General features: G+C 44.2%; 2 protein-coding genes across 3 annotated transcripts in view; one reads left to right on the forward strand and one right to left on the reverse strand.

Annotated features, from left to right (window-relative positions):
• The window catches only part of eif5b (eukaryotic translation initiation factor 5B), a 136,411-nt gene extending 106,584 nt beyond the window's left edge, over positions 1 to 29,827 (forward strand). The window contains exons 21-24 of the mRNA XM_070873051.1: positions 6,979 to 7,143; positions 7,686 to 7,824; positions 7,907 to 8,068; positions 29,066 to 29,827. Of these exons, the coding sequence (XP_070729152.1) occupies positions 6,979 to 7,143; positions 7,686 to 7,824; positions 7,907 to 8,068; positions 29,066 to 29,173 (574 nt within the window). The 3' untranslated portion in view covers positions 29,174 to 29,827. The remainder of the gene's footprint in view (positions 1 to 6,978; positions 7,144 to 7,685; positions 7,825 to 7,906; positions 8,069 to 29,065) is intronic.
• A 29,227-nt stretch (positions 29,828 to 59,054) lies between these two features.
• rev1 (REV1 DNA directed polymerase) lies at positions 59,055 to 200,391 on the reverse strand. 2 transcript variants are annotated; one of them, XR_011591337.1, is made up of 25 exons: positions 200,203 to 200,391; positions 179,124 to 179,190; positions 178,460 to 178,592; positions 178,026 to 178,194; positions 166,189 to 166,335; positions 157,699 to 158,402; positions 155,796 to 155,903; positions 152,506 to 152,622; positions 150,685 to 150,817; positions 150,040 to 150,168; positions 125,550 to 125,704; positions 122,376 to 122,495; positions 120,108 to 120,328; positions 113,594 to 113,766; positions 105,582 to 105,684; positions 102,360 to 102,522; positions 83,889 to 83,978; positions 82,616 to 82,800; positions 80,560 to 80,793; positions 79,695 to 79,776; positions 77,824 to 78,011; positions 76,972 to 77,128; positions 67,965 to 68,049; positions 67,447 to 67,549; positions 59,420 to 59,506 (listed from the first exon to the last, which is right to left on the reverse strand). XR_011591337.1 is itself a non-coding variant. In XM_070873050.1 (24 exons), the coding sequence occupies exons 2-24, from the start codon at positions 179,178 to 179,180 to the stop codon at positions 59,395 to 59,397; spliced, it is 3,783 nt and encodes a 1,260-aa protein (XP_070729151.1). In that variant the 5' UTR covers positions 179,181 to 179,190; positions 200,203 to 200,391; the 3' UTR covers positions 59,055 to 59,394. The 2 variants fall into 2 exon arrangements, 1 of the variants encoding a protein (XP_070729151.1); XM_070873050.1 differs by lacking the exon at positions 67,965 to 68,049 and having other exon boundaries at positions 59,055 to 59,506.
• Positions 200,392 to 272,494: the final 72,103 nt, after the last annotated feature.

Genomic DNA, 272,494 nt, shown 5'->3' on the forward strand with positions numbered 1-272,494 from the left:
CAGGTCTCGTTGCACCTCCCCTTTTCCAAATCTGCCGCCATTCAGATGATAATCTGCCTTCATGTTTTTGCCCCCAAAGTGGATAACCTCACATTTATCCATATTATACTGCATCTGCCATGCATTTGCCCACTCACCTAACCTGTCCAAGTCACCCTGCAGCCTCTTCGCGAATCCTCACAACTCATGCCGCCACCCAGCTTAGTGTCACCTGCAAACTTGGAGATATTACACTCAATTCCTTCATCTAAATCATTAATGTATATTGTAAATAGCTGGGGTCCCAGCACTGAGCCCTGCGGCACTCCACTAGTCACAGCCTGCCATTCTGAAAAGGACCCGTTTATTCCCACTCTCTGCTTCCTGTCTGCCAACCAGTTCTCTATCCACGTCAGTACATTACCCCCAGTACCACGTAATTTTGCACACCAATCTCTTGTGTGGGACCTTGTCAAAAGCCTTTTGAAAGTCCAAATACACCACATCCGTTGGTTCTCCCTTGTCCACTCTACCAGTTACATCCTCAAAACATTCTAGAAGATTTGTCGAGCATGATTTCCCTTTCATAAATCTATGCTGACTTGGACCGATCCTGTCACTGCTTTCCAAATGCGCTGCTATTTCATCTTTAATAATTGATTCCAACATTTTCCCCACTACTGATGTCAGGCTAACCAGTCTATAATTCCCCGTTTTCTCTCTCCCTCCTTTTTTAAAAAGTGGTGTTGCATTAGCTACCCTCCAGTCCATAGGAACTGATCCAGAGTCGATAGTCAATTGGAAAATGATCACCAATGGATCCACTATTTCTAGGGCCACTTCCTTAAGTACTCTGGGATGCAGACTATCAGGCCCTGGGGATTTATCGGCCTTCAATCCCATCAATTTCCCTAACACAATTTCCCGCCTAATAAGGATTTTCTTCAGTTCCTCCTTCTCACTAGACCCTCGGTCTCCTAGTATTTCCGGAATGTTATTTGTGTCTTCCTTCGTGAAGACAGAACCAAAGTATTTGTTCAGTTGGTCTGCCATTTCTTTGTTCCCCATTATAAATTCACCTGATTCTGACTGCAAGGGACCTATGTTTGTCTTCACTAATCTTTTTCTCTTCATATATCTATAGAAGCTTTTGCAGTCAGTTTTTATGTTCCTAGCAAGCTTCCTCTCATACTCTATTTTCCCCCACCGAATTGAACCCTTTGTCCTCCTCTGCTGAATTCTAAATTTCTCCCACTCCTTGGGTTTGCTGCTTTTTCTGGCCAAATTATATGCCTCTTCCTTGGATTTAACACTATCCTTCATTTCCCTCATTAGCCACAGTTGAGCCACCTTCCCCATTTTATTTTTACTCAAGGCAGGAATGTACAATAGCTGAAGTTCATCCATGTGATCTTTAAATGTTTGCCATTGCCTATATGCCGTCAACCCTTGATAAGTATCATTCGCCAGTCTATACTAGCCAATTCACGTCTCATACCATCGAAGTTACATAAAAACATTGAAAATAGGTGCAGGAGTAGGCCATTTGGCCCTTCAAGCCTGTACCGCCATTCAATAAGATCATGGCTGATCATTCCCTCAGTACCCCTTTCCTGCTTTCTTTCCATACCCCTTGATCCCCTTAGCTGTAAGGGCCATATCTAACTCCCTCTTGAATATATCCAATGAACTGGCATCAACAACTCTCTGCGGCAGGAAATTCCATAGGTTAACAACTCTGAGTGAAGAAGTTTCTCCTCATCTCAGTCCTAAATGGCCTACCCCTTATCCTAAGACTGTGTCCCCTGGTTCTGGACTTCCCCAACATCAGGAACATTCTTCCCGCATCGAACCTGTCCAGTCCCGTCAGAATATTATACGTTTCTATGAGATCCCCTCTCATCCTTCTAAACTCCAGTGAATAAAGGCCCAGTTGATCCAGTCGATCCAGTCTCTCCTCATATGACAGTCCAGCCATCCCTGGAATCAGTCTGGTGAACTTTTGCTGCACTCCCTCAATAGCAAGAATGTCCTTCCTCCAATTAGGAGACCAAAACTGAACACACTATTCCAGGTGAGGCCTCACCAAGGCTCTGTACAACTGCAGTAAGACCTCCCTGCTCCTGTATTCAAATCCCTAGCTATGAAGACCAACATACCATTTGCTGCCTTCACTGCCTGCTGTACCTGCATGCCCACTTTCAGTGACTGATGAACCATGACCCCCAGGTCTCGGTTGCACCTCCCCTTTTCCTAATCTGCCGCCATTCAGATAATATTCTGCCTTCGTGTTTTTGCCCCCAAAGTGGATAACCTCACATTTATCCACATTATACTGCATCTGCCATGCATTTGCCCACTCGCCTAACCTGTCCAAGTCACCCTGCAGCCTCTTAGCGTCCTCCTCACAGCTCACACCGCCACCCAGTTTAGTGTCATCAGCAAACGTTGAGATATTACACTCAATTCCATCATCTAAATCATTAATATATATTGTAAAGAGCTGGAGTCCCAGCACTGAGCCCTGCGGCACTCCACTAGTCACTGCCTGCCATTCTGAAAAGGACCCGTTTATCCCGACTCTTTGCTTCCTATCTACCAACCAGTTCTCTATCCACGTCAGTACATCACCCCCAATACCATGTGCTTTGATCACTGGAACTCTCAAGACGACCCCAAACCTTGGCTGGCCATGCTATTGCACAACTCTCGCCCATCTTATTCGGCGAAATGTTGCAACCTTTCGGGAAATACAGCGAATCGAGGAAAAACAAACGCCTCCACATCCACCAGGATTTCAACAATATCCCTCACCACCACTTAGTTGTGCAAGCCCTTTTGGACCCATGTGCTTAACCTTTGACAATTCAACTTCAGCCCTAATGATGCTTGGAAAGCCAAATGGAGTTCACAAGAAGTCGCAAATCGTGAAAGACCTGACAAAGGTCCCTGGTTTCAAATTTCTAGGAAGCTCATGGACAACGATGGTAGATGCGGATACTTGAAGCACAAATGGAGAATTAAAACTATCCAGTGTGAGAACAGACCATATAACGACTCAATGTCCGATTCATAAATCCGAAGTTATACACTTCTACCCCTGACGCAGTTATCTTGGTTAACCACCTAAATGTAAAATTATAGTTGTTGCTTTATATCTACATCAGTGACACAAAGTAGTAGTAGTAGTTGTATCCTAATGTATAAAACCCAGAATCTATTTTGCGTTTTTGTGACCTCTTCTACCTGCAGTTTTACTTTTAAAGACCTATCCAATCATGGGGCACAATTTTTCCCAACTATCTGCGCCATTTTTTTGGCGTGCACTTTTTTTTGGAGTAAATAAAAAATCTCCCAAATCTCCCAAGTTTCCCCAAAGTTTCTGCGCCAGCGTAATTCACTTGGGTACGATTTTTGTAGGCTACAATTTTTTTTGCGTCATAGGAGGTGTAACCTGATGTCTGCCAGTTTTTAACATTTAAGCAAGTTTGGCCAATTTACATTTTTCCGAGGATGGCGTATGTGACCACTCCCAAAAAACCTTCTGGGCACTTAACAAATATCAGCGCACATTACAAAATTGGCACAGAAAGACGCCATTGTTTTTTGCCGAAGTTTTGGAGGGAGTGAAGAAGGCAGAGAATATGCATCATAAATCTTAATTTTTTCAAAGTCAAAAGAGAGAAATTGGAAGTGTAATACAATTCTTGAATTTTTGATTTTTTTTTCAAAGTACCACCCCACCACCAAACCTCTCCTCACCGGGCTCGAGGGTCAGAGCGTCGGCCGGCAGAATCGCTCCCTCGCCCGGGCTCGGGGCTTGGCTTCAAATGAAGCCCAGGGTGGTGGGGACCGGGGATTGGAAGCCAAGCCCCGAGCCTGACCCGTGAGCCCGGTGAGGAGAGGTTTGGTGGTGGGGTGGTACTTTGAAAACAAATCAAAAATTCAAGAATTGAATTACGCTTTGTTGTCCCAAATGTCTTCATTGAATGCCTAGCTTCCCGTTGTAAGGAAGCCTGTTGCGCATGCGCAGACCAGAGTGTGGTCTACACTAGGGCATCCACCTTGGAGAGAGAGAGGGAAGAAAAGGTGTGAGTGCTTTGTCCTACTGTTTTGAGGTTGTTGCAAAGCTACAATTTAATTATAGGGGCAATATTGACTGGCATACCTCATGCAAGCCTTCTGCATGATGGTACTGTGGAGAAGATTGATTAGACAGCATCACCTGAGGAACCTCAGGGCACATAGGATGATGGGCAGGAGGCCTTACCCATATCGGGTATATTGAGACAGGTGTTCATATCTGCACCTGAGTTTTGTGAAAGTTGGTTCCAGCATTTCTTCATTTCTTTTGGTGAAACTTTTATTTGACCTCTGCTGGTGTCCAGCTCGTGCCATCTGGTCTCAATTACAGTAACCCAGGCCTCCACTTCGTCCTGAGAGAAATTCTTGGTCCTTGAGCCGCGTTGCATATTGCAGCTCTGATTTTTTCCGCTCAGAATAAAAGTTCTCGCACATAACTGGCTCTTTAAAAATGGCTGAATGCAGACCGGGAGGTGTACTGGGCATGCACGCCCATACCAGTCACGTAGAAAATGTCTCTTTTTTCATACATGCGCAGAAGGGGGTGCCTCCTTTTTTCAGGAGTGCCTTTTTTCGGCGCAGACCTTAGGCTCCAGCCCCCAAAGCTAAATGACAGGCTGCATGGCGCCAATTTCAAAAATTAAAACGGGGAAACTTTAACTTTTTTTTGGCCTAGTCATCCCCCCAAAAAACGGGCGTAACTCTTCAAATATGCCAAAAAACAGCATTGGGGAAAATTGAGCCATACTTCTGTTCCTTCACTTTATTGAGAGTCTTGTCATTTAGGGTATCACTTCCTTTCACATTTTGTCAAATTGTTCCACTACATCTTTTTCTACATTCAACTGCATCTGCTTCCTACTTGCCTTTCTACTAAAGTGTCGATGGCCTCCTGCATTCTCCCTCAAAGTTTACCATGGCCCCTAGTTTGGTATCATTAGTAAACTATATGTCCAGATCATTTATATAAATGGCAACCATTACCCACATTGTGCACAATAGATGGTACTTTATACAAAAATGTGAAACAATAAATATTTGCAGTGGCACAGTTACTTTGATGTCATCTGTCGTGACATTTTATGTTGCAAGATCTAGCGGAATTCCGCTTTTTAACTCAATTTGGTAGTCTTAAGTTTATGTTAGCTTGCAAACGTTTCATTCTTACTATATCCTATGAATTAACAGCCTGCATTAATGTGTAACCTACGTCCTGCATTTTTAATTAAATTAAGGATATTCTTTAATTGTGATGAATTGTCAATTGTTCCTGTAAAGTTCTCCAAGTTGTTTCAGTAAATGCAATCATTACTGTCATTTTATTTTTTCCTTTTATTAAAAAAAATCCCAAATCTGATTTTTTTTTATCTATAAATGTCTTTTGCAGAATATTTTTTGACAGCTGAGCTGTAAATATAAAATACAAATATATCTTTGGGACAAATATTAAGGAATGGATGTTCTTACCGAAAAGTTTCTCAGTAATTCCTCGAGATAATGTTCAAAGGCATTCATTGACTTTCTTAGGAATTAAGCATACAATGATAACTATTAATAATTACACAGCTGAAAATATTTCCAGCCTTCTAATAGAAAGTTACTTAACAGACAAGAGCTAAAGTTAATATTAATCCTTACAGTCCCGTATGACTAAGTACATTAGAATTTGGCCTCCTATTAATCTTCCAATCAATTACACACCAAGACACATAAATACAAGCAAGTACAATCACAACTATACGGACAGTTGGTAAGACTTCATTTGGAGGCATTGAGTTCAGTTTTGGGCACTGCATCATAGGAAGGATAATACTGGCTTTGGAGGAAGTCCATTAATATTTCATTGTAATGATATCTGGGAGGAAGGGATTTAGCTTTGCCAAGAGATCGGGTAAACTTGAGTTGTATTTCCTAAAGATATTTGAGTTTTTAAAATAATGAAGGAAATTAACTAGGTTGATAGAAAAAGAAAAAGACTCTTGACTCTAGCAAGGGGAATTCAAAATATGGGGACATAATCTTAGAATTAAGACAAAGTTGGTTAACAACACATCTAGGATTTTTTCCCCCTATACACACAGTTAAAAATTGTGAAACATGCTACCCAGAAGGTCAGATAAGTAGAATCAATTGAGGTGTTTAAGAGAAGTAAGGGTACTAAGAACATAGGAATTAGAAGCAGGAGTCGGCCATTCAGCCCCTCCGGCCTGCTCCGCCATTCAATGAGACCATTCTACCTCAACTCCACTTTCCTGCACTATCTCCATATCTCTTGATTCCCTTAATATCCAAAAATCTATCGATCTCTGTCTTAAATATACTCAACGACTGAGCGTCCACAGCCCTCTGAGGTAGAGAATTCCAAAGATTCACCACCCTCTGAGTGAAGAAGTTTCTCCTCATCTCAGTCCTAAATGGCTGACCCCTTATTCTGAGACTGTGACCCCTGGTTGTGGACGACTCAGCCAGAGGAAGCATCCGCCCTGCATCTACCCTGTCAAGCCCTGTAAGAATTTTGTATGTTTCAATGAGATCAACTCTCATTCTTCTAAACTCTAGAGAATATAAGACCTATTCTACTCAATCGCTCCTCATAGGATAATCACCCCCACTCCAGGAATCAGTCTGGTGAACCTTCGTTGCATTCCCTCAATGGTATCTCTACACACTACTCCAGGTATGATCTCATCGGGGCCCTATATAATTGCAGTAAGACGACTTTACTCTTCCACTGATGGATACGGAAAGAGAGCAGGAAATAGCGCAGCTATGGCTAACAAAATGTTGAGCTGGTTCAATGATGTGGGTTCCTTCTACAGTAAAATTACTAAGTTTATACTCTGCAACAGTATCTGCTGATATTCAATACTGAATAATGTATTTGTCTAAGGTAACTGTTCTGTATCCAACTTGTAGGTATTCAGTCATTCTTGCTTTTGATGTGAAGATTGAACGAGATTCCCAGGAGCTTGCTGACACGCTTGGGGTCAGGATCTTCAGTGCAGAAATTATCTATCATTTATTTGATGCTTTCACAAAATATAGACAAGATTACAAAAAACAAAAGCAAGAAGAATTCAAGTAAGGTCAAGTCTGTTACATATTACAGTGAAAGTTGTGATAATATGAAAATAATAAGGCCTATTTTGTAGACATAGGCAGGCATTGGCTTTTTCTCTCCAAAAATTATGCAGACTTTTTTAAAAACTAGCTTTTGATGGTTTCTATCGTGACAGGAAGTTCCTTGTTTAAAAAATGTGGTGTCAGTCACATGATTGGAAAATAAACATTTTACTCCAAAATATTGTACATGTCCTTTTACCAGGGTGCTCACTGTCTTGTATAAGTGTGGCCATACGTTATTAGTACATAATTACAATATAATCTGCAACTATATCTCCTCCAAACATAGACTTCATTGAAATAAAACAAGAGTAGGTTAGTCCTCATTAGGGAGGTTGTTAACTGTGAAGTGATATACTGAGTGAATTATCTTAAAAGTTTGAATGCATGAGAATTTTCCATATGAAAAATGATTTATAAAGATCTAATCCTCTAGCTCTCTTGCTCTTCCACTTTTATGTATATGTGTTTATATATCTAAACTTTTCTCCCCTTTTTAGGCATGTAGCTGTTTTTCCTTCAAAACTGCGAATTATCCCTCAGTTCATTTTCAATTCTCGTGACCCAATTGTAATGGGAGTTATTGTGGAAGCTGGCCTTCTGAAACAAGGCACCCCATTGTGTGTTCCTTCAAAAAGTGTAAGTTTAGAAAAGTCTCATCTTCATACATTCCAATCAGTAGACTGGTAATGGAAGTTGATTATTATTTGCCCTTTTCCAGTTTGTCGATATTGGAATTATTACTAGTATTGAAGTGAATCATAAACAAGTTGATGTTGCCCGGAAAGGTCAAGAGGTCTGTATTAAAATAGAGCCCATACCTGGAGAATCACCAAAAATGTATGGACGGCACTTTGAAGCTACAGACTTCCTTGTCAGTAAGGTATGATTTTGTTTTGTAAAAGATGCAGTGAATCTGTTTTCCTTTCTTTGTGTGCACGTCTTTTCCACAACTTGGATTGCATTTTTAAAGTGGACAGAAAATCTTCATGTGTTGCTAATTGAATAGCATAACTAGGAGGGGAATGGGGAAAGTATTCAATTTAATTCTAGTGGTGTCCATTAGGATTAATAATTGGTAGCTTGGCTGTCAAACCTCTGCAGTTATCCTGCATAGCTGGATGGACCTAATCATTCAATGAAAGGGGGAAATGGTAGTACAGCAAATCTATTTTAGAAAATTCTTGGCTTCAACAGAGACATGATCAAGCTCCCATACTATAGAAGAAATCGGCTACCACTTGCCCACCATTCATTCTTTTTTCCCTGTCGACAGCAACAACTCATTGTTACAGTGCGCCATGGAAAATTCTACAGTCTTCTTCGTTTTGGAGCTAATTGACTTTGCTTAAAGCTTCAACTCTTAACAGCGTTGTGTCCTACCTATTAGTTGAGTTGGTTTCCTTTTCTGGGGTGATGCCTCTCATTAGCTGGGGTTTTCATGTCAGTTGGTACAGAAGTTGTCTACATAACCCTTAAGCAGGACAGTATGGATCCTGATTTGTAGTATTAACACTACAGTTTGACAGATTGAATTATTCAAAAGGGTTGCTAATCGCTGCATTTAAAACAAAAAGTTATCAAAGCTCTGTTGCAGGAATCAGAACTGCTGAGCCGCAAGTTTAAATGATGTTTTCTTCGCCTGGGAGAGATGCTTCCTATATGCAGGGCTACAGGGAAAGGGCGGGGTAGTGGGACTAGCTGAAGGGCTCTTGCCATGAACCGGGACAGGCCGAATGACCTCCTTCTGTGCTGTAACCATTCTATGATTCTATGTATTCCACTATTTTCTCTAATTCCCAAAATCTTGCAGACTATTTGAGAAGAAGCAATGCTTTATTAGTCAAACAGCTTGGCTGTTGGATTTGTCAGATCTGAGTATCACCATCCATTGATTTCCCCAGATCTGTTTTCTCAAATGGAAAACTTCAATTTGCTTTTGAATGGGTAGTCATTCAATCAAGGATTTTCTAACACCCAGGAGACATTTGTCATAATAATGAAAATAAGATTTGTTTTCTGATGTGGGGATACTTTCACACACCAATTAAATAATGTTATTTTATTTATAGTCTTTACTTGAGTGAGGTTTCATACATCTGGGGGCCATTGTATCATATCGTTTCTCTAGAAGGGAACGTTTTGGGAAGCATCACAGTGTGTTGATTCCTGAAGGATGGAATTCAGTTTTTAGTACTATCCTATTTTAATTTTAATTTTAATATTTTCTGCAATTAGTTGAAAGGTTGAAAGGCATAAGTGGGCTAAGACACGATTTTCTTCTTCCACACCTGCAATACAGTCGGAGTATATCCTAGCTTCATGGGTTCTGGGGAAACCACATGTCGAGCATGCACGTGAAATGTCATGACATTGCAGACAGACTGTTTTTGATGTGGTTTCCTATTCCTGTGCTGTACAAAATCACACAACTTATGCCAATGTGCCAGTTTTTCTCCAGATAAAGATCCTTTGCTCTTCCCTTTGGCTTTGCTAAAGGTCGGGACAAAGTCCACAGGCTCACTACAAGAATAGGTTAGATTATTGAACATTCTGCTGTTTAAACTAGCCTGTTCATGTTTTTGGTTTTGTTTTAGAGGTTTTCCAGGAGTCTAAGGTATCATGGTGAACGTCCAGAAAATATACTAGGCTGTCTTTTTCAGCACAGATGAGGGAGGCCATTCGGCCAATCTAGCTCATCCTTCGTTAGAAACCTACACAAAGATAAGTACAGAAGATACTAAAAGAAACTATGTGCTTTAGGTTAGATGGTGACACCAGCAAACAATTCAGTGCTCCCTCGAGAGTTATATAAAGAGCAAATGTAGTAGGTAAGCATAAGTGGGCTAAGACACGAATTGGAATTCAGCTCAGGGAGTATAATTTAGCTGCACTATGGTTGTATGGTACACTCTTCAAAACATTGCCTGTATCAAAACAAACTTAGTGTCTCCATAGTTAGCACAGCATGTATGCACCACCATAGGGTTTAAATATTGTGCAATAATCCATTCACAACTGATAATTATGTAAGTTGTTTGCTGGCAAAATGTAATTCAACAAATTTACCTTGGGTTAACAAAGTGCACCAGTAAGGAATAGCTGCACTCTTTCTCCCAACTTTTAGACAAGTATTGCTGAAACAACCCCAGTGTCAGTTGGTACTACTTCAGGGAAAGTAGAACCAAAGTATAAATATCCACCTGAAGAATATTGGGTGGTTTCCCAAACCGTAACCCAGGAAAGTATCTCTAGATGAGTCTTGCATTGTACTCCTAGCTCACCTCTAAGAAGAATGCATTGCCTTTCCTCTGAGACATGCACAGTCTTTCTTGAGAAAACCACGATGGATTTGGTGCATTTTTCTGAACAATATGCAGAGGTATCAGATTACATTGTACAAGTGATTAGACTTCTTGAACAAGATGGTCATTGACTTGGGGGAATCAATAAGAGCCATGCTCCCATCCATAGCAAGGCAGACTAGAGCCCTACAGCCAGCAGAGCTGCTGGGAGTTGAACTTGGCACATCCTCGTCTGAGAACAGGATTTCCCCTGGGTGGTGAAGGAACAAGATGGCAATGAATTGTAGAGGATGCATTATTAGACCAAAGTAAAAAATGCGCAAGCTTTTGAAAATCATCCAAAGTCTCTATCTACCAGCATCAAGGGCCTTCATCACTGGAGTGTGGAACTCTTTCTCTGGACTCTAAACTGCATAAACAGTTTTCATATTATTACTCTTGCCTGCCATCCTGATGGGCGATGGTCATAAAGGTCTGAGGTGATACAGTAAATTATCAAGCAGGCTCGAGGGGTCGTATGGCATACTCCTGCTCCTATTTCTTATGTTCTATACCTCTAAATTCGATCAAGCATAAAAGGTTCACCATGACTAGAGGGAACCTCTGTAGAGACCAACTGTGGAAAATGCAGTGCCTGTACTTCAGGTCTTCTCCCAGCATAGGAAATACACTACACAAGCAACAAGTTATGTGCCTTGCAGCCAAGAATCAAACCAAATGGATGCATTTGAGCAATGCTGCTCCCAATCTTGGGTGCTCATATTTCACTTCAGCTGCATCTCTGACCATCTGCCACGTCTTCACTGATCCCTTGGATTGATCCTTCATTCTCCTCTGGCTCCCCAGAATTCACTGTTCTTTGTCATTAGGTTTCATCCCACTGCTACTCACTCCTCTGCTGGCCCACTAGTATATACTGCTAACACGTAACCGGTCACTGCACACCTTCACTGGACCCCAGGATCAACCTCTACCAGTGCTGATACTCTGCCCCTATTACAGCTCCGGAATTCATTCCCACTCCAATACTGACTCTGAACCTGAATATTAGTCGATGACTACTCTAAGGTGATTCCATGCTCCCTGCATGGACTTCATCGTACCACAGCCCCCTCAGACTTTAACTTTCAGAACGTCTTGTATTGTCTCTTTCCCAACCTACTCTCTTCCCACTCAGTGTGCCTGTAGGGGACTAAACTCGGCAGATTAACAATCATAACCTTATTGTGCTTGTGGATGGTCAGAATGACATCCTGACTTTGACCAAAATTTTGCTCCAGGGTGTCGAGGCTTTCTCTTTATTGATGCCTAAGCTTCCTGCCACCTGTCTTGCTCAAACTGCCGTGATAGCAGTATGGTCCTTATCACCTTGGCATCTTCACCTACACCTCTGGCACCTTCTCCTCCTTTGAGCACCTCACTCTGTTCCACCCTGCTGACCTCCTTTAAAATCCTTGTGATCTACTGTTCTGCTGTCCCGTCTCTTTCCCCCCCCCCCCCCAAGTGTCGAAATCTCGACTCACAATATACAACTCTGACACTTTCAGCCCCGGCAGATGTTCTTTTAATTTTTACTAGCCAGGGAAGAGTCTCATTCAGTCAAAGGCTAAGTGAAGACCTCCAATATGGTACAGTTTTCACGAGGTATTTATACAGTAAAAACAAGTTATGGTCCCATCCTGTGTATTGGCTCTGTCTTTGCAGTCAGTGAATACAGATAAAGAGTTAATTACCACATCCTTGTCTTGACCTGGTTTCCAAATATCTCCTTTGTCAGGGTTGTTAGCGGGCCAGTCAGCCATTACTCGATTAGAGTGTGATAATGTGCTATTACCAGCCTTGCATTGTGTCAGGATTGTCCAGTTTCCTGGTCAGTTATTTGGGCCCATGATTCCCATAGTGGTTGATTGGGTACTTATCTTTTTGCATAACATGGATGAGTTCTGTACAAGAGATAATGGCTGGTAGTTTGAGTATCTCTTGGGGGGTGTATTGGTAATACAGGGGAGCACAATGGGTGGTACTTATCTCAGCAAGACAGTTTAATGTTGTCAGGTAGCTATTAATCAGCCCTCAGCAGTTCCAGTCAGGGTTAGCATTTGTTATGCAAACAGACTGTTGCAGAAGTTTCTGGAAGGACCAGGACTCCATTTTGTTTTATGTCAAAACGGGTACGAGAACAGTGTAATGCAGCTTATAAAAATACATTTCCACACCAGTCCCACGCTGTGTTTCTCCAAAGAATGAACTTGCATTTCTATCGTGCCACTCACAACCTCAATGTCCCAAAGTGCTTTACTGTCAATTAAATAATTTTGAAGTGTGTAGTCACTGTTGTAATGTAGGAAACACGGCAGCCAATTTTGCGTACAGCATGGTCCCAAGAAACAGCAATTAGATGATAACCAGATAATCTGTTTGTAATGCTTGTGTGATGGTGGCAGGACAAATTGATACAGCTGATTTTTTTTAAAATAGCATGTGGGATCCTGGCATAGAGTACAAAAGCAAGGAATTTATGCTAAACCTTTATAAATCACTGGTTAGGATGTCCAATTCTGGGCACAGCACTTTAGCAAGGATAACAAGTCCTTGAAGAGGGTGTAGAGGAGATTTTCTAAAATGGTACTGAGGAATGAGAGACTTCAATTATGTGGAGCGTAGAGAATCTGGGATTGTTCTCAGCAGAGAAAGTTATGGGGAGTTTTGATAGAGGTGTTCAAAATCATGAGTTTTGATAGAGTAAATAAGGAGAAACTGTTTCCACTGGCAGCAGAGTCGGTAGCCGGAGGACACAGATTTAAGGTAATTGGCAGAAGAACCAGAGGGGAGATGAGAATATTTTTTACAGTAAGTTGTTATAATCTTGAATGCATTGCCTGAAAGGGTGGAGAAGCAGATTTTATAGGAACTTTCAAAAGGGAATTGGATATGTACTTGAAAAGGAAAAATTTGCAGGGTTATGAAGAAAGAACAAGGGTGTGGGATTAATTGGATAGCTGTTTCAAAGAGCTGGCACAGGAATGATGGTCTAAATGGCCGCCTCCTATGTTGTATGATTCTATAGTTGAGGCATAAATTTTGGCCAGGGTGTCAGGGAGAATGCCCCTGCTCTTACTCGAATAGTGCCATGGGATCCTTCACATCCACCTGAGAGAGCAGATGATTTAACGTCTCATCCGAAAGACAGCGTCTCCAACAGTGCAGCACTCCCTCAGTATTGCACTGAGATGTCAGCCTAGATTATGTGCTCAAGTCTCTGGAGTGGGATTTGCACCCACAAGCTTCTGACTCCGAGGCGAGAGCGCTAACATGGCTTCTGCACCAAGCAACACTTGGTGATTTTAGTTTCTATTTCAATTCCTCATGCCTCCTTTCTTCTGAATTCACTGCCCTCCCGAAAACTCTACTTCCATATAAACTCTGACCTTGCCATCTTCTCTGGCCTCGCCCATGGTTTCGATCACTAACAAGGCCATCTCTGACTACTTCCTTGTATGCTTCACCATCAAATCTCCTTATCAAACCCACCTCCTTCTTCTGTATGTGCCCCTGGTTTAAAAAAAACTCTCCCCAATTCATTTATAACCATGCACTCAAACTCTCAATTGCCTGGCCTTTGGCCCACCGTTGCCATGATAGCTCACCTCTACAGTTATGTCCTCATTCCCAGCAAAACCTTCTCTATCTTCAATACCGATCATTTCCTTTGGTACGGCCTTCATCTTGGGTACCTCATGTTCAAAGGGCACAAACATTGACTATACCTGGTGCAAAACTAGTTTAGCTATTTGGCAAGTAACTGTTGAGCCATTTACTGTCAGTTCTGCCTCAACCACATTAAGCAATCCTGAACCTCCCATGTCCTCTGTCAAAACTCCCCCATACACTAGGATCATCCTGGAGGGCTAAAATAATCCCAGCCTCCCTTTCTCCACAGCCAATTGGCTCATTAAACCCCCTTCTTGCCCCCCTTTCACCTTCACCTCTCAAGTGTGAGGTGCTCATGAGATTCTTCTTCACCAAGCTATAGAGCAGCTACCTCTCTTCCTTCCACCTCTTCAAAGCCAACCTTCCCTCATCCCCTCCTGCCTTAGACATGAATTGTTGTTTCTATCTAACTATATATAATATATATATAATGATTTCTCCCTCATCTGCCACAATGCCCTCTCCAAGCTAATCTCGTCCATAAGACCTACCTCCTGCTACCTCAACTCCATTCCCACTAAACCCCTGACCACCCAACTTCCCTTCTTGGTCCCTATGGCAGCTGAGATTTTAAGTGGTTCCTTTTACTTGGGTACTATTCCACAACTTCAAAACTGGCATCATCACCTCCTTCTCAAAACCCCACCAACCTCTGTCTTCCTTAACTACTGCCCATTTTTAACGTCCCGTTTCTCTTCAGGGTCCTTTAGTTTATTGTTGTCTCATAGATCCATGCTGATCTCTGAACAGCTCCCTGCTTGAATCCCTCCAATCAGGTTTCGGCCGCTCCCGCAGCATCAAAGTGGTCCTAACCAAATTTATGAATGCCAGTTGCTGCGACTGTGACCCTGCTGCGTTACTCCTCCTCTACCTTTCTGCAGCCTTATACACGGTTGTTCATACTGTTCTCCACCAGTATGGTGGGACGGCCCTTGCTTAGTTCCACTTGATGTCTTAAGCTCCATGAACTCCAACTTATGCAAACCTTTGCGATTTGTATCTTAGCCCCCAACAAATTCCACTTGCCCATCATCCCTGTCCTTGCTGACCTACATTGGCTCCAACACATCAAATAAAATTCTGATCCTGTGTTTAAACCTTCCCTATTTCTGCAACTTCCTCTAGCCCTATAACACCCCCCCCCCCCAGCCGATCTTCTAGTTTCAGCCTCTTGCGTATTCTCCCTTCTGTTGCCCCACCAATAACAGCTGTGATTTCAGCTGCCTAGGCCTCATGCTGTGGAATTCCGTCTCTTAAACCATGCTCTATTCCATTTCCCCCTCTCTTAAAATGCTCCTTAAAACTCACCTCTTTGGGCACCTCTGCTAATCTTTCTCCTCTAGCCTGATTTTCATTTTTTCCTTGGGATATTTTTCTTTGTTAAAGGCATTGCATAAATGTAAGTTGTTGATTTTATTTATGTGGCTCTAATCTGGTTAGGCACAAGGTCAATGAGCAGATTTTGTTCACCAGAGGACCAAACAGCTGCAGGAAATCATTAAAACAGATCAGGGCATTTTATAAAATCGATCGTTGCCCCTGTGGTACCTCACTGCAATAACAGCATTGTTAACATCAGAGGTGAGAGAAAAGTTCACCTCTATTCGGAGAGAACCGGTTTCTACTTCAGCTTGTTCATGGACCACAAAGACTGTACCAACCAGGGAGCAGGCTATCTTCGATCTGGTACAGTGTAATGAGACAGGATTAATAAATGATCTCATAGTAAAGGATCCTCTAGGAAAGAGAGATCATAGCATGATTGAATTTCAAATTCAGTTGGAGGGTGAGAAAGTTGGGTTTCAAACCAGTGTCCCGATCTTAAATAAAGGCGATTACAAAGGCATGAAGGCAGAATTGGCTAAAGTGGACTGGGAAAATAAATTAAAGAGTAAAACGGTTGATAAGCAGTGGCAGACATTTAAGGAGATATTTCATAACTCTCAACAATAATATATCCCAGTGAGAAGGAAAGACTTTGAGAAGGGAGAACCATCGTGGTTAACTAAGGAAGTAAAGGATCGTACTAAATTAAATACAATGGCATACAATGTTGCCAAGATTAGTGGGAAGCCAGAGGATTGGGAAATTTTTAAAAACCAGCAAAGGACGACCAAAAGAAAAATAGAGAGAAGATGGATTATGAGAGTAAACTAGCAAGAAATATAAAAACAGATAGTAAGAGCTTCTACAGGTATATAAAAAGGAAGAGAGTAGCTAAAGTAAACGTTGATCCCTTGGAGGTTGAGACTGGGAAATTAAAAATGTGGAATCGGGAAATGACAGACTTTGAATAAATATTTTGTATCAGTCTTCACTGTAGAAGACACTAAAAACATCCCAATAATAGATTATCACGGGGCTATAGGGAGGGGGGAACTTAAAACAATCACATGGGACTAAAGGCAGACAAGTCATAGAAACGTAGAAAATAGGTGCAGGAGTAGGCCATTCGGCCCTTCGAACCTGCACTACCATTCAATAAGATCAGGGCTGATCATTCCCTCAGTACCCCTTTCCTGCTTTCTCTCCATACCCCTTGATCCCTTTAGCCGTAAGGGCCATATCTAACTCCCTCTTGAATATATCCAGTGAACTGGCATCAACAACTCTCTGCGGTAGGGAATTCCACATGTTAACAACTCTCTGAGTGAAGAAGTTTCTCCTCATCTCAGTCCTAAATGGCCTACCCCTTATCCTAAGACTGTGCCCCCTGGTTCTGGACTTCCCCATCATTGGGAACATTCTTCCCGCATCTAATCTGTCCAGTCCCGTTAGAATCTTGTAAGTTTCTATGAGATCCCTTCTCATCCTTCTAAACTCCAGTGTATAAAGGCCCAGTTGATCCAGTCTCTCCTCATATGTCGGTGCCGCCATCCCGGGAATCAGTCTGGTGAACCTTCACTGCACTCCCTCAATAGCAAGAACGTCCTTCCTCAGATTAGGAGACCAAAACTGAACACAATATTCCAGATGAGGCCTCACCAAGGCCATGTACAACTGCAGTAAGACCTCCCTGCTCCTATACTCTCATTCCCTAGCTATGAAGGCCAACATACCATTTGCCGCCTTCACCGCCTGCTGTACCTGCATGCCAACTTTCAATGACTGATGAACCATGACACCCAGGTCTTGTTGCACCTCCCCCTTTCCTAATCTGCCGCCATTCAGATATTCTGCTTTCGTGTTTTTGCCCCAAAAGTGGATAACCTCGTATTTATCCACATTATACTGCACCTGCCATGCATTTGCCCACTCACCTAACCTGTCCAAGTCACCCTGCAGCCTTTTAGCGTCCTCCTCACAGCTCTCACTGCCACCCAGTTTTGTATCATCTGCAAACTTGGAGATATTACACTCAATTTCTTCATCTAAATCATTAATGTATATTGTAAAGAGCTGCGGTCCCAGCACTGAGCCCTGCGGTACTCCACTAGTCACTGCCTGCCATTCTGAAAAGGGCCCGTTTATCCTGACTGCTTCCTGTTTGCCAACCGGTTCTCTATCCACGTCAATACATTACCCCCAATACCATGTGCTTTAATTTTGCACACTAATCTCTTGTGTGGGACCTTGTCAAAAGCCTTTTGAAAGTCCAAATACACCACATCCACTGGTTCTCCCCTGGACCTGATGGCCTACATCTTAGGGTCTTAAAAGAAGTGGCTGCAGAGATAGTGGATGCATTGGTTGCAATCCACCAAAATTCCCTGGATTCTGGAGAGGTCCCAGTGGATTGGAAAACCGCAAATGTGACGCCATATTTATAAAAGGAGCGGGACAGAAAGCAGGAAACTATAGACCAGTTAGCCTAACATCTGCCATTGGGAAAATGCTGGAGTCCATTAATAAGGAAGCAGTAGTAGGACATTTGGAAAAGCATAATACAGTCAAGCAGAGTCAGCATGGTTTTATGAAAGGGGAATCATGTTTGACAAATTTGCTGGAGTTCTTTGAGGATGTAACCAGCAGGGTGGATAAGGGGGAACCAGTGGATGTGGTGTATTTGGATTTCTAGAAGATATTCAATAAGGTACGAGCTAAAAGGTTACTGCACAAGATAAGAGCTCACGGGGTTGGATAGAGGATTGACTAACAGAAAACAGAGTCTGGATAAATGGGTTATTTTCTGATTGGCAAACGGTAACTAGTGCTGTGGCCTCAACTATTTATAATCTATATTAATGACTTGGATGAAGGGACCGAGTGTAATGTAGCCAAGTTTGCTGCTGATACAAAGATGGGTGGTAAAGCAAGTTGTGAGGAGGACACACAGAATCTGCAAAGGGATATAGACAGGTTAAGTGAGTGGGCAAATATTTGGCAGATGGAGTATAATGTGGGAAGTTGTGAGGTTATCCACTTTGCAAGAAAAATAAAAAAGAAAATTATTATTTAAATGGAGAGATATTACAAGATGTTGCAGTACAGAGGGACTTGGGGGTCCTTGTGCATGAAACACAAAAAGTTAGTACCTATATGTAGGTACAGCAAGTAATCAGGAAGACAAATGGAATGTTGGCCTTTATTGCAAGGGGGGGTGGAGTATAAAAGCAGGGAAGTCCTGCTACAACTTCAGGGCATTGGTGAGACCACACCTAGAGTACTGCGTACAGTTTTGCTCGTCTTTTAAGGAGGGATATACTTGCATTGGAGGCAGTTCAGAGAAGGTTCACTAGGTTGACTCCTGAGATGAAGGGATTGACTTCTGAAGCAGGGTTGAGCAGGTTAGGCCTATACTCATTGGCGTTTAAAAGAATGAGAGGTGATCTTATTGAAACATATAAGATATTGAGGGGGCTCGGCAAGGTAGATGCAGAGAATGTTTCCACTCATGGTGGAATCTAGAACTAGGGGGCATAATTTAAGAATAAGGGGTCACCCATTTAGAAATGAGATGAGGAGAAATTTCTTCTGAGGGTTGTGAATCTGTGGAATTCTCTGCCCCAGAGAGCTGTGGAGGCTGGGTCATTGAATATATTTAAGGTGTCGATAGACAGATTTTTGAACGATAAGGGAGTGAAGGGTTATGGGGAGTGGGCAGGGAAGTGGAGCTGAGCCCAAGATCAGATCAGCCATGATCTACTAAATGGCGGAGCAGGATCGAGGCAACGGCCTACTCCTGCTCCTATTTCTTATGTCCTTATGTACATTATCATGGATCCCAAGGTTCTAACCAAAGTCCTAAAATCACAGAAATTCAAGATGGTTACACAATCAAACAGTGTGCCCAGTGGATTGGTCCTCATCTCTGTAACTACCTCTAGCCATACTGAACTCTGCATTCCTCCAAGTCTGCAAACCTCTCCGCTTCTCTATCTCTCCCTTCAAGACCCTCCTTAAAATCTACCTCTGACCAAGCTTTTAGTCACCCTCCTAATATTTGGTTCCATTTTGATTTTTGTTTAATGATGCTTCTGTGAAGTGCTTTGGATCATTTTTCCATGATAAGGGCATGATACAAATGCAAGATGGTGATTTTCTTCTTGAGTTCCCTGTTAAGGGGAAATGTTATCAGCACAAATGTTCCTTCAGCCTTTCCTCAGCACCTTGGGTTTTCCATGATCATTAGGCATCTCAGGATGCAGAATTTACATATATATCTATCCCTGAACAATTGAATATCAAAGCCTATTACTTAAGTCTGCCAGCACACTGCAGCAGGTACTCTGCAGTCAAGTGCTTGGATTCTTAGTCAACTCTGAGAAATCCCACCTGCAACCAAGCAGAATGTTTTTCTCCCTTCAGACCAGTTTACACTACTCTATTCGGAGATCTCCACTAGAAGAACAGTCATGAATAACAAAAGACTGTACAAAAAAAATTATGTCTGATTGCATTCATTCATCTTTTTAGTTTTGAACACCTGACATTTTTTATATACTAACTTCAGCTGCATTTGCTCAACCAGTGGTGGTCTTACAGAGCTTCCCTTGCCCAGCTAGACCTCACCCCTGGGCAGGACAGAAAGACAATGTACTATATAGGTTAACCTCTTGTATGAGCCTTCCTTCAGTTTACAGTGGTAATAGATGCATCACTGATGGGGCCATATGCAGAAAAGTGGGCTCGAGCAAATGGGCAATGGAGCATCAATCAATCGAAACTAAGGCCATAGTGTGGGGAAAATTGTACATGTATGGTCAGACAACACGATAGTGGTCATCTACACCAAAATGGGCGGCAGAAAAACTCACTTCCCCTCCTTTTGACAAAATTATGTCTTACTATTACACACGTTTACAGTTCATGAGATGTCTTTCTGAGCTCCGCATTTAGCCTGGCTAGACAACACAGTGGCAATCATTCTCAGTCATCTCACAACTTCCCCTCGTGTGGAGCAGCCACTCAAAGGTAGTTCAGGGCATTTTCAGGTTGTGGGCACATATCTTTTGCCTCTCCAGACAACCATTAACTCTTCTGTTTCTGCTTAAGGATAGAGGCCATGTCATTGTGGAGATTGATCCCCTTTTCAGAGATCTGCATTCAAAGCTTTCTGTATGCATTGGCAACCCCGTACTGACCCCATTTCTCATTAAAAAGGAGACATTAAAAGCTTTGGCAGGAGGTCTTTTAGGAAATCATCTTTTTCATCAGGTAGGATAGCCCTAAAATGTATAAATAATGGACACATTTATAACAAAATGAACGCAACAATTTTCAGTCTGCAGAGGTAGCTGCCATGGACCTAAAATGCATTATTTCATGTATCGATAATATATTGCTTCAAAGGTATTCTAGGTTTAAGATAGCCAGGCATGTTACTAGAAGAAATTTCTCATTCAAACTGATGTCAGTGCCATTGTTCCTGAAATGTTCATGTGCAAATGGCAGTTTTCCTTCAGATGAAGCACCACAAAATCTGCTCAGATTTATCCAGTGTCTACTTCCCCTCAAATTACTTGAAAGACAATATGTTCTGAGTATATTGGGACAGCTAGGATTCTTCTTCAATCAAGAAATACTAGAATTTGGAACGGGCACAAAATCTATCCTTTATAATTCCAGATATATATCAACAAGATGTTCTTGCTATTGGATTCCTTCGTAACAATGCAATTCAATTGCTTCAACCTCTCAGTAGTGTACAAACTTAAAATGCAATGGTAGTAGCAGGTCCCGTAGTTGACGGCAAAGTTAGGCTTGTGCTTTTCGATACAGGCGTGTATAAATTATTACAGTTACATTTTTTCACACACTAGTTCTCGAAGAAAATGCTGTTCTGGTAAATAAAGATTGATCAGAGGAGATCTTGAGGCAATTATCTTAGACTGTATTTTCAGATTGCCCCCTTCTACAAAATAGACTGTGACCCAGGTGCTTCCCTCACCAGTTTAGAGGCCTTGCCTGAGTGTAAGTTTAATCATGCAGATCAAGATTTTAATTTAAGCAGTGTACTTGGACCTTTTTTAAGGTCATTAATTTTGACTAGGCTGTGGTGCTCTGGACAGATAACACTACAGAGTTTTGTTACACAGACAAACTGGATTGGACTCTCTTTGCAGAAATACACTGACATTTTACCAGTCATTCTTCCCCACATTTCACTGGGGTGTAAAATATCTGTACAGATATGCTGAGAAGGGAGATGACAAACCTTCACAAATAGACCATCCATCTGAATGCAGTGTGTCTAACCTTTAACAGATAGCATTATGATGGATGTTACAGTAGTCTTCCAGAATAAAAGATGAACTACTTGTGTTGCAGAAATTGGATGGAATGGTGTCACTTTTGACAGCCTTTCAGGTTTTGTGGGAAGGAATGTTTCTTCGGTCCATGAATTCTATGGGTAAATTTGGTAGGAGACTGGCTGAACCCGCCCAAAGAAACGGCATAAATGGCCGTTTTCAACTGTTTGTACTATTTGGAAAACCAATGGAACCTATGCTGGAAACAGGATCTGTCTTCTATCAACCACCTCATCTGCCTTATTGCCCTTCATCCCAAAGATCAACTGCAAGATCTATTATTGTTTCAGGGAAAACTTAGTTGCCAAATCTTCTGGAGCTGAGGGCTGGATCTGGAACAACTCCAGCTCCCCTTGATAGCTTAGTTCTTGAGAGAGTAACTTACTGATGAAAAATGTTCTTGGGTTTTCATAAGTATTCTGCTACCATTAAAGAAACCCTTTAAAGTTTTTATTGTTCAATGAATACGTTAATTTTTGTTGACATTGAAATGACTCTCAATCCTTTGGCTTGTGATATTTTGTACTCCATTTACAACCTTTGCTTCCTAAAGCTTTGGCTAAACGTTTGTGCGTTTATTTGACGGCCTTTGTAATTTGTCAATAACCCTTATAGAGGATTCTGTGTGAGAGAACACCCAATATTTGGATGTTCATACTACAGCCTACAGGGCATATCCAGCCCACAGGGCATATCCAGCCCACAAGCTCCAGCAATCTAGTCCACAAAGTCCAGGATGCTCGCTGCTATGTGCACTTGTTTTTCCTATTTGAATTTCTTGGGCAGTCTATAAAGAGTTGTTCTTGGTTCTTTTGCCTTATTCATTGGACCGATCCTAAATCTTAAGATCTGCAGTTTGAAATATATGCAAATGATTGGGAGCTTTGTGTAAAATTTGTGACCCATGACCTTCCATGATATATACTCAAGTGTACACAGAAGTAAAAAGCCTTTTCTATAATATCCAAAGAAGAGTGTTGATTCACTGCTTCAGAAAAGAACTAGACAATATCCAGTTAGAAAAAGTTTTTGGAAACTTGCATCCTTCCTTTATCCAGTGATCTGGACTCTGTTTTTAACGAAGATGTCTGATCCTTTCAAACTAATTATTTTATATAAACTCCAATTTCATATCTTGAAATGTTCTTGCTCCATCCTTTGTACATCAAGTAACTGAGTTTTATGTTCTCATTATTGGCCTAGTTCGTATTGTGTTTGGTACAAAGTTATTTTAGGTTTATTTACCTCAAGGTATCATGGTGACGATATATACCCACCATTGTACTTTTCCTTCTTGAGAAGGATATGTTACTTTGTTTGTAGAATCTTGGCTTTCTGCATAGGACTGAGGATATTCACTAGTCTGGGCAAAGATAAAGTTTGGATAATCCAGCATTAAGTAATTCATGCCAAGTTGGATTTGTTTTTGTTATTTAACGAGCTGACAGCTACCAAGCTTGATTTTAATGTTAAACAATAGGAATTGCATTTTGGAATAGGATCTATGAAATTTATACAGAATGAAATGTATATATTTCATAGATTCTATTCCAAAATGCTATACCCGTGGGTCTTGAGTTTGCAATTGGTATGATGGTGTTCTCTGAGTACGGCATCATACTGCCTTTGAAATTGATCGCAAGTTTTCAAGTTCCGACTTCACATCGGCTTCACTGCATATTTCACCACCTCATTCAAATCAACATGCTGGCGAAAGGATGGGCTAATTGCCGACCTGCTGCGCATTAATTACCTTGAAAATGTTTGTTTGGTGCAAGCAAGTGCCTGTTGCACAGCATATGGGGAGGTGGATGGGAAAATTACATTAGTTTATGCTGCAACCCATTACAATGAGGTTCGTGTCTGAGCGGATAGAAACTTTGAAAGAAACTTTCATTTGTTTGAGATTGAAAACCTGACCTTTTTGTGTCACCGTCATTGCTGCCCAACAGCCTTTTGTAGTTTTGGTTTAATTATTTTCCAACATCTATTTAGATAGGATTGAATTCACTTTCATTATTTCCTCATGTTATCTGGCATTTAAACTCTCGATTTTAGATTATTTAAATTAATCAAAAGTTAGTTAGTCTAGTAGAGGAGAAACAAATTTGATGGGACTATGGGCCCAAGTTTCCACATGATTTGCGCCTGATTTTTAGGAGCAACTGGTGGAGAACGGACTATCTTAGAAATCGCAATTCTCCACATTTTTTTTCTGCAGTTCTAGTCAGGTAGAACAGTTCTACTTTGGAACAGAATTTTTTCTTCAAAAGGGGGCGTGTCCGGCCACTGACGCCTGATTTGAAAGTTCCCACAGTGAAAACGTATTCCAAATTAAAGTAGAATGGAGCAAGTGAAGATTTTTGTAGAACTGAAAAAACCTGTTCTACACATTATAAAATCAGGCGCAGGTTACAAATTAGGCGTCCAGAACGAGGTGGGGGGGAAGGGAAGTCATTAAATTCTATAATAAATCCTTATTTATACTTATACAAATATTATACAAATAAATCCAACCTGAATAAAAATTTATAAGCAAAGAAAAGATTAAATAAACCATCTTCCTACCTGTGTGAAAGTGCTTCAGCCAGGGAGAATTCTGCAGCCGTTCGTGCCGCTGAGCGGGAGTGGGGGGGGGGGGGGGGGAGAAAGCTGTTCGTGCCACTGAACGGGCGGGGGGGGGAGGAGAAAGCGGTTTGTTGTTGTGGAGGGGAGGGAGGGGAAGGAGACAGCGGTTTGTTGCCGTGGAGGGAGGGGAGGGAGGGGAAGGAGACAGCGGCTTGTTGCCGTGGAGGGAGGGGAAGGAAACAGCGGCTTGTTGCCGTGGAGAGGGGGGAAGGAGACAGCGGCTTGTTGCCGTGGAGAGAGGGGAGGTAGGGGAAGGAGAGAACAGTTTGTTGCCGCGGAGGGGAGGGAGGGGAAGGAGACAGTGAGAAGGGTAGCCTCAGTGCTGATGGCAATGTGATTTTATTAAAAAATGTTCAAAAATTAAACAGCTAAAAAGAACTACAAAAATAGCCGAGTGCCAATGTTTTTTCACACTGAGCATGCGCGAACGCTCCAACGCGCACGCGCAGCGGTGCCGGCAGGAAAAAAACTAATTTAAATAGTACCCGCCCCCTCCCACTTACAAAATCGGTGTGAGTGTAGGCTCCGCCCCCCTGGGCGCCGCGCCAAACAGACGAGCTGCAAAGCGCTCGAGAATAGCGCGTTTTTTTTCTGGCGCCGTTTTAGGCGTGAAAACTGGGCGCCCGTTTTTTATCCTGTGGAAACTTGGGCCCTATAAGTCTAATTATAAGTTTATGTTGTCATGGCTCAGAATCAAAGGGCCGATGTTAATTCAACTGCATGCTTTGTATAAAAAGCATCCTAATCTAATTTTATGGTTTTAAGGACACCTTCCGTAAAAGGTTTCTCAAGACTTTTCAGTGTTTGATCGAATTCTATTAATGTTGAAATCTTGGTTTGTGTATTAAATACTATTGCATTGATAGCATTTCTGGCTGCTAAATTATTTAAAATGAGTTATGGGCAAATTGGCAATCTTTTCTGTTTCCTGATTGGCTAAGAGTCAGAAAATGAAAAGAGCACCGCCCCACATGATCCCAGGTTCGCATACGCACAATGGTGCGCTCCTGGTATCCGTGGGGCACTACGCTGCACACAACTCTGCAGCGTTTGAAAGCAACTTTTCGAAGGGGGGTTTGCACAAGTAAGTGCAGATTTCGTTCGGATGTCGGCAGCGTACTCCTTAGCTACACCGCTGTCCGCAAATTCGGGGCCAATTTATTTACACTTGAACCTTTACTGTTAGCGTTAGTGTTTTCTTAGAAGAATCACTCAACACTCAGGGTCGGTTCCAATGCTGAAGCAGCTTTTATTACGCTCAGCGGGAAGGAAAAACTCAGGACCGTATCCAGGTTTCTCTTCACAGAACAAAGGATTACATGCACCTTTATATGTTTCACAACAGTTACAAAACAGTTTACTACAGCTACACAGCCCATCACGGCTGGACACAAGCCAATCACAATGATTATAGATTACATATAGGTTATTTTAACCCAATAGAATTCCCCTTATGTCTCAGGAACCATGTGTTCGTCTTTTGTCAGCTTGGGCTGATTGATGGCTTTATAGGTTCTCTCCCTAGTTCTTTCATCTGGGAGAAATAATTGGTATATAGCCTTGTTTACAGCAAATGGTTTCCCTCTTATCTTTCTTCCTGAAATAATTGGTTTCATGGCCTTGTTCACAGGAGATGGTTTCCTTCTTATCTCTGTCTTCCCAGGCATTCCTACAGTGGGCCTCACAGGGTTATTGCTCGGTCAGTGAACGTTCAACAGTTCACAGTTTGACTACCTGATTTCCCATAATGCCTGGGCAGCCATTTTATGTGTGTGTCCATTTAAGCTTATGTGAGTTCTAAATATCCAGCAGGTGCCTAATGCCTAAGTCTATATATATCTTTCGACTCTCTACAACATTTACTAATTGATTTTAAAGAAAATTAATTTGAATGTGATTACTGACTAGTTATGACCATTCAGTATAATTCAAAGCAAGTTATTCTAGCCTTCGATAGAGAATTAATGAAGCTATATAGGTTGAACCTCCCTTATCCGGAATCCTCGAAACCTGGCCTGTTCTGGATAAGGAATTTTTCCGGACGAGGTGTGGTCACGTTAAATTGGATGGTAGAGATACTGAGCAAGTTATTTTCGGGTTGGAAATCGGTGGTTAGTGGTGTGCCACAGGGATCGGTGCTGGGAAAACAACTGTTTACAATATACATAGATGACCTGGAAGAGGGGACAGAGTGTAGTGTAACAAAATTTGCAGATGACACAAAGATTAGTGGGAAAGCAGATTGTGTAGAGGACACAGAGAGGCTGCAAAGAGATTTAGATAGGTTAAGCGAATGGGCTAAGGTTTGGCAGATGGAATACAATGTCGGAAAATGTGAGGTCATCCACCTTGGGGGGAGGGGGGGGGGGGGGAACAGTAAAAGGGAATATTATTTGAATGGGGAGAAATTACAACATGCTGCGGTGCAGAGGGACCTGGGGGTCCTTGTGCATGAATCCCAAAAAGTTAGTTTGCAGGTGCAGCAGGTAATCAGGAAGGCAAATGGAATGTTGGCCTTCATTGCGAGAGGGATGGGGTACAAAAGCAGGGAGGTCTGCTGCAACTGTACAAGGTATTGGTGAGGCCGCACCTGGAGTATTCCGTGCAGTTTTGGTCACCTTACTTAAGGAAGGATACACTAGCTTTGGAGGGGGTACAGAGACGATTCACGAGGCTGATTCCGGAGATGAGGGGGTTACCTTATGATGATAGATTGAGTAGACTGGGTCTTTACTCGTTGGAGTTCAGAAGGATAAGGGGTGATCTTATAGAAACATTTAAAATAATGAAAGGGATAGACAAGATAGAGGCAGAGAGATTGTTTCCACTAGTCGGGGAGACTAGAACTAGGGGGCACAGCCTCAAAATACGGGGGAGCCAATTTAAAACCGAGTTGAGAAGAAATTTCTTCTCCCAGAGGGTTGTGAATCTGTGGCATTCTCTGCCCAAGGAAGCAGGTGAGGCTAGCTCATTGAATGTATTCAAATAACATATAGATTTTTAACCAATAAGGGAATTAAGGGTTATGGGGAGAGGGCGGGTAAGTGGAGCTGAGTCCACGGCCAGATCAGCCATGATCTTGTTGAATGGCGGAGCAGGCTCGAGGGGCTAGATGACCTACTCCTGTTCCTAATTCTTATGTTATTATGATATCGGGGCTGAATGGCTTGGGGCTGGGAGTGCGGCAGAGAGGTCATTGGAGGGGGGTGCGGATGGTAGATCGCAGGGTCAGGTCAGTGATTGCGGGAGTTGGCAATGAGGATGACTTCAATTTGTTCATGTCAGAGTTCTGCGCATGTGCCAACCCGGTGACCGGGAACGGTTCTGGATAAGGGGGATTCAACCTGTATTTGGAATATCATCTGCAATATTGAACAAGCAGATATTGATGCTTTCAAGAAGATAGAGAGAAGAGCAGAAAAAAAATCTTTGACTTGGGCTCTGAACCATGAGAAAACACTAGAAATGGGAAGAAATTTATCTCTCTTGCCCGAGTAGTGGTGATGGAAAAGAAACTTGAGTAAAGCTGTGTTATTTCTAGAAGGAACTGGATAAATATGCAGATAGGAATAGATTGTAGGAATAAGTATTATACAAACAAAAATTATGAAATACTCCACAGAACAAGATGGTTCCAGGAAATTAAATGGTAAGTAAAGTAGTTTTAACTTGGATCTGAATTTAGATCTTGTTTCCAGTGGAAGAAAGAATAATTCCATCTTTCCCAAATGTGGAAACTTGCTTTATGTTGTAATTACCATTAATAAATTATACTTTGAGTGTCTAATAATAATTAACAGCCTATTGGTTAAACCCATCAAATAGCGTGGCTTGAGACTTTATTTTTTTCTCCTTTAATTTAATTAAACTACTAACTCTCTGAGCAAGGAATCTAGGAAAGGCAGCAAGTTCCATCAGCAACTGAAAGAGAAAAGGCAGATTAATATTTTAAAAGGAAACACTTCATGAGAACTGTTGTACATCACTTTTACACTTAGTACAACTGAGGTAGGGAAAACTGACTGGAACCAGTCTAGTATAAACAAGCTTGGCTCTTAACCCTGCTGGCATCATAGACTCAACAAAAATCAGATAAAGTAATGTAAATGCAGGGAGCTGGTTCTGTGCATTTGCTTTCTGTGGGATGCTGTTTAAAAGCAGAGCCAACACACTTATGGAGACGAATCAAATGTAAAAGTGCACAGACGTCACTCTCCTAAAACTGAGTGCAAATATATAACTGTTCCCCCTCCACCTCCCCCCCCCCCCCACCCCAATAAATAGGTAGGAGAGCCCTTATTTAACATAGAAACAAAACCAAGCAGGGAAGGCCGGAATCATAGAAATTTACGCACAGAAGGAGGCCATTCAGCCCATCGTGTTTGCGCTAGTAACAAATGAAAGTCAAGAGTACAGAAATGCTAACTTTTTTTTTAAAAGGCATGTTTTGCTCAAAATAATTGCAGTTTTTGTTCAGTCAATTTTATGTCTGATATTCAATCTTTTGTACCATGGCCTATTGAATTGTAACTTTTTGTGTTACAGATCAGCCGCCAGTCCATTGATGCCTTGAAAAACTGGTTCAGAGATGAGATGCAGAAATCTGATTGGCAGCTCATCATGGAACTAAAGAAAGTATTTGAAATTATCTAACTTAATTCAGTTTGTTTTCATTTCAAAACTTCAGCGAAGGGAGGACTGAGTGTGATTTGAGGTCTGTGCTTGAACAGGACCTATTAATAAGCCACGCTGGACTGCTGAGAGTCAGAATCCAGAGTAAAAAGTGGTTATAGCTAGTAAACGTTTTCCATGACAAACCAAAACTTTTGCACTGGTTTGACAGTGATCAGTTTTACATATTCCTACAGTTCTCAATGTGCCTGTTTTTCTTTTTTCCTCCCCTCCCTTTTCCCCCAGTACTGGCTGCTATTTTTAAATTTTCCCTTCCATTACACGGAACTTGTAAGCAGTGCTCCCCGATTCTAATTTTAACTGTATGAAATAATGAATAAAGTGAATCCTGTGTGCTACAGTGCAGAAGCAGTGTACAGCCTTTTTGACAAAAAATTTTGGGTATGGAGAATTTTTCTCTGTTCCAGGAGCTGCTTGTCTCAGCTGCTTCATGACGCATACCCTGCTTTTGTGCCTATGAACTTTTATAGAGAATTAGGTAATAGGAGAATTCCACCTGCATTGTGAAAAAATAACATAGAGCAGCCTTTTATTGCTTATACAGTTGATGGTTGTGTGACCCAGACTGTAAACTTTCAAAGCTGAAATCACAAATAAAGCTGAAGATGATGAGAATTGTATTTCTGAAGCTTTATCTTTCTAAAATCAACTGTAATCAGTAGGTGAAGAGGCACATGATGAAGGATGGTCCTAAATGTCTGAGCAGAAGCATGGGAAAAATAAACTGTGCTCTCAACAAAAGAATGGCCAGATTAGCTGCTGCAGTTCGAAAGGTTTCATTGTGCAAAACATTCCCCCCTCCTCCATCTTCCTTTCCTGGAGACATTAACTCCTTTATGGTTCTTTGAGCATCAGTCACCCTCTGGTACTTCTCTCAAGTGGCCACTCTTCATGTTTGAGACCAGGCAATGAATATTCTACTATGGTCACCATCACAGCTGAGTTCAATCCTATCCTCACATCAAGGCAATACATTTCCAGAGGGGCTGCAGGATAGTGGTTATGATTGAGATCTCTGGCTGACTTTCCTCTTTCTTATAGGTGCTGAAACCAATTGTTGCCCTGAATTTATTGCATTGAATGTGTCTCAAATCATTGGCAGATATATTAACTTTGTCCAAAGGTGGCGAATAGTGAACATTCGGGATGCGACTGCAGGTTCCATTTGCCATCACTAGTGCTTGCAATTCCGCTTTTTTTTTTGCGTTACTCATGTTACAGCATGCAAATTTGAATAATGAGATTTTGATCTAATCAAGCATTTTGGTATTCATTTAGTCTCCTTTATTTACATTGCAACAGACTTGTTAAATAAAAAAGCAATGGAATATTAGTTACCCAAGGCTTTGGATGTTATAACATTTTTATGATCCTGGTGTTTTATGTGATTGCACATTAGGGAATGAAAAGCATGCACTTTGACATTTGGGACAATGTTATTTGGAACAGTTAAAAGGGGCTGATGGACTCCTTCCACAACTTTCCCTTCTGTCAGCTTAATCAGAGTCGAACAGATTATGCCTAATAGGCTGGGCTCTCCTGCCTTTTCAACTGAGGGCGAATCACATAGATATGATGAATTAAGATGGAATAAATGTGTTGACATTAATTGCTAATTTGAACACTTAATATTATCTGTAATTTCCATAGCTTTATGCCATCTTCTTTCACTGCTCTATCCTAATTTCTGTTGTGTTTTTTTTCCCTCTATTCTCCCATCTTTTTTCCTCATCTTTTACTGGTTGTTTTTCTATCCTATGCTTTTTTATTTTGTTTTTTATTTGATCAAAAATGTAGCTTTCCAATTGGCTGTCTGAAAGCTATTTTCAAATTCAATGGGAATGCTATAACATCCGTGACAATTGATAATTTTCTTTCAAGTATGGAACAGCAATTTTTCTATTTTAGAAGCTTAAAAAATAGGTTAGTACCTCAAACAGCAGTTGAAGCTGTAATTGAATAGTAATAATGGATTCTACTTGTCATACAAAAGGGATCGATGATATTAAGGACTCCACCTATAGTCTTGCCCTTCAGATCTCTTTGTCCCTGCAAAGTCATTGGCATTATCCTCCTTGCTTATTTTGGTTTCAACTTCTGAAGTTTTTTCCTCCATGATTTATTTTATTTTCTATTTTCTTCATTCCACCCAATTGCCAGTTCTTTCCTATTTTGTCATTGGGAGTATTTCTACACACACCCTAATTTTAAAGTATGTTGAAGCTGATGGGTTGGACATAAATTGTTTGAAGCCCTGTATTGCAGCAGGATTTCCTGAGGTCATAGTAACTGCCAGATTCAATGGAGAATCATCGTGTAATATTTTTGCTCTCCTGTTTTCACCAGATTTCTTGCTGTATTTACCCAGCCTTTGTAAATTTGTGAAGATGTTAGCAGGTAATATGTTTCTTGAATAATGGCAGAAAGCAGGACAATAGAAGATGCACATAGGAAAGATAGTTACTTATCTAGTAGGGTTGTCTTTATTCTTTGAACAAAAGCATCTTCTACATAACACCAGAGATAAACTAGTTACCAATGGGGAGAATCACAGAAGCAACACTCTTAAAGACATGTTGAACATTGGAGTATTGGGTGTCTCTCCCACATGTGTCATATAAATGGTCAATGCTATGTTGCCCAGGGAAAACAAACCAATATGTATAAAAGTACTTGATCTATACCAAGTCCATCCAAAGAAAGGTGATTTGGTACCAAAGTAGTGAGAAGGATCTTGGACTGATTGTTAGTGCCATTTCTCAAGTCCTGTATTAAGGTCCCAAATATCTGGAGTTCAAGTACTGATATTAAACTACAATGGATGATGCCAATAGCCACAATTGGAACTGGGATTATTTCCATTGCCTCAGCATTGGGATAGGCACACAGAATAGATCTAAAGGTCAAAGTTGGTTTTCTCAAAATAAATCTCTGCTAGCCATTGCTAAAGAATGCTTTCAGGCTTTAATCAAAAGATTGTTTACGACAATGGTCAGATTGGTTTAGGACCATGATGAATTTTGGTTTCATCATGGTCCTAAACCATGAAGAACAACAATGATATAGCACTGAGAGTTATCATGATATCATTGATCCACAAAACCTCTATGGAGTTGTTTACACATGGTGCAATGGCCTATACTAGTGGTATGTGGAAGATGCAAACAATCATTTGCTTCTGTAATGGTTTTTTGTAGAAGTTCTATATTTTCTCATCTGGATTGTCTTTTTAGACCATTATTCAAATGTTGAATTTGTGTTAAATTTATGTATGCTGCTGCCTTGGACCGCTGCAATCCACGTGGTGAAGGTACACCCACAGTACTGTAAGGAGGGAGTTCCAGAATTTTGACCCAGTGATGTTGAAGAAACCAATATATTTCTAATTCAAGATGGTGTATGACTTGGGGAACTTGGAGGTGATGGTGTTCCCATGCGCCTGCTGCCCTTGTCCTTCTAGATGTTGGAGGTGCTGCCGAAGAAGTTTTGGTGAGTTGCTGCAGTGCATCTTGTAGATAGTACATTGCAGCCACATTGCGCCAGTGGTGGAGGAAGTGAATATTTAAAGTGGTGGATGTGATATCTTGAGACACAGCATTATAGAGAACTGTTCTGATAAAGAACTGTTCTGTACATGGCTTTATTATCAGTAGTCCACCAGGTGACTCTCTTAACTTCTCTCTCATTGAAGAAGTTAATCATAGCAAATAATCATTGTACATGAGTTGCATGGTATACACAACTCTTGGTATACATTTCTCAAATGGAACCCATTTTATGTTTCCAAGTTCTACTATAGAAATCTGTAACACAAACAAAGGGTATGAACTTATTTTCCATATTTAATGATTAAACTTAACTACTGGTTTTCTGTTTCGAAGGGGATACCTTCTTGAACAGAACTTTCTGATCTTATTGTAGACTTTGATTACTTCTGGGCTGAGCCTGAGGAGAGTTTTTCTCCAAGGGCTGACCTTGATCTACACTTTCAGACTGTTTGTTTACTAGACTCGGACTTAAATTCTGACTTTCTCTTGGACTTGTTTCTGGTACATCTGATGTAGGATTTGCTACTGTTACTCTCCTTGTAACAAGGTTATCTGACTCACCAGAATAAATTGAATCATCCCAACTTTGAACTCCTTCCACATCTGTAGGTAAGATATGATCAATGTGAACAAACTTAACCTTTCCATGATCAAACATCTTGACCAGATATGTGCAAGGGCCACATATCTTTACTATTTTTCCTGGTAACCACTTTAACCATTTATGGTGATGGCTCTTCATTCTAACCTTCTGGTTCAATTTCACACTTCTCACTCTCACTCTACCTCTATCGTGATTGTCTTAATTGTTTCTCTTTTACTTGACTCTGCCAAGTTTGGCTTTAACAACTAGAACCTGGTTCGTGGCTGTTGTTTGAGAAACAACTCTGCTGGTTTTTTTACCAGCAGTGGTGTGAGGAATATTATGATCGGTAATCAGAAAATTTGCCCGTTTGTGGTCCAACGACAACTGACGTCTCTTTAGATTTGAATCCAACATTTGCTTGATGAGGGCATGTTTGACAATTTGTATTGTGCGCTCTGCTGTACCATTTGAAGCAGGGTGGTATGGTGGAACTTTGGTATGTTTCACACTGTTTCTGTTCATGAACTGTGTGAACTCTTAATAAAATTGCGGTCCATTATCAGACACACTTTCTTCTGGGAGGCCATATGAAGAAAACGATCTTCACAAATTGTCTAGTGTTTTGCTGCTTGTTATCCATGTCGGAAACGCCTCCACCCACTTCGAATGACTATCACTGAATAATTGCTGTCCTTCTAGCTCAGCAAAATCTATATATAACCTTTGCCACACCCTGGGAGGCCATTTCCATGGCTGTAGTGGTACTGATGGTGGTTTCTTGCTCACCGATTAACATGTTGTATACTGACTGACTGATGTACTCTTTTTTTTAATCTAAACCTGCTGACCATAAGTAACTAAGTGCAAAGCAAAAGACAGGTGGACATCGGTTAAAGAATCTAGTCTTTTAAGAAAAGAACATTTCATATGGCAGCATTGTGCATGCTGAAATCTTTCAGAAAGCCGGCTGCTAACTTAAAAAGAAATTAGTAGACGTAAATAGTCAAAATAAAATGTGATTTTACTGCAACAAAACAATGACCAGTCTCTATTTCATTCTGTGTAAATCAATAAGTAAATGAGATGTTTATATCCGGTCAAACAAACATGGTATCCATCAGCATATTTCACGTGGAAAGGTAACTTTTTATTTACTGTTGCCAATTCTATAATACCTTGGCAGAGTGGCTATACAAATAAAACCATTGTTTTTATTGTGATTGTCTTCATAGGAAAAAGCATCTAAAAATATAATTACGTGGAGCTTCAACAATTGTCATGTAACAAAAGCTACCGCATGATGGAGTTTCTCCCCTTTCCACCGCCCATAAGGGAATGGGTTGGTAATTTTTTTAACTTTCCGTTGTACTGAGAAGTTTCCTTTTGTTGAAAAAAATCAAAGCTACTGTTAGCTCTGACAGAAACATAACTTTATGGGGCAGCTGCCCTCTTCCGGGTTGCAGATCCTGCCTTATCCTCAATATAGGTTCACTGAAAGCTCGGGGTAGAGATTCTGATGGTGCGGTCTTGCCATGGGGCGTGCGGATCTGCCCTGGCCATGATAATCGGTGGGGGCAGTGCCAGCGGGGACATTGGGACTGAGAGAGGACACCATCTGGCTGAGAAAGGGAGCCAGATCGGGCCAAAGAGCAAGGTTGGTGGTTCTTCTCCAAGGCCTGAGCGCTTAATCGGCCCCTGTAGATTTTTGCTCTTCTTGGAATGGTACTCTGTGCTCTCAGCAGACCGCCTCTCCCCGCCAGTGCCGTGTAAAGAAAAAGGAGATTAAATATTAATTTCAGCTTACAATTAAAATTTTGTACCATATCCGATTTCTGTCTATTTCATCTCATTGAATGAATGGAAAGATGAAATTAGCAGGGAAGGCAAAATTTCTATTTCATTAAAATCCTCATCCTTATTTTCAAATCCCTTTACAACCTTGCCATCCCTATCAATGTAACCTCCTCTACTAGCCCTATACCTCTCCGAGATTTCTGAGCTTCTCCAATTCTGGCCTCTTGCGCATCCCCGATTTTCATTGCTCCACCATTGGCGGCTGAGCTTTTCGATGGAATCTAAACTTGTTGGTTTGTTTTTATTCAAAGTTCACTTTTTAAATCTTCAGCCAAATGTGCAGAGAACTGGAAATACCATATTGTCAAGCTTCATGCAAAGCAGAAAGGTTTACTGTGATGGTAAAAGGTACATTTCTGCCTGTGTTGGCTTTTTAAGTTTTCCTGTTTGATCATACTTCTGACCCAATGGATACACCTGAAAATGAATTGTTTTATAGTTGTGCATTTTTCACATATTTGGGGAGTTTACTTACTAATGCATTTTAGTAAATTCCAGTAAGAAATACCACCAATCTTTTAGATCATTGACAACCAGGCTTTCATTCCATTGTAGGCCGTCTTCTCATTAACTAGAATTTATACAAGTCGCCCATCACATTAGTACATCCACCAACTGTTCAGGGAGTGGAAATTACATGAAAGTGAACCTATTTTGTCTGTTGCTGCACCATATTTTGTGTGTGCTCAGAGGTCATTTTGCAGCTGAGTGACAACTGTGCGGATATCTAATATCTAACCACAACAGGATATCACTGCATCTCAAACTTAAAACCAAACTTTCTTTTGGCTGGTTGGTGAATCATAGAAACATAGAAAATAGGTGCAGGATTAGGCCATTCGCCCCTTCGAGCCTGTACCACCTTTCAATATGATCATGGCTGATCATGTAACTTCAGTACCCCATTCCTGCTTTCTCTCCATACCCCTTGATCCCTTTAGCCATAAGGGTCACATCTAACTCCCTTTTGAATACATCTAATGAACTGGCCTCAACAACTCTGTGGTAGAGAATTCCACAGGTTCACAATTCTCTGATGAAGAAGTTTCTCCTCATGTCAGTCCTAAATGGCTTACCCCTTATCCTTAAACTGCGACCCCTGGTTCTGGACTTCCCCAACATCGAGAACATTCTTCCTGCATCTAACCTGTACAATCCCGTCAGAATTTTATGTTTCTATGAGATCCCCTCTCATTCTTCTAAATTCCACTGAATATAAGCCTAATCGATCCAGTTTTTCTTCATTTGTCAGTTCTGCCATCCCAGGAATCAGTCTGGAACACTCCCTCAATAGCAAGAATGTCCTTCCTCAGTTTAGGAGACCAAAATTACACAATATTCAAGATGTGGCCTCACCAAGTCCTGTACAACTGCAGTTAAGACCTCCCTGCTCCGATACTCATCCTCTTGCTATGAAGGCCAAAATGCCATTTGCCTCCTTCATCGCCTGCTGAACCTGCATGCCTACTTTCAATGACTCATGTACTATGACACCCAGGTATCGTTGCACCTCCTCTTTTCCTAATCTGTCACCATTCAGATACTCTGCCTTCCTGTTTTTGCCACCAAAGTGGATAACCTCACATTTATCTACATTATACTGCATCTGCCATGCATTTGCCCACTCACTTAACCTGTCCAAGTCACCCTGCAGCCTTTTAGCATCCTCACAGCTCACACTGCCACCCAGTTTCGTATCATCTGCAAACTTGGAGATATTACACTCAATTTCTTCATCTAAATCATTAATGTATATTGTAAATAGCTGGGGTCCCAGCACTAAAACTTGCGGTACCCCACTAGTCACTGCCTGCCATTCTGAAAAAGACCTATTTATTCCTAATCTTTGCTTCCTGTCTGCCAACCAGTTCTCTATCCATGTCAATACATTACCCCCCAATACCATGTGCTTTAATTTTGCACACTAATCTCTTGTGTGGGACCTTGTCAAAAGCCTTTTCAAAGTCCAAATACACTACATCCACTGGCTCCCCCTTGTCCACTCTACTAGTTACAGCCTCAAAAAATTCTAGAAGATTTGTCAAGCATGATTTCCCTTTCATAAATCCATGCTGACTTGGACCGATCCTGTCACTGCTTTCCATCTTTAATAATTGATTCCAATATTTTCCCCACTACTGATGTCAAGTTAACCGGTCTATAATTCCCTGTTTTCTCTCTCCCTTTTTTAAAAAGTGGTGTTACATTAGCTACCCTCCAGTCCATAGGAACTGATCCAGAGTCGATAGACTGTTGGAAAATGACCACCAATGCATTCACTATTTCTAAGGCCATTAAATACTCGAAGATGCAGACTATCAGGCCTGGGGATTTATTGGCCTTCAATCCCATCAATTTCCTTAACACACTTTCCTGACTAATAAGGATTTCCTTCAGTTCCTCCTTGCTAAACCCTCAGTCCCCTATTATTTTCGGGAGTTTATTTGTGTCTTCCTTAGTGAAGACAGAACCAAAGTATTTCTTCAATTGTTCTGCCATTTCCTTGTTCCCCATTATGAATTCACCTGTTTCTGACTGCAAGGTACCTACATAAGTCTTCACTAATCTTTTTTCTCTTCACATATCTATAGAAGCTTTTGCAGTCAGTTTTTATGTCCCCTGCAAGCTTACTCTCGTACTCTATTTTCCCCCTCCTAATTAAACCCTTTGTCATGTATCCTAAATGGCTACTGTTGGTACTATCACGAGGTATGCCATCAGAGGGCACAGCAGTGGGAGACTTGCAGGTTACCTGTACAGGTGTGCCTGATCTAGTATAAAAGGCAGGCCACCAGGTGTAATCCTCATTCTGGAGTTAACAAATAAAGGACTACGGTCACTACAGTTCAAGTACAACACATTGCCTCGTGGAGTCATTACTAGAGCATCTAAGGACACAACAATTGGCGACGAGATTATGAACTTTCACACGAAAATGGCTACCCTTGGTACGTTGCAGCAGTTCGCCGATGGTGATGATTGGGACGCCATTGTGGAGAGGCTCAAACATTTCTTCACAGCAAACGGCCTGGCAGGAGACAACCCGGCCACACTGGCTGATAAGCACCGAGCTATCTTGCTAACCAGTTGTGGGCCCACCTTCTATAGCCTCGTCAGGGACTTGTTGGCACCAGCGAAGACAACGACCAAGACGTACAAGGAGCTCGTAACCCTGATCCATGAGCAACTCAAGCCCAAGGAGAGTATCCTCACAGCCAGACACCGGTTCTATACCCACTGAAGGTCAGAAAATCGTGAAATACGCTGCAGACCTCAGGAGGCTGGCGGCACCATGCGAGTTTGGCAACCACCAATTAAAAAAATAAAACACTTTTTTCACAGGGAACTCTTTTTAGATCAAGGGAAGAAGATTTCTAGGCCAAAAGGACTGCTCCCGCTGCTGCAATCCTGGGCTGCAGGACATTTTTGTCATTGGAATTGGCCACGAGGGCCTTCTTTATAAGCTACTGTCAGCAGATACCACAGTCACACTGCAGAAGGCCATCTCTGTGAGCAAGGCATTCATGACCTCGACCTGCGGCTCTCGGCAGATGACTTGCCCTCAGGACTCAAACCCGGCACGTACTGTGCACAGAATAGCGTCATTTAGAGGCTGGACTGTAGAGCGCGAACCCTCTCAGGGAAGAGAGAACAGGCCCACGAGTCCCTTAACTCGGAGTCCATCAAGGGGGGCCAATCGAGTAGCCCCATGCTGGCATTGTGGAGGGAATCACAGGGCTCACCAGTGCCGCTTTAAAGACTATGTATGCAAAGGCTACAGCACAAAGGGCCATTTCCAGCGCATGTGTAAGAGAAATATGACTCACTATGTTGATGAAAAGTCTGCAGATGGCCATGAATCCAGTGTGGATTATGAAACGATAGGCAGAGAGGCAGCCCAGCCCCACGATGAAGTACATAGCATGTTTACCTGCACCACCAGGTAAATATGCTATGTACTTCATCGTGGGGCTGGCCTGCCTCTCTGCCTATCGTTTCATAATCCACCCTGGATTCATGGCCATCTGCAGACTCTTCATCAACACAGTGAGTGCTCCCCGCTGAAGTCAAGATATATGGCGTTCCAGTCTTCAAGAAAATGGACAAGGAGGCGAGCCAATCAGTGATGAATCAAGAAGCCTTTGAGAGGCTATGGGACAATCAAGCTGAACGACCCAAGTTGGCCTCGGTTGAGGCAAAACTGCGCACCGACACCGATGAAATTATTCCAGTCATTGGTAGCGCAAATGTAAAGGTACTCCATGATGGCGCGGTGCACAAGTTACCTCTGGATTGTTGCAGGTGATGGACCAACGCTGCTCGGCAAAAGGTGAATGGAGAAGATCCATTGGAAGTGGGAAGACTTCACCCCTCCAGCGATCGACGACCTCCGCGTTCAGGGGCAAAGCAAGCCCTCACTTGAGGGTGGACCCGGCACCGGAGAGCAGACTAGCACAGCACCCGAGGCACAGACCGCTCATCACAACTGCATGGAGATGATCCAGCTGAGGTGACCCGAACGCACCTTACAGGCTCCAGTGGCAGGTTTCCAGAGGAAGAAAATCGAATCCAAAGGCGACTTCCCAGCATCAGTGGCAGAACCCGGGGAGAAGAGGATCACTGCAGTTGACATAGTAGATGGAGGAAAGATGGCGCCTAAACTACGAGGTGAGGCGCTGAAGAAAAAGATGGCCGCGGCCAGACCATGAGGTGCAGCGCTGATGGAGCAACACGTGGCACCAAACGGAGAAGAGGATTGGGGTAAAGCAAGCAAGGCTCTCTTGAGGCCTGCAACCCACTACAATTAAAGGGACAGTTCCACACATCAAGCAATGTAATAGCAACTGTAAGTCATGTGTAATTGATCATGTGACATGTAATTGATAATCTAAATTGTGTACATGCAACCAGCGAGGAAAAGTCACGCGATCGCGATCGAACCCACAGAGTGTTCATCATAAGTAATGAAAAGTTGAGTGATGCAGGATTTCAACTGCACACAGCCAATGCAGCAGGCAGACATCCATCGGGAGCACACAGGTCCAGCGAGCTACCCAATGCTGTAGCCTGTCCCAGGGACCAGAGTCATGCACCATGGAGTGTGGCCACAAGCAGCCAACACACGCGAGCTGCAGAGCAAGCGACCTCAGCAGGACACCGGCAGCGGTATCGATTCCCTGGCCCTGATTGGCTCCACCTCTCAGGCACCCGATGGTACCAACTGCCACGAGCCTGAAAAAGCAGACTGTGCTAAGCCGCAGTTCCCACACCCCATCGCCACCAAGGCCATACCTGTAAACGAAGGGTCATCCATCACCGTTCCCCCAAAGGGCACCGGGACCAGCCAGGATCCCAAACCAAACAGCGCCCAGGCCAGCGAGTCAGCACTGCTAGACGATAGCTCCTCAGGGAGCAGCAGCGACCCAGGGCACAAAGAAAGGACAGGGAGGTCACGGGCATCTGTGAACCGCTAGGGACTACAGCAACAGCCCCAAGAGCAGGCAATTCAAGTCAACCGGGTTCCAACTGCCAGCACTGTGCACTGCGCCACCACCAGACTGCAGGGACACCATCCAGCAGCCCTGGAACTAGTTTGTCCTTACGCACCGGTCACCGCATCGATAAGGTATGTCACCAGTCTCAACGGAACCACAAATGTAATGCAAATGGAGTGCAGAGGCAGGTCAGAGTGCAAAGGTAAGAGTTTGGTAAGTGGGAGAACTTTAAGGGTTAATCCCTTTTAAAGCATTTCAAGGTTGGTGTAAATTACTAATGACAATTTCTAGTAACTTCTAAAGGTAAAATAAGATTATAAGTTGAAGTAAAACTGCAATATTAAACAGTTAGCATTCTTGTAGATTTAAGCAGAGACAAACAAGCAAGCTAGCTTAGTTAATTGGACAGTTAGAAAAAAACTGGTTCCCTAAACAGGCCAGTGGTGAGTCAGCCAGGAACAGTATAAAAAGAGGGGGCTTGGTGCAGTCTTGCTTGGAGTGCAGTGGCAGGTCAGAGTGCAAAGGTGAGAGTTCGGGCAAGTGGGAGCAGGAGGAGTTGCTTTGTCTTGTTTTCCCCACCAGTGGGAGGAAAAGAAAATGAAGTGTGACGTCACAGCAAGTGGTTCGGCGACGTCTGAGCGGCCTATAAAGGCCCAGCGGCAGTCGAGAGGCGGGAGTTCGAGGACGTCGGAGCGGCCTTATAAAGGCCCAGCGGGTGCAGCTGCAGCAGGGAGAGAAGGCAAAAAAGAAGTAGAAAGAAATAGAAAGGTGACGTCAAAGCCAAGGGGGTAAGTGATTGGCTGGTGATTGGTAAGTAGTTTTTCTTTTTCTTTATCAGTAAGTAACCTTTAGCATTATTGTTGCCAAATTAAGTTAATCTAGGGGTTAAGTCATGGCAGGAGAGCTCGGACACGCGTTATGCTCGTCTTGTACGGAATACCAAAGGGCAGAAAACGCTAGTGGGAGTTGTGTACAGACCACCAAACAATAGTAATGAGGATGGGGACAGCATCAAACAAGAAATTAGGGATGCGTGCAATTAAGGTACAGCAGTTATCAGCGACTTTAATCTACATATTGACTGGGCTAACCAAACTGGTAGCAATGCGGTGGAGGAGGATTTCCTGGAGTGTATTAGGGATGGTTCTCTAGACCAATATGTCGAGGAACCAACTAGAGGGCTGGCCATCTTGACTGAGTGATGTGTAATGAGAAAGGACTAAACAACAATCTTGTGCGAGGCCCCGTGGGGTAGAGTGACCATAATATGGTAGAAATCTTTGTAAGGTGGAGAGTGACACAGTTAATTCAGAGACCAGGGTCCTGAACTTGGAGAAAGGTAACTTCGATGGTATGAGGCGTGAACTGGCTAGAATAGACTGGCGAGTGATACTTAAAAGGGTTGACGGTGGATAGGCAATGGCAGACATTTAAAGATCACATGGATGAACTTCAACAATTGTACATCTTGGTCTGGAGTAAAAATAAAACTGGGAAGGTGGGTCAACCGTGACTAACAAGGGAAATTAAGGATAGTGTTAAATCCAAGGAAGAGGCATATAATTTGGCCAGAAAAAGCAAACCTGAGGACTGGGAGAATTTTATAATACAGCAGAGGAGGACAAAGGAGGGGGAAAATAGAGTATGAAAGGAAGCTTGCTGGGAACATAAAAACTGACTGCAAAAGCTTCTATAGATATGTGAAGAGAAAAAGATTAGTGAAAACAAACATAGGTCCCTTGCAGTCAGATTCAGGTGAGTTTATAATGGGGAACAAAGAAATGGCGGACCAGTTAAACAAATATTTTGGTTCTGTTTTCACGAAGGAAGACACAAATAACCTTCCGGAAATACGAGGGGACCGAGGGTCTAGTGAGAAGGAGGAACTGAAGGATATCCTTCTAAAGTGGGAAATTGTGTTAGGGAAATTGATGGGATTGAAGGCTGATAAATCCCCGGAGCCTGATGGTCTGCATCCCAGAGTACTTGAGGAAATGGCCATAGAAATAGTGGATGCATTGGTGATCATTTTCCAACAGTCTATCGACTCTGGATCAGTTCCTATGGACTGAAGGGTAGCTAATGTAACACCACTGTTTAAAAAAGGAGAGAGACAGAAAACGGGTAATTATAGACCGGTTAGCCTGACATCAGTAGTGGGGAAAATGTTGGAATCAATTATTAAAGATGAAATAGCAGCACATTTGGAAAGCAGTGACGGAATCGGTCCAAGTCAGCATGGATTTATGAAAGGGAAATCATGCTTGACAAATCTTCTAGAATTTTTTGAGGATGTAACTAGTAGAGTGGACAAGGGAAAACCAGTGGATGTGGTGTATTTGGACTTTGAAAAGGCTTTTGACAAGATCCCATACAAGAGATTGGTGTTCAAAATCAAAGCACATGGTATTGGGGGTAATGTACTGATGTGGATAGAGAACTGGTTGGCAGACAGGAAGCAGAGAGTGGGGATGAACCGGTCCTTTTCAGAATGGCAGGCAGTGACTAGTGGGTGCCGCAGGGCTCAGTGCTGGGACTCCAGCTCTTTACAATATACATTAATGATTTAGATGAAGGAATTGAGTGTAATATTTCCAAGTTTGCAGGTGACACTAAACTGGGTGGCGGTGTGAGCTGTGAGGAGGACGCTAAAAGGCTGCAGGGTGACTTGGACAGGTTAGGTGTGTGGGCAAATGCATGGCAGATGCAGTATAATGTGGATAAATGTGAGGTTATCCACTTCGGGGGCAAAAACACAAAGGCAGAATATTATCTGGATGGCGGCAGATTAGGAAAAGGGGAGGTTCAACGGTTCCTGGGTGTCATGGTTCATCAGTCATTGAAAGTTGGCATGCAGGTACAGCAGGCGGTGAAGAAAGCAAATGGTATTTTGGCCTTCATAGCTGGGGATTTGAGTATAGGAGCAGGGAAGTCTTACTGCAGTTGTACAGGGCCTTGGTGAGGCCTCATCTGGAATATTGTGTTCAGTTTTGGTCTCCTAATCTGAGGAAGGACGTTCTTGCTATTGAGGGAGTGCAGTGAAGGTTCACCAGACTGATTCCCAGGATGGCGGCACTGACATATGAGGAGAGACTGGATCAACTGGGCCTTTAATCACTAGAGTTTAGAAGGATGAGAGGGGATCTCATGGAAACTTATAAGATTCTGACGGGACTGGACAGGTTAGATGTGGGAAGAATGTTCCCGCAATGTTCCAGAACTAGGGGACACAGTCTTAGGATAAGGGATAGGTCATTTAGGACTGAGATGAGGAGAAACTTCTTCACTCAGAGTTGTTAACCTGTGGAATTCCCTGCCGCAGAGAGTTGTTGATGCCAGTTCATTGGATATATTCAAGAGGGATTTAGATATGGCCCTTACGGCTAAAGGGATCAAGGGGTATGGAGAGAAAGCAGGAAAGGGGTACTGAGGGAATGATCAGCCATGATCTTATTGAATGGTGGTGCAGGCTCGAAGGGCCGAATGGCCTACTCCTGCACCTATTTTCTATGTTTCTATGCATTCATATACATTCAAGTTCAGGAAACAATGAGCCTCCGGCATAATCTATATGTGGGCCGGGGGGGAGAATGGAGTGGTCAGGGACACACACAAACAGCAACCACCAGCACTCTACTGCACCAACCACTCACCCAAGATTGAAACGACCTGCCAAGGGTCAACCAGACAGAGCCCACATAGAGCTAAGCCCAGAGCACAGTCAATGCAGAGGCGATTTGCACTAAAGGCTCAGGGGAGAGTGGTGTCATGTATCCTACATGGCTACTGTTGGTACTATCACAAGGTGTGCCACCAGAGGCCACAGCAGTGGGAGACTTGGAGATTACCTGTACAGGTGTGCCTGGCCTAGTATAAAAGGCAGGCCACCAGGTGTGATCCTCACTCTGGAGTTAACAAATAAAGGACTAAGGTCACTGCAGTTCAAGTGCAACACATTTGCTCGTGGAGTCATTACTAGAGCATCTAAGGACATAACCTCTGCTGGATTCTAAATTTCTCCCAGGCCTCAGGTTTGCTGCTTTTTCTGGCCAATTTATGTGCCTCTTCCTTGGATTTAACACTGTCCCTAATTTCCCTTGTTAGCCATGGTTGAGCCACCTTCCCCTTCTTATTTTTACGCCTGACAGGGATGTGCAATTGTTGTAGTTCATCCATGTGATCTTTAAATATCTGCCATTGCCTATCCACCATCAGCCCTTTAAGTATAATTCGCCAGTCTATCCTAGCCAATTCACGTCTCATACCATTGAAGTTACCTTTCTTTAAGTTCAGGACCCTAATCTCTGAACTAACTGTGTCACTCTCCATCTTAATGAAGAATTCTACCATATTATGGTCACTCTTCCCCAAGGGACCTCGCACGACCAGATTGCTAATTAATCCTCTCTCATTACACAAGACCCAGTCTAGGATGGCCTGCTCTCTAGTTGTTTCCTCGACATATTGGTCTAGAAAACATCCCTTATACACTCCAGGAAATCCTCCTCCACAGTACTGCTACCAGTTCGGTTAGTCCAATCTATATGAAGATTAAAGTAACCCATGATAACTGCTGTACCCTTATTGCATGCGTCCCTAATTTCCTGTTTGATGCTATCCCCAACCTCCCTACTACTGTTTGGTTGTCTGTACACAACTCCCACTAACGTTTTCTGCCCTCTGATGTTTCACAGCTCTACCCATATAGATTCCATATCATCCAAGCTAATGTCCTTCCTTACTATTGCGTTAATCTCTTCTTTAACCAGTAACGCTACCCCACCTCCTTTTCTTTCCTGTCTATCCTTCCTGAATATTGAATACCCCTGGATGTTGAGTTCCCAGCATTGGTTACTCTGGAGGCATGTCTCTGTAATCCCAATTACATCATATCCGTTAACAACTATCTGCGCAGTTAATTCATCCACCTTATTACGAATGCTCCTCGCATTTTTAACACTTTTTGTCCTTTGACAATTATGTTGTAATGTGGCCTTTTTTGATTTTTGCCCTTGATTTCTCTGCCCTCCACTCTTGTTTTTCTCCTTCCTATCTTTTGCTTCTGCCCCCTTTTTATTTCCCTCTGTCTCCCCGTGTAGATTCCCATCCCTCTGTCATATTAGTTTAAACCCTCCCTAACAACAGTAGCAAACACTCCGCTTAGGACATCAGTTCTGGTCCTGCCCAGGTGCAGACCATCCGGTTTGTACTGGTCCCACCTCCCCCAGAACCGGTTCCAATGTCCCACAAAAATTTGAATCCCTCCCCCTTGCATCACTCCTCAAGCCACGTATTCATCTGCACTATCCTGCTATTCCTACTCTGATTAGCACGTGGCACTGGTAGTAATCCTGAGATTACTACCTTTTGAGGTCTTACTTTTTAATTTAACTCCTAGCTCCCTAAATTCAGCTTGTAGGACCTCATCCCATTTTTTACCTATATCGTTGGTACTTATATGCACCACGACAACTGGCTGTTCATCCTCCCCCTCCAGAATGCCCTGCAGCAGCTCCAAGACATCCTTGACCCTTGCACCAGGGAGGCAACCTACCATCCTGGAGTCTTGTTTGCGGCCACAGAAACGTCTATCTATTCCCCTTACAATAGAATCCCCTATCACTCGCTCGCCCACTCTTTTTCCTGCCCTCCTGTGCAGCAGAGCCACCTATGGTGCCCTGAACTTGACTGCTGCTGCCTTCCCCTGATGAGCCATCTCCCCCAACAGTACCCAAAACGGTATATCTGTTTTGGAGGGAGATGACCGCAGGGGACCCCTGCACTAAGCTTCTTTCCCCTGCTCTTCTTGCTGGTCACCCATTCCCTATCTGCCTGTGTCACCTTTACCTGCAGTTTGACCAACTCATTAAACGTGCTATTTACAACATCCTCAGCATCGCAAATCCATGCGCAGCTCCAGTGCCACAATGTGGTCTGTCAGGAGCTGCAGCTGGACATACTTCCTGCACACATTGTTGTCAGGGACACTGGAAGCGCCCCTGATTGCCCACCTAGCACAGGAGGAGCATGACACGGGCGATATGTGCACGCACTAGGTCCATGCAGCAGAGCAGGTCTTCAGTCGTCTTGGATAACCCTTGCCATTAGACCAAGACCAGCTCTATCAAGCCCATGTGGTGGCTGGTGTGCAATGCCACCACACGTTAAAAAAATCTATGCACAGGCATCTTCCACCCTTCAGGATGTAGTTCAGGACCTGGAATATCAGGTCTTTCATTGAACAACTGTGAACTTATCCTTTCTTGGTGTGGAAGCAAGTCATCCTCGTTTCGAGGGACTGCCTATGATGATGATGATGGGTGGGGAGTCTGGAGACGGCAGCGCTGCGTCCAATCCCATCCCGCTACAACTGCCCCCAAATAGGGAAAAGTGATCGGCAGCTCCCGGGAAATACCCCACTAGGGGCAGTTAATAAGTTACGTCTGGTTTATGTAATGTAACGGGAAATGCGCCGTCAAGACATTCGGTAACATTGATGTGAGTGCTATATTACAGGTAAGATAGTTTGTCTGTCATAGAAAGACCTTGTGTGTAACATTTATAAAATCTTTGCCCCCGAGTTCACGCATCAAACATTAGTCAATCGTCGAGCTACAGTACACGGACGACACCTGCGTCTGCACACATTGAGGCTGAACTCCAGGATATAGTCGACGTATTTACTGAGGTATACGAAAGTACAGGCCTTGCGCTAAACATAGAAAATAGGGGCAGGAGTAGGCCATTCGGCCCTTCGAGCCTGCATCACCATTCAATGAGTTCATGGCTGAACATGCAACTTCAGTACCCCATTCCTGCTTTCTCGCCATACCCCTTGATCCCCCTAGTAGTAAGGACTACATCTAACTCCTTTTTGAATATATTTAGAGAATTGGCATCAACAACTTCCTGTGGTAGAGAATTCCACAGGTTCACCACTCTCTGGGTGAAGAAGTTTCTCCTCATCTCGGTCCTAAATGGCTTACCCCTTATCCTTAGACTGTGACCCCTGGTTCTGGACTTCCCCAACATTGGGAACATTCTTCCTGCATCTAACCTGTCTAAACCCGTCAGAATTTTAAACGTTTCTATGAGGTCCCCTCTCATTCTTCTGAACTCCAATGAATACAAGCCCAGTTGATCCAGTCTTTCTTGATATGTCAGTCCCGCCATCCCGGGAATCAGTCTGGTGAACCTTCGCTGCACTCCCTCAATAGCAAGAATGTCCTTCCTCAAGTTAGGAGACCAAAACTGTACACACTACTCCAGGTGTGGCCTCACCAAGGCCCTGTACAACTGTAGTAACACCTCCCTGCCCCTGTACTCAAATCCCCTCGCTATGAAGGCCAACATGCCATTTGCTTTCTTAACCGCCTGCTGTACCTGCATGCCAACCTTCAATGACTGATGTACCATGACACCCAGGTCTTGTTGCACCTCCCCTTTACCTAATCTGTCGCCATTCAGATAATAGTCTGTCTCTCTGTTTTTACCACCAAAGTGGATAACCTCACATTTATCCACATTATACTCCATCTGCCATGCATTTGCCCACAACACCTAACCTATCCAAGTCACTCTGCAGCCTCATAGCATCCTCCTCGCAGCTCACACTGCCACCCAACTTAGTGTCATCCGCAAATTTGGAGATACTACATTTAATCCCCTCGTTCAAATCATTAATGTACAATGTAAACAGCTGGGGTCCCAGCACAGAAACTTGCGGTATCCCACTGGTCACTGCCTGCCATTCTGAAAAGTACCCATTTACTCCTACTGTTTGCTTCCTGTCTGCCAACCAGTTCTCAATCCACATCAGCACACTATCCCCAATCCCATGTGCTTTAACTTTGCACATTAATCTCTTGTGTGGGACCTTGTCGAAAGCCTTCTGAAAGTCCAAATACACCACATCAACTGGTTCTTCCTTGTCCACTCTACTGGAAACATTCTCAAAAAATTCCAGAAGATTTGTCAAGCATGATTTCCCTTTCACAAATCCATGCTGACTTGGACCTATCATGTCACCTCTTTCCAAATGCGCAGCTATGACATCCTTAATAATTGATTCCATCATTTTACCCACTACCGATTTCAGGCTGACCGGTCTAAAATTCCCTGTTTTCTCTCTCCCTCCTTTTTTAAAAAGTGGGGTTACATCGGCTACTCTCCACTCCATAGGAACTGATCCAAAGTCTATGGAATGTTGGAAAATGACTGTCAAAGCATCCGCTATTTCCAAGGCCACCTCCTTAAGTACTCTGGGATGCTGTCCATCAGGCCCTGGGGATTTATCGGCCTTCAATCCCATCAATTTCCCCAACACAATTTCCCGATTAATAAGGATTTCCCTCAGTTCCTCCTTCTTACTAGACCCTCTGACCCCTTTTATATCCGGAAGGTTGTTTGTGTCCTCCTTAGTGAATACCGAACCAAAGTACTTGTTCAATTGGTCTGCCATTTCTTTGTACCCCGTTATGACTTCCCCTGACTCTGACTGCAGGGGACCTACGTTTGTCTTTACCTCTTTTTCTCTTTACATATCTATAGAAGCTTTTGCAGTCCATCTTCATGTTCCCTGCAAGCTTCCTCTCGTACTCTATTTTCCCTACCCTAATCAAACCCTTTGTCCTCCTCTGCTGAGTTCTAAATTTCTCCCAGTCCCCGGATTCGCTGCTATTTCTGGCCAATTTGTATGCCACTTCCGTGGCTTTAATACTATCCCTGATTTCACTTGATAGCCACGGTTGAGCCACCTTCCCTTTTTTATTTTTACGCCAGACAGGGATGTACAATTGTTGTACTTCATCCATGTAGTCTCTAAATGTCTGCCATTACCCACCACTATCAACCTCAAGTATCATTCGCCAATCTATCCTAGCTAATTCATGCCTCATGCCTTCAAAGTTACCCTTCTTTAAGTTCTGGTCCATGGTCTCTGAATTAACTGTTTCATTCTCCATCCTAATGTAGAATTCCACCATATTATGGTCACTCTTCCCCCAAGGGGCCTCGCACAACGAGATTGCTAATTAATCCTCTCTCATTACACAACACCCAGTCTGAGATGGCCTCCCCCCTAGTTGGTTCCCCGACATATTGGTCTAGAAAACCATCCCTTATGCACTCCAGGAAATCCTCCTCCACCGTATTGTTTCCAGTTTGGTTAGCCCAATCTATATGCATATTAAAGTCACCCATGATAACTGCTGCACCTTTATTGCATGCACCCCTAATTTCCTGTTTGATGCCCTCCCCAACATCACTACTACTGTTTGGAGGTCTGTACACAGCTCCCACTAGCGTTTTCTGCCACTTGGTATTCCGTAGCTCCACCCATACCGATTCCACATCATCCAAGCTAATGTCTTTCCTTACAATTGCATTAATTTCCTCTTTAACCAGCAACGCAACCCCCCTCCTTTTCCTTTCTGTCTATCCTTCCTGAATATTGAGTTCCCAGCCTTGGTCACCCCGGAGCCATGTCTCCGTGATGCCAACCACATTGTATCTGCTATCTGCACAGTTAAGTCGTCCACCTTATTCCGAATACTCCTCGCATTGAGGCACAGAGCCTTCAGGCTTGCCTTTTTAACGCACTTCGACCCTTTAGAATTTTGCTGCAAAGTGGCCTTTTTTGTTTTTTGCCTTGGGTTTCTCTGCCCTCCACTTTTACTCATTTCCTTTCTGTCTTTTGCTTCTGTCTCAATTTTGTTTCCCTCTGTCTCCCTGGATTGGTTCCCATTCCCCTGCCATATTAGTTTAACTCCTCCCCAACAGCACCATAAGACAAAGGTCCTTCACCAGCCTGTCCTCGCCGCACAGCACTGCCCCGCCCCCCAGTCATCAAGATCCACGGCGCAGCCCTGGACAACGTGGAACTTGCGGCAAACCTGTCGCACCCTCCCTTACCCTCAATGACTGACTGTCCTACCTGTGGCAGGGACTGTGGCTCTCGTATTGGACTGTTCACCCACCTAAGGACTCAGTCTAAGAGTGGAAGCAAGTCTTCCTCGATTCCGAGGAACTGCCTAGATGATGAGTCAGCTGACCAGGCCCCGAACTCCCAAGTCCCTGATCACTAGCCGAGCAAGTCCCCATAACATCTGACCACTAGCTGGCCAGTCACCCAGCCTCTAACCGCCAGCCAGTTAACCAGACCACAGATCTCTTTTTATTGATCTTCTACCAGGTTCGGCATTAAAGAAAATTTAACTGGCCACCAAGTCATTGCCTATTTCACTCATTTGCTATATTGTAGACACTCAGAGTCATGTACAGACAAAATTATGCATACATGTCCCTCAAATCTACTTCCCATTTCCGCCTGGACTTGAATGGAACCCCATTCCCTCATTCTCCCCAGGGACAATTTTCTGGCCCCACTCTGCCTCCCTTCTTGTGACTCTAACTTCTGCGGTCCCAGGCATCAACATTTCCTACTTATTCCTCTTAGCCCCTGATCCCATTTCTGCTGAACTCGTGGTATATAGCAATGATTTAGACTTGAATGTAGGGAGTATGATTAAGAAGTTTGCAGATGATACAAAAATGAAGAAAGCTGTAGACTGCAGGAAGATTGGGCGGTGGGTGGGGATTACAGTCAGAGGCTTCCTTCGGATGAGCGCCTCTGACCCGAAAAACATCTACAAAAATACCTGGCGGTCCCGGAGGAACATAGGATTCCGGTTGGAGACCTTCATTCACTGTGCAGTGTACGGGAATCTGTCCTCAAGATACATAAACATAAACATATCCTGGAATCACGTGGGCCTGGACCACCAATCACTATCTAGTATTCTCATTGATAATAATGGGAGCCCTGTTTGTACCCCCTAAAACAAGAAACACAACACAATAAATAAACACCTCACACATTTAAAATTAATTGAAATTGAATGTTTTAGAAAAAAAAAATGTTTTGGAATAGGGTTAAAAATAAACTTACTTTAACGGACAGGGTTTTTAATATAAAAATGAGTGATTAAATTTAATTTTTCTATATTTTAAAACTCTTACGCTGGTAAAAGTAGGCTTTACACCTGATTTTACCAGGCGTAAGCGTTTAAAGGACATTCATTGGGCAAATAACGCAATCTATGTTCTGTGGATGTCCTTCCTGCAGAGATGCGTGGCATGTGTCAAAATATCTCAAAAGCCGGTTCTCGGCGCATGCGCATTGCACGCTGAGAACCGGCTTTTGTGAGGCCTCGCCAGTTGCGTGTGCACTTCGTAGGCACCCGGCGAGGCCGTAATTTTCGTCCCATTAATGAACTGGTCAGATGGGCAGAAAATGGAATTCAATCCGGAGAAGTGTGAGGTAATGCATTTGGGGAGGGCTAACAAGGCAAGGGAATACACATTAAATAGTAGGACACTGAAGTGTAGTGGGACAAAAGGACCTTGGAGTACATGTCTGCAGATCTCTAAAGGTAGCAGGCCAGGTAGATAAGGTCGTTAAGAAGGCATATGGGATACTTGCCTTTATTAGCCAAGGCATAGACTACAAGAGCAGGGCAGTTATACTTGAACTGTATAAAACACTAATTGGGTCACAGCTAAAGTGTTGCGTGCAGTTCTGTACAGCAAAGATGTGATTGCACTAGAGAAAGGTACAGAGGAGATTTACAAGAATGTTGTCTGGACTGAAGAATTTTAGCTGTGAGGAAAGATTCAATAGGCTGGATTTGTTTTGTTTGGAACAGAAGAGGCTGAGGGGAGACCTTATTGAGGTGTATAAAATTATGAGGGGCCTCGATAGAGTGGATAGGAATGACCTATTTCCCTTAGCAGAGTGGTCAACAACCAGGGGATATAAATTTAAAGTAATTGGTAGGAGGTTTAGAGGGGATTTGAGGGGAAATGGGAGTCTGGAACTCACTACCTGAAAGGGGGGTAGAGGCAGAAACCCTCACATTTTAAAAGTGCTTGGATGTGCACTTGAAGTGCCGTAATCGACAGGGCTACAGACCAAAAGAACCGGAAAGTGGGATTAGGCTGGATCGCTATTTGTTGGCTGAAATGGCCTCCTTCCGTGCTGTAAATTTCTATTATTGTATGAACTCTTGACTTGACCCTAATGGCCTATTGGTCTGGCTATCACCTTATTCAACAGTGACTCGACTTTTCCACAGCCAAGTTCTCCTACTTCTGCATTATTCTATACTCATTTTGATGACAAACCATTTCCAGTTTTATTCTCCTGCTCCCTCGCTCCCCACTTCAAAATCCACGGGTGAGTAGTAAATGGATTTTCTTGTCGAGGATTCTGACAGTCAGCTTTACTGCCTCACTTTCTTCGATTGTCTCGTCTCTGGTCCTTGCTGTGTTACATTCATTTGTATAGATTGCATACCAACTCAAAAGAAGCAGTTGACTGATTGCAGGAAACATGCTGATTGATTAGTTCATTACTCCTGCTTCCTGCGCATTTGTTGCAAGGCTTGAACAAAGGCCAGCTGTGGAATTAAATAACTTTTATATCTTTCTTGAAAATTAAAGATATTGTGCTTTTTGTCGTAATAGAACACAAAGTATTTGAATGTATTGTAGCTAATGAAACATTTGTTTACCACACAATTTTCTGTGACATGGGGATTTAAGATAAACAGCTGTTTTTAAAAAATTCTATGTATTTTGGAATGGCTACAACGAATAAAAGTAGCTTCAGGAAAACCTTTCACGAAGATGACGAGAACATCTTGGATTAACTAAATGTCCCACAAAGCTGCAGAGGTGGAGACACCAAGCAGTAATAGAATGAGGGAAGATGACTGACAGCAAGGTTTAGAATGCAGATTTTGAGGAGGTGGTTTTGAAGATGGGGAAGATGCTACAAAGTGGACAAGTTTAGAGGAAGGAGCACCAGAGGGTGTCATGATAAACGGAAGACATGTGAAACATGACATGACCTAAAACCTGATAAATTTGTTGTGGACAAAATTTCATGCCCAATATTTCAGCCCCTCACACCCAGTTTGACAGGTATTATGTGCAGGAGTACTACAATATATTTGTATTGTTAGCACATTGATTCATTTATGTACAGGTACCAGGGATCAGTGGGCCATATTATTTGCCCCAATCTTGTTTGGCCCACAATTTGAGCCAAAACGATTGCAGGTTCAATTCCTGACCTGTGTTCAGTTAGCCGGTTCTAACTAAAAGAAATAAAGGTGTTATTATTTTGTGAACTTATTTTTCTGGAATGTTTTCTTTAATTTCCAAATTGTTTTTGCATTTTTTACATTCCCAGTGTTTTTTCATTTATGATTCTGAGCCTTTTGTATATAGCGATTTTTGATAGGTATACCTAACATTACTTGGAAATTAAGGAACAAAGTTCAATATTCATGTTTCATCACAAACTGCCCTATTTCTCACTTACAAGACTAATGGTGTACAAGCCAGATTGAATTTAATCAAAACTTAACACGCTTGTGTTGGTTTAAGTATTGAAGTTCATAATCAATCAAAGTGTCCTAAGCTTAAACAAAGGTGACTACAAAGGTATGAGGGGCAGAGTTGGCTAAAGTGGACTGGGAGAATAGATGACAGTATGGGAGGGTTGATGAGCAGTGGCAGACATTTAAGGAGATATTTAATAACTCGCAACAAAAATATATCCCAATGAGAAGGAAAGACTAAGAGAAGGGATAACCATCCATGGCTAGCTAAGGAAATAAGGGATGGTATCAAATTGAAAACAAGGGCATACAATGTGGTAAAGGATTGGGAAACTTCTAAAAGCCAGCAAAGAACGACTTAAAAAAATTATGAGAGGGAAGATAGATTATGAAAGTAAACTGGCACGAAATATAAAAACAGATAGTAAGAGTTTCTACAGGTATATAAAATGGAAAAGAGTGGCTAAAGTAAATGTTGGTCCCCTAGCGGATGAGACTGGGGAATTAATAATGGAGAACAGAGATGTTGAATAAATATTTTGTATTGGTCTTTACAGTAGCAGACTCTTTTAAAAACATCCCAATTATGGATAATCAAGGGGCTATAGGGAGGGAGGAACTTAATACAATCACTATCACTAAATAAGTAGTACTCAGTAAAATGGGACTAAAGGCAGACAAGTCCCCTGGACCTGATGGCTTACATCCTCGGGTCTTAAAAAGAAGTGGCTGCATTGGTTGTAATCTACTAAAATTTCCTGGATTCTGGGGCGGTCCCAGCAGATTGGAAAACCGCAAATGTAATGCCCCTATTTAAAAAAGGAGGCTGACAAAAAGCAGGAAACTATAGACTAGTTAGCCTAACATCTGTCGTTTGGAAAATGCTGGAGTCCATTATTAAGGAAACTGTAGCAGGACATTTGAAAAAGCATAATTCAATCAAGCAGAGTCAGCATGGTTTTATAAAAGGGAAATCATGTTTGACAAATTTGCTGGAGTTCTTTGAGGATGTAACAAGCAGGGTGGATAAAGGGGGAACCAGTGAATGTGGTGTATTTGGATTTCCAGAAGGCATTCGATAAGGTGCCACATAAAAGGTTACTGCACAAGATAGAAGTTCATGGGGTTGGGGGTAATATATTAGCATGGATAGAGGATTGGCTAACGAACAGAAAGTCGGGATAAATGGGTCATTTCTGGTTGGCAAACAGTAATTAGTGGGGTGCCACAGGGATTGGTGCTGGGGCCTCAACTATTTACAATCTAAATGACTTGGCTGAAGAGACCGAATGTAATGTAGCTAAGTTTGCTGATGATACAAAGATGGATGGGAGAGCAAATTGTGAAGAGGACACAATAAATCTGCAAAGGGATATAGACAAGCTAAGTGAAACATAGAAACTTACAGTACAGAAGGAGGCCATTTTGCATAAAGAAGCCCCCCCTTCAAAACTTTCCACCAACCACCTTAAAACTATGCCCCCTCGTCATAGACCCCTCCACCAATGGAAATAGACCCTTACTATCTACTTTGTCCAAGCCCCTCAATATTTTGTACACCTCAATGAGGTCTCCTCTCAACCTCCTCTGTTCCAATGAGAACAAACCCAGCCTATCCAATCTGTCTTCATAACTAAGATTCTCCATTCCAGGCAGCATCCTAGTAAATCTTCTTTGCACCCTCTCTAGTGCAATCACGTCCTTCCTATAATATGGCAATCAGAACTGCCTGCAGTACTCCAGCTGTGGTCTAACCAAAGTATTATACAATTTAAGCATAACCTCCCTGCTCTTATATTCTATGCCTCGGCCAATAAAGGCAAGCATTCCGTATGCCTTCTTAACCACTTTATCCACCTGGCCTGCTACTTTCAGGGATCTGTCGACAAGGTCCCTCTGTTCATCTACACTATTAAGTGGCCTACCGCTTAATGTGTATACTCTTTCCATATTAGCCCTCCCAAAGTGCATCACCTCACATTTCTCAGAATTAAATTCCATTTGCCACTGCTCTGCCCACCTGACCAGTAGATTGATATCTTCCTGCAGCCCATGACTTTCCTTTTCATTATCAACCACACAGCCAATTTTAGTGTTGTCTGTAAACTTCATCATCATACTCCCTATATTCAAATCTAAATCGTTGATATATACCACAAAAAGCAAGGGACCTAGTACTGAGCCCTGCGGAACCCCTCTGGAAACATCCTTCCAGTCACAAAAACATCCATCAATCATTACTCTTTGCTTCCTTCCTCCAAGCCAATTTTGGATCCAACTTGCCACTTTACCCTGTATCCCATGGGCTTTAACCTTCATAACCAGTCTACCATGTGGGACCTTATCAAAAGCCTTGCTAAAGTCCATATATACATCGTACGCACTACCCTCATCGACCCTTTTAGTTATCTCCTCAAAAAAATTCAATCAGGTTAGTCAAAGACAATCTTCCCTTAACAAATCCGTGCTGACTGTTCCTAGGTTAATCCTTGCTTTTCCAAATGCAGATTTATCCTGTCTTTCAGGATTTTTTCCAATAATTTTCCCACCACTGAGGTTAGGCTAACGGGCCTGTAATTACTTGGCCTATCCCTTTCTCCCTTCTTAAACAAGGGTACTACATTAGCAGTCCTCCAATCCTCCGGCACCATGCCCAGAACCAAAGAGGACTGGAAAATGATGGTCATGGCCTCTGCTATTTCCTCCTTTACTTCGCTCAACAGCCTGAGGACTTATCTACTTTCAAAGCTGCTAAACCCCTTAGTACTTACTCTTTCATATTTATTTCCTCCTCATCAGTTTTGAGTGGGCAAAAATTTGGCAGATAGAGTATAATGTGGGAAAATGTGAGGTTATCCACTTTGGCAGAAAAAAATAGAAAAGCAAATTATAATTTAAATGGAGAAAAATTGCAAAGTGCTGCAGTACAGAGGGACCTGGGGGTCCTTGTACACTAAAGTTAGTATGCAGGTTACAGGGTATTGGTGAGGCCATACCGAGTACTACAGTTTTAGTCTCCGTATTTAAGGAAGGATATACTTGCATTGGAGACTGCTCAAAGGTTCTGGAGATGAGAGGGTTGGGTCTATACTCATTGGAGTTCAGAAGAATGAGAGGTGATCTTATTGAAACATATAAGATAATGAGGAGGCTCGACAAGTTGGATGTAGAGAGGATATTTCCACTCGTAGGGAAACTAAAACTAGGGGACATAGTCTCAAAATAAGGGGCCTCCCATTTAAAACTGAGATGAGGAGGAATTTTTTCTTTGAGGGTTGTAAATCTGTGGAATTCTCTGCCCCAGAGTGCTGTGGAGGCTGGGTCATTGAATATACTTAAGGCGAAGATAGACAGATTTTGAGTGATAAGGAAATGAATAAGGGAGCAGGCAGTTCCACTTCCCTGAGTCCATGATCAGATCAGCCATGATGCTATTAAATGTTGGAGCAGGCTCAAGGTGCCAAATTGCCTACTCCTGCTCCTATTTCTTATGTTCTTATGACCTATTTCCCTTAGCAGTGGGGTCAATAACCAGGGGGCATAGATTTAAAGTAGTTGGTACAAGGATTAGAGCAGAGATGAGGAAACAATATTCACCCAGTGTGGTGGGGGTCTGGAACCTGAAAGGGTGGTAGAGGCAGAAACCCTCAAAACATTTAAAAAGTACTTGGCTGTGCACTTACGGAGCTGTAAGCTACAGACCTAGTGCTGGAAGATGGGATTAGGCTGGGTTGCTCTTTCGACCGGCATGAACACGATGAGCTGAATGGCCTCCTTCTGTGTCGTAATTTTTCTATGATTCTAGTAAATTGGTAAAATTTACCATGTGTCTGAAGTAACTGCCTCGAATCTGTTTGATTTCCAGCATTTGTATTTTTTTGTTTAACTTACTGCGACTTATAGGAATACCTGCCTTAAAAAAGCTGTTGTTTTAAGATTTCCATTGTCTCAATCGCCAAGACCTGCTTTTACAGCCATATCTCTCAGCATTTTCTCAAACTCATTTTCACAAATTGTGACTGAAGTTTCACCATTCCCCTGTGATTACTGATACCTGTATGCTACTGAATGCTCCTCAAGCACTGCCCTGAGCATTTCATCCACCCTCCCCATCACGTGCATGCATGCTCTTGACATCTCTGGCATTATTGACTCACTTTATTTTGGAACTTTCCTGGTCCTTAGTTCCATGTCATCATTCGTCTCATCCACGACATTCAAAAACAGTATTAAATATATTTGGTACATTAATGAAATAAACCACTAGTAACACATACTCAATAGGCTCTTTACATTCTTGTATCTATTATGTATTATTATACACTTAACAATTAGAATCTACTAGATCTGGAACTGATTTAGTAGAGGTCTGCTTAATAAGCTCATGGCTCATTGAGTTTATTCAGCAAGCAGTTTGAGCCATATACATCAAAAAGGTCTCAATAACCAGATTGTGGTTAACTGATCCTGGCTGCATGATGAGAGGAAAGTTGGCCAGTGTTCCTACTCACTAGCCGCAGCCTTTGCGAGAAGAGTGCAAAGACAGGATCAGGCTTTGCTGCAACACTCCCTGCAATTAAATATCCTACTGCCACTCAATCGGAGAGCTTATTTGAATAATGACCACTTTGGCACCTGAAGGTGAGCGGCGTTTTAAAAAAAGAAAATGGGCAAGCTTTAAATTTCAGTTCGCTTCCAAACCATGTTAATTGTCTCCCACTACTTAATTTTCAGCTTCATTTGTACCTAATGGCATACCATTATTGAGGCAATTAAATTCTAGATATTATAGTCAATATGCAAAATGTAGGATTTACCCAGTAGCAACTACTGTCACTGAACAATATTACTGCCAGAACTATTGTACAGGTATCAACAGTAACGTGTTTGAAATGACAATACACTAAATCTTTTAATTTCCTTATGATAATAAAATAGAGAGTAGACTAAATGTTATAAATTCACAACAAACATTTTTTTATTAAATAGAGGTAAACACTAAAAAACAAACTGTTTATAAACAACAATTTTGTAAATACAATGTATTCTACATACATACTTTTTACAACACAATTATTTACATGCAACTCCCAACAAGAATTTGGCACACAATTTTTTGCCAAGAAAAAAAAACTACAAAATGTTTTTTTCAATTATCGGAAATGTTTTCAGAAAAACACAATGTGTCTCTAACATGCAAATTTTAAGAACTTCACAAAGGATTTATGGCACATGATGGGAGCTCCAGGCTCCAGTGTGTTACAGATTTTAAAAATATCACTAGTGTTGTCTTTCATGTAAATTTTAACGTGCTTCCATAGATTTGCTGCATTACAACTTGAACATTATCAAGAATGAAGTCAAAAGCCATGTTCCACAGGGAGTCTGCCGATTGCTGGATTAGCCTGTCAGAAAACAGCAAATACATTGCACTCAACATTGTTATGAAAATAAGTATAATTTTGCTTACAATTACTCTTACTGTGGTAAATAGTGGCTGAATATAACATTTGTATACTATATGTTGATGCAGCATAAAATAGACAAAGCTGAAAAAAATATACCAAATTCAGATGGCAAAAGTATATATGTAAAAACTTACTGCAACACCTTTTTTCTGTGCGTCAGATTATGGATGACAAATACAAATGTTACTTAAGGCAAAACACAACAAAAATAACAGCTAACTAAAATTATCTGTGGAGACGGAAGAATTATTGTTTCAATTGTGAAATTGTGCATCCAGAACGTTTGGTTGCCTGATATGCTGAATATTTCCAATACTGAAAGACACTGATTTATCAGAAGCCAAGATTTTCTATCAAAACAATGCCAGTCTGAAATTACTTGTTTTTTGCACTTAAAACTGGCTGCAAAAGCTTCTATAGATCTGTGAAGAGAAAAAGATTAGTGAAAACAAACGTAGGTCTCTTGCAGTCAGACTGAGGTGAATTTATAATGGGGAACAAAGAAATGGCAGACCAATTGAACAAATACTTTGGTTCTGTCTTCACTAAGGAAGACACAAATAACCTACCGGAAATACTAGGGAACCGAGGGTCTAGTGAGAAGGAGGAACTGGTGGGAATTTGTATTAGGGAAATTGATGGGATTGAAGACCGATAAATCCCCGGGGCCTGATAGTCTGAATCCCAGAGTACTTAAGGAGGTAGCCCTAGAAATAGTGAATGCATTTGTGATCATTTTCCAACAGTCTATCGACTCTAGATTGGTTCCTATTGACTGGAGGGTAGCTAATGTAACACCACTTTTTAAGAAAGGAGGGAGAGAGAAAACGGGTAATTATAGACTGGTTAGCCTCACATCAGTAGTGGGAAAAATGTTGGAATCAATTATTAAAGATGAAATAGCAGAACATTTGGAAAGCAGTGACAGGATCGGTCCAAGTCAGCATGGATTTTTGAAAGGGAAATCCTGCTTGACAAATCTTCTAGAATTTTTTGAGGATGTAACTGGTAGAGTGGACAAGGGAGAACCAGTGGATGTGGATTTTCAAAAGGCTTTTGACAAGGTCCCACACAAGAGATTGGTGTGCAAAATTAAAGCACATGGTATTGGGGGTAATGTACTGACGTGGATAGAGAACCTGTTGACAGACAGGAAGAAGAGAGTCGGGATAAACTGGTCCTTTTCAGAATGGCAGGCAGTGCTGGGACCCCAGCTATTTACAATATACATGAATGATTTGGATGAGGGAATTGAGTGTAATATCTCCAAGTTTGCAGATGACACTAAGCTGGGTGGCAGTGTGAGCTGTGAGGAGGACACTAAAAGGCTGCAGGGTGATTTGGACAGGTTACGTGAGTGGGCAAACGCGTGGCAGATGCAGTATAATGTGGACAAATGTGAGGTTATCCACTTTGGTGGCAAAAACACGAAGGCAGATTATCTGAATGGCGGCAGATTAGGAAAAGGGGAGGTGCAGCGAGACCTGGGTGTCACGGTACATCAGTCATTGAAAGTTGGCATGCAGATTCAGCAAGCTGTGAAGAAGGGAAATGGTATGTTGGCCTTCAAAGCGAGGGGATTTGAGTATAGGAGCAGGGAGGTCTTACTGCAGTTCTACAGGGCCTTAGCGAGGCCTCACTTGTGTTCAGTTTTGGTCTCCTAATCTGAGGAAGGATGTTCTTGCTATTGAGGGAGTGCAGCGAAGATTCACCAGACTGATTCCCGGGATGGCAGGACTGACATATGATGAGAGACTGGATCGACTGGACCTGTGTTCACTGGAGTTTAGAAGGATGAGAGGGGATCTCATAGAAACATATAAAATTCTGACAGGACTGGACAGGTTAGATGCAGGGAGAATGTTCCCGATGTTGGGGAAGTCCAGAACCAGGGGACATTGTTCTAAATGGCTTACCCCTCATCCTTAGACTGAGATGAGGAGAAACTTCTTCACCCAGAGTTGTTAACCTGTGGAATTCCCTACCGCAGAGAGTTGTTGATGCCAGTTCATTGGATATATTCAAGAGGGAGTTAGATATGGTCCTTATAGCTAAAGGGATCAAGGGATATGGAGATGAATGATCAGCCATGATCTTATTGAATGGTGGTGCAGGCTCGAAGGGCTGAATGGCCTACTCTTGCACCTATTTTCTATGTTTCGTAAATATGGTAACCAAAACTGCCGCAGTATTCCAGGTGTGGCCTCACCAATACCTTATATAGCTGTAGCAAGACTTCCCTGCTTTTATACTCCATCCCCTATGCAATAAAGACCAAGATACCATTTGCCGCCTTGATCACTTGCTGTACCTGCATACTATCCTTTTATGTTTCATGCACAAGTACTGCGGCATTTTGCAATCTTTCTCTATTTAAATAATAACTTGCTCTTTGATTTTTTTCTGCCAAAGTTCACGACCTCATACTTTCCAACATTATACTCCATCTGCCAAATTTTTGCCCACTCACTTAGCCTTTTGCAGATTTTGTGTGTCCTCCTCCCATTTTGTATTGTCAGCAAACCTAGCTACGTTACACTCAGTCCCTTCCTCCAAGTCGTTAATATAGATTGTAAATAGTTGGGATCCCTGCGGCACCCCACTAGTTACTGGTTGCTAACCAAAGAATGAACCATTTATCCCGACTCTCTGTTTTCTGTCAGTTAGCCAATCCCCTATTCATGCTAATATATTACCTCCAACCGCATGAACTTTTAACTTGTGCAGTAACCTTTTATGTGGCACCTAGTCAAATGCTTTCTGGAAGTTCAAATACACCACATCCACTGGTTCCCCTTTATCCACCCTGTTCGTTACATCCTCAAAGAACTCCAGCAAATTTGTCAAACATGACTTCCCCGTCATAAGTCCATGCTGACTCTGACCAAATTTTGCTTTCCCAAATTTTCTGCTACTGCTTCTTTAATAATGGACTCCAACATTTTCCCAACCACAGATGTTAGGCTAATTGGTCTATAGTTTCCTGCTTTTTTTTCTGTCTCCTTTTTTAAATAGGGGCGTTACATTTGCAGTTTTCCAATCTGCTGGGACCTCCCCAGAATCCAGGGATCTTTGGTAAATTACAGCCAATGCATCCACAATCCCTGCCGCTACTTCTCAAGACCCTAGGATGTAAGCCATCAGGTCCAGGGGATTTATCTGCCTTTCGTCCCATTATCTTACTGAGTACCACCTCCTTAGTCATTGTGATTGTGTTAAGTTCCTCCCCCGTATAGCCCCTTGACTATCCACTGTTGGAATATACAAGTGGCATTATCCACAGCCATTTCTGAATTGCACTATTTTGCAGTGAAAACAGATAACATCCCAGATGGGACCAGATCTCTGGTATTCGTTTATTATGCCACTGTGAAACACTATGGGACATTTTTTTATGTTAAAGGTACTCCACAAATGCAGGTAATTGTTGTATTGGTGTCAACAGTTCTGAAGACCAGCCAAAGCTGTAACACCAGCTATTACAGTGGCCCACCTATCTCACTGCCTGGGTAGATATGCTGCTGGAATTCCTTTTCATAATACTTGTAATCAAAAAATAACTGACAGATTTCACCCATATCCATGTTATGCTCAGATAACAAACAGTGTAAGCAGTGCTTTAAAAAAAATTGAGTCAACCATGGTGAAGGTCCAAGGCTCATCATGCAACACCAGCAAGACTGAAAACTGTAAAAACAATAATGGGGTAGATCAGGAATTAAGATTATAGCCTGCATAATTTAGAATTTAAAAGGAACAAGAAACTAAATTTCAGAAGGGCACTAATCATAGTTGTAGAAGTTGAAAGAGCGATCATGCATCATACAAACTTTTTTTTGTATCCTGTTCAGGAGTGCAAAAGTCCAGGAGCTTTCCCAGATATGGGAGCAATATTCAAGAACTTGGACTTTATAGTGAGTTGAGTTATTGAGGGAAAACATGTTTGACATGAAAGAGAAAACCAAGCTTATTGGAGGAAGCTTTAGCAATGTAGGAGCCGTAAGGAGGCCAAGAATGCGGCTAAGATGGAGGAGGACTAAGGGTGGAGCCACCATAGGTAAAAAGTGGTAGCTATTGGTTAGACATGAAGAAATGGTATCTCTAAGTGAAGAAACAAAATTCCATTGCCCCAAAGGGTATGGAGTACATCATAATGTGGTTTAGGCATTGAATCAAGGGCAATTGGTGCTTGTGCGCATGGAGGGTATTTGATCTATAGGAAGTTGACACATATAGAGTGAAATCATCAGAAAAAGGGTTAGGTGAGTGGAGATGGTCAATGATATGAAGGAGGAACATAGTAGGTGAATGAACAAAGTGGGAGAAAGAGCAGAACCTAGGGAACCCTTGAGTTTATGGGAAAAGAGTCAGGGGATGAACCATTAACCATAGAACAGATATATCGAATTGAAAGGAAACTAGATAATAATAAAGATAACTTTGCTGGGAAGCTAGATAATGGCAACGTACTTAGATGTGTATGATGCTAGTCCATGTCAAAGGCTTTGGAGATGTCCAAGGCTATGAGTCAGATAATACATGCTTGGCTGTCAAATACTTACTTTAGTACTTAATTGAAGTTTATGATTTCAATTAAGTTCCTAGAATAAGTCAGTAAAAATGTTCATCCCAGGCAACTTGAACGATCAAATACTGATTCTAAACCCTCCAGCACCATTCTGTAATGATCTAAGTTGCTGCGGCAATCACAGTGGCATTAATTCAGCAAACTTGAATTCGCCATTGCTTTTAATGGAGGGGTGAAGTTATGATAATTAACTATTCAACTATTCCGGCGACGGTTCCTGTGGAGCAGTGCAAATGTGACAGCAAAATTAGTGTGGTGTACATAATGGCACAAGTCACTTACGTATAATTTCCTGGAATTTCTACACCATGATAATAATGGTGTACGCCGTAGATGCGCCATTACTATGGCACTTGTTTCCAGCAAATTCAGGGCCTTAGGTTGAAGATAAATGGTGTACGAGAAGAGTAAGTTTGAAGGCACTCCCTTGAGGATGACAAATGTAATACTGTCAGCACCGAAGGAATACTTGCAGATTAAAACCAGAGAATTGGACAGATGTAGGAAAAATAAAACTTTATGTTGGTACTGAAACAGAATGGGGAAAGATCTTCACTAAAATCATTGTAATTAGCGTTGGAGGAAAGAAAATGAGCCAAAAAGGTCTACTTTCTCCTTAGAGGAGTTGCCAAATGTACCACCTGGATGAAAGAACGGTGGAAAGGAGGATTCAAAGAAGTCATGAAAGGTAGGTTTGCTAAGGGAACAAAATAACCAACTGCTGAAGAGGCAGCAAGACAGCAGTAGAAATACCTTTTAAATAAAGTTACATTTAGAAGTTCTGATAGTGGATTTACAAACGTTATGTGCAGAGATAAAGACAGCTTGGATACTTCAGACTGATCAAGATGGCATGTCCAATAGGAGGAATGCTTATGAAAGGAAGCAGAATAGCAGGCACTATTGAACCGTGATGGAAAAGAATGAGTTATGAAATCTTTCATCCCAACTAGAATATCAATAACTTCACTGGCACTGATACATTGATCAGGAGAGTAAAAGTACCAATTGGATTGGGAAAAGCAGCAAAGAATTCTTGAAGACTGCTCTTAATGGTCAGCTTGCAATGTAAACAAGACAGAATATGGTTTATTGCCGTGTCTGACAAGAAATAGATACGATAGATGTCAGGATTGTTGGGATTGAATGTGAAGAAAAAGTCTGAGAGATCAGCTTAATTAATGGGACGATTAGGGTTATCAGTTTCTAACTAATAATTTGTTCAAAGTCATTCATGAAAGCAAAAGACTGGATGTTAGCCACTCCCCGGTCATTGCCAACAGTGATCAATGAAATCATTTCAGCAGAAGAGAAGGTAAATATTTGATTTTGCTTGACAAAAATTTAAGTAGTTATGGAGAGTCATCAAAATTAGGTGAATTAAGCGAGGCAAGAACAATATTAGTCACAAGAGATCAACATAATGTGAGTCAAATGATGTAACGTAGCTTTTAGTGAGTATGGGCTCTCAACAAAACTGGGAGTAATTTGACTCTAAATTGCTAATGTCACTCAAAGGTCACAGGATGATTACTGTGGGAAAATGGAAAATATCACACTGCTAAAGTACAATGAGCTCTTCTGAGGTTGGGCCTTGGCCGTTTTCTTGAAGAGCATCAAAAGCTTGCCTCTGCATCTAGCTTTACGATATATTTTACTTGCGAGTGCTTGTGGCAGACAATGGGTGCCTAAAATGGGAAATTCCTCCCCATGCTAACATCCTTCAATTTCAGGAGCATGAAACCAAGAAGAAAATTGAAGGAAAGTCTTAAGAGACTGCGCCATTGAAATTTTTGGACCAACAACCTGAACTTACTCCTGTCATATGTAGAGGATGTGAATAAGGAAGAAAGTGCTTCTTATTAATGAAATCCATTATACACAAGAGCAAATTTAATTACATGGCCAGAATACATTTAAATCTGGGGAATTTCAAGACTTACTCCTGATTTTTAGGAGCAACTGGTGTAGAACGGAGTATCTTAGAAATCGGAATTCTCATCATTTAGTTTGCTCCAGTTCTAGTCAGTTAGAACAGTTTCACTTTGGAACAGAATTTTTTTTTCAAAAGGGGGCGTGTCCGGCCACTTACGCCTGTTTTCAAAGTTTCGTCAGTAAAAACTTACTCCAAACTAACTTAGAATGGAGTAAGTGAAGATTTTTGTACGCTCGAAAAAACCTTGTCAACACTTTAGAAAATCAAGCGTAGATTAGAAATCAGGCGTAGGGAATGGGGAGGGGGGTGGTTTAAAGGGAAGTTTACAAACATAGAGCCATCATCAATAATAAATGATAAATACATCAATAAATCAACCAAAAAAAATTAATAAGAAATATATTTTTTTTTAAAATCAATAAATAAAACATTTTCTACTTACCGACTGCAGCACCGGGAGCCCTCCAACAGCGTGCTGGGAAGCCCCCCCCCCCCCCCGTGTGTCTCCGTCAGTGTCTCTCTATCTCTGTCTGTCTGGGGGAAGGAGATGGGGGAGGGAGGCTGAACGGGCCGGGCCCAAGACTTCGGGCAGGGCCCGTCCCCAGCACCAGATTTACAGGTAGGTGGCGTTGGGTCGGGTCGGGGGGTGTGGTGGGAGGGAGGTCGGTTCGGTTCGAGGGGAGGGGGAGGTCAGGTCGGATCCAGTCTGGGGGGGGGGGGGGGGGGGAGCGGGGGTCGGTGTCGGAAGCGGGAGTCAGAGTCGGGTTGGTGTCGGATCCGGTCCGGAAGCGGGGGGCGGGAAGCGGGAGTCGAGTCGGGTCGGGAGGAAGCAGGAGCTGGCCGTGGGAGGAGCCTTATTCACGCAGCCCCAGTGAGGCCATTCGGCCAGGGCTAGGGCCTGCGTGCTTCGGGCCCCTCCCACACAGTTTTGGGCGCCTGGAGCTACTGCACATGCGCGCCCACTGTAGCGCACATGTGCAGAGGTCCCGGCACTGTTTTCAGCGCAGGGACCTGGCTCCGCCCCTTACTGCTCGTGCTGCGCTGTGCCGAGCTGCAAACGACCTGCAGGGAGCCGGAGAATATAGAAGTCCAGGTCGGGACTGCGCCGTTCTAGGCGCGGCTCGAAACTTGGGCCCATCAAATCTAAACTTACATTCCTACCATATTCAACTACAGTAAACTGTCAAGATTAAGGAAAATAAAGAACATATTTCTATGGCATTGATTATAAATTGTTTAGCAAAGACAGAGAAAGTAGTAAGAGTCCAACAAAAAAGTAGAAAATGAACTTTAAAATTGTATTTGTCCTAGAAATATCACATACATCTGAATACATCTTGACAGATAAATTACCTTTTCATGTACTTAATAACAAGGTCTAACTTTTCCAGATCTTTTTCTTCAATGAGATCAGTGCAATACTTTACAACTTGCAAAATGTCCTCTTCCACTGGCTCTGAAAAAATTCAACAGATGCTCTGTAAGAAATTAGAGTGCTAAGAAAAACATCTATGTTCAATTACAATTTTTTATTTATTGATGAGGGGTATTGCACTCTCCACCTTACAATTTTCTCCAGAATACTATTTACAATACTCAGCAGCACACTAAATATCTGAGACCATTCTAGCTGCTACTTTAAACAAAAATTAAACAAAGTTTGTGCCTTGTTTTTTACCCCCAACTTCCACTAAAATTATATTTCTAGCATTCAAATCTAACTGGACATCAAAAAGTTATGCTATGTAGTGGTACAACTTGGATCACCCCGAACATTCTAGTTCATCAGTCGCACTGCCAATCCACGGTCAGCCATATTCACAGAGTTGTAGGGGGAAAACATAGCGAACAAGGCATGACTGGTCACTCACATACACGATCTAGTGGCTGGTTCCGGTTTTCTTTCAGTTGAGGAATGGTATGTAAAGAAGGAAAACTTTGTAGAATCAGCAGTGTCTGAAAATGGCAAGGTGTACCGAATCTCAAATCCAGTTTTGCATTTTCCAATATTACACAAGATTCCATAACTTTGTAAAATATTTAAAAAAGCAAAGTCGATAAAAGGTAATTTGGTACACTAAATTTTCCATCATGATATTCAATTGCATTTTGAATAACCTCAATGATTTTGCTGCTATTACTTTGCTGGGTAGATTATTTCAACCATTTATCCCTTTGAGCCATGAGACTTTTCCTGACAGCTGTTCCAAATTTATTTTTGACTAATTACTTGCATACTGAAGTAATAATTTGGGTTTACCTTATCGATAACACTTAATATCTTACATACTTCAATGAGATTCTGCCCCCTGCCAAGCCGGATTTATATAAAGTCCTATGATAGTAATTCTGTTTGTAGTACTTAACCAAAGACCTGTTCCCCCTCAGTTAGGAAATCTGACCAACATTCAGTGAAGTTGCAAGAATTGCTCTGTGGTAGTGGACTCTAAAGTAGTCATAGTTTGTCAGACTGTTTTACTTTTCCTGGAAGATCTGAACTAATCGTGACAAAGATGCACATTTCACAACACTATATATTGATCAGAAATGAGATTATCTAAAGTATTACATTAAACAAAAATTTACACCATCTAGAGTTTCATGTATCTTCAGTCCTACTGATACGGTGTGCTGCAGCTCTAAAAGTGTAGGTGCTGCAAAATCTACATTTGAGTTCTCAGGCTGCAGTAGTGTAAAAATCTTCAGTGATATAATCTCGAGACTCCATTCTGTTAGATAGACATTTATCACCAGAGATGTAACCCATCCAATTTATCAAAAGGCCAGAGTATCTTCTGTTCTTGAGATGAGGGACCAGCATTTCAGAATATAAGGAAGTTTGAGTTTTAAGAGCTTATGAAGAGCTTTTGTCTAGAACCAATAAGATAACTGCCACCATTAGTCCCAAACACAGAAAACAATATTCCATTGGCCTTCTTTATTTCAGTCCTTCATATGTCCTCCATTCTGAGATTTCTGGCTTAGAAGTTCCGAAGTTGGGATATTTTCTTCAGTGCTGAAAAATCCTAGCTTCTTTGGGACTTGGTGGGCTAAAGCTCTTTCAAACTTCTGAGCACATATCCAAATGAGTCTGACACCCAAGTAAGGACAACATGTAGGTGCGGCACACAAAACAAGCCTGCTAACACTGAATATTTATGAAAAACTTTAGGTGCCGAAGCCAAGTACTGCATATTTGTAGCTTATTTCTTTCACAATAAACCTCAAATATTTTTTTGTGATGTGAAAGCCATGACTGCTGGCAATCCTCCAGAGCCAAATGTGAACTTATTTTCAGATGAATGAGCCTGAAATACAGAATGGGTAAATGACTCAAAAGTAAGCAATTTTTCAATATACCCCACTGGAAATGTACATTGTCCTTTAATGGGACCTGTACTACCCTGGCGACTGAATCTCTAATCTGCTGGTGCATACATTTTTGTCAAGTACACTTGGTACACATTTAGCCTCATTTGTAAGATATTCTAGAAGTACAGCTTTGAAGTACAAACCTCTTTCAAAAGTTCTTTATCAGCAAGGAAAAGGACACAACACTGAAACAGGTTGAACCCTAAGAATATGTTTACCAGGGCTGAGAACGACTTAGGGAGAATGGAGTTTTTTTTTTTAATTGGACAGATCAAATATAACTATCCCACAAAGTGAGTGGTGACGGTTTGGACTGGATTGCCCAGGATGGCGATCAGGGCTGATAACATCAATAATTTTAAGAGGGTGTGACAGGCATTTGATGAGAAAATCAACTGAGGGATAAAGGTAATAAACTATTCTGGTTCTGTATGTTTCTTTGTATACTGGTGACTTCAATGTGCAGGCGAAGACAACACGCAATAAGAAGCAAAGAATCTGCATGGATGGAGGCCCTCCCCAACTTCTGTCCTCTTACCCCGTTTGAGGAGACAGCCCAGGAGATCCTTGGTAGAAAGGGCCAATGAGGGAACAGGGCATTGGGAAGTAGAATACCTGGCTCAGTTCAGGTTTTGTACTAGCCTCCTACTCTTTTCTTCTCATCCAATTCACTCACTAGCACTACGGCATATACTGAAGCATAAATCCCTTGCGCTCGTTTTGCTGAATGCATCATCTGGAAAAGTAAAAGTTCACAGTCTAACAGGTCTCTCTTTTTCTCCAAGTATGCCACAGGAAGCAAATCAGCATCTCTCAGCATGCAGCAAGCACCCTTCACTCCAAACTTCCAAAGCATCAACTCTGGGATTTAGAATCTGAGGTTTTGGATAGTGCACTGGATAATGCAGAATAAAAGAAAGCAAGGCCACATAGGAGAGAAGAAACAAAAAACTCCCGCCAGGAGAGCCAGCTCACACATCCTTCCTCGTTGATGGGGCACAGATCCCTACCTCAGTGGATCTACTTTTAAAAGGCTATTTTCTCAGCACAGATTGCTGCAGTTCTTAGAGACTGTGCTAAGCAATCTTCAACAGCTGACAGTGCCACGTGCTAGTCAGAGTAGGAATCACAGGATAGCTCAGATGAATACATGGCTTGAGCAGTGGTGCAGCAGGGAGGGATTCAAATTTCTGGGGCATTGGAACCGGTTCTGGGGGAGGTGGGACCAGTACAAACCGGACGGTCTGCACCTGGGCAAGACCGGAACTAATGTCCTAGGGGGAGTGTTTGCTAGTGCTGTTGGGGAGGAGTTAAACTAATATGGCAGGGGGATGGGAACCAATGCAGGGAGACAGAGGGAAACAAAATGGAGACAGAAGCAAAAGACAGAAAGGAGATGAGGAAAAGTGGAGGGCAGAGAAACCCAAGGCAAAAAACAAAAAGGGCCACTGTACAGCAAAATTCTAAAGGGTCAAAGTGTAATAAAAAGGCAAGCCTGAAAGCTCTGTGCCTGAATGCGAGGAGTATTCGAAACCCAGGAGAGGGCTCTGAGCTAGTTAGAGTGGGTGAGAGCTCAGATGAACAGGACCCCAAGAAAGAATGCAAAAGGCAGGAGGCAACAGAGCAGAGTAGCACTGGGGTAAGGGTAAACCACAAGGTGATAGGAAGGGACGATATGTATGAATATAAGGGGGCTGCAGGAGGGTCAAAACTAAAAATCATGGTTTAAAAACTAGTATTAAAACATTCTACCTAAACGCACGCAGCATTCGAAATAAAATAAATGAGTTGACGGCACAAATCATTACAAATGGGTATGATTTGGTGGCCATTACAGAAACATGGTTGCAGGGTGGCCAAGACTGGGAATTAAACATACAGAGGTATCTGACGATTCGGAAAGATAGACAAGAAGGGAAAGAAGGTGGGGTAGCTCTGTTAATAAAGGATGATATCAGGGCAGTTGTGAGATGATATTGGCTCTAATGAACAAAATGCTGAATCATTGTGGGTGGAGATTAGAGATAGTAAGGGGAAAAAGTCACTGGTGGGCGTAGTTTATAGGCCCCCAAATAATAACTTCGTGGTGGGGCGGACAATAATCAAAGGAATAATGGAGGCATGTGAAAAAGGAACGGCAGTAATCATGGGGGATTTTAACCTACATATCGATTGGTCAAATCAAATCGCACGGGGTAGCCTTGAGGAGGAATTCATAGAATGCATATGGGATTGTTTCTTAGAACAGTATGTTACAGAACCTACAAGGGAGCAAGCTGTCTTAGATCTGGTCCTGTGTAATGAGTCAGGAATAATAAACGATCTCCAAGTAAAAGATCCTCTAGGAATGAGTGATCACAGTATGGTTGAATTTGTAATACAGATTGAGGGTGAGGAAGTAGTGTCTCAAACGAGCATACTATGCTTAAACAAAGGGGACTACAGTGGAATGAGGGCAGAGTTGGCTAAAGTAGATCGGGAACACAGTCTAAATGGTGGCACAATTGAGGAACAGTGGAGGACTTTTAAGGAGCTCTTTCATAGTGCTCAACAAAAATATATTCCAGTGAAAAAGAAGGGCGGTAAGAGAAGGGATAACCAGCCGTGGATAACCAAGGAAATAAAGGAGAGTATCAAATTAAAAACCAATGCGTATAAGGTGGCCAAGGTTAGTGGGAAACTAGAAGATTGGGAAAATTTTAAACGACAACAAAGAATGACTAAGAAAGCAATAAAGAAAGGAAAGATAGATTACAAAAGTAAATTTGCGCAAAACATAAAAACAGGTAGTAAAAGCTTTTACCGATATATAAAACGGAAGAGAGTGACTAAAGTAAATGTCGGTCCCTTAGAAGATGAGAAGGGGGATTTAATAATGGGAAATAATAAATAAATTTAAAAAAAATAAAGACTATCAGGGCCTTGGTGAGGAGAAACTTCTTCACTCAGAGAGTTGATGACTGTGGAATTCCCTGCCGCAGAGAGTTGTTGATGCCAGTTCATTGGATATATTCAAGAGGGAGTTAGATATCGCCCTTACGGTTAAGGGGATCAAGGGGTATGGAGAGAAAGCAGGAAAGGGGTACTGAACGAATGATCAGCCATGATCTTATTGAAGGGCCGAATGGTCTACTCCTGCACCTATTTTCTATGTTTCTATAAATGTGGAAATGGCTGAGACCGTAAACAATTATTTTGCTTCGGTCTTCACAGTGGAAGACACAAAAACCATGCCAAAAATTGCTGGTCACAGGAATGTGGGAAGGGAGGACCTTGAGACAATCACTATCACTAGGGGGGGGGGTAGTGCTGGACAGGCTAATGGGACTCAAGGTAGACTGGTCCTGATGAAATGCATCCCAGGGTATTAAAAGAGATGGCGGAAGTTATAGCAGATGCATTCGTTATAATCTACCAAAATTCTCTGGACTCTGGGGAGGTACTAGCGGATTGGAAAGCAGCTAATGTAACGCCTCTGTTTAAAAAAGGGGGCAGACAAAAGGCAGGTAACTATAGGCCGGTTAGTTTAACATCTGTAGTGGGGAAAATGCTTGAAGCTATCATTAAGGAAGAAATAGCAGGACATCTAGATAGGAATAGTGCAATCAAGCAGATGCAACATGGATTCATGAAGGGGAAATCATATTTAACTAATTTACTGGAATTCTTTGAGGATATAACGAGCATGGTGGATAGAGGTGTACCGATGGATGTGGTGTATTTAGATTTCCAAAAGGCATTCGATAAGGTGCCACACAAAAGGTTACTGCAGAAGATAAAGGTACGCGGAGTCAGAGGAAATGTATTAGCATGGATCGAGAATTGGCTGGCTAACAGAAAGCAGAGTCGGGATAAATGGGTCCTTTTCGGGTTGGAAATCGGTGGTTAGCGGTGTGCCACAGGTATCGGTGCTGGGACCACAACTGTTTACAATATACATAGATGACCTGGAAGAGGGGACAGAGTGTAGTGTAACAAAATTTGCAGATGACACAAAGATTAGTGGGAAAGCGGGTTGTGTAGAGGACACAGAGAGGCTGCAAAGAGATTTAGATAGGTTAAGCGAATGGGCTAAGGTTTGGCAGATGGAATACAATGTCGGAAAATGTGAGGTCATCCACCTTGGGGAAAAAAAAAAACAGTAAAAGGGAATATTATTTGAATGGGGAGAAATTACAACATGCTGCGGTGCAGAGGGACCCGGGGTCTTTGTGTATGAATCCCAAAAAGTTAGTTTGCAGGTGCAGCAGGTAATCAGGAAGGCGAATGGAATGTTGGCCTTCATTGCGAGAGGGATGGAGTACAAAAGCAGGGAGGTCCTGCTGCAACTATACAGGGTATTGGTGAGGCCACACCTGGAGTACTGCGTGCAGTTTTGGTCACCTTACTTAAGGAAGGATATACTAGCTTTGGAGGGGGTACAGAGACGATTCACTAGGCTGATTCCGGCGATGAGGGGGTTACCTTATGATAATAGATTGAGTAGACTGGGTCTTTACTCGTTGGAGTTCAGAAGGATGAGGGGTGATCTTATAGAAACATTTAAAATAATGAAAGGGATAGACAAGATAGAGGCACAGAGGTTGTTTCCACTGGTCGGGGAGACTAGAACTAGGGGGCACAACCTCAAAATACGGGGGAGCCAATTTAAAACCGAGTTGAGAAGCAATTTCTTCTCCCAGAGGGTTGTGAATCTGTGGAATTCTCTGCCCAAGGAAGCAGTTGAGGCTAGCTCATTGAATGTATTCAAATCACAGATAGATAGATTTTTAACCAATAAGGGAATTAAGGGTTATGAGGAGCGGGCGGATAAGTGGAGCTGAGTCCACAGCCAGATCAGCCATGATCTTTTTGAATGGCGGAGCAGGCTCGAGGGGCTAGATGGCCTACTCCTTTTCCTAATTCTTATGTTCTTAAGTGTAGAGAAGTCCCTTATTAGCATGCACACTATGGTGATGCATAGAACGCTGCAATTCACCATGCAGCATCTGGCAGGGACATTTGCAGCTGAGGCCCCCAGTGGTAGAGCCAAAAGGGTAGCTTTGGAAACTTTTCTGAACGCTCAGACTCCTGCCATAAGAGGCCTTGGGCTCTAATGTGCAACAGGATTTCTTCCTTGACTTGGATAAGCTTGGCGGGTGAATGGAAAGAGCAGTTGATGATATCTTCATTAATATTACTGCTGCTACCAGATCTACTGTTCGTGCATGATAAAGTGCCCAGCAGCAGGAGTATACATGGAATGGGCATAGATGATGGTGCTCTTTCTCAGGATGACAACACATCCAAGCCCTGCTGCTCCTCCACCCAACCTCAGGTGACTGTAAATTTGCCAGAAAGCTGCCTGCAGCCGTGGAAGTGGCAGAGCTTGTGGCTAGGCTGAGCCGAGCTCATAAAGGTGGAAAGACACCTTAAACCTTAGAGTCTCTCTTGCATACACATAGCCAGCCACTTCTCATACACCTGCCACTGGAGAAGAACATAGAAGAATCACTAGATATGGTACAATATAAAGTCACACACACTCACCAAGAGGAATTAAAAGGTAATGATGGAAAGGTGCATCGCTGCACTTGTACAATCTCACATGCCTGCTAGGAATTTTGAAGGGACACTCATCCAATTTGTAGATGGCAAACAAAACAAAAAAAATACTGTTGGGTCAAAACCTGTGGCAATAAATCATTTCAAGTCTCCTGACTTGATTCTTTTGCTCAAATATTGCAATTTTTCCCCCTGATTTGGCCCACCAAAAAAAACCTGCAAAAACAGAGTTCAGAAAAACAATTCAAAAGTATATATGGTACTTGCAGGATGTCCCTTTAATAATTTAGCAATCCTGGACACCCAATGTTTATGGGCAAAAGTAGGGAATCGTATACCTCTGGTGTAAAGGGTGAGAACTTGCATTGATGTTGAAACAACATAATTTCTGTTCCTTTATAATATTGCAACAAGACACCCACGTCTTTCTGATGGGCGCCTGAGTTACACCAACTGAAATGCACAGTGGTTGGGGATTGAGGTTAACATATTTACACAGTTAGTCCCCAAAGGGCTTATTCATGGGGTGCAACGGAGCTAAAAATCTATCCCACAAACCTTTAAATGTTGGATATATATATATATAATCTCAATACATGGAACCTAATATCAGTGTGTATTTAGATAAGATATGAATCATCTGTAATGGTTTCTCTTCCTGCTCCCTCACCTTTACCTATGGAATCGCCCAAGAATCTATCATTGGCCCCCTCCTACTTCTCCTCTACTTGCTGCCCCTCTCCTACATCATTCAAAAACACTTCAGGTTCCACATGTACGCTGATGACACCCAACTCTACCTCACCACCACTCTCTTGACTATTCCACCGGCTCTAAATTGTCAAAGTGCTTGTCCGACATCCAGTACTAGATGAGCAGAAAATTCCTCCAACTAAATATTGGAAAGACCGAATCCATTGTCTTTAGTCCCCGCCACAAACTCCGTTCCCTAGCCACCGTCTCCATCCCTCTCCCTGGCAACTATCTAAGGCTGAACCAGACTGTTCGCAAACTTAGTGTTGTATTTGACCAAGATGAGCTTCCGACCACCTATCCGCACCATCACTAAGACAGCCTACTTCCACCTTCGTAACATCGTCCGACTCTGCCCCTGCCTTGGTTCAACTGCTGCTGAAACCCTCATCCATGCCTTTGTTACCTCTAGACTTGACTATTCCAATGCACTCATGAAGGGTAGAAGATGGTCGGACTCCCATCTTCCATCATCCATAAACTTAAGCTCATCCAAACCTACCTGTATCCTAACCCGCACCAAGTCCCGTTCACAAGCACCAATGTTCCCTGTAAGCTGTGCTTTGTGCTGCATAGCCTGTTTCTTTTAATGTGCGGTATTTACGATGGAAAGCCGGTGAGCGGCGTGTGGGCTATTTCAGATTGCTGCGTGGCCAGGGAACACTACTGAATCACCCCTATGCTCGCTGACCTACATTGGCTCCCGGTTGAGCAACGCCTTGATTTTAAAATTCTCATTCTGGTTTTCGAATCCCTACACTGCCTCACCCCTCCCTACTGCTGTAACCTCCTCTAGCCCTACAACCCTCTGAGATATCTGGACTCGTCCAATTCTGGCCTCTTGCATATCCCCAATTGTAATCGCTCCACCATTGATGGCCATGCATTCAGCTGTAAAGATTTAAGCTCTGCAATTCCCTCCCATAACCTGTCTTGTCTCTCTACCTCTCTTTCCTCCTTTAAGATGCTCCTTAAAAGCTACCTCTGACCAAGCTTTTGGTCATCTGTTCTAATATCTTATGTAGTTTGGTGTCAAATTTTGTTTGAGAATGGTCTTGAGACATTTTACTACGTTAAAGACGCTATATTAGTGTTATATTTCATTTTAGCATGTGGTTTCCTCTTTCTGATTTTTGTGAATATTTTTATTTTGACAACTGTAATTTGGCTGAAGCTATCAGGGAGCTAATATCAATAATTTAGACATACCTCCAATAGTTGTAACCCATTCTTTTAGAAGTGATTTTACATCTTTCAATTCATAGGCTCCAGCGAGGTTAGCTCTCAGATAAACTGAGTCAACAAAAATTTCATGCTGTGGGGATATTTTAGCCTGGTGGCCTGATGTGGAAGCACCAGGATCAACCTGTAAGTAAATAAAAAGCGGTGATTTGGAATAAATTACACACTAAATGACTAATATTTCAATAATTGATACTTGATAGCATTACTGTCATGGAAAGGCTTCTTTTTGACAAAACTGAATGATACAGCAGCTCAAAAGAAAACACTTTGCAGCATGATGGTATCAGAAATGTTTAGTATATACTGTTTAGTTATATCTGTTAATTAGATCTGTATCCTGACTTCTACTTGGAGAAAACTATTTCACCAAGACTGACGAATATTAATCCATACCCTTTGCTAAGAATACTTAAAAAAGTGCACCAACTGCAACATTCGAATGGTGATTAGGCTTTTGTATTGTAATGCCAGTACTCCATTATGGACCTGAGGGTTACTGTACTGTAGAAAAACCTAAAGTGTTTTGTATATTGCCTACCAAGAGAACAATTTCTTAAACATTTATATAACTTCTGTAAATGTGTTTTCCTGAGAATTGGAGTCAAGAGTTTGAAACTGGTACTTTTTTGCCATCAAGTCAGTCTGAAAAACAAGCTAAGTGAATAGGAGGTGGGAGAACAGATTTAGCATCTTTATATACAAGACAAAACAAATTAGTTCTCCATACCAAAGTACAAAACAAACTCCTTATTCAGTAAGTTTATAACTAGTCACAATTTACTACTGAACCAGGTTTAGTGCATTGCACAATATTACCTGCAGTTTTTCTTTGACTTGATGTTCATGTCGGATCAAGTCAGTTAGTACTTTATGTGGACTGACCATTATCTTATTTTTAAGAGGACTTTGAACTTTAATGGGACTTGTTTGATTCTTCTTCTTGAACCGTTTCTTTGATTTTTCAGGAACAGTGTTCTTTAACTGTAGTAATGGATTCTTCATGCCTAGAACAGTAAAATGCAGTATTTCATCACATGTCTGAATAGCTTCTCCCTCCAGAAACAAATTGTGAACCAATTTATACTACTTACTTCAATGGCCATCCCTAGTACTCACTCCAACAGTCTATCACCTTTCACATAAACAAGCTCTCACCACTTTCTTATTACTTCCAAGTTCCTAATCTTTAAAACTATGTGCCCTACTGTCTGAACTCATCACCACAGTGAACAATTATGATGAATACACTTATTTTTCTGCATATTTTCTTCCTTGCTGCCGCTCCCCCATTCTTGATATGTGAGAATAAACAGAGTGTGGATTGAATAGCCTACCTACATTATCTAGGCTCACATATGCAGAACTGTCTCTTTGGCATGGTACTGGATTGTGACTGGCAACTGGAACTGTTCAAGGTGAGAAGATGGGCAGAAACATTAATCTCACTCTGAATTCTCCCCAGAGGCACCTCTGGGTCTCTATTGCTGCCTCGCTGCAGCAGTACAGTTAAGATCAGGAACTTAGTACTTTTTTAGGAGTGGGGGGGGGGGTGGGGTCCCACAATTGCAAACCCACTCTATGGTGTAGTATACAGTCAACCCTACTGTCTGAATTATTTGCTTAATACTGCTTAAATTTCCACATGCATTTCATTCAAAGGTTTATACAGTTGTTTCAGAATAGTTTTTTAAAAATATAACTCTCTCTTTCGAGGAAGATGTAAGGATAAGTTCATAAAGAATGACTGATTACTCGGAGAAACTTACTGGTTACTAAGATGCTGATACCATGGAAATGCCATGCCAAAGAAGGCAACCAGTTAAAAATAAATAATGTAAGGATAGAAACTCTGGAGTTTTACTCAATTTATCTCTCAGATCTCAATGAAAATAAGATAGTAACAACACAAATGGAAATCTAGGTTAATGCTCTTCTGAGCAAATTTTCTTCGAACCCTAAGATATCTACTGCAGGTAGAAAGGATTAACAACTAAGTTCTTGTAAGTATGCAGTTTATTTTATCTGCAAATTACATTGAACGGTTTCCAAAAAATATATTTCTTCTGAGAATGATAGGCAGTTGGATTGTATGTCAATGAATAATTGATTACAAAAAGTGAAGGGTAAAAATTCTGGTACAGGTGTGGGTGTAACTTTTTAAATGATGCTGTCCCCTGGATTTGGAATGGGATCAATGGCAAGCCAAAAGTGGCAAGCAGAAATCCCATCCTGCATTTGAGCCCCCTTAAAAGAGTCCACGGAATTTTCAAGCTTTTACCTTTAAATTCATACATCAGATAAACATTATTAAGTTAATGGTTCATATTTATGAATGGAGTTTACGTATGATTGTGTTTTGTAAACATAAATGACAATAACATTGATGGTTCTATTTAGGTGAGTTACATTTACATAGAATTTGTAACACAGAAACAGGCCAATCAGCCCAACTGGTCTATGCTGGTGTTTATGCTCCACATGAGCTTCCTCCCACCTCATTCATTTTGCCCCATCATCATATCCTTCCATTCATTTCTCCCTCATGTACTTAATATATTTATAAAGTTACGTTCAGTGGAGTTAAATTTACAAAATTACATTTTCATATGCTAGCCCTGAAAAGAAACTTCAGAATTTTAAAAGTTCATACAAGGACTAATAATGTGAAGGTCCCCTCGTATTCTCACCCTGTCGATGTCTTTGATCATAAGCAGCTCTCAGTTCTTCTTGTACATCAGGGGGCAAAGCAGCAAAAACCTCAGGGTCAACCTGAGTTTGAAAAACAAAATATCCTGAATACTAAATTCTCTTTACATGATGAAGATGTTGTTAACACAGTAATTTATTCATCAAGATCCATTGTGGCCCCCCGACTTGCGAGAGAACAGCTCCGCAGGTCGGCAAGTAAAAGAGCTGGAGCGGCATACCACTTCAACCTCTAGTGCGAGCTGCTCCAAAGATTTTGAGATGGGTGACTGGGTGACATCATCAAAACCCTGGTCGCTTTCTTGGAGCATGGGCAGGAACATTGGCAGAGCCCAGGTACAGAGGAGTGGGAAGGTCGGGGCGGATGAGCGGTGAGTGTTTGTGGCGAGATGCAGTGAATGTTTATGGCAGAGGAGCAGCGAGAGATTGTGGCGGAGGTGCGACAGATGAGGGTATGAGGCCCAGAAGAGCCGTGGGCCCAGGGGCAGCATGGGCCTGCCCACACTGTGATATGTGTGCGCACTAGGTCCGTGCAGCAGAGCAGGTCTCCAGTCGTCTTGGTTAATCCTTGCCACTGGACCAAGACCTAGCTCCGTCAAGCCCGTGTGGTGGCTGGTCACCACACGTTAAAAAAATTCACGCACATGCATCTTCCACCCCCTCAATTGGGGTTTAGGACTTGAACATTGGGTCCTTCATCGAAACACCTGTGAACTCGTGGAAGCAAGTCATCCTCGTTTGAGGGACTGCCTATGATGATGAAGATTTACAAAAAACAAGTCTTATTTGAATTTAAAGGCATTTGATACAATACAGCAAAAGAGGCACAAATAGAAGATACTTTACCTGTGAAAAAGCTGGGAGGGCTACGATCATTCCAGCAGTGCTGCTTGGTTCCTGTGGTCCTGACAGCTCTAGAATCACTGTCCCCATTGTCACAGGTATATGTCCAGTAACGATGCCTTTCACTGACTCTTTGCTGCGGATATCAGTAAAATTGGGTCGTTGGCGAGCCGAATATGTCTGCTTCACCTGCTCTCTAATATCTGGAGGGAGTGCTGCCAAAACAGAAGGATCTATCTAAAACAGAGAAAAACAACACATTACTCTTCTGAAATATTTTCTCTAAGTGGATTTTCTAAAAGGTTTAGGTTTTCAATTTTTGGTGCGCAAGATGCTTAGTAGCTATGAAAAGTATACAATTACTACTACATATAATATTTAATGAAGCTGTAAATCATATGCATTAAATTTCACAAAGTATTACTGACTGATTTACCAGTCAAGATTAAAGCATTCTTACTCTAAATTAATTACTTGAACAGAAAATTATGCAATTAATTCTCTTTAAAATTGGTCCTTAAGCTGCTGCTTTAACCCTAAGAACTACAGCATTTCACCACCAAAATAAAGAATACAAAGAATGCAATGTTAATAATTCATTGTATTTCATGAATTAAAAAAAAGTTCAGATCTACATGCCCTAAATTACACTTGATATTTAATATAAAAGGTATACAGAAAATACTTTTCCATACATTTAAAGGCAGAAATTGTGTAAGCAGAATGCTGCAAAGATTATTTAGTACTCAAAAGGGTTAAACCTTGCCCCGAGATTTGAATGACCATATAAGTTTGATTGTAGAGGTACACTGGTTTAGACTGGCAGTAGGCTGGTACATGTGGCCTCAGTACTTCTGAGGAAAACTAGCCAAGGTTCCTCGTCCTGATAGCGATCTGGTGATCTGTGCTGGAAGTGTATGCAAATGAACGTCAGGCAAGGACAGGATCAGGTTTGATAGTAATGTCCCAACAGTTTAATAGCCTGTCAGTACTTACTCTCAAGGATCACAAATGAATAATAGCCACTTGGACAATGTACCCAGGGAACTGCACCTTGGCAGGGAGTCGGTGATTTCACACAAAAAAGGGGAGAAACTGGAGAGAAATAAATTAAAAAGAAAACATGGAAGGAAATACATCATGCTGTCTTTGAAAGGCACTAAAAATGTTATTACAAGAGGGTGCATGCGTGTTTATGGGGTGGAATGGGTCTATGGATTTTTTCATCAGTTAGTGTGCCATAAATAAGGATCCTATACATGCAGCATTACAATGTACTTTATAATGAACTTTAAGGAAACAGAAAACCAAACCGGAAAAAAATTCTAAAGTTAGGAATTCTAGTATATATCATCTTTCCCTGAATAGAATGCCTTCTTCATTATTTTAAACATGATCTCTTCAAAACAAATTAAATATTTCACAAGTTCATTTATTTTAATTGCTACTATTGAAATTGATACAAAACAATTATGAGGTTATACAGCACCAAGAATACCAACTAGCTCTCCTAACAAATTCCAGCCTCTGATATCGTCATTAAGTGACACTTCTCGCTCTCTTCGCACAAAATGATCAAAACTATAGTGTTGCTTTTTATTCTCAATGCTCCCAAATTTAAAGACCTTGCTGTATTGGAATATGTTTTTTAAATAAATCAGTTTATCAAAGAGCCTGTCCAAGATTGGAATACAACTGTGGAATTGACGTGCATGGATCCTAAAGTTGCTCATGTGTTACGGTAGTTTAATTCCACCGCTGTGAAGATTTTACATCACACTAAACTTAGTGGTGTATGTGATTTAAACCATGGCTGTAACTTAAGTTGAAAAATGTTAAGAGAAAATAACTTGTGTTGTTCTGCAACAGTGCTCCATGGACATAATGAGATGACCATTAAGCAGTCTCACACTGAGCAGGGAGATATTGATAATTTCTTGAAACAATCCTTCGAATGTAGTTATAAATTCAAACAAGAAACCACCCCATTCTAAGAGCCATCTTACTGTTGCTATTATACTGTAACATTCGGAAGTGGTTTATACATTAATATTTATACCTGTGAAGGGGATGGCACTTCAATATTAATGTCAGGTCGATCCCTACGGATAGTTGTGTTCTCAGGGGTATGTGTTCCACCAGCTTTTACTGAGGTTTCTGAACTATTGAGACTTGTATCTCGACTAGGTAAAAGCAAAGGAGGATTTCCAGTTGCTGCTGTCTTTTTCCATGCACAATCTGGGTCTGTGATCGTTTAAAAAGAAAATACAGCAAGATGAGTGTTATAATGAATGAATACTGCACTTGATTATTACATACAACTGACATTGCACATGTATGAAAAGTCATATAATTCATAAAAGTAGTAGCCCCCAGTGCTTATGGTTTTTAGAGGGTTGTGAAATGGCCTTGTATGATGCTACTACTTTATATGCATTATGTTAACTAAAATGAAACAAGTTGAGCAGAACAAAACAATTTTTCTTTAAATCATCATGCAATATTTTTAGAACGCGACTGTTGACAATGGACCAGAAGCTATCTGCGCATGCGCACTGCCAATTCGTCATGGGAACGGGTTTGTTTAAATTTTTTTTTTTACAAAGCCGGGAAGGGAGATAGGTCGGTGAGAAAGCCAAGAAGGAAGCGGGCAGGTGAGAAAGCCGGGAAAATTTTTAAAAGTTGGGGAGGGAGTGGGTTGGTCAGGGAGCGGGCTGGTGAAAAAGTCCGGAGTACTTCTCAATCCTCCGTCTGTTGTGGTGAACGTTATTTTTAAAATTTGGGACCTGACAGTTATGTGCAGAATGCTTCTGCGCAGCCTCCAGTTCGTTGGCACGTGTCATTCCGATATTTTCATTACAATGCCCAACGAGATATGTGAGAATCTATAAATGTATAGCAAATTAAATTTCAACTATAAATATTAATGGTGAATCAAATGTACTGTAAAACAAAATGCGTCTTCAGAAATGTTGTCTAATTTTCAGTATTATGGCACAATACTGTTTAAATACCACAATTCCTCAAATGCCCATTTCATAATCTGACCTGTCCATTGAGGGAAAATGTCACAGAAAAAGACAGCTATTTCCACAGAAAGTATCAAGCTAACCTGGTCTTGTAATTAGCTGAGGAACAGAAATAAGCTGCTATCTTATGATCTCAGCAGGAGATTTTTTTAAATTAATGGACATTGCAACTGCACAGAAAAAAATATTGCAGGTCCTTCTGACAGACCCATTTTTGCCTCGAAGTCTAACACTGTTGCTACCCAGAGATGGTCTCAGTTGTTAGCGCTGGACCAGAGACTTCAGAAATACAACAAGGCTCACCATATTGCTTGTAATTCAAAATTGTTGATGTGTCATTTGAACTTTGCTGAACACCAGAGGCCTTTGGTTTCTTTGTGCTACATGTGGCTCCTGGTGGAAAATGCATATACTAATGTCAGACAGTGGTAAAAACTGTAATCATAATCCTAAGAGAACATTCCACTTTTTAATCTCAGCATCAGAGATCCAGACAGATTTCCTGTCTAATAAGTGACACTGGAGAGCAATTCAAAATACACAGTTGTAATTGCAAGAACTCAAGGATTCTTTCATCTGGCAACCAGCACCACAAAAGTGGTTGTCACTATCTTGAAGAGGGGAGCCATATTTATGAAGTATATTAAAATGGATCTGCTGGTAACAGAGCATTGTTGTCAAAGAAGGTGCCTATGAAAATTGTCCAGTTTTGGTCCATAGCAAAAATAAAGCATTTTTGGTATTAAGCTTTAATTCTGTCATGGTTATTTAAAGGATTAAAAACCATCTTCACTCCGAAGAATGTTCTAATTAATTTTGTTATAATTAGTTGGTTTGTCTAAAAAATAAATGTTCAGGGAAGAGACTAAGCAGCTCAGTTTGAATACTACATTGAGAGATTTGTTCTTGTGTGTTTGATTCAAGAATTCTTTAAATTTGTCTGTGCCAGTAAGTTTCAACGGTATTTATCAATCTGTAGTTTTCAAATCAGTGAATCTATCTGGAGCCTTTGAAGAAAGCTTTCCCAAGTCTGGAAAATCTGAAGAGTTTGTTAAATCAGATAACTTCTGTAGTTGGTGAGAAAGGGAAAGAACTACTATGTAATAACATTGAATTACAATATAGTTTACCAGAGAAGTTGCAAACTATTATTTTCTAATATAATGAGGAGCTCGTTACGCTTAACTTTTGTTAAAATAAGGTTGTAATTAGTCTTTCATGTAGGACTTTCTCAAAGATCTGCTATAAATACAAATAAACTATGTCATAGAGATTTCCACTATTTATTTTTATGTCCTCAAAGTCATAGAGGATGTTGTTAAGCAGGACCTTCCCCTCTGAAATCCATGCCATTGTCACTTATTAAACGAGTACTATACAGGCACTACCAAATGACTCCTTAGCGATGGGGCTGTAATTACCGGGATCTGAAAAAGAAATTCTGGTCCCAGTGCACAGCAATGTGTTTGCTGATTTTGCATCAAACTAACCTTGCGTGATATTGGAAAGTCAGCTAATTAGCATTCCAATACGATTCCAATCGGTTTCTGGGCCTGCCACGGTACCGAAACGGCTCTCATCAACGTCACAAATGACATCCTTTGTAACTGTGACAAAGGCAAACTATCCCTCCTCGTCCTTTTTGACTTGTCTGCAGCCTTGGACACGGTTGACCACTCCATCCTTTTCCATCGCCTCTCCACCGTAGTTCAGTTGGGTGGGACTGCACTTCTTACCTATCTAATCATAGCCAGGGAATCACCTGCATTGGCTTCGCTTACCGCCCCCGCATCATTACCTCTGGGGTCCCCCAAGGATCTATCCTTGGCCCTTTCCTATTTTTCATCTACATGTTGCCCCTTGGCGACATCATCCAAAAACACAGTGCCAGTTTCCATATGTATGCTGATGACACCTAGCTCCACCTCACTACCACTTCTCTTGACCCCTCCACGGTTTCTACATTATCAGAATGCTTGTCCGACATTCATTCTGGATGAGCAGAAATTTTCTCCAATTGAATATTGGGAAGACCAAAGCCATTGCTTTCAGCCCCCGCCAGAAACTCCATTCCCCAGGCGCTCCATCCCTCTCCCCAACTTCTGATTGAGGCTGATCCAGATTGTTCGCAACCTTGGTGTCATATTTGAACCTGAAATGAGCTTTCGACCACATAACTGCAGCATAACTAAGACTGCCTATTTCCACCTCCGTAACATCGACCATCTCCACCCTTGCCTTAAGCTCATCCACTGCTGAAGCCCTCATCCATGCCTTTGTTACCTCTAGACTTAATTATTCCAACACACTCCTTCCTGGCTGGCCTCCCACATTCTATCCTATGTAAACTAGAGGTGATCCAAAACTCGGCTGCCCGTGTCCTAACTCGCACCAAGTCCTGCTCACCCATCACCCCTGCGCTTGCTGACCTACATTGGCATCTGGTTAAGTAAAATTCTCATCCTTGTTTTCAAATCTCTCCCTATCTTTGTAATCTCCTCCAGCCCCGCCCCCCACCCCCAGATGTCCTCTAATTCTGCCCTCTTGAGCATCACTGATTATAATCATTGTAGCATTGGTGGTTGTGACTTCTGTTGCCGAGGCTCTAAGCTCTGGAACTTCCTGCCTAAACCTCTCTACCTTCCTTCACAATGCTCCTTAAAACCTACCTTTTTGACCAAGCTTTTGATCACCTGCCCTGATTTGTCCTTGTGGCTTGGTGTCAAATATTTAGTATCTCATAATACTCCTGTGAAGTGCCTTGGGACATTTCACTACGTTAAAGATGCTATATAAATACATGCTGTTGTTTAACCTGCAAGGTCACCCAATTAACCTGTGAACTCCCTGCATAGAAACATAGAAAATAGGTGCAGGAGTAGGTCATTCGGCCCTTCGAGCCTGCACCACCATTCAATAAGATCATGGCTGATCATTCCCTCAGTACCCCGTTCCTACTTTCTCTCCATACCCCTTGATCCCCTTAGCCGTAAGGGCCATATCTAACTCCCTCTTGAATATATCCAATGAACTGGCATCAACAACTTTCTAAGGCAGGGAATTCCACAGGGTAACAACTCTGAGTGAAGAAGTTTCTCCTCATCTCAGTCTAAATGACCTACCTCTTATCCTAAGACACTGTCTCCTGGTTCTGGACTTCCCCAACATCGGGAACATTCTTCCCATATCTAGCCTGTCCAGTCCCGTCAGAATCTTATACGTTTCTATGAGATCCCCTCTCATCCTTCTAAACTCCAGTGAATAAAGGCCCAGTTGATCCAGTCTCTCGTCATATGACAGTCCAGCCATCCCTGGAATCAGTCTGGTGAACCTTCGCTGCACTCCCTCAATAGCAAGAATGTCCTTCCTCAGATTAGGAGACCAAAACTGAACACAATATTACAGGTGAGGCCTCACCAAGGCCCTGTACAACTGCAGTAAGACCTCCCTGCTCCTATACTCAAATCCCCTAGCTATGAAGGCCAACATACCATTTGCCTTCTTCACCGCGTGCTGTACCTGCATGCCAACTTTCAAAGACTGATGAACCAGAGAGCAGAGAGCTAACAGAAAGCAGAGAGTCGGGATAAATGGGTCCTTTTCGGGTTGGAAATCGGTGGTTAGTGGTGTGCCACAGGGATCGGTGCTGGGACCACAGCTGTTTACAATATACATAGATGACCTGGAAGAGGGGACAGAGTGTAGTGTAACAAAATTTGCATATGACACAGAGAGGCTGCAAAGAGATTTAGATAGGTTAAGCGAATGGGCTAAGGTTTGGCAGATGGAATACAATGTCGGAAAATGTGAGGTCATCCACCTTGGAAAAAAAACAGTAAAAGGGAATATTATTTGAATGGGGAGAAATTACAACATGCTGCGGTGCAGAGGGACCTGGGGGTCCTTGTGCATGAATCCCAAAAAGTTAGTTTGCAGGTGTAGCAGGTAATCAGGAAGGCGAATGGAATGTTGGCCTTCATTGCGAGAGGGATGGAGTACAAAAGCAGGGAGGTCCTGCTGCAACTGTATAGGGTATTAGTGAGACCGCACCTGGAGTACTGCGTGCAGTTTTGGTCACCTTACTTAAGGAAGGATATACTAGCTTTGGAGGGGGTACAGAGACGATTCACGAGATGAGAGGGTTACCTTATGATGATAGATTGAGTAGACTGGGTCTTTTACTCTTTGGAGTTCAGAAGGATGAGGGGTGATCTGATAGAAACATTTAAAATAATGAAAGGGATAGACAAGATAGAGGCAGAGAAGTTGTTTACACTGGTCGGGGAGACTAGAACGAGGGGGCACAGCCTCAAAATACGGGGGAGCCAATTTAAAATCGAGTTGAGAAGGAATTTCTTCTCCAGAGGGTTGTGAATCTGTGGAATTCTCTGCCCAAGGAAGCAGTTGAGGCTAGCTCATTGAATGTATTCAAATCACAGATAGATAGATTTTTAACCAATAAGGGAATTAAAGGTTATGGGGAGCGGGCGGATAAGTGGAGCTGAGTCCACGGCCAGATCAGCCATGATCTTGCTGAATGGCGGAGCAGGCTCGAGGGGCTAGATGGCCTACCCCTGTTCCTAATTCTTATGTTCTTCTGTTCTTATGACACCCAGGTCTCGTTGCACCTCCCCTTTTCCTAATCTGCAGCCATTCAGATAATATTCTGCCTTCGTGTTTTTGCCCCGAAAATGGATAACCTCACATTTATCCACATTATACTGCATCTGCCATGCATTTGCCAACTCACCTAACCTGTTCAAGTCACCATGCAGCCTCTTAGCATCCTCCTCACGCTCACACCGCCACCCAGTTTAGTGTCATCTGCAAACTTGGAAATATTACACTCAATTCCTTCATCTAAATCGTTAATGTATATTGTAACGAGCTGGGGTCCCAGCACTGAGCCCTGCGGCACTCCACTAGTCACTGCCTGCCATTCTGAAAAGGACCCGTTTATCCCGACTCTCTGATTCCTGTCTGCCAATCAGTTCTCTATCCACGTTAGTACATTACCCTCAATACCATGCGCTTTGATTTTGCACACCAATCTCTTGTACGTGACCTTGTCAAAAGCCTTTTGAAAGTCCAAGTACAGCACATCCACTGGTTCTCCCTTGTCCACTCTGCTAGTTACATCCTCAAAAAATTCCAGAAGATTCATCAAGCATGATTTCCCTTTCATAAATCCATGCTGACTTGGACCGATCCTGTCACTGCTTTCCAAATGCACTGCTATTTCATCCTTAATGTTAGAATCAAACATTTTCCCCACTACTGATGTCAGGCTAACCGGTCTATAATTACCCGTTTTCTCTCTCCCTCCCTTTTTAAAAAGTGGTGTTACATCAAGCTACCCTCCAGTCCATAGGAACTGATCCAGAGTCAATAGACTGTTGGAAAATGATCACCAATGCATCCACTATTTCTCGGGCCACTTCCTTAAGTACTCTGGGATGCAGACTATCAGGCACCGGGGATTTATTGGCCTTCAATCCCATCAATTTCCCAAATACAATTTCCTGCCTAATAAGGATATCCTTCAGTTCCTCCTTCTCACTAGACCCACTGTCCCCTAGTACATTCGGAAGGTTATTTGTGTCTTCCTTCGTGAAGACAGAACCGAAGTATTTGTTCAATTGGTCTGCCATTTCTTTGTTCCCCATTATAAATGCACCTGAATCCGACTGCAAGGGACCTACGTTTGTCTTCACTAATCTTTTTCTCTTCACATATTTATAGAAGCTTTTGCAGTCAGTTTTTATGTTCCCTGCAAGCTTCTTCTCGTACTCTATTTTCCCCCTCTTAATTAAACCCTTAGTCCACCTCTGTTGAATTCTAAATTTCTCCCAATCCTCAGGTTTGTTGCTTTTTCTAGCCAATTTATATGCCTCTTCCTTGGTTTTAACACGATCCTTAATTTCCCTTGTTAGCCACAGTTGAGCCACCTTCCCGTTTTATTTTTACTCCAGACAAGGATGTACAATTGCTGAAGTTCATCCATGTGATCTTTAAATGTTTGCCATTGCTTATCCACCGTCAACCCTTTAAGTATCCTTTGCCAGTCTATTCGAGCCAATTCACGCCTCATACCATTGAAGTTATCTTTCCTTAAGTTGAGTACCCTAGTTTCTGAATTAACTGTGTCACTCTCCATCTTAATAAAGAATTCGACCATATTATGGTCACTCTTCCCCAAGGGGCCTCGCACAACAAGATTGCTAATTAGTCCCTTCTCATTACTCATCACCCAGTCTAGGATGGCCAGCTCTCTAGTTGGTTCCTCGACATATTGGTCTAGAAAACCATCCCTAATACACTCCAGGAAATCCTCCTCCACCGCATTGCTACCAGTTTGATTAGCCCAATCAATATGTAGATTAAAGTCGCCCATGATAACTGCTGTACCTTTATAACACACATCCCTTATTTCTTGTTTGCTGCTGTCCCAACCTCACTAATACTGTTTGGTGGTCTGTACACAACTCCCACTAGCGGTTTCTGCCCTTTGGTTCCGCAGCTCCACCTATACCGATTCCACATCATCCAGGCTAATGTCCTTCCTTACCATTGCATTAATTTCCTCTTTAACCAGCAACGCCACCCCACCTCCTTTTCTTCTCTGCCTATCCTTCCTAAATGTTGAATACCCCTGGATGTTGAGTTCCCAGCCTTGGTCACCCTGGAGCCATGTCTCCGTGATGCCAATTATGTCATACCCGTTAACTGCTGTCTGCGCAGTTAATTTGTCCACCTTATTCCGAATACTCCTCGCATTGAGGCACAGAGCCTTCAGGCTTGTCTTTTTAGAATTTTGCTGTAAGGTGGCCCTTTTCGTTTTTTGCCTTGGGTTTCTCTGCCCTCCACTTTTACTATTCTCCTTTCTATCTTTTGCTTCTGCCTCCATTTTATTTCCCTCTGTCTCCCTGCATAGGTTCCCACCCCCCTGCCATGTTAGTTTAACTCCTCCCCAACAGCACTAGCAAACACTCCCCCGAGGACATTGGTTCCGGTCCTGCCCAGGTGCAGACCGTCCGGTTTGTACTGGTCCCACCTCCCCCAGAACCGGTTCCAATGTCCCAGGAATTTGAATCCCTCCCTTTTGCACCACTCCTCAAGCCACGTATTCATCTGAGCTATCCTGCGATTCCTACTCTGACTAGCACGTGACACTGGTAGCAATCTTGAGATTACTACTTTTGAGGTCCTACTTTTTAATTTAGCTCCTAGCTCCCTAAATTCGTCTCGTAGGACCTCATCCCATTTTTTACCTATATCGTTGGTACCTATATGCACCACGACAACTGGCTGTTCACCCTCCCTTTTCAGAATATCCTGCACCCGCTCCGAGACATCCCTGACTCTTGCACCAGGGAGGCAACATACCATCCTGGAGTCTCGGTTGCGGCCGCAGAAACGCCTATCTATTTCCCTTACAATTGAATCCCCTATCACTATAGCTCTCCCACTCTTTATCCTGCCCTCCTGTGCAGCAGAGCCACCCATGGTGCCATGAACTTGGCTGCTGCTGCTCCCCCCTGATGAGTCATCCCCCTCAACAGTACCCAAAGCGGTGTATCTGTTTTGCAGGGGGATAACCGCAGGGGACCCCTGCACTACCTTCCTTCCACTGCTCTTCCTGTTGGTCACCCATTTATTTTCTGGCTGTGTACTCTTTACCTGCGGTAAGACCAACTCGCTAAACGTGCTATTCACGTCATTCTCAGCATCGTGGATGCTCCAGAGTTCATCTACCCGCAGCTCCAGTGCCGCAATGCGGTCCGTCAGTAGCTGCAGGCGGATACACTTCCCGCACACGTAGTCGTTAGGGACAGCGGAAGCGTCCCTGACTTCCCACATAGTACAGGAGGAGCATAACACGTGTCCGAGCTGTCCTGCCATGACTTAATCCCTAGATAAACTTAATTTGGCAACAACAATGCTAAATGTTACTTACTGATAAAGAAAACAAAAAAGAAAAGCTACTCACCAATCACCAGCCATGCATGGACTGGACTTGGTACAAGGAACTTTCTTATTGAGGGGATGGAACCATAGAAGTTCACAGCACAGAAGGTGGCCATTTGGCTAATCATGTCTACACCAGCTCCATAGCAACCCTCAACTAATCCTGCTCTTCCAGTCTCGCCGTGCAAATTTCTCAGCTTCAAACATTTGTCCAATTTGCCCTTATAAGATGCATGTTTCTGACTCAATCATAACCTGTGGCAAAACATTGCACACTTGAGAAATTTCTCAAAACCTCTCATGACTCTCAGTGATCATTTTAAATGGATAGCCTCTCATCACTGACCCTCCAACCAGAGGAATTAATCTTTCTCTATTCACTATCAAAAGCTGTCAGTTTAAAAATCTCTATTGAATCTCCTCTTAATAATCCCAGTATCTCAAGTCTCCCTTCATACCTATAGTTTCCCATGCCTGCCATTATCCTAGTGCATCTATGCTGTATGTTCTCTATACTTTAATAATTTTCTATTATGGGATGTATAAAACTGCACACAGTACACTAATTATGGCCTAACCAGTGTTTTGTACCAATGTATTTTTTTTAAAATTCTTGTACTCTTTGTTCCAATTCATCAAACCCAAAATGCTGTTGACCATTACGGTTTCATCTACTTGCACTTTCAAGGAATTATGTATTTGTACTCCTACGTGTACAGACTCTCCAGTGCCTTTCCACTGAGCATATATAGTGCAGCAGCATCTCAAAGGGGTCTGCTGCTAATATTTAGATGGAGCGATATATCCTTAGCAAGAAAACATTGACTCTGGGCCCCATGAGGCCTCATGACTTCAGGCCAAGCATGGGCAAAGAAACCTGCTGATTACCACCTACCGCCCTCACTCAGCTGATGAGTCAGTGCTCATTAATTTTGACCACCACTTGGAAGAAGCACTGAAGGTAAGCAAGGGCACAGAATGTACTCTGAGTGGGAGACTTCAATGTCCATCACCAAGAGTGGCTCAGTAGCACCACTACTAACTGAACTGGCCAAGTCCTGAAGGACATAGTTGCCAGATTGGGCCTGTGGTAGATGGTGAGTGAACCAACACAATGAAAAAAACGACTTGATCACGTCCTCACCAATCGACCTGTCGCAGACTCATCTGTCCATGACAGCATTGGTAGTAGCAGTGACCACCGCACAGTCCTTGTGGAGTCAAAGTTCTGCCTTTACACTGAGGATACCCTCCATTTAGTTGTGTGGCACTAAACGCGAAAGATTCAGAACAGACCTAGCAGCTCAAAACTGGGCATCCACGAGGCACTGTAGACCATCAGCAGAAGTAAAATTGTATACTATCATAATCTCATTGCCCAGCATATCCCTCACTCCACCATTATCAAGCTAGGGGACCAACCCTGGTTCAATGAGTACAGTAGAGCATGCCCAGGAGCAGCACCAGGTGTACCTAAAATGAGGTGCCAAACTGGGGAAGCTGCAACATAGGACTACATGCATGCTAAATAACAATCAGCTTAGACAGAGCTAAGCGATCCCTCAACCAATGGATCCGATTAAAGCTCTGCGGTTCTGCCACATTCAATCATGAATGGTGGTGGACAATTAAACAACTAACGTCTTCAGGCAGAAGTGCCGAGTGGATGATCCACTTCTGCCTGAAGGTGGTTGCAGTGCTTCAGCCTTGTCTTTTGCACTTGCGTGCTGGGCTACGCCACCATTGAGGATGGATTTGTTTATTTTGCCTCCTCCTCCTGTTGGTTGTTTAATTGTCCCCACCATTACAGAAGCCAGTCTTCAACCAACTCAATTCACTCCACGTGTCATCACATGTCAAGAAATGGCTGATGCATTGGATACAGCAAAGGCTATGGGCACTGACAATATAATAATAATAATTATTATTTATATAGCGCCTTTAACATAGTAAAATGTCCCAAGGTGCATCACAAAAGAATTACAAGACAAAACAGATAAATTTGACATCGAGCCACAAAAGAAGAAATTAAGGCAGATGACCAAAAGCTTGTTTAAAAGAGGTAGATTTTAAGGGGTGTCTTAAAGGAGGAAAGAGAGGTTTTGGATGACCTCAACTTTATATAGTATAGAATGTGGGAGGCCGGCCAGGAGTGAGTTGGAGTAGTCAAGTCTAGAGGTAACAAAGGTATGAATGAGAGTTTCAGCAGCAGAAGATCTGAGGCTGGGGCTGAGGCGGGCAATGTTACATGCTGGCTGTTGTGCTGAAAACTTGTGCTCCAGAGCTAGCCGCGCCTCTAGCCAAGCTGTTCCAGTACAGCTACAACACTGGCATCTACCCAACAATGTGGAAAACTGTCCAGGCATGTCCTATCTACAAAAAGCAGGACAAATCCAATTTGGTCAATTACCGCCCCATCAGTCTACTCTCAATCATCAGCTAAGTGCTGGAAGGTGTCATTGACAGTGCTATCAAGCGGCACTTACTCACCAATAACCTCCTCACCGATGCGGAGTTTGGGTTCCACTCGGCTTTAAAATAAATTAGTTCCTGGGTTGTGGCCGTCGCTGGCAAAGCCAGCATTTATCGCCCATCTTAATTGCCATTGAGAAGGTGGTGGTGAACCACCTTCTTAAACTGCATCAGTCTGTGCGGTGAAGGTACTTCCCAATGCTGTTAGGGAGTGAGTTCCAGGATTTTGACCCAGCGACAATTAAACATTTCCAAGTCAGGATTGTGTGTGACTTGGAGGTGATGGTGCTTCCATGCAACTGTGGCCTTGTCTTTCTAGGTGGTAGAGGTCACGGGTTTTGGAGGCGCTGTTGAAGAAGCCTTGGCTGCAGTGCACCTTGTAGATGGTACACACTGCAGCCATGGTGCACCAGTGGTAGAGGGAGTGAATGTTTAAGGGGGTGGATGGGGTGCCAATCATGCGGGCTACTTTGACCTGGATGGTGTTGAGTTTCTTGAGTGTTGTTGGAGCTGCTCTGATCTAGGCAAGTGGAGAGTATTCCATCACACTCCTGACTTATGCTTTTGTAAATGGAAAGGCTTTGGGGACTAAGGAGGTGAGGCACTCACTGCAGAATACCTAGCCTCTGAGCTGCTCTTGTAGTCACAGTATTTATGTGGCTGGTCCCATTAAGTTTTTGGTCAATAGTGACCCCCAGGATGTTGATGGTGGGGGATTCTGCAATGGTAATACCGTTGAATATCAAGGGACTGTGGTTAGACTCTCGCTTGTTGGAGATAGTCATTGTTTGGCACTTGTATAGCGTGAATGTTACTTGCCACTTATCAGCCCAAGCTTGAATGTGGTCCAGGTGTTGTTGCATGTGGGCAAGGACTGCTCCAGTATCTGAGGAGTTGCAAATGGAACTGTACACTGTGCAATCATCAGCAAACATCCCCACTTCTGACCTTATGAAGGAAGGAAGGTCATCCAGGGCTCATTACAGCCTTCGTCCAAACATGAACAAAAGAGCTGAATTCCAAAGGTGAAGTGAGAGTGACTGCCCTTGACATCAAGGCAGCATTTGACTAAATGTGGCATCAAGGATCCCTAGTAAAATTGAAGTCAATGAGAATTAAGGGGAAAACTCTCCACTGGGTTGAGTCATACCGAGCACAAAGGAATGTGGTTGTAGTTGTTGCAGGCCAATCATCTCAGCCCCAGGACATCGCTGCAGGAGCTTTTCAAGGCAGTGTTCTAGGCCCAATCATCTTCAGCTGCTTCATCAATGATCTTCCCTCCATCAGAAGGCCAGAAAAGGGGATGTTCGCTGATGATTGTAGTATTCAGTTCCATTCATAACTCTTGAGATAATGAAGCAGTCCATGCCCACATGCAGCAAGACCTGGACGACATTCAGGCTTGGACTGATAAGTGGCAAGTAACATTCGTGTCCCATAAGTGCCAGGTAATGACTATCTCCATAAATACTGTGGCTACAAAAACAGGTCAGAGGCTGGATATTCTGTGGTGAGTGTCTCCTGACTCCCCAAAGCCTTTCCACCATCTACAAAGCAGAAGTCAGGAGTGTAATGGAATATTCTCCACTTGCCTGGCTGAGTGCAGCTCCAGTAACACTCAAGAAGCTTGACACCATCCAGGACAAAGCAGCCCGCTTGGTCGGCACCCAATCCACCACCTTAAAACATTCACTCTCTCCACTACCGGTGCACTGTGGCTGCAGTGCAAGTAATCTACAAAATGCACTGCAGCAATTCGCCAAGGCTTCTTCAACAGCACCTCCCAAACCCGCGACATTTATCACCTAGAAGGACAAGGGCAGCAGGTGCATAGGAGCACCATCACCTGCAAGTTACACACCATCCTGACTTGGAAATAACTGTTCCTTCATCGTCACTGGGTCAAAATCCTAGAACTCCCTCCCTAACAGCACTGTGGGAGTACCTTCACCACGCGGACTGCAGCGGTTTAAGAACGCGGGTCACCACCACCACTTTCTCAAGAGCAATTAGGGATGGGCAATAAATGCTGGCCATGTCTGCGACACCCAGATCCCATGAGCTAATAAAAAAAAAAGTCATCTTCACACCATGGAATGAAGAGGAGTAATAGTAGGGATTTCAATTACCCTAATATTAACTGGGATAAAATTAATGTGAATGGTAGAGGGTGCAGAATTCCTAAATTGCATTCAGGAGAATTTTTTTAGCCAGTACATAACAAGCCAAACAAGGGAGGGGGCAGTTCTGGACTTCATTTTAGGGAATGAAGCTAGGCAGGTGGAAAGGGTATCAGTGAGAGGCTAGTGATCATAATTCAGATAGATTTAGGATCATAATGGAAAAGACAAAGATAGACCAAGAATAAAAGTTCTGAATTGGGGAAGAGCCAATTTTGCTAGGCTGAGTTGAGATTTAGCCAAATTGGACTGGAAACAGCTACTTGAAGGTAAATCTGGGTCAAAGCAATGGGTGGCATTCAAGGAGGAGATCCTGAGGGTTCAGAGCAAGTATGTTCCCTGGAAGAAAAGGGATGGGATTAACAAATCTAGAGCCCCTGGATGTCAAGGGACATACAGGGTAGGATAAAGAAAAAAAGGTATCTTACAACAGATACCGAGGGCTCAATACTGCAGAAACTCTAGAGTATAGAAAGTGCGGGAGTGCAATTAAAAAGGATATTATGAAAGCAAAGAGAGAGCATGAAAACATTTTGGCAAGTAAAATCAAGGAAAACCCAAAGATGTTTTATAAATACATTAAGAGTAAGAGGATAACTAAAGAAAGAATAGGGCCTATTAGAGACCATAAAGGTAATTTGTGTGTGGAGGCAAAAGATGTGGGCATGGTTCTTAATGAATACTTTGCGTCTGTTTTCACAAAAGAGAGGGGCGATGCAGACATTGCAATCAGGGAGGAGTGTGAAATATTAGATGAAATAAACATAGTGAGAGAGCAAGTATTAAGGGGCTTAGCAGCTTTGAAAGTGGATAAATGCCCCGGCCCAGATGAAATGTATCCCAGGCTGTTAAGAAAAGCAAAAGAGGAAATAGCAGAGGCTCTGACCATCATTTTCCAATCCACTCTGGCTCCAGGTGTGGTGCCAGAGGACTGGAGGACTGCTAATGTTTTACCTTTGTTTAAAAAGGGAGAAAGGGATAGACTGAGTAATTACAGGCCAGTCAGCCTAACCTCAGTGGTGGGAAAATTATTGGAAAAAATTCTGAGGGACAGGATAAATCTTCATTTAGAAAGACACAGATTAATCAAGGACAGTCAGCATGGATTTGTTAAGGGAAGGTCGTGTCTGACTAACTTAATTGAATTTTTTGAGGAAGTTACAAGGAGTGTCGATGAGGGTAGTGCATTTAATGTAGTGTATATGGATTTTAGCAAGGGTTTTGATAAGGTCCCACATGACAGACTGGTCACGAAAGTAAGCGTCCATGGGATCCAGGGCAAAGTGGCAAGTTGGATTCAAAATTGGCTCAGGCGCGAAGCAAAGGGTAATGTTTGATGGGTGTTTTTGTGACTGGTAAGCTGTTTCCAGTGGGGTTCCACAGAGCTCAGTACTAGTTCCCTTGCTTTTTGTGGTATATATCAATGATTTAGACTTGAATGTAGGGGGGTATGATTAAGAAGTTTGTAGATGATAATAAAATTGGCTGTGTGGTTGCTAATGAAGAAGAAAGCTGTAGACTGCAGGAAGATATCAATGAACTGGTCAGGTGAGCAGAACAGTGGCAAATTGAATTCAATCCAGAGAAATGTGAGGTAATACATTTGGGGAGGGCTAACAGGGAAAGGGAATACACATTAAATGGTAAGACACTAAGAAGTGTAAAGGAACAAGGGGACCTTGGAGTGCAGGTCCACAGATCCCTGAAGGCCAGGTAGATAAGATGGTTAAGAAGGCATACAGAATATTTGCCTTTCTTAGCCGAAGCATAGAATACAAGAGCAGGGAGGTTATGCTTGATCTGTATAAAACACTAGTTAGGCCACAGCTAGAGTACTGCATGCAGTTCTGGTCACCACATTACAGGAAAGGTGTGCACTAGAGGGGGTACAGAGAAGATTTACGAGGATGTTGCCTGGACTAGAGAATTTTAGATACGAGGAAAGATTGGATCGGTTGGGTTTGTTTTCTTTGGAACAGAGGAGGCTGAGGGGAGACCTTATTGAAGTGTATAAAATTATGAGGGGCCTAGATAAAGTGGATAGAAAGGACCAATTTCAACAATCAGGGGGCATAGATTTGAAGTAATTGGTAGGAGGTTGAGGAGTTATTACATAAGAACATAAGAATTAGGAACAGGAGTAGGCCATCTAGCCCCTCGCGCCTGCTCCGCCATTCAACAAGATCATGGCTGATCTGGCCATGGACTCAGCTCCACTTACCCGCCCGCTCTCCGAACCCTTAATTCCCTTATTGGTTAAAAATCTATCTATCTGTGATTTGAATACATTCAATGAGCTAGCCTCAACTGCTTCCTTGGGCAGAGAATTCCACAGATTCACAACCCTCTGGGAGAAGAAATTGCTTCTCAACTCGGTTTTAAATTGGCTTCCCCGTATTTTGAGGCTGTGCCCCCTAGTTCTAGTCTCCCCGACCAGTGGAAACAACCTCTCTGCCTCGATCTTGTCTATCCCTTTCATTATTTTAAATGTTTCTATAAGATCACCCCTCATCCTTCTGAACTCCAACGAGTAAAGACCCAGTCTACTCAATCTATCATCATAAGGTAATCCCTTCATCTCCGGAATCAGCCTAGTGAATCGTCTCTGTACCCCCTCCAAAGCCAGTATATCCTTCCTTAAGAAAGGTGACCAAAACTGCACGCAGTACTCCAGGTGCGGCCTCACTAATACCCTGTACAGTTGCAGCAGGACCACCCTGCTTTTGTACTCCATCCCTCTCCCAATGAAGGCCAACATTCCATTCGCCTTCCTGATTACCTGCTGCACCTGCAAACTAACTTTTTGGGATTCATGCACAAGGACCCCCAGGTCCCTCTGCACCGCAGCATGTTGTAATTTCTCCCCATTCAAATAATATTCCCTTTTACTGTTTTTTTTTCCCCCCAAGGTGGATGACCTCACATTTTCCGACATTGTATTCCATCTGCCAAACCTTAGCCCATTCGCTTAACCTATCTAAATCTCTTTGCAGCCTCTCTGTGTCCTCTACACAACCCGCTTTCCCACTAATCTTTGTGTCATCTGCAAATTTTGTTACACTACACTCTGTCCCCTCTTCCAGGTCATCTATGTATATTGTAAACAGTTGTGGTCCCAGCACCGATCCCTGTGGCACACCGCTAACCACCGATTTCCAACCCGAAAAGGACCCATTTATCCCGACTCTCTGCTTTCTGTTAGCTAGCCAATTCTCGATCCATGCTAATACATTTCCTCTGACTCCGCGTACCTTTATCTTCTGCAGTAATCTTTTGTGTGGCACCTTATCGAATGCCTTTTGGAAATCTAAATACACCACATCCATCGGTACACCTCTATCCACCATGCTCGTTATATCCTCAAAGAATTCCAGTAAATTAGTTAAAACATGATTTCCCCTTCATGAATCCATGTCGCTTCTGCTTGCTTGCACTGTTCCTATCTAGATGTCCCGCTATTTCTTCCTTAATGATAGTTTCAAGCATTTTCCCCACTCCAGATGTTAAACTAACCGGCCTATAAGTTACCTGCCTGTTGTCTACCCCCTTTTTTTAAACAGAGGCGTTACATTAACTGCTTTCCAATCCGCTCGTACCTCCCCAGAGTCCAGAGAATTTTGGTAGATTATAACGAATGCATCTGCTATAACCTCCGTCATCTGTTTTAATACCCTGGGATGCATTTCATCAGGACCAGGGGACTTGTCTACCTTGAGTCCCATTAGCCTGTCCAACACTACCCCCCTAGTGATAGTGTTCATCTCAAGGTCCTCCCTTCCCACATTCCCGTGACCAGCAATTTTTGGCATGGTTTTTGTGTCTTCCACTGTGAAGACCGAAGCAAAATAATTGTTTAAAGTCTCAGCCATTTCCACATTTCCCATTATTAAATCCCTTTCTCATCTTCTAAGGGACCAACATTTACTTTAGTCACTCTTTTCCATTTTAGATATCGGTAAAAGCTTTTACTACCTGTTTTTATGTTTTGCGCAAGTTTACTTTCGTAATCTATCTTTCCTTTCTTTATTGCTTTCTTATTCATTCTTTGCTGTCGTTTAAAATGTTCCCAATCTGCTAGTTTCCCACTAACCTTGGCCACCTTATACGCATTGGTTTTTAATTTGACACTCTCCTTTATTTCCTTGGTTATCCACGGCTGGTTATCCCTTCTCTTACCACCCTTCTTTTTCACTGGAATATATTTTTGTTGAGCACTATGAAAGAGCTCCTTAAAAGTCCTCCACTGTTCCTCAATTGTGCCACCGTTTAGTCTGTGTTTCCAGTCTACTTTAGCCAACTCTGCCCTCATCCCACTGTAGTCCCCTTTGTTTAAAACGCTCGTTTGAGACACTACTTCCTCACCCTCAATCTGTATTACAAATTCAACCAATACTGTGATCACTCATTCCTAGAGGATCTTTTACGAGGAAATCATTTATTATTCCTGTCTCATTACACAGGACCAGATCTAAGATAGCTTGCTCCCTTGTAGGGTCTGTAACATAGTGTTCTAAGAAACAATCCCGTATGCATTCTATGAATTCCTCCTCAAGGCTACACCGTGCGATTTGATTTGACCAATCTATATGTAGGTTAAAATCCCCCATGATTACTGCCATTCCTTTTTCACATGCCTCCATTATTCCCTTGATTATTGCCCGCCCCACCGTGAAGTTATTATTTGGGGGCCTATAAACTACGCCCACCAGTGACTTTTTCCCCTTACTATCTCTAATCTCCACCCACAATGATTCAACATTTTGTTCATTAGAGCCAATATTGTCTCTCACAACTGCCCTGATATCATCCTTTATTAACAGAGCTACCCAACCTCCTTTCCCTTCTTGTCTATCGTTCCGAATTGTCAGATACCCCTGTATGTTATGAGGCGAGATTTCTTCACCCAGAGGATGGTGGGGGTCTGGAACTCTCTGCCTGAAAGGGTGGTAGAGGCAGAAACCCTCATCACATTTAAAAAGTACTTGGATGTGCACTTGAAATGCCGTAACCTACAGGGCTACGGACCAAGAGCTGGAAAGAGGGATTAGGCTGGATAGCTCATCATCCAGCGCAGACACGATGGGCTGAAATGGCCTCTTTCCGTGCTGTAAATTTCTATGATTGTATGATAACATGGCAGCACTTGTTGAAGATGCTGCCCTTGTGGTGCTGCTAGACGAATTGCAGCAAAGTAGGGCTTCTCCCTTTGGGGTTGAGGGGCACCCTCTTCTCTACATAGCTTTCTGTAATGAATGGAAATATGCAGTAGGAGGTTGTGGGAGCCGTCTGCAAGAGTGTGGCAGTCTTTGGAAGACTGCCTGCACAGAGTATATGGCCAGAGGTGCAGATTCACTGAGGCAGCATGCAAAGCACTCAGGCAACCTTCTAGCTATTTCTCTTTCACATATATGCCCATATTGCAACAGGGCAACCTTTGTAGGTACCTGTAGCACTGAAATATGCAACTACTGTCATATAGAAATCACTTTCAAGAAAGGATACATGATCATTGGCTCACACACAACTGAAATATAGGGTGGGCACTTGGATGTCCCTGCCTCTGCTCTTCAAAATTCTAACACATCTGCCGTTTACATTTGCTTACAGGAAAAGGCAGTATATAACATATGAGAGGAAAGGCATACCCAAGGCAGTCGAAGCAATTTTCAGCCCTTTTGTGGAGGTCACATTGAAAATTTTGTCTCTCGAAGGAAAAGTCAGAAGCTTCTTACAAGCTCTGGGCTCGTACCATCTTTTGCTTGTTATCCTTTCTCCCCATATTCACTCACTCCCCAACAGATAAGCACACACTGCACCATGGCAATATAACACAAAATATCTTGCTGCAAGCATTCCAACATATGCCCCTGTTCTGGTTCTATATGTGCTCCCGCCTCTCCCGCCCTCCCTCCTCTCCCTCTCTCTCTCTCTCCCCCTCTCTCTCTCGCCCTCCTTCCCCTCTCCCTCTCTCGCCCTCCTTCCTTTCTCTTCCTCTCTCTCTCACACCCTCCTTTCTCTCACACACCCTCCTTCCCCTTCCTTTTCTCCTCTCCTCTTCCTTCCCCTTCATTCTTTCTTTCCTTCCTTAATTTCTCTCCCTCCTTCCCATTTCAGTTTATGGTAGGCATCTTTTAAATTTTTTAAACTCACTAACCTTCTGAAAGCTTGTGTTCCATAGCTTTCTTTGACCTGGATGTCTGAAAAAGGTCCATCAGTGAACACGATGCCCCGGCAGTAGAGTTATTCCGCACAAATGAAGAAAAGGGAGTAAGTGATGTTTTAGTGTTTGGGATTAACTGATGCATCTGAATTCCAACCTAAAGAATGAAAAGAAAAAGAAAATACTAGAATCCATTCAAATACATCTCCATGATTAAAATAATCTATTTCACATTTTCTTCAATTTACTCAAACATTGCAGCTTGCTATAACAGAGGTGACTTATAATTGTGGCCATACTATAAAATGCAGTGCAACAACTGCATGAATACATTAAAACAAATATTAGACAGGGGAGTCCAAACTTTTTGTCATAGTGAGCCAACTAGCAGTATGGGACTTGTGGAGCTCTGTAGGTTACATATAAAAAAATAAAACATAACATTGAATTTAAGGAGCTTAGAATATGAGACTTTCAATTATTAGTACACTGAAAAAAAACTCTACACGAGCATTTTAATGCTAGTTAATATAGTCTTTTCTCACCTTACTAAAAAAATTCCTAGTAATTTATATTAAATTGTTTTGCATATAATCATATCAAACCAACTGAATTATAATGGCAATAAGTTATTCTTTTTTTACATTATTTCTTTCCAGTCTGCTGCTTCCCTATTTTCATTGAACTAATTTTTAATTATATTGTGCATAGTTAATAACCTTTAAATGTGTTGTAATTGCTGCTATTTAGCACAACATACTTTTGTGTTTGACTAAATTGAAGGCAGAAAGTTATTTTTATTCAATGAAGAAAATGTTAGATAGCAAAAAAGGAAAAATAATTTTCTCCTGACATGAAAACTTTCAACTAGAACCTGCATATTGGAATAAAAATACTTCTATTGAGAAATTGTGCTGCATTTAAATTAGCTGCCATTATTGTTCTAGTTATTGCCAACCATGTAAATTTTAGGTTTTTTGGAAAAAGTTGCAAATCTATTGTTAAGCTATTCTATTTGCTTGTCATCTTTCCTGTAGTGAATGTTGTTCCACTTCCTTTATATCCTAACTCAATAAAGTTGATATGCAGTTGCACATTTTCATACCATTACTGATGAACAGTTTCAAGAGAACAGTTTCCTAAAACGAATGTTCTACCTTGCTGCCCTTGCTCTCCCCAAGGTTCAGCCTGATAGCTGCCTGCTCTTCCTGAGATTTAGCCTTGCAGCCCCTACCTCCGAGGTTCAGCCTTGCTGCTGCCAATAAAGCAGCAGACCGAGAACGGACCTTTTCAAACGACCAAATTTAAACAGCCAAAAAACCAGCTGCATGGGAAGCACAAGTACAAATAAGGGAATAAGTTAATGGGCTTTGCAAGCTGGATAAGCTTGGGCTTGTGGACAGCATATGAACTGTGAGCCATCGCCAGATTTACAGCACTGTGCGTTCCCAGCAAAGAGAACTTAAAATAGTGCAAATTATAAGAAATGTAAACATGTATAAACATGTTACACCCATTATACATAGAATTTTACACATTTAGAATATTGCACCTGTTACTAAAAGTCAGCGCTACATATTACTCTGAAAGTCACAACAGCCGATTATATGGCGATAATGACAATTCTAGCAGATAATTATCTTAATTAGGGACAGAATTGGTCAAATAATAGGTGCAACTTGCTGTTTTAATCTGCTCAGAATTCCCTATTCCAGCACAACAAACCTTGCAACATTAATTAATAGATTACCATAATTCTAGGAAGGCAGACTTTTATTATGGATTAAATGGAGAAGGGAATAACCACAAGTACTATGAATGGCAAATACTCAATTTTAAATGTAACTCTGCCACTTCAAGAAAATCTTTCTTCTTAAATATTATCAGCTGCTCAATGGATCTCTACACTCATTGATTTCAGTGCAAAGGACATGCATAAGGAGTAACAACTATGAGCACCTCTTGCATTGCATCCATTTAACATTGTTCGCAATAGAATCTTAACCCTAATTTAGTTTCTGTCTTTCTACTCCCTCCTCCCACTTTCCAAGAGGTTATAGCTATGTTTAGTAATAGTTTGTCAGAAATGGCGAAGAATCAAAACATAGCCCAAGCTCAGTCTGAAAACCAAGCAATTCATTTTTCAAAGAAACAAAATTAGCTGCCATTGTGTAAGCTGAGATTTGTGTGTTGTATGCGCTTGTACATGCAATACTCGTGTGAAGTAGGCTTATTGCAAGATCAAATTGGGTGGCAATTCCCTCACACATCACCTCCTCTAGACTACATGGCTACATGAAGGTGCTCTGCACATAAATATTTACAAAACAAATTAAATACTAATATATCTCCTGTGATGCTGCTCATGAGTCAGAACGTATGCTGGAGCAAGGAGGCTGATGGGTGTGAGATACGTACACATGGCTACTGAAAGAATTATAAAGAAGTTGGAGAGAGATAATGAAGTACCCGTTTTTGATTGGTTCCTGACAAAAAAATGTTTTTAAGTGTTTGTCTTACCCACTTGCTGGTCAATAAAGAAAGGAAATTGTCTCACTCACATAATATATAAATCAATCTGCACAAGGAACCTGTTGTAGTTGAATAATTAACACCTTAAATATATTACTTAACATTGTTTTTCTGTCAAAGTTAAAGAATCATAAATGATACAGCACAGAAGGAGGCCATTCGGCCCATTGTGCCTGTGCCGGCTCTTTGATAGAGCTATCCAATTAGTCCCACTCCCCTGCTCTTTCCCCATAGCCCTGGAATTATTTCCCTTCAAATATTTATCCAATTCTCTTTTGAAGGTTACTATTAAATCGGTTTCCACCTCCCTTTCAGGCAGTGCATACCAGTTCACAACAACTCTGTAAAAAAAAAAAGTTTCCTCATGTCGCCTCTGGTTCACCCTAAATGTGTGTCTTTTGGTTACCAATCCTTCTGCCATTGGAAACATTATTTACTCTAGGAGCTGTACAAAACGCAACTGAAAAACATGCTACCCTAACAATGTTTTTTTAATTGGATTCTGGGAGCCTGGTATCTGGGTCCCAAATTTTATGCTGTTAAGTCAATTTTTCACAATGCAGCAGCACAATTGTAGACTCGGCTAAAGAATATAAAAACATTTTAAAAGTTTTGATTTTACAATGGTGACATTCAATCTTTAAATAGTGGTAATCAATTTTGAACAGAAGGATATTAACTCACCCCTCTCATATCTGTCACGTTCAGCTTCATCATATAGAACATGTTCAGAACCTCTCCGCTAATTATTTTTGCACTGCCTGTTGCATGGTCCAATGTCACACTTCTGCAGAATCCAAATTTGGAGAAATAGGGTAGTTAGGATAAAAACTCGAAGCAGGCAAGACCAGAACACATTTAGTCACATAGCTTATGAAAAAATTCCATATTGATGCTATTAATACAAATGAAAGCCAACTTTAAAAATCCACTCTCAGAATTCTTTGCTTAAATTAATATATTACATAAATGAAAAAGATTATAAAGTGTTTTAATTTGCAATATTAAAATGAAGCTTGTTGAATACTTAAAAATAAATGAACAAAATTGAGTTTTATTTCCACAATGATTTTGTTCTAATCACAAAAATGACGGCATATTTTTGATCATTACACAAAGCAAATTCTAAACAAAATCCCCCAAGATGGCTACAATAAACAATTGTGACATGCTTAAAAACTAAAATTAAATCAAAATGTTGCCCTGCTGTAGCAGGAAACTTTGCACCTGACTATTATCATAGATCTTCTCTGTGGTTGGTGTTTCAGTGCTATAAAGCGGAGGTGAATAATTTGATGCATCTGAATTTGACATAAAATAAGCCATAATTTGCATATCAAAATAAGCAAACTTAATTTCTGAGGATTCAAAAACATCACAATACATAGAATTAAAAGAGAGGATTTGATGGAATGTAATTTTATTTAGTTAAATATCTAGCAACTTTTTTTCTTTCCCAGGTTGACTCGTTAAGATTTCCTCCCAGAACAGTTGAATCTTTTCTTCCACCTCCCCACCCACAAAATTAGTTCAAAAAGCAAGAAAGAAAATGATTTTGGTAACTTGGTGGACACGTTGTAAATAACATGAAATGGATATTTCTTGTCTATATCCATGACGAATTCAAACAAGGTTTAAATATAAAGTATCTTAATCTTAAAAAATATAATAGAAACATTGACAATTTTTTAAAAATACTAAAAACATTTGAAATTATTTTTCAACATCCTGTGGGAAGACTGGGATGCTTTAGACAGATGCCAGACATGAAAAGTAATTTAGTATGTAAAGGGATAAAATTGGCTGCCATTGGAGGACATGGAAACTGGAAATACAAGGTGATTCATAAAATGCACAATCATACAGGAGAAAAAAGATTAGTGTTACTAGCCTATTTAGCCCAAAAGAACATGGGTATGGTACTGTAGTGATATGATACCGGACTAACAACCCAGAGGTTTTGTTATAGAAAACCAAACTAGTTCCTTAATGCCCTTTAGGAAAAGAAACCTGCCACCCCTAACCACTCTGGGTAGTTGACTCCTTTTTTAAAAAACATTTGCTAAAAGGCAGCCCAGCACCACCTTCTCAGGGCAACTCTCAGGAATGGACAATAAATGCAGGCTTAACTAGCATCACCCACATCCAGAGAACAAAAAAATAAACAATGGAGAGCACTATTCAGCTTCATGTCATATTGTTGCTTTATTCTTCTGTATATTGTATTCTGTTATTTGGCATATGCAAAACAGGATGTGGTTAAAAAGTTAAACTTAACCCACTTAACGGTCTGCAGACAAGTATAAGCACATATTTGATTAAGAGGATGTGTAATTCAACAGCAGGTCTGTGTTTCCTTGAATAGGAGAGGATAAAACATTGGGACACTGAGCAAGAAATGGCAGAGACGCTCATCAGATTCATTGCGCTGTTGATATTGAAGACAGTGGAAAAATATTGCTGAGATAAATTGTTCCTCAGACTATGATAAACATTTGAACACTACAATGAAAGTTCCACAATGGCTTAGTTGGTAAATCCGCATCATGGTATAGTACTGATGCATGCAGACTAGGAAGGCTCCAGGTTTAGTTTCTGGTCTGTGCTGAGTTAGGTCATCTCAGTCACTGTGGCATTAATGGAAGTATAATTTGGTTCATCATGCCTCAATTTGGGGGGTAGGAAACACAGGGGGGAATCGTCCAAAATTCCCAGTACTCGCAACTATCCAGTGACTGTTGAGGTCATGAAAGAACATGATTGGGTTCAGCTGTGATAAAGGTTGACCAGATTGCCAATATGAATTTTCCTGGCTCCCACATGAAGTACTACCACTTGGGCAAGATCCGAGAGGGTGGCCAGCACTGTGAAACTGTAACTAGAAAGAGTCAGCTCCTTCAGAAAAGGAAGGACGAAACAGGAGGAAGAAAATACTAAAAACTTGCCAATCACAAGACAATTCGAGATGAGGGATGCCATTCGGCACGTCTTGATTCATCCATTCAGAAATACCCTAAAGTTCCTCCCACTGCAACATGCAACTGGTTCTTTAATGATTCCAGGATTTCCGCTTTCACTAATCAATCTAGAAGTCCATTCCATGTATTGATTACTCTGTGTGCAGACAAACTTTGCTATCAGTCCTTTCACTAGTTTGAACCCGTGTCACCTTGTCCTTGTCATGTAATTTACTTTGAAATCATTTTCTGTAATTATATTTTCCATAGCACTTACTATCATATATTTCTACAAGATTGCCTCTTAAATATCTCCTTTCATGGGTGAAGAGCCTAAGTTTTACCAATTTTTCCTTTAACTCAGCTCTCTGACACTGGGAACAGCCTCATGGCTAAAGAATTGGTTATTTAGGAACAAGAGTAGGCTATTCAACCTCTCAAGCCTGTTCCATGAGATCTTGGCTGATCTGCATCTTAATTCCATTTATCTGCATTGGGCCATATCCCATAGTACCTCTGACAAGCAAAAATCTATCGTTCTCTGATTTAAAATGATTAATTAATCTAACTATTGCTTTTTGTAGGAGAGTTCCACCTCCCTTTACATGAAGAAGTGCTTCCAACTCGTTTCCTGAAAGGCCTGGCTCTGATTTTAAGGTTATGCCGTCTTGTCCTAGATACCAGTAAAAAAAAGTTTCTCTATCTACCCTATCAATTCCTTTCAAACTCCTAAAAACCTCAATCAAATCACCCCTTAATCTTCTATATTCCAGGGAGTTCAACGAAGAATGTCTCCATCATGTTTAAATGACCAGAACTGGACCAGTATTAAAGGTGCAGTCTGACCAGAGCACTATACAGGAGTTCGTGGTCAGACAGGCGAGCGGGGAGTTTGAGCAGCGACGTCGGAGACAGCGTGGGGAGGCCTATAAAAGGCCCAACAAGAGTTCGTGGTCAGAGAGGCGTACCGGTGCAGCTGCAGCAGGGAGAGAAGGCAAAAAGGAAGTAGAAAGAAATCGAAAGGTGAAGTCGCAGCCAAGGCGGTAAATAATTGGCTGGTGATTGCTAAGTAGTTTTTCTTTTTCTTTTCTTTATCAGTAAGTAACATTTAGCATTGTTGTTGTCAAATTAAGTTAATCTAGGGATTAAGTCATGGCAGGAGAGCTCGGACACGTGTTATGCTCCTCCTGTATTATGTGGGAAGTCAGGGACGCTTCCGGTGTCCCTGACGACCACATGTGCGGGAAGTGCATCCGGCTGCAGCTCCTGATGGACCACACTGTGGCACTGGAGCTGCGAGTGGATTCACTCTGGAGCATCCACGTTGCTGAGAATGACGTGAATAGCACGTTTAGTGAGTTGGTCTTACTGCAGGTAAAGGGTACACAGCCAGATAGGGAATGGGTGACCAACAGGAAGAGCAGTGCAAGGAAGGTAGTGCAGGGGTCCCCTGCGGTCATCCCCCTGCAAAACAGATACACCGCTTTGGGTACTGTTTGGGGGGGGGGGGGATGACTCATCAGCAGCAGCCAAGTTCATGGCACCGTGGGTGGCTCGGCTGCACAGGAGGGCAGGAAAAAGAGTGGGAGAGCTATAGTGATAGGGGATTCGATTGTAAGGGGAATAGATAGGCGTTTCTGCGGCCGCAACCGAGACTCCAGGATGGTATGTTGCCTCCCTGGTGCAAGGGTCAAGGATGTCTCGGAGTGGGTGCAGGCCATTCTGAAAGGGAAGGGTTAACAGCCAGTTGTCGTGATGCATATAGGTACCAACAATATAGGTAAAAAACTGGATGAGGTCCTACAGGACGAATTTAGGGAGCTAGGAGCTAAATTAAAAAGTAGGACCTCAAAAGTAGTAATCTCAGGATTGCTACCAGTGCCACGTGCTAGTCAGAATAGGATTTGCAGGATAGCTCAGATGAATACGTGGCTTAAGGAGTGGTGTAGAAGGGAGGGATTCAAATTCCTGGGACATTGGAATCGATTCTGGGGGAGGTGGGACTAGTACAAACCAGACGATCTGCACCTGGGCAGGACCGGAACCAATGTCCTCGGGGTAGTGTTTGCTAGTGCTGTTGGGGAGGAGTTAAACTAATATGGGGACCGAATCAAAAAATAGAAAGAAGACAAGTAAAAGTGGAGGGCAGAGAAACCCAAGGCTAAAAGCAAAAAGGGCCAGATTACAGCAAAATTATAAGGGGGCAAAGTGTGTTAGAAAGACAAGCCTGAAGGCTCTGTACCTCAATGCGAGGAGTATTCGGAATAAGGTGGACGAATTAACTGCGCAGATAATGTGGATAAATGTGAGATTATCCACTTTGGGGGCAAAAACATGAAGACAGATTATCTGAATGGCGGCAGATTAGGAAAATGGGAGGTGCAACGAGACCTGGGTGTCATCGTTCATCAGTCATTGAAAGTTGGCATGCAGGTACAGCAGGCTGTGAAGACGGCAAATGTTATGTTGGCCTTCATAGCTAGGAGATTTGAGTATAGGAGCAGGGAGGTTTTACTGCAGTTGTACAGGGCCTTGGCGAGGCCTCACCTGGAATATTGTGTTCAGTTTTGGTCTCCTAATCTGAGGAAGGACGTTCTTGCTATTGAGGGAGTGCAGCGAATGATTCCCGGGATGGCTGGACTGACATATGGAGGAGAGACTGGATCAACTTGGCCTTTATACATTGGAATTTAGAAGGATGAGAGGGGATCTCATAGAAACATATAAGATTCTGACGGGACGGGACAGGTTAGATGCGGGTAGAATGTTCCCGATGTTGGGGAAGTCCAGAACCAGGGGACACAGTCTTAGGATAATGGGTAGGCTATTTCGGACTGAGATGAGGAGAAACTTCTTCACTCAGAGAGTTGTTAACCTGTGGAATTCCCTGCCTTAGAGAGTTGTTGATGCCAGTTAATTGGATATATTCAAGAGGGAGTTAGATATGGCCCTTACGGCTAAGGGGATCAAGGGGTATGGAGAGAAAGCAGGAAAGGGGTACTGAGGGAATGATCAGCCATGATCTTATTGAATGGTGGTGCAGGCTCGAAGGCATACTCCTGCACCTATTTTCTATGTTTCTATGATCATAGCATCCTTTGACTTGTATGCTATGGTTTTGGCCTAATTGTTCAACATTCTATTACCTTTAATGATTACTGCTTTGAATTAGTTGGAGTCATTGAACATCAGCTCTACTAAGACACCTAGGATTCGTTTAACTTCATCTGTAGCTATTTTAACACCAGTTATGGAATATGTGCGGGGTCTAGTTCCTTCCTATGTATAGCACTTTACACATCTCTGCATTAAATTTCATTTGTGATGCTTTTACCCACTTAAATATCTTGTCCAACTCATTCTGTAATTTCTGAGCTGCCTCTTCCGATACCATTGCTCTTCCGAGTTTAGTTTAATCTCACCACTTTGCATTGCGTTTCTGATTCAGGTCATTTATAGATATTAGAAACAGTAGTGGTCTTAATCTCTGAGGCATTCCCCCTCAATACCTTCCTCCACTTTTGACATAATGTGCACTCAGTGTGTTTACCGAGCCAGTTCTTTATGCATTGCCAAGGTTTATCCTAAATTCACAAAGCTTTGAGTTACATTCATAGCCTTTCATGTGGAGCTTCATCCAAAAAGCCTTTTGGAAGTCAAGGTATACCACGTCATAGGGTTTTTCAGTCCAGTTATAGATTATCACTTCCTCAAAAAATGTCAAGGTGGTTAGTCAAGACAGGATCTTCCCTTTCTGAATCTACATTGACTGCTCACTAGGTTGTTATTGTACAAATTATCCTCAAATTTACCCCGATTACTGCTATCAAGCTCAGCATTATAACTCTAAAGACGCTCCACATTTTTTTTGCCTGAAGTGTTGTTGAGAGTGAGATTAGATTAGGTGACTCATGGAGAAAAAACATTAACATGGGCTTAATGGGCCAAATGGCTAGTTTCTATGCCGTAACCTATGATTCTAGATACCTATGATATAGACCATATTAAAGACCCTTTAAGACTTTGTGTAGGTTGCATCTAAGCAAACTATTTTACAGCAAAATCATTTTGGGAAATTAAACATAGGAACAGGAGTAGGCCATTTAGCTCCTTGAGCCTGTTCCGCCATTCAATGAGATCATAATTGATGTGACATAATTCCACATACACGCCTTTGCCTTGTAATCCCTTAATACCTTTGGTTAACAAAAATCTATCAATCTCAGATTTAAAATCAACAAATGACCTAGCATCAACTGCCATGTGCAAAAAAGAGTTCCAAACTTCTACTACCCTTTGTATGTAGAAGTGTTTGCTAACTTCACTCCTGAAAAGCCTGGCTCTAATTTTTAGGCTATGTTCCCTAGTGCTAGACTCTACAACCAGTGGAAATAGTTTCTCTCTATCTACTCTATCTGTTCCCCTTAATATCTTGAAAAGTTTGATCAAATCACCCCATGATTTTCTAAATTCCAAAGAATGCAACCCTCATTTGTGTACTCTCTCCTCGTAATTTAACCGTTGGAGTCCAGTTCTCATTCTAGTAAATCAACGCTGCACTCACTCCAAAGCCAATATATCCTTCCTACGTTGTGGTGCCCAGAACTGAACACAGTACTCCAGGTGTGGTCTTACCAGGGCTTTGCATCGCTATAACTTGACTTCTACCCCCTTGTATTCTAGTCTTCTAGAGCATTCCATTAGACTTTTTGATTATTTTCTGTACCTGTACCTAAAAACATAATTTTTAGAAAATAGAAATAGCAATACCTGTATTATTTTTAGAATAAGAAAAAGTAATTCAGTTCATCCAGTTGTTTCAGAATAGGATGCGACGATGATTCAAAAATATATCCTTTCAACTTTTGGCTAAATAAAGAACACTTTTTTTTAGAAACTGAACCAGCCTCAAATGACACTATCTGTTCCAACTGGGGAATTTTCAGAAGTTTTAACTTGCTCATGCATCACAAGAACACATCTAGAAAATGTACATATTTTTTTATGTACCACACATCATTTTTAGGCCAGTCTTTGGGAAGTTTTGTAGGAGCTGGACTGATTCACCCATCATATTTTACTGACTTCGTGGGGGCAGAAGAAATAACTCATCTTCAAATCATTACGTCCACCAGGCAACACAATACGAGATTGGAACTCATTATATAAGGAATTACAGGTCATAAAAGTATACCATTAAGTGGCTTTTATTTAAATATTCTCAAATTGCAATCATGGAACAGATTGTAGCCAAAGGCACGGGGTTGACTTGAGCTCTTTTCACAATAATCTCTCATACACTGACATTTTCTGTCTTTAATTCCAACCTACTCCATTCTGTGTCCATTGTTATTTTGGCTTTAACAGTTGCTAGCAAGAAAAAAATGAATCAGAATCGGAGGGGAACTGATGACCAGAACAACAAAATGAGGACAGGATATGCTGGTGCTCGTGGAATTGGCTATGAATTGCAGAAATATAATTATGCTAATGGCTGGAAGGTTTAACAGCAAAAATGAAAATTCAACAATCATTTTGCTTTAGAGTCTGTATTAAATTCAATCTTCAAGTAAACTGCTACACTTTTAGGTGTGTGCGTTGGGGAGGGGTGGGGGAATGACTTGGAATCAAAAGTAACTCATCTGTGAATTTATCTTGCCGATGTCGGTCTAAAATATTATTTCTTACTGGCATTATATAATGCTAGTTTTAGAAACAACCATTAACAATTTACCATACCTGGTAACATTGTCACAAATTCCATGCCCACCAAACTTAGCCGGTTCTGTAGGTGCACCAGCTTTTCTCATCATTACTTTAAGAGTTAGACGCTTCCCTTTCATTCCAGACATTTCTAGTCGTCGCTGGATTTCCTCCGCAAGGTTGAGAAGAAATACCTCAGCCTCTTTCGTCTGCGGGAAGGAAAGAAGACAAGAATACTACAATTCAAAACCTTTAGCACAAAAAGTAACTTGCACACCACAAGCAGAAGCAAAACTTACAATATATGTGCACTTGCTCATGACCTTCCACCTCTAAATTGTCAAAAATCTTTACAAATATAGACACTCGTAAAGTGCTTTATTTATATATAAAATATTTATTTTAAAGTGGTAAGTTGTAAAAACAATATGACAAGACTACTGCACACATTTATGAATTTTTGTTTCAAAATATAATTGAGTTACATGGAGAATGAATAATCTGGAGCTGGATTTTCGAGGGGTTTGCGACCGGGTTTTCGGCACATTTTGACCCTCCGTGGTAAAAACCCAGTCGGGATCCTCGGCTCCTTGTTTGTGGCGGCGATGGGAAGTACCGCCGGACATGTTACGACGCGGATTGCGTTACTGACCGAGTTTCGGCAATCTCCCGACCCGTACACCGAACCCAGAACACCCCAGCCCTGCCAGCAGCGGTAAATTAGAAAACCTGCAAAAAAAGTTAACGTTTTTATTTTTTTGCAGCGATTTGTTAGCAAAGGGTCTTGGTAATGTTGCTTGAATGTTTTTTGAATTTTTTTCCCGCCTCCCAGGGCCTCTCTCGCAGCGCAAATTACCCCGCACTAAAGTTGGCGAAACTCGTGTGTTGCGCCGCAAATAATTGTGCACGCCTCCCTTTGCGACCAAAGGCTTGTCCTAAAACCGGTAATGCAGCAAAAACTGTAATTTTCACGTATCGCTACTGTTTTCACCCAAAAACCCTAAAACCCGAAAATCCAGCTCAGTGTTACAAGCAGAGACAAAAGCAAATGATGGTTACGACGTTAAACATTACATTTCCGGATTTAACAGGGGTTTCCCCTTTCCATTTTCTCGCCTTCCTGTTATGTTGAAGTTCATATCTTCCATTACTGCCTCTAGCTGCCAATATCAGTTGAGAGAGAAATAGAGTTAACTTTATCCCATTGTTTCTCTCTCCACAAATACAACCTAACCTGCTGAGTGTTTCCAGCATTTTCTGTGTTTATTGTCACAAAGAATGTAGTTTGTGATTTTTGTTAGGGCCATTTTGATGCTGTAGGCAACGTGGAAGACGGATTGAAGAGATTCAAACGGAGTTGTGCAAGAGAAATTGCACAAAGGTTCAAGACAACAATACATTCAAGGACCTTGGGGAGGAAAGGGAGGTTCGAATGGGGTGATAGTTAACAAGGACTGAGGGATCAAGGCTAGTTGTTTTTAAGGGGAGGGTGATGGCAGTTTTTAAAAGGGAGATGAAATCTCAGCTAGGGAGAGAGCAAGGGAGAGAAAGGGAGGAAAAACATGTTGCAGGTCTAGCATAGGAATGGATTAGTGAAATTGAGTTGGGAGCAAGAGCAAGCTGTGGAGGAATCAGAATGGTTGGTCTCAATTTAGATGACAAAGAAATCCATGAGCTCCTCACGCTTGCTGTTCTTTGAAAATCACCTCGTAGGTCTACCTTTCTTGCAACCTCCATTCTCACCACTGGCAGTCACACCCTGGACAACTCCCAGCCTTCCTCATCTCATAATCCTCAACAACATTTCCCAAAGTTCTCAGACTCATCACGTCACTGACACTTACTACCTGCTCCCTATCATCCTTTCTGAGCCATTTGTTGACCACTCAATATTGTCTCTTTGGCCAAATATTTGTAGGCATAATCAGTCTCCCTTTTTCCTTATCATTAACCAGCATCCTTTCAAAACTGCAATCACCACCTCTCCCTTAAAAATCCCAACTTGGTCCATCCATCCATCCTAACTGCCACTCCATCACAAATATCCCCTTCCTTTCTCAGATTCATGAACACTATCAGCAGCCAACTCTGATCTCGGCTTTCCAACCATGCACTACTTGAAGCTCTCCAGTTTGGTTACTGTCTCCTGCATTACACCCAGACTATCCTGCTGAAAATTTGGTGTGGTTTGACTCTTTAACCTTTCTGCAGCTTTCAACATGGTTGATCATTCCATCCGCCCCACTGTTTCTCCTCTGTTGCCTACCTTTGTGGCACCACCTATCCCAACAATGCCAGTACCTTTCCTCTAATGGTTTCCTGTCCTATTCCCAATATGTTACCTCTGAAATGCACCATCCTTATATTCATAAGCATGCGATCAGCTACCATATGCATGTGGATGACACGCATCATTACTGCTCCACTGCCAGCCTACATTCCATGACTAATGTTATGCTGTTTGATTACCAGTCTGACATTTAATCATAGAAACATAGAAAATAGGTGCAGGAGTAGGCCATTCGGCCCTTCGAGTCTGCACCAACATTTAATATGATCATGGCTGATCATGCAACTTCAGTATCCCATTCCTGCTTTCTCTCCATATCCCTTGATCCCTTTAGCCGTAAGGGCCACATCTAACTCCCTTTTGAATATATCGAACAAACTAGCCTCAACAATTTTCTGCGGCAGAGAATTCCACAGGTTCACAATTCTCCGAGTGAAGTTTCTCCTCATCTTGGTCCTAAATGGCATACCACTTATCCTTAGACTGTGACCCCTGGTTCTGGACTTCCCCAACATCGGGAACATTCTATCTGCCTTTAACCTGTCCAATCCCGTCAGAATTTTGGATATTTCTATGAGATCCCCTCTCATTCTTCTAAATTCCAGTGAATATAAGCCTAGCCGATCCAGTCTTTCTTCATGTCAGTCCTGCCATCCCGGGAATCAGTCTGGTGAACCTTCGCTGCACTCCCTCAATAGCAAGAATGTCCTTTCTCAGATTAGGACACCAAAACTGTGCACAATATTCAAGGTGTGGCCTTACCAAGGCCCTGTACAATTGCAGCAAGACCTCCCTGCTCCTATACCCAAATCCTCTCGCTATGAAGGTCAACATGCCATTTGCCTTCTTCACCGCCTGCTGTATCTGCATGCCAACTTTCAATGACTGATGTACCATGACACCCAGGTCTCGTTGCACCTCCCCTTTTCTTAATCTGTCACCATTCAGATAATATTCTGCATTCCTGTTTTTGCCACCAAAGTGGATAACCTCACATTTATCTACATTATACTGCATCTGCCATGCATTTGCCCACTCACCTAACCTGTCCAAGTCACCCTGCAGCCTCTTAGCATCCTCCTCAGAGCTCACACTGCCACCCAACTTAGTGCCACCTGCAAAATTGGAGATATTACATTCAATTTCTTTGTCTGAATCATTAATGTATATTGTAAATAGCTGGAGTCCCAGCACTGAACCTTGCGGTACCCCACTAGTCACTGCCTGCCATTCTGAAAAGGACCCGTTTATTCCTACTCTTTGCTTCCTGTCTGCCAACCAGTTCTCTATTCACGTCGATACATTACCCCGTCAATACAATCATGGATGAACCAGGACTTTTCCACTTCATTATAGTCAAGACTGATGTCATCTTGTTCCACTCTTGCCAGAAACTCCACATCTCAGTTGTCAATTTCATCCCTCTGCCCACTCATGCTGAATCTGATGCTATGCAACATCAATGTCCTGCCCCAACCTAGAAGTGAGATTCAAACCCCACATCCAACCAGTCACCATAACCCATCTGTATACCTACCTCATCCCCACAGCTGCCAAAACATTCTTCCATACCTTTGTCATCTCCAGATTTGATGGCTGGAATTTTAATACTTTGCCGGTTTTGGAGCGGCAAGGGCTCAGATGCGGTCAGGAATCTCGCCTGCAAAATCCGACCAGCCAATCTTAAATTTAAAATGTGGTTAAATCTGAGGCATGTCAGCCTCAGTATATTTAAATGGACGACCCGCCACTTGGGAGCGGGTTGGTTGTCCGCCTCAGTTAAAACCGGAGGTGGGCGGGTTGGAGATGGCATCTGGTCGGGATTCAGATTTTTAACACCATAAACATTCCCACCCGCTTTTTGGGTTAAAATCCCACCCGATATTAATTGAGCAGTGGCCTTAAAGAACAGATTAGCCGCTAAACATCAGAATCCGCTACAGACCCCAGACTACATGTGAGCAATTCCATGGGATATCCTCCAATGCAATTTAATTATTGAGCAAAGTGCAATATTGTGATTCTGATCTAGAGAATTTCTGATTTTAGCTGTGCCATCACAGGAACAGAGCATGTACAGGTATAATTAAGAGGGGGAAAACAGAGTACGAGAGGAAGTGTGCAGGAAACATAAAAACTGACTGCAAAAGCTTCTATAAATATGTGAAGAGAAAAAGATTAGTGAAGGCAAACGTAGGTCCCTTGCAGTCGGATTCAGGTGAATTTATAATGGGGAACAAAGAAATGGCAGACCAATTGAACAAATACTTCGGTTCTGTCTTCACGAAGGAAGACACAAATAACCTTCCGAATGTACTAGGGGACAGTGGGTCTAGTGAGAAGAAGGAACTGAAGGATATCCTTATTAGGCGGGAAATTGTGTTCGGGAAATTGATGGGATTGAAGGCCGATAAATCCCGGGGCCTGATAGTCTGCATCATAGAGTACTTAAGGAAGTGGCCCTAGAAATAGTGGTTGCATTGGTGATCATTTTCCAACAGTCTATCAACTCTAGATCAGTTCCTATGGACTGGAGGGTAGCTAATGTAACATCACTTTTTAAAAAAGGAGAGAGAAAACGGGTAATTATAGACCAGTTAGCCTGACATCAGTAGTGGGGAAAATGTTGGAATCAATCATTAAGGATGAAATAGCAGCGTATTTGGAAAGCAGTGACAGGATCGGACCAAGTCAGCATGGATTTATGAAAGGGAAATCATGCTTGACGAATCTTCTGGAATTTTTTGAGGATGTAACTAGCAGAGTGGACAAGGGAGAACCAGTGGATGTGGTGTATTTGGACTTTCAAAAGGCTTTTGACATGGTCCCACACAAGAGATTGGTGTGCAAAATCAAAGCGCATGGTATTGGGGGTAATGTACTGACGTGGATAGAGAACTGATTGGCAGACAGGAAGCAGAGAGTCGGGATAAACGGGTCCTTTTCAGAGTGGCAGGCAGTGACTAGTGGAGTCTCGCAGGGCTCAGTGCTGCGACCCCATCTCTTTACAATATACATTAACGATTTAGATGAAGGAATAGAGTGTAATATCTCCAAGTTTGCGGATGACACTAAACTAGGTGGCGGTGTGAGCTGTGAGGAGGACGCTAAGAGGTTGCAGGGTGACTTGGACAGGTTAGGTGAGCGGGCAAATGCATGGCAGATGCAGTATAATGTGGATAAATGTGAGGTTATCAATTTTGGGGGCAAAAACACGGAGGCAGAATATTATCTGGATGGCGGCAGATTAGGAAAAGGGGAGGTGCAACGAGACCTGGGTGTCATGGTTCATCAGTCATTGAAAGTGGGCATGCAGGTACAGCAGGCGGTGAAGAAGGCAAATGTTATGTTGACCTTCATAGCTAGGGGATTTGAGTATAGGAGCAGGGAGGTCTTACTGCAGTTGTACAGGGCCTTAGTTAGTGTGGCTTCACTTGGAATATTGTATTCAGTTTTGGTCTCCTAATCTGAGGAAGGACGTTCTTACTATTGAGGGAGTGCAGCGAAGGTTCACCAGACTGATTCCAGGGATGGCTGGACTGTCATATGAGGGGAGACTGGATCAACTGGGCCTTTATTCACTGGAGTTTAGAAGCATGAGAGGGGATCTCAAAGAAACGTATAAGATTCTGACGGGACTGGACAGGTTAGATGCGGGAAGAATGTTCCCGATGTTGGGGAAGTCCAGAATCAGGGGACATAGTCTTAGGATAAGGGGTAGGCCATTTAGGACTGAGATGAGGAGAAACCTCTTCACTCAGAGAGTTATAAACCTATGGAATTCCCTGCCGCAGAGAGTTGTTGACGCCAGTTCATTGGATATATTCAAGAGGGAGTTAGATGTGGCCCTTACGGCTAAAGGGATCAAGGGGTATGGAGAGAAAGCAGGAAAGGGGTACTGAGGGAATGATCAGCCATGATCTTATTGAATGGTGGTGCAGGCTCGAAGGGCCTACTCCTGCACCTATTTTCTATGTTTCTAAATGTTTCCCCATAGAAAAGAAAATGGGGAAATTCTCGAAATACTAGTGTCTCTACACTGACAGAAAAAGTGTGTGCTAGAATAGGTTACATTTTCTCATTTTAGTTGATAGATACCACCCTTTCATCTACGATGCTTATTTTAGACAGAAGAGATTTGCAACCAGATTGCTTACAAATCATTTAATTGGAATGAAACTCAGGTTGAGGTGCAAAATAAAATTACTATTTACATGAATACTGGATTGTGACTTCACAAAAATATTACCAATACTTTACCTGACTAAACCGGATGCCATAGTTGATCTCTGCAGATACAGATTTCCGCTCTTTCTCTGTTCGGACTGGCCTATCATCTAGACCACGGCAGAATCTGTAAAGCATTTGGCCTGTTTTGGGACCAAATTCCTTTTGAAGTCTTGGCATCAAAATCTGCTGGAGTTCTCCACATGTTTTAACACCAAAGGATGCCATTCTATATTCTAATGTCCTTCCAACTCCTAAATACACCAGCGGCAATATCAATTTAATGTAAATAGGTAAAAGAAAATGATGATGAGGAGAAAAAGAAAAAGAGGGCTTAACATCATACTGCAGGATTCGACAGGCATTTTTCTCCTATAAACAAAGAAATAATTTACGGCTCACTTTTACCCTGATCTTTTTCTTCTACTGATAATTTTAGCCAAAAATGTAAATGTTCAATTTCTTAATTACTCTAAAAATCAGTCAGAAAATTAACACATCTTCATCAAAAATTCACTAATTTGAACTGCATTATATAAAAGCAACCTAAAATGATTTAACTTAAAAAACTCAAACACTTAAAAAAAAAATCACTATCTGATTATTCATCGTATAATGCACCCAAGTTGAAAATCTTCCCTCCAATAAGTAAAACATCTAGGCCTCAGACATGTGACTACATATTCTGTTGTCAGATTTTTAAAAAAAAACACTGGTTCTGAAGCATATTGTTGGAATTTAAAACTAGGATATTTAAAATGTGTCAAACTGCTCAGTATAAGTATGAGTCAAATGCCATCCTATATAAACTGTTAAGTTCAATATTTGTCTTATTTGTATATTGACTGTTCCAAAATATGATTGTTTAAAGTTCACTAATTCCTTTTTAAAATAAGCAACATATTATTTTCTCACCAGGATATTATAATAAGCAGAAAATAAAATTAATTGGGCCTGGCAAAGTGGCATAAGCTGGGTAGGTAAGGCAAAATATTAAATGATAAAGGGAGCAAGCATGACAGTGGGATTAGACTGGGTGGCTCATGTGGAGAAAAACATCGCTGCCAACTTGGTGATCTGAATGATTAGTTTCTGTGCTGTTCCATGCTCTGATTTTATAAGTGCATACAACTTTTGCCCATAAATCACATTATTTATGTAAAATAAAAAACTTTTCTTGTCACTCTACTTAAAGGGGAATATCACTGTAAATGAAAGTGCATAGTGTAAAATAGGTTAGGTTTTTTATTTCTTAAATTCACTATTCTAGATCTCATTTTTTTGATTCGATCCATTTGAACACAACATCAACAATGAAGTAATATAGTACTCAATACTAATATTGTATTCTATTTATGGGACCTTGTTGATCCCTGGCCACTATCTCCATCCCTTTCCCTGGGAACTGTCCGAGGCTGAAAAAGACAATTTGCAACCTTGGTGTCGTATTTGACCTCCAGATGAGCTTCCGACTACATATCCACTCCATCATCAAAACCACCTACTTCCACCTCCATAACATCGCCTGATTCCGCCCCGTCTCAGCTCATCTGCTACTGAAACTCTCATCCATGCCCATTACCTTTAGACTTGACTATTTCAATGCTCACCTGGCTGGGCTCCCTTCTTCCACCCGCCATAAACTTGAGCTTATCCAAAACTCTGCTGTCCGTATCCTAACTCGCACCAAGTTCCGTTCACCCATCACTCCAATGTAGGTCAGCGAGCACAGGATTCCGTCTAGCAACACCTCAATTTTAAAATTCTCATTGTTGCTTTCAAATCCTTCCCCATCTCTAACCTCCTCCAGCCCTACACCAGCTCCAATTCTGGCCTCTTGCATATCCCTGATTTTAAGCACTCCATCATTGGTGGTTAAGCCTTCAGCTACCTAGACCCCAAGCTCTGGAATTCCCTTCCTAAACCTCGCCACCTCTCTCTCCTCTTTTAAGACACTCCTTAAAATCTAGCTCTTTGACCAAGCTTTTGTTTATCGTAATATCTCCTTATATACCTCGGTGTCAAATCTTGTTTGATAATGCTCCTGTGAAGGGCGTTGGGACACGTTGCTACTTTAAAGACGCTATATAAATGCAAATTGTTGTTGTATGCAAATTGACTGCTGCATTTTCCTACATTATAACATTGACGACAAAAGTACTTAATTGGCTATGAAATGCTTTTGGGACATCCTTTGGTCATGGAAGGCATTATATAAATGCAAGTTCTTTCTTTAGGGTTTACGACATTTCCAAGAGATGTTAATTGTCAAAACTGTCCATACCAAGCAATCAGGCTTACCTGGCAGATTGCTCACAAGTTGATCTCTGATAAAATCATCAACTTCCTCTGGTTTTAAATAATACTGCCCATCTGGTTTGGCCTTACGGGTGGCCATTCTGGCCAGCAGAATGTTCGATCCTATTGAACACAACATCAACAATGATGTAATATCGTACCTGCCAGTAAATGGAACTCCTACAGCTCTTCATTTTTTGGCTAACTTTCTCACCATTCTCTCTTCTCCTAAAGGTATCAACCCATCTGGGGAGTATGATTCTACAAGCCTCAGTTGTCCTCCAGTACCTCACCCAAATAACCATGTTTCATGCACGAGCCTAGACACTTGAGTGTTTTTCACTTCAGAACATCACAGCGATCCCAATCCTGTCCTGGTATCCACCAACGTACTTTCCAACATGGGTCAGTGGATAGTAATGAGGACCTGTTTGATCTTCCCCTTCCTAGGCTATGGCGGCGAGATGTATTTTAGTGCCCGTACCATCACATGACTGAGATCAGAAATCTCAGCACAGATTAGAAATCAAAGCTACAATCTTCATTCATACATGCATAATACAGCACTAGGAATAAAATAAAATATTTCCAGTGAGGTCATAAACACATGAGGCCCAATTTTCCCCAACCCCTTTTTTCGGCGCACTTACCTTAAATGCGCTAACGTTGCGCACTGGAAACGGCGCCGAAAAAAAAGTGGCCCCATTCTGCCCCGGTGTCCCAGCGTGGCGTAGCTAGTGAAGTGGGGGGCAGAGCAACAGTCCAGCGCAGAAAGCACTGCCGGCAGCTGCGCGCATGCTCCTGCCCTCCCAGTGTCCCCTGCGGGCTGTGAGCAGCACCCGATGCTCGCAGCCCCTATCCCCGGCCGAAGGGACGCCCCGATCTTCGCCGCACCCTATCCCCGGACAAGTGGCTTCCCGCATCTGCCGGCCAGCTGAAGGACTTCAGTTTTATTTTTTATTTATTGATGGTTGTGCTTGAGTTTTCATTCGGGGGGGGGGGGGGGGGGGGGGGGTGAGGAGGAGTTGTTTTTTTTGGGGGGGGGGAAAGAAAAGAGTATTTTGATGGGGACGGGGACTTTAAAAAAAAACTTGATTCTGGCATAAAGGTAGGACTTCTATTTTTTATTTGTTATTGATTGATTGCTTATTACTTTTTGTGGTTTGTTTAATGCTTTGTAAGTCTTGGTGCAGGTCCTCTCAGCTTCCTTGTATATTTTATTTGTTATTGAATGCTTATTTTTGTGTTTTGTTTAGTGCTTTAAATGTACTAACCTGCGCCGAATTCTTAACTGCCCACAATGTTTTTCAGAGCTGGCCACATACGCTGACCTAAGTCGATTTGGAGTAAGTTTTAGCTGACCAAAGTGGCATAAATGGCCAAAACTGGCGTAAGTGTCTGGGAACTTTTGAAAAAAAAACTGAACTAAAAAAAAAATCGAACCTAACTGACTTACTCTGGAGCAAATTTTGGGGGGAAAATTTAAACTTACGCCAGAAAAAACAACTTACTCCAAAAAAAATTGATGCAAGTCATGGCCAAAATTGGGCCCATGGCTAGCAATGCAAATTTTAAGGTCAAATTTATTGTAACATTTTTGAAATGTTTCAACAGGAGCATAGGTGAAGTAGCAGATTAAGAATGTCAGATAAAGGTTATCTTTTACAGTAACAATTATTGGCATACGGTATGTTGTACAAAATTTGGTTCACCATAAAATCTATATTCAGTGCTGAAGTTTCATATTCTATGACTACAAACCTTATGCACCAGTGTGTGACCAATACATCTGATTTTACAATAAATAATTTCAATATCAGAATGTGCCTTGATTTTGTACCGAGTCAGCGTTTGTAGATAAAAGCGCACACATACCAAAAGAATCAATTAATTGCTCACCAAGTTTGTTGAAAATCCAACCTCTTGTTTGCTATTTAAGGGTCAAATTAGTGTTTGAGAATGGTATATCTTTGGATAAGGAATGGTTTCCAGCATACTAGTTTTAAAAGATTTAAAAAAAAAACGATTAAGTTATTGAGATACCCTATGATTACTGAGGCACAGAGAGATATGCGCCATACTAATTTGAAAGGAGCAATATTAGGTAAGAAATCATTTATTTAATGCTTTTAGGTTACTGAAATGACAAGCTAGGATTCATGGAAGAATTGATACATGAACATAGCTGCAGGCACATTGTCATAGTTTAGATTATGATGCTTCAAAATGTAACTAACTGAATTACAGAATTTTTACAGTTTGATGTGATTTGTGTAGCATTTAACAATTCTCACAAACCTCAATTAACAGAAAGAATGATACTTAGGGAGGGAATTCCAGAACTTAGGGCCGAGATGACTGAAGGCACAGCTGCCAATTATGCAGTAAAGGGATTCAGAAAAGGCCAGAGTTGGAGGAAAGGAAAGTTCTTAAAGGGTTATAGGGCTGGAGAAGGTTACAGAAGTAGGGTGGGTGAGGCTAGGAAGGTATTTCAACTTGAGGATGAGCATTTTAAATTTCAGACATGGGGGGCGGGGGGTGCATGTCAGTGAGCACAAGAGCTGAACGAGTTTTGGTGCGGGATAGAACATGGGCATCGAACTATTCCAAAGTGCCAAAAGAACACAAGAAATAGCAGGAGTAGGCCATACAGCCCATCGAGCCTGCTCTGCCATTGATTAAGATCATGGTTGAACTTCAACTTCAGCTCCACTTTCCTGCCCTATCCCCATATGCCTCGATTCCCTTAGTGCCCAAAAATCTATCGATCGCAGTCTTGAATATACTCAACGACTGAGCAACCACATCTTCTCTGGGGTAGAGAATTATAAGTTTCATAACCCTCTGAATGAAGACGTTTCTCCTTATTTCAGTCCTAAATGGCCAACCCCTTATCCTGAGACTATGACTCCTAGTTCTAGACTTTCCAGCCAGGGGAAACAGCCTCCCAACATCTCCCCAGTCAAGCCCTAAGAATTTTATACGTTTCAATACATTCTCTCCTCATATGACAGCCCTCTCATCCCAGGATTCAATCTAGTAAACCTTTGTTGCACTCTCTCTGAGACAAGTATATCCGACCTTAAATTATTTTTCTATTCTGAAATGGAAATGCTATAAATATATTCAATATTGCACATAATTTAAAGGCGTAATTTCTATTACTTAGATACATACCCATTCCAACTGATGCAGTGCATTTTGTTTTTTCTTTGATCTCAGAGCGAACAACAGTTGCTATCTCATCAGGTGTCAACTCAGTTTCTGCACAAATTGATGTTACATCTACAAGAGCTTCATCACAGCTGACAGCTTCAATATCATAAGTATAGCTAAATACAGATAAGACAAGGGAAGTGAGTTATTGTATATTGTCTTAAACATATTGCAGTGGTTAGTTTTTGAAAGGTGGAATAAGAGGCTATAGAGATGGCACACATCTCTTTCAATGCTGGGATCCAGGTTATAATCCAGACTAGATAGATGGGTTGAAAGTTTAATTGACTATCTAATATAGGAGCTGAAGTGAAACAAATTTGGCAATCTTAATTCAGTTCTTAAGTGATCAAAGATTCACATTGTAAAACTGACCATACTTTCACACCAAACTGACTATCTCATTTGGAAAGACCATCCACAGTGAGCAAATTCTGTGGGGCGAGCTAAAGCATTGTTGAGGGCAAACAGACTGAGTTTAAACCTGTATCAAGGCTGTTTTGCACTCTATCTACTGTCAACTGATGTTGGCAATTGGTAATAAAAGGCGAGAAAGTGCTCAATTCCCTAGCACTGATTTCCCTGACTTTGATCAATACATAATTCCCCAATGTACACATATATATATATATATATATATGTAATATATATAAAAAAACAGAAACAGTGAAATGAATGACACTACCGACCAAAAATGCTACATTTAAAATACTGTTCAACTCATTTACCTCTCGCACCCACCTCACATAACTACCAGAAAGCACAGACTAGTCATACTGCAAACAATTGTGTTCCACCTGTCATCTATAGGTAGTCCCACCTGTCATCTATAGGTAAAGGACAAGTAGTAAATAACTAGTTTCAATGAAGTTCTGAGGAACAAGAAGCTTTGTGTACCTGGTGAAAATCCTCAGGAGCTGATTCTATTTAGTGTGATTTCAATCAAATGTTAAATGTTAAATGTATTTGGATTTTATAGCAACTATGGGCCCAAGTTTCGGGCCGCGCTGGACGGCCGTTTTTTGCGCCACAAAGTGCGCCTAAAAAAACTCACCTATTCTCCGGCTCCCCGCAGGTCCTCTGGAGCTGGGCGCGGCACAGCACAAGATGTGGGGGGCAGAGCCAGGTCCCTGCGCTGAAAACAGTGCCGGGACCTCTGCACATACGCGCTACAGTGGGCGCGCATGTGCAGTAGCTCCAGGCGCCCAAAACTGTGGGAGGGGCCCGAAGCACGCAGCCCCGAGCCCTAGCCTCACTGGGGCTGCGTGGTGAAGGCTCACCTCCCACCCGACCCGACTTGACTCCCGCTCCCTGGACCCGACTTGACTCACGCTCCCTGAACCCGACCCGACCCCCGCTCTCCCACCCCCCCCCACCTCCGCTTCCCACCCCCCGAGCAACCCGACCTCCGCCCCCCCCCCGCGGTGACCCGACCTCCGCTCCCCACCCCCCCGACCTCCACAACTCCCCCCTCCGACCCGACCTCCGCTCCCCCGACTCCCCCCCGAACCCGACCTCCGCTCCCCCCCCCCAACCCCCCAATCTCCGCAACTCCCCCCCCGATCTCCGCGACTCTCCCATCCCCCCCCGATCTCCGCGACTCTCACCTCCCTCCCCCGATCTCCACGACTCCCCCCCCGATCTCCGCGACTCCCGCCCCCCGATCTCCGCGACTCCCGCCCCCCGATCTCCGCGACTCCCCCCGCCCCGATCTCCGCGACTCCCCCCGCCCCGATCTCCGCGACTCCCCCCGCCCCGATCTCCGCGACTCCCCCCCGCCCCGATCTCCGCGACTCCCCGCCCCGATCTCCGCGACTCCCCCCCCCGATCTCCGCGACTCTCCCCCCCGATCTCCGCGATTCCCGCCCCGATCTCCGCGACTCCCGCCCCCCGATCTCCGCGACTCCCGCCCCCCGATCTCCGCGACTCCCCCCGCCCCGATCTCCGCGACTCCCGCCCCCCGATCTCCGCGACTCCCCCCGCCCCGATCTCCGCGACTCCCCCCGCCCCGATCTCCGCGACTCCCCCCGCCCCGATCTCCGCGACTCCCCCCGCCCCGATCTCCGCGACTCCCCCCGCCCCGATCTCCGCGACTCCCCCCGCCCCGATCTCCGCGGCGACTCCCCGCCCCGATCTCCGCGACTCCCCCCCCCCGATCTCCGCGACTCCCCCCCCCGATCTCCGCGACTCCCCCCCCCGATCTCCGCGACTCCCCCCCCCCGATCTCCGCGACTCCCCCCCCCCGATCTCCGCGACTCCCCCCCCCCCGATCTCCGCGACTCCCCCCCCCCGATCTCCGCGACTCCCCCCCCCCGATCTCCGCGACTCCCCCCCCCCGATCTCCGCGACTCCCCCCCCCCGATCTCCGCGACTCCCCCCCCCCGATCTCCGCGACTCCCCCCCCCCCGATCTCCGCGACTCCCCCCCCCGATCTCCGCGACTCCCCCCCCCCCGATCTCCGCGACTCTCCCCCCCCTCCCCGATCCCGATCTCCGCGACTCTCCCCCCCCCCCCCGGTCTCTGCGACTCTCCCCCCCCCCGATCTCCGCGACTCCCCCCCCCCCGCCGATCTCCGCGACTCCCCCCCCCGATCTGCGCGACCCCGCCCCCCCCGGACCCGAGACCCGACGCCACCTCCCTGCAAATCCAGCCCGAAGTCTTGGGCCCAGCCGTGCAGCCTCCTTCTCTCCCTCCCCTCTCCTCTCCCCCTCCTCCTTCTACCCCCTCTCCTCCCCCACCCCCCTTCTCCCCCTCCCCTCGCTGTCAGAAACACAGACAGACAGAGAGATAGAGACACTGACAGAGACACACTGCGGGGGGTGGGGGGGGGCGCGTCCCAGCACGCTGTTGGAGGACTCCCGGTGCTGCAGTTGGTAAGTAGAAAATATTTTATTTATTGATTTTTTAATTTTTTACATTTTTTTATTAATTTTTTTTGATTGATTTATTGGTTGATTTATTGATGTATTTATCATTTATTATTGATGATGGCTCATTATTTGTAAAACTGAAGTGTTTAATGTTTGTAAACTTCCCTTTAAACCCCCCCACCCCCCATTCCCTACGCCTGATTTGTAACCTACGCCTGATTTTCTAAGTGTAGACAAGGTTTTTCTGAATGTACAAAAATCTACACTCAACTCCATTCTAAGTTAGTTTGGAGTATGTTTTCACTGCCTAAACTTTCATTACAGGCGTAAGTGGCCGGACACGTCCCCTTTTGAAAAAAAAAATCTGTTCCAAACTGAAACTGTTCTAACTGACTAGAACTGGAGCAAACTAAATGCCGAGAATTGCAATTTCTAAGATACTCCATTCTAAACCAGTTGCTCCAAAAAAACAGGAGCAACTCAGGCCGAAACTTGGCCCCTATAGTTCTTTAAAAGTACTAATACTGTACATTGCTAAAAACACGGCCCAAAACCCAAATGTTATTACGATCCAACCAGTTCGTACTGGCGTTTTATGCTTCCTCCCATCCTTCCTAATCTAACTATCAGAATAACCCTCTATTCCTTTCTCCCTCATATGCTTTTTTAGCCTCACGTTAAATGCAACTGTACTATTCGCTTCAACCATTCCGTGTGGTACAGTGTTTCACATTCACACCAGTCTCTGTTTTAAAAAATTTATTCCTGAGATGTGGGCGTCGCTGGCAAGGGCAGCATTTATTACCCATCCCTAATTGCCCTCGAGAAGGTGATGGTGAGCCGCCTTCTTGAACCACTGCAGCCACGTGGTGAAGATACACCCTAGGGAGGGAGTTCCAGGACTCTGACCCAGCGACGATGAAGAAATGGTGATATGTTTCCAAGTCAGGATGGTGTGTGACTTGGAGGGGAACTTGGAAGTGATGGTGTTCCCATGCGCCTGCTGCCCTTGTCCTTCTAGGTGGTAGAGGTCATGGGTTTGGGAGGTGCTGTTGAATAAGCCTTGATGAGTCGCTGCAGTGCATCTTGCAGATGGTACACACTGTAGCCACTGTATGCCGGTGATGGAGGGAGTGAATGTTTCAGGTGGTGGATGAGGTGCCAATCAATTGGGCTGCTTTATCCTGGATGGTGTCGAGCTTCGAATGTTGTTGGAGCTGCACTCATCCAGGCAAGTGGAGAGTATTCCATCACACTCCTGATTTGTGCCTCATAGATGGTGGAAAAGTTTTGGGAGCCTCTGACCAGCTCTTGTAGCCACAGTATTTATGTAGCTGGTCCAGTTAGGTTTCTGGTCAATGGTGACCCCCAGGATGTTGTTTTTGGGGGATTTGCTGATGATAATGCCACTGAATGTCAAGGGAAGGTGGTTAGATGCTCTCTTGTTGGAGATAGTCATTGCCTGGCACATGTGTAGCACAAATGTAACTTGCCACCTATCAGCCCAAGCCTGAATGCCATCCAGGTCTTGCTGCTTCCGGGCATAGATGGCTTCATTATCTGAGGAGTTGTGAATGGAACTAAACACTCTGCAATCATCAGCGAACATCCCCACTTTTGACCTTATGATGGAGGGAAGGTCATTGATGAAGCGGCTGAAGATGGATGGGCCCTGAGTAATTCCTGCAGCGATGTCCTGGTGCTGAGATGAGTGGTCTAACAGCTACAATCATTTCCTTTGTGCTAAGTATGACTCCAACCAGTGGATAGTTTTTCCCCTGATTCCCACTGACTTTAATTTTACTAGGGCTCCTTGATGCCACTCGGTTAAATGGTGCCTTGATGTCAAGGGCAGTCACTTTCACCTCGCCTCTGGAATTCTGCTCTTTTGTCCATGTTTGGACCAAGGCTGTAATGAGGTCTGCAGCCGAGTGGTTCTGGCGGAAGCAAAACTGAGCATCGGTGAGCAGGTTATTGGTAAGTGCCGCTTGGTAACACTGTCGACAACACCTTCCATCATTTTGCTGATGATTGAGAGTTGACTGATGGGCGGTAATTGGCCAAATTGGATTCGTTCTGCTTTTTGTAGACAAGACATACCTGTCAGATAGATGCCATTGTTGTAAACTGTACTGGAACAGCTTGGCTAGAGGTGTGGCTAGTTCTGGAGCACAAGTCCTCAGCACGACAGCCATAGCCTTTGCTGTATCCAGTGCGCTCAGCCATTTCTTGATATCACGTGGAGTGAATCGAATTGGCTGAAGACTGGCTTCTATGATGATGGAGGGCCTGAGGAGGAGGTGAGATTGATCATTCACTCGGCACTTCTGGCTGAAGATGGTTGCAGTGCTTCAGCCTTGTCTTTTGAACTCGTGCAATGGGCTCCGCCATCATTGAGGATGGGGATATTCATGGAGCCGCCTCCTCCTCCTGTCTGTTGTTTAATGGTCCACCACAATTTGCGACTGAATGTGGCAGGACTGCAGAGCTTTGATCTGATCCTTTGGTTGTGGAATTGCTTAGGTCTGTCTATAGCATGCTGCTTCCGTAGTTTAGCATGTAATCCTGTGTTGCAGCTTCCCCAGGTTGGCACCTCATTTTTCGGTACGGCTGGTGCTGCTGCTGGCATGCTCTTCTATACACCTCATTGAACCAGGGTTGGTTGCCTGGCTTGATGTTAATGGCAGAGTGAGAGATATACTGTGGAAACTTTCAAATCAGGCGTCAGTGGCCGGACACGCCCCCTTTTGAAGAAAAAATTCTGTTCCAAAGTGGAACTGTTCGACCTGACTAGAACGGCAGAAAAAAAAATGTGGAGAATTGCGATTTCTAAGATAGTCCACTCTCCACCAGTTGCTCCTAAAAATCAGGCGCAAATCATGTGGAAACTTGGGCCCATAGAAAATAGGTGCAGGAGTAGGCTATTCTGCCCTTTGAGCCTGCACCGCCATTCAATGAGTTCATGGCTGAACATGCAACTTCAGTACCCCATTCCTGCTTTCTCGCCATACCCCTTGATCCCCCTAGTAGTAAGGACTACATCTAACTCCTTTTTGAATATATTTAGTGAATTGGCCTCAACAACTTTCTGTGGTAGAGAATTCCACAGGTTCACCACTCTCTGGGTGAAGAAGTTTCTCCTCATCTCGGTCCTAAATGGCTTACCCCTTATCCTTAGACTGTGACCCCTGGTTCTGGACTTCCCCAACATTGGGAACATTCTTCCTGCATCTAACCTGTCTAAACCCGTCAGAATTTTAAACGTTTCTATGAAATCCCCTCTCATTCTTCTGAACTCCAGTGAATACAAGCCCAGTTGATCTAGTCTTTCTTGATATGTCAGTCCCGCAATCCCGGGAATCAGTCTGGTGAACCTTCGCTGCACTCCCTCAATAGCAAGAATGTCCTTCCTCAAGTTAGGAGACCAAAACTGTACACAATACTCCAGGTGTGGCCTCACCAAGGCCCTGTACAACTGTAGCAACACCTCCCTGCCCCTGTACTCAAATCCCCTCGCTATGAAGGCCAACATGCCATTTGCTTTCTTAACCGCCTGCTGTACCTGCATGCCAACCTTCAATGACTGATGTACCATGACACCCAGGTCTCGTTGCACCTCCCCTTTTCCTAATCTGTCACCATTCAGATAATAGTCTGTCTCTCTGTTTTTACCACCAAAGTGGATAACCTCACATTTATCCACATTATACTTCATCTGCCATGCATTTGCCCACTCACCTAACCTATCCAAGTCACTCTGCAGCCTCATAGCATCCTCCTCGCAGCTCACACTGCCACCCAACTTAGTGTCATCCGCAAATTTGGAGATACATTTAATCCCCTCGTCCAAATCATTAATGTACAATGTAAACAGCTGGGGCCCCAGCACAGAACCTTGCGGTACCCCACTAGTCACTGCCTGCCATTCTGAAAAGTACCCATTTACTCCTACTCTTTGCTTCCTGTCTGACAACCAGTTCTCAATCCATGTCAGCACACTACCTCCAATCCCATGTGCATTAACTTTGCACATTAATCTCTTGTGTGGGACCTTGTCGAAAGCCTTCTGAAAGTCCAAATATACCATATCAACTGGTTCTCCCTTGTCCACTCTACTGGAAACATCCTCAAAAAATTCCAGAAGATTTGTCAAGCATGATTTCCCTTTCACAAATCCATGCTGACTTGGACCTATCATGTCACCTCTTTCCAAATGCGCTGCTATGACATCCTTAATAATTGATTCCATCATTTTGCCCACTACTGATGTCAGGCTGACCGGTCTATAATTCCCTGTTTTCTCTCTCCCTCCTTTTTAAAAAGTGGGGTTACATTGGCTACCCTCCACTCCATAGGAACTGATCCAGAGTCTATGGAATGTTGGAAAATGACTGTCAATGCATCCGCTATTTCCAAGGCCACCTCCTTAAGTACTCTGGGATGCAGTCCATCAGGCCCTGGGGATTTATTGGCCTTCAATCCCATCAATTTCCCCAACACAATTTCCCGACTAATAAGGATTTCCCTCAGTTCCTCCTTCTTACTAGACCCTGTGACCCCTTTTATATCCGGAAGGTTGCTTGTGTCCTCCTTAGTGAATACCGAACCAAAGTACTTGTTCAATTGGTCTGCCATTTCTTCGTTCCCCGTTATGACTTCCCCTGATTCTGACTGCAGGGGACCTACGTTTGTCTTTACTAACCTTTTTCTCTTTACATATCTATAGAAACTTTTGCAGTCCGTCTTAATGTTCCCTGCAAGCGTCCTCTTGTACTCTATTTTCCCTGCCCTAATTAAACCCTTTGTCCTCCTCTGCTGAGTTCTAAATTTCTCCCAGTCCCCAGGTTCACTGCTATTTCTGGCCAATTTGTATGCCACTTCCTTGGCTTTAATACTATCCCTGATTTCTCTTGATAGCCACGGTTGCACGGTTGAGCCATCTTCCCTTTTTTATTTTTACGCCAGGCAGGGATGTACAATTGTTGTAGTTCATCCATGCGGTCTCTAAATGTCTGCCATTCGCCATCCACAGTCAACCCCTCAAGTATTATTCGCTAATCTATCCTAGCCAATTCACGCCTCATACCTTCAAAGTTACCCTTCTTTAAGTTCTGGACCATGGTCTCTGAATTAACTATTTCATTCTCCATCCTAATGTAAAATTCCACCATATTATGGTCACTCTTCCCCAAGGGGCCTCGCACGAGATTGCTAATTAATCCTCTCTCATTGCACAACACCCAGTCTAAGATGGCCTCCCCCCTAGTTGGTCCCTCGACATATTGGTCTAGAAAACCATCCCTTATGCACCCCAGGAAATCCTCCTCCACCGTATTGCTTCCAGTTTGGTTAGCCCAATCTATATGCATATTAAAGTCACCCATGATAACTGCTGCACCTTTATTGCATGCACCCCTAATTTCCTGTTTGGTGCCCTCCCCAACATCACTACTACTGTTTGGAGGTCTGTACACAACTCCCACTAACGTTTTTTGCCCTTTGGTGTTCTGCAGCTCTACCCATATAGATTCCACATCATCCAAGCTAATGTCCTTCCTAACTATTGCATTAATCTCCTCTTTAACCAGCAATGCTACCCCACCTCCTTTTCCTTTTATTCGATCCTTCCTGAATGTTGAATACCCATGGCTGTTGAGTTCCCAGCCCTGATCATCCTGGAGCCACGTCTCCGTAATCCCAATCACATCATATCCGTTAACATCTATTTGCACAGTTAATTTATCCACCTTACTACGGATACTCCTTGCATTAAGACACAAAGCATTCAGGCTTGTTTTTTTAACACCCTTTGTCCTTTTAGAATTATGATGTAGTGTGGCCCTTTTTGTTTCTTGCCTTTGGTTACTTGGCCTTCCACTATTGCTTTTTACCTTTCTACCATCTGTTTCTGACTCCATATTACTTCGCCCTATCTCGCTGCATAGGTTCCTATCCCCCTGCCATATTAGTCTAAACACTCCCAAACTGCATTAGCAAATGTTACCCCTAGGACATCAGTTCCAGTCCTGCCCAAGTGCAGACCGTCCCTTTTGTACAGGTCCCACTTCCCCCAGAACTGGTTTCAATGTATTGCCTTGTGAATCTTTTTTGCACCCTCTCCAGTGCCTCTATTCTTTTTATAATATGGCGACCAGACTGCACACAGTATTCAAAGTGTGGTCTAACCAAAGTTCGATAAAAGTTTAACATAAATCCTCAACTTATCAATTCTATACCTCTAGAAATAAACCCCATATTGGGCCCAGAAATTGCGGTCGGAGGCTTCCTGCGGGCGGATGCCTCTGACCTGAAAAATAGCTACCAACTTACCTGGTGAACTGAGAGGTTTGGAGACTTGTGGTTCTGGGTCTCTACGCGAAGGCCTGCGTAGAAGCCCATGTATCCCAGGGACATAAGCATTTTGCATGCGTCCCTAGGATCATGTCGGCTGGCCCAACCAAGCAAAGGAGGGGTATTCCCATTCATACTTGTGGTGAGTTGCGTATATACAGAATCACCATAAGTATGAATGTAGGTGCCCCCAAAAATACACAAACACTTAAAATCAATTTTAAAAAACCATCACATATTTAAAATTAATCAAAATGGAAATTAATTATTTAAAACAAAAATGTAATTTTTGCAAAATAAATTTACATATTTTAAAGAATCTCAAAAAAACCTTACATTATTTCACAGGTTTTTAAATGCTCCAGTTATTGGAAAAAAATATTTATTTATTTAAAAGTCTTACGCTGATAAAAGCAGGGCCTACACCTGCTTTTATCAGCCGAAAAAATTTCACAGGCATTTGCTGGGCAGAAGTTGGGCAAATAGCCCAACTTTCCGCCCACAAAGGTCCTTTCCTTTCGGATTCGTGCGATCTGTCAAAAGGATTCTTGACAGATCGCAAGTTCCGGGTTTAGGCGCATGCGCTTTGCATGCCTAAACCCGGAACCTGCGGGCACGTGCACACCTCATACACACCCGTAGGAGCCGCGAATTCAGAGCCATTATATTATATAAATATTGTTCCGTAGATCTCGTAGCAGTTTAACACTGTTGAATTCCAAAGTAAATGAAGACTTAAAAAAAAAATCAATATTCAGATACTATATTAGTTTATACTAGAAAAAAAATCCATTACTAAGAACTCCATCAGACTGATGAGACACTAAATTCTTAGCATACACAAGACACCAATGCCTGACTTCCTCCATGCTTTTTTGCTGCAATCTTTTCAAATTTATTTGCTTCTGGATTTTCTACGTTGTTATTTAAGTTTCTTTGAGTTTTAAAATTTATTTTTCTAGTTAAGTCTTTTGCAAAAAAGTAAATAACGAACATCTATTTGTGCTGTGATCATCTATATGCATTGTAATTTATGATTTTGAATTTTAAAACTATAATATGCAAGGCAGTTGACTCTCAGTTGTAATTTATTCCAAAAGACAGAAATAGCCAGAAACTTAAAAGTAAATGCATTAGAGTAGTACACTGGGACAAATTTGGATGATTATCGAGAATGCACAAACAAATACAGGTGGATTGGCCGACAGTGGAATGGTTCAATAAGAATGGGGAGCACAATCAACTATGAATAAGGAAGAGCCAAGCCAGGCACACATGGAGTTTATAGACAAGAGATATATAAAGTCAACCTTCACCATAGTACAAGGAATAGGAATTTGGCAACTCCACAGGTTAAAGCTTCAATGTGGGGAAATTTCCTTAACACTGTTTTTGTCAGGATTGACGTCTCTCCATTATCCAACTTTAAATACAATTAAAGCTACAATTTATAAATATGAGTACTTCTGTCAATTTTCCCCCTCACATGTGATGGTCTTTGAGTAACTATTCACCCAAGAGGGAAGAACATCTTATAAATTTTAATGAGCGATCAACTGGCAGGATGATTCAAATTGTGCCAATTGGATTCTGCACTTTTTCCCTTCCTCAGGTTGGAATACAGGTACCTGACTTAGAAGGCAGTAAATGACTCACCTTTCAGCAAGGCAAAAATCATTCAATCAAGGTAGACCTGTGATTTGAACGTTCAATCTTCCCATTGGGAGTAAAGTTTCCAGTCATTCTCATTCTTTAAAAGAGAACTCAAACCTGCTAGTAGCTATTGAAGAACTACAATAGTTAATTGGCTGTGAGGCACTTTGGGATGCCCTGAAAGGTGCTATTTAAATGCACAGAAAAGGCTTAAAATGAGTCTTAGAAGTTTTTCAAAATTATCAAAGGCTTTGATAGAGTAAATAGGAAGAGCCTATTTCCTCTAGTTGGGAAATTGGTGACAAGCGATCATCAATTTAAAATAGCGATTGAGCAGAGAAGTTAGGCAACTTTCTTTATACATAAGGTTTTTGGCATGGATGCTTTGCAAGAGAGTGGTTGAGGAAGGCTCGGACTGTGGACTAAATCTGGACTTTTTGGCTCAGTCTTACACTGAGTGCTGAGTTCACCAACTGTGCCATCAAGTGAAACAAGGCATTTATCAAGAAGAATGCACCAGGTGAAAATTTAAAATTTGAGGCAAAAACGTTGCGTACCATTTAACGTAACAGGGAACCCCAGAGTTATATTAATATTCATGGACCAGTGCAGAATTCTTAGTGCACTCATTAGTAATACAGCTGTACATTTTAAATTTTTGTTTTGGATTTGGACCATAATCTCTAAATATTATATATAGTTGTCCATTTATTGGTGCCTTCTGGGCTGCAGTTATATTGATGTTTTCACATTGATACAAAGCAGTTTTGAGCACGCACCAAAAAAGTGGCAATATCGCTCAAAAGACTACGGAATGCACAAAAACATTTGGAGCCATAGATGTTTACAGCATAAGAGGACATCATTCAGCCCATCGTGTCTGTCGGTTCTTTGCTAGAGCAATCCAAAACTAATCCCACTGTCCTACTCTTGCTCCATAGCCCTGTATTATTTTTTGTTTCAAATATTTATCAAATTTTTCCTTAAAAGGTGCAACGGAGCCTGCCTCAACCACTCTCTGTGGCAAAGCATCCATGACAAAAACCTTTTGTGTAAAGACATTTGCCTAACTTCTCTGCTCATTCGCAGTGACTATTTTAAATTGATGATCGCTTGTCACCAATTCCCCAACTAGAGGAAATAGGCACTTCCTTTGATAATTTCAAAAACTTCTAAGTCTCATTTTACTCTTTTCTGTGCATTTATATAGCACCTTTCAGAACATTCCAAAATGCCTCACAGCCAATGAAGTACTTTTGATGTGTAGTCACTATTGTAATGTAGGGAAACGTGACAGCCAATTTGCAGATAACAAGATCGCACGAACAGTAATGAGATAAATGACCATTAAAGATTTTTTTTAGTGATGTTAAACCAAAGAGCATAAGAACATAAGAATTAGGAGCAGGAGCAGGCCATCCAGCCCTTCAAGCCTGCTCTGCCATTCAATAAGATCATGGCTGATCTTCGACCTCAACTCCATTTTCCCGCCGGATCCCCATATCCCTTGATTCTCCAAGAGTCCAGAAATCTATCCATCTCTCAGCCTTGAATTATACTCAACGACTCAGCGTCCACAGCTCTTTGGGGCAGAGAATTCCAAAGATTCACAACCCTCTGTGAAAAAAATTCCTCCTCAAATCAGTCTTAAATGGCCGACCCCTTATCCTGAGACTATGCCCCCTAGTTCGAGACTCTCCAGCCAGGGGAAACAACCTCTCAGCATCTACCCAGATTAAGAGAGAACACAGAATGGTCTAAGATAGGTTTGCAGTGTATGTATGTGAACACACGAAGCATAGTAAGCAAGGTTGGTGAGCTGCAGGCACCAATAGCCATATGGGTATATGATGTCATGGCAATAACGGAGACCTTGCTCAAAAAGGGCAGGATTGGGTATTAAATATTCCTGGATATAGAGTGTTCAGGAAAGATAGGGAAGGAAGGATAGTACGTGGTGTGGCAGTATTAGTTAAGGAGAATGTTACAGTGCTGGAGAGAGGATGTCCTGGAGGGGGTCAAACGGAATCTATTTGGTTGGAGTTAAGAAATAATAGAGGTGCCATTACACTACTAGGTGTATTCTATTGGCTACCAACTAATGGAAAAAATATGGAGGAGCAAATTTGCGGAGAAATTACAGAGAGATGCAAGAATTATATAGTAATAATGGGGGACTTCAACTAGCCTAATATAGACTGGGATAGTAATAGTGTAAAGGACAGAGAGGGGGAAGAATTTCTGAAGTGTGTTCAGGAGAACTTTCTTGATCAGTACGTTACCGTCCCAACGAGGAAGGAGGCGTTGCTGGATCTGGTTCTGGGGAATGAGGTAGGTCAAGTGGAGCAAGTGTCAGTCGGTGAACATTTGGGGAACAGTGATCATAGTATTATAAGATTTAGATTAGCAATGGAAAAGGACAGGGAGCAATCTAGAGTAAAAATACTAAATTGGAGGAAAACAAATTTCAGTGGGTGAGAACGGATTTGGCCCGGGTAAATTGGAATCAAAGATTTGCAAAACTGTAGTGGAACAATGGGCTGCCTTTAAAGAGGAAATAGTTTGGGTACAGTCGAGGTACATTCCCACTAGGGGGAAAGGTAGGGCAACTAAAAAGTCAGAGCTCCCTGGATGACGAAAGAGATAGACAGCAAGATGAAGCAGAAAAAGAGTGCTTATGACAGATATCAGGTCGAGAATACATCCAAGAATCAGGCTAAATATAGAAAGTTCAGAGGAGAAGTGAAAAAGAAAATGAGAGGGGAAAAGAAAAGGTAAACATAGAAACATAGAAAATAGGTGCAGGAGTAGGCCATTCGAGCCTGCACCACCATTCGATAAGATCATGGCTGATCATTTCCTCAGTACCCCTTTCCTGCTTTCTCTCCATATCCCTCGATCCTCTTAGACATAAAGGCCATATCTAACTCCCTCTTGAATATATCCAATGAACTGGCATCAACAACTCTCTGCAGTAGGGAATTCCACAGGTTAACAACTCAGTGAAGAAGTTTCTCCTCATCTCAGTCCTAAATGGCCTACCCATTATCCTAAGACTGTGTCCTCTGGTTCTGGACTTCCCCAACTTCGGGAACATCCTTCCTGCATCTAACCTGTCCAGTCCCATCCCGTCAGAATCTTGTATGTTTCTATGAGATCCCCTCTCATCCTTCTAAACTCCAATGTATAAAGGCCCAGTCGATCCAGTCTCTCCTCATATGTCAGTCCAGCCATCCCAGGAATCAGTCTGGTGAACCTTCGCTGCACTCCCTCAATAGCAAGAACATCCTTCCTCAGATTAGGAGACCAAAACTGAACACGTTTATACCGACTCTTTGCTTCCTGTCTGCCAACGAGTTCTCTATCCACGTCAGTATATTACCCCCAATACCATGTGCTTTGATTTTGCACACCAATCTCTTGTGTGGGACCTTGTCAAAAGCCTTTTGAAAGTCCAAATATACCACATTCACTGGTTCTCCCTTGTCCACTCTACTAGTTACATCCTCAAAAAATTCCAGAAGATTTGTCAAGCATGATTTTCCCCATCATAAATCCATGCTGACTTGGACCGATCCTGTCACTGCTTTCCAAATGCGCTGCTATTTCATCCTTAATAATTGATTCCAACAATTTCCCCACCACTGATGTCAGGCTAACCGGTCTATAATTACCCGCTTTCTCTCTCCCTCCCTTTTTAAAAAGTGGTGTTACATTAGCTACCCTCCGGTCCACAGGAACTGATCCCGAGTCGATAGACTATTGGAAAATGATCACTAATGCATCCACTATTTCTAGGGCCACATCCTTAAGTACTCTGGGATGCAGACTATCAGGCCCCGGGGATTTATCGGCCTTCAATCCCATCAATTTCCCGCCTAATAAGGATATCCTTCAGTTCCTCCTTCTCACTAGGCCCTTGGTCCCCTAGTACTTCCGGAAGGTTATTTGTGTCTTCCTTCACGAAGACAGAACCAACGTATTTGTTCAATTGGTCTGCCATTTCTTTGTTCCCCATTATAAATTCACCTGAATCCGACTGCAAAGGACCTACATTTGTCTTCACTAATCTTTTTCTCTTCACATAGCTATAGGAGCTTTAGCAGTCAGTTTTTATGTTCCCGGCAAGCTTCTTCTCGTACTCTATTTTCCCCCTCTTAATTAAACCCTTTGTCCTCCTCTGCTGAATTCTAAATTTCTCCCAGTCCTCAGGTTTGCTGCTTTTTCTGGCCAATTTATATGCCTAGGTACGAAACTAGAATGGCAGCTAATTTAAAAGGTAATCCCAAAATCTTTTATAGGAATATAAATAGTAAACGGGTGGTAAGAGATGGAGTGGGCCAATAAGGAACAAAAAAGGAGACCTACGCATAGAAGCAGAGGATATGGCTGAGGTATGAAATGAGTACTTTGCATCGGTCTTTACCAAGAAAGAAGATACTGCCATAGACATAGTAAATGAGGAGGTAGAGAGAGGAGATACTGGTTGGGATAAAAATTGATAGAGGATTACAAGAACCGCTGGCTGTATTTAAAGTAGATAAGTCACCAGGACCAGATGGGATTCATCCTAGGACACTGAGGGAAGTGAAGGAAGAAATCGCGGAGGTACTGACCATAATCTTCTAATCCTCCTTAGAAATGGGGGTGGCGCCAGAGGACTGGAGAATTGCAAATGTTACACCCTTGTTTAAAAAAGGATGTAAAGATAAACCCATCAACTAAAGGCCAGTCAGTTTAACCTCGGTAGTAGGGAAGTTCTTAGAAACAATAATCAGGAACAAAATTAACAGTCACTTGGACAAGTGTGGATTAATTAAGGAAAGCCAACACGGATTTGTTAAAGGCATATCATGTTTAACCAACTTGATCGAGTTTTTTGATGAGGTAAGAGAGAGGGTTGATGACGGCAATGCGGTTGATGTGCTGTACATGGATTTCCAAAAGACGTTTGACAAAGTGCCACATAATAGGTTTGCCAGCAAAGTTGAAGCCCATGGAATAAAAAGGACAGCAGGATACAAAATTGGCTAAGTGACAGGAAACAGAGTAGTGAACGGTTGTTTTTCAGACTGGAGGAAGGTATACAGTGGTGTTCCCAAAGGGTTGGTTTCTAGGACCACTGCTTTTCTTGATATCTATTAATGATTTGAATGTGGGTGTACAGGACACAATTTCAAAATTTTCAGATGACACAAAACTTGAAAGTATTGTGAACAGTGAAGAGGTTAGTGATAGACTTTAAGAGGACATAGACAGGCTGGTGGAATGGGCAGATGAAATTTAATGCAGAAAAGTGTGAAGAGATACATTTTGGTATGAGGAGAGGAAATATAAACCAAAGGGTACAATTCTAAAGGGGGTGCATGAGCAGAGAGACCTAGGGGTATATGTGCATACATTGTTGAAGCTGGTAGGGCAAGTTGAGAAAGCAGCTAAAAATGCACACAGGATCCTGGACATTAAGAATAGAGGTACAGAGTACAAAAGTGTGGAAATTACGATGAACCTGTATAAAACACTGGTTTGGCTTCAACTGGAGTAGTGTGTCCAATTCTGGGCACCACACTTTAGGAAGGATGTGAAGGCCTTAGAGAGGGTGCAGAAAAGATTTACGAGAATGATTCCAGGGATGAGGGACTTCAGTTACATGGATAAACTCGAGAAGCTGGGGTTATTCTCCTTAGAGTAGAGAAGATTGAGAGATTTGATAGAGGTATTCAAAATTATGAGGGGTCTGGGACATTGTGGATAGAGAAAAACTGTTCCCATTGGCAGAAGGGTCGAGAACCAGAGGACACAGATTTAAGATGATTGGCAAAAGAACCAAAGGCGACTTATGAAAAAACTTATTTGCACAGCGAGTGGTTAGGATCTGGAATGCACTGCCTGAAAGGGTGGTGGAGGCAGACTCAATCATGGCTTTCAAGAGGGAGTTGGATAAGTACCTGAAAGAAAAAAATTGCAGGGCTATGGGGAAAGGGTGAGGGAGTGGGACTAGCTGAGGTGTTCTTGCAAAGAGCCAGCATGGGCTCGACGGGCCGAATGTCCTCTTTCCATGCTGTAACTATTCTGTTTCTATGATTCTACCCAGTCAAACCTGCTCAGATTATTATATGTTTCAACGAGATCACCTCTCATTCTTCTAAACTCGAGATTGTAGGCCCAATCTACTCAATCTCTGCTCATACATCTACCCTCCCATCCCAGGGATCAATCTAGTGAACCTTCGTTGCACCGCCTCGAAGGCAAGTATACCCTCTCAGATAAGGAGACCAAAACTGTGCACAGTAACCCAGGTATGGTCTCACCAAAGCCCTAGACAATTGTCGTAAGACTTCCTTACTCTTGTACTCCAACCCCCTTTCAATAAAGGCCAACATGCAATTTGCCTTCCTAATTGCTTGCTATACCTGCATATTAACTTTGTGTTTCTTGCATGAGGACACCTAAATCTCTTTGAACACCAACATTTAATAGTTTCTCATAATTTAAAAAATATTCTGTTTTTCTATTCTTCCTACTAAAGTGCATAACTTCACATTTCCCCACATTTTACTCCATCCGCCACTTTATTGCCTGTCTATATCCCTTTGCGGGCTCTTTGTGTCCTCCTCACAGCTTACTTTTCCACCTAGCTTTGTATCGTCAATAAAATTGAATACATTACACTCGGTTCCTTCATCGAAGACATTAATATAGATTGTAAATAGCTGAGGCCCAAGCACTGATCCTTGCGGCAACCCACTATTTACAGGCCGCCAACTGGAAAATGACCCGTTTATCCCTACTCTCTGTCCATTAACCAATTCTCTATTCATGCTAATATATTACCCATAAATCTATGAGCCCTTACCTTGTGTAGCAACCTTTCATGTGCACCGAATCAAATGCGTTTTGAAAATCCAAATATACTACAGCCCCTGGTTCCCCTTTATCTACCCTACGAGTAATCTATCCTCAAAAAAACTCTAATAAATGCTAATTTGCTGGAATGCTTTGAGGATGTAATGAACAGGGTAGATAAAAGGGAACCAGCGGATGTGGTGTATTTGGACTTCCAGGAGGCATTTGACAAGGTGCCACATAAAAGGTTACTGCACAAGATAAAAGTTCACGGGGTTGGGGGTAATGTATTAACATGGATAGAGGACTGGCTAACTAACAGAAAACAGAGAGTCGGGATAAATGGTTCATTCTCTGGTTGGCAACCAGTAACTAGTGGGGTGCCGCAGGCATCAATGCTGGGACCCCAACTATTTACAATCTATATTAACGATTTGGATGAAGGGATCGAGTGTAAAGTAGCCAAGTTTGATGACGATACAAAGATGGGAGGAAAATCAATGTGTGAGGACACAAAAAACCTGCAAACAGACATAGACAGGCTAAGTGAATGGGCAAAAATTTGGCAGATGGAGTATAATGTTGGAAAATGTGAGGTTATGCACTTTGGCAGAAAAAAAAAAATCAAAGAGTAAGTTATTATTTAAATGGAGAAAAATGTCAAAAGTGCTGCAGTACAGCAGGACCTGGGGGTCCTGGTGCATGAAACACAAAAGGTTAGTATGCAGATACACCAAATGATCAGGAAGGCCAATAGAATCTTGGCCTTTATTGCAAAGGGGATGGAGTATAAAAGCAGGGAAGTCTTGCTACAGTTATACAGGTATTGGTGAGGCCACACCTAGAATACTGCGTACAGTTTAGTTTCCATATTTAAGAAAGGATATACTTGCTTTGGAGGCAGTTTAGAGAAGGTTCACTAGGTTGATTCCAGAGATAAGATGGTTGACATATAAGGAAAGGTTGAGTAGGTTGGGCCTCTACCCATTGGAATTCAGAAAAATGAGAGGTGATCTTATCGAAACGTACAAGATTATGAGGGGGCTTGACAAGGTGGATGTTTCCACTTGATAGGGGAGACTAGAACTAGGGGGCATAATCTTAGATAGAGGGCCGCCCATTTAAAACTGAGATGAGGAGGAATTTCTCTCAGAGGGTTGTAAATCTGTGGAATTCGCTACCTCAGAGAGCTGTGGAAGCTGGGACATTGAATAAATTTAAGACAGAGATAGACAGTTTCTTAACCGATAAGGGAATAAGGGGTTATGGGGAGCGGGCAGGGAAGTGGACCCAAGTCCATGATCGGATCAGCCATGATCATATTAAATGGCGGAGCAGACTCGAGGAGCTGTATGGCCTATTCCTGCTCCTATTTCTTATGTTCTTATGTAAATTTGTTAAACACGATTTCCTTTTCATAAAACCATGCTGACTCTGTCTAACCATATTATGATTTTCTAAATGCCCTGTTGCTACTTCCTTAATAATGGAATAATGGTTGAGGAATAAATGTTGATTGGGACACTGGGAGAACTCCAATGCTCTTCTTCGAATAGTGCAATGGGATCTTATACGTCCACCTGAGAGGGCAGACATATAAACTCGGTTTAACTTCTTATCTGAAAGACGGCACCTCCATCAGTGTCGCACTCCCTTCAGTACTGCACTGGAGTGTCAGTATTGATTAGGTGCTCAAGGCCTGGAATGAGACTGGAACCCACAGCCTTCTGACTTAAATGCAAGTGTACTACCACTGAGCCAAGGCTGACACCTATAGTCCGAGTACCTCAAGACTCTCCCAATTAACTATAGTTTTGCACCCCTGGCATCATCCTGGTTAATTTACTCTGCATGTTCCCTTTGCCTTTAATGTTCCTTTTATAATATGGCACCCAAAACTGTGGCCTAACCAATGTTTTCTCCAAATTTTTGATTACTTCATTGATCCTCTACTCTGTGCCCATTTATAAACCTGCAAATTTCTATCAGGCTCTTTTATGGCTTCACCTACCTGCATTTGCACCTTCAGGGAATTATGTAAATAAACCTGTAGGTATCTCTGTTTATTCACACCCTTCATTCAGCATCTTTCCATCAAGTGTATACTCTCATTTCTTGCTTTTTCTCCAAAAATGCATTACCTCACATTTACGCATATGAAATTGCATCGGTCACTTCCCCGCTCATTCGATTGACTACATTTTTCTTAAGCCTTTTAACGTTTTGCCAATTGTCAAACCCCTACTTTTGTGCTGTCATATTATTTTCTATCTATGTCTATCCATACAAGGACAAAAGTGGGCCCAACACTGACCCCTAGGATAAACAATTTCAAACCATTCTCTAATAGAAGTTTAAGGGGTGATTTAATTGAGGTATTTAATATGATTAAAGGATTTCATAGGGTAGATAGAAAGAAATAATTTCCTCGAGTGGGGGAGTCCAGAACAAGGGGACATAACCTTACAATTAGAGTTAGGCTGCTCAGAGTTGATACCTGGAAGCACTTCTTCACACAAATGGTAGTGGAAATCTGGAACAATCGCTCCCAAAAAGCTGTTGAGACTAGGTCAACTGAAAGCTTCAAAACAGTCAGCATATTAAGGGATATCAAATTAAAGGATGGAGGGATTCAAATTCCTGGGACATTGGAACCGGTTCTGGGGGAGGTGGGACCAGTATAAACCAGACAGTCTGCACCTGGGCAGGACCGGAACCAATGTCCTAGGGGGGAGTGTTTGCTACTGTTATTGGGGAGGGGTTAAACTAATATGGCAGGGGGATGGGAACCTTTGCAGGGAGACAGAGGGAAATAAAATGGGGGCAGAAGCGAAAGATAGAAAGAAAAGTAAAAAGCAGAGAAACCCAAGGCAAAAATCAAAAAGGGCCACATTACAGCAAAAGTCTAAAGGGACAAAGTGTGCTAAAAAGACAAGCCTGAAGGCTCTGTGCCTCAATGCGAGGAGTATTCGTAATAAGGTGGACGAATTAACTGCGCAGGCAGCTATTAACGAATATGATATAATTTGGATTACGGAGACATGGCTCCAAGGTGACCAAGGCTGGGAATTCAACATCCAGGGGTATTCAACATTCAGAAAGGATGGACAGAAAGGAAAAAGTGGTGGGATAGATTTGCTGGTTAAAGAGGAAATTAACGTAATGGTAAGGAAGGACATTAGCTTGGATGATGTGGAATCTGTATGGGTAGAGTTGCGGAATACCAAAGGGCAGAAAACGCTTGTGGGAGTTGTGTACAGACCACCAAACTGTAGTAGTGAGGTTGGGGACAGCATCAAACAAGAAATTAGGAATGCGTGCAATAAAGATACAGGAGTTATCATGGGTGACTTTAATCCACATATAGATTGGACTAACCAAACTGGTAGCACTACATTGGAGGAGGATTTCCTGGAGAGTATTAGGGATGGTTTTCTAGACCAATATGTCGAGGAACCAACTAGAGGATTGGCCATCCTAGACTGGGTGATGTGTAATGAGAAAGGACTAATTAGCAATCTTGTTGTGCGAGGCCCCTTGGGGAAGAGTGACCATAATATGGTAGAATTCTTTATTAAGGTGGAGAGTGACACAGTTAATTCAGAGACTAGGGTCCTGAACTTAAGGAAAGGTTACTTCGATGGTATGAGACATGAATTGGCTAGAATAGACTGGCGAATGATACTTAAAGGCTTGACGGTGGATAGGCAATGGCAAACATTTAAAGATCACATGGATGAACTTCAACAATTGTACATCCCTGTCTGGAGTAAAAATAAAACGGGGAAGGTGGCTCAACCATGGCTAACAAGGGAAATTAGGGATAGTGTTAAATCCAAGGAAGAGGCATATAAATTGGCCAGAAAAAGCAGCAAACCTGAGGACTGGGAGAAATTTAGAATTCAACAGAGGAGGACAAAGGGTTAAATTAGGAGGGGGAAAATAGAGTATGAGAGGAAGCTTGCAGGGAACATAAAAACTGACTGCAAAAGCTTCTATAGATATGGGAAGAGAAAAAGATTAGTGAAGACAAACATAGGCCTCTTGCAGTCAGAATCAGGTAAATTTATAATGGAGAACAAAGAAATGGCAGACCAATTGAACAAATACTTTGGTTCTGTCTTCACGAAGGAAGACACAAATAACCTTCCGGAAATACTAGGGGACTGAGGGTCTAGCGAGAAGGAGGAACTGAAGGAAATCTTATTAGTCAGCAAATTGTGTTAGGGAAATTGATGGGATTGAAGGCCGATAATTCCCCAGGGCCTGATAGTCAGCCTCCCAGAGTACTTAAGGAAGTGGCCCTAGAAATAGTGGATACATTGGTGATCATTTTCCAACAGTCTATCGACTCTGGATCAGTTCCTATGGACTGGAAGGTAGCTAATGTAACACCACTTTTTAAAAAAGGAGGGAGAGAGAAAACGGGGAATTATAGACCGGTTAGCCTGACATCAGTAATAGGGAAAATGTTGGAATCAATTATTAAAGATGAAATAGCAGTGCATTTGGAAAGCAGTGACAAGATCGGTCATGGATTTATAAAAGGGAAATCATGCTTGACAAATCTTCTAGAATTTTTTGAGGATGTAACTAGTAGAGTGGACAAGGGAGAACCAGTGGATGTGGTGTATTTGGACTTTCAAAAGGCTTTTGACAAGGTCCCATGCAAGAGATTGATGTGCAAAATCAAAGCACATGGTATTGGGGGTAATGTACTGACGTGAATAGAGAATTGGTTGGCAGACAGGAAGCAGAGAGTCGGGATAAACGGGTCCTTTTCAGAATGGCAGGCAGTGACTAGTGGGGTGCCGCAGGTCTCAGTGCTGGGACCCCAGCTCTTTACAATGTACATCAATGATTTGGATGAAGGAATTAAGTGTAATATCTCCAAGTTTGCAGATGACACTAAACTGGGTGGCGGTGAGGAGGGTGCTAAGAGGCTGCAGGGTGACTTGGACTAGTTGGGCCAATTCACTAAATATATTCAAACAGGAGTTAGATGTAGTCCTTACTACTAGGGGGATCAAGGGGTATGGCGAGAAAGCAGGAATGGGGTACTGAAGTTGCGTGTTCAGCCATGAACTCATTGAATGGCGGTGCAGGCTCGAAGGGCCGAATGGCCTACTCCTGCACCTACTTTCTATGTTTCTATGTTAGGTGAGTGGGCAAATGCATGGCAGATGCAGTATAATGTGGATAAATGTGAGGTTATCCACTTTGGTGGCAAAAACACGAAGGCAGAATATTATCTGAATGGCGGCAGATTAGGAAAAGGGGAGGTGCAACGAGACCTGGGTGTCATGGTTGATCAGTCATTGAAAGTTGGCATGCAGGTGCAGCAGGCGGTGAAGAAGGCAAATGGTATGTTGGCCTTCATAGCTAGGGTATTTGAGTATTAGAGCAGGGAGGTCTTACTGCAGTTGTACAGGGCCTTGGTAAGGCCTCACCTGGAATATTGTGTTCAGTTTTGGTCTCCTGAGGAAGGACGTTCTTGCTAGTGAGGGAGTGCAGCGAAGGTTCACCAGACTAATTCCCGGGATGGCAGGACTGACATATGAGGAGAGACTGGATTGACTGGGCCTGTATTCACTGGAGTTTAGGAGAATGAGAGGGGATCTCATAGAAACACATAACATTCTGACGGGATTGGACAGGTTAGATGCAGGAAGCATGTTCCCGATGTTGGGGAAGTCCAGAACCAGGGGTCACAGTCTAAGGATAAGGGGTAAGCCATTTAGGACTGAGATGGGGAGAAACTTCTTCACTCAGAGTTGCTAACCTGTGGAATTCTCTACCACAGAGAGTTGTTGATGCCAGTTCGTTAGAAATATTCAAGAGGGAGTTAGATATGGCCCTTACGGCTAAAGGGATCAAGGGGTATGGAGAGAAAGCAGGAAAGGGGTACTGAGGTGAATGATCAGCCATGATCTTATTGAATGGTGGTGCAGGCTCGAAGGGCCGAATGGCCTACTCCTGCACCTACTTTCTATGTTTCTAAAGGAGTTAAATGGCGTTGAGACACAGATCAGCCACGATCTAATTGAATGACTGAGCAGGCTTGCAGGGTTGAATGGGCTACGCTTGTTGCTATGTTCCAATCCATTTACTCTTTGTTTCGTGTTCATCAAACAAACTTTCTATCTATTCTGTTAATTCCTCATACCAGACACCTGAATTTTTCTAACCCTCTTGTGAACCACCTTATTGAACAGCTTCTGAAATTCTATACCCACTACATCTACTGCATTCACTTTATCTATTCTATTGGTCACGTGTTCAAAAACTACATTTGTCAAACATGACCTGACTTAACAAATCCATGTGTGATACCCGCTACAGATTAGTCTCACAATGGTTTGAGTTTTCACGGAGCACAGTACAAGTCCAGATTTAGTTGTCCTTTGTTATTGCGCTTTATGCTTTAGAAATTCTGATTGGAGGCAGCTAGGAAACTGCAATTTTATGTACAACTAAAATAAATGACCAATTATCCACATTAGCCATGTTGGCAAGCATGCGTGCAAGACTGTAAAATGAGCTATCTGGGTCAGAAATAACTACTTTTATAGAAATGTAGCTGAATATAATTTACTCACAGGGAAGTAGCAAATGAGCACATTTATTATTTCTTGCTTTAACTGTACATTTAGATTATTTTCTATCAAATGTAATGTTTAATTTACTGTTTGAAGGGATATTTTGTATTCATTTCAAATGCAAGAACAAACCTTGCCAGTGTTTCATACATAATCGCTGCTACTTCTTTGTAGGCTTTGAAGTTATAGCTGACAGCCTGAAGTTCAGGGCACAGCTGTTTCGCTTGTCCAAAAAACATGCCATTCTTAATACCAGTCTGTCTGCCGAGGAATGACAATAAAACCAATTACATGCATATTTTACAATAAACAAAAATATCATTGGTAAAATTATATGCAAGATTCTGTCAAGGAGAAGTATATTCAGACTCTCATATCCAATTTTCCAAGTCCAATAGATTCCAATTCAAAGAATCAAAGTGGAGGTTAAGTTAGTACAAACATACATAAATGACAAACTGGAAAAGACCAGCTGGTCCATTGAGCCTGACGCAGACCAGCCATTTCCCCCCTGAATTGAGTCTATCTAACTGGATGTTTTTGATCCTTCTTATGATATCCCATTGGAACATCAAGGTACCACTGCCACAGGTCCAGATTTAACATTACCAGAGGACATTTCTATCAATAGTTATTGAAGTAACTTTTATAAAGTAGTTTATTCCAATAATAAACAGCTTAAATAAATCAGGTGCAACAATCAGTATATGAAATGCACAAACCTTTTAGTATATATCTTTTTTAGAATTATTCTCAAATCACACAGCTTTTATTTACCTAGCTTCATAACTACAGGATGCAATTTCTGCCATTGACAAGGCCGTCACATCCATGTTAATACCGTTTACACAGGCAGGATTTGAATTCTCCCAGGTGTTTCCATCTAATTTATCAGGCACTTTTTTCTCTTCTATGAAAGCAATGAAATGCAAAATTAGCACTGTGCATTTGATGTTAGTTTTATCCATTTCTTTCTTCCACAGTAAAATTAAAATCCCATAAAATGTAATCGGATCGAAAGAAGTTATACAAATAAATAAGCATATCCACTGGCATTAATCGTCTTCCCCACCCCCCCTCCCCCATTAATATCAAAAACTCATTTTAGGCACCTTTCCGACTGATAGTCATTTATTTGTTCTGTTCAAAATCAATTAAAAACCCGTGTGACAATGTATATTTAGCCTGTGCTATATTATAAGGGGGTATAAGAGGAGTGGCGGCCCTGGAACTAGCATGGTGCCCCGACCTGCGAGGAAACACCAGCCGCAGGTTGGGGGTATAAGAGGAGGAGCCACTTCAAGATCGCCGATTGGAGCATGGGCAGGAACTTTGGCGGGACCCAGGTACAGCAGAGGTGTGGCGAATGATCGAGGTGGAGGTACGGCGAATGACCGGGGCAGAGGAGCAGAGAGAGATCGGGGCCCAGTAAAGGCGGGAGTTCGGGCCCCAGAAGAGACGAGGGCCCAGGGGCAGCACAGGCCTGCCCACACAGCGATGTGTGCATGCACTAGGTCCGTGCAGCAGAGCTGGTCGCCAGTCGTCTTGGTTAATCCTTGCCAGTGGACCAAGACCTAGCTCTGTTAAGCCCGTGTGGTGGTTGGTGTGCAATGGCTACCACACGTTAAAAAAATCCATGCACAGGCATCTTCTGCCCTTCAATATGTAGTTCGCGACCTGGAATATCAGGTCCTTTATCGAAACACCTGTGAACTCATCCCTTTTTGGTGTGGTAGCAAGTCATCCTCGATACGAGGGACCGCCTGAGAGAGCCTGGGCTACCCGAGTTGAATTTTGTAACTTATATTTCTGCACTTTTAGATTAAACTTATAAGGCGCAAACTCCCAAGGCTCCATGCAGCAGTTTTTCTCTACAATTAGCCAGCAGCTTAAAATCAGTCTGAATAGCAACAAAGTGTTAATTAGCTATTCAGTGGGAGATCATGATGTACACTTTCAAAACTTAACATTTCCGTTTAAAAAATTGTCAGTGTGTACTTCTATCTCTATTTCTATCTCTGATTTCACAGCTGGAGAAGAGTGCAAATGCAAGACAGCCCCCTGTTGAACACCTGGCCCCCAGGCTGTTCCCAGCACATGGGAGTGGTATTTTAACTTTTATTGGCAGCTTAAAAAAATTGGTGATTCTTCCACCCATTATACACCCTGTCTGATTTTCATTTACTTCAATGGAAACAAAGAACGGGTGTGTTGCAAAACAGGCTGCAGAGCCCTGGTGGTAAAACTTGAACATTTCTCCAAATGGGCGAGACCTGTTTATCGACTAAAGAGATGGACTAATGAATTGCTTCTTGTCTTTGAGGAAACAACTTTAATGCCTTAAATCATTAGCACTTTTGTCTCTGTGCTGAACAAAAAAACTTGTGAATACACTTTGCTTTAGAAATTAACCCTTAAATATAACTCAATCTTAAAATTATTTCCATTAAGAACAAAAATCCCAAAATATTACATGTACACAAAATGAAAGCTATGTACTTTCGCAAAGTGAAAGCTGTGTACTTTCACAAACCGAGAACTGTGTACTTTTGCATTAACTAAAGATGAATATACATCACGACAATGGTAAATCCTTACCTGTCTTGCCTTTTATTAGCTTCTTCTGGTAATACTGCATTTCAAACTGTGGGTTAGCACTTGGTCGGACAGACACACGACCTTGACCTCTGTTGTGGGTAACAGCTACCGGCTTTCCTAGAAGGCAAAAAAGTAACATTTCTGATCTCACTTTTTTTCCTGTACTTCATATAATAAAGCTAAGCTCAGTTTTTTCCCTTTGGGTGTGGATGAGAGATAAAGGGAAAGAACAGGAGGGTTAATTACAGGAATTTCTAATATAAAAAGGGTCTCCTTGTAACAGCCAGTCCCAAATAGGTCTGTTTGAAGAGAATATTGCCACATTTGAAGAGAATACATTTTGCCAATCTGCATCTGTAGTAAACGATGAACATTATCACCTGCAACTTTACTTCCATTCAAACAAAAAGTTCTAAATAGTTCAAGAGTCAATTACTTTTTTTCTCCTCCAGTCACCGTTACTCCTCCACAAAAAGGGTTCGCATTCTACGGGGGAGTAATTGGCCAGCTTTGCGCACGTTTTTTCGACGATATTTTGCTTTTTTGCCGGTAAAAGGTATTCACCTAAATTGGCCAAAGTTAATGAAAGGCAGTTTTGAAATATCGCCGAAAAGCAGATCGACAGGGTCGAAAACAGCCAAAAAAAAACACTGCTTAAAATTGGCCGTTTGGTGAACCTGTACTTGGGGTGAAAAAAAAAACGCCTGAGAAAAGCTTGCTTTGAAGCCCAGAAACAGCGGTAGGTATGAAGACCTGCAAAAAGGTAAGTTGAAGTTTTTATTTTTTAATTCTTTTTCAGTGAATATTTTGTTTTTTTATTTTTGCAATTTTTTTGTGTGTTTTCTCCCCTTCCAGGGCTTGTATTTTTGACGGTGATAGACCTCAAGCTACAGTTGGCGAGGACCGTATTTTCCAGCGTGAATCCTCGTGCAACGCCGATTTTTACCGGCGGGCTCATTTTTTCGGCAATTTTACCCCCTTAAAAAATGGCAACGTTTTTAGTGGGGTTTTTTCTGTAAAATAGCGGGGATAAAACGGTATCGCCAAAAACTGAATTTCTAGCCCTACATATTCTGTGTCTCCCTTTGCTCCTGACCCAATATTTGATCCAGCATCTTCGGGTATGAAATGAAGAAGTTGCCCAGTCAATTAGACCATGATAATACTATACCATGTGCCTTGTATAAAAACCTGACCTGTCAACCCCTGTGCAAAGTCTGCAGGCTGAATCCGCGCAACTTGACCCAGCAACCCTCCTCCCAGCACACCTGCAATCCATCATTGTTAAAGCTCCAAGGCAGCTAAGCAGGTTATTTCTGCTGCCTACATTTTCTCCACCTCTGTTGTGCAGCTCTAAATTGGTTATTGTCCCACGGATGTTTCAATCTTCACTCAGCAGCTTTTTGTTCACGTTCTATTGTAGATGTCACATTCAGTTGCACAACTTTCTGCAGTTTCTCCAACTTTTTTTCTACATTACAACAGTGACAACATTTCAAAAGCACTTCATTGGCTGTGTGGCATTATGGGACATCCTGTGTTTTGAGAGGTGCGATATAAATGCAAGTCTTTCTTTTCCCTCCTCATAGTCCTCTCTAACCTCTTTGTTGCTGACCTTCCTCATAGACTCAGGACTTCTGCAACCATCTACGCAAACATTAGATTTCTCAGATCTCAAACTATCTCAACTTCTCCACCTTTTCGCTAACTCTGATCTCTTCTGACTTCCCTCTACTTCTTTGACATTTGTCACTGATTCTGTACTGACCACTTGGGTTGGTTACCTGTGCTCATCGAACCCTTACTGCAAAACCTTCTGTCCTCAATTTTATATTTTTCTTGTCCATTTATTGGCTACTACTTTCTGGCTCTTTTTCAGTCATGTCCCGCTCCACCCTCTCTTTCTCCATCTCATCTCTCCCTTTTACTACCCAGGTTTGTTTTTTCCTTTCAGGAAATGCCCTTCCCTGTCTGCCAATCCACCCAATTTGATTCTCCAGGCATCCTCCTCTCTCAACCATCCCAGGCTTGACTCTCTTCTGGATGAGTCACGACTTCCCTTTGAGAATGATCTTCAAAACCCATAGCCTATCCATCACCAAGGCTGCTTAACTTTCATCTTCACAACAGTTCCCACCTCCCACCGCTGCAAAAATACCATTGCCATCTCGAGACTCTATTTCTCAAATGTGCTCCTTGCTGTCCTCCGGTTTCTATTAACTGTAAACCATTGAAAACTTTGCCATCATATCCTGTCCCATATTATCCCCCACTGAGCTCTGCTCACCCATCACTCATTCCTCACCCATCTATACTTACTACCTGACCTTCAGTACATTAGATTTAAAGTTCACCTCCTTATCTACAAATCCCTCCATGGTCCCAACTCACCCAACCTCTACTTTCTCCAGCCTTCCTGCTCTCTTTTGCCCTCCACTCCTCTGACTAGCTACCAGTGTGTCATTCTCCTCCCTCTACTCGATATCAGAGCCTTCAATTATCTCAGGCCTACACTTTGGAACTCAATCCCCAAACTCCTCTGCCCATCTCCCTGCCTTCCTTTAAAAGCACTCTCAAAACCCCAAACTGCATCTTTTTTATATGATCTGATTAATCTCTACTCGCAACTTAAAAAACACCAGGCTGGCATTGATCCAGGGTCCAGTCTCAACTAAGTCTCCACCTTATCCTGAACCCTCCCTAACAGAACTGCCGCACCTACTGCAGCCTGGAACATAACCTCTGCTTGAGCCTCCAATACAAACTGCACCCTCCTTTCTGGAACCAGCCACATTCACTTCTGACCAAAGCACTCTGTACAAACACCTCATCCCAACTCTATTCTTGTACTATGGTTGGGGTATTAACTACTGTAGTACATTTTAAAACCTTCAAATCTAGTGCTCTCTATTGTCATGAAAGTGTCAGTGCAGATGCAGCCCAGCTTGTTGGGCTGCAAGGGGAAAGGTTGAAAGATGGTGTGGATTTTTTTTTTTTTATAACTTTAGATGGACTTGCCACAAACAGAAATGTTTCAACCAAGACTGAGCTAGTTATTAAGGTGTTACAGCTAGAAGCCAATGGATACCACTGGTCAAGAACAGTGGATGGAACAATAAGTCTACGTGGTATTATGCAAAGTTTATTTTCCCTAGCCCTACAGTGTAGCAAATTAGTATGATCTTGAAACTCCAATGAGATTATGCCCTGATGCTCAGTTTAAATTCACAACACAATATACATTGTATCTCGCCAGTTGAACCACTGATAATAGTTTGACATTTACAAACCCTTCAGTTCTGGACGATCACGAATGCCCACTGATACAAAGAAGCAGTCCATATCGATGTGCATTATACAGTTCTGTTGTCTGGGTGGATCCACAGCATTCGCAGGGCCTGCAAGAGAAAACACTGAACATGGAGCAAGCATTCAGACACTAAACAGCTAAACATTCAGACACTAAACATGGTCAATATGAGCAGGACATGCGCTGCCTGCCATATTGGTGAAGGCCAAAAATTGGCGTGCAGTGCCCGTGCCGGAAACAGGCGTTAAGTCACCAGCTGTGGCTCCGTCGGTAGCACCTTTGCCTCTGAGTCAGAAGGTTGAGTTCAAGTCTCACTCCAGACACTTGAGCACAAAAAACTAGGCTGACACTCCAATGCAATACTGAGGGTGTGCTGCACTGTCAGAGGTGCCGTCTTTCAGATGAGATGTTAAACTGAGGCCCTGTCTGCTCTTTCAGGTGGATGTAAAAGACCCTATGGCACTATTTTGATGAGCAGGGGAGTTATCCCCAGTGTCCTGGCCAATATTATCCTTCAATCAACATTTCTAGAACAGATCACTATGGTCATCGTCACATTGCTGTTTTGGGAGCTTGCTGTGCGCAATTTGGCTGCCTTGTTTTCCACATTACAAGTGACTACACTTCAAAAAGTACTTCAATGGCTGTAAAGCACTTTGGGACATCCGGTGGTTGTGAAAGGCGCTATATAAATGCAAGTCTTTCTTTCTTATAGGCAAATAAGGGCGTACCATCTGTTTGAGGCCCCCATTGCAAGATTGGTTTGCCCCAAGGTAGCCGGCAAAAACGTCAGCCGCACTCACGAAAATCAGACCTACATGTGGCCTAATAGGCAGCCCTTAAAGGGACTGGCCGTTAGGCTGTAACCAACAAGGCTAGATTAAAAACTAAACTTACCTGAATGTGGAGACACGAGGAGTGCTCCTCCTAACACCACATTAAACGAACGTAGGCCACTGCCGCTCCGGCCCTCCCCCCAACCGCAACCCTACCTGGCTACTGTTTCTCTTACCCACCCACTCCAACCCCCTCCCCAACCAATAGCCTCGACCTAGCTACTGATCTCTTTACTCGCAACCCAGTCGCCCCCCCATCCGCCCCTCACTTACCTGAGAATCATTGCTAGCGTCGCATCGGCCCAATCTTCAGCAATGCTTCATAGGGCAAGCTGCCTCTTACTCCTTGCAGCTCGCTTGCTTCATGGAAACGAGGCCCAGTGTCAGGAGCGTCTTGAGCCTCACCATTCTGGGGTGCGGGGATTGTACACTGCACCCTCTGTGAGCCCAAAAATGAGCACGCCCTAATTTCTAAGCCTAAGACTTTAAGTGGGACTTTCCAGCAATGGAGGAAGGATACATCCTAAGCTTTGATGAATTAGTGCATTATTAAAAGCTCATTCCTTTAAATTGGTGAAATGGATGAAGAACTTGTAATTCTTCCATTGAAATAATGAGCACATTCCTTAAAGTGAAATTTACGAATATGAGGAACAATATCTATGGCACAAAACAGTAAATTCAGTGGCCCGATGCTCCAATGAGGAGCCTTCCATGAAGATACTGCGAGTTAAGGATATGGACGATTCTCTAGCCTATTCTGCCTTTGAGCATAAGATCATTGAATTTACCCTATTAACTGCTGAATATTGTTTATATAAAATGTATGTATGTCAAAAGGGAATTGGATAAGTACCTGAAGGAAAAAAATGCGCAAGGCTACGGGGAAAGGGCGGGGTAGAGGGTCTAGGTGGAGTTTCTTACAGAGAGTCGGCACGGGCTCGACGGGCCGAATGGCCTTTTTGTTCTGTAACCATTCTGATTCCATTCTATGATTTTCTAAGATGGCGGTGTTTCTGCTTTTGAAACAAGCAAGTAGAATCTTACCCAAACTGTTGGTATCAATAGGATTTCTTTGAAACTTTCCCATATTAATCCTTTTCAGTTTTTCTCTGCCTGGATAAACACCATTACTTTGTCTTTGAAGTCTGTTCACATATTCTGTAAACTCACACTTCCACGTTGCTATGTGATGCAGTCTCGAATGGGCATAAAACTCAGATATAAAACTTGGGTCTGCAGGTTTTGAAGACCAGTGGGAAGATGCCTTATTAGGTAAAGACTCTGAAGTGCTTTTCATTCTTGGAATCCCTTGACCTGCAGCATGGTTAGTCCCATTTATTTTAAAGCATTGATTTAATGAAGATGTTGTAGCAGTCCTAGTGCGGTCAGGCAGCAAAGCATTGCCTTCTGCCAACTGCTTCTCACAGTTTTTGAAATCTGTTTCACAGTCATCATTTTCATCTTCCCGCATTTCAGGAGTTCCAAGTTCCTTTTCCCACAAAGTTTCACTGCAATGTTTTAAATAATCCTGTGTTTTTAAGGCACTATAAGAATTGGGCTCATTTCTGTTATAAAGAGAAAAGTCTCTACAACTATGAACTCCATTGTGATTTAGATTAGGAAAAGCATGCCCCAATTCCATTAGCTCAGAATCTTCATTGTTTTTGTCCCATCCATTCATTCCATTGTTAGTCTGGTTTCCTTTCTCCTTGTATTTGATATTGTCTTGGTTGTTGGCGATACTCTTTCTAGAAGAAAGCACCAGAAATCATAATTTCTACCCTTCATTAAACAATGCAATTTCTCTGCAAAATGAGTGTCACATATTTGGGACCATTGGATAGAACAAGGCTACATAAAGAGCAATAAAAACAGAAACTACTGGAAATGAACAACAGGTCTTTCTTAGATTAAAAAAACAAGATAAGCTTAGAGAGAGGGACTTGAACTATAAATTTACAGTACCGAGAACAGCATAGCAGGAGCAGGAGTAGACACTGGGAATAATGTTGGAAACCGCCTTTTCAGGCCATCTCTGGTTACCTTAATAATGAGGTTTGAGTGCAAACCAATATGGTGGATATAGTGTGTTTATTCAGAGTTTAGGACGGAATATAACACACGAGTTATACAGCAAAAGCATACGACCATGACTAGCATTTCTCCAGTTTATATCATCTCTTCCTTTCGTCGAGAACCCCAAGAGTGGTTAACTTCAATGAGCAGGGTCCACTCTCGAAAGAGCATTCAACCAGCTCACCCTTGTGTGGTTCTCCCTTCCCGATCTGTCTGAATGAGCCCTAATGGTGTTCCTTTTATCCTCTTTTTAGGGATGGGGCTGGGATTGAATTATTGGCAGGACTATTCGACCTATGGAGGCTCACGTAAAAACTTATTACCCAATAGTATTTTTAGTTCTTTGTCTCCACCCGTTGTTGAAGAACCACCCCGAGGGAGAAATGTTACAACCATTACGCATCTTTCTTGTTTATGATTTTGAAGGCCAATCCATCCATCTGGATCCCTTTTGTTTGTCAAGCCTGGTTCCCTCATAGCTATTGTCTCATTGCATCCTGCCTTATCTTCCCTGCTTCAACCGGTGCAAATTAATGTTTCTTCCATTATTACGAATAACCAATTCGAATGCTACGGTAGAATTTGGAGTTTGTTTAACAGATATTGAAAGTTAATTGATCATCAAATCAGGGGCTCCAGGCTAGAACTGTCTTATTTCAGCCAGTCGTCATGGATACCCTAACTCCCATTCCTTCTATTCCAATGTCTTTTATACCAATTAACTTTTAATATCTGTTAAACAAACTCCAAATTCTACCGTAGCATTCGAATTGGTTATTAGTAATAATGGAAGAAACACTAATTTGGCCAATGAAGACCCAACCTAAAGACTCTAATCTAACTCATTAAAAACACTGTCTCGGGAAAGCGAAACTTAAGCATTCTCGGGTAAAACATAACTTATACATTAACCCTTGACTTGTCTTGAGCAGAAACATACAATCAATAAATACAGTATCATTTTCAGGTAACCTTAATTTCTAATAGTGAGTAGCAGAGAAGGGGGCTCAGGTTCCCCAAGTTACAGGAGCAGCAACCGCAATGGGACCAGGAGTGGAGAAGATGCAGCACAGAGCAAAAAGACTGCAGCTTAATTTATACAGACATCTTGCATTTTTGTTTCTGCTCCTGTGAGGCTTCTGTACAAATCGTCCAGATGTAAAAGGATTCTGCTCCATATTCCACTGGCGAGTTGAACATTTATTGACCTGCAGCACAGTACTTCCCCCCCCACCAGCTGTTCTTTCCATTTTTTATAATGCCAGAAAAAGCAGCAAGACAAAAATTCCACCGCTGCAGATAAATTCTGCAGTGGTTCCCATGGCCACAAATTCATGGCTACTACTGGCTTTGTTTATGACCATCTTCGGAAAATCAAATACCTGCAGCGCATCATTGCTAAGGTAGTGCACGGGTGCAAATAAGTACTGAAATATTAATACACTTTTCAGTTAGACTTGACATTCATTAGAAAACTGACAATTATCAGTTGATAATTTATGTAACTGAAAAATTTAGATTGTATGAATTGTTGCTAGATAGGAAAAGGAAAAACAGAATTACTTTGGAAAGAATGAAATTGGATTACTTAACTTACTGCGATTATGTTAATGGGACCAACATCTTGTTGAAGTGAAGACTTTAAAGAAAGTACTTTTTCTCTTTTGGTAGGATACTAAGAAGTATAGGGAAACAGAGGGACCTTGGACATGTGCAGGACAGGTAAATAAGGTGGTTGAGACACACCGAATACTTTCCTTTCATTATCTGAGACATAGAATACAAGAGCAGGAAGGTTATGATTGAAATGCACAAAATACTATTAAAACCACAGCTAGAGTACGGTATACAGTTCTGGTCACCACATTGCAGGAATAATGTGATTACACTAGAGAGGGTACAGAGGAGATTTACAAGAATGTTGCCAGGACTGGAGAATTTTAACTACAAAGAAAGATTGGATAGGCTGGAGTTGTTTTCTTTGGAACAGAGAAGGCTGAGGGAGACGTAATTGTTACATAAAATTATGAGGGGCCTACATAGAGTGGATAAGGACCTATTTCCCTTAGCAGAGGGGTCAATAACCAGGGGGCATAGATTTAAAGTAATTGGCAAAAGGATTAGAGGGGAGTTGAGAACTTTCTTCACCCAGGCTCGAGGGGCCATATGGCCTACTCCTATTTGTTAAGTTCTTATGCTCAGAGGGTGGTGGGGGTCTGGAACTCACTGCCTGAAAGGTGATAGAGGTAGAAACCCTCATCATATTTAAAAAGTACTTGGGTATGTACTTGAAGTGCCGTAACCTACAGAGCTACGGACCAAAAGCTGGAAAGTGGGATGAGGGCGGATAGCCCTTTTTCAGCCGGCACAGACACGATGTGCCAACTGGCCTCATTCTGTGCCGTAAATTTCTATGATTCTATGTCTGATCAAGGCTCTGATGTGGTCTGGAGCTGAATGGTTCTAGTGGAAGTTGAACTGAGCATTGGTGAGCATATGATTGGTGAGTAGGCGCCACTTATGGCACTTCAATGATCCCTTCATCATTTTTTGATATTTTTGAAGGGACTGATAAGACAATAATTGGCCAAGTTAGAGTTATCCTATTTTTTAGTAGATAGTCAGGCAATCTTCCACATTGTTGGGTAGGTGGCAATCTCATAGCTGTACTGGAATAACTTGGCTAGGGGAGTGGCTAGCTCTAGTGCACAGATCTTCAGCACTACAGCTAAGATGTTATCAGGAGCCATAGCCCTTCCCATGTTTGCTGCACTCAGGCGCTTCTTAATGTCATGTGGAGTGAACCAAATTGGTATTTATAATGGTGCCGACTTGGAAGGAGGCTGAGTAGGATCATCCACTCAGCACTTTTAACGGTGAGGACTTGCAAATACCATTTATTGTGTATTCCCTTGCCTTGTTAGCCCTCCCCAAATGCATTACTTTATACTTCTCTGGATTGAATTCCATTTGCCACTTTTTTGCCCATCTGACCAGTCCATTGATATCTTCCTGCAGTCTTCAGCTTTCTTCCTCACTAACAACCACACGGCCAATTTTTGTATTATCTACAAACTTCTTAATCATGCATTGAAGTCTAAATCATTGATATATCCCACGAAATGCAAGGAACCTAGTACTGAGCCCTGTGGAATCCCACTGGAAGCAGCCTTCTAGTCACCAAAAACACCCGTCGACCATTACCCTTTGCTTTCTGCCACTGAGCCAATTTTGGATCCAACTTGCGACTTTCCCTTGGATCCCATGGCTTTTACTTTTCTGACCAGTCTGCCATGGACCCAAGAGCTGAATCATAGATATTTACAGCACGGAAGGAGACCATTTCGGTCCATCGAGTCCACAATGACCGACCAAGGGCTATCCAGCCTAATCCCACTTTCCAGCACTTGGTCCGAAGCCCTGTAGGTTATGGCTCTTTAAGTGCACATCCAAGTATTTTTAAAATGTGGTGAGGGTTTATGCCTTTCAGGCAGTAAGTTCCAGACCCCCACCACCTTCTGGGTAAAGAGATTTCACCTCATATCTCCTCTAAACCTCCCCCCCAATTACTTTAAATCTATGCCCCCTGGTTGTTGACCCCTCTGCCAGAGGAAACACGTCCTTCCTATCCACTCTTTACAGGCCCCTTTCACATGACACGGGCGGAAATGGCGGACAGTAATGGTGCTGACGGCTCCAATCCTGTTTGAAAAGAAATGAAGACACGAAGCTTGTCGCTTGTCCACTGAAGTGCCTGACCGGCAGCTTCCACCTAGGGACAGGAATACCAGGACTCAGAATGGAGCACATTATAACACCCAAGCTAATGTGGCGGAGGTGTGACGAATGCTTGTGGTGGAGCAGCAGTGAGAGATCGTGGCGGAGGTGTGGCAAATGAGGGTACGGAGCCTAGAAGAGCTGAGGGCCTAGGGGCAGTATGGGCCAGCCCACACTGCAATGTGTGCGTGCACCAGGTCTGTGCAGCACAGCAGGTCTCCAGTTGTCCTGGTTAACCTTTGCCACTGGATAAAGGCCTAGCTCTGTCAAGCTCGTGTGGTGGCTGATGTGCAACGATCACCACACGTTAAAAAAAATCCCACACAGGCATCTTCCACCCCCTCAATTGGAGTTGAGGACTGGAATATTGGGTCCTTCATTGAAACATGTGTGAACTCATGTGGAAGCAAGTCATATGGTGACGATGAATTTTATACACCTCAATCAGGTCGCCCCTCAGCCTCCTCAGTTCCAAAGAAAACAGACCCAGCATCTCCAATCTTTCCTCATAGCCAAAATTCTCCAGTCCAGGTAACATTCTTGTAAATCTCCTCTGCACCCTTTCCAGTGCAATCACATCTTTCCTGTAATGTGGTGACCAGAACTGCACACAGTACTCCAGCTGCGGCCTAAGCAGTGTTTTATACAGTTTAAGTATAACCTCCTTGCTCTAGTTTTCCATGCATCGACTAATAAAGGCAAGTATTCCATATGCCTTCTTAACCACCTTATCTACCTGGCCTGCTACCTTCAGGGATCTGTGAACCCGCACTCCAAGGTCCATTTGTTGCTCTACACTTTTCAGTGTCGTAATCTGTATACTCTTGCCTTATTATACCTCCCCAAATGCATTACCTCACACTTATCTGAATTGAATTCCATTTGCCACTGTTCTGTTCATCTGACCAGTACATTTATATCTCCCTGCAGTCTGCAGCCATCTTCATTGTCAACTATACAGCCTATTTTAGTGTCATCTGCAAACTTCTTGATCATACTCCCAACATTCAAGTTCAAGTCATTGATATATATCACAAAAAGCAAGGGACCTAGCACTGAGCCCTGTGGAACCCCACTGGATACAGCCTTCCAGTCACACAAACACCCATCAACCATTACCCTTTGCTTCCTGCGTCTGGGCCAATTTTGGATCCAATTTGCCACTTTGCCCTGGATCCCATGGGCTTTTACTTTCGTGAACAGTCTGCCATGTGGGATCTTATCAAAAGCTTTGCTAAAATCCATACACACTACATCGTATGCACTACTCTCATCGACCCTCCCGGTTACCGCCTTGAAAAATTCAATCAAGTTAATCAGACACGACCTTCCCTTAACAAATCCGAGCTGACTGTCCTTGATTAATCCATGTCTTTTCAAATGAAGATTTATCCTGACCCTCAGGATTTTTTCCAATAATTTTCCCACCACTGAGGTTAGGCTGACTGGCCTGTAATTATTCAGTCTATCCCTTTCTCCCTTTTTAAACAAAAGTACAACATTAGCAGTCCTCCAGTCCTCTGGCACCACACTGTAACCAGAGAGGATTGGAAAATGATAGTCAGAGCCTCTGCTATGTCCTCTTTTGCTTCTCTTAACAGCCTGGGATACATTTAATTTGCTGGGGATTTATCCACTGTCAAAGCTGTTAAGCCCTTTAATACTTCCTCTCTCATTATGTTTATCTTGCCTAATATTTCACACTCCTCCTCCCTCATTGCAATATCTGCATCACCCCCCCCCTCTTTTGTGAAAACAGATGCAAAGTATTCATTAAGAATGCTATCCACGTCTTCTGCCTCCACATACAGATTTCCTTTATGGTCTCTAATAGACTCCACTCTTTCTCTAGTTATCCTCTTGCCCTACTGTCTAAACATCTTTGGGTTTTCCCTGATTTTACTTGCCAACATTCTTGAATGTCAGAAACGGCAGAGTGGTTCTCCTTGACATCAAAGTAGCATTCAACTGAGTATGATGTCAAAGAGCCTGAGCAAAATCATCCAGTAGCTGGAGTCAAACCTGACACAAAGGAAAATTGTTATGGTTGTTGGAAGCAGTCATCGCAGCCCTAGGCCATCCCTGCAGCAGCTCCTCAAGAAGTTTCCTCAACCTAAGCATCTTCAGCTGCTTCATTCATGACCTTCCCATCACCATAGAGTCAAAAGTAGAGCTGTTCGCTGATGATTCCAGTGTGCAGCTCCATTCACATCCCCTCAATTAATGAAGCAGCCATTGCCAGCCCAGCACTGAATCTGGATAATATCCAGACTTTGGCTGACAAGTGGCAGTTATCATTGGCACCACTTAAGTGCCAGATAAGAGAAAGTCCATCCAACACCTTTTGACCTTCAATGGCACTACCATTGCTGAGCCCCCCACCATCGACATCTTGTGGGTTACCATAGACCATAAACTTAACTAGACCAGCCATACCAACACCATGGCTACAAGAGTAGGACAGAGGCTGGGTACTCTGTGGTAACTGGCTCACCTCATGACCCCTCAAAGCTTATTCTCCATCTACAAGGTTCATCAGGAGTGCAATTAAATACTCACACTTGGATGGATGCAGAAACAACTTGTACTCAAGAATCTTGACATCATCCAGGACAGAGCAGTTTGCTTGATCGGTGCCTCGGTCACTGGACTAAATATCCACCCCCTCTACCACAGGAGCACTATGTCAGCAGTATGCATGATCTACAGGCTGCATGCAGCAACTCATTAAGTTACTTTGACAGCACTTCTCTCCCCTACAACAAGAGCAGACATGTCATGGGATCATCATCACTTCCAAGCTCTCCTATCTTCGTGACTTGGACATATATCGCCATTCCTCCATTATCACTGGATCAATATCCTTGAATTCCCTACCTACCACCACTGTGGGAGCACCATCACCAGAACAGCTGCAGTAGTGCAAGAAAAAGGACCATCACCGTCTCAGGGTAACTGTGGTTGGGAAATAAATGAGGTCTTGCCAGCATCTCCCAAGAATAAATATAAAACATAAACAAGACAAGTGTCAGGTTAAAACATATTTGGATCACACAACAGCCATGGAGCAGATGGGAGTAGATAACTACTTCTAAATACTGAAAATGCTGGAAAGACTCAACAGGCCAGGCAGCAACGATGGTGAGAGAAACACAGATAGTTAACTGTTTTTCTCACCATGGATGTTGCCTGGCCTGCTGAGTCTTTCCCGCATTTTCTGTTTTTGTTTTAGATTCCAGCATCCGCAGTATTTAGCTATTGTACACCTAAATACTTCTGTTTCTATCACTTTTATTACAAGACAAAAATACTTGCAGTTCACATACTTGAGACTCAGTTTGATATAACTGAGCCAACCATTTCATTGAAATCAGTGGATTGAATTTCCAGGTCTGGATGTACAAGGCATGAAATAACTGACTTAATCCAGCAAACTGCAACCTAGTTTTTCATTTATCAGATGTGCTATAGCAACTGGAACCCCTTCCTAAAATCAGCTGGTATCCTTCTGAAAAACTACTAATCAACATCAACAACTTTCAGCTTGTCCTCTACTCTGAGTTAATATAAACACCAAGATATCTTCAGTCTTAATGTGAAGCAGGCCAAAAAAAGAATTCCAGGCTAAGGAGGAAAATATTAAATCAGGATTTAAAATACTGATGTCACTGAATTACTTACACATTTCTATTAAGTTTATAAATATTGCTCGGGCCTGGTGTAGGTTCTTCAGGTTTGCTCACAGTGAAGTTTAATCCTTTTTGGACGCTTGACTGCTTGGTATAGAGCTGATAAGGAATGTAAGAGAGGAGGCACCCAACTTTTATACTGCAAAGCAAACAAAACAAAAATCAAAATGTGTGTTAATATGTTGTCTCCAATAACACAGCTCTGAAGCGAACAGTAAACATTGATAATCATCTGATTAATATATTCTTTCTGTCACTGGTAAACTATTATGCAGATGGACGAAGAGTTCTCAAGGAATATTTACTTAAATAAAAAATGGTCTGATTAAAAATAGTACAAGAAAGGAAAAATACAACAGACAAGTGTGTTGGATTATAATGTACCGACGTCAAAAATGGAACCCGTTATTCTAGCTTTTCAATCCTGGTGAATGATTAAATTCATTTTACTTCTGATTTCATTAATACTGCAGAAACCACTGTGTCACATTTATACAAAACACCGCAGAAGGTAGTTCACAAGTAACATGGAAATAAATGCAAGATCTCATAAATATGAATTATCTGGTGAGATTTTGGATACTGTCAAACTAGTTCCTAATGGATACAAGTCCACAACATTAAACTGTTCACCTTAGAGAGACTAGATGATCATGCAGGAAGTTCAAACGTGACACTGGTGTGATAGGAAATGATCATCTAAATCAGGGATTAAGTATGTCATTGATGCGGTATAGAGGGAGCAAGGATGAAAAGTGTTCCATTTACCAGTATGATCATCTTTCACTCAATGGAAAGACTTGCATTTATATAGCGCCTTTCACGACCATCGGATGTCTCAAAGCCCTTAATAGCCAATGAAGTACTTTTGGTGTGTCGTCACTGTTGTAATGGAGACGAACATTTCTCAGATTTTTGTCTGAAGATCATACCTTTCAGTATCGCTGAAATGTGAATTTGAAAACAAGACCAAAGGATACTATATATTTCATAATTTAAGATTTTTTACATAATCTGGCTGTTAGGAAATATTTAAGTGGTGATCAAGATGTTATTTCCCTTTATATCAGCTAAAAATAAGAGTTCATAGGGTAATTGACTACAGAAATGTCAATCATTGTCACTCCACTTTACCGGCTCATCAGATCATGGTGCACCCAATTGAGGTAGAGATAAATTAGCTATTATTGCAGTTCTTTGGAGGAAATAAAAAAGTTGCTAACCAGAACAACATCTGTGTGAATTTTATTTGTATATTTTGATCTCGATTTTTATAATGGTTTACTGAAATTATTTGTGACATTATAAAACTGTTCTTACCATCAAGTTACTTTACCCCAAAGGTATGATCAACAGACAAATCTGAGAAATGTTATTCTCCATTTCAGGCTTGAGTTTGGAAACAGAGCTAGAAGATTCGCAAGTAGAGTGAGGAATTTTGTGAGCGCAGGAATTCGGTGGTGAGATGGAAGGAAGTGGAGACATCTGACTGAAAAGGAGTGGAGCTACAGAACCCAAGGTCTCTAAAGTAATAGACACGAGAGCAGATCTGCGGGACAGCGAGAGGAGCGGGGGCCGATAAAGGTATGCCCAAGAGCCCAGAGGGAGCTCGAGTGTCGGGGGCGAGGCAAGTGATGTCAGCGGAAGAGAAGGAGCTGATTAGTGATTAGTTGGTATCTGTAAGACTTAAGTTTATTTTCTAAGTTACTGAAAAAAAAGAAAAGTTAGTTCATAGTCGAAAAAATTAAGGCATGGCAGGGCAGCTCGGTCCAGCGAAATGCACGTCCAGCGCCATATGGGAACTCCAGGATGCTTTCCGTGTCCTGGACAATCACGTTAAGGTGTCGTCGCTGGAGGAGCTTGAGTTCCGGGTTTTGGAGCTTGAGCAGCAGCTGATGTCACTGCGGTGCATCCGCGAGGCTGAGAGCTATGTGGTTAGCATGTTTCAGGAGGTGGTCACCCCGCAAGCTAAGGGGTGCGCAGACGGAGAGAGAATGGGTGACTGCCAGACAGAAAAGGAGGACCACCAGCCAGGTAGTGCAGGAGTCCCAAGTGCATCTCGCTCTCCAACCAGTATTCTGTTCTGAGTATATTGGTGAGGGCGATGATTCCTCTGGGATGTATAGTCAGAGTCAAATGCATGGCACCACGGGTATCTCAGCTGGGGGGAAGGGGAGGAGTAAGACAGGAAAAACAATACTGGTCTGGGAGTCAATAGTTAGGGGAGCAGACAAGCGTTTCTGCAGCTGCAGAAATGACTAGGATGGTATGTTGCCTTCCTGGTGCCAGGGTCAAGGATGTCACTGAGCGGCTGCAGAACATTCTGAGGGGGGAGGGTGAACAGCCCAAAGTCGTGGTCCAGAACATTCTGAGGGGGGTGGGTGAACAGCCAGAGGTCGTGGTCCATTACTGGTACTAACAGCATAGGTAGAAAGAGGGATGAGGTTCTGCAGGCAGATTTTAGAGAGCTAGGAAAGAGATTAATCTGGATTTACAAAAGGCCTTCAATAATAGACATGAACAAGGTCAGAGATTGTGGAGTCAGGGGACAAGTACCAGAATGGATAGCTAGCTGGCTTCAAGAAAACAGAGAATAGGGATAAAAGGTAGCTATTCACAGTGGCAGTGACAGTGGTGTTCCACAAGGATCAGTGCTGAGACCACAGTTGTTCACGAATTATATTAACGATTTAGATTATGGAATCAAAAACACAATTTCTAAATTTGAGGATGACATCAAATTGGGGGCCAGAGTCAATACTGAGGGGACTGCAACAAATTACAGGAGGACATTAATAAACTTGCAGAATGGGCATATAATTGGCAAATGAAGTTCAACACAGATAAATGTGAGGTATTACATTTTGGTAGGAAGAATATGGAGGTCACATATTACTTGGACGATGAGTGTCTAGGTGGGAACAAAGGGATCTCGGAGTACAAATACACAAAGCCCTAAAAGTTGCGATACAGGTTAGCAAGGCCATAAAAAAAGCAAACCAAGCACTGGGGTTTATTTCTAGAGGTATAGGGCTCAATTTTCACGGGTCATTTGCATTGTTTTTTTGGCGCGCGCCGTTTTTTTTGGTTTAGGTATTTGGATCAAAGTTTCCCCCAGGAATCTGCACAGTGTAACTGTGTTTTTTATGTTAGGTTTTTTTTTACATCAGTTTTGATGATTTTTCACACTTTGGCCAAAAAAATTTCTGTTAGATCGGCGTATCGAGCCACTTCTGAAAAACCTTCTGGTGAGTTAACAGAAAGCAGCGCAGAGAGAAATCGGTGCCGAAAGACGCCATTGTTTTTCATCTAAATTTTTGGAGGGAGTCAAGAACACTTTAAATATCCATAATAAAGATGACATTTTTTTTACCTTTCAACGGAGTACATGGAAGTTTCATGGAATTCTGAAGTTTTCATTGTTTTTTTTACTCACAAACCACCACCAAATGTCTTCAAACAAGGCTGGGGGGTCGCAGCGTCGGCCGGCAGAATCGGCCCTGTGCCCGAACGCAGGGGCTCGGAGCACGGCTGCAAAACAAGCCCGGGGGCTGGGTGGAGAGGTGGCGATCGAAGACCACACTAGGCAACATAGGAACCGGAGAGAAGTCACAAGACTGCAATGAGCCCGGGGCGGGGGAAGAGAAGTCACAAGACTGCTACAGACCTGGGTGTGGTCCATACAGGCCTTTGGGAGAGACAACAAAGATTCTATCCTGCCTGCCTGCCGTTTTGAGCTTCTTGCAAAGGTAAAATTTAACCATTTGGGCAATACTGACAATGCCATACCTTGTGCGAGCCTTCTGCATCATGGTGTTATGGAGGAGACAAATGAATAGACGTCATAGCATGAGGAACCTCAGAGGCCATAGGACGCTGGGCAGGAGGCCTTACACACCTCGGTTATATCTACACCTGAGTGATGCAGATTGTGTCAGAAGGCTGCGTTTCCGCAAAGAAGTTGTAACTGAGATTTGTGTGTTCGTGGAAGCAGAACTGCAACCTAGAAGCGTCAGAAAGACTGCTTTTTCAGTTGAAGTGAAGGTTACAGCTGTACTTTCATTTTATGCCTCCGGATCGTTTCAAGCTACAACTGGGGAAGTGTGCGCCATTTCTCAACATGCAACACATGTCTGTATTCAGCAGGTGACAGCTGCACCATATGCCTGGAGGAATGACTACATAAAGTTCCCCATGACCACCCAAGCAATGTGTGATAGGGCTGTGGGCTTCTTCAGGATTGCTGGCTTCCCAAAGGTACAGGGCTGCATTGATTGTACCCACATCGCCTTGCGAGCACCTTTGGAGGATTCCGAGATGTACAGGAATAGAAAAGACTTTCACTCCATTAATGTACAGCTCATTTGTGACGAAATGCATCCATGTTGCGTTCATCCTATGTGATAGCATTATATCAGCCATGTTTCAGCAGCAGCCAGAAGGGCAGAGCTGGCTATTGGGAGACAAAGGGTACAGCCTCGCCACCTGGCTCATGACATCCCGACATGTAACCCGGACGGAAGCTGACTGGGAATACAACATGTCGCACATTGCGACACACATCATAGGGAGGATCACTGGCATTTTGAAACCACGTTTCCGATGTCTGAACCATTCCGGAGGCTACTTGCTATACTCCCCTGAGATTGTTGGTCAGTTCACTGTTGTGTGCTGTATGCTGCATAATTTAGCCATCATGAGAAAGCAGCAGCTGGTAGGAGAAAACCAACCTGCAATGAGAATAGTTGATGATGATGATGAGGAAGATGCAGATAATGAGCAGGATGAGGACAAAGCCATGCAAGTACCTGAACCCGGAGCACGACGGTGGAGGAGGGTGAGCCATCGTGCCCCTTTAACGATTGCTCGAGTCTTGCGCCAGCAGCTCATCTGTGAAGGCTTTGCTGCCTGAAGGCTCAGCGACAACTATTCCACATGGACCGTGTTTACTGTTTGGACCTGTTCTGTAATGTTGTGTTGTGTTAATGGAACAAATGATGGAAATGATTCTTGTTTACTTCAAAAGTTGTGTTAATAATCGAATAATGTAAATGATTCAGTTTTAATGTAAAATATATTTTATTGAAAAGTTTAACAGTTCTTTGTACTTAACTTCAATAAAATTATTCTTGTATCAAACTTTAGAGTTTTCAGTTACGATCACCTACAAACTTTAAGATCACTTACTAACTTTTAAACTTGTAAATGTACATAACTTACAAAAATCTTTTAATTTGAGAACAGTTACAACAGTAACAATAATAACAGCAGCAGCAAAGAAAGGCTGCACCCATCTCTCCTCCAACTTACTTTGAGACCGCTCGCTGCGCTTGTTCTTGGTGACTGTACCACCCCTCCCCGCAGGCGGTGTCGAAGTGTTTCTGGGGTTGGTACCAAGCTTATTCCTTCTAAGATCACGGGTAGTACGCATCTGTTGGGGGGAAGCAGGCGGCAATGTGGAGGGCCCGGCCTTGGGGCACTTCAGAGACTGGTGTGGGGATTGGTAGTTGATTCTGTCAATGGGCGCGGGGTCTGGGCGTGTTCCCTTATTGCAGCAACTAACACCAACATGCCGTCCCTCATGTGCCCTGACAGTGTCTCAATGACTTGCAACATTCCCTTCCTCATGTTGAGCAAAAGTGTCTCAACCACCTGCAACATTCCCTCCTTCATGTTCACTGATAGTGTTTGCACCATCTCTGACATTCCCTCCCTGATGTTCACTGATAGCACATCAGTTACCTGTGACATTCCCTCCCTCATGATCACTGACATGGTTTCAACTGACTTAGAGATATTCCCTCACTCATGGTCCCTGACAGCGTTCCCATTTCTTGTGATACTGCTGTTACTTCTCCCGACAGTCTGGCTACCTCTTCACCCACCCCACTGATGATGTCCAGGAGTGATCGCGTAAGGTCAATCCTCTCCCCACTCATTGCCATTATCTGAAGCACATCTATTAGATCCTGCACCTCAGGGAGTGCGGTTGAGCTCTCCTTCCCCTCCTCCCCATGGGTGTGGCTCGCACCCCACCACTGGGACCCGCAGCCTGGGAAGGTGGGGCCCTGGGTGTGCTTCACTGCACCCCACCACTGGGACCCGCAGCCTCAGACAGTAGGAAACCATGGAATGTACCACCAACACTCAAACCACAAGTGACGGAAGAGGCTGGCACTTCCACCTCCTCCAAAGTCAGTAAAACAGTGGGAGCTTCATCCCTCTCCATCTCCTCCCCCTCACCCCCATGCTCTTGGTCTGGAGGGTGGGATTCGAAAAAGTTCTCCCCTTCAGGCTCGCCCACGTCTGTATCTTCTTCTGCATCATCAGGGATAGCCTCAAGTTCTGCAATATATAACAGAACAGACAAATGGTTAGCAGCAGAGGAGGGGGCAGGGTGGGTGGCATGAGTAGGCTCATACAGCGCAGGCAGCAGGCTGATTTGAAGGACCACGATGAATGATATAGCACACTGCATCAACCGAAGCGTAGCTGACGGAGACATCCTCAGGAACCAAAGCATGGCAGTGGTTAACATTTAGGAAAGCCAGACTCTTGAATTTGCAGGACTTACCCTCTCCCTTAAGTGTGGGCCCAGCTTGTGCAGTGGTGGTTGCTTTTCTTCAGGCAGGATCCATCAAAGCAGCGACCCTCTCTTCCAAGGGTGTCAGTGGCTGCAGATTTGCCGGGCCTCCTCCTGTTCGAGTTCTTTCCCTTTTGTTATGTGCCACCTTCCTCTGCAAAGATGAAAATGCAACTTTTTAGAGTGGGTGTCTTTCTACTGGGTGGGACATATACAGCTGGTCACATTTACAATTGCAATTCCATTGAATAAATGAAAATATTACTTACACTAACTACTTGACCAAGGCCCTGCCACTTCTTTTTACACTGGCCTCCAGATCTCGTGGTGGTCACCATTGCACAGTAATCTTCTACAACTTGGTTCCAGCATTTCTTCATTTCTGAGGGTGGAACTTTTATGTGACCGCTGCTGGTGTCCAGCTCCTGCAAACTGGCCTCAATCACAGTAACTCGTGCCTCCACTTCATCCTGTAAGAAATTCTTGGTCCTTGCACCGCGTTGCATCTTGTATTGCAACTCTGATTTTTCCAATGCTCTCACACAGCACTCAACGGTCTCACACTGGCTCTTTAAAAATGGCCGATTGCAGACCCAGAGCTGTACTGTGCATGCGCACCCATTGGGATCACGTCAAAAATGTCCTTTGTTTCGTGCATGCGCAAAAAGTGCGGCATAGTTTTTTTTGCGCAGATAGCCTTCCGAGGCGACTGGACAGGCTGCGCGGTGCCAAATTACCCAGCCCGGCTTACACATTATTCCATTCGCACACTAAGTGGTTGACTCTTAATGCCCTCTGGAGTGATCTAGTACGCCATTCAGTTGTAAAAACAATTACTACAAAAAAAGACTACCACCACTTTCTTAAGGCAAGTAATAATCATCTACAACATTGCCCACAGTCCAAGAATAAACCAACATTCTCATCAAGAGGCTTTAAGGCTGATATGGAACTGCTAAAGGTTTACAGTAGTATATTCGAAACTTAGGCACCACGTCATGCTATAAATGATCTGGGAGTACTTAATACTAAAACTATGCATTCAAATGAGCAAAAAAGCACTGACATCCTTCAGTTTAACAAACACAAACAGATGTGAAACGGAAGTTTAAAACTGGGAACGGTAGCACAATGGTAATGTTACTGGACTAATGATTCAAATCCTACCACGGCAGCTGGGGAATTTATATTCAGTTAATTAAATAAATCTGGAATAAAAAGCGAGCATCAGTAATGGTCACCATGAAACTATCGGATTGTAGTAAAAATTCATTTGGTTCACTAATGTCCTTTAGGGAAGGGAATCTGCCGTCCTTACCTGGGTCTGGCCAATATGTGACTCCAGACCCACAGCAATGTGGTTGACTCTTAGCTGCCCTCTGAAATAGCTTAGTACGTCACTCAGTTGTAACAAACCGCTACGCCAAACAATAATTTAAAAAAACAGACGGACCACCCGGCATCGACCTTGGCACCGGCTAAGGACACGACAATGGCATACCCAACCCAGTCAACCTTGCAAAGACCTCCTCACCAACATCTGTGGACTTGTGCCTAAATAGGGAGAGCTGTCCCACAGACAAGTCAAGCAACAGCCTGACGTAGTCATACTCACAGAATTATATCTTTCAGCCAAAGTCCGAGACTCCTCCTTCACCTTCCCTGGGTATGTCCTATCCCGCCGGCAGGACAGACCCACCAGAGGTGGTGGCACAGTGGTATACAGTCGGGAGGGAGTGGCCCTGGGAGTCCTCAACATTGACTCCGGATCCCATGAAGTCTCATGGCTTCAGGTCAAGCATGGGCAAGGAAACCTTCCCCAGCTGATGAATCAGTACTCCATGTTGTACATCACTTGGAAGAAGCATTGAGGGTAGCAAGGGCACAGAATGTACTCTGGGTGGGGAATTTCAACGTCCATCACCAAGAATGGCTCGGTAGCACCATGACTGACTGAGCTGGCCGAGTCCTGGAGGACATAGCTGCTAGACTGGGCCTGCGGCAGGTGGTGAGAAAACCAACACGAGGGAAAAACCTACTTGACCTCGTCCTTACCAGTCTACCTGTCACAGATGCATCATCCAAGGCAGTATTGGTAGCAGTGACCACCACATAGTCATTGTGGAGACGAAGTCCAGTCTTCACACAGAAGACATCCTCCATCATGTTGTTTGGCACTACCACCGTGCCAAATGGAATAGATTAAGAACAGATCTAGCAGCTCAAAAATGGGCACCCATGAAGTGCTGTGGGCCATCAGCAGCAGCAGAATTGTATTCCACCACAATCTGTAACTTTATGGCCCAGCACATCCCTCACTCTACCATCATGCCAGGGGACCAACCCTGGTTCAATGAGAAGTGTAGAAGAGCATGCCAGGAGCAGTACCAGGCGTACCTAAAAATGACGTGCCAACCTAGTGAAGCTGCACCACAGGACTACATGCATGCTAAAAAGCGGAAGCAGCATGCTACAGTTAGGGTCCACAATCAACGGATCAGATCAAAGCTCTACAGTCCTGCCACATCCAGTCGTGAATGGTGGTGGTCCATTAAACAACTAACGGGAGGAGGAGGCTCCATGAATATCCCCGTCCTCAATGATGGAGGAGCCCAACATGTGAGTGCAAGCGACAAGGCTGAAGCGTTTGCAACCATCTTCAGCCAGAAGTGCCAAATAGATGATCCATTTCAGTCTGCTCCTGAGGCCTCCATTATCAGAGAAGCCAGTCTTCGACCAATTCGATTCACTCCATGTGATATCAAGAAACGGCTGAGTGCACTGGATACAGCAAAGGTTATGGGCCCCGACAACATCCTGGCTGTCATGCTGAAGACGTGTTCCAGAACTAGCTATGGCTCTAGCCAAGCTGTTCAAGTACAGGTACAACACTGGCATCTATCCAACAATGTGGAAAACTGCCCAGGTATGTCCTGTCCACAAAAAGCAAGACAAATCCAATCTGGATAATTACCACCCCATCAGTCTGCTCTCAATCAAAAAAAGCGATGGAAGGTGTCGTCGACAGTGCTATCAAGTGGCACTTGTTCACCGATGCTCCATTTGGGTCCCGCCAGGACCACTCGGCTGCATTACAGCCTTGGTCCAAACATGGAGAAAAAAGCTGAATTCCAGAGGTGAGGTGAGAGTCAAGGCAGCATTTGACCGAGTGCGGCATCAAGAAGCCCTAGTAATTCAATGGGAATCAGGGGGAAAACTTTCCACTAGCTGGAGTCATACCTAACACAAAAGATGATGATTGTGATAGTTGGAGGTCAATCATCACAGCCCCAGGATATCGCTTCAGGCGTTCCTCAGGGCAGTGTCCTAGGCCCAACCATCTTCAGCTGCTTCATCAATGACCTTCTCTCCATCATAAGGTCAGAAGTGGGGATGTTCGCTGATGACTGCAGTGTTCAGTGCCATTCGCAACTCCTCAGATAATGAAGCAGTCTGTGCCCACATGCAATAAAACAGACACGACATTGAGGCTTGGGCTGATAAGTGGCAAGTAACATTCGCGCCACAAAAATGCCATCTCCAACAAGCGAGAGTCTAACCACCGCCCTTGACATTCAACGCCATTACCATCACCGAATTCCCCACCTTCAACATCCTGGGGGCCACCATTGACCAGAAACTTAACTGGACCTAGCCACATAAATATGTGGCAAGAAGAACAGGTCAGGGGCTGGGTATTCTGTGGTGAGTGTCTCACCTCCTGACTCCCCAAAGCCTTTCCACTATTTACAAAGCACAAGTCAGATGTGTGATGGAATACTCTCCATTTGCCTGGATGAGTGCAGCTCCAACACTCAAGCAGCCCGCTTGATTGGCATCTCATCCACCACCTTAAACATTTACTCCCTCCACCACCGGCATACCGTGGCTGCAGTGTGTGCCATCTACGAGATGCACTGCAGCAACTTGTCAAGGCTTCTTCGCTAGCACCTCCCAAACTCACAACCTTTATCACCGAAAAGGACAAGGGCAGCAGGCACATGGGAACATCATCACCTCCAAGTTTCCCTCCAAGTCACACACCATCCTGACTTGGAAGTATATTGCCCATTTCTTCATTGTCGCTGGGTCAAAATCCTGGAACTCCCTTCCTAACAGCACTGTGGGAGTACCTTCACCACACGGACTGCAGCGTTTCAAGACGGCGGCTCACCACCATCTTCTCAAGGACAATTAGGGATGGGCAATAAATGCTGGCCTTGCCAGCAACGCCCCATCCCAGGAACAAATTAAAAAAACTACAAACAGCTACTTTCCTTTTATTAACACGCCAAAATATTCCCTCAGCAACAATGAACACACTAAAGACCCCAACTAACTGATTAAAAATAGCTCGCGCTCTCAGTGACAATTCTATTTGACAATTATGTTATTTACTTTGTCTTAAATTTAATTTATTTCTGTATCACTTATTTAAAATCAAACAGTTGAATAAGCCAACATGTATTTTCTTTAAAGTACAGATACATGTAAAAGCTACAATTTATAGATCATAATGCAAATCATGTAATGGTTAACAGAATTTTCTGCGAGGACTATTGTTCTGGACAATGAACTGATAAATTAAGTAATATAGCACCAACACAAGGGTAAATATAAATTATGCTGTTCCTAATGTACTTTCAACAAAACAGATATAGGCAATTTAGTATATGATAGGGAAAATATCTTAGCACGTGTGTTACAATTCACTTAAGTGTCACTTTCGTTTAAGAAAGCCTCAAATTGATACTGCTCTTTTCAAAATAACATGCAAATCTGTCAATGTAATCTGAAGGTTTGGCCACTAAAATACTAACATCATTCAAATATCCTACTACCATGAACTGCAAGTGACACAGTCAAAGCAAATTAAGGACAAAGCACAACTAAAGCAGGGATACAAGCAATAGTGGGCTAGCTGAACTTGTGAAAGTAACAAAATATACTTAAAAATGTGGGGGATTTTTGACTGTAGAAAGGGTAACAAGTAGATGCTGGATTTCTAATTCTCCACAGTAAATAAATGCTACGCATTAAATCTCAAGTTTTGATTTAAATCAATATTAATATCCAGTTGGGTGCTTACACATACTTAGGTCAGTTATACTGCAGTTGATTCAAACTCAAATCTGCTGTGAGACAACCGACCGGAGGGGAGGACACCTCGGGGGTTTAGTGCACTCAGCATTGTTTCCCCTCTCACCAAAACATAATGGGAATGACAATACTGTATTGCTACTAACCTGTCTGTAATCCAATTAGGCCGAACCACTTTTTCTTCCTTCAGTTCTTTAATTTTTGCATTTGGAAGGTTAGTGGCAATAATGTGAGTGGTTTTAGATCTCGAATAGTACATATGATACTGGCCTCCATGCAGCATCATAAGCCTTCGCAGCTCCTCAGCTGTTGGCTCTGAAACACAACACTTCATTTAAAGGTGGAGAAAATCATGGTTCAGTTAGCATTATGTGTCCTAGCAACTACACAAGCACCAATTGTTTCATTTCTTCTCCGAACTATTTCTTGCAAATGTTCAGCTGAAATGTATTCAAACCCATTCTATTTAAATGAATTACCACTCAATTTTCAATCCACTGACACGATGACTGATTAAGTTGCTTTTAGTTTTCTGAAAGATTACAGCTGCTTCTGAATCAAGTTTTAAAGCAACATATACCTGTGTAACCATTGACATAAATCGCAACTCCTCTGAAAATGCAAGATGCTGTCCCTTCATTTTCTTGTTGAAGAGGAGCCTCTGATTTGAATTGCCTTTCCAGCTTGTCCATCTTTGCTGCCATGTAACCACCCTAGGAGCAATTCAGAAGAGATATTATCAACCTTCAGCTTCATTGATTTATTCTGACACTATACTTAACCAGCACAAGTCTCCTTGAATAAAAAGAAAATATTTTAATTTACATAGTCCTTATCACAACTCTCAAATATCTCAAGGCACTTCACACAATTAATTACTTTGAAGTGCAGTTTGAATATGTAGGCAAAGGTACACAGCAAGATCCTGTGAATAGCAATGAAAAAACAATCTGCTTTTGCTGTTGGCTGAGGGAGAATTGTTCCCCATGACACCAGGAGATTCCCTTGCCTTGGGTGTTTGCCTTATGTACTCAAAAGTCCAAGAGTGGGACTTGAACCCACAACCTTCTGACTCAAAGGCAAGAATATTACCAACTGAGCCAAGCTGACAAAACAACAGTGGAACTGCAGCTCTTGTTTGACTAAAACTTGATTCAATGCCTGTTGTCAAGTGGCCAAAATTAAATGATAAATCTACAAATAAAAAATACAGAATGTTAACGGTAAATTTATGCTGAACATACCCACTCTCTCCAGCCATCCCCTTCGCTGGCACGTTTCCTCCATCCTCCACGGCTCATAGTAGGTTCTCTGAGATTTAATTTCAAATTGTTGGTTTTAAAACATGACTGCTTAACTTTACATCCGTGGAAATAGAATACAAGACAAAGTATAATTACTCACAATTGAAAGGCAGTAACAAAAACAACAGTGCCAAAATTGCACATTACCTTAGTAAGCGTGGAGTTAAAGTTGAAACTACTAATTACTTCACATGGATGAACAACTAAGTTAACTAAACTCAAAGATAAGTCCATCATTTTAGCACAGGCATCTTAGGAAACTTCAAAGTGATGCAGAATTTGTTTCTTAAAAATAAATATATCTTTCTAATAAAAACAGAAATGTTCAAAATTCACAGAAAACTGATCAGCATCTAAAGATAAAAATAGTTTAATGTTTTGGGTATGCGCCACTTCTGAACCCCGGGAATATATTATCGCCTTGAACACTTTCTCATAGCCAAATGTGCCTCAAAGTATTATTCGTTTAAAGTATCTTTAGGTGCTCAAATTTTGAATAACACACACCATGTTTAGCTCTGAGTAGCACCTATAGAATATATAGTAAGTACTCAGTAACCGTTGTATAGAGAGCAATTCCTGCAAGTTATGAAGCAGGAATACTCTAGGGATTTGGACAATGAATTAAACAGTAAGAGGTGATTTAAGTCTGAACCTCAAGAGTATGATACAATTTTGAAAATATTCCAAAATATCTGTTTTACATAATACAAACAGTTTTGTATTATTTATCCTCTGAGTTTTCCTATTGCGACATTCAATAGTTCCCATTTTTGTTACCGCCATTGTTGTGACTGCTTAGCGTTTCTGTACAGCTGAGCAACGTGACAATATTGGTGCATTTTTGAATATGATAATTATCCAGAAACACAATGGGGTCATGTGAAAGGAAAAGAGGGCTTTACTGACAATGCACTGTTTTGCAGAATTTTAACAATCCTGTACTTATAATTATACTCCCTGCAAAAACAGTTGAATCTACAATATCGTTCCAGACTTCTACCCATAGTGCTCTGCTTCTTGGACATCATAATCAGCGATGCTGCGTCCTTTAGTCAAAACCTCATTAAGATTGTTCTTACAGCATTTATTGCATCAGCACAGTAGGTGGACATGTTAAAAGATTAACATTGTCGTAATTCAAAATGTTATATTATCTTCTTCATTCTGTGAATCCATTTAATTCTTTATGCAAATGGAAAAGTTACCCCATATGGAAAATCAGGACCTGCTCTCCAACCTCCCATACAAGGCTTCATTATGAGTTGTATTTACACTTGTTGACTGGCAAAAGCAGCAGAGATATCCAAATATCAAACAAGGGCCAAGCCACTGTGAAAAAACTGTTCCACCCAACACCAGATTCAAAGGTAAACTGAAAGGTTGTATGTTTTTTATTGCATGGCACTCATCTACTTACTATAGCAAAGGCAGTATATCTACATCACATAATCTGATAGTCTTCCTTATTCATTCAACTCAAACACAATTAGGAGCATACCAAAGTAGAGCATAATCTGGGATGTGTCAGGACCTACAACTGTAAGACTAGCTTGAAACATTGCAGTGCAGACGTAATCACCCTGAACTGTCAGATCAACAATACTGCTTAAAGGAGAAGAAACATCTAGAGTGGAGTATTTTTTATTTAAAGTATTTTTTTATTAGAGAGAGCACAAGAGAGAGAGGAAGAAAGAGAGCATCAGGACCCTAGAAAGCTCCATATTCTATCACTCAAGATCATTTACTTTCACCTTTGCAACATTGCTGTTTTACCCTAACTGCCACCAAAACTCTTTTCACCTCTTGACTCAACTTCTCCAATGCCCTCCTTGCCAGTCTCTCAACTTCCACTTTTCATAAATTCAAAATCATCCAAAAATGAACCACACACATTCTGTTCTTCACTAAGCCCCACTTATGTATTGTCTCTGTCCTTGCTGGCTTCCTTAACCAAAAGGATCAAATTTAAAATACTTTAGTTCATCTACCTATTCCCCCCCCCACCCCCCCGCCCCCCCCCCCACCCCTCGAAGGACTCCCCCTAAGCTCACCTTTGCAATCTTCTCTAGCCTCATATTCCTTCCAGTTCTCTGGACCAACAGTTAGGTCATCTCTCTTAACCCTCCAACAAAGGATCTGCACTCACTCCTTTTTTCCTTCTGGGCTGTGTCTGCAGATAATCCCATTTGATCAAAACTGGTGTATTTTGAGTCAAATGCTTCCTTATTGCCTTTATGGAAGTTCACATAGAAGACTGATGGGTTTGTAAAGAATTCCAAAGATTCTTCTGCTGGAGGAAAATAGCCATCATTTAGCAGTAACATTAACTGTTTTTTGGCTAAAAGACAATACAAAATGGGTGTTGTGTAATGAGAGAGGATTAATTAGCAATCTTGTTGTGCGAGGCCCCTTGGTGAAGAATGACCACAATATGGTAGAATTCTTCATTAAGATGGAGAGTGACACAGTTAAGACAGAGACTAGAGTCCTGAACTTAAAGAAAGGTAACTGCGACGGTATGAGACGTGAATTGGCGAGAATAGATTGGCAAATGATACTTAAAGAGTTGACGGTGGATAGGCAATGGCAAACATTTAAAGATCACATGGATGAACTTCAACAATTGTACATCCCTGTCTGGTGTAAAAATAAAACGGGGAAGGTGGCTCAACCGTGGCTTACAAGGGAAATTAGGGATAGTGTTAAATCCAAGGAAGAGGCATATAAATTGGCCATAAAAGCAGCAAATCTGAGGACTGGAAGAAATTTAGAATTCAGCAGAGGAGGACAAAGGGTTTAATTAGGAGGGGGAAAATAGAATATGAGAGTAATCTTGCAGGGAACATAAAAACTGACTGCAAAAGCTTCTAATGATACGAGAAGAGAAAAAGATTAGTGAAGACAAATGTAGGTCCTTTACAGTCAGAATCAGGTGAAGTAATAATGGGGAACAAAGATATGGCAGACCAATTGAACAAATACTTTGGTTCTGTCTTCACTAAGGAAGACACAAATAATCTTCCGGAAATACTAGGGGAACGAGGGTCTCGCGAGAAGGAGGAACTAAAGGAAATCCTCATTAGTCAGCAAATTGTGTTAGGAAAATTGATGGAATTGAAGGCCGATAAATCCCCAGGGCCTGATAGTCTGCATCCCAGAGTACTTAACTGGCCCTAGAAATTGGAGGTCATTTTCCAACATTCTATAGACTCTCGATCAGTTCCTATGGACTGGAGGGTAGCTAATGTAACCCCACTTTTTAAAAAAGGAGGGAGAGAAAACAGGGAATTATAGACCGGTCAGCCTGACATCGGTGGTGGGGAAAATGTTGGAATCAATTATTAAAGGTGTAATAGCAGCGCATTTGGAAAGCAGTGACAGGATCGGTCCAAGTCAGCATGGATTTATGAAAGGGAAATCATGCTTGACAAATCTTCTAGAATTTTTTGAGGATGTAACTAGTAGAGTGGACAAGGGGGAGCCAGTGGATGTGGTGTATTTAGACTTTCAAAAGGCTTTTGACAAGGTCCCACGTAAGAGATTAGTATGCAAAATTAAAGTGCATGGTATTGGGGGTAATGTACTGACATGGATAGAGAACTGGTTGGCAGACAGGAAGCAGAGAATAAACGGGTCCTTTTCAGAATGGCAGGCAGTGACTAGTGGGATATCGCAAGGATCAGGTTAGGCGAGTGGGCAAATACATGGCAAATGTGGTATAATGTGGATAAATGTGAGGTTATCCACTTTGGTGGTAAAAACAGGAGGGCTGATTATTATCTGAATGGTGAAGATTGGTAAAGGGGGAGGTGCAACGAGACCTGGGTGTCATGGTACATCAGTCATTGAAGGTTGCATACAGGTGCAGCAGGCAGTGATGAAGGCAAATGGCATGTTGGCCTTCACAGCGGGAGGATTCGAGTATAGAAGCAGGGAGGTCTTACTGCAGTTGTACAGGGCCTTGGTAAAGCCACACCTTGAATATTGTGTACAGTTTTGGTCTCCTAATCTGATTAAGTACATTCTTGCTATTGAGGGAGTGCAGCGAAGGTTCACCAGACTGATTCCCTGGATGGCAGGACTGACATATGAAGAAAGACTGGATCGACTAGGCTTGTATTCAATGGAATTTAGAAGAATGAGAGGGGATCTCATAGAAGCATATAAAATTCTGACGGGACTGGACATGTTAGATGCAGGAAGAATGTTCCCGATGCTGGGCAAGTCCAGAACCAGGGGTCACAGTCTAAGGATAAGGGGTAAGCCATTTAGGACCGAGATGAGGAGAAACTTCTTCACTCAGAGAGCTGTTGGCATATGGAATTCTCTACCACAGAAAGTTGTTGAGGCCAGTTCGTTAGATATATTCAAAAGGGAGCTAGATATGGCCCTCACGGCTAAAGGGATCAAGGCATATGGAGAGAAAGCAGGAATGGGGTACTGAAATGCATGATCAGCCATGATCATATTGAATGGTGGTGCAGGCTCGAAGGGCCGAATGGCCTACTCCTGCACCTATTTTCTATGTTTCTATGTAAGAGGTGTGTTCATCAGTGCTAAAAATAATGGGTTCAATGGCCTTCCTTATACTTTACATATTTTGATACTGTTGCAATTACTGATGAAGACATTTGACCTAACTAAATAAATTTTTCCTGTATTGGGTGGGATTGTGGAAGACCTTTTCATACACTCTCTCATGGATCTTCCAGTGACCTCTTATGTTTACTGCAGAAATAGTGTCAACATGTGGGTCATTCACAGGGGACATCGCCCTCTTGCTGGAGCTCTGTTTATTGACTGGAATGGGCATCTAAATCAAAGTCAAAATGCTGATCACTGCCTTGGCACTTACAGATCTCTACATCAGTTACTGCACAAGCATGAGTTATAGGGGCCAAAATTGTCCCCCGATTGAAAAGGGACGCACTCACTGTTTTTTTAGTTGATCCACCGCCCCAATCCATGGAGCGCGTTTCACGCAGTTTTGCCCCTTTTATTCAACCGCCAGAAGTGGTGTTGGTGCAGAGTGGACGTCGGGAGCTGTCATCAGTACAGAATGTGTGGGGGCAGAGTTGGGGTGGCCTGATTGAAAGCTGTTCCAACCACTCGAGGCAGTGTTTGTGTCCATTACTGCTTTATATGAGGGCTGCTGCGAACTCTGCAGTGAGTTTATTTGGACCCAATGGGTCACCAGGGAGGGCTTTGGCCGGGCCAGTGGCCCAGTACCCAAGAAGGGGTGCCGGGCTGCCTGTTGGCGGCCCGGCTGAACTCGTGGCCGCCATTGTCAGGCCGACTTCGGAGTTGGCCGACAAGTAAAATAAAATGGCAGCCGTGGCAGTGTGCCCTCCCCCTTTAACGGCGGATGCACTGCCCAGCCTCAGGCAGCTTCCTGCAGGGGAAAGCTGTCAGTGGCACCAACCGGCAACGGTGCCACTCCCACTGGGCAAGTTCCCACGCAAAGCGGAAAGGGAGTCGCCACTGATCGGTAAGGGGTCGATGGGGCGGCAACATGGGCGGAGCAGAGACGTTCTCCACTGGAAAATTCCACAAAGGCAATTTGTGAAATGTCAGCGACTCCACGCCGACTGAGCGGTGATTGCTTACCGCACCGTGGCCGCCTCTTTGAGCTCTTAAAGGGATCATTTCAGCCCCATAAACTCTAAATACTTCAATAACCTCAAAGGTGTCTTTGGCATCAAGCCAGCCACAGAGCACCAGACCTGAGCAGTTTTACAACTACAAGTGGAATAAATTCTGAAAGTCATGCAAGACCCTGATGGCTTTTTCCTAAGCAGGATCCTTAATCTAAACCTCATTCTAATTTCTTGGAGCTGAAACTACATTTCTCTGAGAAACCAGTCATCAGTGTTTCTTTTCATTGGGATGAACGGGACATGGACATTCGTGATAAGAAAACTTCCAAATGAACCTGGTTGAATTTTTTGAAGAGGTGATTAAAGTAGTGGACAGGGGAATGTCTATGGATGTTATTTATATGGACTTCCAGAAGGCGTTTGATAATGTCCCTCATAAGGGACTGTTAACTGAAGCTGAAGCCCATGGAATTTAAGGCAAATTATTGACCTGGTTAGAAATTGGCTGAGCGGCAGGTGACCGAGAGTAAAGAAAATGAGCAGGTACTCTATTTGGCAGGATGTGACCAGTGGTGTACCGCAGGGATCTATATTGGGGCCTCAACTATTCACCGTATTTATTAACGACATAGATGATAGGATAGAAAGCCACATATCCAAATTTGCCGATGATACAAAGATAGGCAACACAGTAGGCAGTGTGGATGAATGCATAAAATTACAAAAGGGTATTGATAGATTAAGTGAATGGGCAAAACTATGGCAAATGGATTTCAATGTAGGCAAATGTGAGGTCATCCACTTTGGACCTAAAAAAGATAGAACAGGGTACTTTCTAAATTGTGAAAAGCTAAAAACAGTGAATGTCGAAAGAGAATTGGGGGTACAGGTACATATATTAAAATGTCATGAACAGGTACAGAAAAGAATTAAAAAGGCTAATGGCATGCTGGCCTTTACATCTAAAGGACCAGAATACAAGGGGGTAGAAGTTATGCTAGAGCTACACAAAGCCCTGGTTTGACCACACCTGCAGTACAGTAAACAGTTCTGTGGGCACCACACCTTAGGATGTATTGGCCTTGAAGGGAGTGCAACAAAGAATGACGAAAAAAATGATTAAGGGAAGATAGACTATGAAAATAAACTGGCACAAAGTATAAAAACAGATAGCAACAGTTTCTATAGGAATATAAAAAGGAAAAGAGTGGCTAGCGTTAATGTTGCTCCCTTAGAGGACGAGACCGGGGAATTAGTGATGGTGAACATGGAGATGGCAGAAACTCTGAACAAATATTTTGTATCAGTCTTTACAGTAGAGGACACTAAAAATATCCCAACAGTTGGGGGAAGGAACTTAATAAAATCACAATCACTAAGGAGGTGTTACTCAGTAAGATAATGGGACTAAAGGCAGATAAATCCCCTGGACCTGATGGCTTGCATCCTAGGGTCTTAAGAGAAGTAGCGGCAGGGATAGTGGATGCATTGGTTGTAATTTAACAAAATTCCCTGGATTCTGGGGAGGTCCCAGCAGATTGGAAAACTGCAAATGTAACCCCCTATTTAAAAAAGGAAGCAGACAAAAAGCAGACAAAAACTATAGACCAGTTAGCCTAACATCTGTGGTTGGGAAAATGTTGCAGTCTATTATTAAAGAAGCAGTAGCAGGACATATGGGAAAGCATAATTCAGTCAGGCAGTCAGCATGGATTTATGAGGGGGAAGTCACGTTTGACAAATTTGCTGGAACTCTTTGAGGATGTAACGAACAGGGTGGATAAAGGACAACCAGTGGATGTGGTATATTTGGATTTCCAGAAGGCATTCGCTAAGGTGCCACATAAAAGGTTATTGCACAAGATAAAAGTTCACGGGATTGGGGGTAATATATTAGCATGGATAGAGGATTGGCTAACTAAGGGAAAACAGCGAGTTGGGATAAATGGTTCATTCTCGGGTTGGCAATCAGTAACTAGTGGGGTGTCGCAGAGATCAGTGCTGGGACCCCAACTAAATACAATCTATATTAACGACTTGGAGGAAGGGACTGAGTGTAACGTACCCAAGTTTGCTGACGATACAAAGATGAGAGGAAAAGCAATGTGTGAGGACACAAAAAACCTGCAATCGACAGGCTAAGCGAGTGGGCAAAAATTTGGCAGATGGAGTATAATGTTGGAAAGTGTGAGGTTATGCACTTTGGCAGAAAAAAATCAAAGAGAAAGTTATTATTTAAATGGAGAAAAATTGCAAAGTACAGCGGGACCAGGTGCATAAAACACAAAAAGTTAGTATTCAGGTACAGCAAGTGATCAGGAAAGCCAATGGAATCTTGGCCTTTATTGCAAAGGGGATGGAGTTATACAGGGTATTGGTGAGGCCACACCTAGAATACTGTGTACAGTTTTGGTTTCCATATTTCCAAAAGGATATAATTGCTTTGGAGGCAGTTCAAAGAAGGTTCACTCGGTTGATTCTGGAGATGACGGGATTGACTTATGAGGAAAGGTTGAGCATCTACTCATTGGAATTCAGAAGAATGAGAGGTGATCTTATCGAAACGTACAAGATTATGAGGGGGCTTGACAAGGTGGATGCAGAGAGGATGTTTCCATTGATAGGGGAGACTAGAACTAGGGGGCATAATCTTAGAAGAAGGGGCCGCCCATTTAAAACTGAGATGAGGAGGAATTTCTTCTCTCAGAGGATTATAAATCTGTGGAATTCGCTGCCTCAGAAAGCTGTGGAAGCTGGGTCATTGAATAAATTTAAGACAGAGATAGACAGTTTCTTAACCGATAAGGGAATAAGGGGTTATGGGGAGCGGGCAGGGAAGTGGACCCAAGTCCATGATCGGATCAGCCATAATCGTATTAAATGGCAGAGCAGGCTCGAGGGGCCGTATGGCCTACTCCTGCTCCTATTTATGTTCTTATGAGACCTACATCTTACAAACATTAATGGCCGGCAGCATTTGGTAGTAGAAGATCAAAACTCGCAGGGACCAGCCCAGTTTCACATTCTCAACCTCAGTGCCCAGGCTAGCTCAATCTGTATATCCTCTCTCCCACTGGTGCCAGAGTTTAAAGAAACTAAGCGAGTGTTAAAAGTCACCACCGAGAGCAGCAGTAGAAACAGTGCTGCTTGCTGAGTAGAAATAGGAGCCAGACTAGTAACACCCTGGCTATCGCAACTGCTGAAATAGTAACAAGCAAGTTGTGAGGAGGACACAAAGGGATATAGATAGGCTAAGTGAGTGGGCAAAAATTTGGTAGATGGATTTGGTGGGAAAATGTGAGTCCATGATCATATCAGCCATGATCTTATTAAATGGCGGAGCAGGCTCGAGGGGCCAAATGGCCTATTCCTGCTCCCATTTCTTATGTTCTTATCTTATTGAAACGTATAAGATTCTGAGGGGCCTTGGCAGAGAGGATGTTTCCCCTCATGAGGGAATCTAGAACTAGGGGGCATAGTTTCAGAATAAGGGGCCGCCTATTTAAAACGGAGATGAGGAGGAATTTCTTCTCTCAGACGGTTGTGAATCTTTGGAATTCTCTACCCCAGAGAATTATGGAGACTGGGTCATTGAATATATTTAAGGTGGAGATAGACAGATCTTTGAGCGATAAGGGAGTCAAAGGTTACGGGGAGCGGGCAGAGTTGAGGCCAAGATCAGATCAGCCACGATCTTATTGAATGGCGGTGCAGGCTCGAGGGGCCAAATGGCCTACTCCTGCTCCTTTTTCTTATGTAACGCATTTTGACATGTGAAATGGTTATGGAACTTAGATTGAAGTGTTTCAATTTAAACAGTGAATTCAGTCTTCACATTTAATGTCCATTTTTCATAATCAGGTTTAGCCATCTGAATGTGGAGCATCTCCAGTGCTCCACAGATCTTACATAAGCTGGCACTTATTCACCTCTCCATCTAACATCCTCTAACTCCCACCCCACCCTTTCATCCTGGAGTGACTAACACTCCACCCCTCCTCACCACAGCATCCTTCTATCTTACCGCTTTCCTGGGTTGAACTACAAAATATCACGAATTTCTAGCTGCTCCTGAGAAATGGCAGGCAATTCACACATGTACAACACAAGCTATATTAAGAGCTGTGGTTTGCGAAAGAGATTGCTGAATACCAATTGTCACAAATCCTTCCATTCTTACCCACTTATGCTCTGACCTTCCTCGATTTGCGAATGCACATCAGAATAAAAGGAAGATTGTTTCCTTTTCATGCCGTGCAATTAAAGAAAGATGCTATTTATGTTTCTGATTATTTGTGGCTGTCCTCTCAAAACACAACTGTGTGTCTATTTACAAGCTGGGTACATGCAAAACATTGATTGATTACAGGAAGTATTTGCATGCCAAGGGTTGCCTGTCAATGCACAAACACTTGGCTTCCTTTCATTTGGCCAGGGCAGATGTGATTAATCAACACATAAAAAGGACATTAGCCCAAATGTAATCATTGAATATAAACCTCTACATCCAAGTTCTTGCAGTTGATTCCCCCAACACTACCAGTAATGCTTTTCTCAATAATCCTAAAATCAAACACAACTTTGTGTCAGCAAAACATTCTCTTACCCAAACAAAAACATTGTATTCCCTATAAAACAAGATTAACAGACCATAATTGCCATGGAACTGCTTATAAGGCAAGACCAGGCCAAGCGGTTACAAACCCACAAATAACAAGATGAGTACCCAGATTCATTCCAATTAAATTTCTTTCTTTCTTTTCACTTAAATGACATGTTTTCAAATCTGAAGTTTTAGAAAAAACAAACACTGAACTCTAGCCACGAAAACAGATGCACTTGATAGCGCTCTCCAACCAAACACTATGAAGTCGTTGTATCAGGAGTGTCCAAAACTAAGGCTGAATTCGGACTAATTGTTGCTCCAAATCTCTCCTTGTGCCCTTTGGTTCAAGCTGTCTCACTCTCTGTAGTGCTGGTTAAGTACCAAATCTTAGACCATCAATCCTGCCTAACCTGAGAAAGACATGCTTTGTGGCACATTTTATATTAAAGGTGCTATGTAAATGCAAGTTGTTGTTGCACCAGCAAAAACAGCTAGAGAGATTGGGGCATAAGTGACTAAGCACTTTAATCAAAAGCTGAGGGGGGGGGGGGGGGGGGGGAAATAAGAGAGCAGACAGAAAATGGGAAGGAGACAGCAGAGATAGAACAAAGAACTTAGACTTTGAGTGCACGACAGTGTGTGTGCAAGTGATGGACACAACAGACACTGTCATTTACGGAAAAGTCTTCAACCATCTCAGCCCCTACCTGAATCCCTTCTTCTCGCTACCTCTCTGCCTTGAAAAGCCGTTGAAAACCGATCCCTTTGGCCAAACTTTCAGAACCTCTCGTAACCCACCCATTAACGGTCAGTGTCTGTACAGTATAATGGCCTAGAAATCCCGGCCTCCCCGGGTCCGTACCGAGTGTGTATGCTGAAGGCATCGCAAAAGCCGGTTTTCAGCACACAATGTGCATGCACTTTGGCAGAAAAAAAATCAAAGAGCAAGTTATTATTTAAATGGAGAAAGATTGCAAAGTGCTGCAGTACAGCGGGACTTGGGGGTCCTGGTGCATGAAACACAAAAGGATAGTGTTATGTCTTGAATAAAGAGTCAGACTAGATACTGCAGCCCAAAGTAAGGTGTGACCGTAGTCCTTTATTACAGATCTGAGTACCTCTCCAGCCTGTGAGGCCTCCTTATATACAGATGCTCCCAAGGGATTGTGGGATCCCTTGGCACTTCAGGGGATAAGCTCTCTGGTGGTTAGACATGGTATTTACAGGTTTACATACATAACACCCCCCCCCTCCCCAAAGTCAATCGTGTAACTATTTACAATGCGAGTCGATCTGGGGCCTTCCTTTCCCTGGTTGATCGTCTCGGTGCAAATGCTGGTTTTGGCGAGTCGTTTGTTGGGCCCTCGCTGGGCTGCTGCGCAGATGGCTTTGCTGGGCTGCTGGGGGTGGTGAGTCCTGCTGGGCTGCTGCGGGTGATGGGTTCTGCTTCGAGGTCAACCGCTGGGTCAGTTGCCATGTGTGTGTATTGGAGGGTCGAAAAAGGTGGAGTCTATTGAGAGTTGTTCTGGATAGTCCATAAATCTGAATTTGGTTTGGTCCAAGTGTTTCCTGCAGGTGAGTCCATTTGAGAGTTTGACCACAAACACCCTACTCTCCTCTTTGGCCAAAACAGTGCCAGGAAGCCATTGGGACCTTGTCCATAGTTCAACACAAATACAGGATCATTTATCTCAATTTTGCATGACACATATGCGCGATCATGATATGTATTCTGTTGAAGCTGCCTGCTCTCTACCTGTTCGTGTAGATCAGGGTGTACTAACGAGAGCCTCGTCTTATGTGCCCTCTTCATGAGCAGTTCAGCGGGAGGGACCCTGGTGAGCGAGTGGGGTCTTGTGCAGTAACTAAGCAGGACTCGGGATAAGTGAGTCTGCAGTGAACCTTCAGTTACCCTTTTCAAGCTCTGCTTGATTGTTTGAACTGCTCGTTCTGCCTGACCGTTGGACGCTGGTTTAAACGGGGCAGATGTGACATGTTTGATTCTATTGCGGGTCATGAACTCCTTGAACTCAGCACTGGTAAAGCACGACCCATTGTCACTTACAAGGACATCAGGCAGGCCGTGCTTGGCAAACATGGCCCGTAAGCTTTCAATGGTGGCAGCGGACGTGTTTGCCGACATTATCACACATTCAATCCATTTGGAGTACGCATCTACAACCACTAAGAACATTTTTCCCAAGAATGGGCCTGCATAGTCGACCTGAACCTTGGACCACGGTTTGGAGGGCCAGGACCATAAACTTAGTGGTACCTCCCTGGGTGCATTGCTTAACTGTGACCATGTATTACATTTGTGCACGCAGGACTCTAAGTCTGCATCGATACTGGGCCACCAGTGGGATCTGGCTATCGCTTTTATCATTACGATGCCTGGGTGGGTGCTGTGGAGATCACTGATCACTGTGGAGGTCCCTGCCCTTTTTTGGCACCACTACCTGATTACCCCATAGGAGGCAGTCTGCCTGTATAAATATTTCATTTTTGCGCCGCTGGTAAGGCTTTATTTCTTCCTGCATCTCGAACTAGAGCAACTCCCATGGAGCACATTTGTCGGGCGGTAACAGGTGATTGCTCACTCTCAAATGCTTCCATTACCATGACTAAATCTGCGGGCTGTGCCATCTCCACTCCTGTGGTGGGCAATGACAGCCTACTGAGAGCATCGGCACAGTTTTCTGTGCCTGGCCTGTGGCGGATGGCATAGTTGTATGCGGACAATGTGAGCGCCCATCTCTGGATGCAGGCTGATGCATTCGTATTTATCCCCTTGCTTTCAGAAAAGAGGGATATAAGCGGCTTATGCTCGGTTTCCAATTCAAATTTGAGCCCGAACAGATATTGATGCATTTTCTTTACCCCGTAAACACACGTTAACGCTTCTTTTTCGATCATGCTGTAGGCCCTCTCAGCCTTAGACTTCTGGATGCAAAAGCAACCGGTTGCAATTTCTCAAATTTATTAGCTTGTTGCAATACACATCCGACCCTGTACGACATCGCATCACATGCTAGTACCAAACGTTTACATGGATCGTACAACACAAGCAATTTGTTGGAACATAACAGCTCCCTAGCTTTCTCAAAGGCATTTTCTTGGCTTTTACCCTATATCCAGTCATCTCCTTTACTCAGTAAAGAGTGCAGGGGTTCTAACAGTGTGCTAAGACCTGGTAAGAAGTTACCAAAATAGTTCAGGAGTCCTAGAAACGACCGCAGCTCCGTCACATTCTGTGGTCTCGGTGCATTCTTGATTGCCTCAGTCTTCGAATCGGTGGGCCTGATGCCATCCGCCGCGATTCTTCTCCCCAGGAACTCCACTTCAGGCACCAGGAAAACGCACTTCGAGCATTTTAGCCTGAGCCCCACACGATTAAGCCGACTAAGAACCTCCTCCAGGTTCTGCAGATGCTTGACTGTGTCCCGACCTGTAACCAAGATGTCGTCCTGGAAGACCATGATGCGCGGGACCAACTTCAGCAAGCTTTCCATGTTCCTCTGGAATATTGCCACGGCCGATCGAATCCCAAACGGGCATCTGTTGTAAATAAAGAGATCTTTGTGCGTGTTGATGCAGGTGAGGTCTTTCGACGAGTTCTCCAGCTCCTGCGTCATGTAGGCCGAGGTCAAGACCAGCTTCGTTAGCATCGCAAATAGGTCGTCTGCCTTTGGTAGCAGGTATTGATCCTGCAGTAAGAAATGATTGATAATTAATTTGTAATCACCACAGATTCTAATGGTGCCATCTCCCTTGAGGACTGGAACAATTGGACTGGCCCATTCATTGAATTGATCGACGAAATGATGCCCTCTAGTTGCAGCCTGTCCAGTTCGATCTCCACCCTCTCTCTCATCATGTAAGGTACCGCTCTCGCCTTGTGATGGATAGGTCATGCCCCCGGAATCAAATGGATCTGCACTTTTGCTCCTTGGAACTTCCCGATGCCTGGTTCAAACAGCGAGGGGAACTGGTTTAGGACCTGGGCACGAGGTGTCGTCGACAGACGAAAGCGCTCGGACGTTGTCCCAGTTCCAGCGTATCTTTCCCAGCCAGTTCCTGCCGAACAGCATGGGACCATTGCCCGGTACCACCCAGAGTGGTAACTCGTGCATCTGTCGGAGACCTTTACGGTAGCACTGCCAATTACGGGAATCAATTCCTTTGTGTACGTTCTCAGTTTAGTACGAATGGGAGTCAGGACCGGCCTTGAGGCCTTGCTGCACCACAATTTATCGAAAGTCTTTTTGCTCATTTTGGACTGGCTTGCGCCCGTGTCCAGCTCCATGGATACTGGGAGTCCATTTAATTCAACCTTCAGCATTATCGGGGGACACTTTGTGGTAAATGTGTGCACCCGATATGCCTCTGCCTCCTCGGTCTGAGGCTCTGGTTCGTCGTGATCCACTGTGGATTTGACCTTCTCTGCAACATGGTGGTTTACAGGAGTAGCAGGGTTTGCAGCTCACCTGCACATATGTTGGAGGTATCTCACTGTTCCACAGCCCTTGCAAACGTATCCTTTGAAGCGGCATGAATGGAAACGATGATCACCTCCGCAGCGCCAACAAGGTGTTAATGGCCTTGTAGTCACCACCCTTGATAGTGGACTCTGTCATCTGCAGACGTGCAGCTACAGGCGTGGAAAGCCTGCCCTGTACATTTCGATTCGAAAACGTTACTTTGTTCACAGTACTTGCAGCAGCAGTTGTTTGCTGAGAAATTTGTTTGGTATTGTCACTGGTGGCGACAAACGCCTGGGCTATCGCTATGGCTTTACTCAGGGTTGGGGTCTCTACAGTCAAACGTTTCCGAAGTATTACTTCATGGCCAATGCCGAGTACAAAGAAGTCCCTTCAAATGTCCAAGTGTCCTTCAAATTCGCAATGTCCTGCAAGGCGCCTTAGCTCGGCGACGTAGCTCGCCACTTGCTAGCCTTCAGACCTCTTGTACGCGTAGAACCGATACCTCGCCATCAGAACGCTTTTCCTCGGGTTCAGATGCTCCCGGACCAGTGTGCACAACTCATCGTACGACATGTCTGTGGGTTTCGCTGGAGCGAGCAGAATTTTCATGAGGCCATATGTTGGTGCCCCGCAAACAGTGAGGAGGATCGCCCTTCGTTTGGCAACGTTCGCTTCTCCTTCCACGAAGTATTGGTTGAGTCGCTCCACGAAGGTTTCCCAATCATCTCCCTCCGAAAATTTCTCCAGGATGCCCATGATTCTCTGCATTGTTGGGTTCATCCTCTATATCTCGTCGCCAGTTGTTATGTCTTGAATAAAGAGTCAGACTAGATACTGCAAGCTCAAAGTAAGGTGTGACCGTAGTCCTTTATTACAGATCTCAGAGTGCCTCTCCAGCCTGTGAGGCCTCCTTATATACAGGTGCTCCCAAGGGATTGTGGGATCCCTTGGGACTCCAGGGTTAGACATGGTATTTACAGGTTTACATACATAACAGATAGTATGTAGGTACAGCAAGTGATCAGGAAGGCCAATGGAATCTTGACCTTTATTGCAAAGGGGATGCAGTATAAAAGCAGGGAAGTCTTGCTACACAGCTATACAGGGTATTGGTGAGGCCACATCTGGAATACTGCGTGCAGTTTTGGTTTCCATATTTACGAAAGGATATACTTGCTTTGCAGGCAGTTCAGAGAAGGTTCACTAGGTTGATTCCGGAGATGAGGGGGTTGACTTATAGAAACATAGAAAATAGGTGCAGGAGTCAGCTATTCGGCCCTTCGAGCCTGCACTGTCATTCAATGAGATCATGGCTGATCATTCCCTCAGTACCCCTTTCCTGCTTTCTCTCCATAACTCTTGATCTCTTTAGCCGTAAGGGCCATATCTAACTCCCTCTTGAATATATCCAATAAACTGGCATCAACAACTCTCTAAGGCAGGGAATTCCACAGGTTAACAACTCTCTGAGTGAAGAAGTTTCTCCTCATCTCAGTCCTAAATGGCCTACATCTTATCCTGAGGCTATGTCCCCTGGTTCTGGACTTCCCCAACATCGGGAACATTCTTCCCGCATCTAACCTGTCCAGTCCCGTCAGAATCTTATATGTTTCTATGAGATCCCCTCTAATCCTTCTAAACTCCAGTGAATAAAGGCCCAGTTGATCCAGTCTCTCCTCATATGTCAGTCCAGCCATCTCTGGAATCAGTCTGGTGAACCTTCGCTGCACTCCTTCAATAGCAAGAACGTCCTTCCTCAGATTAGGAGACCAAAACTGAATACAATATTCCAGGTGAGGCCTCACCAAGGCCCTGTACAACTGCAGTAAGATCTCCCTGTTCCTATACTCAAATCCCCTAGCTATGAAGGCCAATGCACAAGAGATTGGTGTACAAAATCAAAGCGCACGGTATTGAAAGTAATGTACTGACATGGATGGAGAACTGGTAGGCAGACAGGAAGCAGAGAGTCGGGATAAATGGGTCCTTTTCAGAATGGCAGGCAGTTACTAGTGGGGTGCCGCAGGGCTCAGTGCTGGGACCCCAGCTCTTTACAATATACATTAACGATTTAGATGAAGGAATAGAGTATAATATCTCCAAATTTGCGGATGACACTAAACTGGGTGGCGGTGTGAGCTGTGAGGAGGACGCTAAGAGGCTGCAGGGTGACTTGGACAGATTAGGTGAGTGGCAAATACATGGCAGATGCAGTATAATGTGGATAAATGTGAGGTTATCCATTTTGGGGGCAAAAACACGAAGGCAGATTATCTGAATGGCGGCAGACTAGAAAAAAGGGAGCTGCAACGAGACCTAGGTGTCATGGTTCATCAGTCACTGAAAGTTGGCACGCAGGTACAGCAGGCGGTAAAGAAGGCAAATGGTATGTTGGCCTTCATAGCTCGGGGATTTGAATATAGGAGCAGGGAGGTCTTAATACAGTTGTACAGGGCTTTAGTGAGGCCTCACCTGGAATATTGTGTTCAGTTTTGGTCTCCTAGTCTGAGGAAGGACGTTCTTGCTAGTGAGGGAGTGCAGCGAAGGTTCACTAGACTGATTCCAGCGATGGCTGGACTGACAGATGAGGAGAGACTGGACCAACTGGGCCTTTATTCACTGGCGTTTAGAAGGATGAGAGGGGATCTCATAGAAACATATAAGATTTTGATGAGACTGGACAGGTTAGATGCGGGAAGAATGTTCTCGATGTTGGGGAAGTCCATAACCAGGGGACATAGTCTTAGGATAAGGGGTAGGCCATTTAGGACTGAGATGAGGAGAAACTTCTTCACTCAGAGAGTTGTTGACCTGTGGAATTCCCTGCTGCAGAGAATTGTTGATGCCAGATCATTGGATATATTCAAGAGGGAGTTAGATATGGCCCTTACGGTTAAGGGGATCAAGGGGTATGGAGAGAAAGCAGGAAAGGTGTACTGAAGGAATGATCAGCCATGATCTTATTGAATAGCGGTGCAGGCTCGAAGAGCCGAATGGCCTACTGCTGCACCTATTTTCTATGTTTTCTATCCCATTTGCCTTCTTCACCGCCTGCTGCACCTGCATGCCAACTTTCAATTACTGATGAACCATGACATCCAGGTCTCGTTGCACCTCCCCTTTTCCTAATCTGCCGCCATTCAGATAATATTCTGCCTTCGTGGTTTTGCCCCCAAAATGGATAACCACACATTTATCCGCATTATACTGCATCTGCCATGCATTTGCCCACTCCCCTAACCTGTCCAAGTCACCCTACAGCCTCTTAGCGTCCTCCTCACAGCTCACACCGCCACCCAGTTTAGTGTCATCTGCAAACTTGGAGATATTACACTCAATTACTTCATCTAAATCGTTAATGTATATTGTAAAGAGCTGGGGTCCCAGCACTGAGCCCTGCGGCACTCCACTAGTCACTGCCTCCCATTTTGAAAAGGACCCATTTATTCCGACTCTCTGCTTCCTGTCTGCCAACCAGTTCTCTATCCTCATGAATACATTACCCCCAATACCATGTGCTTTAATTTTGCACACTAATATCTTATGTGAGACCTTGTCAAAAGCCTTTTGCAAGTCCAAATACACCACATCCACTGGTTCTCCCTTGTTCACTGTATTAGTCACATCATCAAAAAATTCTAGAAGATTTGTCAAGCATGATTTCCCTTTCATAAATCCATGCTGACTTGGACCGATCCTGTCACTGCTTTCCAAATGCGCTGCTATTTCATCTTTAATAATTGATTCCAACAGTTTCCCCACCACAGATGTCAGCCTAACTGGTCTATAATTCCTTGTTTTCTCTCTCCCTCCTTTTTAAAAAAGTGGTGTTACATTAGCTACCCTCCAGTCCATAGGAACTGTTCCAGAGTCAATAGAATGTTGGAAAATTATCACCAATGCATCCTCTATTTCTAGGGCCACTTCCTTAAGTACTCTGGGATGCAGACTATCAGGCCCTGGGGATTTATCAGCCTTCAATCCCATCAATTTCCCTAACACAATTTCCTGACTAATAAGGATTCCCTTCAGTTTCTCCTTCTCACTAGACCCTCGGACCCCTAGTATTTCCGGAAAGCTATTTGTGTCTTCCTTTATGAAGACAGAACCAAAGTATTTGTTCAATTGGTCTGCCATATCTTTGTACCCCATTATAAATTCACCTGGTTCTGACTGCAAGGGGCCTACGTTTGTCTTCGCTAACCTTTTTCTTTTCACATATCTATAGAAGCTTTGGCAGTCAGTTTTTATGTTCCCTGCAAGCTTCCTCTCATACTCTATTTCCCCCCTCCTAATTAAACCCTTTGTCCTCCTCTGCTGAATTTTAAATTTCTCCCAGTCCTCAGGTTTGCTGCTTTTTCTGGCCAATTTATATGTCTCTTCCTTGGATTTAACACTATCCCCAATTTCCCTTGTTAGCCAATGGTTGAGCACCTTCCCCGTTTTATTTTTACGCCAGACAGGGATGTACAATTGATGTAGTTCATCCATGTGATCTTTAAATATCTGCCATTGCCTATCTACCGTCAAGCCTTTAAATATCATTCGCCAGTCTATCCTAGCCAATTCACGTCTCATACCATCGAAGTTACCTTCTTTAAGTTCAGGACCCTATTCTCTGAATTAACTGTGTCACTCTCCATCTTAATAAAGAATTCTACTATATTATGGTCACTCTTCCCCAAGGGATCTCGCACAACAAGATTGCTAATTAGTCCCCTCTCATTACACAACGCTCAGTCTAGGATGGCCAGCTTCCTAGTTGGTTCCTCGACATATTGGTCTAGGAAATCATCCCTAATACACTCCAGGAAATCCTCCTCCACCGTATTGTTACCACTTTGGTTAGCCCATTCTATATGTAGATTAAAGTCGCCTATGATAACTGCTGTACCTTTATTGCACGTGTCCCTAATTTCCTGTTTGATGCCATCCCCAATCCCGGTCAAGGTCTTCCTGCGGGCGATCGACTAGAAAACGTTTTTTAAAAAGATGCGCACTTATCTGTTCCTACTGCGCCCATGAGTGATCCTGGTCCTAAAGCCTTCACTCACTGCGCATCGGACCGCGTGCATGACAGGGCGTCCGTAAGCTGGAGCTGCAATCACATGGCTCTAGGCAACCAATGTACAGTATTTTCTCATTCATAATAATGGGAACTCCGTAAGTAGGAATTCCCATTATTACAAATGATAAACAGCCCCCAAACACCCAAAACAAAAATTTAAAAATAGAAAAAATACATCACATATTTAAGATTAATTTAAATTAGTTATTTGTCTCATTAAAAAAAAATTCCGATTTATAAAAAAAAAGTAATTATGGTTTAAAATAAGCTTACTGTAAGGTTTTTAAACAATGAAATGTGTTCTTAGAATTTTATTTTATTATGTTTTAAAACTCTTTTGCCTGCAAAAGTCAGCTATCCACCTGCTTTTATCAGGTGCAAGAGTTTTCAGGACAAGATATGGGTAAATACAGCAATCTTACCCATGCCAATGTCTTGGCTGTGGAGATGCAGAGGATCTGTCAAGCTGGAGCTTGACAGATCGGAAAAACCAGTTTTCAGTGCATAAGAACATAAGAAATAGGAACAGGTGTAGGCCAAAAAATCTAGGCTGACATTCCAGTGCAGTGCTGAGGGAGCGCTGTCAGAGGCACCGTCTTTCAGATGAGACGTTAAACCGAGGTCCCGTCTACTCTCTCAAGTGGACGTAAAAGATCCGATGGCACTATTTCGAAGGACAGCAGGGGAGTTGTGTCCTGGCCAATATTTATCCCTCAATCAACATAACAAAAGATTATCGGGTCATTATCACATTGCTGTTTGTGGGAGCTTTTGTGCAAATTGACTGCCGCGTTTCCATTACACCAGTGACTACACTCCAAAAGTACTTCATTGGTTGTAAAGTGCTTTGAAACGTCCGGTGGTTGTGAAAGGCGCTATATAAATGTGTCTGTTTTTCAGATTGAGAAAGTATCCTCGCAGATTGAGGAGAGTGCCCTTTGATCCCAGGATTGCCACAGGGATCAGTGTGAGAGGAGCTGTGGGCTACAGACGGCGGCCCGGTGGCCGGCAGCTGGGACCCTTACCCTGGGGAGGGGAGGGAAAGGGAGGCGGGCCCCGGGCCTGTGCGGTCTGGGCTCTGCCCTCTCCCCGGGGATGTCCCGCTGGGGAAGCGCCCAGACTGTTGTGTCTCAGTCCGAGCGCCGGGCCGCGGATTGAAAGCGGCGGCCGGGCCAGGCCGGGGGGAGCAGGGCTGACCGCCGGTCCCTCAATGCCGGAGCCGCCGACCATAGTCACGGTCACGTACCCGGGAAACACTCACCTCTCACGGCCTCGCACTCATCCCGGCCTCGGTTACCGGCTGCCTCCGCCTCCCCGGTGCCGCCGCCCACTCTCCCTGGCCAGCGGCCTCAGTCTCTCACTCCGGCCCCCGGCTCCGCGCTCTCTCCATTCCCGGCCACTGCTCTCCTCCCGCCCCGACCGACAGCCAGACCGCCCGCTCCGCCTACAGCCGCCCAGACACTCACAGCGGCCCCGGGCGGTGGGACCGGGTAACTGCACCCGCCTCCAACAGCGGCCCCGGGCGGTGAAACCGGGTAACTGCACCCGCCTCCAACAGCGGCCCCGGGCGGTGAGACCGGGTAACTGCACCCGCCTCCAACAGCGGCCTCGGGCGGTGAGACCGGGTAACTGCACCCCCTCCAACAGCGGCCTCGGGCGGTGGGACCGGGTAACTGCACCCGCCACCAACAGCGGCCCCGGGCGGTGGGACCGGGTAACTGCACCCGCCACCAACAGCGGCCCCGGGCGGTGGGACAGGGTAACTTATCATCATCATCATAGGCAGTCCCTCGGAATCGAGGAACACTTGCTTTCACTACTAAAGTGAGTTCTTTGATGGCTGAACAGTCCAATACGAGAGCCACAGACCCTGTCACAGGTGGGACAGACATTCGTCGGGGGAAGGGATGGGTGGGACTGGTTTGCCGCGCGCTCCTTCCGCTGCCTGCGCCTGACCTCTTCCCACTCACAGCATTGAGACTCGAAGAGCTCAATGCCCTCCCGGATGCACTTTCTCCACCTCGGGTGGTCTTCGGCCAGGGTCGCCCAGGTGTCAGTGGTGATGTCGCACTTCACCAGGGCGGCTTTGAGGGTGTCCTTGTAACGCTTCTGCTGCCCACCTTTGGCTCGGTTACCATGAAGGAGCTCTGCGTAGAGCAATTGCTTAGGGAGTCTCGTATCTGGCATGCGAACTATGTGGCCTGCCCAGCGAAGCTGACCGAGTGTGGTCAGTGCTTCACTACTGGGGATGTTAGCCTGGGCGAGGACACTGATGTTGGTGCATATGTCCTCCCAGGGGATTTGTAGGATCTTGCGGAGATATCATTGGTGATATATCTCCAGCGACTTGAGGTGTCTTCTGTACATCGTCCATGCCTCTGATCCATACAGGAGGGCGGGTATTACTACATGAGCTTGGTGGTAGGTTTGAGGGCCTGGTCTTCGAACACTCTTTTCCTCAGGCGGCCGAAGGCTGCACTGGCACACTGGAGGCAATGTTGAATCTTCGCACCAATGTCTGCCTTTGTTGACAAGAGGCTCCCGAGGTATGGGAAGTGGTCCACGTTTTCGAGGGCCGCGCCGTGAATCTGGATGACAGGGGGCAGTGCTATGCGGCGAGGGCAGGCTGGTGGAGGACCTTTGTCTTACGGATGTTAAGCGTAAGGCACATGCTTTCATATGCCTCAGTGAATACATCGACTATATCCTGGAGTTCAGCCTCAGAATGTGCGCAGATTCAGGCATCGTCCGCATACTGCAGCTCAACGACAGAGGTTTGGTTGATCTTGGACCTGGCCTGGAGGCGGCATAGGTTAAACAGCTTCCCACTGGTTCTGTAGTTTAGTTTCACTCCAGCGGGGAGCTTGTCGACAGTGAGGTGGAGCATGGCAGCGAGGAAGATTGAAAAGAGGATTGGAGCGATGACGCAGCCCTGTTTGACCGCGGTCCGGATGTGAAATGGGTCTATAATGGATTCGCTGGTAAGGATCACGGCCTGCATGTCGTCGTGGAGCAGGTGAAGGATGTTGACAAACTTTCGGGGGCAGGCTGGTGGAGGACCTTTGTCTTACAGATGTTAAGCGTAAGGCCCATGCTCTCATATGCCTCGGTGAATACATCGACTATATCCTGGAGTTCAGCCTCAGAATGTGTGCAGACGCAGGCTTCGTTTGCGTACTGTAGTTCAACGACAGAGGTTTGAGTGATCTCCTCAACTGCCTTCTCCCTGTGGCCGAGGAGCTCCTCCCGGAGTCACAGTGCGGATTTTGTCCCCTATGGGGAACAACGGACATAATCTTTGCAGCACGACAACTGCAGGAAAAATGCAGGGAGCAGCGCCAGCCCTTATACATGGCCTTTTTCGATCTCACAAAGGCCTTTGACACTATCAACCGTGAGGGTTTATGGAGCGTCCTCCTCCGTTTTGGATGCCCCCGAAAGTTTACCGGGTAACTACACCCGTCACCAACAGCGGCCCCGGGTGGTGGAACCGGGTAACTCATCGTCATAGGCAGTCCCTCGAAATCGAGGAAGACTTGGTTCCACTCTAAAAGTGAATTCTCAGGTGACTGTACAGTTCAATGCGAGAATTACAGTCACTGTCACAAGTGGGACATACAGCGGTTGAAGGAAAAGGTGGGTGGGGAGTCTGGTTTGTCGCACGTTTCTTCCGCTGTTTGCGCTTGATTTCTGCATGCTCTTGGTGACGAGACTCAAGGTGCTCAGCGCCCTCCCGGATGCTCTTCCTCCACTTAAGGTGGTCTTGGGCCAGGGTTTCCCAGGTGCCGGTGGGGATGTTGCACTTTATCAAGGAGGCTTTGAGGGTGTCCTTGAAACGTTTCCGCTGCCCACCTGGGGCTCGCCTGCGGTGTAGCAGTTCCGATGGAGCGCTTGCTTTGGGAGTCTCGTGTCGGGCATGCGGACAATATGGCCCGCCCAACGGAGCTGGTCGTGTGTGATCAGTGCTTCGATGCTGGGGATGTTGGCCTGAGCGAGAACACTGACGTTGGTGCGTCTATTCTCCCAGTGGATTTGCAGGATCTTGCGGATGCAGAGACGGTGGTACTTCTCCAGCGCTTTGAGGTGTCTACTGTATATGGTCCACGTCTCTGAGCCATATAGGAGGGTGGGTATCTGTTGTGTCCTTAGATGCTCTAACAATGACTCCACAAGGCAGTGTGTTGTACTTGAACTGTAATGACCTTAGTCCTTTATTAGTTAACTCCAGAGTGAAGATCACACCTGGTGGCCTGCCTTTTATACTAGGCCAGGCACACCTATACAGGTAACTACGAGTCTCCCAATGCTGTGCCCTCTGGTGGCACACCTTGATGTAGTACCAACAGCGGCCATGTAAGTTACATGACATCACTCCCCCCTGAACCCTCAGTGCAAATCGCCTCTGCAGTAACTATGCTCTGGACTTAGCTCGATATGGGTTCTGTCTGGTAGACCTCTGGTGGGCCGACTCAATCTTGGGTGGGTAGTTGGTTCAGTAGTGTGCTGGTGGTTGCTGTTTGTGTGTGTGTGTTCCTGACCACTCCATTCTCTCCCCCTCCCACATTGGTGTGGCGGAGGCTCCTGACATTCATGTACCGACAAGTTCAGGTGAGTGGGTTTTGCATTTTTTTTGTGTTCCGTAGTGCGACAAGTGCGTTAGATGCCCTGTTGATGCGGTGACCAGTGCGTAAGGACAAGCTAGTTCCGGAGCTGCTGGTGGTATCCCTGCAGTCTGGTGGCGGCTCAGTGCCTGGTGCTGGCAGTGGGAAGCCGGTTGGCTCACGTAGCCTGCTCTCGGGCTGTTGCCGTGGTCTCTAGCGTCAGGCAGATTCACAGATGTTTGTGATCCCCCCCCTCCCCTTGTCTTTTCTTTACGCCTTGGGTCCCAGCTGCTCCCTGAGGAGCTGTCGTCTATCAGTGCACAGGGAACCGCTGACTCGCTGGCCTGAGCATCGCTTGGTTTGAGATCCTGGCTGGTGCTTGTTTCCTCTGGGGAAACACTAGCGGGTGACCCTACATCTCGGGGTATGGCCTTGGTGCAGTTGGTGCCATCGGTTGCCTGAGAGATGGAGCCAACCCAGGGCATGGTATCACTACCATTGCTGTTGCCCTGCTGAGGTCGCTTGCTTCGCAGCTCGTGTGTTGGCTGCTTGTGGTCACACTTAGTGGTGCACGACTCTGGTCCCCGGCGCGCAGGCAACAGCATTAGGTAGCTCTCTGGACCTGTGTGCACCCGATGGGTGTCTGCCCGCTGCATTGGCTGCGTGCAGTGGGAATTCTGCATCGCACAGCTTTTCCTTACTTGTGATGGACACTCTAGGGGTCCGATCACGGTCGCGTGACTTTTCCTCGCTGGTTGCAAATGCACAGTTCAAATCATCAATTACACATTGTACATAATCGCGTGACTTTTCCTCGCTGGTTGCATGTATACAATTCCAATCATCAGTTACACATTTTTCATGGTCAGTTACACACTTTACATAATCCATTACACCTTTAGTCTCTAACTTACAATTCTTGTTACATTGCTTAAATGTGTGAAACTGTCCCTTTAATTGTAGTGGGTGGCAGGCCTCCTTTAAGAGAGCCTTGCTTGCTTTACCCCAATCCGCTTCTCTGTTTGGTGTCATGTGTCGCTCCATCAGCGCTGCACCTCGTGGTCTGGCCGCGGCCATCTTTGTCTTCAGCACATCACCTCGTGGTTCGGGTTGCGGTGATCCTCTTCTCCCTGGGTTCTGCCCCCGCAGTTGGGAAATTGCTGCTGGATCCGATTTTCTCTCTCCTGCGTCCTGCCACCGGAGCCTGGAAGGTGCGTTTGGGTCGTCTCAGCTGGATCATCTCCATGGAGTTGTGCTGAGCGGTCTGTGTCTCGGGTGCTGTGCTGGTCTGCTCATCGGTGCCGGGTCCACCCTCAGGTGAGGGCTTGCTTTGCCTCTGAGTGCAGAGGGCTTCGATCGCTGGAGGGGTGAAATCTTTCCACTTCCAATGGATCTTCTCCATCTACCTTCTGTTGAGCGAAGTTGGTCCATCACCTGCAATAATCCACAGAGGTAACTTGTGCACCGCGCCATCATGGAGTACTTTTACATTCACACTACCAACGACTGGTGTAGGTGCACAGTTTTGCCTGAACCGGGGCCAACTCGGGTCGTTCAGCCAGATTGTCCCATAGCCTCTCAAAGGCTCCTTGATTCATCACTGACTGGCTCGCCCCCATGTCCACTTCCATGAAGACTGGACTTCTATCTTCAGTGAAAAGCACTCGGTGGTGCAGGTAAACATGCTGTATGCCTCCTCATGGGACTGGGCTACCTCTCTGTCTAACAATTCATAAACCATGCTGGATTCATGGCCATCTGCGGACTCCTCATCGACTTAGTGAGTCCTATTTCTCTTACACATTCGCTGAGATGGCCCTTTGTGCTGCAGCCTTTGCAAATATAGTCTTTAAAATGGCACTGGTGAGCCCTGTGATTCCGTCCGCAATGCCAGCATGGTGCTACTCGATTAGCCCCCCTCGGCGGACTCTGAGTTAAGGGACTTGGGGGCCTGTTCTCTCTTCCCTGAGAGGATTCACGCTCTACAGTCGAGCTCCTGAACAGCGCCACTCTGTGCACAGTACCTGCTGGGTTTGAGTCCTGAGGGTGAGTCATCTGCCGAGAGCTGCAGGTCGAGGTCATGAATGACTGGCTCACAGAGATGGCCTTCTGCAGTGTGACTGTGGTATCCGCTGACAGTAGCTTGTGAAGAATGCCAATGACAAAAATGTCCCGCAGAACTTCGTTGAGGTGGTTGCCGAACTCGCACGGTGCCGCCAGCCTCCTGAGGTCTGCGGCGTACTTCGCGACTTCCTGGCCTTCGGGCCGCCGGTGGGTATAGAACCGGTGTCTGGTTATGAGAATGCTTTCCTTGGGCTTGAGTTGCTCATGGATCAGGGTTACGAGCTCCTTGTACGATTTGGTCGTTGTCTTCGCTGGTGCCAGCAAGTCCTTGACGAGGCCATAGACGTTGGGCCCACAACTGGTTAGCAGGATAGCGAGGCGCTTATCAGCCAGTGCAGCCGGGTGGTCTCCTGCCAGGTCATTTGCTGTGAAGAAATGTTCTAGCCTCTCCACAAAGGCATCCTAATCATCATCATCGGCGAGCTGCTGCAACGTACCAAGGGTAGCCATTTCCCTGTGAAAGTTCGTAATCACGTCGCCAGTTGTTGTGTCCTTAGATGCTCTAACAATGACTCCATAAGGCAGTGTGTTGTCCTTGAACTGTCGTGACCGTAGTCCTTTATTAGTTAACTCTAGAGTGAGGATCACACCTGGTAGCCTGCCTTTTATACTAGGCCAGGCATACCTGTACAGGTAACCTACGAGTCTCCCACTACTGTGCCCTCTGGTGGCACACCTTGATATAGTACCAACAGTGGCCATGTAAGATACACGACAGTATCACTACTGCCGTGTGGACCATGAGCTTGATGCCAGATTTGAGGTCCTGGTTGTCAAACACACTCTTCCTCAGGAGACCGAAGGCTGTACTGGCACACTGGAGAAGGTGTTGGACCTCGTCATCGATGTCTGCCCTTGCTGATAGTAGGTTCCCGAGGTATGGAAAATGGTCCACGTTGTCCAAGGCTGCACCATGGATCTTGATGACTGGGGGACAGTGCTGTGTGGCGGGGTCAGGTCGGTGGAGGATTTTTGTCTTACGGATGTTTAGTGTAAGGCCCATGCTTTCATATGTCTCGGTGAAGATGTTGACTTTAGGGTAACTGCACCCAGTACTAACGGCGCCCTGGGGCAGTGGGACCCGGTAACTACACCCGGCACTGTGCAGTGGAACTGGGCAGGTTACAGCTTGCAATTAGGAAGGCAAATGACATGTTTGGAGTACAAGAGTAAGGAACTCCTGCTACTATTGTACAGGGCTCTGGTGAGACCGCACCTGGAGTACTGTGCAGTTATGGTCTCCTTACTTAAGGAAGATATACATGCCTTTGATGCGGTGCAACAAAGGTTCACTAGATTGATCCCTGGGATGAGAGGATTTTCCTATGAGAAGAGATTGAGTAGATTGGGCCTATACTCTCTGGAATTTAGAAGAATGAGAGGTGATCATTGAAACATATAAGATTCTGAGGGGGATTGACAGGGTAGATGCTGAGAGGATGTTTCCCCTGGCTGGAGAGTCTAGAACTAGGGGGCACAGTCTCAGAATAAGGGGCCGGCCTTTTAAAAATTCAAATTTATTTGAAACTTTCAGGGGGCAAAATGACAAACAGGCCCCCACCTGACTATGCATTTTGATAGCAGGCCATTCACAGCCCTATTGTACACATGTGCCACATTTTCTATGATGAAGGCAGAAGTGGTAGATCAGCAGACACTAATACAAAAGCAAAAAACTGCGGATGCTGGATCCTGAAATAAAAACAGAAAATGTTGGAAATCTCAGCGGTTCTGATGAAGGGTCATCAACCTGAAACGTTAACTCTGTATTTCTCTCCACAGATGCTGCCTGACACGCTGAGATTTCTAGCTTTTTCTGTTTTTAGACTAGTAGACATGTAGGTCTGGCCCTTATAATAACAAATTCTACCAGCAGTGGACTGACAGGGAAAATTAACATTGAATTTATCCCACTGGCATTCAGTTTTTATCAGGATTGTCTATTTATCAGGATTGTCACTGAGAATTTGTCAGTGTTTTTTTTGCTAGACTGCAATTTCATTTGTCAGTATGGGGTCACAATTGATTGATTGGATGTAATTTGATAAATAATGTTGAATGTCTTGTAGTGAAAGCAAAACTCCTGAGAGGCAAGTATAGAAACTGATAGATAGTATCGGTGAACCTCACATATTAACACCACAGAACCCATGTGCTATGGTTGCTCCACAAAGATATTTTAGGTGCAACATAAAGTAGTCAAGCAATCATGTGGGAACATGACTTTAGGATGTTGTTGAAGAACAGTTAAAATTAATTACTGAACAGGCCTCTGGCAATGTGTCAGTAAAGATAGATTTGTTGAATTTTTTTATGTGGTTTCTCCATCCGTATCTTACTCCCATTGTCTTAACCCTCCATCACAGATCACCAGCCAAAAGAGCATTGGTAGAACAATATATTGCAAAGTTACTAACAGATGATGGACTAGAACCTCCACTTTTTTTGCATGCTTAACGTCCACTTAACGCCCATTTTACCGCTGAAAGACATATAATGCCCATATATCGCCCAGTTTGGCACAAAATGGATACCGGCGGGTATTTTTCGGAAATTTATCATCGAGCGTTACTTTCCCCATGTGCTTAACGTGGGGAAAAAATATTACCGCCTGCCCACTTTTTTGGGGTGGAATCATCAGAATGGGCGAATTCAACGGCAATAATATCGCTCGATGCTACTTTCCGCACGGATTTAACGCCGAGATTCAATAATACCGCCCGCCCACTTTTTTTGTCGTAAAGAGCATATTTACCGAAACTAGCAGCCATGAGATCGCCCAGCGTCAATTTCACCACCTCGCACACATATCACCCACAATATCGCTCGCCCCAAAACAACGCCCAGAAAATTGGAACTAACCGGAACTAATCACAGCGTTATGGATGACATGTTCTACATCACATGTCGCGTCCTTTAAAAGGCTGCTGTGCTTCAACCTCGGCGGAGTTCGGATGTACTCTGCAGGTCGTTGGAGTTGATGTGAACATCTCTACAAATATCTTGACCACACTGTGACCAACTGGAATTGAAGAGGTGTCTCTGTTGAGACATTCCTTGTTTGTCACCAATCGGTGGAAAACAGAGAGCTACTGCAATGGGGCCTGCCCTTTCTCACCCTCTCTTGGTGACCAATTACATGTAGCAGACTCGACATCGCCGAAGGAACGCTCCACTGCATTATGTGCCCAATGTAAGACATGACAGACAAATGAGGAGGACCAGACATTACACCCCCTGCAAGTGCAAGGAGAAGCATTCTTACCTCGACTTGCCCGACACCACCTGCCTTTGGAGACTGCGCTTCCACAAAGAGGTTATCACTGAGGTATGCCAGCTGATAAGGGCAGACCTGCAGCCTGCCAGCACCATCAGTACTGCACTGTCCGTCGAGGTCAAAGTCACCGCGGCACTGTTGTTCTACACCTCGGGTTCTTTTCAGGCCACAGCTGCAGACATTTGCGGACTTTCTCAGCATGCCACACATCGCTGCATTAGACAGGTCACTGAAGCCCTGTACGCACGCAGGAGGGACTTGAACAGCTTCCCTATGACCAGGGAGGCACAGAGTGAGAGGACTCTAGGATTCTCCAGAATTGCAAACTTCCCTAAGGTGCAGGGAGCAATAGGCTGTATAGGAGCACATCATGATGCGGGCAACTTTTCAGGATGCTGAGGTTTTCAGGAACCACAAGGGATTCCACTCCCTGAATGTCCAGCTGGTTGTCGACCACCAGCAAATTATACTGGCAGTGAATGCTCAATTTCCGGGCAGCATCCATGATGCTCACATCCTGCGTGAGAGCACTGTATCTGACTTGTTTAACAATGAGCCACAAGGTCAATGCTGGATGCTTGGTGACAAAGGATATGGCCTCGCCACCTGGCTGATGACCCCCCTGCGTGACACCCACACCGAGGCCAAGAGGCGATACAACGAGTCGCAATATCATGGAGGACTGAAGCAGCGCTTTAGATGCCTGGACCACTCAGGAGGCGAGCTCCAATACCATCTTGAGCAGGTATCTCAATTCGTGGTGGTGTGCTCCATGCTACACAAATTGGCTATCAGGAGGGGACAAAAATTGCCTGATGAGTCTGACAGTCCACCTCACCAGAGAGAGGAAGAGGAGGACGAGGAGGCAGACGCTGGCATTGGCCCAGACAATCAGGCTGACGCTGAAGCCATGCCCTTGCCCCCTGTAGACTGCATGAAAGGGTCCATGGTGGCATGATAGCTGCAAGAGCCTTATGTCAGGAGCTCATCGATGATCGCTTTGCCTGAAAGAATGTATTTACAAGGCTGACACACTGCTGGGTGTGCAGGTCATACATCAATGGTGGACAACACCTTGATGACAGTTCAAGTTTAAGTTGATTGAAGTTAAGTGTGATTATACCCTTTGATGTTAAGGAATCACCAGCTATCTGAACCAATGTGCTACAAGGTTTTTGTTATGTATGAATAAAGAGTCTGACCAGATACTGTGAGCTCAAAGTAAAGTGTGACCGTAGTCTTTTATTACAGGTCTCCAGAGTGCCTCTCCAGCCTATGAGGCCTTCTTAAGTACAGATGCTCCCAAGGAATTGTGGGATTCCTTGGGACTCTAGAGGATGAGCCCTCTGTGGTTAAACAATGTATTTACAGGTCTACATATATAATAACACCCCCCTGCCCCCCAAAGTCAATAGTGTAACTATTTACAATGTGAGTCGATCTGTGGCCTTCTTTTCCCTGGTTGATCGTCTCGGTGCAAATGCTGGTTTTGGTGAGTCATTTGTTGGGCCCTCGCTGGGCTGCTGTGCAGCTGGCCTTGCTGGGCTGCCTGGTGTGGTGAGTTCTGCTAGGCTGTTGCATGTGATGGGTTCTGCTTTGTGGTCAACCGCTGTGTCGGTTGCCACTGGTGTGTGTGTCGGGGGGTCAAAAAAGGTAGGGTCTAATGTGGGTTGCTTTGGATAGTCCGTGAATCTGAGTTTGGTTTGGTCCAAGTGTTTCCTGTAGATGAGTCCATTTGAAAGTTTGACCCGAAACACCTTACTCCCCTCTTTGGCCACAACAATGCCCAGAAGCCACGGGTCCTTGTCCATAGTTCAACACAATACAGGATCATTAATTTCAATTTCGCGTGACACATTTGCGCGATCATGATATGTACTTTGTTGAAGTCGCCTGCTCTCTACCTGTTCGTGTAGATCAGTGTGGACTAAAGAGAGCGTTGTTTTAAGTGCCCTTTTCATGAGCAATTCAGCAGGTGAAATCCCAGTGAGTTAGTGGGGTCTCGTGCGGTAACTAAGCAGGACTGGGATAGGCGAGTCTGCAGTGAGCCATCAGTTACCCTCTTCAAGCTCTGCTTGATTGTTTGCACTGCTCTCTCTGCCTGACCATTGGATGCTGGTTTGAACGGGGCCGACGTAACATGTTTGATCCCATTGCGGGTCATGAATTCTTTGAACTCGGCACTGGTGAAAGACGGCCCGTTGTCGCTCACAAGGACATCAGGCAGGCCGCGCGTGGCAAACATGGCCCGCAGGCTTTCAGTGGTGGCAATGGATGTGCTTGCTGACATTATCTCACATTCAATCTGTCATGTATTCAACCAGCATTGTAACCCATGTATAATCTGACCTAAGTTGTACACTGTGAGAACAATGACCACTAGGTGGTGAACTTGTGGGAGACACTCTTAACCTGGACCTTCAGATATAAAAGGGGAGTGCTATGGAATAAAGGATAAGTCACAGACTGACCTTCTCTCAAGCATGGGCCTTGTGTGCATTTATACTGTATAGTAAGGACCTATCAATGGCGACGAGAAACTGGGATTTAAACCACGCGAGCATAGCCACGAGCAGAACAGACGAGAGGTACTGTGTTAAGGAATGGTTGGGACAGAGATTCAACATTGTTAAAGCAGCACACAGTTCTCCAGGCAGACAAGGGCAGTCGGGCATGCCCCAACATGTAGTCGAACCCAGAGGGGGAGTTCGACAGAGACAATGGCAAGCTGAACGGCGATTCACGCCATTGCAAGGGACAATGCGGCCAGTAATGGGCCATCAACACCTGTTAATGGCGCACTCAAAGACAATAACAGGGGCAGTCAGGGACGATCAACTGGCAAGGGACCTTTTGTTTCAAACAGCAGCTCATGTTGGAGGCGTGGAGGCACACACTCAGTCGGAGTTTGCAGAGATGAGCAAAATAGCTGCAGAAATTGCAGAAATGAACGCTGGGGGAAATCGCTGGAAGCTGAAGTTCAGCGAGTTCATGTGGAGCACGTATACAGTTCATACACCAGGACGCCACCGATAATGATGAAAGTGCTCCTCAATGGCATCCCAGTATCAATGGAGCTAGACACGGGGGCCAGCCAGTCCCTGATGGGTATCAAACAGTCCGAAAAGTTGTGGGCGTCCAAGGCCAGGAGGCCAAAATTATCGCCGATTGACGCACAGCTACGGACATACACAAAGCAGATCATACCGGTGCTAGGCAGCGCCACGATAGTTGTGACCCACAAAGATTCGGAGAACAGACTGCCACTCTGGGTTGTCCTGGGGGACGGTCCCGCACTACTGGGGAGGAGTTGGCTTGCTGTCATGAACTGGAAATGGGGCGATTTCAATGCAATTTCCTCTGTGGAGCAAGTATCATGCTCACAGATCCTGGACAAATCTGACTCATTATTTCAACCCGGCATTAGAACTTTCATGGGGGCCAAGGTAGTGATTCACATAAACCCGGAAGCCAGGCCAGTACACCACAAGGCCAGAGCGGTGCCGTACGTGATGCGGGAAAAGATAGAAGGCGAATTGGACCGCCTGCTGAGGGAAGGCATCATCTCGCCGGTCAAATTCAGTGACTGGGCGAGCCTGATTGTGCCGGTCAGGATATGTGGTGATTACAAGGTCACCATCAATCGGGTGTCACTCCAAGACCAGTACCCGCTACCGAGAGCGGAGGACCTCTTTGCGACGCTATCCGGTGGCAAACTTTTTTCAAAATTGGACCTGACCTCAGCTTACATGACCCAGGAGCTGGCGAGTGAGTCGAAGAAGCTGACCACCATCACAACACACAAGGGGATGTTTGAGTACAACAGATGTCCATTCGGGATTCGCTCGGCCGCTGCGATCTTCCAACGAAATATGGAAAGCCTCCTCAAGTCGATTCCAGGGACGATGGTTTTTCAGGACGACATCCTCATCACGGGTTACGATACTGAAGAACACCGCCACAACCTGGAGGAGATGCTACGCAGACTGGACCGGGTAGGGCTGCGACTGAAAAAGGCAAAGTGTGTCTTCCTAGCTCCAGAGGTAGAATTCCTGGGGATGAGGATAGCAGCAGACGGGATCAGCCCTACTGCGTCCAAGACGGAAGCGATCCAGAGAGCACCCAGACCCAGTAACACGACGGAGCTGCGTTCATTCCTGGGGTTCCTGAACTATTTTGGTAACTTTCTTCCCAAATTGAGCACGCTGCTAGAGCCGCTACACGTGCTCCTACGCAAAGGTCGCGAATGGGTCTGGGGGGACAGCCAGGAAAGGGCTTTTAATAGAGCACGCAATTTGTTATGTTCCAACAATCTGTTAACGCTATATGACCCATGTAAGAAACTTGTTTTAACATGCGATGCGTTGTCCTATGGTGTTGGGTGTGTGTTGCAGCATGTCAATGCCAAGGGTCAGTTACAGCCGGTAGCTTATGCCTCCAGAAGTCTGTCCCAGGCAGAAAGGGGCTACGGGATGGTAGAAAAGGAGGCGCTCGCATGTGTATATGCGGTAAAAAAAATGCACCTGTACCTGTTTGGCAGGAAATTTGAGTTGGAGACAGATCACAAACCCCTAACGTCCCTTTTGGCCAACAACAAGGCCATAAATGCAAATGCATCAGCCCGCATACAGAGGTGGGCACTCACGTTAGCCGCCTATGACTACACAATTTGGCACAGGCCGGGCACCGAAAACTGCGCCGATGCACTCAGCAGACTCCCACTAGCCACCACTGAGGGGGCTACCAAACATGCTGCTGAGATGGTCATGGCTGTTGAAGCTTTCGGAAGCGAAGGCTCACTCGTGACAGCCCGTCAGATTAAAGTCTGGACAAATAGAGACCCGCTATTGTCTCGAGTGAAGAAATGTGTCCTGAATGGGGACTGGGCAGCCACATACAGGACATGCCCTGAGGAATTTAAACCATTTCACAGGCGCAGGGATGAACTCTCGATTCAGGCTGATTGCCTACTGTGGGGAAACCGCGTAGTCATGCCCCAGATGGGTAGAGAGGTGTTCATCAGAGAACTCCACAAGGAGCACCCGGGCATTGTCACGATGAAGGCAATTGCCAGGTCACACGTTTGGTGGCCAGGGATAGACGCAGATCTGGAACTTTGTGTTCGCAGGTGCAACACGTGTGCCCAGCTGGGCAATGCGCCCAGGGAAGCCCCCCTTAGCCCCTGGCCATAGCCCGCCAAGCCTTGGTCACGCATCCATATGGACTACGCAGGTCCTTTCATGGGAAAAATGTTTTTGGTTGTAGTAGACGCCTACTCCAAATGGATCGAGTGTGACATTTTAAATTCAAGCACATCCTCTGCCACGGTAGAAAGTCTACGGACAATGTTCGCCGCCCACGGTCTACCGGACATCTTGGTCAGCGACAATGGCCCGTGCTTCACAAGCACTGAATTCCAGGACTTCATGGCAGGCAATGGAATTAACCATGTCAAACCACACCGTTCAAGCCGGCCTCAAACGGCCAGGCAGAACGAGCAGTGCAGATAATCAAACAGGGATGCTCAGAATCCAAGGGGGTTCCCTACAATACCGCTTATCACGCCTTCTGTTGGCCTACAGATCCCGACCACACTCAGTCACAGGGGTTCCACCCGCAGAGCTGCTAATGAAAAGGATGCTCAAAACCTGGTTATCCCTTATACACCCCACCATGAAAGAAATTGTCGAGAGCAGGCGCCAGTCACAATATGACTACCATGACAGGAATGCAAGGGCGCGATGTATTGATGTAAATGACCCTGTTTTTGTCCTCAACTACGCTGCAGGGCCCAAATGGCTCACAGGCACTGTGGTTGCCAAAGAGGGAAATAGGATTCTGGTAGTTAAACTTAGCAATGGACAAATCTGCCGCAAACATGTGGATCAAACAAAAAGGAGGTTCAGCAACCCCATAGAAGAAGCAGAGGAAGAACACGATATAGAGTTCACTCCTCCACAGGTGACCGAACACAGGAACCAAAGGGAGGAGAGCCCAGTCACTGTGGGCAGTCCGGACAGGCAAACAGCAGACACTCAGGCCGCAAACAGCAAACAGCAGACACTCAGGCCAGCGCCCAACAACCGGAGCTCCAACTCAGGCGCTCTACAAGAGAGCGTAAACCACCAGAGAGACTCAACCTGTGATCCCAACAAGACTTTTGGGAGGGAGGTGATGTCATGTATTCAACCAGCATTGTAACCCATGTATAATCTGACCTAAGTTGTACACTGTGAGAACAATGACCACTAGGTGGTGAACTTGTGGGAGACAATCCTAACCTGGACCTTCAGATATAAAAGGGGAAGCTCCACCCGCTTGAGTGCTATGGAATAAAGGATAGGTCACAGACTGACCTTCTCTCAAGCATGGGCCTCGTGTGCATTTATACTGTATAGTAAGGACGTATCACAATCCATTTGGAGTACGCATCTACGACCACTAGGAACATTTTACCCAAGAACGGGCCTGCATAGTTGACATGGACCTAGACCATGGTTTGGAGGGCCAGGACCATAAACTTAGTGGTGCCTCCCTGGGTGCATTGCTTAACTGTGAACACGTGTTGCATTTGTGCATGCAGGATTCTAAGTCCGCATCGATACCGGGCCACCACACGTGGGATCTGGCTATCGCTTTCATCATTACAATGCCTGGGTGGGTACTGTGGAGATCACTAATGAAAGTGTCCCTGCCTTTATTGGGTACCACTACCCGATTTCCCCACAGAAGGCAGTCTGCCTGTATAGACATTTCAGCTTTGCGCCGCTGATACGGCTTTATCTCTTCCCACATTTCTAATGGGACACTGGACCAGCTCCCGTGAAGCACACAGTTTTTTACTAAGGACAGTAAAAGGTCCTGGCTCGTCCAGGTTTTAATCTGTCGGGCGGTAACGGGTGATTGCTCACTCTCGAATGCTTCCATAACCATGACTAAATCTGCGGGCTGTACCATTTCCACCTTCGTGGTGGGCAATGGCAGCCTACTGAGAGCATTGACACAGTTTTCTGTGCCTGGTCTGTGGCGGATGGCGTAGTTGTATGCGGACGACGTGAGCACCCATCTCTGGATGCAGGCCGATGCATTTGTATTTATCCCCTTACTTTCAGAAAAGAGGGATAGCAGTGGCTTATGGTCAGTTTCTAATTCAAATTTGAGCCCAAACAGATATTGATGCATTTTCTTTACCCCATAAACACACGCTAATGTTTCTTTTTCAATCATACTCAGCCTTAGACAGACTTCTGGATGCATAAGCAACCAGTTGCAATTTCCCAGATTCATTAGCTTGTTGCAATACAAACCCGACACCGTATGACGACGCATCACATCCTAGTACCAAATGCTTACATGGATCATACAACACAAGCAATTTGTTTGAGGATAACAGTTTTCTAGCTTTTACAAAGGCATTTTCTTGGCTTTTACCCTATTTGTCTCCTTTATGCAGCAAGATGTGCAGTGGTTCTAACAGTGTGCTGAGACCCGGTAAGAAGTTACCAAAGTAGTTCAGGAGTCCTAGAAACGACCGCAGCTCCGTCATGTTCTGTGGCCTCGGTGCATTCTCGATTGCCTCCTTCTTCGAATCGGTGGGCCTGATGCTGTCCGCCGCGATTCTTCTCCCCAAGAACTCCACTTCAGGCGCCAGGAAAACACACTTCGAGCGTTTTATCCTGAGCCCCACGTGGTTAAGCCGACTAAAAACCTCCTCCAGGTTCTGCAGATGCTCGACTGTGTCCCGACCTGTAACCAAGATGTAATCCTGGAAGACCACCGTGCGCGGGACCAACTTCAGTAAGCTTTCCATGTTTCTCTGGAAAATCGCCGTGGCGGATCGAATCCGAAACTGGCATCTGTTGTAAGTGAAGAGACCTTTGTGCGTGTTGATGCAGGTGAGGTCCTTCGATGATTCCTCCAGTTCCTGCGTCATGTAGGCTGAGGTCAAGTCCAGCTTCGTGAACGTCTTTCCTCCCGCCAGCATCGCAAAAAGGTCATCTCTCTTTGGCAGTGGGTATTGATCCTGCAGGGAGAAACGATTGATAGTTACTTTGTAATCACCACAGATTCTGACGGTGCCATTTCCCTTGAGGATTGGAACAATCGGACTGGCCCACTCATTGAATTCAATCGGCGAACTGATGCCCTCTCATTACAGCCGGTCCAGCTCAATCTCCACCCTCTCTCTCATCATGTACAGTACAGCTCTCGCCTTGTGATGGATGGGTCGCGCCCTCGAAATTAAGTGGATCTGCAATTTTGCTCCTTGGAACTTCCCGATGCCTGGTTCGATCATCGAGGGGAACATGTTTAAGACCTGGGCACACGAAGTGTCATTGACGGATGAGAGTGCTCGGACGTCGTCCCAGTTCCAGCATATCTTCCCCAGCCAGCTCCTGCCGAGCAGCGTGGGGCCAACGCTCGGTACCACCCAGAGTGGTAGCTTGTGCACCGCTCCATCGCAGGAGACCTTTATGGTAGCACTGTCGATTACGGGAATCAGTTCCTTTGTGTACGTTCTCAGTTTAGTACGAATGGAAGTCAGGACTGGCCTTGAGGCCTTGTTCCACCACAATTTATCGAAAGTCTTTTTTTCATAATGAACTGGCTCATGCCCGTGTCCAGCTCCATTGACATCGGGAGTCCATTTAATTCAACACACGAGTGCTACTACAAGTACTGTGAACAAAGTGATGTTGTTTTCGAATCGCAACGTACAGGGCAGGCCTCACATGCTTGCAGCTGCACGTCAGCAGATGTCTCAGAGTCCATCAAGGGTGATGAGTGTTCGGCCATTAACACCTTCAGCATTATCGGGGGACACTTTGTGGTAAATGTGTGCAACCCATATATCTCTGCCTCCTCGGCCTGAGGCTCTAGTTCGCCGTGATCCGCCGTGGATCTGTCCTCCTCTGCACCATGGTGGTTTGCAGGGTTAGCAGGGTTTGCAGCTCGCCTGCACATATGTTGGAGGTGTCCCATTGTTCCACAGCCCTTGCAGATGTATCCTTTGAAGAGGCATGAATGGAAATGATGATCACCCCTGCAGCACCAACAAGGTGTTAATGGCCGAACACTCATCACCCTTGATGGACTCTGAGACATCTGCTGACGTGCAGCTGCAAGCATGTGAGTCCTGCCCTGTACGTTGCGATTCGAAAACAACATCACTTTGTTCACAGTACTTGTAGTAGCACTCGTGTGTTGAGAGATTTGCTTGGTATTGTCACTGGTGGCAATGAATGCCTGGGCTTTACTCAAGGTTGGAGTCTTTACAGTCAAAAGTTTGTGAAGTATCACTTCATGGCCAATGCCAAGTACAAAGAAGTCCCTGAGCATGTGCTCCAAATGTCCTTCAAATTCACAACGTCCTGCGAGGCACCTTAGCTTGGCGACATAGCTTGCCACTTCCTGGTCTTCAGACCTTTTGTACATGTAGAACTGATACCTCGCCATCAGACGCTTTCCTTCGGGTTAAGATGCTCCCGGACCAGTGTGCACAAATCATTATATGATTTCTCTGTGGATTTCGCTGGAGCAAGCAGATTTTCATGAGGCGTACGTTGGTGCCCCGCAAACGGTGCGGAGAATCGTCCTTCGTTTGGCAGCGTTCACTTCTCCTTCCAGCTTGTTAGCCATGAAGTATTGGTCGAGTCGCTCCAAGAAGGTTTCCCAATCATCTCCCTCCGAAAATTTCTCCAGGATGCCCACTGTTCTCTGCATCGTTATGGTGGGGTTCGTCATTTGTATCTCGTCGCCAGTTGTTATGTATGAATAAAGAGTCTGACGAGATACTGTGAGCTCAAAGTAAAGTGTGACCTTAGTCTTTTATTACAGTTCTCTAGAGTGCCTCTTCAGCCTGTGAGGCCTCCTTAAGTACAGGTGCTCCAAAGGGATTGTGGGATCCCTTGGGACTCCAGGGGATGAGTCCTCTGGTGGTTAAACAAGGTATTTACAGGTCTACATATATAACAGTTTTGTTAAATAAAAAACATTTAAACTGAACATTAGTCTGAAATCATCAGTATTTCTGTACAAACCAACCATTCCCACCCCCCCCCCCCCCCCACCGCTTCTCCTCCCCACCTCTACTCCTTCCCCTCCTGATTCCAAGCCGCCTGGCCGAGGACATCCTCAGGCGATGCTTCATTGGGGGGGCGGGGGGTGGGTGGGAAGCGCTGCTTGGACAGATATGGAGGAGGACGGTCCCGAGGTGGGAATGTGCTCCGAACCAGAAGCAAAATGTTGCTGCTGGCTCTCATGTGGTTGGCAATGGGGTGTGGCACCTTGGGGTGCAGTGCAATGCTCTGGGACCACTGGAAGCCCTCTGCCACCCGTGTTCCTGGCTACCAGCTCCAGGACCTCCTTCATCCCTTCCATGTTATATCTTATTTGTTGGACAAAAACTCGGTGCCAACTACGTTCTTGGTGCTTAGTGGGCTTTTTGCAACTGATGAATCCTCGTCATGCCTCCCACAACAGCCAACCAAGCACACACCACAGCCACACACGCTTTCAGTGCCTCTGAGCTACCTCTCTCTCTGTCTCCACCTCTGCTAATGTTGTTGTGTCCTTAGATGGTCTAGTAATGGCTCCACGAGGCAGTGTGTTGTACTTGAACTGTCGTGACTAGTGACCTTAGTCCTTTATTAGTTAACTCCAGAGTGAGGATCATGCCTCATGGCCTGCCTTTTATACTAGGCCAGGCATACCTGTACAGGTAACCTCCAAGTCTCCCACTGCTGTGGCCTCTGGTGGCACACCTTGTGATAGTACCAACAGTAGGGTACATGACATCACTCTCCCCTGAGCCTTTAGTGCAAATTGCCTCTGCATTGTCTGTGCTCTGGGCTTAGCTCCATGTGGGCTCTGTCTGGTTGACACTTGGCAGGTCATTTCAATCTTGGGTGAATGGTTGGTGCAGTAGAGTGCTGGTGGTTGCTGTTTGTGTGTGTCCCTGACCACTCCATTCTCTTCACCCCCACCCCCACCCCCACTCCGCCCACATTGATCATGGCAAGGGCTCCTAGCATTCATATGCATTCAAGTTCAGGAAAATGGGTTTTGCATTATATTTGTGGTTCCGTAGTGCGACAAGTACGTTAGATGCTTTATCGATGCAGTGACCAGTGTGTGAGGACGAGCTAGTTCCGGAGTTGCTGGGTTGTGTCCCTGCAGTCTGATGGCAGCTCAGTGCCTGGTGCTGGCAGTGGGAACCCGGCTGGCTCGCGTAGCCTGCTCTCGGGGCTGTTGCCATGGTCCCTAGTGTCGGGCCGGTTCACAGATGCCTGCGACCTCCCTGTCCTTTCTTTGTGCCCCGGGTCACTGCTGCTCCCTGAGGAGCTGTCGTCTAGCAATACACAGGGAACTGCTGACTCACTGGCCTGAGCATCGTTTGGTTTGGGATCCTGGCTGCTGTCTGTTTCCTTTGGGGGAACTGTGGCAGGTGACCCTACAGCTACGGGTATGGCCTTGGTGGCGATGGAGTCTGGGGACTGAGCCTTGGTACAGTCTGCTCCTTCAGGCTCGTGGCAGTTGGTGCCATCGGGTGGCTGAGAGGTGGAGCAGATCAGGGGCAGGGTATCGATATCGGTGCCGTTGCCCTGCTGAGGTCACTTACTCTGCAGCTCGTGTGTGTCGGCTGCTTGTGGCCACACTCCATGGTGCATGACTCTGGTCCCCGGGACACAGGCTACAGCATCGGATAGCTCGCTGGACCTGTGTGCTCCCGATGGGTGTCTGCCCACTGCATTGGTTGCGTGCAGTTGAAACCCTGCATCGCACAACTTATGCTGGACACACTGTGGGTCCAATTGCAATCGCGCGACGTTTTCTCGCTGGTTGTATGTGCACAGTTCAGATCATCAATTACACATTTTACGTAATTGCGCCACTTTTCCTCACTGGTTGCTTACATACAATTCACATTATCAATTGCACATTTTACATGATCAATTACGCTTTTTTCCTCTGACTTAACAATTACGATTACATTGCTTATGTGTGTGGAACTGTCCCTTTAAATCTGGTGGGTTGCCGGTCTCCTTTAAGAGTTGCTTTCTTTACCCCAATCCGCTTCTCCGTTTGGTGCCACGTGTTGCTCCATCAGCGCTGCACTTCGTGGTCTGGTCGCGGCCATCTTTGTCTTCAGCGCCTCACCTCGCGACTTGGGCGCCATCTTTCCTCCATCCACGATGTCGATTGCGGGTGATCCTCTTCTGCCCCGGTTCGGCCTCCGAAGCTGGGAAATCGCCTTTGGATCCGATTTTCTTCCTCCGGAATCCTGCCACTGGAGCCTGGAAGATGCGTTCGGGTCGTCTCAGCTGGATCATCTCCACGCAGTCGTGCTGAGCGGTCTGTGTCTCGGGTGCTGTGCTGATCTGCTCTCCGGTGCTGGGTCCGCTCTCAGGTGAGGGCTTGCTTTGATCTGAGCACAGAGGGCTTCGATCGCTGCAGGGGTGAAGTCTTCCCATTTCCAATGGATCTTCTCCATCCACCTTCTGCCGAGCAGCGTTGGTCCATCACCTGCAACAATCCACAGAGTGCACCGTGCCATCATGGAGTACCTTTACATTCACGCTACCAACGATTGGGATGATTTCATTGGTGTAGGTGCGCAGCTTTGCCTGAACCGGGACAAACTCGGGTCGTTCAGCTTGATTGCCCCATAGCCTCTCAAAGGCTTCTTGATTCATCACTGACTGGCTCGCCCCCGTGTCCACTTCCAGGAAGACTGGAACGCCCTCTATCTCGACTTCCATCTTCAGCGGGGAACACTCGGTGGTGCAGGTAAACATGCTATGCACCTCCCTGTTGGACTGGGCTGCCTCTCTGCCTGTCGATTCATAATCCGCGCTGGATTCCTGGCCATCTGTAGACTCTTCATCGACACAGTGAGTCATATTTTTCTTACACAAAGCCGGAGGTGGCCCTTTGTGCTGCAGCCTTTGCATACATAGTCTTTAAAGCGTGAGCCCTGTGATTCCCTCCACAACGCCAGCATGGTGCTACTTGATTAGCCCCCCTCGGCAGACTCTGAGTTAAGGGATTCGGGGGCCTGTTCTCTCTTCCCTGAGAGGGTTCGCGTTCTACAGCCTCAAAACAGTGCCACTCTGTGCACAATACCTGCTGGGTTTGAGTCCTGAGGATGAGTCATCTGCCTAGAGCAGCAGGTTGAGGTCATGAATGACTGGCTCACAGAGATGGCCTTCTACAGTGTGACTGTGGTATCCACTGACAGTAGCTTGTGAAGAAGGCCCTCATGGCCAATTCCAATGACAAAAATGTCCCGCAGCGCTTCGTTGAGATGGGTTCCGACTCACACGGTGCCGCCAGCCTCCTGAGATCTGCGGCGTACTTCGCGACTTCCTGGCCTTCGGGCCGTCGGTGGGTGTAGAACCGGTGTCTGGCTGTGAGGTTGCTCTCCTTGGGCTTGAGTTGCTCATGGATCAGGGTTACGAGCTCCTTGTACGTCTTGGTCATTGTCTTCGCTGGTGCCAGCAAGTCCCTGATGAGGCCATAGACGGTGGGCCCACAACTGGTTAGCAGGATAGCTCAGCGCTTATCAGCCAGTGTGGCCGGATTATCGCCTGCCAGGTCATTTGCTGTGAAGAAATGTTCTAGCCCCTCCACAAAGGCATCCCAATCATCACCATCGGTGAACTGCTGTAACATACTAAGGGTAGTTATTTCCGTGAAAGTTTGTAATCTCGTCGCCAATTGTTGTGTCCTTAGATGCTCCAGTAATGACTCCACGAGGCAGTGTGTTGTCCTTGAACTGTAGTGACTGTAGCTCTTTATTTGTTAACTCCAGAGTGAGGATCACACCTGATGGCCTGACTTTTATACTAGGCCAGGCACACCTGTATAGTTAACCTCCAAGTCTCCCACTGCTGTGCCCTCTGGTGACACACCTTGTGATAGTACCAACAGTGGCCTTGTAGGATACATGACACATATCATGATGACCTTTGATCTCCTGAATCGTGGGAATCGAGCATTGCCATGCTGTTGCTAAGGACGGCCACACTTTACGGCAGAAGGTAAAAAAAATTCAACGCTACCGCCCATTTGATATCGCACGCGGTAACGGCCATTTTCAAAGTGTTTTGAGAATGGGCGAGAAGCTGGTGATCTGAAAACCCATTTTTAACTCCCATTTTTGGGCAATAAGCACAAAAGTGGAGGTTCTAGCCCAATATTACTAAACCATTTCCTCTGGTACCTGCCCCAAAGATAAATGGGAAGAACAGTTTATTTGTCAAATACAGTTAAAGATATTCGATTCCTTGATTGGATGAGTTTAGAGCAGTGAAATTGCCGTGGTTTGCGCCTCCCATAAGCGCCTGCTGGGGCGGGGGGGGCGGTAAAGAGGCGCTAACGGGTTCCCGACCGCGCGCGATGATTTCACCGACGAATGTGAACTTCACTGACTGTTGTGCACTGGTTCTAACACTTACCACCTCACTTTCTTGTGCCCCATAGATCGTGATGTCATCCGGTGCGCAGCGCCCTGTTAGCGATCCGGATGTGATATTCGGTTCCGCCCCCTGCAGCATCGCTGGGCGTCAACAATGGCAGCTGCAGGAGGCGTTGTCACACCGGCTGGCCGCTTGGGGATCGATATTTAAAGGCAGTGGTAGTCAGGTAGGGCAACATTTATTACTCTCTTCAGTTTGGTGCCTCCTGATTAATTTAAACCCTGCGATTCCTCAGCCCTTCGCTCTTAGAGTGCTTGCACGTAGCGCAGGTCCCGTGCCTCTACAGAGAGAGCAGTAAGATTCATTCAACCCGTCATTGGCCCTTCCCTTTGTGAGGTAAGAAGCCTGTAAAGACAGCAGTGCTGCACTGAACTTTGCACAGCACTCTGCCGCCCCTCTCACACACTTTAGTGTTCTAAGGGAAGTGGTAGCGCTTGATTTAGTGCTCCCCTTCCCTTTTGGAGTGCAAAGCGGAAGTTCCTGGCAGCAGCAAATCTTTTTCGCCTGGCGATACCTTTGCGCTCCTTCAAAAGTTATCGCCCCAAATGGGACACTACGCAATTTCTTCCCTAGGACTTCCTGTAAAAGATCAAATATATCTACATACTGGGCATGGTTGTACATATTTGAAAGTAGGCTGTACATCCTGACAGCAGGTCCAAGATGTCTTTTCATTCCAGTGGAAGGTGGTTCCAGTTCAAGTTACTGCCATTTGAGCAGTGCATTGCCCCAGCTGTGTTCAAGCACATTATAAATAATGAACTGGTTGTTCTGTAGCATACCAGGATGATGGGGCACCACCCAATTATTCTGGACCAGCTGAAGGATTTGCAACAAGTGTTCTCCCATCTACAGAAAGCAAGATTGACTATAAACCTAAACATGTTAATTTTTGTAAAATGAAATGGCATTTTTAGGACATATTAGGGATAATTTTTCAACTTTTCATTCCCAGTGGGGAATCTAATACCCCTGCTCGAGGGTCATTAACTATGGAAATGTGGACATTCACTACACACAATTTTCTGAGTATTTAAATGGTCAGTGCCTGAATTTGTGATAAGCACTTCCTCCAAGTGAGGCTCACTGCTGGGATAGTGCAGTCAGAAAATTACCCCTATTGCTCTTTTTTCAATGCATCAACGCTGATCCTGAAAAATAACAGCTATAAGTGCATTTCCACAACCTGAAATGTCAGACTGTCTCTCAGAATGACAGAATGCATACTATAAAGAATTTATTAGAAACTATGCATGATTGCAGAACTACTAGATATATAGGGGCACCAACACTTAGACTTACTTTAGCTACCCTTGTGAGGTCAGTGAACTTCTTCCAGTACTTTGTGGCAGTTTTTGGGGTGATGGAGGTAGCACTAACTGCTTCTGCCTCCTCCTTCTATACAAACTGCACCGCCCTCTTGTTGGGATTCTTGGCCTTGGTGCCCAGCAATCTTGCTATTCTGGCACTGACTTTGACCAATAGGACCTTCATCTGTCATGAAATGGGCTTCCAGTCTGGTTCAAGCATATTGCACAAATCTTGTACAGCCTCACAAATGAAGCATTGCTTCTTTAAGTGTTGCTCATGTCGAGGTAGGTATGCCTTGTCCTGTGAATGCGGGGTAGTGACTATGTGATGGACTGTGATTCTTCTTGACTGCTTGGAGACACTGTATTGTGTCTTACCATTTCCCGCCACTGGGTGGCATTTTCCGATTATACACAGACAGGGAGAGAGAGAAGCCACACAGTCTGCCTCCATTTTAGCTAGAAGAATCTTTAACTTTTGCTAATCAGAAACAAGACTTCTGTGTTTGTGAACCTTCCTAGAAATACTGCTATGTAAGTATCTTCTCCTTATCTAATTGTTCTGGAATTACTGTATTTTATTTTTGATGTACAGTAAGAGATAATTCTCTTTATGTTGCTTTGTAAATTGTCCTTGTTGTATTACAAGAATTCTAGATCTGTTTTTATTTTACCAACAGCTCACACTACATTTATTAAAAGATTTGGATTCTGAAGTTCTGATCTTAAGCCATATTTCTTGGTGTGGTGTTGAAGCTAGCTGCTACACTCTAACAGAACCAGTACAGAGTACCTACAAGTAGGTGGCAGATGCCAACTATGCTGCCTGATAAGCCTGTCCTCCATGCATTGCTCCTCATACATTTCTCTCTCTAAATAGCACAAGTAGAGGGGCATTTCTATTAGATACACCATTGCTGCCTGTTGTAAGTTTTGATCACAGGTCACAGATTACCCAAAAGAGTCGAGGAATCATAGGCGGTTTTATTGAGGAGCGACAGTTCAAATACAATCAAATACAACACATAAACAGGATAGACAGAGTAGACATTTGACCCGTAACAGGTGAGAACAGTTTACTGATCCTGGATCGGACGGACAGACGGATGATGAGTCAGAACGGTCTGATCCTTGTGGCCTGCGCTAACGATCTCTTCCTTTCTGGACGTCTCTCAAGCTGGCTGAGGTGTTAAGCTAAAGCTAGCGTAGATCCATCTCAGGGAAGCTCTCCCCTGTCCGCCTGTATTCCCCTTATGACTGCCCATTTATATACCTTATTTTAGGGGGCTGGTGGATACCTCACTTCAATCATTTGTTTAATCACTTTTACCCATTCAGTTGTCCAATTACAGGACAATAGGCAGACTCCTCCCAGTCCCATGAGATCATTCCTTTGCTTATCTCTTGTTTGGACATCTTGCTCCCTTCTCCTAGATAGTTTGTTTATTACGAGGCTTCTTACTCAACCTCTTATCAGGCCCAGCTATGCCTACTTGAAGGCCTGTTCTGTGTTATGTCCTTTTAATGAGCTCTCTGTGAAAATCTTTATCTGACATAATTTTTAGAATTGTTCTGTGTCATCAACTCAGGCAGACTGCTGAGCTAGAGAAATATGTATTATATTATAAGACTATTATTTCTTACAATTCCCCACCTTGAGAAGGAAATATCCTTATTGACTTCTCACAATCGGGTCTTGACTAATCTAGCTAGTTCTGAGTTATTGGCCATCTTCCCTAACTTCTTGATCAGACGCTGTAGGTAACATATCAAAATTATCAGAATCATTAACACAATCATCATCATCATCATAGCCAGTCCCTCGGAATCGAGGAAGACTTGCTTCCACTCCTAAAGTGAGTTCTTTGGTGGCTGAACAGTCCGATACGAGAGCCACAGACCCGGTCACAAGTGGGACAGATGTTCGTCGGGGAAGGGGGGGGTGCACTGATTTACCACATGCTCCTTCCGCTGCCTGCGCCTGACCTCTTCACGCTTGCAGCGATGAGATTCGAGGAGCTCAACGCCCTCCCGGATGCACTTTCTCCACCTAGGGCGGTCTTCGGTCAGGGTCTCTCGCAGGTGTCAGTGGTGATGTCGCACTTCAACAGGGAGGCTTTAAGGATTTCCGCTGCCCTCGTTTGGCTCATTTTCCATGAAGGAGCTCCGCGTAGAGCAATTGCTTAGGGAGTCTCGTGTCTGGCATGCGAACTAAGTGACCTGCCCAGCGAAGCTGATCGAGTGTGGATAGTGCTTCAATGCTGGGGATGTTAATCTGGGCAAGGACACTAATGTTGGTGTGTCTGTCCTCCCAGCAGATTTGCAGGATCTTGCGGAGACATCATTGGTGATATATCTCCAGCGACTTGATGTGTCTTCTGCATATCGTCCATGCCTCTGATCCATACAGGAGGGCGGGTATTACTATAGCCCTGTAGACCATGAGCTTTGGTGGTAGGTTTGAGGGCCTGGTCTTCGAACACTCTTTTCCTCAGGCGGCCGAAGATTGCACTGGCACACTGGAGGCGGTGTTGGATCTCCGCATCAATGTCTGCCTTTGTTGAGAAGAGGCTCTCGAGGTATGGGAAGTGGTCCACGTTGTCGAGAGCCGCGCCGTGAATCTTGATGACTGGGGGGCAGTGCTGTGCTGCAAGGACAGGCTGGTGGAGGACCTTTGTCTTACAGATGTTAAGCTTTCATTTGCCTCGGTGAATATATCGACTATATCCTGGAGTTCAGCCTCAGAATGTGTGCAGACGCAGGCGTCGTCGGCGTACTGCAGTTCAACGACAGAGGTTGGGGTGATCTTGGACCTGGCCTGGAGGCGGCGTAGGTTAAACAGCTTCCCATTGGTTCTGTAGTTTAGTTCCACTCCAGCGGGGAGCTTGTTGACGATGAGGTGGTGCATGGCAGCAAGGAAGATTGAGAAGAGGGTTGGAGCGATGACTCAGCCCTGTTTAACCCCGGTCCGGACCTGCAATGGTCTGTAATGGATTCGCTGGTAAGGATCACAGCCTGCATGTCGTCGTGGAGCAGGCGAAGGATGTTGACAAACTTTCGGGGGCATCCAAAATGGAGGAGAATGCTCCATAAGCCCTCATGGTCGACGGTGTCAAAGACCTTTGTAAGATCAAAAAAGGCCATGTATAAGGACTGGCGCCGCTCCCTGCATTTTTCCTGCAGTTGTCGTGCTGCAAAGATCCTGTCCGTTGTTCCCCGTAGGGGACAAAATCCGTACTGTGACTCCGGGAGGAGCTTCTTGACCACAGGGAGAAGACGGTTGAGGAGAGCTCTAGCGATGACTTTCCCAGTGGTTGACAGCAGGGAGACTCCCCTGTAGTTGTCGCAGTCGGATTTGTTCCCCTTTTAAAAAATGGACACGATCACTGCATCTCTGAGATCTCCCGGCATGCTATCCTCCCTCCAAATGAAAGAGATGAGGTCATGTATCTGCGCCAACAGCACCTCTCTGCCATATTTTAGCGCCTCAGCAGGAATTCCATCCGCACCCGTAGCCTTGTTATTCTTGAGCTGTTTTATGGCTTTGCCTACCTCGTGCAACGTTGGAGTTTCACTGAGGTGGTGGCGGGTAGCATGCTGCAGGATGGAGTTGAGAACACTCGAGTCAAAGGCAGAGTCTCGATTGAGGAGATCTTCAAAGTGCTCCTTCCAGCGGGCCCTGACAGCCTCGGTGTCCTTGATGAGTGTTTCCCCATTCTTGGCCAGAATTGGGGTGGAGCCTTGGGAGTTAGGACCATAGGTGACCTTGACTACAATGAAGAATCCTTGTGTGTCGTGGCTGTCGGCTAGTTGTTGTATCACCTGTGCTTTCTCCATCCACCACCTGTTCTTTAGGTCCCGGATTTTTTGTTGGACCTCAGCCTTGAGCCGTCTGTAACATTACTTTGTAGCTCCTGAGTTGAGTTGTTGCTTGAGGCTCAGAAATGCTCTGCGCTTACAATCTATTAGCTCTTGGATCTCCGGATCATTTTCATCAAACCAGTCCTGGTGTTTCCTGGTTGAGTAACCAAGTGTCTCTTCACAGGCACTGGTTATGGAGGTCTGGAGGGCAGACCAAGTGCTGTGGGCATTGAGCATCTCAGGGTCATCAAGACATGCCAGAATGGCTGTGAGGCGCTGGCTGTATAGGGCTCTCTTAGCTGGGTGTTTAAGTGCCTCGGTATTAACTTTTTTGCGGTACTGCTTCTGCTGTCCTCTCTACTTTGGGGCTATGTTAATATTGATGACGGATTGGATTAGGTGATGGTCCGTCCAGCAGTCGTCAGCTTCTGTCATGGCGCGGGTGATGCGCACATCCTTGCGATCCCTGGCTCGGACGATGACATAGTCCAACAGGTGCCATTGTTTGGAGAGAGCGTGTTGCCACAATGCCTTCTATTTGTCCCTCTGGCGGAACAGGATGTTGGTGATGAGGAGTCCGTGTTCTAGACATTTTGTCAGGAGTAGGATGCCGTTGGAGTTGGATTTCCCTACCTCCTCTCTGCCAATCACACCTCTCCAGAGGAATGTGTCTTTGCCGACCCTGGCATTAAAGTCACCCAGGAGGATCAATTTGTCACCCGTGGGGACGCGGGACAGGGATGTCTCGAGGTTGGAATAAAAACCCTCTTTAGCCTCATCCGTTGCATCGAGTGTTGGGGCGGACGCACTGATGACTGTGGCGTATTGGTTCTGGGATAGGGTAAGGCGAAGGGTCATGAGGCGTTCATTAACCCCACAGGGGGAGTCTTTGAGGCGGCCAACGAGTTCATTTTTGACGGCGAAGCCGACTCCATGAAGGCGGCGTTCTTCCTCTGGTTGTCCTTTCCAGAAAAAGGTATAACCTCCACCATATTCCTTGAGCTGGCCTTCCCCTGCTCGCTGGGTCTCGTTTAGGGCAGCAATGTCGATGTCAAAGCGTCTAAGTTCCCGGGCAACTATGGCGGTGTGGCATTCCGGCCTGCCGCTGTTGGAGTTGTCCATTAGGGTCCTGACGTTCCAGGTCTCAGGCATCTTCCACTTCATATTCGATGAGTGGAAGATGCCTGTGCATGATTTCTTTTAACGTGGGGTGGTCGTTGCACACCGACTACCTGCTGAGCTTAGCTGAGCAAGGTCTTGGTCCAGTGGCAAGGGGGTCCAAGATGACTGGAGACCAGGCACTGCTGTATGAGCCTAGTTGCCTACGGCGAGATGTTGGCCGCAAGCTCGGCACCGAGTAGCGCCCTTGATGGTAGGTGGCCTGCTGCTTGGTTGGGGGTAGGCATCAGCGGTCCGTTGGAGTTCAGTGTGGAAGGTCAGGGTACTCACCACGTGCTGGGGGAGAAGAGGCCAGGTCACCAGCAGGGAAGGAAAGGTCCAGTCGTCGCTGAAGGGGAGGAGGCCCGATCACCATTGAGGAAGTGAGGTCCAGCCGCCGTTGAAGGAGGAGAGGTCAGCCGTCATCGCTGAAGAGGAGGAGGCCCGATCACCATTGAGGAGGTGAGGTCCAGCCGCCGTTGAAGGAGGAGAGGTCAGCCGTCGTCGCTGAAGAGGAGAGGCCCAATCGCCGCTGAAGAGGAGAGGCCCAGCCGCCGTCGCTGGAGGAGGCTCGATCTCCGCTGGAGGATGCCCGATCACCGCTGGAGGGGCCCGATCGCCATTGGAGGGGTCCAATCATCGTTGGAGGGGTTCGATCGCCGTTGGAGGTGGTCCAATCGCTGTTGGAGGGGCCTGATCACCGCTGGAGGGGCCCGAACGCCATTGGAGGGGCCCGATCGCCGTTGGAGGTGGTCCAATCACTGTTGGAGGGGCCTGATCACCGCTGGAGGGGCCCGATCGCCATTGGAGGGGCCCGATCGCTGTTGGTGGGGGTCCAATCGCCGTTGGAGGTGGTCCGATCGCAGTTGGAGAGAGTCCAATTGCCGCTGGAGGGGCCCGATCGCCATTGGAGGGGGTCCGATCGTAGTTGGAAAGGGCCCGATCGCCTGGGCGGAGGCTCACCTGGCTCGCCGGGCGTCGTCGAGGATCGGGGATCGGGTGGGGCACCTGAGTCGACGTCGCAAAAAGAGGTCCAGGTCCATGTCCAGGTCGTCGTTGCAGGAGGCTCGGTTCCTGGAAGTCTGGTAGTCTGGTCGTCATCGCCAATGAGAGGCGTGGACGTTTGGAGAGAAGGTTCGCGCCTGAGGTAGGCCCAAATTTGTGGGATTTGTAGGATTAGGGTTTAAAGTAAACTATTAAGAAAATGCATCCCTTATTAGGGTCTATTAAGGCTAGGTTTCCTCCTGTTGCCTCTGCTTCTTTTGCCAATCCCTAGGGAACTCCCTGCCAAAACAACTTTACCCTCGTCATCTACCGCCGTCCGACAACTTTTCACCCTCAATCTCCCCCCTCCCGCTGTCATTAACACAAATTGTTGAGCTGTCACCAAGAATAGAGCAAGCATTCTTAACCAGGGAGTTTGGCTAACATTGTAGACTGATTCATACCAGTCTTGTTCTCCTAGCTTTTGGATTTCATGCTCTATTTCTTCATTTTGTTGAGCCATCCTAATCAGATGTTTTTCCAAGGTTCTAGTTCTGTCCAAAGTTTACTGAAGACTTAAGGACTGTGGAGAAATCAGGTGGCTGAACTGAGCCTCAGCCTTAAGGGCTTTGTTTTGCATAGAGATGTTAATTCTCAGTTCTGTGATGTTGTGGGTTGTTGTGGAAAGCAGAACATGATTTCCTTTCATGGTCGTTTGGGTAAAACAGAAAGTAGGATCCCGACCGAATAAGGCATTTCTTGTTCCAATGTTTCATTATCCTGGCATTGGTCATAACGCAGTATTTTCCCTTATGAAGGTATGCATACTTTGCACTATTTTCCCCCCATTTTTGGGCGCTATTGTCGGAGGTGGGTGATTCTGAATCCAGGATTCAGCCACAGGCTGATCTTCCCAGATTTCTTACATCACAGAGGGTGTTAAATAGACCCCTCCTTGGTCGGAGCAACACTCAGTATTTGGGCTATCCCAGATCTGATTCTGGTTGATCAAAATTGGGGGAGGAGTTTCGTATGACGTATGGACATCCTGGTCCATAGTTCCTATGGATTCTACCTTGAATACTTCCCACTCATTCTCTGCCTGGAGGCGAGGGAGCCACAAGACTACCAGTACCATGTTAGCCTAAGCTGTTCCCCTTCACTAAGTAGGATAATTCATGCTGTTTGGCCCCCATTCTGTCATTATAACTCGCAAACTATCCGTTAATCATGCTGCCATTTATGAAGGATAGGATCTGGTTGTTTCCTATATCGCTAAATCCATTCATTATCTGATCGAGCATGTAACCCCCGTTATCAGAACAGACGATAGCCTTGGATATGTTCTTTTCTGCATCCCCCTTATCCTTAATAACCTCATCACTCATCTATATTTGCTGGAATACCTTTACCTCGTCTCTTACTGTTAAGAGGTTTTGAGACAGCTCCTGGATTACATCCTGTCCCTCGTTGTTCGTCCCAGACCAGATCCCTTTAAGTTGTTTTCTCATCGCCTCATCATATTCCCACGTTTTCTACATCCACCCAATTCCAGGCGGCAGTTCCCGCCATTGCTCCTATTCCAATCCACTCCCCCAATCCCCTTCTCTTTCTTCATCTCTTTTCAGCCTCGGTCACATTTACCTCTGCTAGCATATGCTTCTCATCCCACGATTCCCAATTGTCTTGTGCCTGATTCTTTGCTCGAAAATCCTTCATCATCTTTTCTACTAGCTGATCAAAGTATGCTCGGGTACCCCATTGGACATAACCCTTACAGGAGGGGAATGTTCTCGAAGTGGAGTACGACAGGCACTATTTCATATCTCACATCGTTGTACAGCCGCTTATAAGTGCGGGTGACCACTAATCCACTCGCTGGCCCTTTTCCAGCGGTGGGCACTCTTCTATTCTAGTGCTGTTCCTTCCCTGACCTTTCTTTTTCCGTATCTTAATTTGTTGGATTATTCCTTGCCTTGTGCCTAGATCGCTTTTGCCCAAGGGGTCTGTGTTAAAACATTCCACCATCCCTTGATGCCTTTTACTCATTTTGGTCAGTTTAGTGTATCCTGGTGTTGTCCTAGGTATGGGACCCCTATGCTTTTTGGGGTGATCCTAACCGAATCCATGAATCCACATCCTAAGTATTCCCATTTTCCTTTTCCCAGTTGGAACCTCGGTGTTACCCTGATGTCATTTTTAGTACACTGGCACGCTACCTTCAACCCTTCCCCCTCCTATATCTGTATCACAAGTGGTTTGTTGGCACTGGGTCTTTCCCAATCACAATAATTACAATGGACAGTCATATTACACCTGTCTGAGATTTCCTAAATGTCGTCTTGATACTCGTGGTTGTTGTGTGTAGTCGTATCAGCGGGCCGTAAGGTCGATCCTCACTTTACAATGATGACCATTGGTTGGATAACACGGATAAGTTCTGTCAGTTCTATTGCGAGCTTGAGCGGATCCATCCTGTATCAATCTGCAAATAGAAATTGTGAACTATTTATTCTTCTGCAGTTTTCAACTGATTGATGTGGTACCATTTGGGTCTCTTTCTTCCCTTCTTATCCGGGATCTGAATCAAGTACACAGCGGGGCTGTCCACAATTGGATAGGGTCCCACCTGTTGTATGTGTGAATAAAGAATCTGACTGGATACTGTGAGCTCAAAGTAAAGTGTGACCTTAGTCTTTTATTGCAGGTCTCCAGAGTGCCTCTCCAGCCTGTGAGGCCTCCTTAAGAACCTGTGCTCCCAAGGGATTGTGGGATCCCTTGGGACTCCAGGGGATGAGCCCTCTGGTGGCAGTACAAGGAATTTACACATTTACATACATAACAACACTCCCCGCCCCCCCCCCCCCCAAAGTCAACAGTATAACTATTTACAAGGTGAGTCTATCTGGGGCCTTTCTTTCCCTGGTTGATCGTCTCGGTGCAAATGCTGGTTTTGGTGAATCGTTTGTTGGGCCCTCATTGGGCTGTGGTGCAGCTGGCCTTGCTGGACTGCCTGGTGTGGTGAGTCCTGCTGGGCTGCTGCATGTGATGGGTTCTGCTTCGTGGCCAACCACGATGTCGGTTGCCACTGGTGTGTATATTGGGGGGTCAAAGAAGGTAGGGTCCAAAGTGGGTTGCTCAGGATAGTCCGTGAATCTGAGTTTGATTTGGTCCAAGTGTTTCCGGTGAATGAGTCCATTTGAAAGTTTGACCTGAAGCATCATGCTCCCCTCTTTGACCACAACAGTGCTGGGAAGCCACTTGGGACGTTGTCCATAATTCAATACAAATACAGGATCATTGGTTTCAATTTTACGTGACACATTAGTGCTATCATGATATGTACTTTGTTGAAGCCACCTGCTCTCTACCTGTTCATGTGGATCAGGGTGAACTAACGAGAGCCTTGTCTTAAGTGCCCTTTTCATGAGCAGTTCAGCAGGTGGAATCCCAGTGAGCGAGTGGGGTCTCGTGCGGTAGCTAAGCAGGACTCAGGATAGGTAAGTCTGCAGTGAGCCTTCAGTTATCCTCTTCAAGCCCTGCTTGATAGTTTGCTCTGCTCTCTCTGCCTGACCATTGGATGCTGGTTTGAACGGGGCAGAAGTAACATGTTTGATCCCGTTACGGGTCATGAACTCTTTGAACTCGGCACTGATAAAACATGGCCCGTTGTCGCTCACAAGGACATCACTGGAGAGGCACTGATAAAAGTGTCTCTGCCTTTCTTGGGGACTACTACCCGATTGCCCCACAGAAGGCAGCCTGCCTGTATAGACATTTCACCTTTGCGCCGCTGGTACGGCTTTATCTCTTCCTGCATTTCCGCTGGGACACTGGACCAGCTCCCATGAAGCACACAATTTTTTACTCGGGACAGTAAGGGGTCCTGGCTCGTCCAGGTTCTAATCTGTCGGGCTGTAACGGGTGATTGCTCACTCTTGAATGCTTCCATAACCATGACTAAATCTGCGGGCTGCGCCATTTGCATCCCCATGGTGGGCAATGACAGCCTACTGAGAGCATTGGCACAGTTTTCTGTGCCTGGTCTGTGGTGGATGGCGTAGTTGTATGCAGACAACGTGAGCGCCCATCTCTGGAGGTCTTACTGCAGTTGTACAGGGCCTTGGTGAAGCCTCACCTGGAATATTGTGTTCAGTTTTGGTCTCCTAATCTGAGGAAGGACGTTCTTGCTATTAAGGAAGTGCAACGAAGGTTCACCAGACTGATTTCCGGGATGGCAGGGCTGACATATGATGAGAGACTGGATTGACAGGGCCTGTATTCACTGGAGTTTAGAAGAATGAGAGGGGATCTCATAGAAACATATAAAATTCTGATGGGATTGGACAGGTTAGAGGCAGCAAGAATGTTCCCGTTGCTAGGGAGTTCCAGAACCAGGGGTCACAGTCTAAGACTAAGGGGTAAGCCATTTAGGACTGAGATGAGGAGAAACTTCTTCACTCAGAGAGTGGTTAACCTGTGGAATTCTCTACCGCAGAAAGTTGTTGAGGCTAGTTCGTTACATATATTCAAAAGGGAGTTAGATATGGCCCTTACGGCCAAAGGGATCAAGGGGTATGGAGAGAAAGCAGAAAAGGGGTACTGAGGTTGAATGATCAGCCATGATCTTGTTGAATGGTGGTGCAGGCTCGAAGGGCTGAATGGCCTACTCCTGCACCTATTTTCTATGTTTCTATGACTCATGAAATTCACAAAAGTTGCACATTGTGCTTCACCCATGAACTCCCGCCTCCTCCATCTTTTTCTGTGTATAACATCCCCCATCATGTGCTTCCTGTTCCCACCATAACTATTTGTGCAGGATGGCAATGCTTTCCTGCCAATCTTTGCTTTCTTTTTGTAACTTGTCTGCCTCTTCCTTTAATTCTTTTTTTTTTCAATTTAACAGTGAGGTGCACAATTGTAGGCCAACTTATTGCGGCCTTTTTTTAGCTTAAGCATGTGCTTCTGGACATCCTCAGAGAGCCTGTCGAGAATGCAATCACATTCCTCTAAAATGTTTAGGATGTCCGTCACCCCAGGCATGCCTGATTTCTTTGTCAGGCTATCTATCAACTGTTTCCTGTGAAATTCCAACGCCATTGTATCTCTGGTTTCACTTATTCGGAACACTCCCTCTCCCAAAGTTCCCTAGTCGAGGAGGTGGGAGATCGAGGAGTGGGAATCCGGGGAGTCGGAGGCTTATAAAAGGCTCAACAGTCGAGGAGATGGGAGATCGAGGAGTGGGAGTCCGGGGAGTCGGAGGCCGATAAAAGGCCCAAAAGTCAAGGAGGCGGGAGATCGAGGAGCGGGAGTCTGGGGAGTCGGAGGCCTATAAAAGGCCCAACAGTCGAGGAGGCTGAAGTTCGAGCAGTGGGAGTCCGGGGAGTCGGAGGCCTATAAAAGGCCCAACAGTCGAGGAGGCTAGCTGGTGCAGCTACAGCAGGGGCAGAAGGTAAACAAAGAAGTAGAAATAAATCTAAAGGTGACATCACAGTCAAGGGGTTAAGTGATTGGCTGGTGATTGGTGAGTAGTTTTTCTTTTTCTTTTCTTTATCAGTAGGTAACCTTTATCATTGTTATTGCCAAATTAAGTTAATCTAGGGGTTAAGTCATGGCAGGAGAGCTCAGACACGTGTTATGCTCCTCCTGTGCTATGTGGGAACTCAGGCATGCTTTCAGTGTCCCTGACGACTACATGTGCAGGAAGTGTATCCTGCTGCAGCTCCTGACAGACTGCATTATGGCACTGGAGCTGTGGGTGGATTCACTCTGGAGCATCCGCGATGCTGAGGATGCCGTGAATAGCACGTTTAGTGAGTTGGTCTTACCGCAGGTAAAGGTTACACAAACAGATAGGGAATGGGAGATCAACAGGAAGAGCAGTGGAAGGAAGGTAGTGCAGGGGTCCCCTGTGGTCATCCCCCTCCAAAACAGATACACTGTTTGGGTACTGCTGGGGGGGTTGACTCACCAGGGGAGGGCAGCAGCAGCCAAGTCCATGGCACCATGGGCGGCTCTGCTGCACAGGGGGGCAGGAAAAAGAGTGGGAGGGGATTCTATTGTAAGGGGAATAGATATGCGTTTCTGCGGTCGCAATTGAGACTCCAGGATGGTATGTTGCCTCCCTGGTGCAAGGGTCAAGGATCAAGGATGTCTCGGAGCGGTTGCAGGACATTTTGGAGGGGGAGGGTGAACAGCCAGTTGTCGTGGTGCAGAAAGGTACCAACGCTATAGGTAAAAAAGGGAATGAGGTCCTACAAGGTGAATTTAGGGAGCTAGGAGTTAAATTAAAAAGTAGGACCTCAAAGGTAGTAAACTCAGGATTGCGACCAGTGACACATGCTAGTCAGAGTAGGAATCACAGGATAGCTTAGATGAATACGTGGCTTGAGAAGTGGTGCAGAAGGGAGGGATTCAAATTCCTGGGACATGGAACTGATTCTGGGGGAGGTGGGACCAGTAAAAGCTGGACGGTCTGCACCTGGGCAGGATCGGAACCAATGTCCCAGGGGGAGTGTTTGCTAGTGCTGTTGGGGATGGGTTAAACTAATGTGGCAGGGAGATGGGAACCTATGCAGGGAGACAGAGGGAAATAGAATGGGGGCAGAAGCAAAAGATACAAAGAAGAAAAGTAAAAGTGGAGGGCAGAGAAACCTAACGCAAAAATCAAAATGGCCCACATTACAGCAAAATTCTAAAGGGAACAAGTGTGTTAAAAAGACAAGCCTGAAGGCTCTGTGCCTCAATGCGAGGAGTATTCGTAATAAGGTGGACGAATTAACTGCACAGGCAGCAATTAATGAATATGATATCATTGGCATCACGCAGACATGGCTCCAAGGTGACCAAGGCTGGGAACTCAACATCCAGGGGTACTCAGCATTCAGAAAGGACAGACAGAAAGGAAAAGGAGGTGGGGTAGCATGGCTGGTTGAAGAGGAAATTAACGAAATAGTAAGGAAGGGTATTAGCTTGGATGATGTGGAATCAGTATGGGTGGAGCTGCGGAATACCAAAGGGCAGAAAATGCTAGTGGGAGTTGTGTACAGACCACAAAACAGTAGTAGTGAGGTTGGGGACAGCATCAAACAAGAAATTAGGGATGCATGCAATAAAGGTACAGCAGTTATCATGGGCGACTTTAATCTACATATAGATTGGGCTAACCAAACTGGTAGCAATACGGTGGAGAAGGATTTCCTGGAGTGTATTACGGATAGTTTTCTCGACCAATATGTCGTGGAACCAACTAGAGGGCTGGCCATCCTAGACTGGGTGATGTGTAATGAGAAAGGACTAATTAGCAATCTTGTTGTGCGAGGCCCCTTGGGGAAGAGTGACCATAATATGGTAGAATTCTTTAAGATGGAGAGTGTTAGCGTTAGTGTTTTCTTAGAAGAATCACTCAACACTCAGAGTCGGTTCCAATGCTGATGCGGCTTTTATTACGCTCAGCGGGGAGGAAAAACTCAGGACCATATCCAGGTTTCTCTCCACAGAACAAAGGGTTACATGCACTTTTATATGTTTCACAACAGTTACAAAACAGTTTACTACAGCTACACAGCCCATCACGGCTGGACACAAGCCAATCACAACGATTATAGATTACATATAGGTTCTTTTAACCCAATAGAATTCCCCTAGTATCCAGGGAACCATATGTTCGGTTATTGTCAGCTTGGGCTGATCGATGACTTTATAGGTTCTCTCCCTAGTTCTTTCAACTGGGAGAAATAATTGGTTTATAACCTTGTTTACAGGAGATGGTTTCCCTCTTATCTTTCTTCCTGGGGAATTAATTGGTTTATGACCTTGTTCACAGGAGATGGTTTCCTTCTTATCTCTGTCTTCCCGCATCCCAGGCATTCCTACAGTGGGCCTCACAGGGTTATTGCTTGGTCATTGAACATTCAACAGTTCACAGCTTGACTACCTGATTTCCCATCATGCCTGGGCAGCCATTTTATGTGTGTGTCCATTTTAAGCTTATGTGAGTTTTGATATATCTAGCAGGTGCCTAATGCCTAGTATTCTGGTATAATCTAAAGGTGCCTACCTCCTACAACAGAGAGTGACACAGTTAATTCAGAAACTAGGGTCCTGAACTTAAGGAAAGGTAACTTCGATGGTATGAGATGTGAATTGGCGAGAATAGACTGGCAAATGATACTTAAAGGGTTGATGGTGGATAGGCAATGGCAAACATTTAAAGATCACATGGATGAACTTCAACAATTGTACATCCCTGTCTGGAGTAAAAATAAAACGGGGAAGGTGGCTCAACGGTGGCTAACAAGGGAAATTAAGGATAGTGTTAAATCCAAGGAAGAGGCATATAAATTGGCCAGAAAAAGCAGCAAACCTGAGGACTGGGAGAAATTTAGAATTCAGCAGAGGAGGACAAAGGGTTTAATTAGGAGGGGGAAAATAGAGTATGAGAGGAAGCTTGCCGGGAACATAAAAACTGACTGCAAAAGCTTCTATAGATATGTGAAGAGAAAAAGATTAGCGAAGACAAACGTAGGTTCTTTGCAATCGGATTCAGGTGAATTTATAATGGGGAACAAAGAAATGGCAGACCAGTTGAACAAATACTTTGGTTCTGTCTTCACAAAGGAAGACACAAATAACCTTCCGGAAATACTAGGGCACCGAGGGTCTAAAGAGAAGGAAGAACTGAAGGAAATCCTTATTAGGCGGGAAATTGTGTTAGGGAAATTGAAGGCCGATAAATCCCCAGGGCCTAATAGTCTGCATCCCAGAGTACTTAAGGAAGTGGCCTTAGAAATAGTGAATGCATTGGTGATCATTTTCCAACAGTCTATCAACTCTGGATCAGTTCCTATGGACTGGAGGGTAGCTAATGTAACACCACTTTTTAAAAAAGGAGGGAGAGAGAACACGGGTAATTATAGACCGGTTAGCCTGACATCAGTAGTAGGGAAAATGTTGGAATCAATTATTAAAGATGAAATAGCAGCGCATTTGGAAAGCAGTGACAGGATCGGTCCAAGTCAGCATGGATTTATGAAAATCTTCTGGAATTTTTTGAGGATGTAACTAGTAGAGTGGACAAGGGAGAACCAGTGGATGTGGTGTATTTGGACTTTCAAAAGGCTTTTGACAAGGTCACACAGAAGACATTGGTGTGCAAAATTAAAGCACATGGTATTGGGGATAATGTATTGATGTGGATAGAGAACTGGTTGGCAGACAGGAAGCAGAGAGTCGGGATAAATGGGTCCTTTTCAGAATGGCAGGCAGTGACTAATCGGGTACAGCAGGGCTCAGTGCTAGGACCCCAGCTATTTACAACATACATTAATGATTTAGATGAAGGAACTGAGTGTAATATCTCCAAGTTTGCAGACGACACTAAGCTGGGTGGCGGTGTGAGCTATGAGGAGGACGCTAAGAGGCTGCAGGCTGACTTGGACAGTTAAGGGGAGTGGGCAAATGCATGGCAGATGCAGTATAATGTGGATAAATGTGTGGTTATCCACTTTGGTGGCAAAAACACGAAGGCAGAATATTATCTGAATGGCGGCAGATTAGGAAAAGGGGAGGTGCAATGAGGCCTGGGTGTCATGGTACATCAGTCATTGAAAGTTGGCATGCAGGTACAGCAGGCGGTGAAGAAGGCAAATGGTATGTTGGCCTTCATAGCTAGGGGATTTGAGTATAAGAGCAGGGAGGTCTTACTGCAGTTGCACAGTGCCTTGTTGAGGCCTCATCTGTAATATTGTATTCAGTTTTGGTCTCCTAATCTGAGGAAGGACATTCTTGCTATTGAGGGAGTGCAGCGAAGGTTCACCAGACTGATTCCCGGGATGGCAGGACTGACATATGAGGGGAGACTGGATCGACTGGGCCTCTATTCACTGGAGTTTAGAAGGATGAGAGGGGATCTCATAGAAACATATAAAATTCTGACAGGACAGGACAGGTTGGATGCAGGAAGAATGTTCCCGATGTTGTGGAATTCCAGAACCAGAGGACACAGTATAAGGATAAGGGGTAAGCCATTTAGGACTGAGATGAGGAGAAATTTCTTCACTCAGAGAGTTGTTAACCTGTGGAAGTCCAGACCGCAGAGAGTTGTTGATGCCAGTTCATTGGATATATTGAAGAGGAAGTTAGATATGGCCCTTACGGCTAAAGGGATCAAGGGGTATGGAGAGAAAGCAGGAAAGGGATACTGAGGTGAATGATCAGCCATGACCTTATTGAATGGTGGTGCAGGCTCGAAGGGCTGAATGGCGTACTCCTGCACCTATTTTCTATGTTTCTATGTTACCCAGTCTTAACGATGATCACACATGGTTGACCGAGTCTGTCGGTTCTCACAAACCGAGGTCCGTATGACTCCTGCTTCTGTGATCCCACTTCTGACACCACTATAAGATTTTATTAAGTATGGAAGAACTCCACAAGAATGAGTACTGTGAGCTAAAACTGATGTGACCTTAGTTTCTTTCATACAACTCCAGAGTGCCTAAGCAGCATGGCAGACAACATTTTATACTCCCTTGCACAACGTGTGCAGCGTGACCCTTGGGCCTCCAACAGTTGCACCCTCTGGTGGCAAATCTTAAACAGTTACAATGTTTACATACATAACATCACTCCCCCCCTCAAAGTCTTTGATACAAATTATTTACAAGTTGAGACGATCCAGGCCCTACGCTCCCTGGTTGATCGTCTGAGTTCAAACTCTGTCATGGGTGAGTTGGTCGGACCAATGCTGCACTGCGGCGTGGCTGGTCTGACAGGACTGTTGAGAATGGTGGGTTCATCCTCTTGATTGACAGTGAGGTCGATTGCTGGTTGGGTGTGTGTTGGTGGTTCAATGATGGTGATGTCCTCTTCAGGTTGTTCCTGACTGTCGGTGAACCGCAGTTTGGTCTGATCCAAATGCTTTCTGCATGTTTGTCCAATCAATAGTTTGACTATAAACACTCTATTCCCTTCCTTGGCCAAGACAGTGCCAGCGACCCATTTAGGACCATGACCGTAATTCAGGACAAACACAGGGTTGTTAACATGAATGTCACGTGATACAGCCGCGCGATCGTAGTACATGTTTTACCGGGTTTCCACATGATCATTTAGATCCGGGTGGACTAGGGAGAGCCTGGTTTTGAGTGCTCTCTTCATTAACAATTCTGCAGGGGGAACCCCAGTGAGCGAGTCCGGTAGCTGAGCAGAACCCGAGATAAGAGTGTCTGCAACTGCTTGATAGTTTGGACTGCCCGTTCCACTTGACTGTTGGATGTGGGCTTAAATGGGGCAGACCTGACATGCTTGATGCCATTGTGGGTCATAAACTCATTGAATTCCGAGCTGGTGAAACACGGTCCATTGTCACTGACAAGGATGTCGGGCAAGCCATGGGTGGCGAACATAGCCCGGAGGCTTTCAATGGTGGCAGTGGATGTGCTGGATGACATGATTACGCATTCAATCCATTTAGAGTAAGTGTCCACTCCAACTAAAAACATATTTCCGAGAAAGGGGCCAGCAAAATCTACGTGGATCCTGGACCACGGTTTGGAGGGCCATGACCACAGACCCAATTAAGCCTCCCTTGGTGCATTGCTCAATTGTGAGCACGTGTTGCACTGGTGGACACATGACTCTAAGTCCGAGTCAATGCCGGGCCACCAAATATGCGACCTAGCTATAGCCTTTATCATGAGTATGCCTGGGTGGGTTTTATGTAGGTTGCGTATAAACGGTTCCCTGCCCTTTTTTTCAAAACCACACGATTACCCCATAAGAGACAATCCGACTGGATGGATATTTCATCTTTGTGTCGGTGAAATGGCTTAATTTCATCTTGCATTTCCCCGGGAATGGCCGACCAGCTCCCATTGAGGATGCAACTTTTTACAAGTGATAGCGCAGGAGCCTGGCTGGTTCAGGTCCTGATCTGGTGAGCAGTGACGGGTGACCCCTCACTCTCAAAAGCATCCATGACCAGAAGCAAGTCTGTGGGCTGCACCATTTCCACCCCGGTAGTGGGCAATGGTAGACGACTTAAGGCATCAGCACAGTTCTCCATGCCTGGTCTGTGGCAAATAACATTGTCATAGGTGGACAATGTTAGTGTTCATCTTTGGATGCGGGACGAAGCATTGGTGTTTATACCTTTGCTTTCTGAAAACAGTTAAATAAGCCATTTGTGGTTGGTTTCAAGCTCAACCCGAAGTCCAAATAGGTATTGGTGCATTTCTTAACCCCATATACACATGCTAACGCCTCTTTCTCGACCATACTGAAGACTCTTTCAGCCTTAGACAGACTTCTAGACGCGTATGCAACCGGTTGAAGTTTGCCCGATACATTGGTTTGCTGTAACACACAGCCAACCCCATACGAAGATGCATCAGAAGCTAGCATTAATCATTTACACGGGTCATACAGTACAAGTAACTTATTGGAACAAATAGATTTCTGGCCTTCTCAAAGGCTGTCTCTTGAGATTTACCCCAAACCCAGTCATCACCTGTCATGTATCTTACATTATTATATATAACTGTATCTTAACATGCTATACATGACTGTAATAAGATATGACCTGTAACCACCAGCATACCTTACCACCAGGGGTGCACTTGCAAGAGACAGGTATATAAGGACAGGTCTCAGGCAAGTGCAGCATTCCACAGCTATGAAATAAAGGTGCAGGTCCAGAGTGACCTTGACTTCACTACATGCCTCGTGTGAATCTGTACTGAGGGGACAGGACTTTACAGTGGCGATGAGTTACGGGATTATAGAATCCACAGAATGGCGAACAACGGATCAGATGAAAAGTACAATGAGGTAGACAATTGGGAGGACTTTATAGAAAGGCTCCAGCAAAGCTTTGTAACCAAAGACTGGTTAGGCGACGATAAGGCAGATAAGAGAAGAGCCCATCTCTTGATCAGCTGTGGCTCGAAAACATACGTTTTAATGAAGGATCTGCTGGCACGTGAGAAACCAGCAAGCAAGTCGTTTGAAGAATTGAGCGCACCGGTAAGAGACCACCTGAAGCCAGTGAGCAGCCTACACATGGCCAGACACAGGTTCTACAACTACAGATGTTGTGTGGGCCAGAGCATACCCGACTTCGTGGCAAAACTTCGGAGGTTGGCTAGTTTATGTGAGTTCTCCAATGAACTGAGGAGAGAAATGCTGAGAGACTTTTTCATTGAAGGAATAGGCCACACAGGCATATTCCAAAAGCTCATAGAGACCAAGAACCTGACCTTAGAGGCAGCAGCACTGGTTGCACAGACATTCTTGGAAGGGGAAGAAGAAACGAGGTTGATTTACAATGCAGGTACGACAACCAACGAAATATCGGAACAAGAAGTTCACAGCACGAAACCAGCTGCTACCCCCACACACTGACAAAACCGGGAGGACAGGCTCTCGACAGCAGGCAGTGGCGCCAGAAGCCATCAAGGGCCACAGGAACGGCTGTTCACACCTCATCAACCCATAATGCGAGCAATTAACTACAAACTGAGCGAAGCTCAAGAGAGATCAGCCAAACGCAGCTCATTCTTTGGGAACATTTTGAACAATGGAACCGGTCTGTGCTGGAGGTGTGGGCACTCGGCAAGGGGATGTCGATTTCAGCAGGCTGTTTGCAGGAACTGTGAATATACAGGACATTTGGCCCGCATGTGCAAAAAGACGGCAGCTCGGCTGGTATACGAATCGGATGGGTTGGAAAGCGGACCAGAAGACGGTGGGGACAGTACCTGGGACACCGATGTACAGCGGGTCAACACGATCAATGGCCGCTGCACCTACAACAAGACGCCTCCTATAATGATGAGGGTCCTACTCAACGGGATACCTGTCAACATGGAGCTGGATACGGGAGCGAGTCAATCTCTCATGGGCGCTCAACAATTTGAACAACTGTGGCCGCATAAAAGAGACAGACCAAAATTCGCAAGGGTCGACACCAAACTAAGGACCTATACCAAAGAAATCGTACCATTCCTCGGCAGCGCCATGCTCTCTGTCACACACGAAGGGACAGTGAACCGACTTCCCCTGTGGATTGTCCCCGGAGGCCCCCCAGCACTGCTGGGGAGAAGCTGGCTGGCAAAACTAAACTGGAAATGGGATGATGTCCATGCCATGTCATTAGAGGAACGGACATCCTGCTCAACAGTTATAAAGCGATTTGAACATCTCTTTCAGCCAGGTGTGGGCACTTTCAAAGGGGCCAAAGTCAAAATCTACATCACACAGGATGCTAGACTGGTCCATCACAAGGCCAGAGCTGTACCCTGTGTGATGAGGGAAAAGATTGAATACGAACTAGACAAACTTCTGCGGGAAGGCATTATGTGGAATTTAGCAACTGGGCAAGTCCCATCGTCCCAGTCATGAAGCCTGATGGATCCGTACAAATCTGTGGGGACTACAAATCTACCATAAACAGAGTCTCCCTACAGGACCAGTACCCGCTGCCCAGAGCAGAGGACTTATTTGCCACATTGGCTGGAGGTAAACTTTTCTCAAAACTAGACCTCACATCTGCGTATATAACGCAAGAATTGACCGAGGAATCCAAGCTACTCACCATCATCAACACACATCGAGGCCTTTTCATGTACAATCGATGCCCATTCGGCATCAGGTCGGCAACTGCCATATTCCAGCGCAACATGGAGAGTCTGCTCAAGTCCATCCCGGGGACGGTTGTATTTCAAGACGACATACTTATCACGGGCAGGGACACCGACTCCCATCTCCGTAATTTGGAGGAAGTACTAAAGCGGTTGGATCGGGTAGGCCTACGAGTCAAGAAATCCAAGTGCCTGTTTCTCGCACCCGAGATTGAATTTTTGGGCAGAAGGATTGCCGCTGATGGAATCCGCCCAACAGAGTCCAAAGCAGAAGCAATTCGCCTGGCACCCAGGCCCCAGAATGTCTCAGAACTGCGCGCCTTTCTCGGGCTACTCAATTACTTTGGGAACTTTATGCAGAACATAAGCACGCTGCTGGAGCCTCTCCACGTGCTACTCAGGAAGGGGTGCGATTGGTTTTGGGGGGACGCCCAGGAACGCGCCTTCAATAAGGCACGCAACCTTCTGTGTTCCAGCAGTGTTTTGACTTTCTTTGATTCAGGTAAAAAGCTAGTTCTCACATGCGATGCATCAGCGTATGGGGTCGGGTGCGTTTTGCAACATGTCAATAGTGTGGGCAAATTACAACCCATTGCTTATGCCTCCAGGTCACTTTCGCGGGCGGAGCGCGGGTGTGGAATGGTAGAGAAGGAGGCGCTCGCGTGCGTGTACGGTGTCAAAAAGATGCACCAATACCTTTTCGGGGCCAAGTTCGTGTTAGAAACCGACCACAAGCCCCTCACGTCCCTCATATCCGAGAGCAAGGCAATAAACGCCAACGCCTTGGCGCGAATTCAATGGTGGGCACTCATGCTGGCGTCCTACGACTATAACATAAGGCACAGACCAAGCACAGACAACTGTGCCGACGCGCTCAGCAGGCCACCCCTGGCGACCACGGAAGGGTCTGATGAACAGGACTGTGAGATAGTCATGGCAATCAATGCCTTTGAGTCCACAGGTTCGCCCATGACTGCTCGCCAAATCAGAGCCTGGACGGCCAGCGACCCCACGTTATCCTTAGTAAAAAGATGTGTCCTAACCGGTGGCTGGGCAGCGGCTCGCGCTGCCTGCCCCGAGGAATTAAAACCCTTTCACAGGCGCATGCATGAGCTATCATTACAAGCAGACTGCCTGATGTGGGGCAGCCGAGTAGTCATGCCTCTGCAAGACAGAGAGGCATTTGTCCGGGAGCTCCACCGCGAGCACCCGTGGATCGTTCTCATGAAGGCCATAGCCAGATCCCACGTCTGGTGGCCTGGTATTGACGCGGACTTGGAGCTCTGCGTGCGAAGGTGCACCATTTGTGCCCAACTCAGCAATGCCCCCAGGGAGGCTCCCCTGAGTCCCTGGCCCTGGCCTACCAAACCGTGGTCGCAGGTGCACGTAGACTATGCGGGCCCATTCACGGGCAAAATGTTCCTCATAGTTGTAGATGCATTTTCAAAGTGGATCGAATGCACCATTTTAAACTCGAGCACAACCTCCACCACTGTGGAGAGCCTTGCAACCATGTTTGCAACGCACGGAATCCCTGACATATTGGTCAGTGACAACGGTCCATGCTTCACCAGCGCAGAATTCCAAGATTTTATAATTGACCACGGCATAAATCACGTCAAGACGGCACTGTTCAAGCCGGCCTCCAACGGCCAGGTGGAGTGAGCAGTGCAAATCATTAAACAAGGCATGCTTAAAATCCAAGGTCCCACGCTGCAGGGTCGCCTATCGCGACTGCTGCTGGCATACAGATCTCGTCCCCACTCATTGACTGGGATCCCCCCCGCGCAACTGTTGATGAAAAGGACTTTAAAAACAAGGCTCTCATTAATCCTCCCAGACATGCACGAAATCGTTGAGGCAAAGCGCCGTAAGCTGACTGAGTACCATGACAGAAATTCGAGGGGGAGATGGAATGAGATAGGGGACAAAGTGTTTGTACTAAACTATGGCAGGGGTCCCAAATGGCTTGCAAGGACAGTAACGGGCAAGGAAGGAAACAGGCTACTGGTAGTACAAATGGACAATGGCAAATCCTGCCGGAGGCATGTAGACCAAGTGAAAAGCAGATTTACCAACAACACTGCGGAACCAGAGGCAGACTACAATGTGGAACTCGCACCACACCTGGTGGACAGACAAAGGGAACAACCTGAGGAAAGGGCAATCCCAACAGATAGCCCAGGTGAGTCAACAACAATCACACCAATCGAAACAGACAGCCCAGGCAAGATACCAGCAACCACACCCAAAGAAAAACAGACACCAAGGCAAACAATTGAACCATAACTCAGACGCTCCATGTGAGAGCGTAGACCACCTGAGAGACTGAACCTATAAAGACAATAAGACCTTGGGGGAGGGTGATGTCATGTATCTTACATTATTATATATAACTGTATCCTAACATGCTATACATGACTTTAATAAGATATGACCTGAAACCACCAGCATACCTTACCACCAGGGGTGCACTTGCAAGAGACAGGTATATAAGGACAGGTCTCAGGCAAGTGCAGCATTCCAGAACTGTGAAATAAAGGTGCAGGTCCAGTGTGACCTTGACTTCACTACATGCCTCGTGTGAATCTCCACTGAGGGGACAGGACTTTACATCACTCTTACGTAGCAACATGTGCAATGGTTGCAGCAAAGTGCTTAACCTGGGTAGAAAGTTACCAAAATAGTTGAGGAATCACAGGAACGTACGCAGCTCCATCACATTCTGTGGTCTGAGTGCATTCTTGATGGCCTCTGTCTTTGAGTCTGTGGGTCTGATGCCGTCTGCTGCAAACTTTCTCCCCAAAAATTCGACCTCTGGCGCCAGGAAAACACACTTGGAGCATTTCAGCCTGAATCCCTTTCTGTCTTGTCAACTTAGAACCTCTTCCAGGTTGTGCAGGTGTTCGGTGGTGTCACGACCAGTGATCAGGATGTCGTCTTGAAATACAACGGTGCGTGAAACTGATTTCAGCAGACTCTCCATGTTCCTCTGGAAGATGGCAGCAGCCGAACGAATCCCGAAAGGGCACCTGTGGTACATAAAGTCCTCTGTGCATGTTGATGCACGTCAATCTTTTTGAAGATTCAGCCAGCTCCTGTGTCATGTAGCTGGAGGTTAGGTCCAACTTGGTGAACGACTTCCCCCCCGCTAATGTTGCAAACAGGTCATCCACCTTGGGTAGTGGGTACTGGTCTTGTAACGAGACTCTGTTGATCGTTACCTTGTAGTCTCCGCAGATTCTGACCGTGCCATCGCTTTTCAACACTGGAACAATCAGACCGGCCCACTCGTTGAACTCGACTGGTGATATGATGCCCTCTCGTTGAAGTCTGTCCAGTTCGATCTCGACTTTCTCCCTCATCATATATGGAACCGCTTGAGCCTTGTGATGAATGGGCCTTGCATCGGGGACTAGATGGATCTGCACTTTGGCGCCTGTGAAGCTGCCGATGCCTGGTTCAAATAGCGACGGAAACTTGCTCAGCACTTGGGCGCACAAGGCACCATCCACTGAAGATAGTGCTTTGATGTCATCCCAGTTCCATCGAATCTTTCCCAGCTAGCTTCTGCCGAATAGCGTTGGGTCATCGCCTGGTACAATCCACAGTGATAAATCACGCACAGCTCCATCGTACAATAACTTAACTGCCGCACTGCCAATGACTGGTATGAGCTCTTTGGTGTAGGTGCACAGCTTTGTCTGAATCGGACTCAGTTTGGGCCTTTGTGCCTTGTTGCCCCACAGTTTCTCAAAAGCGTTCTGGCTCATAATTGACTGACTCGCCCCCGTGTCCAACTCCATTGATACCGGAATACCATTCAATTTGACTTTCGGCATGATAGGAGGGTTCTAGGTGGTGAAGGTGTGTACCCCTTACACTTCTTCCTCGGGTTGAGTTGCCTCTCTTGTTTGTTCTGCTTAATCAGCGCCGGATCGATCATCCTCTACCGACTCTGCCACGTGTGAGTCGCAGCACTCTTGTACATTCGCTGGAGGCGCCCCATTGTTTCGCAGCCTTTACACATGTAGTGCTTGAATAGATATTGATGGGCTCGATGATAATCCCCCCGCAGCGCCAATGTGGTGCTAATGGATTTGCATTCATGCCCGACGGCGGACTCTGAGTCATCCTAGGTCTTGCAGCTGCAGGACCTGCCATATGCAGTTCTGCCTGCTAGCGATGTTATTTTATGCACAGTACTTGCCGGTGAGCTTCGATGCTGGGAAGATATCTGTCTGGTATTATCGCTTGTGGATATGAATGCCTGGGCTATCATGATGGCCTTGCTCAGGTCTAGGGATTCGGCAGACAGCAGCTTGCGAAGAATGACCTCGTGGCCGATGTCAAGCACAAACAAGTCCCGCAGCATTTCCCCCCAAAATCCAGCAAATTCGCAAGTTCCCGCAAGGCGTCTCAGGTCGGTGACATAACTTGCCACGTCCTGGCTGTCGGAGCGGTGGTGCATGTAGAAGCGATACCTGGCAATTAAGATGCTCTGCTTCAGTTTGAGGTGGTTCCGAACCAGTGTACACAAGTCTGTATATGTCTTCTCCGCTGGTTTCTCCGGTGCAAGCAGATTCTTGATGAGGCTGTATATTGTGGACCCACACACGCTGAGGAGAATCGCCCTGTGCTTGATCGCTTTATCGTCCCTATCCAGCTCATTGGCCACGAAGTACTGGTTGAGACGCTCAACGAAAGCTTCCCAATCTTAACCCTCTACAAATCTCTCTAAAATACCAATGGCAGCCATGGCCGCGTGAAAGTTCGTAATCTGTTACTCGTCGCCAATTGTTAAATATGGAAGAATTCCACAAGACTGAGTAGTGTGAGCTAAAACTGATGTGACTTTAGTCTCTTTAATACAACTCCAGAATGCCTAAGCAGCATGGCAGACAACCTTTTACACTCCCTTGCACAAGGTGTGCAGGTGACCCTTGGACCTCCAACAGTTGCGCCCTCTGGTGGCAAGTCTTACACAGTTACAATGTTTACATTCATAACATTTGATCACAGGTTGCAGATTACCCAAAAGGGTCGAGGAGTCATAGGCAGTTTTATTGAGCAGCGACAGTTCAAATACAACACATAATCAGGATAGACATAGTAGACATACAACCCGTAACAGGTAAGAATGATTTACCAATCCCAGATCGGACAAACGGATGATGAGACAGAATGGTCTGATCCTTGCAGCCTGTGGTAATGATCTCTTCCTCTTTGGTCGTCTCTTGAGCTGGCTGAAGTGTTAAGATGAAGCTAGCATGGATCCACCTCGGGGAAGCTCTCCCCAGTCCGCCTGTCTTCCCCTTTTGACTTCCTGTTTAGATACCTTATTTTAGGGGGCTGGTAGATACCTCATGCCAATTATTTGTTTAATCATTTTTACCCATTCAATTGTCCAATTACCGGGGAATAGGTACCTTCGGCAGACCCCTCCCAGTCCCATGAGATCACTCCTTTGCTTATCTCTTGTTTGGACATCTTCTCCTAGATGATTTGTTTATCATGAGGCTCCTTACTCAACCTTTTATCAGTCACAGCCAGACTTACCCGAAGGCCTGTTCCATGTTATATCCTTGTAATGAGCTCTCTGTGAAAATCTTTACCTGACATGATTAGAATTGTTCTGTGTCATCAGCTTAGGCAGATCGCTGAGCTCGGGAAACCTGTAATTTGTTATAAGACTGTTGAAGGCAGGAGGTCATGTGCTGAAACCTCCTGGAATACGTTCAACCAGAGTTGGCAACGCTACGCTATCCTCACGTCAGAGGAAATATTCTGATGGCCATTGTTAAGGAGGAAGTGATTCAGTGTAACACCTCACCAACCATTTTCATCTTCCGGCTGTCCCGAAACCAGCCAGGCATAAAATGGAAGAAATTCAAGGCCAGGATAATTCATGCTTCAATTACTGAACAGATGAAACTGTCCTCTTAGCTTATAATTGCTAGAACAACTCTCTGTTTGCTGTAAAACTAGTAGGAAATAGGCTATATTATCCCAGCAAAAGCATATGAAAGGTAAAATTTGTTACTGATATGTTTTGAGATTCCCTCCACCAGATGATTATAGATCTTTTGACCCAGCAAAGCCCTCTCAAGTTTGATTAACCTGCCGACTTCCCTGTTTGTTATGACAAAAGACATCAAACAGTAATAGTTTTGATGTCTCCAAATAGTATTTACTTTTCCATATAAAAGTGCTTGTTGTTAAAAATGTTTAAGGCTTGTCCAATTACAATTGAGCAAGATTAATTTTACAAGGATCTTTCCAGAAACATTAATGTGGACAAATTGAGGAGCAAGAATCTGCAAGAATTTAGGCTCAAAATGAAAATGCATTTTTAAAATACAGAACTATCCATTTTCGGTCAAGAGGACCATATATTTATCCAATAGTCTTCATTTTGTACAATAAATAGTACTGTAAAACCATAATGAATTCAGTTTAATACAAATTAGTCCAAACAAGAATATGACTGATTCCCGAGGCTTCATTCATATGTACGTGCCTGTCTGTATCTTAATTACTATTATACAATTTCACAGCGAATTATCATAATTTGATTGGATTGGAAATGCCAATTTTCAGATAACAACATATTTCATAAAAAACATAAAATCAAAGACAGCAGTGTGTTAAATACCTTATGGCAGACTGAAAAGTAAACTAATTTTGTATATAAGTTAAATGCATTAATATTAGACAATTTTATACATTTTGCAATATTATAATTAAACAGAAAGACGTGCTTTGTAAGTAAATAATGCACTTTGATTTCAATCATTCCTTGCTAAAAAAGTAATATTTGAACTATTTCACAAACATAACAAAGAGGAATAGGTAAAAATATTATTAACAAAGAAATAAGAGACGTGGTCTGTTGTATCTATAAGTAATTAAATAATGGACTAATAATATTTTGAATAAAAATTAAATGTTCCCACCAAATTCTTTATTACAAAAGTCAAAGATCCGACAAGTTGAATATGACAGAGCAGATGTAATGCTCAGTAAGATATTAATCTTTACAGCACTGCTATTATAGAATACTAATGAATTTAATCCTCAAAAATCTATATTGGTAATAGCTGACAAAGTATTACGGGTTTGCATTATAAAATAAAGGGGAAATAATCTCTAGATTAAATCTGAATGAATTAAACAATGTTCAAAATGATGATTTGTTGCCATCAGTATTGTTATGCCCTTGCAAACCTGTCCCAATGGTTGATCCTCTTTATCTGAGGCTTCTATTTTACTAGTGCTCTTATTGTCTGGTGACAGCTCTCATTACTATAGTGGAGCTTGGTGGTAAACAAGCAACATGCCCACCCAACCGTAAAGTATATTGTTATTCCTAAAATTAGCATTGAACCTAAAAAATATATTGGAAAAAGAAAATTCATATTAAAAAATTTCCCGGAAACAGGATGAAGTAAAGACATTTGCTTCTCTCTTTGGAGAGTGTCCTTTATAACTGATCTTTTGAATAATTGACTTTCTCATTTTAATTTTGGAATAACACATTGCTTCCTTTTGCAGAAAATGTATTTCCTGTTTTTGAAATATCATTTACGTAGTATGCCTATTTACCAGACAGAATATTGCTGGACTCTAGGGGTAGAATTTCCACAGGGGTTCCTCGATCATTGGCTGTAACTGTTGCAGACTATCGTCAGAAATCCTGGGTCACTTCAGGGTTTCCACTGATCTTTCCTTGAAGTTATGGCAGAAGATTAAAAGAACCCCCATGGAAATTCCAGGTGCAGGTCATCTGTGACTGTGTTGAAAGCAGAAAGACTGGATACAGTTATTATGTTTCCATATTGTCACCTGGACTACGGTACTGAATTTGTGAGAGATAAACATAGTTCTGAAAATAATGCCCAGAATTTTCCAACTAACCTGAAGAATGATTACTTTCATTTAGTTTTTGAAATGACACAATCCTACTTATAAAAAGTTTAATAGCATGAGGTGCGGCAGAATTTTATGTCAAAAATCTATCAATTAATATGTGAACTGTAGAAAATCCTTTTAACCTTCTCAAAATAAACTCAATGAATCATTTACAATTACTACACATACACTCATTAATATTTCTGAGACAGTTTTTACTTTTTCTAATTTCGAATTCCCTCTCAATCATTATTATCTCCATCATCAGTCTTAACTTAGTTAGTCTTCTGATTAACAGATAATCATTTATTACTTGTTGCCATAAATTGCACTTACTCTTTTTACCTTTTGTTATAAAATTTGCAGAATGGAATTTGATTATTATTTTAAAATTACTTTATAGTGTATCATTATAGGTAGAAACCTGCAATAGAAAGCAAAATAAATGTTTGAAGTTTACACATGTACGGTTGTCTGTGAAGTCCTGTGAACAGACACTATGAACACATTTTTTGGGCTCTATTTTCACCACGATTGTGCGCCGTTTTTTGGCGTCCAAATGTTTTTTGGCGTGAAATACTCACTTTCCAACTTTCGCCAATGTTTGGACACCGGCGCCGACCATGTGCACCAGTTTTAAATTTTTTGGTGCAGACACGAGTCAAAACAGGATCGGGTGCCATTTTTGTGGACTTAATTGATTTTGGCCATCCACGATATTTTTCAGCGTTGGGCACACTGCCCAAAAGCCCCGCAAAAAAACGCATACGTTAACTTAAGAAATCATGCAGCGCACAAGAGGACAGGAGCGAGGCAATAAGAATACACAATTAAATACCTTTTTTTTCATAGGGAACTCTTTTTGGAGCAAGGGAAGATGATTTCCGGGCTAAAAGAACTGCTCCCCACTATCATGTATGTAACCTTCATGTAACTGTAACCTTCATAACAACACTGCATACTGTATACACCTAAGAAATGCACACCTTGACCACAGGGGGTGAACTTGTGGGAGACACTCATCACCTGGTCATCCAGGTATATAAAGGGAGGTCCCACGCAGGGTCATCACTTCTTGGTCCTGTGAATAAAGGTTCAGGTCACAGAGTGACCTTGTCTGAAAAATGTGCCTCATGTGAATTTACAGTAGTGTGTAAGGACACTACACCCACGCTGCAATCCTGGGCCGAAAGGACTGCTCGCCCCCAGCTGGACCTGCTGCAATCCTGGGCCGAATGGCCCTCCGCTCAGTCCCGCTCCCCCTGCGAGTTGAAGTTCGGGAGTGGGAGGTCCATTCGGCCGGGGATTGCAGCGGGCCCAGTGGGGGTGGGGGGGGAGGGCAGGGAGAGGTCCTTCGGGAGCTCAGGATTGCAGCAGTTCCAGCGGGGGGAGAGGTCCTTCGGGGGTCCGGGATTGCAGTGGATCCAGCGGGGGAGAGGTCCTTCGGGAGCTCAGGATTGCAGCAGTTCCGGCGAGGGGCGTGGTCCTTGGTGGGCCGGGGATTGCAGCGGGTCCAGCGGATTTCACTTTTTAAATGCTAGATTGTATGGTATAGAAATGAGCAGGTTAATCATTTTGGGGTACAGAATACAGAAGTGATCAACTGCTAATGATATCTATGTCTTGGTAAAATTGTCTTATGATTGCTAATCCCTCAGTGTGGATGTCATTATGAATCAAAGACAGGAGCGGGCTTCTGCTTGCTTCAGCGTTTTTGGTTGTCCTGGCAACTTCAGCTTTTTGCGCATGCCCCGAGAGTTTTTGGTGCAGACTTGAAGCTTCGCCCCCCCCAGACTAACTTCAGAGAGCACTGCGCCAAAATCAAATAATTCTTTGGCCAAAGTCCCGATTTTTTTCTCCCGTCACAAACGGGCACAAAAAAAATCGGCCGTACATCCTCCTGGGCGCCAAAAATCGGCAAAGAGGAAAATAGAGCCAATTGTAATTCAAAGCTTGTACTATTCAACAACTGTAGACGGGTAATTCATGATGTGAAAGATAAGAGTGCCGAGAGAGGGGAAACAAGAGGAAAGAGTGATGAAAAATTGCACTGGTGCTTTTTTAATCTTTTGACATATTCAGAGACTGAAGCCTAATATTCTTTCACATCAAGGAAGAACCAAATGTAAGGCCTGAAATTCCAATGCAACGACTTCTTTCAATGTAGTCAAGAGCCTTTCTGAGTAAACCAACAGTTCAACACTTTAGAACTGAAAGTACATGTGGGCTGCTAATTGCTAAAGACACTACAACATGTGATTACTGATTCGTATCCAATGCAGTCCTTGTTGAGTGTAACGAACAAGATGTGTCATACTGCTATGTAGTGTTATAGGTCCCATCCGTGCATCAAGGTCATGAAAGAACTCTGAAAAGAGAAGAAACTAAAGTTACTTTGTAATGCAATGGAGCATAGATTTAAAAAAATCATACCATGTCAAAAGTGAGAAGAAAAATTGTAAAACTGATTGGAAGCTCTGTTAATAGAACTGTGTTTTCTTTTTTCAATGAGTAAAATAAAAATATAATTTTTCTGTGTCAAACAAAATAACTATTTCTCTAAAAATGCATGGTAATGACAGGTCTGATGCAAATCCTAGTTTGATTGTTGGATTTAGGATTGGCATGGAAGTAGAAAAAAGTATTTAGAAACCATTTTAATTGTCTTACGATCATTAATCCCTCAGTGTGAATGTCATTATGAATCAAAAACAGGAGCGGGCTTTATCTTAAACTGTATATCTTCCCTGTTAAATTTGAAAGTTCTCATTGATATGCAGGTTGCACCAAAGTTATATGATATTGTATCATTTGACATTTGATGACATTCCCATCATTATATCACAGTGACTAACTGGTTCATTTAAAAAAAAATTAAGCAAACTTTGCAAGACCAATTTTGAGCAAAACTGACCAAGTTTACATCATCCTCTCCAGCTGTTTGATGGTAGGTCAATCCAATTTATTTTCAATATTTTCATTATGTAGCAATAATTGCAGATTGTACCTAAACAACTGCAGGGAATATTGAGCTGAACATAAGAATATTTGAGATGCCACACTTGGGCTGAATCATTTTTAATTCATTCACGGGATGTGGGCATCACTGGCAATGCCAGCATTTATTGCCCATCCCTAATTGCCCTTGAGTGGCTTGCTAGGCCATTTCAGAGGGTGGTTAAGAGTCAACCACATTACTGTGGGTCGGGAGTCACATATAGGCCAGACCGAGTAAGGACGGCAGATGTCCTTCCCTAAAGGACATTAGTGAATCAGATGGGTTTTTACAACAATCCGTTGATTTCATGGTCACTATTACTGATACTAGCCTTTTATTCCAGATTTATTAAATTAACTGAATTTAAATTTTCCCAGTTACCGTAGTGGGATTTAAACTCTTGTCTCTGGATTATTAGTCCAAGCCTCTGAATTACTAGTCCAGTAACATTACCACTATGCTACCATTCCCTGAATCGGAACTGCCAAAATTCATTTGAACTGAAGGAAATAGAAATGTTACGATTTAAACAAAAAAATTATGAATATTTATTAACCCTTTTATAGATAATACTGTAAAAATTTTCATCTCATGACACAGTTTGAAAGTGTGCATGAAATGTAGGCACAGTACATTTGTCAGTTTTTCACGTTAATTTCCTGTTTACACTCCAGTGGACGTTTAAAAAACAAAATGACTTATGGAGGGCCAATTATGGGTGCTAATGAAATTAAAATGTTTTTCTGCCACTTGCCCTATTGAGAATTGGGCACAGGACGCAGCATCCAGTGTTTTAAAGGTAGCAAATGGGTCCTTGGGAATTCAATCGAAAAGAGGGGCCTGTGCCAGCACTCCCAGTGTGTGGACTGTGCACATACCCCATCTGTAGGAATTTTTTTTACACAAAATAAAGTATTTTCTTCAGACAACCCAGTGGTTGCTTTCTTTCTCCCATTGTGGTAGGTCCCTGAAATCTGGTGCAGTAAGTCTCCATTCCCAGTCTGATGCAACTCCCTGGTTCAGGATGGGAGACTACCTCCTGCATGCAAATGACAATGGTGCCACAAATATAGCTGGAGTCAGGGGCAATTTCTAGGGCATGCAGAAACCCTGCTCTGCTGGTAAAGTCCCCAATCGGAAATTTTTGGTCAATATATATATGTATATATAAATGTGTCATTCATTATAACTTGTGTTATAGTCAATATTCTCCCTGAATATTGTGTACAGTTTTAGTCTTCTAATCTGAGGAAGAACATTTTTGTTATTGAGGGAGTGCAGCGAAAGTTCGCCAGACTGATTCTCAGGATGGCAGGACTGACATATGAAGAAAGACTGGATCGACTAGGCTTATATTCACTGGAATTTAGAAGAATGCGAGGGGATCTCATAGAAACATATAAAATTCTGACGGGATTGGACAGGTTAGATGCAGGAAGAATGTTCCCGTTGTTGGGAAAGTCCAGAACCAGGGGTCACAGTTTAAGGATAAGGGGTAAACCATTTAGGACCGAGATGAGGAGAAACTTCTTCACTCAGAGAATTGTAAACCTGTGGAATTCTCTACCACAGAAAGTTGTTGAGGCCAGTTTGTTAGATATATTCAAAAGGGAGTTAGATGTGGCCCTTATGGTTAAAGGGATCAAGGGGTATGGAGAGAAAGCAGGAATGGCTACTGAAGTTGCATGATCAGCCACGATCATATTGAATGGTGGTGCAGGCTCGAAGGGCCGAATGGCGCACTCCTGCACCTATTTTCTATGTTTCTATGTTTCTCCCTGCCCCAATATGATGTGCGATATTTCTTAGCTTTTTAAATTGCTTTGATAACTTATCAATTAAATATTTCAAAAATCCTGAATTGTAAAGTGTTGCTAACGATCATTTTGAGATTGGTAACAAAGATTATACAAGCTTGCCAGAAACCACTCTAGACATCTACAGGTTGTGATTTGTAATGGTGAAAAAGGGGGCGCTACACACAGGGGGTGTGGCAAACTTATTTGAATTACTGTAGATCCCATGTATTTTAATCTGAACATGGAGTTTGCCTGAAGTGTTCTTTTAAAACTACTCCCAAAATAATGGAGACACAAAATAGAAATCTATGAACGCAGAAATCTATGAATGCTAGAGAAGGATAGGTCAAAAGTGCATGTTTTCATATTCGAAGTTCACACTGTTCTGTTTCTGGACCTCATTTTGTGTATTTGTGAATATTATCTCATTATTATGTACTTTGGATTAACACCTCAGACAGGCAAGCAGAAATGCCAGTGTTAAAGCAGTTCAAACTACTGTACATCATCTCTAATTGAGCCAAAATATATACCTTTGTTCTCCTTGGTCAGATTATCAGCCATTTCCCAGAAGTCGTAACTGTAGAGAATGCTGTTGGTGATGTTGACATGGTTAGCAGCCAACTGATGGATGCGCTGTGGAATGTTAATGGTTGAGGAGGGGGATGATCCACTGGTACTGGAACTGCTCCCATGAGATCTAACTGAACTAACTGGGGAAGGTGTGGACAATATTGGTAAGGATGTTCTTATGCACCTAGAAAAGCAAGTATAAATATAGCTGAAACAATACAGAAAGAACACTGACAGTTTTTTTTGTAAAACCTAAGTTTTTTCTTTAAAAAAAAAAAATCGCTTTTTGAATTATGAAGTTTATGGGGGCTATGTCAGCTTTATTTTTTCTCCTCTGAGATTTTAGGTTGGTATATATGCGGCTGCTCCTGGATATCAGGCATTAGCTTGCAGGATTACATTTCTGTGCTCTGAAATGATGAGCAGGTTCCTGGGGCTCAATGTTCCCCAGTATTTGTGCTGTTTTTTTTTGGAGCAGGCTGCTTTTTCTGGCCTAACTTAAAAACCCCCAGCTTCCCCAATCAATTTGCACCAGCGTAACTCAGTTAGTTACGAATTTTTTAAGTCAATGTTTTTTTCAGCCAAAGGGGACGTAACCAGCCGCTTCTGGCCATTTAAGGAAGTTTGGCCAGCCGAGAATTACTCCAGTTCTGATTAGGCCAGCATATGTGGCCTGTCCTGAAAAACCTTCCCTAGCGTTAAGGAAATCGGTGCAGCAGATGCCCAGACACACTGAAAGAATTGAAAAGCACACAGCAACAACTTACCTCCAACCCTGCCCGAAGGCTGTCCGGTTCCATTCTCAGTCCCCGGTTCACACACACAGTCCAGTCCCGAGAGAGAGGGAGTCGGTTCCTGGTTTACACACACAGGAAGGCTGTCCAGTTCCATTCTCAGTCCCTGGTTCACACACACACAGTCTGAGAGCGAGAGAGAGAGAGAGCTGGACCAGTGACTGACAGCCTTCGGGCGGGGTTGGAGATAAGATGGTGTTATGTGTTTTTCAATTCTTTTAATGTGCTGCGAGGTGGCTGTATGCTTCACTTTGCAGCCTCAGCTCGCATTGTGTCCCTGATTACCATGGCAGCTCAATCTTTTCGGCGCAGATCAGGGCTCTACCCCCCTCGGGAAGAGATCCAACGGGGAAACTTACAACACTTTTTTTTTTGCATACTGGGTCCCCCAAAAATCAGGTGTAACCTCTTCAAGTACGTCAAAAAAATGCTTTGAGGAAAATTGAGCCCCTGGTGTGGTATTCTTTCCTATTCATGTATGCATTAGGATTGACATATAGGGGAGGGAATTTTAATCTGGAGGAGCACGTGGGTTTGGGTGTGGGCGGCGGTTTAAAAGTGGCAAAAATATGAGTGCATTGGTTAGCCAACTCCAACCCACTGGCTTCCAAGTTTAACTCATTAGGCTGGTTGTGCACAAGCCCCTCGGGAGAGGCGAGTTGCCTATTAATGTATGATAATTGCTCAATTGGAGCGATATTTCAAGCACGTTTAAATTTAACGTTGCACCCATGTGTTTCCCAGGATTCCTGAAACTCGTCATTGCATCGAGGCGCGAACACAATGGTTATTGAGGGGGCTGATTAAACCTTGTGGAAATACTGCAATAAATACTCACTACTCATAGCTGCTTACGTAACTACTAGTGGGGTAGGGTTTGTTCACAGTACTTTTGCTAAGAGTTTAATTTCTACACTTTGGGGATTTTCTGAATCACATCAGATGGGAGAAGCCTTGGCTCATCATCATCATCATCACCTTAGATTGGACCTCAGACAAGGAATAATATGACCAGCAGTACCAGCACCAGCAGCAGCCTGCTGTTCAGAGATCTGCAACTGGACATCAGAGAGGGGAACTGCAGAAAGGGGAGCAGTAGAGAGGGGTACAGCTCACAGGAGGCACTACCCTCCACACAGGGTATACAGGCAGAGGCTAAGTTTCCTTGACATGTCAGAACAGCAGTGCTTCAGGAGGCTCAGATTGTTGTGTCAGACTGGTGGCAGACTTCTGTAGCCTCCTAGAAGAAAATCAGCTGGCTCCTGGGCCTGGTGACCACGCGTTAACAGTCGCTGTCAAAGTCACCACCGCCCTCAACTTTTTAGCCTCCGGATCCTTGAAGGGCTTTGCCAGAGACAGGATCTCCCAGTCAACAGTTCACAAAAGCATAAGACAGGTGACTGATGGCTTGTTTGCCAGGGCCGGCAGTTATGTGAAATTCTCATGTGATGAGGCCAGTCAGAACCGCTTGGGTTTGTGTCTCCGACTGGCTTCCCACAGGTGACGGGTGTCATCGACTGCACACGTGACAATCCGCGCACCCCCAGATCAATCAGGAGTACTCGTGAACTGCCAGGGCTTTCACTCCATCAATGTGTGGCTGGTACGATATTTATGCAAGTGTGTGCAAGATTCCTGGGGAGCTTTCATGATGCTTTTGTCTTGTGAAAGTCCAAGCTCCCTGACGTCTTTGGACAGGCAAGCACACTTAAGGAGTGGCTGCTAGGATACAAAGGATACTCACTTCAAACTTGGCTGATGAAACCTGTCAGAAACCCAACCAATGAAGCCCAACAGCGCTAAAATGAATGCCATATGACCACCAGCTGTGTGATTGAAAAAGCCATTGACATGCTGAAGATGCGCTTCAGGTGCCTAGACAGATATGGAGGTGCTCTTCAACATGCGCCAGCCAGGGTGTCCAGAAGGCCATGGTGTACTGCGCTCTCTACAACATTGCATAGCAACGAGGTTTGGACCTACAGGAGGAACAAGGCGCAAAGCGCATACCATCTGTGGACAATTCCGAGGAGGAGGATGAGGAGGCGAAAGGTGATGAAGGCAATGCAGCACCAACTACCCACTTTGCTGCCCGGGATGCCAGCGATGCCCTCATTAATGCAAGGTTAACTTAGGTTGCACCCAGAGTCAGAACCACACGAATAGTCACTCTTCTCACCGCCCCCAAAGCAGTCCTGCAAACAACCAATGACACCCTGCATCCCCCCCATTGGTCCCCATCAATTCATGTCTTCCTATTCATCATCAAGCAAGTAAAAAGGCAATTTGCTTCCCAAAATAGGCAAGACGGGAAAGTGGTGCAAAATAATAACATTTATGTGATTCTACTAAAGAGCAGAAACTTCACAACATAACATATTCTCGTACACCAATGTACCCTTGTGCACCCTTGTGCAACTACAAAGCTTTACTCTTCCTTTTCCTACTGCTCCTACATGGTGCAACTCCTGTGGCTTCAGCAGTGGCAGAGGCAGGCTGCTCAGATCCTTCCTCTGACTGCTGAGATGCTCTTGGCCTATGTTCGCTGGGTTTTGGAGCCTGTGAGGGCCCCGTCAAAGATTAGTCCACCTGCACCTGTGCGATGCAGACTCGACTTTTGGGAAAGGAGGCAGCATGTTGGGCACTGGTGTAAAGTTTCCACACTTTCACAAAAGGCACAGGAAGAGCCACAAACTAAAAATGGTTTAAAACAAACTTTTGGGACTGACTGGGCAGGAGGAAAAAAAGGCGCCAGCCTGGGGCAGGTGGTGACTCACCACCGATTAAAAACTTTATTATGCATCAAAACAAAGGGATTGATACAATCTAACCAAGGAGCCCCTAGATTGATTGGCCAGAGGGGGAAAAACAGTTCCCTATAGAGACTACAAGTCTGCAAAAAACCAGGACAACAAAGGATCCCACAAGGCATGCATTTTTGGATAATGGGGCACTAAAGATAAGGAGCTATCTTTTGCTCTGTCACTCCATGTGCAAATTGTGGACATCCAGACCCAGCACCGCAGCCAGTCAAATGGATCACCACAAACAACAAAACCGATCCAGACGCATTAACGAAAAACCCAGCCCAGCAGGACATTTATTCATAAAATGGATATATATGTACGAGCTGGAGGCAGCTCAGAAGGAGAAAGAAGGGAACGGAAGGAAGAAAACAATGGAATGAGCAGAATGGAGCAGACCAGAAGGATAAGCAGGACGAGAAAGAGGGAACATCGGAGAGGAACAACCGATCATGGAACCAATGACCATGAGCATAAGATCGACAATAACAGCAACTAACTGGACGGGTGATTGTATGTCTTTGGTCAATACTTTCAGAAGTCTTCTTCTGTAATTTTTAGTTGTTTTTTGCATAATAAAACTAATAGTTGGGTTAAGTCTAAACTTTGTGTGACATGTAGTCCTTTCCTTGATTCCCGAGGTCTACGAATCAAGGTAGAGTGTAAAACGAACACCCTACAGAAAATGGCGACCATGGCAGGACCTTGGAGTTTGGAATAGGATCACGGACACAAATCAAGGGTAAGAAATCCTAGGGAGGCTTGGTTAAGTCTCAGGTAGGCTAAGGTAGTCGTAGAAAGTAAGGAATCTCAAGGGTGGCTAGGGCAACCAGAGAAGGAGGGAAACATTCTTGGGTAGGGTGGAGTAATCCTGGGTTGACTAGGGTAGCCACCAAGAAAAAGAATCGCAGGTAGTCTGCGAAGGGGTCTCAGGGAGACCAAATTACTCTCAAGGGCAACTAGGGTAGCCAAAGCACAGGTTGACTAGGGTAGTCACCGAGAAAAGGAATCGTGGGTAGTCTGCGAAGGTGTCTCAGGGAGGCCAGAGGTAATCTCATGAACAGTCAGGGCAGCCAGAGGAGAGGAGAGAAACAGTCTTGGATAGGCTGGAGTAATCTCAGTTGACTGGGGTAGTCACAGAGAAGGGCCAGAAGTAATCGCAGGTAGTCTGCGCAGGGGTCTCAGCGAGGCCAGAGGTAATCTCAAGGACGGCTAGGGCAGCCAGAGGAGAAAAACAGTCTCGGATAGGCTGAAGTAATCTCGGGTTGACTAGGGTAGCCACAGAGAGAAGCCAAAGTAACAATAATAGGTCACTGCGAGGTGGTCTCAGGGGAGACCAAGGCAGTCAGGGAAAATTTCTCAGCCAGAGGCACTGGAAATGGACTCACTGCAGCAAAACGCGATAGAGCCCACGGCTAAGAACAGCCATAGGAAGTCTATGGAGGCTAAGGTAGCTGCATATACCGGGCATCGGCAATTTCATGGGAGCCAAGGTGCAGATTCACCTGGACTTGGGTACAAGACCCATCCATCACAAAGCTCAGGCTGTTCCGTACATGATGAGGGAGAAGGTCGAAATTGAGCTGGACAAACTCCAACATGAAGGGGTCATATCACCGGTCGAATTTAACGAATGGGCCAGTTTCATTGTTCCTGTGTTGAAGAGTGATGGCACTGTCAGGATTTGTGGAGACTACAAGGTTACGATCAACCAATTTTTGAAACAGGATCAGTACCCATTACCGAAGGCTGATGACCTGTTTGCAATGCTAGCCAGTGGGAAGTCGTTCATTAAACTGGATCTGACATTGGACTATATGACGCAGGAGCTCGTCGACACATTGAAGAAACTTACGTGCATCAACACTCATAAAGGACTGTTTATCTACAACAGGTGTTCTTTTGGAATTTGCTTGGCTGCAGCCATATTTCAGAGAAACATGAAGTACGTCCCTAGAACCGTCGTGTTTCCAGATGACATTCTGGTCACAGGTCATGACATTGCCAAGCACCTGAACAACCTTGAAGAGGTACTACATTGTCTGGACAAAGTGGGACTCAGGCTGAAACGTTCGAAGTGTGTCTTCATGGCACCGGAAGTCGAATTTCTGGGGAGGAAGATTGCTGCTGATGGCATCAGGCCTACGGACTCGAAAACCAAGGCAATCAAAAATGCACCCAGGCCTCAGAATGTGACGGAGCTGCGTTCGTTCCTTGGTCTACTCAATTACTTCGGTAATTTCTTACCTAGATTGAGCACTTTATTAGAGCCACTGCACACGCTGCTCAGAAAAGGCGACAACTGGGTTTGGGGTGTGTCTCAAGATAGGGCTTTCGAGAAAGCTACAAATCTGCTTTGCTCTAACAAGTTGCTGGTACATTATGATCCGTGTAAGCGTCTAGTATTGGCCTGTGATGCTTCATCATATGGGATTGGCTGCGTGCTCCAACAAACTAATGAGTCGGGTAAACTACAACCTGTTGTGTATGCTTTGAAAAGTTTGTCAAACGTGGAAAGAGTCTACAGCATGGTAGAAAAAGAAGCTTTAGCCTGTGTGTATGGAGTTAAAAAGATGCATCAGTACCTACTGGTCTTCGTTTTGAACTTGAAATGGATCACAAGCCACTCATTTCATTGTTTTCGGAAAATAAAGGTATCAATACCAATGCATCGTCCCGCATCCAGTGGTGGACGCTGACATTATCTGCCTATGATTATGTCATTCGCCATAGACCTGGCACCGAGAATTGTGCTGATGCACTGAGCCGTCTGCCTTTGCCCACACCGGAGGTGGAGACGCCACAACTATTAGTTATGGATGCTTTTGAGAGTGAAGGAACCCCTGCCACTGCTCAACAAGTTAGGACCTGGACCAGACAGGACCCGGTCTTATCGGTTGTAAAACATTGTGTCCTTAGTGGTGATTGGTCTGCTATACCTATGGAAATGTGTGATGAGACCAAACCTTACAACCGTCGCAAAGACGAACTATCCATTCAGTCAGATTGTTTGCTGTGGGGTAATCGTGTTGTTATGTCTAAGAAAGACAGAGAGAAATTTGTACGTGATCTACACAGCACTCATCCCAGTATTGTCATGATGAAAGCCATTGCTAGATCTCACGTATGGTGGCCTGGAATCGACTCTGATCTGGAATCATGTATGCATCAGTGCAACACTTGCATGCAGCTAAGCAAAGTACCAGCGGAATCTCTGCTGAGTCTGTGGTCGTGGCCATCTAAACCATGGTCGAGGATTCACATCGACTTTGCGGGTCCTTTCCTGGGTAAGATTTTTTTAGTTGTGGTGGATGCATATTCCAAGTGGATAGAGTGTATAATCATGTCATCTATTGCATCCACAGATACCATTGTGAGCCTTCGTGTCATATTTGCTACTCATGGTCTGCCTGACATCGTTGTGAGCGACAACGGACCTTGCTTCACTAGTCTGGAGTTTCAAGAGTTCATGAAACTCAATGGTATTAAACATGTGAGGTCAGCACCATTCAAACCTGCTTCTAATGGTCAAACAGTGCGTGCTGTCCAAACAATCAAGCAGAGTATGAAACATGTAACTCAGGGTTCACTGCAGGCTCGCTTGTCATGCATATTGCTTAGTTACAGGACAAGACCCCACATGCTTACCGGGGTCTCCCCTGCTGAACTATTGATTAAGAGAGGTCTCAAGACCAAGCTCTCTCTCGTCCATCCTGACTTGAACAATCGTGTTGAAAACAGACATCAAAATCCGCAGTGGGATCATGATCGTGCTGCTATGTCACGCGACATCTCTGTTAACGATCCTGTGTATGTGCTAAATTATGGTCAAGGTCCCAAGTGGGTCGCCGGTACTGTTACGGCCAAGGAGGGTAACAGAGTACTTATTGTCAAGCTCAAGAATGGGCAAACATGCAGGAAACATGTTGATCAGATAAAGCTGCGGCACACGGATGAATTAGAACAAGTTGAGGAAGATACGATCAGTGACCAACCAACCTATATTCATTCATCAGAGGACTCCGCCGTCATCAATGAATCTGGACTTTCAATCTCTGAAATGGTTATTGCCACTCGCATCAGATTGGCTACCCAGCCCCCAGTCATAACTGACTCAGGACGTTCGCCCAGAACTGAAGTTGAATTGAGACGATCAATTCGTGAGCGGAAAGCCCCGGACTGTCTTAACTTGTAAAAAGACTGATACTAAGATCTTGAAGGGGGATGTTGTTATATATGTATGCTTGGGGTTACTAGCCACCAGGAGGCGCCACTGTCGGAGATCATTGGGCTGTACGCACGTGTGTGCAGGCCACGTATATAAAGGAAATCACCATGTAATACGGGCACTTTGGGCCTGAATAAAGTTGAGTCAGGTTTGCACCTGAGTGAGTTTACAGTATTCAGTCTATCGCATTATTACATACATAACACATGGGTACAAGAAATGCTACACTCTGGGGATCTGCAAGAAAAGGCGGCAGAGTGGATAGTTAGTAGTAACCACAAAAGGTCAAAAGAGAAGGCGATTTGGTTCATGTGCCTGCAGAAGCAGACACAACTGTTAAGAGAAAAGGTAGGACAGTTGGAGGAGGAGAATAAGAAATTAAAAGGTGAGATAAGCAGTTTCGAGAGAGAAAAGCAGGACCAAGGTATTAAAGAAGGTATTAAAGAAGAGATTGAAAGTCCAGATTCATTGATGATGGCAGAGTCCACCTGGAATATTTGCAGTCAGCTGACCGAGTGCAAAAGGCAGCAGCAGATGTACATTGAACAAAGTGAAAGGCACAGAGAAAGCCAAAGAAGCAGAAGAACAGCTAAGAAAGATAAAGATAGCATATCAGGTAGCGCAGAAACAGGGTTACGAGAGGGCAGATCACCGACTTTGTAAAGAAAAGATCCGCCAGTTAACGGCAGAGTTAGACAGGGCCAAAGGGATGGTTTGTCTCCATGGCACCAGGAGGAGGCGAGGAAGTTTGGGATCCATAGGGGAAAGAGTCAGACGATGGACCCGAATATAGCAAGTATCGACTGGCTCCCGAGGCACCGGGACCCCCGAAACCAATGTGTCCCTTGAGACAGCAGAAATTCGGCCCACCCCCACCAAATGGTGGCCCGGCACCATTACAGAGTGACTGTGTGATCCCATACACACCGCTTCGGCTGCAGGAGATGCTGAAGGGAATGACAAAATTAAAGCAAGGAGGGGATGTCTCCGTTCATTTTGCCAACATAGAGCAGATAGCGGGTATCAATATCTGCAGCGAGGAGGAGATAGTGAAGTTAACATTGTTTTCCATGGAAGGGAAGCTATATCAGAGTTTGTCAACAGCCACCAAGTTAGATGGAGGAACCCCACAGGGCTTAAAGGAGGAAATCTTGGCAGCGTTAGGGTACAGTCAAGGTAGTCCATTCTGGCAAGTAGAACAGACTAGGCAGCAAGTAAACGAATCACCCAATACGTTTGCAGATAGACTGTGGCCTATTTATTTAAGGGCAACTGGAGGAAATCTGATACGGGCAGACTTAATAGGGGAATCCAGAAACCATTGGCTGAGAACTATAATGGCTAACAGTTTGCCACGGCTCAGAGCAAAGGTCGAAGCATGTTTGACCCAGACAATCTCCAAAATACTGAGCCAGGGGTATTGAGAAGATTAACTCTAGCATTTAAGTCAGACAAGGGGAAGAGGGGAAACTAAAAGAGAAAGTGCACAAAGTAAAAGGAGATGTTAGGACAAAGAGAGAATAGAGGGAGGTAACGCGGGTCGATCCAGAGGGTGTTTTAACTGTGGGAAGTTGGGACACTGGAGCAAGGATTGTAGACTCTCGAGAGGAGGGAAGCCAGGGTACGAGGTTGCTGAGGCAGAAAATGGCCAAAGGAAGGTAGCCGACGACCCAGTACAGGTTTTAGTGGCCGCATTACAGCAGGTTATGGGCATGGGTGGAGGAAAGCTGGACGCTGCAGTGGGTGAAAAGGGACCCAATGCGTCGGCGCCCCCACTTTGACATTGCGCCCAACCAGAGTACCTGTGTTCGCTCATCTGCGATGAGTGGGACAGGCCATGGGTGGAAGCAGTTAGGGGAAGTTATCTGGTAGATACAGGAGCCTCTAGCACGATTGTCCACTCACCCAATTCAACCACTTCCCTGTGGTCGAGCGGAGTCCCATTTACACTGGCAGGTTTTACGGATAATGAACAGATAGGGGCAGTGTCAAAACCCTTAACCATAGAGTTAGGACCTAACACAACAAAGTGGGAATGCATTTTAATGAAGTGAGAACAGCCCGGTTAAGGAGTTCTCGGTGCCGACTACATGTTGGCACATTACGCCATAGTGGATATGAAGAACAATTGTCTATGGGGGGCAGTTGATGCAGATAGGATGGGTGAGATCATAGTGATTCCCAGGGACAGTACAGAAAAAGGCAGCACCTGCACAATGAAGCCGAAAGGGAGTTATGACTTAGAAAGATTAGTCGATAACGTTCCGGCCAGGTATCAAGGGCATGTACGGGAGAATATGGATGCATTTGCAATGCACAAACATAATTACGGGAGAGTAACTGGGGTAGAGGTGAAGATAGACGGGGATCTGATGACACGGCCCCAGAAACAGTATAATTTTCCCTGGGAAGCAGAAAGGGATTTGGAAACTGCTATAAATTCCCTGGTGGATCAAGGTGCGTTGAGAACCATAGCCACACACGTAAATTCACCCCTTTGGCCAGCAAAGAATACTGATAACTCATGGAGAGCCATGGTAGATTACAGAGTCCTGAATACAAATATTCCAGCCTATGCATCCATGGTAGCAGATTTGATAGGGAGTATCCCTACGGCCGCAACAACTTTTGCCATGCTGGACATTTCAAACGGGTTTTGGTCCATTCCCCTGAAACGGGAGGACCAGTATAAATTTGCCTTTACCTTTAAGGGTCAGCAGTACACGTGAGCATGTCTTCCACAAAGGTTTCACAACAGGCCCTTGATCTTTCACCAGAATGTGGCTGAGGCAGTAAAAGGTTTTAGTCAGCTGAATCAGTTGGTCCAATATGTGGACTGTTATATATGTATATTATATTTATTCTGTACAGCCACCAGAGGGCTCATCGCCTGGAGTCCCAAGGAGTCCCATAATCCCTCGGGGGTACAGGTATTTAAGGAGGCTTCACAGGTTGGAGAGGCACTCTGGAGACCTGCAATAAAAGACTAAGGTCACACTTTACTTTGAGCTCAGTATTCAGTCCGACTCTTTCTCCAAACACAACAACTGGCGACAAGGTACAGATAGCGAACCCAAAGATGCAGAGAACAGTGGGCATCCTGGAGAAATTCTCGGAGGGAGATGATTGGGAAACTTTTGTGGAGCGACTTGACCAATACTTCGTGGACAACGAGCTAGATGGGGAAGAGAGCGCTGCCAAACGAAGGGCGATCCTCCTCACTGTCTGTGGGGCACCAACGTATGGCCTCATGAAAAATCTGCTTATTCCAGCGAAAGCCACGGAGAAATCATACGACGATTTGTGCACAGTGGTCCAAGAGCATTTGAACCCGAAGGAAAGCGTTCTGATGGCGAGCTACCGGTTCTACACCTACAAAAGGTCTGAAGGCCAGGAAGTGGTGAGTTATGTCGCCGAGCTAAGACGCCTTGCAGGACATTGCAAATTGGAAGGACATTTGGAGCACATGCTCAGAAACTTTTTCGTACTTGGCATTGGCCACGAAACCATATGTCGTAAACTTTGACTGTAGAGACCCTAACCTTGAGTAAGACCATAGCGATAGCCCAGGCGTTCATTACCACCAGTGACAATACGAAGCAAATCTCTCAGCACACAAGTGCTGCTAGAAGCACTGTGAACAAAGTGATGTTGTTTTCGAATCGTAACGTACATGGCAGGTCACACATACCTGCAGCTACGCTTCCGCAGATGTCTCAGAGTCCACCATCAAGGGTGATGAATGCAAGGCCATTAACACCTTGTTGGTGCTGCGGGGGTGATCATCGTTTCCATTCATGCCGATTCAAAGGGTACATTTGCAAGGGCTGTGGAACAATGGGAAACCTCCAACAAGTGCGCAGGCGAGCTGCAAAGCCTGTTAAACCTGAAAACCAACATGTTGCAAAGGAGGACAGATCCACGGAGGATCACGTCGAACCAGGGCCTCAGACCGAGGAGGCAGAGGTACATGGGATGCACACATTCACCACGAATTGTCCCCCGATAATGCTGAATGTTGAATTAAATGGACTCCCGGTATCAATGGAGCAAGACACGGGCGCGGGCCAGTTCTTGTGGTGCAACAACGTTGTGGTGCAACAAGGCCTCAAGGCCAGTCTTAACTCCAGTTCGCACGAAACTAAGAACTTACACGAAAGAACTGATTCCTGTAATCGGTAGTGCTACCGTAAAGGTTTCCTATGATGGAGAGGTGCACAAGCTACCACATAATGAGAGAAAGGGTAGAGATCGAGCTAGACCGGCTGCAAAGAGAGGGCATCATTTCCCCGATCGAGTTCAACGACTGGGCCAGTCCTATTGTCCCAGTCCTCAAGGGAGACGGCACCGTCAGAATCTGTGGCGATTACAAAGTAACTATCAATAGTTTCTCCCTGTAGGACCAATACCCACTACCAAAGACCTCTTTGCAATGCTGGCGGGAGGAAAGACATTCACGAAGCTGGATCTGACTTCAGCCTACATGACGCAGGAACTGGAGGAAACATCGAAGGCCCTCACCTGCATCAACACGCACAAAGGTCTTTTTGTTTATAACAGGTGCCCGTTTGGAATCCGATCGGCGGCAGCGATATTCCAAAGAAACATGGAAAGTTTACTGAAGTCGGTCCCGCACACCGTGGTCTTCCAGGACGACATCTTGGTCACAGGTCGGAACACAGTCGAGCACCTGCAGAACCTGGAGGAGGTTCTTAGTCGACTCAACCACGTTAGGCTCAGGTTAAAACGCTCGAAGTGTGTTTTCCTGGCACCTGAAGTGGAGTTCCTGGGAAGGGGGATTGCGGCGGACGGCATCAGGCCCAACAACGCGAAGACGGAGGCAATCGAGAATGCATCGAGGCCACAGAACGTGACAGAGCTGCGGTCGTTTCTGGGACTCCTGAACTACTTTGGTAACTTCTTACCGGGTCTCAGCACACCGTTAGAACCACTGCATGTCTTACTACGAAAAGGGAATGAATGGGTTTGGGTCAAAAGCCAAGAAAATGCCTTTGTAAAAGCGAGAAAATTGTTATGCTCAAACAAATTGCTTGTGTTGTATGTAAGCATTTGGTACTAGCATGTGATGCGTCGTCATATGGCATCGGGTGTGTATTGCAACAAGCCAATGATTTTGGGAAACTGCAACCGGTTGCTTATGCATCCAGGAGTCTGTCTAAGGCTGAGAGAGCCTACAGCATGATTGAGAAAGAAGCGTTAACGTGTGTCTATGGGGGAAAGAAAATGCATCAATACCTGTTTGGACTAAAATTCTAATTGGAAACTGACCATAAGCCACTTATATCCCTGTTCTCCGAGAGTAAAGGGATAAATACCAACGCATCGACCCGCATCCAGAGATGGGCGCTCACGTTGTCCGCATACAACTACGCCATCCACCACAGGCCAGGCACAGAAAACTGCTCTAAGTAGGCTGCCATTGCCCACCACGGGGGTGGAAATGGCGCAGCCCGCAGATCTAGCCATGGTTATGGGAGCATTTGAAAGTGAGCAATCACCCGTCACTGCCCGGCAGATCAAAACCTGGACAAGTCAGGACCCCTTATTATCTCTAATCAAAAGCTGTGTACTTCACGGGAGCTGGTCCAGTGTCCTAGTGGAAATGCAGGAAGAGATAAAGGCGCAAAGATGAAATGTCTATACAGGCAGACTGCCTTCTATGGGGCAATCGAGTAGTGGTCCCTAAGAAGGGCAGAGACACCTTCATCAATGACCTCCACAGTACCCACCCAGGCATCGTAATGATGAAAGCGATAGCCAGATCCCATGTGTGGTGGCCCGGTATCGATGCGGACTTAGAGTCCTGCGTTCACAGATGTAATACATGCTCGCAGTTAAGCAATGCACCCAGGGAGGCGCTGCTAAGTTTATTGCCTTGGCCCTCCAAACCGTGGTCTGGGGAACACGTCGACTATGCAGGCCTGTTCTTGGGTAAAATGTTCCTTGTGGCTGTAGACGCGAACTCCAAGTGGATTGAATGTGAGA

Source organism: Pristiophorus japonicus, unplaced genomic scaffold (assembly GCF_044704955.1).
Source record: "Pristiophorus japonicus isolate sPriJap1 unplaced genomic scaffold, sPriJap1.hap1 HAP1_SCAFFOLD_409, whole genome shotgun sequence".
NCBI lineage: Eukaryota > Metazoa > Chordata > Chondrichthyes > Pristiophoridae > Pristiophorus > Pristiophorus japonicus.

What these genes read in the sequence shown, in the direction of transcription:
- rev1 (XM_070873050.1), bottom strand. Translation starts at nt 179,180, where the DNA reads ATGAGCCGTGGAGGATGGAGGAAACGTGCCAGCGAAGGGGATGGCTGG. An exon ending in GCTAATAAAAGGCAAGACAG is followed by an intron (nt 150,818 to 152,505) that starts GTAAGGATTTAC and finishes TTGCTTTCATAG; the next exon opens with AAGAGAAAAAAGTGCCTGAT. An exon ending in AAGTGCCATCCCCTTCACAG is followed by an intron (nt 80,794 to 82,615) that starts GTATAAATATTA and finishes TCTCTGTTTTAG; the next exon opens with ATAGATCCTTCTGTTTTGGC.